The sequence below is a fragment of the Pleurodeles waltl genome, chromosome 6 (genome assembly GCF_031143425.1).
Source record: "Pleurodeles waltl isolate 20211129_DDA chromosome 6, aPleWal1.hap1.20221129, whole genome shotgun sequence".
Lineage (NCBI taxonomy): Eukaryota > Metazoa > Chordata > Amphibia > Caudata > Salamandridae > Pleurodeles > Pleurodeles waltl.
In genome coordinates this window covers 1,475,987,975-1,476,276,332 of record NC_090445.1, presented here as the reverse complement: position 1 = coordinate 1,476,276,332, position 288,358 = coordinate 1,475,987,975, and positions in this window count along the sequence as shown.

Genomic DNA, 288,358 nt, shown 5'->3' with positions numbered 1-288,358 from the left:
CACCCGTGGGTGCTATCTGGTGGTCTGAGGACTCTCTGAAGTTCTGAGAGCCCCCTCTAACTCCTCACTCAGAGTTGAGGCCCCCAGGTCCCTCCTGGGTCCATATAGCACCTAGTTGATGCAAAACACGACTTTGCCGGAACCAAGGCTTGTTGGTGGAATCTGGTGCCCAAACTCACCTGCATCCAGCTTCACGACATGGGACATCTTCTGCATCACACAGGAACCCGCTGGCATCTTCCTAGGGTGCATTTCTGCAGTCTTTGTCCAACCAGTGACTGTTCTTTTGCACCCTCTTCTGGGTTGACAGGGGCTCCTGTCCATTCTGGAACTTCTTTCGACTTCTGGACTTTGTATCCTTCTTTTGCTGGTCCTCAGGTCCAGGAATCCACTGTTTGTTGTTTGCAGACTTGGTTGGTTCTTGCAATAATTCCAATCACATGGTGTAGTGTATCCTAAGGAAACTTGCAGTACTTTACTCCTGCTTTTCTGGGCTCTGGGGTGGGGAAATTTACTTACTTTAACTGTGTTCTTACTCTCTAAGCGATTCTACATACACTACACTTGTCTAGGGGGGAATTCGTGATTCACATTCCACTTTCTTAGTATATGATTTGTGTTGCGCCTAGACCTAATTTCTCCCATTGCATTCTATAGCATTTCCTATTGTTTGCACTATCCTATGTCTAATTACTTACCTTATTTTGGTGTCTAATGTACATATTGTGTATAATACTTACCTCCAGAGGGAGTATTGCCTCTAAGATATTTTTGCTACTGTGTCACCAAAATAAACGACCTTTATTTTTGCATGAGCTTTGCATGTCTCCTAGTTCAGCCTAAGCTGCTCTGCTATGCCTACCTCTATCAGCCTAAGCTGCTAGAGCACTACTACATTTCACTGATAAGGGATAACTGGACCTGGTATAAGGTGAGAGTACCCAAGGTACTCACTACAAACCAGGCTAGCCTCCTACACCACCCATGGAAATGATACAATAGCTTAGGTGTGTGATGGGCATCCTGATGGTCAGTGTGGGAAACATTAGTAACTAAGAGCTCAATGCAGTGCTATGCTTTGACCATGCTTCAATTACCATGCAAATGTGTATACACCTCGTGCGTTTAGCACACATGCCTTTACCACACATATGCGTGGTAATGTCAGAGAGAGCAGTCTGGGCAGAACAGAAAGGAGCAGCGACCAGAGGCGAGGGTGGTGAATAGTGCCTTGTTGTGTGGTGGGCTTTTTTTGGGTTGTTTTTTGGACAGCGTCAGGGTTATTTTTAGGAGAGGGTGGGGTAGATTTTAGGCTTCAGGGTGGGGAGTTAGGTAGTTTTTAGGAGAGGCTAGGTTTTAGGGTTGGGAAGGGGGTTGGGGTAGTTTTAAGAACAGGGTGGGGTAGTTTTTCGGACAGGGTGAGTTTTAGGGCAGGGGTCGGGTGGTTTTTAGGACAGGGTAGGGTAAGTTTTAGGACAGGGCTGGATAGCTTTTAGAGTTTAGGGTGAAACAGGGGTCAGTGTAGCTTTTAGGACAGGGCAGGGTAGCTTTTAGTGTTTAGGGCGAGTAGGGGTAGTTTTAAGGACAGGGCAGAGTAGGTTTTAGGGTGGGGTGACCGGTAGTTTTTAGGACAGGGAGGGTAGGTTTTAGGTCAGATTAGATTTTATGGGTTAAGGGCAGGGGGTCGAGGTAGTTTATGGGACAGGGTAGGGTAGTTTTTAGGACAGGGTAGGTTTTAGGGTTTAGTGTGGGGCAGAGGTTGGGTGGTTTTTAGGACACGGCGTGATAGGTTTTTACGACAGAGCAGAGAGGTTTTAAGGTTTAGGGCAGGGGGGTCGGGCAGTTTTTATGACATGGTAGGTTTTACGGTTTGGGAAAGGGGGTCGGGGTTGGTTCTAGGACAGGACAGTGTAGGTTTTAGGACAGGATAGGTTTCTAAATTTAGGGTGAGGGGGATGGGGTAGTTCTTAGGACAGGGTAGGGTAGGTTTTAGGATAGGACAGGGTAGCTTTTAGGGTTTAGGGCGGAACTTCTGATAGTTTTTAAGACACAGCAGGGTAGGTTTTAGGTTTCAGGGTGGGGGTCGGGTATTTTTTAGGACAGGGAGGGATAGTTTTTAGGATGGGGAGGTTTTACAGTTTAGGTCGGTGGCTCAGGGTCATATTTAGGACAATAGGTGGTAGGTTTAAGACAGGGCAGGGTAGCTTTTAGAGTTTAGGGTGGGGCAGAAGTTCAGGATTATTTTAGGACAGGGCAGGGTAGGTTTTAGGGTTTAGGGTGGAGTAGTTTTTGGGACAGGGTGGGGTACTGTTTAGGACAGGATAGGTTTTAGGGTTTAGGGTAGGGTGGGAGGTTGGGTTCATTTTTAAGACAGGGCGGGGTAGGTTTTAGGACAGGGCATTGTGGGGTGGCAGTTAGGGCTCAGGGCAGGGGGTGAAAAGACCAGTTTTAAGGGCTTGTACAGGTGAAGTATGGTGTCAGGTGTAGGGGACAGGGTGGGGAGAATTTACCACGCATGTTCCTTTACCAAACATGCTTTTACAATTACATTTGTTATAAAGGCATGCATGGTAAAGGCATGTGTGGTGAAGACGCGGTCATTGTAGAGACCTCATTGTATAGGCATGCATGATATGCACATGGGTTGTTCCATCATACATCTGATGTGTGTGTTTGTGTGTTTGTGTGTGCAGTGATTTCCATCTATCCAATGACTACTATGTGCCACAAGTAGACAGGATTTTCTGGACAGGTTGTCATTGACTTGTTGCCATTAGCAGAACATGACACTGGCTGTTCTTGTGTGGAACTTGTGAACATGATTTTCTTACTTGTCTTCTGCATCCCTGCAGGTCAACGCTCTGGGACCCTGAGGGTCCACAGCCGGTGAAGTGATCACTGTTGAAAGAGGTGGGGAGACATGAGACTCTGGCCCCAGAAGATCGCAGAAGCTCAGCTGGGGCTGTCCTTGCAACGAGGATGGGGTGCATGTCAGAACATGACCCCCCTAATTGCCCGTATATTGGCAGTGCCCTACCCTGAGTTGGATGGGCATTTGAATGCAGCACAGCAGCCACAAAAGGGTAAGTGCAGTCCTAACTCAGGTTTGACCATTTGCCAGGTGAATGAGTGAGGGACTGAATGCTGCATCAAAGTATGTGGGAAGTGTCATGTGTCACAGTATTGCCAACATGTATGCACATCCATTTGGTATCTGGACCTGGTAAATACCAAGAATTCCCTTCAGTCCTATACTACAACATGGCTAACATTTGAATTTGTATTTCTTAGTATGATCAGCTGTAACTCCCTAGGTGGGTATAACTTCACACAAACAGGTGGATCATCCCTAATGTTACAGTAGGGAGGTGGGTAGGTTCCACCACACTGCCCACTAATATGTATCACAGGATATGTCTATATGAGTGTTTGATAAAGAAATGGGCAAGGCATCTCGATTGAATGTTGCTCACAGATGTCACACCTTTATGTGATGTATTTGTGATCATCATACATGATTTGCAGAGATGAACTCTTGTCAGCTGTTGCAGGGTTATTTCTCCTGTTAAGCGAGTTATGTACATAGCCTTGTGCTATGTTACACCACAATTGCCACAATGCATCTTGAATGCCTGTGTGCTTGAGCTACTTTTCCACTGTGACACAGTATTGTGTATGAGATTTAAGCATGTGACAGTCATGATGATGTCTTCATGCATGAGACTTCTGACAATGCTATCCTTCTGAGAAAATGAATGGGAATGGTACACGGACAATGGATGTCCAATCACAGCATTGGACCAGGCAGTCATGTATCAACATCATGTGTATACTGCCTTCAATGATCACACCTCACTGATTGTATCTTGTAATATGTCCCTGCTATAGATATGAATGATCTAACATATGAATCCAGGGTTTTTGTCCATGTTATGTTTGAATTGTGACATGATTAGGGCTGTTGTGCTGGTTCTAATACACCTGAGCATAGTTTGGTATGTGCCCACTGAGTGTGGCTTCCCGTCATGGATTGTGTTCCAACCATATTCCTCTTACTGATGTAGCCAGTCTTAGTTATCCCCACTGTAAGATGCCATGCTGCTCATGTCTGATTTGTGTGGACAGATGATGCTTTTCATCATTCTGCTGATATTAGGTGTATTCCATGTATTGATAGCAGGCTCTGTCTCTCTCCTCCTGCACAATGCTGTTGATAATGTGATACATAAACCAAGGATACTTTTCTCTTGTTACATTAGGCAGTTGTTATATCTTCAGGGCTGCCTGCCTTTACTTGAGAATCTATGTAAAGGTCTGATACATTATTTCAGGGCACGGGCTTAGTGAGGATGGCATTGGGTCTGTGTCAATCTTTAGCTACCTTGGCAATGGGAAGCCATTGCATGTTTACTGCTTCTTTTTTTACTGCAGTATATGACAGCAATTATTGGTAGATAGGCAACCTAGGTATAGTTTATTTAGTGCCATTGTTCTAGGTAATCTGTGCTATTGTGATTTTCAAATAGGTAGCTCTGATGATGTGTTTCCCTAATGAATGTGGTTTTGTGTTGTTACATGATGTTGGCATTGTTCGGGTACTTGTTATGGAGGTCAATTGTTCTTAGGATATGTTTTGTACATCTGCATTATGATGGGAGTGCTCTTATGTGTATGCCCTGACCCTACTTCACTATTTGTTTTCAGCATCAGCACTGGCAGGCAAAGGAGACAGGGCACAGCTGAGCATGAAAGCTTCTGGCCATGGGACCTCTGGTCAAGACACCACAGACAGCGAGGGACCCAGTGCTCCGGAGGATGAGGGTAGTGCCATGGGTGAGACCAGATCTTCTTCTTCATCTTTGCATCCTCCTCCAGTGGCCACTCCCTAATGCTGGTGGACCCATTGGGATCCCTAGTACCATGTCTGTCACCACTCCCTGTTCTATCACCACCCTCCCTGTAGCTCCCCAACAAGTTGGCCATGCCTGCTCATCCAAAAAGGTGGGATACTCCTTTGCCCCCGGTACATCTGACCTGGCCCCTTTTAGCCCTGCTGCCCTCAGTAAGGAGGCTATTTACCTCCTGAGGTCGATCTCTGCGGTTCAGGCTACCATTGTGAATGCCATCCAGGGACTGGCAAGCCAGATCCAACAGAGTAATGCATTCCTGTAGGGCATTCATGATGCAATAGCTACCCTACAGAGATATTTTCAGGTTCCGGCCTCCACACTGACAGCAGCAAGTCACTCCACATCTCCCTTGTCCCCTCCACCTTTCTCTTCCCAGTCCAAATTCCCACTTCCCTGACCCAGCCAAAGCACAAAGACAAATTTGCAAATGCTCCATCTCAGCAGACAAGGGAAGGGCACACAAACACCACAAGACACACCAAAGGCATGCATACAAACAACATCCACTTGCAGACACATCAGCAGTCACAACCTGCCCTGACACCCCTTCTACCCCCAGCATCACAGACACAACACTAGGCACACCTACAGATACCACACCAACATTCAATGATCCAGCCACCACATCTATCTTACCCACAGACACCACCCCGGCAGACCCTTAGACATCTACCCAAATCACCAAACCCACAGACACCACAACCAAAGACACACCTACATGCACCATATCCACCACATCTGCAGTCATCATCCCAACAGTCACCCACATACCATGGCATCCTCCAGCACCTTCACCACATAAGCCCAATACATATAAATGCTCTCATTCACCCACCCAACAGACATTCACCACACACAAGCCCACCTCCCACACACACCCAAAACATTGACACCTACATGTCACGCAACCACTCCCTCATCCTCCACACCCAAACCTTCTTCTGATGACCGTTCTCATGTGCCTAAGGAAGTCTTCCTATATAATATTGAACTTTTCTCTACTCCGCCCCACTGTGACACCCCTAAAAGATTGGCCACCTTCCCAAAGGCCATCCCTTCCACCTCTAAGTCCTCCCCTAGGCCCCTCTACCTGCACCCATGCCCCTTCCCCACCGAGAAGAATTCCACCCCTCCCAAGTTGGTTCCCCCTTTCCAAACCTAAACCCACTTCCCCCAAGCCCAACCCCCCCCCCCCAATGTCCCCTGAAGTGCCTAGCTACTCCCTTGATGCCCTTACCTGTGGAGCTTACATGGCAGTCAGCAGTCAAGTTGGGGCAACTTTTTGTGCCTTTGATGTTTTTATGGAACTATTGTGGTCTGGCCAATGTCCTTGGACTATGACATTTGTAATTTCCATTATATTAAAGGCAATCAGTTTTTATTTTGTTGGTAACATTTTTGTTCTGCATTTGATTCCCTAGATGTATGTTGTTCCTGGCTGAAATTGGTTGAGTTTAAATATTTGTGTGTGTGTGTGTGCTGCTTGCAGATCCATGTGTGGTGGTTTGATCTGTATGTTTTTTGTGTAGCCCTGTGGTCCCCCAAGGGAAGGGTGTGTGTAGTGTGTTAGGTTCATGTGTGTATCATGTATGTTATTGTCATGGTATTGTGTTTTGTTTGTAGTTGTATGTGTTTGGCGTGGTACTGTGCAATGTGGACATACATGGTGTATGACTTGTGCCCTGATGTGGCTATTGTGTACATGTGATGTCTGCTGTGGAGTTTTGTTTGTGCACACAAGGAGTGTGTTGAGTTGTGTTTTTTGTTTTGCCTTTGTGTGCATGTGACTGTTTATGTGTGTCCCTCAAGGCTGTCTCAATGGTGTTTTATATGGTGTCTCGAGTGAAGTATGCTTTGTATACTTCACCTTCACCCATATGTGTGCCTGTGTAGTACCATTGTTATAGGTAATGGTTGTCTCTGAGTTGTGAATGTGGCCAGTTTGTGTGCATCTGTTATTTTGGACCTTGTTGTAAATGACATGAGTCCCGGTATGGTGTTGCTGCTGTCATCACTGCTGTACCGGTCTAGTTGTAATGTGTCGCTTGGTGTGTTTTGTATGTTTGTGTGTGTGTGCGTGTATTTTGCATGGCCTAGTTGATCGTATGTGCACTGTGTGTGATGTGTGTGTCGATTGCTGTGTGGATTGATGGAGGTGTTTGGTGTCAGTGAAAGCACATGGATGTATATGTGTGTTTTATGTGTGGCCAGTCCATGGCCAGTCTGCGGCCAGTGTAGTGTGTGAGTGTGTGAATTGTATTTGTATGTGTGCAGTATTTGTAGTGGTGTTGTGAGTTTGTGTTTTGTGAAGGGTTGTGTGACCCTGGACCTGTGTTGTGTTGCCGTGCATATATGTGTGGTATTGATATGTAATGTGTGTGTATGTGTGTGTGAGCTGATTTGTGCATGTTATGTATGTGTGGGTTTCCTTGATGCTGTATATGAGTGTGTGTGTCACTGTGCTGTAATGTGTGCATGCTGCCCCTCTCACCCCCTCCCTATGTTATGGTTTGTTACGTTACTATTTTTAACATTACACAGGTGACATAGGTGAGTGTGTGTTTGCTTACGGTTGTTGTCATCCTTGTTAACATGGATTCCTTTGTCTTTTTGCGAGCAGGAGCAGCGGGATGATGTCTCAGTGTGGATACATGGCAGCTCCAGACATGTATAACTTCCTGGAGGTGAGTGTCTCCCTATGTACTGTTCGTTTCCACCTCCTGATACGGGTGGTTGGACCGAGGTGATCACTTTGGTGGTGTGCTACCCCGTAATGGGTCTAGTGAAAACATGGTCTCCCCAGGCCTGTTTCTAGCTTTGATAGAACGTGGCGGTCTGGGACGGCTGGCAGTGCCTGTGGACCACTGGTGGTCTTCTGGGTTACACCACTGCCAAACTCATTATGTGGCGGTCTGCTCCACCAGCCTGCTTTCCATTGGACTGTCAACATGATGCTCACAGGACCGACAAACTCGTAATCAGCCTCCCTAGGGTTATGGAACTCCTCAGTGACTTTAAATTTCCTTATAATGTACAAACGCAGATACTTTGGGTGTCATTACAACCCTGGCGGTCGGTGTTAAACCAGCGGTAAGACCGCCAACAGGCTGGCGGTCTTACTTTGTGGAATCATGACCATGGTGGTTACCGCCATGGTCATCCGCCGGTTCTCCGTTCTGCCCGCCAGGGCGGAGATGACCGCTAGGCTGGAGACCTGGGTCTCCAGCCCGGCGGCAGTCACAATACCGCCGCCGGTATTTTGACCCGGCTTACCGCTGTGGATTTCCAGCGGTAGGAACCGCCATGAAATCCATGGTGGTAAGCACTATCAGTGCCAGGGAATTCGTTCCCTGTCACTGATAGGGGTCTCCCCCACACCCCACCCCCACCCCGACTCCTCCCCCTACACCCCCCACCACCCCTGCCACCCCCCAAAGGTGGCAGGGCCCCCCTCCCCACTTGACCCCCGACATTACCTTACACATACACACCAGACATGCACGCAGGCACCACCAACACACATACACGCGCACACACCGACATACATGCCAACATCCACACACACAGTCAGACACGTACACCCACATTCAAACATACACGCACACATCCATACAGACATACCCACAGACATACACGCACTCATTCCCAAAACACGCAACACCCCTGCAAGCATACACGCACTCACACACCCCCCTACATACACAGACGCACACCCCCATGCACCCACACAACACCCCCCCAAACCCCTCCCCTAACGGACGATCGACTTACCTGTTCCGTCGATCCGCCGGGAGGGGACGGAAGCCATGGGGGCAGCTCCGCCGACACCACACCGCCAACAGAACACCGCTGCGCAGAATCACAGGACGTGATTAGCTGGGCGGTGTTCTGTTGGTGTGGAGGTGGAGCAACCTCCACTTCCCCGCCGCCCGCAAAATCAGGGAGGCTATCAGGCACAGCAGCATGACCTAGAGCATGAAATGTGCCTCCTGGGCAGCACCGCAGCAAAATAGGAACAGAAAACCAGGCCGCTGCGCTTCTGGCGCCCTGAATTGTGGACTTCTGGCCCGACTGCGGTCCAAAAGACAGACGGCATGGTAGTCCGTGCCATCACAGTACGCCCCTGTGATAGGCTTTGGGCGGTACAAAAGGGTCTGAGTCTTGTTTAGGGTGAAAATAGAACAAATGATTTTTATTGATATTGGAGCAGTACTCTAATTTATTTGTTTAAAGATAGATCGTGGTGTTTCCTATAGTCTCTGTTAATTGTCTTGTTCTTTGGTTCTTCTTCTAGGTTTGTTGGTCCTCTGGTCTTTGTTCCTCCCGGGATTGCCGGAAAAGAAAACAGAGGAAAAAAATTTGGGTAAGTATTTTTTTGTGGGGAGTTTTATGGTTTCTTTCCATAAGGGTACATGCAAGGAGGGATTCTTCGGTGTGACTGGGTGAAGGGAATTGTGAGGATATGGAGTAGTCCTGAAGACACGTTCTGTCTCTTCCTCTCTATAGACAGAAGTACTCACAAACATGCTCCCCGTGCTCACTGGTGCTTTCCCTTGTCCCGCCTCCCAGGTTTCCTACTCCCTTGTGCCCCTGTTTAGTCCCTTACGTCCCTCCTCCCTAGGAGGGACCGTACCTTGAAAAGCCACGACCCTCCTGGGTCGTGGCGGGTTCCTTTTGCCCTCGTCTCTCCTTCTCCGGGGACAACCGCTCCGTCTTCCTCTCGGTTCGGTAGGGTCTGGGACTCGCCTTCTGCTCCTGGATCCGTTTGGCTATCCCCTTCCAACGCGTCCTTCTCTGCTTCTTCCTCTCCTGCCGTGTAGTCCGTCGTCAGTTTTAGGTCTCACGACGTGAACTCTACCCCCGTGACGTCGGATAGCGTTCCCACGTTACCATGGGAACGCGGAAATGAATCATCCAAGGTGCCAGGGTGGGGCCAGCCCTGGGAGATGGAAGACGTGGTCGCAGAGACCCGTCTACACTCCCCATCCCACGATCGGGACTGGTAGAGGACCGAAGAAGTGGGGAACCAGGACAGGTAATCGGCGGGACCCTGCTGAGAACCCGGGACGTGGCGGACCTGGAAAGTAAAAGGTTGGAGCTCAAGGAACCACCGTAACACTCTAGAATTGGAATCTTTATGAGAGGCCAACCAGGTGAGATGGGCGTGGTCAGTATAAAGCACGAAAGGTCTGCTCAGAAGGTAGTATTGCAAGTTTTCTACAGCCCATTTAATGGCGAGGCACTCCTTTTCTATAGTGGGGTAATGGCATTCCCTGGGGAGGAGTTCTCTACTGATAAAGACAACGGGGTGATCAAGGCCTTCTTCGTCGGGTTGGGTGAGGACCGCACCTAGGCCGACGTTAGAAGCGTCAGTATAGAGGTGGAATGGCCGGGAGAAGTCAGGGCACTTCAGTACTGGGTCAGTTGTAAGGGACTTTTTTAATAGCTCGAAACTAGTACTTTGGGACTCTGAGAATGGGGCCAACGTGGAGGGGCGTTGTTTGGCTAGGAGGTCAGTAAGAGGGGCGGCAATTGTAGAATACTGGGGTATAACCCTGCAATAATAGCCGACTAACCCCAAAAAGGATCGCAGGTCTTTCTTGGTTTTTGGCTTTTGTACCTGTATATGGCTTCAATTTTATTTCTTTGTGGTTGGAGGGTTCCGTTACCTATCACATAACCTAGATAGGACATTTCCGTGTTCCCTAGTGTGCATTTTTTTGGGTTAGCTGTCAGTCCGGCTTCCGTTAGGGCAGTGAACACCTCATGGAGATGGTGTAAGTGATCGAGCCAAGTGTCACTAAAAATGACAATGTCATCCAAGTACGCTGCTGTAAATTCATGGAAGGGCTTTAAAAGCCGATCCATCAAACGTTGGAAGGTAGCTGGGGCACCATTGAGACCGAAGGGTAATACTGTGAAGGGATATAGGCCGGAGTGTGTCGAAAAAGCCGTTTTCTCTTTATCCTCAGGTGCGAGGGGAATTTGCCAGTACCCCTTTAATAAATCATGTGTGGATAGGTATTTTGCTTTCCCTAATTTCTCTAAGACATCATCGACTCGAGGGATAGGATACGTGTCAAAGAGTGATATGTCATTGAGTTTGAGGAAATCAATACAAAATCGAATGGACCCGTCGGGTTTTGGGACGAGTACTACTGGGGAACACCACGGGCTCATCGAGGGTTCAATTACCCCCAGGGCTAGCATTTTCTCTATTTCTTTCTCAATGATGTGTTTCCGGGCTTCGGGTATAGGATAGAGTCGAAGACGGATGGTCTGACCCTCGGGGGTTCTTATGTTGTGCTGGATTATTGAAGTTCGCCCCGGTGTTTCAGAAAAAAAACGTGAGTGTTGTTGTAAGAGGGTGGACAGTTGTAAACTCTCAGACGCAAAACTGCGCTAACGCAGTTTTGCGTCAAAAAAATTAGCGCCGGCTAACGCCATTCTGAAGCGCCATGCGGGCGCCGTATTTAATCAATGACGTTAGCCGGTGTTAGCCGCCGGCACTGCCTGGTGAGCGTGGAAAAAAACGACGTACACCAGGCAGCGCCGGCGTAGGGGGATATGGAGCTTGGGCGCCAAAAAATGGGGCAAGTCAGGCTGAGGCAAATTTTTCGCCTCAACCCGATTTGTGCCATTATTTTCGACTCCCAACCCCCATAGAAATGACTCCTGTCTTAGCAAAGACAGGAGTCATGCCCCCTTGCCCAATGGCCATGCCCAGGGGACTTCTGTCCCCTGGGCATGGTCATTGGGCATATTGGCATGTAGGGGGGCACAAATCAGGCCCCCCTATGCCACAAAAAAAAAAAAAAATACTTACCGGAACTTACCTTAATGTCCCTGGAATGGGTCCCTCCAGCCTTGGGTGTCCTCCTGGGGTGGGCAAGGGTGACAGGGGGTGTCCCTGGGGGCATGGGAGGGCACCTCTGGGCTCCTTCCAAACCCACAGGTCCCTTAACGCCTGCCTTGTCCAGGCGCTAAAAAACGGCGCAAAAGCGGCCGTATGTAATTTTTTTTGACCCGCCCACTCCCGGGCGTGAATTTTGCCCGGGAGTGTAAATACGGCGCACATGCCTCGGAGTCAGTTTTTTAGACGGGAACGCCTACCTTGCATATCATTAACGCAAAGTAGGTGTCCACGCTAAAAAATGACGCAAACTCCATGGACTTTGGCGCTAGACGCATCTAACGCCAAAGTATAAATATGGAGTTAGTTTTGCGTCGGAATTGCGTAAAAAAAAAACACGCAATTCCGGCGCAAACAGAGTATAAATATGCCCCTCAGTTTCAGTAAGAGAACCATTTATGCTCGGGCTTTCAGCCGGTTTCTGGTTCCCCAGAGGATAGAGTTCTAGCTCTACCTCGGTGGATGGTGAGATAAGAAATCCATTAGCTAATCTGTTATCGTTGTCTTCTGGTTGTTCCCATTTCTTCAATAGTTTTACATGGTATATTTGGGTTCTTTTTGGTTGTACACTTAATTCTATGAGATAGGTGACGGGTGACACTGCTCGGATAACTCTATAGGGTCCTTGCCATTTGGCCAATAATTTATGCTCCGATGTTGGTCGCATTATAAGAACTTGGTCATTCTGGAGGAAGGACCGTAATTTACTTCCCTGATCGTAATAAGTCTTTTGATTATTTTGTGCTTTCTCGAGATGTTCACGCACATTTTCCCATAAGGTTTGAAGATGAGTTTTTAAGTTGTGAACGTATTCTAATAAGGGTTTCCCTTCCTCTCCTTCCTCTTCCCAGGTTTCTGCTGCCATGTCGAGAAGACTACGTGGTTGCCTTCCGAAAACTAATTCAAAAGGACTATGGCGGTCATTCTGACCGCGGCGGGCGGTGGGCGCCGCCCACCATGCGGTTACCGCTGATGACCGCTCTGCGGTCAGGAGACCGCGGCGGCCATTCTGGCTTTCCCTCTGGGCCGGCAGGCGACCACCAAAAGGCCGCCTGCCGGCCCAGCGGGAAAGCCCCTGCAACGAGGATGCCGGCTCCGAATGGAGCCGGCGGAGTTGCAGGGGTGCGACGGGTGCAGTGGCACCCGGCGCGATTTTCACTGTCTGCCAAGCAGACAGTGAAAATCTGTATGGGGCCCTGTTAGGGGGCTCCTGCACTGCCCATGCAAATGGCATGGGCAGTGCAGGGGCCCCCAGGGGCCCCATGACACCCGTTCCTGCCATCCTGGTTCTGGCGGTGAAAACCGCCATAAACAGGCTGGCGGGAAGGGGGTCGGAATCCCCATGGCAGCGCTGCTAGCAGCGCCGCCATGGAGGATTCCCTGGGCCAGGGGAAAACTGGCGGGAAACCACTGGTTCCCCTTTTCTGACCGCGGCTTTACCGCCGAGGTCAGAATAGCCCTGGAAGCACCGCCAGCCTGTTGGCGGTGCTTCTGTGGTCCCCGGCCCTGGCGGTCATGGACCGCCAGGGTCGGAATGACCCCCTATGTCCTGTAGAGGACTGCTCGTGAGTCCGGATGGCGTATAGGACCAGGGGTAATTTCTGGTCCCAGTCCTTTCCGGAGTCGTCTACTATTTTCCTTAATAGAGTTTTTATGGTACGGTTATAGCATTCCACTAAACCGTCCATTTGGGGGTGGTATACCGACGTTTTTATGTGAGTGATCCCTAATAATTTACAGATTTGTTTCATAAGAGTTGACATGAAAGGGGTGCCTTTATCCATGAGGATTTCTTGGGGAAAGCCTATTCGAGAAAAGAACATTATCATGCCTTGTGCCACCATTTTCGTTGTCATACTAGATAAGGGGATTGCTTCTGGATATCTCGTAGCATAGTCTACTAGGACTAGAATGTACGTGTGTCCTCTTGATGAAGGCAATAAAGGGCCTACTAAATCCATACCCACCCGGCTAAAGGGAACCTCAATAATAGGTAGGGGATGTAAGGGGGCTTTCTTGGGTATTCTAGGTTCTGTCAGTTGGCACCTAGGACATTGTGAACAGTATTTCCTGATATGGGCATAGACGCCCGGCCAATAGAATCTCCGCAGGAGATATTCCTCAGTCTTTTCTCTACCGTAGTGGCCACCTCCTGGCTGATTGTGAGCTAAGAACAGAACTTGGGTTCGATAAGGTTCAGGCACCACTAGTTGTCGTTTTGTTTCTCCTGAGGTAGTCGTGGTAAGTCTATAGAGAAGGTTCTTCTGTATTAAAAAATAAGGACCCACCTCGTTGGTAGCTTCTGTTTTGGCCGTATTCCAGGCATGTGTGAGAGTAGGGTCCTGTCTCTGACTATCTCTAAAGGAACCAGTTGTGTCATGTATTTCCGCCACCACTTTATCAGGATTTGACTCTTCTCTGGCCTCCTGATATTTTAGTTTCTCATATCTTTTTTCCCTTCGGGTTAGTTTTCTGCGACTCGGAGGACACTCAATAAAGCAGTCCGAAAATGGTGCTTCAGTCCACCAGTCGGGGATCTTCTTTGGTAATCGGGTTTGATCTAGGAGATTATAGAACCGGATATAATCAGTCCCAATAATACAGTCCTCGAACAAACCGGTCCATCACTCCTACTGGGAGGAAGTCTCGATACCCACCCCATTCCATCTTGACTAATGCTACAGGGTATTGTTCCTTGTCGCCATGTATGCAACAAATAGTGACCCACTGGTTCGGGGCTAGGTCCCTCGGATCCACTAAGGGGGTCATTCTGACCCCGGCGGTAATTACCGCCATGGCGGAGGTTGGCGGTAGCACTGCCAACAGGCCGGCGGTGCTCCGCCGGGCATTCTGACCGCGGCGGTACAGCCGCGGCCAGAAGCGGAAAGCCGGCGGTGTACCGCCGACTTTCCGCTGCCCGTTAGAATCCTCCATGGCGGCGGAGCGCGCTCTGCCGCCATGGGGATTCTGACACCCCCTACCACCATCCTGTTCATGGCGGTTCTCCCGCCAGGAACAGGATGGCGGTAGGGGGTGCCGCGGGGCCCCTGGGGGCCCCACAAAGTATTTCAGTGTCTGCCTATCAGACACTGAAATACGCGACGGGTGCAACTGCACCCGTCGCACCTTCCCACTCCGCCGGCTCAATTCTGAGCCGGCATCCTAGTGGGAAGGTTGATTTGCCCTGGGCTGGCGGGCGGTCTTTTGGCGGCCGCCCGCCAGCCCAGGGCAAATCTCAGAATCACCGCCGCGGTCTTTTGACCACGGTGCGGTGTTCTGACGGCGGTACCTTGGCGGACGGCTTCCGCCGTCCGCCAAGGTCAGAATGACCGCCTAAGTCTCTTCGGATTACGGATTGACTACAACCCGAATCAACTAAGGCAGAGAGAGGATTTCCATTTATCTTGATATCCTGTTTGAATTTGGCGTTTCCCTTGCCTGTACATAATACCCTACGTCGGGTGACCTAAATTTCCATGGGTTTGACTCCCTTGTTTTTCCTGGGACACACTCGGGCTATGTGGCCCCACTCCCCACAACTAAAACATTGTGGTTGATGCATCGGACTCCCCTCCCCGTGTTTGTGGGGCCCGGGTTCTTCTAGTGGATATCTCGGTGTTAACTTAGGAGGGGTCGGTATCGTTTTTATGGTCTGCCGGGGTTGTAGGAGTTTAACATCCGTAGACCGGTGGTAGGCACAGGCCAAATCTATGGCGAGTTCCGTATCGACCTTCGGATGTTGCCTTATCCAATTCCAGGTACTATGTGGGAGAGAGTCTAAGTGCTGCTCCAAAATATTCGTTTTTATGACGTCTTCTCTGGTAGTTCCTAGGGGTCCCAACCATTTTAATCCCAGATCTTTCACCCTGAAGTAAAAAGTACGAGGATCTTCGTTCTGTCCCCATTTCACTTTCCGAAACTTCATTCTGTAGTATTCCATGTCATGTCCTACTCTTTCAAGAATACTCCTTTTAATATCCTTGTAAGGGGTGGTACCACCCGGATTAGCGGCCTGGTAGGCCGTCTGTAGAATTCCCGTGAGCAGTGGTGCGATATACTGGCCCCACCGTTCCTCCACCCATTGAGCGGATGAGGCCACGCGTTCAAAGTTCGTGAAGAAGGAGTCCGGATCTTCTCCTTCTTGAAATTTTTGAAAGACAGAACTCGGAACATTGGGGTGGACTTTGCTGGCTGCTATGGTGTCTGTTAATTTCTGTAACGCAGTCTCATGTACGAGCTGGTTATTAGCCATGATCGTAGCTTAGCTTTTTAGCGCTGTTTGTAGTGCCTCTCTGTCTTCCTTTGCTTCCCGTTGGTGGGCCTCCCAGACTTCTTCTAGGTTCGTTGGTCCTCTGGTCTTCGATCCTCCCGGGATTGCCGGAAAAGAAAACAGAGGAAAAAAACTTGGGTAAGTATTTTTTTGTGGGGCGTTTTATGGTTTCTTTCCATAAGGGTACATGCAGGGAGGGATTCCTCGGTATGACTGGGTGAAGGGAATTGTGAGGATATGGAGTAGTCCTGAAAACACGTTCTGTCTCTTCCTCTATATAGACAGAAGTACTCACAAACGTGCTACCCGTGCTCACTGGTGCTTTCCCTTGGCCCGCCTCCCTGGTTTCCTACTCCCTTGTGCCCCTGTTTAGTCCCTTACGTCCCTCCTCCCTAGGAGGGACCGTACCTTGAAAAGCCACGACCGTCCTGGGTCGTGGAGGGTTCCTTTTGCCCTCGTCTCTCCTTCTCCGGGGACAACCGCTCCGTCTTCCTCTCGGTTCGGTAGGGTCTGGGACTCGCCTTCTGCTCCTGGATCCGTTCGGCTATCCCCTACCAACGCGTCCTTCCCTGCTTCTTCCTCTCCTGCCGTGTAGTCCGTCATCAGTTTTAGGTCTCCCGACGTGAACTCTACCCCCGTGACGTCGGATAGCGTTCCCATGTTACCATGGGAACGCGGAAATGAATCGTCCGAGGTGCCAGGGCGGGACCAGCCCTGGGAGATGGAAGACGCGGTCATGGAGACCCGTCTACAGCCCCCTTCCCAAGGCCCCAGGTTTCTCAGGAAAAAGAGAGAAAAAATTATGAACCAAATGAGGTGCATGAACTGAGAAAGCATCTTCACACGAACAGTCACTGAGGGAATAACCTTTCCAGTGAATCAGGAATTGGAGCTTGTTCCGAAAGATATGTGAATCATAGATGTCCTGTACCTCATATTTAGGATGGCCATCCACAGAAAAAGGAGGAGGACATTAAAAATGCCTAAGGTAAGGATCAGAACCAAAAGGCTTGAGTTGGGAGACATAAAAAACTGGATGAACTTTCCAAGTCTGGAGTAAACGTAGCCAAACAGGGACAGGATTCAATAACTAAAGTATTTGAAAAGGACCATAAAAGTGGGGTTTGAACTTGTTTTGAGAAAAACAAAAAGGCAGAAATTGAGAAGAAAGCCACACTTTGGCCCTCTTTACTACATTGGCGGTAAGTGCCGCTTACCGCCGTGCAGAAGACCGGCAACACACCGCTGCGGCCACGGAAATCCGCTACAGCTATTACGACCCACAGGCCGGAATCCGCCAAAATCTAGACACCCACACAAGTCCGCCACACCAAAGGTCAGTGATAAACTGGCGATAACAAAACCTCCACCGTCATGCCAACAGGAAAACGCCCATACTATCACGACCCATGAATCCACGTGGTGGTCTTTCAACCGTGGTATTCCATTGGCGGTACACACCGCCGCGCTCAAAATACACACACATTTACAAAACACAACCACATTGGACAAATCAAAATACACACACCTGATACACATACACACACCACACCCACACACGCAATACAATATAAAACACACACCTACATCACCCACAAACCCCTACGACAAAAATTGAGAACGAAGCACAGAAAGAGACACCACCATCAACAAACTAGCATCCACAGGCACACAACACCATCACTCACACAACATCCACGCACCTCACACAACACACACAAACACATCCCCTCACACATCACAACACACACCACCTCACACATCACCCACATCACATCACATCATGGCACCTCAACGACACCCCAGGTTCTCTGAGGAGGAGCTCAGGGTCATGGTGGAGGAAATCGTTCGGGTAGAGCCACAGCTATTTAGATCACAGGTGCTGCACACCTCCATTGCTAGGAAGATGGAGCTGTGGCGCAGAATCGTAGACAGGGTCAACACAGTGGGACAGCATCCAAGAACACAGGATGACATCAGGAAGAGGTGGAACGACCTACGGGGGAAGGTGCGTTCCGTGGTCTCCAGATACCAGATTGCAGTTCAGAGGACTGGTGGCAGACCCCTACCTCCTCCCCCACAACTAACAACATGGGAGGAGCAGGTCTTGGCTATACTGCATCCTGAGGGACTCCCAGGAGTAGCAGGAGGAATGGACTCTGGTAAGTCAAATCTTAACTATTATATCCCCCACCCTACCTGCATGCTATCACATACCCCCACCCTCACCCTCACCCCATCACTACAACACATCACATATGTCCCACTATCACAAACCACACATCCCAACACCAAGCCCTGCATGCAACACCAAGGCATGGACACCCATCACCAAAGCATGTCCACTACAGATCCCCACACAGATCCCCAAACCAAATATCATACAAGGTCCTAGACAAGAATGTAAGCACTGGGATGCAGAATCACCCACCCATTGCACACGATGGCACACACAGATGTAATAATCATGCCTTTACAACCCTGCAGGACCCCTACCCAACTTCATCGGACAGGAGGTTCCAGACATGTCCACCCCCCAACAGAAGAGGCCCACAGTGATGACAGCAGCTCTGTCCAACTGGATATAGATGACCAGCCCGGCCCATCTGGGACCTCGGACAGTCGGTTCCCCACACACTGGCACATGCCACCAGAGAGCCTCCCCCTCAGGAAACACCAGCACAGCACCCACCCAGCGGGCCCATACCTCTGTCCCCAGGACACGTCAAGCAGCAGTGTGTCCACCACTACTGGGAACCCAGGCAAACCCACAAACCCAAGAACATCAGGGACCTGGGGCAGTGGCAGTGGGCACACGGTTCAGGGGACAGAGGAACAGGAAAACAGGGGAACTGGGAGGACTGCTGTGCAACAGGGGGAGGACAGGCCAAGGAAACACCTCTCCACGAGGCCCTCTCCAACATCATGGGAGCATACCATCATTCCCAGGAGACGATGGTAACGGTATTGGCCAAGTTTCAGGAGACCCAGCGGCTGCAGGAGGAACAGTATTTGGGGATCAGGGAGGAACTCAAGCCCATCAACACCACCCTGGTCACCGTTGTAGGGGTGCTGAAGGACCTTGTGAACACCAGGTGGGACACTGTGGCACAACAAGGGGCCCCTGACACTAGCCTCGATGATGAACTGCCCACCACCTCCGCCGGCGCTAGTGGACAGGCGGCACCGCCACAGGACCATGACACTAGCACCCCACCCCTGCAGATGGAGAACCACCCCCCAAAGGGTCCCTGAGATTCCGGACAAAGATAGAGAACAATGCCAAGACCCCCGCCAAGAAATGAGACCACCCTGAATGTCATCCTTCTGTCCCACTTCATCACCCTGTCCATCCTTAAACTGCCCTAGCTCCATATCCTCTGCCCCTTTGGACAATGCACCTGTGAGACAAATAACTGGACTCTGCCATGGACATTCCTCCACCATCACCCTTGACCATTTTCCAACCCCCTCCACTAATTTGCACTTAAATATACACCCTTGAATCACAAAACAATCTGGAGTCAGTCTGTGCTTTCACACATCTGCATTTGCTATAACTAACGAAAATAGCAATGTCAATTGTATTGTCAACATACCTATGTCACACAGCTCTAGTCCATGAGGTAACATAGCAGAGGTCACACAGTGGGACCCACATCTGTGAAATGGAAAGGCAAAGTGACAGGTTAGGGTCCATACACTGGGTGAAAGTGACAGACGTATGATAGGTCTAACAATTGTATGAGATGTAGGAGGCAGTGATGTCTTCTTACCTGTGTCTCACTGGAAGCATTGCTGGATCACATTGTTTCTGGTGTCAATATCCTCTTCTTCTGCCTCCTCTTCTTCACTGTCCACAGGATCCACAGCTGCCACAAGACCTCCTTCTGGACCATCCTCCTGCAGAAAAGGCACCTGTCGTCGCAAAGCCAAGTTGTGCAGCATACAGCAGGCCACGATGATCTGACACACCTTCTTTGGTGAGTAGTATAGAGAACCACCTGTCATATGGAGGCACCGGAACCTGGCCTTCAGGAGGCCGAAGGTCCTTTAGATCACTCTCCTAGTTTGCCCATGTGCCTCATTGTAGCGGTCCTCTGCCCTTGTCCTGGGATTTCTCACTGGGGTCAGTAGCCATGACAGGTTGGGGTACCCAGAGTCACCTGCAAATGTCAAGGGACAACTGTTAGACACACACTAACCCTTAGGGACAATCCCAGACCCAAACAATCATTCACATGGTACAGGGTCCTTGTCCTCACCTATTAGCCACACACAGTGCCTCTGGAGTTGCCCCATCACATAAGGGATGCTGCTATTCCTCAAAATGTAAGCATCATGCACTGAGCCTGGGAACTTGGTGTTCACATGGGAGATGTACTGGTCGGCCAAACACACAATCTGCACATTCATTGAATGGTAGCTCTTTCTGTTTCTGTCCACCTGTTCACTCCTGCTGGGAGGTACCAAGGCCACATGTGTCCCATCAATGGCACCTATGATGTTGGGAATATGCCCCAGGGCATAGAAGTCACCTTTCACTGTGGGCAAATCCTCTACCTGAGGGAAAACAATGTAGTTGCGCATGTGTTTCAGCTGGGCAGACAACACTCTGAACAGCACATTTGAGACCATAGGCTGGGACATCCCTGATGCAATGGCCACTGTTGTTTGAAAAGACCCACTTGCTAGGAAATGGAGTACTGACAGGACCTGCACTAGAGGGGGGATTCCTGTGCGATGGCGGATAGCTGAAATCAGGTCTGGCTCCGATTGGGCACGCAGTTCCTGGATTGTGGCACGATCAAGTCTGTAAGTGAGAATGATGTGTCTGTCTTCCATTGTCGACAGGTCCACCAGCAGTCTGTACACCGGAGGATGCCGCCATCTCCTCACCTGCCCCAGCGGACGTGCCCTATAGACGAGAACAGCGAGCAGAGTCAGCCAACACTGAGATAGTAAAAAAAGAATTTATTGCACACATTTTTCAATCCGTTATGTGCCTGTCACTGTGTGTATGCAAGGCCTTGATATGTGTGATGCATTTAAAAATAATGCCATGTGGCCTCCTGAATTGGTGGCTGCCTGACCTGTAATGTGGGACAAGGGGATATGAGGTAACTGCGCTGGCGTTGTACACCGTCACGGTAGGCGGTCGAAGACCGCGACGCAATCCTGCATGGGTTAATATTGGGCCCTATGGGTCCCAGGAGCCAATAACGATGTACGCAGGCGGTGACGGTACGCACCACCGCGGACGTGACCGCCATTTTCTCTCTGTTAACTCACTTGATACCTGACCTTCGACAGGAGAGGACCTACACTGCAAGTGCTGCTGTGACCTGTGTCTGGAAGCGACGATGGCTCATGTGTCTGGGGAAGGGGCCCCTGCCTTCACTTCGGAGGAGTTGGAGAAGTTAGTGAATGGGGTCCTCCCCCAGTACACGCTACTCTACGGTCCTCCAGACAAACAGGTGAGTACACTGTGAGCATGCTGTATGGGCAATGCCTGTTTTTGAGTGGTGTGGATGGAAGATACGGGGGGGTGACTGAGGCCTGCATGAGCGAACGGTGAGTGTATGTGCTTCAGGGCAAAGGTGGGAACGTGGGTCAATGACTGTGACAGTCCGGACGGTTAAAGATCAGTACTATTCCTCTTGGTCAGCACCCACCAAAAGAAGGATATCTGGCGTGCCATCACCAAGGACGTCCGGACCCTGGGGGTCCACCACAGGTGGAGCACCCACTCCTGGAAAAGATGGGAGGTCATTCGCCGCTGGAGCAAGAAGACAGCGGAGGCCCAGCTGGGGATAGCCTTCCAAAATGGTAGGGGTGCCTGTTGCACCATGACCCCCCTGATGTTCCGGAACCTGGCGGTGGCGTATCCGGAGTTGGATGGGCACTTGAGGGCATCACAGCAGCCACAAGGGGGTGAGTACCGTCACATCCATCTGACTCTGCGCGCATTAGGAGGTGTCTGGGTGGGCGAGGTGGGCAGTGGGTTACCCTAGGCCAGGGCAAGCTTTGTAGGCAAGGACCCTTTGTGACAGCAGGCTATGTGGCACCCCAATCCCACCAGTGACAAGAGCCATCCACACCTAGTCAGGCTCCTGTGACTTCCATGTGTGCAGCAATCGAGTATCGTCCGTGAACCCCATGTCCCTGTGATTAATTAGGGAACTCTAAGTGCATGGCGTAGTGCATAGGGCTGCTGTGTCTGTAGTGTCCACCAACGGTAGCGGTATTGCATGCACTGAACATGTCTTTCTTCTTTCTTCCCCCCCTTTTTGTGGTCTTCCTGTTCTTGTGTGTATTAGCATCATCAGGCGGAGGAACAGTGCCACCGGAGCAGGAGGGAGCTGCATCCCACATGGCACTGGAGGGCGAGACAACAGAGTCTGAAGTCACCAGTGCGACAGAGGGCGAGGGGAGCTCCATGGCGGGGATAGGAGCAGAGACCAGCGACACCGACTCCTCCTCTGATGGGAGCTCCCTTGCAGTGGGGGGCCCCTCTGTGCCTACTGCATCAACAGGTACAGCCGCCACCCCCCTACCAGCACCGCCCTCCCAGCAGCCCCTCAGCGCGTGTCCCGTGGCCGCTCAACCAGGAGGGTGGGCATCTCCTTCGCCCCAGGCACCTCAGCCCCTGCCCCTGTCAGCCCTGTTTCCCTCAGTGAGGAGGCCATTGACCTCCTCAGATCCCTCACTGTTGGGAAGTCTACCATTCTGAATCCCATCCAGGGTGTAGAGAGGCAGTTGCAACAAACAAATGCATACCTGGAGGGCATTCATTCTGGCCAGGCAGCCCAACAGAGAGCATTTCAGGCTCTGGCCTCAGCACTAATGGCAGCCATTGTCCATGTGTCCAGCCTCCCCCCTCCAACCTCCTCCACCCAGATCCAATCCCCTGTATGTCAGCCTATCCAAAGCACACCATCAGACCAGCATGCACACACCTCAACACACAAGGGTGGCTCAGGCAAACATAAGCACCGCACATCCCACAGGCACTCACACAAGCACCATACCCATGAAGACATACCAACATCCACTGCCTCCACTGTGTCCCCCTCCTCCACGTCTCCCTCCTCCCTCCTTGTCTCGTCTCCACTCACACCTGCATGCACTACATCTTCAGCCACTACTTCCATCACCAGCACGCCCATCACCCCCCCGGCTCACGTGCACTCACCACCCCCACTACCATTCACACATCCCCTGCGTCCTCTCCCAGTGTGTCTGTGAGCCCTCCTCCCAAAGTACACAAACGCAGTCACACACCCACCCAACAGCCATCCACCTCACAACAGCCTCCAGCCGATGCACCTTCATCCAAAGTCACCAAATGTACCCCTTCAACATCCACTACCTCTTCCTCCACTCCCAAACCCCCTACATCTAGCCGTCCCAGTGTGTCTAAAAAGCTTCTCCCTATCAAATTTTGACCTCTTCCCTACACCTCCCCCCCACGTCCACCCCTTAGGGATGCCTTTCCAGGTCCCAACCCAGCACCTCAGCCACCACATCACCAGGCACAGTGGTGACAGCAATAGCGGGATTTTGGAGTACGCCAAGCAACAGGGCTGCTAGTGTCCCAAGGAGCGAGGGCAAGGACATTCCACCACCTCCAAAACAGAAAATGTTGCCCACATCCCGGAGGGAGAAGGCGAAAACACCTGCCCCCAAGAGCTCAGGCAAAACAAGAGTGGAAAGTGAGAAGACAGCTGTGCCACCATCCAAGGTGGGGAAGGGCGAAAAAATCAAAGGCAGGTCCACGTCGATGCCAACCTGCACGGTGCACAATATTGCCACCGGCACCGCCACCTGCACCGCCGCCACAGACACTGCCACCAGCACCACAGACACTGATCCCTTCACCAGCACCGCAGACACTGAGCCCTTCACCATCACCGCAGTCAGTGAGCCCACCACCAGCACCGCCGCCACAGACACCGCTGCCAGCACTGCAGAAACTGAGCCCTTCATCAGCACCGCAGACACTGAGCCCTTCACTAGCACCGCAGACACTGAGCCCTTCACCAGCACTGCAGTCAGTGAGCCCGCCACCAGCACCGCCGCTAACGCCACCGCTCCCAGCACCGCAGTCAGTGAGCCCGCCACCAGCACCGCAGTCAGTGAGGCCGCCACCAGCATTGCAGTCAGTAAGACCGCCACCAGCACCGCCGCCACACAGACCGCCACCAGCACCATTTCCACAGAGCCCGCCGCCAGCACCGATGCCACAGAGCCTGCTGCAAGCACCGATGCCACAGAGTCCACCGCAAGCACTGACACTGCCAGCGGCCCGCAACATCCTGAGCCAGTGGCACCACCGCAGACATGGCTGCTATCCCCAGTGGTCAGTATTACAAGGCTGGTGGTCAGTTCCAGGAGCCTGGCCAGTTTGCATGTTGCACCACCGTCAGTGGAGTGTCACATCTACTACCTCAGTCCTTGGCAGGTTGAAGCACTCTGGGCACAAAGCCACCTCCAGAACCATTGGAGAAAGGCATCCACTAACTCAGTCCTTGGCAGGATGAAGCACTCTGGGCACCAAGCCCCCTCCAGAAGCAGTGGAGAAAGGCATCCACTACCTCAGTCCTTGGCAGGATGAAGCACTCTGGGCACAAAGCCCCCTCCAGAACCAGTGGAGAAAGCCATCCACCACCTGAGTCCTTGGCAGGATGAAGCACTCTGGGCACAAAGCCCCCTCCAGAACCAGTGGAGAAAGGCATCCACTCTTTACAGGCAGCCATGAGAGCAAGTAATTCTGTTCTAACACAGAATAATTGCATTCGGCTTCTGTCATTATGTGGGATAAGGAAAAGATAGAATGTTCCAAGCCATCGTCTTCTTGTTTCTGAAGTAAGACTGCACCAATAGCTCTCTCAAAGTCGTAAGTGACTACTATAAACTTTTTAGTAGTATCCGGGTGTTGTAAGATAGGAGCTTAGGTAAAGGCCCGTTTCAGTCCTAACAAAATCCTTCTTCAGATATTTCTCCTTTGATGGTCTGAGTGATAAAACTTTGTTGATGGGCAAAGTCTTGTATGAATTGCCGAAAGAAGTTGGAGAGATCTGGGAAGCATTGGGTTTCCTTAGCAGAAGAGGGAGAGGGCCAATCCAAAATGGCTTTTACTTTGTCTGGATCCATAGCTATTCTAGTCTGATTGACCCAGGACACTGTAATCTGTCTTGTTAAATTCAAATTTTTCTGCTTTACAGTATAGCTGATTCTGTCTGAGTCTTTCCAAAACCTGAAGGATATGCTCAGTGTGCTGTTCAGGTATATGAGAATATACCAGGATGTCATGCAGATAAATCACCACACTGTGATTCAATAAGTCAGAAAACACAGAGTCCATGAATCTTTGAAATATGGAGGGTGCGTTTGTTAAACCAAAAGGCATGACTCGGTATTCATAATGGCAAAATGGAGTACGAAAAGCTGTTTTCCATTCATCTCCTTCCTTGACACATAAGAGATGATAGGCACCCCTCAGATCCAATTTTGTAAACCTCTTGACATCTTGGTCTGTGTCAAGTATATCCCTAATAAGGGGTAAGGGATATCGATCCTTGATGGTTATTTTATTCAGTCCACGAAAGGCAACACAGGGGTACAGATCTTTAATTTTCTTTGGAATGAAAAAAAGAGAAGCCCCTGCAGGAGATGAAGATGGGGCAATTAAACCATTCTGTATAATATCATCTAGGTATTCGTTAACCCCTTCGCTGCCAGGCCTTTTCCCCCTCCTGTGCCAGGCCTTTTTTTGCCTATTTGGGGCAGTTTGCGCTTAAGCCCTCATAACTTTTTGTCCACATAAGCTAACCAAGCCAAATTTGCGTCCTTTTTTTCCAACGTCCTAGGGATTCTAGAGGTACCCAGACTTTGTGGGTTCCCCTGAAGGAGGCCAAGAAATTAGCCAAAATACAGTGAAAATGTTGTTTTTTTCAAAAAAAGTGGAAAAAGTGGCTGCAGAAGAAGGCTTGTGGTTTTTTCCCCTGAAAATGGCATCAACGAAGGGTTTGCAGTGCTAAACTCAGCAGCTTCCCAGCTTTCAGGAACAGGCAGACGTGAATCAGAAAATCCAATTTTTCAACACAATTTTGGCATTTTACTGGGACATACCCCATTTTTGCAATTTTTTGTGCTTTCAGCCTCCTTCCAGTTAGTGACAGAAATGGGCATGAAACCAATGCTGGATCCCAGAAACCTAAACATTTCTGAAAAGTAGACAGAATTCTAAATTCAGCAAGGTGTCATTTGTGTAGATCCTACAAGGGTTTCCTACAGAAAATAACAACTGAAAAAGAAAAATATTGAAATTGAGGTGAAAAAAACATCAACTTTTCTCTACGTTTTACTCTGTAACTTTTCCCTGCAATGTCAGATTATCGAAAGCAATATACCGTTACGTCTGCTGGACTCCTCTGGTTGCGGGGATATATAGGGTTTGTAGGTTCATCAAAAACCCGAGTTACCAGAGCCAATAAATGAGTTGCACCCTGCAGTGCGTTTTCATTCTATACCGGGTATACAGTAATTCATTTGCTGAAATATAAAGAGTAAAAAATAGCTATCAAGAAAACCTTTGTATTTCCAAAAAGGGCACAAGATAAGGTGTTGAGGAGCAGTGGTTATTTGCACATCTCTGAATTCCGGGGTGACCATACTAGCATGTGAATTACAGGGCATTTCTCAAATAGATGTATTTTTTACACACTCTCCTATATTTGGAAGGAAAAAATGTAGAGAAAGACAAGGGGCAATAACACTTGTTTTGCTAATCTATGTTCCCCCAAGTCTCCCGATAAAAATGATACCTCACTTGTATGGGTAGGCCAAGCGCCCGCGACAGGAAACTCCCCAAAACGCATCGTGGACACATCCCATTTTTTTTTAAAGAAAACAGAGGTGTTTTTTGCAAAGTGCCTACCTGTAGGTTTTGTCCTCTAGCTCAGCCGGCACCTAGGGAAACCTACCAAACCTGTGCATTTTTGAAAACTAGAGACCTAGGGGAATCCAAGATGGGGTGACTTGTGGGGCTCGGACCAGGTTCTGTTACCCAGAATCCTTTGCAAACCTCAAAATTTGGCTAAAAAAACACATGTTCCTCACATTTCTGTGGCAGAAAGTTCTGGAATCTGAGAGGAGCCACAAATTTCCTTCCACCCAGCGTTCCCCCAAGTCTCCCGATAAAAATGATGCCTCACTTGTGTGGGTAGGCCTAGCGCCCGCGACAGGAAATGACCCAAAGCGCAACGTGGACACATCCAATTTTTTGAAAGAAAACAGAGGTGTTTTTTGCAAAGTGCCTACCTGTAGATTTTGGCCGCTAGCTCAGCCGGCACCTAGGGAAACCTACCAAACCTGTGCATTTGTGAAAACTAGAGTGCTAGGGGAATCCAAGATGGGGTGACTTGTGGGGCTCTGACCAGGTTTTGTTACCCAGAAACCTTTGCAAACCTCAGAATTTGGCTAAAAAAACACATGTTCCTCACATTTCTGTGGCAGAAAGTTCTGGAATCTGAGAGGAGCCACAAATTTCCTTCCACCCAGCGTTCCCCCAACTCTCCCGATAAAAATGATACCTCACTTCTGTGGGTAGGCCTAGCACCCGCAACAGGAAATGCCCCAAAGCGCAACGTGGACACATCCAATTTTTTGAAAGAAAACAGAGGTGTTTTTTGCAAAGTGCTTACCTGTAGATTTTGGCCTCTAGCTCAGCCAGCACCTAGGGAAACCTACCAAACCTGTACATTTTTGAAAACTAGAGACCTAGGGGAATCCAAGATGGGGTGACTTCTGGGGCTCTGACCAGGTTCTGTTACCCAGAATCCTTTGCAAACCTCAGAATTTGGCTAAAAAAACACATGTTCCTCAACTTTCTGTGGCAGAAAGTTCAGGAATCTGAGAGGAGCCACGCATTTCCATCCACCCAGCATTCCCCCAAGTCTCCCGATAAAAATGATAACGCACTTGTGCGGGTAGGCCTAGCGCCCGCGACAGGAAGTGCCCCAAAGCGCAACGTGGACACATCCAAGTTTTTGAAAGAAAACAGAGGTGTTTTTTGCAACGTGCCTACCTGTAGATTTTGGCCTCTAGCTCAGCCGGTACCTAGGGAAACCTACCAAACCTGTGCATTTCTGAAAACTAGAGACCTAGGGGAATCCAAGATGGGGTGACTTGTGGGGCTCGGACCAGGTTCTGTTACCCAGAATCCTTTGCAAACCTCAAAATTTGGCTAAAAAAACACATGTTCCTCATATTTCTGTGGCAGAAAGTTCTGGAATCTGAGAGGAGCCACAAATTTCCTTCCACCCAGCGTTCCCCCAAGTCTCCCGATAAAAATGATACCACACTTCTGTGGGAAGGCCTAGCGACCGCGACAGGAAATGCCCCAAAGCGCAACGTGGACACAACCAATTTTTTTAAAGAAAACAGAGGTGTTATTTGCAAAGTGCCTACCTGTAGATTTTGGCCTCTAGCTCAGCCGGCACCAAGGGAAACCTACCAAACCTGTGCATTTCTGAAAACTAGAGACCTAGGGGAATCCAAGATGGGGTGGCTTGTGGGGCTCGGAACAGGTTCTGTTACCCAGAATCCTTTGCAAACCTCAAAATTTGGTTAAAAAAACACATGTTCCTCACATTTCTGTGGCAGAAAGTTCTGGAATCTGAGAGGAGCCACAAATGTCCTTCCACCCAGCGTTCCCCCAAGTCTCCCGATAAAAATGATGCCTCACTTCTGTGGGTAGGCCTAGCGCCCGCGAAAGGAAATGCCCCAAAGCGCAACGTGGACACATCCAATTTTTTGAAAGAAAACAGAGGTGTTTTTTGCAAAGTGCCTACCTGTAGATTTTGACCTCTAGCTCAGCCGGCACTTAGGGAAACCTACCAAACCTGTGCATTTCTGAAAACTAGAGACCTAGGGCAATCCAAGATGGGGTGACTTGTGGGGCTCGGACCAGGTTCTGTTACCCAGAATCTTTTACAAACCTCAAAATTTGGCTAAAAAACACATGTTCCTCACATTTCTGAGGCAGAAAGTTCTGGAATCTGAGAGGAGCCACAAATTTCCTTCCACCCAGCGTTCCCCCAAGTCTCCCGATAAAAATGATACCTCACTTCTGTGGGTAGGTGTAGGAAAGTACCATCTTGCCTGGCATGTTACCCCCATTTTTCACTGTATATATGTTGTTTTAGTTGTATGTGTCACTGGGACCCTGGTAACCCAGGGCCCCAGTGCTCATAAGTGTGCCTGTAAGTGTTACCTGTGTAGTGACTAACTGTCTCACTGAGGCTCTGCTAATCAGAACCTCAGTGGTTATGCTCTCTCATTTCTTTCCAAATTGTCACTGACAGGCTAGTGACCATTTTTACCAATTTACATTGGCTTTCTGGAACACCCTTATAATCCCCTAGTATATGGTACTGAGGTACCCAGGGTATTGGGGTTCCAGGAGATCCCTATGGGCTGCAGCATTTCTTTTGCCACCCATAGGGAGCTCTGACAATTCTTACACAGGCCTGCCACTGCAGCCTGAGTGAAATAACGTCCACGTTATTTCACAGCCATTTTACACTGCACTTAAGTAACTTATAAGTCACCTATATGTCTAACCTTTACCTGGTAAAGGTTAGGTGCAAAGTTACTTAGTGTGAGGGCACCCTGGCACTAGCCAAGGTGCCCCCACATTGTTCAGAGCCAATTCACTGAACTTTGTGAGTACGGGGACACCATTACACGCGTGCACTACATATAGGTCACTACCTATATGTAGCTTCACCATGGTAACTCCGAATATGGCCATGTAACATGTCTATGATCATGGAATTGCCCCCTCTATGCCATCCTGGCATTGTTGGTACAATTCCATAATCCCAGTGGTCTGTAGCACAGACCCTGGTACTGCCAGACTGCCCATCCTGGGGTTTCTCTGCAGCTGCTGCTGCTGCCAACCCCTCAGACAGGCATCTGCCCTCCTGGGGTCCAGCCAGGCCTGGCCCAGGATGGCAGAACAAAGAACTTCCTCTGAGAGAGGGTGTGACACCCTCTCCCTTTGGAAAATGGTGTGAAGGCAGGGGAGGAGTAGCCTCCCCCAGCCTCTGGAAATGCTTTGTTGGGCACAGAGGTGCCCAATTCTGCATAAGCCAGTCTACACCGGTTCAGGGACCCCTTAGCCCCTGCTCTGGCGCGAAACTGGACAAAGGAAAGGGGAGTGACCACTCCCCTGACCTGCACCTCCCCTGGGAGGTGTCCAGAGCTCCTCCAGTGTGCTCCAGACCTCTGCCATCTTGGAAACAGAGGTGCTGCTGGCACACTGGACTGCTCTGAGTGGCCAGTGCCACCAGGTGACGTCAGAGACTCCTTGTGATAGGCTCCTTCAGGTGTTAGTAGCCTTTCCTCTCTCCTAGGTAGCCAAACCCTCTTTTCTGGCTATTTAGGGTCTCTGTCTCTGGGGAAACTTCAGATAACGAATGCATGAGCTCAGCCGAGTTCCTCTGCATCTCCCTCTTCACCTTCTGATAAGGAATCGACCGCTGACCGCGCTGGAAGCCTGCAAACCTGCAACATAGTAGCAAAGACGACTACTGCAACTCTGTAACGCTGATCCTGCCGCCTTCTCGACTGTTTTCCTGCTTGTGCATGCTGTGGGGGTAGTCTGCCTCCTCTCTGCACCAGAAGCTCCGAAGAAATCTCCCGTGGGTCGACGGAATCTTCCCCCTGCAACCGCAGGCACCAAAAAGCTGCATCTCCGGTCCCTTGGGTCTCCTCTCAGCACGACGAGCGAGGTCCCTCGAATCCAGCGACACCGTCCAAGTGACCCCCACAGTCCAGTGACTCTTCAGCCCAAGTTTGGTGGAGGTAAGTCCTTGCCTCACCTCGCTGGGCTGCATTGCTGGGAACCGCGACTTTGCAAGCTTCTCCGGCCCCTGTGCACTTCCGGCGGAAATCCTTCGTGCACAGCCAAGCCTGGGTCCACGGCACTCTAACCTGCATTGCACGACTTTCTAAGTTGGTCTCCGGCGACGTGGGACTCCTTTGTGCAACTTTGGCGAGCACCGTTTCACGCATCCTCGTAGTGCCTGTTTCTGGCACTTCTCCGGGTGCTACCTGCTTCAGTGAGGGCTCCTTGTCTTGCTCGACGTCCCCTCTCTCTGCAGGTCCAATTTGCGACCTCCTGGTCCCTCCTGGGCCCCAGCAGCGTCCAAAAACGCCAAACGCACGATTTGCGTGTAGCAAGGCTTGTTGGCGTCCATCCGGCGGGAAAACACTTCTGCACGACTCTCCAAGGCGTGGGGGATCCATCCTCCAAAGGGGAAGTCTCTAGCCCTTGTCGTTCCTGCAGTATTCACAGTTCTTCAGCCTAGTAAGAGCTTCTTTGCACCAACCGCTGGCATTTCTTGGGCATCTGCCCATCTCCGAGCTGCTTGTGACTTTTGGACTTGGTCCCCTTGTTCCACAGGTACCTTCAGACAGGAATCCATCGTTGTTGCATTGCTGATTTGTGTTTTCCTTGCATTCTCCCTCTAACACGACTATTTTGTCCTTAGGGGAACTTTGGTGCACTTTGCACTCACTTTTCAGGGTCTTGGGGAGGGTTATTTTTCTAACTCTCACTATTTTCTAATAGTCCCAGCGACCCTCTACAAGGTCACATAGGTTTGGGGTCCATTCGTGGTTCACATTCCACTTTTGGAGTATATGGTTTGTGTTGCCCCTATCCCTATGTTTCCCCATTGCATCCTATTGTAATTATACATTGTTTGCACTGTTTTCTAAGACTATACTGCATATTTTTGCTATTGTGTATATATATCTTGTGTATATTTCCTATCCTCTTACTGAGGGTACACTCTAAGATACTTTGGCATATTGTCATAAAAATAAAGTACCTTTATTTTTAGTATAACTGTGTATTGTGTTTTCTTATGATATTGTGCATATGACACTAAGTGGTACTGTAGTAGCTTCACACGTCTCCTAGTTCAGCCTGAGCTGCTTTGCTAAGCTACCATTATCTATCAGCCTAAGCTGCTAGACACCCTATACACTAATAAGGGATAACTGGGCCTGGTGCAAGGTGCAAGTACCCCTTGGTACTCACTACAAGCCAGTCCAGCCTCCTACATTGGTTGTGCAGTGGTGGGATAAGTGCTTTGAGACTACTTACCACTCTTGTCATTGTACTTTTCATAAGAGAAAAATATACAAAACAAGGTCAGTGTATATACACATAGCCAAAAAGTTTTGCATTTCCTCTTTTCACTCTTTTCTAAGTGCTGAAAAGTACTTCTAAACTTTCAAAAAGTTCTTAAAAGTTTAAAAAGGTTTTTTCTGTCTTTCCAAAAAGTTCTGAAAACTTTTTTCTCTTTGTCTATCACTTTAACTCTCTCTAAAAAAATGTCTGGCACAGGCCAAAAAGTTGAACTGTCCAAACTTGCATATGATCACCTTAGCTGGAAAGGAGCAAGGAGTCTCTGCATAGAGAGAGGTTTGAGTGTAGGGAAGAATCCTTCTTTAGAACTGTTAATTAATATGCTTAGAGTACAGGATAAGGCCATAAGTGCCCAATCTGTAGAAAAAGTAGCTAATGGTTCTCAATCTGATCCAGGGACTCCCCCAGGAAAAGGTTCAGGAAAGAAACTTCTCAGCCTGCCCATTACTAGACAGTCTAGCATAGTTGGTACAGAGGTTGAATCACATCATACTGATGATGTGCTCTCACATTATACTGGTAGCCAAGCTGTTAGGGTGCCCTCTGTAAGGGACAGGTCTCCTTCTGTTCATTCCCATCATACCTCTGTATCTAGAAATGTCCCTCCCACCCACCCTGATGACAGATTGTTGGAAAGGGAGCTCAATAGATTGAGAGTGGAGCAAACCAGACTGAAGCTCAAGAAGCAACAGCTGGATTTGGATAGACAGTCTTTAGAAATAGAGAGGGAAAGACAGAAAATGGGTTTAGATACCCATGGTGGCAGCAGCAGTATTCCCCATAGTCATCCTGCAAAAGAGCATGATTCCAGGAATCTGCATAAGATAGTTCCCCCTTACAAGGAGGGGGATGACATTAACAAGTGGTTTGCTGCACTTGAGAGGGCCTGTGCTGTACAGGATGTCCCTCAAAGGCAGTGGGCTGCTATCCTATGGCTATCATTTACTGGAAAAGGTAGGGATAGGCTCCTTACTGTAAAAGAAAATGATGCTAACAATTTCCAAGTTCTTAAGAATGCACTCCTGGATGGTTATGGCTTAACCACTGAACAGTACAGGATCAAGTTCAGAGATACCAAAAAGGAGTCTTCACAAGACTGGGTTGATTTCATTGACCAGGCAGTGAAGGCCTTGGAGGGGTGGTTACATGGCAGTAAAGTTACTGATTATGACAGCCTGTATAACTTAATCCTGAGAGAGCATATTCTTAATAATTGTGTGTCTGATTTGTTGCACCAGTACTTGGTGGACTCTGATCTGACCTCTCCCCAAGAATTGGGAAAGAAGGCAGACAAATGGGTCAGAACAAGAGTGAACAGAAAAGTTCATACAGGGGGTGACAAAGATGGCAACAAAAAGAAGGATGGTAAGTCTTCTGACAAGGGTGGGGACAAATCTAAAAATGAGTCTTCATCAGGCCCACAAAAACACTCTGGTGGGGGTGGTGGGCCCAAACCCTCCTCTAATCAGAACAAGGAAAAGAAACCATGGTGCTATTTATGTAAGATAAAAGGCCATTGGACAACAGATCCCAGTTGTCCAAAGAAAGGCACCACAGCTCCTACCACTACAACCCCTACTGCTACACCTAGTGTCCCTACTAATAGCAGTGGTGGTGGGAGCAAACCTACTAATAGCCAATCCAAGGGAGTAGCTGGGCTCACTTTTGGTAATTTAGTTGGGGTTGGTCTGATTAGGGAGACCACAGAGGCTACTTTAGTCTCTGAAGGGGCTATTGACTTAGCCACTTTGGTTGCTTGCCCCCATAACTTGGAGAAGTACAAGCAACTAACCCTAATAAATGGTGTTGAGGTCCAGGCCTACAGGGACACAGGTGCCAGTGTCACAATGGTGATTGAGAAACTGGTGCACCCTGAACAACACATACTTGGACACCAGTACCAAGTAACCGATGCTCACAACATAACACAAAGCCACCCCATGGCTGTTGTAAATCTCAACTGGGGGGGGGTATCTGGTCCAAAGAAAGTTGTGGTAGCTTCAGATTTACCTGTAGACTGTCTATTAGGGAACGATTTGGAGACATCAGCTTGGTCAGATGTGGAGTTGGAGGCCCATGCAGCAATGCTGGGCATCCCAGGGCATATTTTTGCTTTGACAAGGGCTCAGGCCAAAAAGCAAAAAGGACAGGGAAGCTTGGATCCTGGAACAATGGACCAAGTGCTCCCTAAAGCTAGGGCTAGTAGAAGCAAACCACTTCCTACTATCCCTCCCTCTACAGTGGATTCTAATTCTGAGGAAGAAGAATTCCCTCCCTGTGCAGAACCTACACCAGAGGAGCTGGAAGCAGACACTGCTGAGCTTTTGGGTGAAGGGGGGCCTGCCAGAGAGGAGCTGAGTGTGGCACAGCAAACCTGTCCCACATTAGAGGGTCTCAGACAGCAAGCTGTCAAACAGGCTAATGGGGATGTCAGTGACTCACACAGAGTTTACTGGGAGGACAACCTCTTGTACACTGAGCATAGGGATCCTAAACCTGGAGCTGCCAGGAGATTAGTGATTCCTCAGGAGTACAGAAAGTTCCTCCTAACACTGGCACATGACATTCCCTTAGCTGGGCACCTGGGTCAAATGAAAACTTGGGACAGATTGGTACCACTGTTTCATTGGCCTAGGATGTCTGAGGACACAAAAGAATTTTGTAAGTCCTGTGAAACCTGTCAAGCCAGTGGCAAGACAGGTGGCACTCCAAAGGCACCCCTTATCCCACTGCCTGTGGTTGGGGTTCCCTTTGAAAGGGTAGGGGTTGACATAGTTGGCCCCCTTGACCCTCCTACTGCTTCAGGCAATAGGTTTATCTTAGTGGTAGTGGACCATGCCACAAGGTATCCTGAAGCAATTCCTTTAAGGACCACTACAGCTCCTGCAGTGGCAAAGGCCCTCCTGGGAATATTTTCCAGGGTGGGCTTCCCAAAGGAAGTAGTATCAGACAGAGGAAGCAATTTCATGTCTGCATACTTAAAGGCCATGTGGAAGGAGTGTGGTGTAACTTACAAGTTCACAACACCCTATCATCCACAAACAAATGGACTGGTGGAGAGATTTAATAAAACTCTCAAAGGCATGATTATGGGACTCCCTGAAAAACTCCGCAGGAGATGGGATATCCTTCTACCATGCCTCCTTTTTGCCTACAGGGAGGTACCCCAGAAAGGAGTGGGCTTCAGCCCCTTTGAACTTCTTTTTGGACACCCTGTTAGGGGTCCACTCACACTTGTAAAGGAGGGTTGGGAACAACCTTTAAAAGCTCCTAAGCAGGATATTGTGGACTATGTACTTGGCCTCAGATCAAGGATGGCTGAGTACATGAAAAAGGCCAGTAAAAACCTTCAGGCCAGCCAAGAGCTCCAGAAGCAATGGCATGATCAGAAGGCTGTTTTGGTTCAGTACCAACCAGGGCAGAAAGTGTGGGTCTTGGAGCCTGTGGCCCCAAGAGCACTCCAAGATAAATGGAGTGGTCCACACACAATTGTTGAAAAGAAGGGTGAAGTCACCTACTTGGTTGACTTAGGCACTGCCAGGAGTCCCCTTAGGGTGCTCCATGTCAACCGCCTGAAACCCTACTATGACAGGGCTGATCTCACCCTGCTCATGGCAACAGATGAGGGATAGGAAGAAGACAGTGATCCTCTACCTGATCTCTTCTCTTCCACAGAACAAGATGCTCTTGTGGAAGGGGTAGTTTTGGCTGATTGTCTTACTGCTGAGCAGAAAGATAATTGCATAAATCTCCTAGGACAATTTTCAGAACTCTTCTCCATTGTGCCAGGCACCACTTCTTGGTGTGAGCACACTATAGATACTGGAGACAGTTTACCTGTCAAAAGTAAGATCTATAGGCAGCCTGACCATGTCAGGGACTGCATAAAGCAAGAAGTTCAGAAGATGTTGGAACTAGGAGTGGTTGAGCACTCTGACAGTCCATGGGCTTCTCCTGTGGTACTGGTACCAAAACCCAATTCTAAAGATGGAAAGAAGGAAATGAGGTTTTGTGTAGACTATAGAGGTCTCAACTTGGTAACCAAAACAGATGCTCACCCTATACCCAGGGCAGATGAGCTAATAGATACACTGGCATCTGCCAAGTATCTAAGCACTTTTGATTTGACTGCAGGGTATTGGCAGATCAAAATGTCAGAAGATGCTAAACCTAAGACTGCATTTTCTACCATTGGAGGACATTACCAGTTTACTGTAATGCCTTTTGGTTTGAAAAATGCACCTGCCACTTTTCAGAGGTTGGTGAACACAGTCCTGCAAGGGCTGGAAGCTTTCAGTGCAGCATATTTGGATGATATAGCTGTCTTTAGCTCCAGCTGGGATGATCACCTGGTCCACCTTTGGAAAGTTTTGGAGGCCCTGCAAAAGGCAGGCCTCACTATCAAGGCTTCAAAGTGCCAGATAGGGCAGGGTAAGGTGGTTTATCTGGGACACCTTGTTGGTGGGGAACAGATTGCACCACTTCAGGGGAAAATCCAAACTATTATTGATTGGATTCCCCCTACCACTCAGACTCAGGTGAGAGCCTTCCTAGGCCTCACTGGGTATTACAGGAGGTTCATTAAGAACTATGGCTCCATTGCAGCCCCTCTTAATGACCTCACATCCAAGAAAATGCCTAAAAAGGTATTATGGACAGCAAACTGTCAGAAAGCTTTTGAGGAGCTGAAGCAGGCCATGTGCTCTGCACCTGTCCTGAAAAGCCCTTGTTACTCTAAAAAATTCTATGTCCAAACTGATGCATCTGAATTAGGAGTAGGGGCAGTCCTATCACAACTTAATTCTGAGGGCCAGGATCAACCTGTTGCTTTTATTAGTAGAAGGTTGACCCCTAGAGAAAAGCGTTGGTCTGCCATTGAGAGGGAGGCCTTTGCTGTGGTCTGGGCTCTGAAGAAGTTGAGGCCATACCTGTTTGGCACTCACTTCATTGTTCAGACAGACCACAAACCTCTACTTTGGCTAAAACAAATGAAAGGTGAAAATCCTAAATTGTTGAGGTGGTCCATATCCCTACAGGGAATGGACTATACAGTGGAACATAGACCTGGGAGTAGCCACTCCAATGCAGATGGACTCTCCAGATATTTCCACTTAGACAATGAAGACTCATCAGGTAATGGCTAGTCTTATTGTCCTTCGTTTGGGGGGGGGTTGTGTAGGAAAGTACCATCTTGCCTGGCATGTTACCCCCATTTTTCACTGTATATATGTTGTTTTAGTTGTATGTGTCACTGGGACCCTGGTAACCCAGGGCCCCAGTGCTCATAAGTGTGCCTGTAAGTGTTACCTGTGTAGTGACTAACTGTCTCACTGAGGCTCTGCTAATCAGAACCTCAGTGGTTATGCTCTCTCATTTCTTTCCAAATTGTCACTGACAGGCTAGTGACCATTTTTACCAATTTACATTGGCTTACTGGAACACCCTTATAATCCCCTAGTATATGGTACTGAGGTACCCAGGGTATTGGGGTTCCAGGAGATCCCTATGGGCTGCAGCATTTCTTTTGCCACCCATAGGGAGCTCTGACAATTCTTACACAGGCCTGCCACTGCAGCCTGAGTGAAATAACGTCCACGTTATTTCACAGCCATTTTACACTGCACTTAAGTAACTTATAAGTCACCTATATGTCTAACCTTTACCTGGTAAAGGTTAGGTGCAAAGTTACTTAGTGTGAGGGCACCCTGGCACTAGCCAAGGTGCCCCCACATTGTTCAGAGCCAATTCACTGAACTTTGTGAGTACGGGGACACCATTACACGCGTGCACTACATATAGGTCACTACCTATATGTAGCTTCACCATGGTAACTCCGAATATGGCCATGTAACATGTCTATGATCATGGAATTGCCCCCTCTATGCCATCCTGGCATTGTTGGTACAATTCCATAATCCCAGTGGTCTGTAGCACAGACCCTGGTACTGCCAGACTGCCCTTCCTGGGGTTTCTCTGCAGCTGCTGCTGCTGCCAACCCCTCAGACAGGCATCTGCCCTCCTGGGGTCCAGCCAGGCCTGGCCCAGGATGGCAGAACAAAGAACTTCCTCTGAGAGAGGGTGTGACACCCTCTCCCTTTGGAAAATGGTGTGAAGGCAGGGGAGGAGTAGCCTCCCCCAGCCTCTGGAAATGCTTTGTTGGGCACAGAGGTGCCCAATTCTGCATAAGCCAGTCTACACCGGTTCAGGGACCCCTTAGCCCCTGCTCTGGCGCGAAACTGGACAAAGGAAAGGGGAGTGACCACTCCCCTGACCTGCACCTCCCCTGGGAGGTGTCCAGAGCTCCTCCAGTGTGCTCCAGACCTCTGCCATCTTGGAAACAGAGGTGCTGCTGGCACACTGGACTGCTCTGAGTGGCCAGTGCCACCAGGTGACGTCAGAGACTCCTTGTGATAGGCTCCTTCAGGTGTTAGTAGCCTTTCCTCTCTCCTAGGTAGCCAAACCCTCTTTTCTGGCTATTTAGGGTCTCTGTCTCTGGGGAAACTTCAGATAACGAATGCATGAGCTCAGCCGAGTTCCTCTGCATCTCCCTCTTCACCTTCTGATAAGGAATCGACCGCTGACCGCGCTGGAAGCCTGCAAACCTGCAACATAGTAGCAAAGACGACTACTGCAACTCTGTAACGCTGATCCTGCCGCCTTCTCGACTGTTTTCCTGCTTGTGCATGCTGTGGGGGTAGTCTGCCTCCTCTCTGCACCAGAAGCTCCGAAGAAATCTCCCGTGGGTCGACGGAATCTTCCCCCTGCAACCGCAGGCACCAAAAAGCTGCATCTCCGGTCCCTTGGGTCTCCTCTCAGCACGACGAGCGAGGTCCCTCGAATCCAGCGACACCGTCCAAGTGACCCCCACAGTCCAGTGACTCTTCAGCCCAAGTTTGGTGGAGGTAAGTCCTTGCCTCACCTCGCTGGGCTGCATTGCTGGGAACCGCGACTTTGCAAGCTTCTCCGGCCCCTGTGCACTTCCGGCGGAAATCCTTCGTGCACAGCCAAGCCTGGGTCCACGGCACTCTAACCTGCATTGCACGACTTTCTAAGTTGGTCTCCGGCGACGTGGGACTCCTTTGTGCAACTTTGGCGAGCACCGTTTCACGCATCCTCGTAGTGCCTGTTTCTGGCACTTCTCCGGGTGCTACCTGCTTCAGTGAGGGCTCCTTGTCTTGCTCGACGTCCCCTCTCTCTGCAGGTCCAATTTGCGACCTCCTGGTCCCTCCTGGGCCCCAGCAGTGTCCAAAAACGCCAAACGCACGATTTGCGTGTAGCAAGGCTTGTTGGTGTCCATCCGGCGGGAAAACACTTCTGCACGACTCTCCAAGGCGTGGGGGATCCATCCTCCAAAGGGGAAGTCTCTAGCCCTTGTCGTTCCTGCAGTATTCACAGTTCTTCAGCCTAGTAAGAGCTTCTTTGCACCAACCGCTGGCATTTCTTGGGCATCTGCCCATCTCCGAGCTGCTTGTGACTTTTGGACTTGGTCCCCTTGTTCCACAGGTACCTTCAGACAGGAATCCATCGTTGTTGCATTGCTGATTTGTGTTTTCCTTGCATTCTCCCTCTAACACGACTATTTTGTCCTTAGGGGAACTTTGGTGCACTTTGCACTCACTTTTCAGGGTCTTGGGGAGGGTTATTTTTCTAACTCTCACTATTTTCTAATAGTCCCAGCGACCCTCTACAAGGTCACATAGGTTTGGGGTCCATTCGTGGTTCACATTCCACTTTTGGAGTATATGGTTTGTGTTGCCCCTATCCCTATGTTTCCCCATTGCATCCTATTGTAATTATACATTGTTTGCACTGTTTTCTAAGACTATACTGCATATTTTTGCTATTGTGTATATATATCTTGTGTATATTTCCTATCCTCTTACTGAGGGTACACTCTAAGATACTTTGGCATATTGTCATAAAAATAAAGTACCTTTATTTTTAGTATAACTGTGTATTGTGTTTTCTTATGATATTGTGCATATGACACTAAGTGGTACTGTAGTAGCTTCACACGTCTCCTAGTTCAGCCTGAGCTGCTTTGCTAAGCTACCATTATCTATCAGCCTAAGCTGCTAGACACCCTATACACTAATAAGGGATAACTGGGCCTGGTGCAAGGTGCAAGTACCCCTTGGTACTCACTACAAGCCAGTCCAGCCTCCTACAGTAGGCCTAGCGCCCGCGACAGGAAATGCCCCAAAGTGCAACGTGGACACATCCAATTTTTTGAAAGAAAACAGAGGTGTTTTTTGCAAAGTGCCTAGCTGTAGATTTTGGCCTCTAGCTCAGCCGGCACCTAGGGAAACCTACCAAACCTGTGCATTTCTGAAAACTAGAGACCTAGGGGAATCCAAGATGTGGTGACTTGTGGGGCTCGGACCAGGTTCTGTTACCCAGAATCCTTTGCAAACCTCAAAATTTGGCTAAAAAAACACATGTTCCTCACATTTCTGTGGCACAAAGTTCTGGAATCTGAGAGGAGCCACAAATTTCCTTCCACCCAGCGTTTCCCCAAATCTCCCGATAAAAATGATACCTCACTTCTGTGGGAAGGCCTAGCGCCCGCGACAGGAAATGCCCCAAAGCGCAACATGGACACATCCAATTTTTTGAAAGAAAACAGAGGTGTTTTTTGCAAAGTGCCTACCTGTAGATTTTGACCTCTAGCTCAGCCGGCACCTAGGGAAACCTACCAAACCTGTGCATTTCTGAAAACTAGAGACCTTGGGGAATTCAAGAGGGGGTGACTTGTGGGGCTCGGACTAGGTTCTGTTACCCAGAATCCTTTGCAAACCTCAAAATTTGGCAAAAAAAAACACAGGTTCCTCACATTTCTGTGGCAGAAAGTTCTGGAATCTGAGAGGAGCCACGAATTTCCTTCCACCCAGCGTTCCCCAAGTCTCCCGATAAAAATGATACCTCACTTGTGTGGGTAGGCCTAGCGCCCGCGACAGGAAGTGCCCCAAAGCGCAACGTGGACACATCCAATTTTTTGAAAGAAAACAGAGGTGTTTTTTGCAAAGTGCCTAGCTGTAGATTTTGGCCTCTAGCTCTGCCGGCACCTAGGGAAACCTACCAAACCTGTGCATTTCTGAAAACTAGAGACATAGGGTAATCCAAGATGGGGTGACTTGTGGGGTTCGGACCAGGTTCTGTTACCCAGAATCCTTTGCAAACCTCAAAATTTGGCTAAAAAAACACATGTTCCTCACATTTCTATGGCAGAAAGTTCTGGAATCTGAGAGGAGCCACAAATTTCCTTCCACCCAGCGTTTCCCCAAGTCTCCCGATAAAAATGATACCTCACTTCTGTGGGTAGGACTAGCGCCCGCGACAGGAAATGCCCCAAAGCGCAACGTGGACACATCCAATTTATTGAAAGAAAACAGAGGTGTTTTTTGCAAAGTGCCTACCTGTGGATTTTGGCATCTAGCTCAGCCGGCACCTAGGGAAACCTACCAAACCTGTGCATTTTTTTAAACTAGAGACCAAGGGGAATCCAAGATGGGGTGACTTCTGGGGCTCTGACCAGGTTCTGTTACCCAGAATCCTTTGCAAACCTCAAAATTTGGCTAAAAAAACACATGTTCTTCACATTTCTGTGGCAGAAAGTTCTGGAATCTGAGAGGAGCCACAAGTTTCCTTCGACCCAGCGTTCCCCCAAGTCTCCCGATAAAAATGATACCTCACTTCTGTGGGTAGGCATAGCGCCCGCGACAGGAAATGCCCCAAAGCGCAACGTGGACACATCCAACTTTTTGAAAGAAAACAGAGGTGTTTTTTGCAAAGTGCCTACCTGTAGATTTTGGCCTCTAGCTCAGCCGGCACCTAGGGAAACCTACCAAACCTGTGCTTTTTTGAAAACTAGAGACCTAGGGTAATCCAAGATGGGGTGACTTGTGGGGCTCTGACCAGGTTCTGTTACCCAGAATCCTTTGCAAACCTCAGAATCTGGCAAAAAAAACACATGTTTCTCACATTTCTGTGGTAGAAAGTTCTGGAATCTGAGAGGAGCCACAAATTTCCTTCCACCCAGCGTTCCCCCAAGTCTCCCGATAAAAATGATACCGCACTTGTGTGGGTAGGCCTAGCGCCCGCGACAGGAAATGCCCCAAAGCGCAACGTGGACACATCCAATTTTTTGAAAGAAAACAGAGGTGTTTTTTGCAAAGTGCCTATCTGTAGATTTTGGCCTCTAGCTCAGCCGGCACCTAGGGAAACCTACCAAACCTGTGCATTTCTGAAAACTAGAGACCTAGGGTAATCCAAGATGGGGTGACTTGTGGGGCTCGGACCAGGTTCTGTTACCCAGAATCCTTTGCAAACCTCAAAATTTGGCTAAAAAAACACATGTTCCTCACATTTCTGTGGCATAAAGGGGCATATTTATACTCCGTTGGCGCCCGAATTGTGTCTTTTTTTTTACATAATTCCGATGCAAAACTAACTCCATATTTATACTTTGGCGTTAGACACGTTTAGCGCCAAAGTCCATGGGGTTTGCGCCATTTTTTAGCGTGGACACCTACTTTGCGTTAATGAGATGCAAGGTAGGCGTTCCCGTCTAAAAAATTGACTCCGAGGCATGTGCGCCGTATTTACACTCCCGGGCAAAATTCACGCCCGGGAGTGGTCAGGTCAAAAAAAATGACGTACGGCCGCTTTTGCGCCGTTTTTTAGCGCCTGCAAAAGGCAGGCGTTAAGGGACCTGTGGGCTCGGAAGGAGCCCAGAGGTGCCCTCCCATGCCCCCAGGGACACCCCCTGTCACCCTTGCCCACCCCAGGAGGACACCCAAGGCTGGAGGGACCCATCCCAGGGACATTAGGGTAAGTTCAGGTAAGTCATTTTTTTTTTTTTTTTTGTGGCATAGGGGGGCCTGATTTGTGCCCCCCTACATGCCACTATGCCCAATGACCATGCCCAGGGGACAGAAGTCCCCTGGGCATGGCCATTGGGCAAGGGGGCATGACTCCTGTCTTTGCTAAGACAGGGGTCATTTCTATGGGGGTTGGGAGTCGAAAAAAATGGCGCAAATTGGGTTCAGGCGAAAAATTTGCCTCAACCGTACTTGCCCCATTTTTTGACGCCCAAGCCCCATATCCCCCTACGCCGGCGCTGCCTGGTGTACGTCGTTTTTTTCCACGCACACCAGGCAGCGCCGGCGGCTAACGCCGGCTAACGTCATTGATTAAATACGGCACCCACATGGCGCTTCAGAATGGCGTTAGCCAGTGCTATTTTTTTTTACGCAAAACTGCGTTAGCGCAGTTTTGCGTCAAAAAGTATAAATATGGCCCAAAGTTCTGGAATCTGAGAGGAGCCACATATTTCCTTCCACCCAGCGTTCCCCCAAGTCTCCCGATAAAAATGATACCTCACTTGAGCGGGTAGGCCTAGCGCCCGCAACAGGAAATGCCCCAAAGCGCAACGTGGACACATCCAATTTTTTGAAAGAAAATAGAGGTGTTTTTTGCAAAGTGCCTATCTGTAGATTTTGGCCTCTAGCTCAGCCGGCACCTAGGGAAACCTACCAAACCTGTGAATTTCTGAAAATTAGAGACCTAGGGCAATCCAAGATGGTGTGACTTGTGGGGCTCGGACCAGGTTCTGTTACCCAGAATCCTTTGCAAACCTCAAAATTTGGCCAAAAAAACACTTTTTCCTCTCATTTCGGTGACAAAATGTTCTGGAATCTGAGAGGAGCCACAAATTTCCTTCCACCCAGCGTTCCGCCAAGTCTCCCGATAAAAATGATACCTCACTTGTGTGGGTAGGCCTAGCGCCCGCAACAGGAAATGCCCCAAAGCGCAACGTGGACACATCCAATCTTTTGAAAGAAAACAGAGATGTTTTTTGCAAAGTGCCTACATGTAGATTTTGGCCTCTAGCTCAGCCGGCACCTAGGGAAACCTGTCAAACCTGTGCATTTTTGAAAATTAGAGACCTAGGGGAATCCAAGATGGGGTGACTTGTGGGGCTCGGACCAGGTTCTGTTACCCAGAATCCTTTGCAAACCTCAAAATTTGGCCAAAAAAAACACATGTTCCTCACATTTCTATGGCAGTAAGTTCTGAAATCTGAGAGGAGCCACAAATTTCCTTCCACCCAGCGTTCCCCCAAGTCTCCCGATAAAAATGATACCTCACTTGTGTGGGTAGGCCTAGCGCCCGCGACAGGAAATGCCCGAAAGCGCAACGTGGACACATCCAATTTTTTGAAAGAAAACAGAGGTGTTTTTTGCAAAGTGCCTACCTGTAGATTTTGGCCTCTAGCTCAGCCGGCACCTAGGGAAACCTACCAAACCTGTGCATTTCCGAAAACTAGAGACCTAGGGGAATCCAAGATGGGGTGACATGTGGGGCTCGGACCAGGTTCTGTTACCCAGGATCCTTTGCAAACCTCAAAATTTGGCTAAAAAACACATGTTCCTCACATTTCTGTGACAGAAAGTTCTGGAATCTGAGAGGAGCCACAAATTTCCTTCCACCCAGTGTTCCCCCAAGTCTCTCGATAAAAATTATACCTCACTTGTGTGGGTAGGCCTAGCGCCCGAGACAGGAAATGCCCCAAAGCGCAACGTGGACACATCCAATTTTTTGAAAGAAAACAGAGGTGTTTTTTGCAAAGTGCCTAGCTGTAGATTTTGGCCTCTAGCTCAGCCGGCACCTAGGGGAACCTACCAAACCTGTGCATTTCTGAAAAATAGAAACCTAGGGTAATCCAAGATGGGGTGACTTGTGGGGCTCGGACCAGGTTCTGTTACCCAGAATCCTTTGCAAACCTCAAAATTTGGCTAAAAAAACACATGTTCCTCACATTTCTGTGGCAGAAAGTTCTGGAATCTGAAAGGAGCCACAAATTTCCTTCCACCCAGCGTTCCCCCAAGTCTCCCGATAAAAATGATACCTCACTTCTGTGGGTAGGCCTAGCGCCCGTGACAGGAAATGACACCAAAGCGCAACGTGGACACATCCAATTTTTTGAAAGAAAACAGAGGTGTTTTTTGCAAAGTGCCTACGTGTAGATTTTGGCCTCTAGCTCAGCCGGCACCTAGGGAAACCTACCAAACCTGTGCATTTCTGAAAACTAGAAACCTAGGGGAATCCAAGATGGGGTGACATGTGGGGCTCCGACCAGGTTCTGTTACCCAGAATCCTTTGCAAACCTCAAAATTTGGCAAAAAAAACACATGTTCCTCACATTTCTGTGGCAGAAAGTTCTGGAATCTGAGAGGAGCCACAAATTTCCTTCCACCCAGCGTTCCCCTAAGTCTCCCGATAAAAATTATACCTCACTTCTGTGGGTAGGCCTAGCGCCCGCGACAGGAAATGCCCCAAAGAGCTAAGTGGACACATCAATTTTTTGAAAGAAAACAGAGGTGTTTTTTGCAAAGAGCCAACCTGTAGATTTTGGCCTCTAGCTCAGCTGGCACCTAGGGAAATCTACCAAACCTGTGCATGTCTGAAAACTAGAGACCTAGGGCAATCCAAGATGGGGTGACTTGTGGGGCTCGGACCAGGTTCTGTTACCCAGAATCCTTTGCAAACCTCAAAATTTGGCTAAAAAAACACATGTTCCTCACATTTCTGTGGCAGAAAGTTCTGGAATCTGAGAGGAGCCACAAATTTCCTTCCACCCAGCGTTCCCCCAAGTCTCCTGATAAAAATGATACCTCACTTCTGTGGGTAGGCCTAGCGCCCGTGACAGGAAATGCCCCAAAGCGCAACGTGGACACATCCAATTTTTTGAAAGAAAACAGAGGTGTTTTTTGCAAAGTGCCTACCTGTAGATTTTGGCCTCTAGCTCAGCTGGCACCTAGGGAAACCTACCAAACCTGTGCATTTCTGAAAACTAGAAACCTAGGGTAATCCAAGATGGGGTGACTTGTGGGGCTCGGACCAGGTTCTGTTACCCAGAATCCTTTGCAAACCTCAAAATTTGGCTAAAAAAACACATGTTCCTCACATTTCTGTGGCAGAAAGTTCTGGAATCTGAGAGGAGCCACAAATTTCCTTCCACCCAGCGTTCCCCCAAGTCTCCCGATAAAAATGATACCTCACTTCTGTGGGTGGGCCTAGCGCCCGTGACAGGAAATGCCCCAAACCGCAACGTGGACACATCCAATTTTTTTAAAGAAAACAGAGGAATTTTTTGCAAAGTGCCTACCTGTAGATTTTGGCCTCTAGCTCAGCCGGCACCTATTGAAACCTACCAAACCTCTGCATTTTTGAAAACTAGAGACCTAGGGGAATCCAAGATGGGGTGACTTGTGGTGCTCTGACCAGGTTCTGTTACCCAGAATCCTTTGCAAACCTCAAAATTTGGCCAAAAAAAACACATGTTCCTCACATTTCTGTGGCAGAAAGTTCTGGAATCTGAGAGGAGCCACAAATTTCCTTCCACCCAGCGTTCCTCCAAGTCTCCCGATAAAAATGATACCTCACTTGTGTGGGTAAGCCTAGCGCCCGAGACAGGAAATGCCCCAAAGCGCAACGTGGACATGTCCAATTTTTTGAAAGAAAACAGAGGTGTTTTTTGCAAAGTGCCTACCTGTAGATTTTGGCCTCTAGCTCAGCCGGCACCTAGGGAAATCTACCAAACCTGTGCATTTCTGAAAACTAGAGACCTAGGGGAATCCAAGATGGGGTGACTTGTGGGCCTCGGACCAGGTTCTGTTACCCAGAATCCTTTGCAAACCTCAAAATTTGGCTAAAAAAACACATGTTCCTCACATTTCTGTGGCAGAAAGTTCTGGAATCTGAGAGGAGCCACAAATGTCCTTCCACCCAGCGTTCCACCAAGTCTCCCAATAAAAATTATACCTCACTTCTGTGGGTAGGCCTAGCGCCCGCGACAGGAAATGCCCCAAAGCGCAAAGTGGACACATCCAATTTTTTGAAAGAAAACAGAGGTGTTTTTTGCAAAGTGCCTACCTGTAGATTTTGGCCTCTAGCTCAACCGGCACCTAGGGAAATCTACCCAACCTGTGCATTTCTGAAAACTAGAGACCTAGGGGAATCCAAGATGGGGTGACTTGTGGGGCTCGGACCAGGTTCTGTTACCCAGAATCCTTTGCAAACCTCAAAATTTGGCTAAAAAAACACATGTTCCTCACATTTCTGTGGCAGAAAGTTCTGGAATCTGAGAGGAGCCACAAATGTCCTTACCCCCAGCGTTCCCCCAAGTCTCCCGATAAAAATGATACCTCACTTCTGTGCTTAGGCCTAGCGCCCGCGACAGGAAATGCCCCAAAGCGCAAAGTGGACACATCCAATTTTTTGAAAGAAAACAGAGGTGTTTTTTGCAGAGTGCCTACCTGTAGATTTTGGCCTCTAGCTCAGCCGGCACCTAGGGAAACCTACCAAACCTGTGCATTTCTGAAAACTAGAGACCTAGGGCAATCCTAGATGGGGTGACTTGTGGGGCTCGGACCAGGTTCTGTTACCCAGAATCCTTTGCAAACCTCAATATTTGGCTAAAAAAACACATGTTCCTCACATTTCTGTGGCAGAAAGTTCTGGAATCTGAGAGGAGCCACAAATTTCCTTCCACCCAGCGTTCCCCCAAGTCTCCTGATAAAAATGATACCTCACTTCTGTGGGTAGGCCTAGCGCCCGTGACAGGAAATGCCCCAAAGCGCAACGTGGACACATCCAATTTTTTGAAAGAAAACAGAGGTGTTTTTTGCAAAGTGCCTACCTGTAGATTTTGGCCTCTAGCTCAGCTGGCACCTAGGGAAACCTACCAAACCTGTGCATTTCTGAAAACTAGAAACCTAGGGTAATCCAAGATGGGGTGACTTGTGGGGCTCGGACCAGGTTCTGTTACCCAGAATCCTTTGCAAACCTCAAAATTTGGCTAAAAAAACACATGTTCCTCACATTTCTGTGGCAGAAAGTTCTGGAATCTGAGAGGAGCCACAAATTTCCTTCCACCCAGTGTTCCCCCAAGTCTCCCGATAAAAATGATACCTCACTTGTGTGGGTAGGCCTAGCGCCCGCGACAGGAAATGCCGTAAAAAGCACAAAGTGGACACATCCAATTTTTTGAAAGAAAACAGAGGTGTTTTTTGCAAAGTGCCTACCTGTAGATTTTGGCCTCTCGCTAGGCCGGCACCTAGGGAAACCTTCCAAACCTGTGCATTTCCGAAAACTAGAGACCTAGGGGAATCCGAGATGGGGTGACATGTGGGGCTCGGACCAGGTTCTGTTACCCAGGATCCTTTGCAAACCTCAAAATTTGGCTAAAAAAACACATGTTCCTCACATTTCTGTGACAGAAAGTTCTGGAATCTGAGAGGAGCCACAAATTTCCTACAACCCAGCGTTCACCAAGTCTCCCGATAAAAATGATACCTCACTTGTGTGGGTAGGCCTAGCGCCCGCAACAGGAAATGCCCCAAAGCGCAACGTGGACACATCCAATTTTTTGAAAGAAAACAGAGGTGTTTTTTGCAAAGTGCCTACGTGTAGATTTTGGCCTCTAGCTCAGCCGGCACCTAGGGAAACCTACCAAACCTGTACATTTCTGAAAACTAGAGACCTAGGGGAATCCAAGATCGGGTGACTTGTGGGGCTCGGACCAGGTTCTGTTACCCAGAATCCTTTGCAAACCTCAAAATTTGGCTGAAAAAACACATGTTCCTCACATTTCTGTGGCAGAAAGTTCTGGAATCTGAGAGGAGCAACAAATTTCCTTCCACCCAGCGTTCCCCCAAGTCTCCCGATAAAAATGATACCTCACTTCTGTGGGTAGGCCAAGCGCCCGCGACAGGAAATGCCCCAAAGCGCAATGTGGACACATCCAATTTTTTGAAAGAAAACAGAGGTGTTTTTTGCTAAGTGCCTACCTGTAGATTTTGGCCTCTCGCTCAGCCGGCACCTAGGGAAACCTACCAAACCTATGCATTTCTGAAAACTAGAGACCTAGGGTAATCCAAGATGGGGTGACTTGTGGGGCTCGGACAAGGTTCTGTTACCCAGAATCCTTTGCAAACCTCAAAATTTGGCTAAAAAAACATATGTTCCTCACATTTCTGTGGCATAAAGGGGCATATTTATACTCCGTTGGTGCCAGAATTGTGTCTTTTTTTTTACGTAATTCCGACTCAAAACTAACTCCATATTTATACTTTGGCGTTAGACACGTTTAGCGCCAAAGTCCATGGAGTTTGCGTCATTTTTTAGCGTGGACACCTACTTTGCGTTAATGAGATGCAAGGTAGGCGTTCCCGTCTAAAAAATTGACTCCGAGGCATGTGCGCCGTATTTACACTCCCGGGCAAAATTCACGCCCGGGAGTGGGCAGGTCAAAAAAAATGACGTACGGCCGCTTTTGCGGCTTTTTTTAGCGCCTGCAAAAGGCAGGCGTTAAGGGACCTGTGGGCTCGGAAGGAGCCCAGAGGTGCCCTCCCATGCCCCCAGGGACACCCCCTGTCACCCTTGCCCACCCCAGGAGGACACCCAAGGCTGGAGGGACCCATCCCAGGGACATTAAGGTAAGTTCAGGTAAGTCATTTTTTTATTTTTTTTGTGGCATAGGGGGGCCTTATTTGTGCCCCCCTACATGCCACTATGCCCAATGACCATGCCCAGGGGTCAGAAGTCCCCTGGGCATGGCCATTGGGCAAGGGGGCATGACTCCTGTCTTTGCTAAGACAGGAGTCATTTCTATGGGGGTTGGGAGTCGGAAAAAATGGCGCAAATTCGGTTCAGGCGAAAAATTTGCCTCAACCTGACTTGCCCCATTTTTTGACGCCCAAGCCCCATATCCCCCTATGCCGGCGCTGCCTGGTGTACGTCGTTTTTTTCCACGCACACCAGGCAGCGCCGGCGGCTAACGCCGGCTAACGTCATTGATTAAATACGGCGCCCACATGGCGCTTCAGAATGGCTTTAGCCGGCGCTATTTTTTTTTACGCAATACTGCGTTAGCGCAGTTTTGCGTCAAAAAGTATAAATATGGCCCAAAGTTCTGGAATCTGAGAGGAGAAACAAATTTCCTTCCATCCAGCGTTCCCCCAAGTCTCCCGATAAAAATGATACCTCACTTGTGTGGGTAGGCCTAGCGCCCGCAACAGGAAATGCCCCAAAGCGCAACGTGGACACATCCAATTTTTTGAAAGAAAACAGAGGTGTTTTTTGCAAAGTGCCTATCTGTAGATTTTGGCCTCTAGCTAAGCCGGCACCTAGGGAAACCTACCAAACCTGTGCATTTCTGAAAATTAGAGACCTAGGGCAATCCAAGATGGTGTGACTTGTGGGGCTCGGACCAGGTTCTGTTACCCAGAATCCTTTGCAAACCTCAGAATTTGGCTTAAAAAAAAACTTTTTCCTCTCATTTCGCTGACAAAAAGTTCTGGAATCTGAGAGGAGCCACAAATTTACTTCCAAACAGCGTTCCCCCCAAGTCTCCCGATAAAAATGATACCTCACTTGTGTGGGTAGGCCTAGCGCCCGCAACAGGAAATGCCCCAAAGCGCAACGTGGACACATCCAATTTTTTTAAAGAAAACAGAGGTGTTTTTTGCAAAGTGCCTACCTGTAGATTTTGGCCTCTAGCTCAGCCGGCACCTAGGGAAACCTACCAAACCTGTGCATTTCCGAAAACTAGAGACCTAGGGGAATCCAAGATGGGGTGATATGTGGGGCTCAGACCAGGTTCTGTTACCCAGGATCCTTTGCAAACCTCAAAATTTGGCTAAAAAAACACATGTTCCTCACATTTCTGTGACAGAAAGTTCTGGAATCTGAGAGGAGCCACCAATTTCCTTCAACCCAGCATTCCCCAAGTCTCCCGATAAAAATGATATCTCACTTGTGTGGGTAGGCCTAGCGCCCGCAACAGGAAATGCCCCAAAGCGCAACATGGACACATCCAATTTTTTGAAAGAAAACAGAGGTGTTTTTTGCAAAGTGCCTAGCTGTAGATTTTGGCCTCTAGCTCAGCCAGCACCTAGGGGAACCTACCAAACCTGTGCTTTTCTGAAAACTAGAAACCTAGGGTAATCCAAGATGGGGTGACTTGTGGGGCTCGGACCAGGTTCTGTTACCCAGAATCCTTTGCAAACCTCAAAATTTGGCTAAAAAAACACATGTTCCTCACATTTCTGTGGCAGAAAGTTCTGGAATCTGAGAGGAGCCACAAATTTCCTTCCACCCAGCGTTCCCCCAAGTCTCCCGATAAAAATGATACCTCACTTCTGTGGGTAGGCCTTGCGCCCGTTACAGGAAATGCCCCAAAGCGCAACGTGGACACATCCAATTTTTTTAAAGAAAACAGAGGTGTTTTTTGCAAAGTGCCTACGTGTAGATTTTGGCCTCTAGCTCAGCCGGCACCTAGGGAAACCTACCAAACCTGTGCATTTCTGAAAACTAGAAACCTAGGGGAATCCAAGATGGGGTGACATGTGGGGCTCAGACCAGGTTCTGTTACCCAGAATCCTTTGCAAACCTCAAAATTTGGCTAAAAAAACACATGTTCCTCACATTTCTGTGGCAGAAAGTTCTGGAATATGAGAGGAGCCACAAATTTCCTTCCACCCAGCGTTCCCCCAAGTCTCCTGATAAAAATTATACCTCACTTCTGTGGGTAGGCCTAGCGCCCGTGACAGGAAATGCCCCAAAGCGCAACGTGGACACATCCAATTTTTTGAAAGAAAACAGAGGTGTTTTTTGCAAAGAGCCAACCTGTAGATTTTGGCCTCTAGCTCAGCTGGCACCTAGGGAAACCTACCAAACCTGTGCATGTCTGAAAACTAGAGACCTAGGGCAATCCAAGATGGGGTGACTTGTGGGGCTCGGACCAGGTTCTGTTACCCAGAATCCTTTTCAAACCTCAAAATTTGGCTAAAAATCCTCACATTTCTGTGGCAGAAAGTTCTGGAATCTGAGAGGAGCCACAAATTTCCTTCCACCCAGCGTTCCCCCAAGTCTCCCGATAAAAATGATACCTCACTTCTGTGGGTGGGCCTAGCGCCCGTGACAGGAAATGCCCCAAACCGCAGAGTGGACACATCACATTTTTTTAAAGAAAACAGAGGTGTTTTTTGCAAAGTGCCTACCTGTAGATTTTGGCCTCTAGCTCAGCCGGCACCTAGGGAAACCTACCAAACCTGTGCATTTTTGAAAACTAGAGACCTAGGGGAATTCAAGATGGGGTGACTTGTGGTGCTCTGACCAGGTTCTGTTACCCAGATTCCTTTGCAAACCTCAGAATTTGGCTAAGAAAACACATGTTCCTCACATTTCTGTGGCAGAAAGTTCTGGAATCTGAGAGGAGCCACAGATTTCCTTCCACCCAGTGTTCCCCCAAGACTCTCGATAAAAATGATACCTCACTTGTGTGGGTAGGCCTAGCGCCCGAGACAGGAAATGCCCCAAAGCGCAACGTGGACACATCCAATTTTTTGAAAGAAAACAAAGGTGTTTTTTGCAAAGTGCCTACCTGTAGATTCTGGCCTCTAGCTCAGCCGGCACCTAGGGAAACCTACCAAACCTGTGCATTTCTGAAAACTAGAAACGTAGGGGAATCCAAGATGGGGTGACTTGTGGGGTTCCGACCAGGTTCTGATACCCAGAATCCTTTGCAAACCTCAAAATTTGGCTAAAAAAAACACACGTTCCTGACATTTCTGTGGCAGAAAGTTCTGGAATCTGAGAGGAGCCACAAATTTCCTTCCACCCAGCGTTCCCCCAAGTCTCCCGATAAAAATTATACCTCACTTCTGTGGGTAGGACTAGCGCCCGCGACAGGAAATGGCCCAAAGCGCAAAGTGGACACATCCAATTTTTTGAAAGAAAACAGAGGTGTTTTTTCCAAAGTGCCTACCTGTAGATTTTGGCCTCTAGCTCAGCCGGCACCTAGGGAAACCTACCAAACCTGTGCATTTCTGAAAACTAGAGACCTAGGGTAATCCACGATGGGGTGACTTGTGGGGCTCGGACAAGGTTCTGTTTCCCAGAATCCTTTGCAAACCTCAAAATTTGGCTAAAAAAACACATGTTACTCACATTTCTGTGGCGAAAAGTTCTGGAATCTGAGAGGAGCCACAAATTTCCTTCCACCCAGCGTTCCCCCAAGTCTCCCGATAAAAATGATACCTCACTTCTGTGGGTAGGCCTAGCGCCCGCGACAGGAAATGCCCCAAAGCGCAAAGTGGACACATCCAATTTTTTGAAAGAAAACAGAGGAGTTTTTTGCAAAGTGCCTACCTGTAGATTTTGGCCTCTAGCTAAGCCGGCACCTAGGGAAACCTACCAAACCTGTGCATTTCTGAAAATTAGAGACCTAGGGCAATCCAAGATGGTGTGACTTGTGGGGCTCGGACCAGGTTCTGTTACCCAGAATCCTTTGCAAACCTCAGAATTTGGCTTAAAAAAACACTTTTTCCTCTCATTTCGCTGACAAAAAGTTCTGGAATCTGAGAGGAGCCACAAATTTACTTCCAAAAAGCGTTCCCCCCAAGTCTCCCGATAAAAATGATACCTCACTTGTGTGGGTAGGCCTAGCGCCCGCAACAGGAAATGCCCCAAAGCGCAACGTGGACACATCCAATTTTTTTAAAGAAAACAGAGGTGTTTTTTGCAAAGTGCCTATCTGTAGATTTTGGCCTCTAGCTCAGCCGGCACCTAGGGAAACCTACCAAACCTGTGCATTTCCGAAAACTAGAGACCTAGGGGAATCCAAGATGGGGTGATATGTGGGGCTCGGACCAGGTTCTGTTACCCAGGATCATTTGCAAACCTCAAAATTTGGCTAAAAAAACACATGTTCCTCACATTTCTGTGACAGAAAGTTCTGGAATCTGAGAGGAGCCACCAATTTCCTTCAACCCAGCATTGCCCAAGTCTCCCGATAAAAATGATACCTCACTTGTGTGGTAGGCCTAGCGCCCGCAACAGGAAATGCCCCAAAGCGCAACATGGACACATCCAATTTTTTTAAAGAAAACAGAGGTGTTTTTTGCAAAGTGCCTAGCTGTAGATTTTGGCCTCTAGCTCAGCCAGCACCTAGGGGAACCTACCAAACCTGTGCTTTTCTGAAAACTAGAAACCTAGGGTAATCCAAGATGGGGTGACTTGTGGGGCTCGGACCAGGTTCTGTTACCCAGAATCCTTTGCAAACCTCAAAATTTGGCTAAAAAAACACATGTTCCTCACATTTCTGTGGCAGAAAGTTCTGGAATCTGAGAGGAGCCACAAATTTCCTTCCACCCAGCGATCCCCCAAGTCTCCCGATAAAAATGATACCTCACTTCTGTGGGTAGGCCTTGCGCCCGTTACAGGAAATGCCCCAAAGCGCAACGTGGACACATCCAATTTTTTTAAAGAAAACAGAGGTGTTTTTTGCAAAGTGCCTACGTGTAGATTTTGGCCTCTAGCTCAGCCGGCACCTAGGGAAACCTACCAAACCTGTGCATTTCTGAAAACTAGAAACCTAGGGGAATCCAAGATGGGGTGACATGTGGGGCTCAGACCAGGTTCTGTTACCCAGAATCCTTTGCAAACCTCAAAATTTGGCTAAAAAAACACATGTTCCTCACATTTCTGTGGCAGAAAGTTCTGGAATATGAGAGGAGCCACAAAATTCCTTCCACACAGCGTTCCCCCAAGTCTCCTGATAAAAATTATACCTCACTTCTGTGGGTAGGCCTAGCGCCCGTGACAGGAAATGCCCCAAAGCGCAACGTGGACACATCCAATTTTTTGAAAGAAAACAGAGGTGTTTTTTGCAAAGAGCCAACCTGTAGATTTTGGCCTCTAGCTCAGCTGGCACCTAGGGAAACCTACCAAACCTGTGCATGTCTGAAAACTAGAGACCTAGGGCAATCCAAGATGGGGTGACTTGTGGGGCTCGGACCAGGTTCTGTTACCCAGAATCCTTTGCAAACCTCAAAATTTGGCTAAAAATCCTCACATTTCTGTGGCAGAAAGTTCTGGAATCTGAGAGGAGCCACAAATTTCCTTCCACCCAGTGTTCCCCCAAGTCTCCCGATAAAAATGATACCTCACTTCTGTGGGTGGGCCTAGCGCCCGTGACAGGAAATGCCCCAAACCGCAGAGTGGACACATCACATTTTTTTAAAGAAAACAGAGGTGTTTTTTGCAAAGTGCCTACCTGTAGATTTTGGCCTCTAGCTCAGCCGGCACCTAGGGAAACCTACCAAACCTGTGCATTTTTGAAAACTAGAGACCTAGGGGAATTCAAGATGGGGTGACTTGTGGGGCTCTGACCAGGTTCTGTTACCCAGATTCCTTTGCAAACCTCAGAATTTGGCTAAGAAAACACATGTTCCTCACATTTCTGTGGCAGAAAGTTCTGGAATCTGAGAGGAGCCACAAATTTCCTTCCACCCAGTGTTCCCCCAAGTCTCTCGATAAAAAGGATACCTCACTTGTGTGGGTAGGCCTAGCGCCCGAGACAGGAAATGCCCCAAAGCGCAACGTGGACACATCCAATTTTTTTAAAGAAAACAGAGGTGTTTTTTGCAAAGTGCCTACCTGTAGATTCTGGCCTCTAGCTCAGCCGGCACCTAGGGAAACGTACCAAACCTGTGCATTTCTGAAAACTAGAAACCTAGGGGAATCCAAGATGGGGTGACTTGTGGGGTTCCGACCAGGTTCTGATACCCAGAATCCTTTGCAAACCTCAAAATTTGGCTAAAAAAAACACACGTTCCTGACATTTCTGTGGCAGAAAGTTCTGGAATCTGAGAGGAGCCACAAATTTCCTTCCACCCAGCGTTCCCCCAAGTCTCCCGATAAAAATTATACCTCACTTCTGTGGGTAGGCCTAGCGCCCGTGACAGGAAATGGCCCAAAGCGCAAAGTGGACACATCCAATTTTTTGAAAGAAAACAGAGGTGTTTTTTCCAAAGTGCCTACCTGTAGATTTTGGCCTCTAGCTCAGCCGGCACCTAGGGAAACCTACCAAACCTGTGCATTTCTGAAAACTAGAGACCTAGGGTAATCCACGATGGGGTGACTTGTGGGGCTCGGACAAGGTTCTGTTTCCCAGAATCCTTTGCAAACCTCAAAATTTGGCTAAAAAAACACATGTTACTCACATTTCTGTGGCAGAAAGTTCTGGAATCTGAGAGGAGCCACAAATTTCCTTCCACCCAGCGTTCCCCCAAGTCTCCCGATAAAAATGATACCTCACTTCTGTGGGTAGGCCTAGCGCCCGTGGCAGGAAATGCCCCAAAGCGCAACGTGGACACATCCAATTTTTTGAAAGAAAACAGAGGTGTTTTTTGCAAAGTGCCTACCTGTAGATTTTGGCCTCTAGCTCAGCTGGCACCTAGGGAAACCTACCAAACCTGTGCATTTTTTAAAACTAGAGACCTAGGGGAATCCAAGATGGGGAGACTTGTGGGGCTCTGACCAGGTTCTGTTACCCAGAATCCTTTGCAAACCTCAGAATTTGGCTAAAAAAAACCATGTTCCTCACATTTCTGTGGCAGAAAGTTCTGGAATCTGGGAGGAGCCACACACTTTCCTCCCACCCAGCGTTCCCCCAAGTCTCCCGATAAAAATGATACCTCACTTCTGTGGGTAAGCCTAGCGCCCGAGACAGGAAATGCCCCAAAGCGCAACGTGGACACATCCAATTTTTTGAAAGAAAACAGAGGAGTTTTTTGCAAAGTGCCTACCTGTAGATTTTGGCCTCTAGCTCAGCCGGCACCTAGGGAACCCTACCAAACCTGTGCATTTCTGAAAACTAGAGACCTAGGGGAATCCAAGATGGGGTGACTTGTGGGGCTCGGACCAGGTTCTGTTACCCAGAATCCTTTGCAAACCTCAACATTTGGCTAAAAAAACACATGTTCCTCACATTTCTGTGGCAGAAAGTTCTGGAATCTGAGAGGAGCCACAAATTTCCTTCCACCCAGCGTTCCCCTAAGTCTCCCGATAAAAATGATACCTCACTTCTGTGGGTAGGCCTAGCGCCCGCGACAGGAAATGCCCCAAAGCGCAAAGTGGACACATCCAATTTTTTGAAAGAAAACAGAGGTGTTTTTTGCAAAGTGCCTACCTGTAGATTTTGGCCTCTAGCTCAGCCGGCACCTAGGGAAACCTACCAAACCTGTGCACTTCTGAAAACTAGAGACCTAGGGCAATCCAAGATGGGGTGACTTGTGGGGCTCGGACCAGGTTCTGTTACCCAGAATCCTTTGCAAACCTCAAAATTTGGCTAAAAAAACACATGTTCCTCACATTTCTGTTGCAGAAAGTTCTGGAATCTGAGAGGAGCCACAAATTTTCCTTCCACCCAGCGTTCCCCCAAGTCTCCCGATAAATATGATACCTCACTTCTGTGGGTAGGCCTTGCTCCCGCGACAGGAAATGCCCCAAAGCGCAATGGGGACATATCCAATTTTTTGAAAGAAAACAGAGGTGTTTTTTGCAAAGTGCCTACCTGTAGATTTTTCCCTCTAGCTCAGCCGGCACCTAGGGAAACCTATCAAACCTGTGCATTTCTGAAAACTAGAGACCTAGGGTAATCCACGATGGGGTGACTTGTGGGGCTCGGACAAGGTTCTGTTACCCAGAATCCTTTGCAAACCTCAAAATTTGTCTAAAAAACCATATGTTCCTCACATTTTTGTGGCATAAAGGGGCATATTTATACTCCGTTGGCGCCAGAATTGCGTCTTTTTTTTACGCAATTCCGACTCAAAACTAACTCCATATTTATACTTTGGCGTTAGACGCGTTTAGCGCCAAAGTCCATGGAGTTTGCGTCATTTTTTAGCGTGGACACCTACTTTGCGTTAATGAGATGCAAGGTAGGCGTTCCCGTCTAAAAAATTGACTCCGAGGCATGTGCGCCGTATTTACACTCCCGGGCAAAATTCACGCCCGGGAGTGGGCAGGTAAAAAAAAATGACGTACGGCCGCTTTTGCGCCGTTTTTTAGCGCCTGCAAAAGGCAGGCGTTAAGGGACCTGTGGGCTCGGAAGGAGCCCAGAGGTGCCCTCCCATGCCCCCAGGGACACCACCTGTCACCCTTGCCCACCCCAGGAGGACACCCAAGGCTGGAGGGACCCATCCCAGGGACATTAAGGTAAGTTCAGGTAAGTCATTTTTTTTTTTTTTTTTTTTTTTGTGTCATAGGGGGCCTGATTTGTGCCCCCCTACATGCCACTATGCCCAATGACCATGCCCAGGGGACAGAAGTCCCCTGGGCATGGCCATTGGGCAAGGGGGCATGACTCCTGTCTTTGCTAAGACAGGAGTCATTTCTATGGGGGTTGGGAGTCGAAAAAAAATGGCGCAAATAGGGTTCAGGCGAAAAATTTGCCTCAACCTGACTTGCCCCATTTTTTGACGCCCAAGCCCCATATCCCCCTACGCCGGCGCTGCCTGGTGTACGTCGTTTTTTTCCACGCACACCAGCAGCGCCGGCGGCTAACGCCGGCTAACGTCATTGATTAAATACGGCGCCCGCATGGCGCTTCAGAATGGCGTTAGCTGGCGCTTTTTTTTTTTACGCAAAACTGCGTTAGCGCAGATTTGCGTCAAAAAGTATAAATATGGCCCAAAGTTCTGGAATCTGAGAGGAGCCACAAATTTCCTTCCACCCAGCGTTCCCCACGTCTCCCGATAAAAATGATACCTCACTTGTGTGGGTAGGCCTAGCGCCCGCAACAGGAAATGCCCCAAAGCGCAACGTGGACACATCCAATTTTTTTAAAGAAAACAGAGTTGTTTTTTGCAAAGTGCCTACCTGTAGATTTTGGCCTCTAGCTCAGCCGGCACCTAGGGAAACCTACCAAACCTGTGCATTTCTGAAAACTAGAGACCTAGGGCAATCCAAGATGGGGTGACTTGTGGTGCTCTGACCAGGTTCTGTTACCCAGATTCCTTTGCAAACCTCAGAATTTGGCTAAGAAAACACATGTTCCTCACATTTCTGTGGCAGAAAGTTCTGGAATCTGAGAGGAGCCACAAATTTCCTTCCACCCAGTGTTCCCCCAAGTCTCTCGATAAAAATGATACCTCACTTGTGTGGGTAGGCCTAGCGCCCAAGACAGGAAATGCCCCAAAGCGCAACGTGGACACATCCAATTTTTTGAAAGAAAACAGAGGTGTTTTTTGCAAAGTGCCTACCTGTAGATTCTGGCCTCTAGCTCAGCCGGCACCTAGGGTAACCTACCAAACCTGTGCATTTCTGAAAACTAGAAACCTAGGGGAATCCAAGATGGGGTGACTTGTGGGGTTCCGACCAGGTTCTGATACCCAGAATCCTTTGCAAACCTCAAAATTTGGCTAAAAAAACACACGTTCCTCACATTTCTGTGGCAGAAAGTTCTGGAATCTGAGAGGAGCCACAAATTTCCTTCCACCCAGCGTTCCCCCAAGTCTCCCGATAAAAATTATACCTCACTTCTGTGGGTAGGCCTAGCGCCCGCGACAGGAAATGGCCCAAAGCGCAAAGTGGACACATCCAATTTTTTGAAAGAAAACAGAGGTGTTTTTTCCAAAGTGCCTACCTGTAGATTTTGGCCTCTAGCTCAGCCGGCACCTAGGGAAACCTACCAAACCTGTGCATTTTTGAAAACTAGAGACCTAGGGCAATCCAAGATGGGGTGACTTGTGGGGCTCTGACCAGGTTCTGTTACCCAGAATCCTTTGCAAACCTCAGAATTTGGCAAAAAAAACACATGTTCCTCACATTTCTGTGGCAGAAAGTTCTGGAATCTGAGAGGAGCCACAAATTTCCTTCCACCCAGCGTTCCCCCAAGTCTCCCGATAAAAATTATACCTCACTTGTGTGGGTAGGCCTAGCGCCCGAGACAGGAAATGCCCCAAAGCGCAACGTGGACACATCCAATTTTTTGAAAGAAAACAGAGGTGTTTTTTGCAAAGTGCCTACCTGTAGATTTTGGCCTCTAGCTCAGCTGGCACCTAGGGAAACCTACCAAACCTGTGCATTTTTAAAAACTAGAGACCTAGGGGAATCCAAGATGGGGAGACTTGTGGGGCTCTGACCAGGTTCTGTTACCCAGAATCCTTTGCAAACCTCAGAATTTGGCTAAAAAAACCCATGTTCCTCACATTTCTGTGGCAGAAAGTTCTGGAATCTGAGAGGAGCCACAAATTTCCTTCTACCCAGCGTTCCCCCAAGTCTCCCGATAAAAATGATACCTCACTTCTGTGGGTAAGCCTAGCGCCCGAGACAGGAAATGCCCCAAAGCGCAACGTGGACACATCCAATTTTTTGAAAGAAAACCGAGGTGTTTTTTGCAAAGTGCCTACCTGTAGATTTTGGCCTCTAGCTCAGCCGGCACCTAGGGAAACCTACCAAACCTGTGCACTTCTGAAAACTAGAGACCTAGGGCAATCCAAGATGGGGTGACTTGTGGGGCTCGGACCAGGTTCTGTTACCCAGAATCCTTTGCAAACCTCAAAATTTGGCTAAAAAAACACATGTTCCTCACATTTCTGTGGCAGAAAGTTCTGGAATCTGAGAGGAGCCACAAATTTTCCTTCCACCCAGCGTTCCCCCAAGTCTCCCGATAAATATGATACCTCACTTCTGTGGGTAGGCCTAGCACCCGTGACAGGAATTACCCCAAAGCGCAACGTGGACACATCCAATTTTTTTAAAGAAAACAGAGGTCTTTTTTGCAAAGTGCCTACCTGTAGATTTTGGCCTCTAGCTCAGCCGGCACCTAGGGAAACCTACCAAACCTGTGCATTTTTGAAAACTAGAGACCTAGGGCAATCCAAGATGGGGTGACTTGTGGGGCTCTGACCAGGTTCTGTTACCCAGAATCCTTTGCAAACCTCAGAATTTGGCAAAAAAAACACATGTTCCTCACATTTCTGTGGCAGAAAGTTCTGGAATCTGAGAGGAGCCACAAATTTCCTTCCACCCAGCGTTCCCCCAAGTCTCCCGATAAAAATGATACCTCACTTGTGTGGGTAGGCCTAGCGACCGAGACAGGAAATGCCCCAAAGCGCAACGTGGACACATACAATTTTTTTAAAGAAAACAGAGGTGTTTTTTGCAAAGTGCCTACGTGTAGATTTTGGCCTCTAGCTCAGCCGGCACCTAGGGAAACCTACCAAATTTGTGCATTTCTGAAAAGTAGAGACCTAGGGGAATCCAAGATCGGGTGACTTGTGGGGCTCGGACCAGGTCCTGTTACCCAGAATCCTTTGCAAACCTCAAAATGTGGCTAAAAAAAACACATGTTCCTCACATTTCTGTGGCAGAAAGTTCTGGAATCTGAGAGGAGCCACAAATTTTCCTTCCACCCAGCGTTCCCCCAAGTCTCCCGATAAATATGATACCTCTCTTCTGTGGGTAGGCCTAGCGCCCGTGACAGGAATTTCCCCAAAGCGCAACGTGGACACATCCAATTTTTTGAAAGAAAACAGAGGTCTTTTTTGCAAAGTGCCTACCTGTAGATTTTGGCCTCTAGCTCAGCCGGCACCTAGGGAAACCTACCAAACCTGTGCATTTTTGAAAACTAGAGACCTAGGGGAATCCAAGATGGGGTGACTTGTGGGGCTCTGACCAGGTTCTGTTACCCAGAATCCTTTGCAAACCTCAGAATTTGGCAAAAAAAACACATGTTCCTCACATTTCTGTGGCAGAAAGTTCTGGAATCTGAGAGGAGCCACAAATTTCCTTCCAGCCAGCGTTCACCCAAGTCTCCCAATAAAAATGATACCTCACTTGTGTGGGTAGGCCTAGCGCCCGAGACAGGAAATGCCCCAAAGCGCAACGTGGACACATACAATTTTTTTAAAGAAAACAGAGGTGTTTTTTGCAAAGTGCCTACGTGTAGATTTTGGCCTCTAGCTCAGCCGGCACCTAGGGAAACCTACCAAATTTGTGCTTTTCTGAAAACTAGAGACCTAGGGGAATCCAAGATCGGGTGACTTGTGGGGCTCGGACCAGGTTCTGTTACCCAGAATCCTTTGCAAACCTCAAAATTTGTCTAAAAAAAACACATGTTCCTCACATTTCTGTGGCAGAAAGTTCTGGAATCTTAGAGGAGCCACAAATTTCCTTCCAGCCAGCGTTTACCCAAGTCTCCCAATAAAAATGATACCTCACTTCTGTGGGTAGGCCTTGCGCCCGCGACAGGAAATGCCCCAAAGCGCAATGTGGACATATCCAATTTTTTGAAAGAAAACAGAGGTGTTTTTTGCAAAGTGCCTACCTGTAGATTTTGCCCTCTAGCTCAGCCGGCACCCAGGGAAACCTACCAAACCTGTGCATTTCTGAAAACTAGAGACCTAGGGTAATCCACGATGGGGTGACTTGTGGGGCTCCGACAAGGTTCTGTTACCCAGAATCCTTTGCAAACCTCAAAATTTGTCTAAAAAACCATATGTTCCTCACATTTCTGTGGCATAAAGGGGCATATTTATACTCCGTTGGCGCCAGAATTGCGTCTTTTTTTTTACGCAATTCCGACTCAAAACTAACTCCATATTTATACTTTGGCGTTAGACGTGTTTAGCGCCAAAGTCCATGGAGTTTGCGTCATTTTTTAGAGTGGACACCTACTTTGCGTTAATGAGATGCAAGGTAGGCGTTCCCGTCTAAAAAATTGACTCCGAGGCATGTGCGCCGTATTTACACTCCCGGGCAAAATTCACGCCCGGGAGTGGGCAGGTAAAAAAAAATGACGTACGGCCGCTTTTGCGCCGTTTTTTAGCGCCTGCAAAAGGCAGGCGTTAAGGGACCTGTGGGCTCGGAAGGAGCCCAGAGGTGCCCTCCCATGCCCCCAGGGACACCCCCTGTCACCCTTGCCCACCCCAGGAGGACACCCAAGGCTGGAGGGACCCATCCCAGGGACATTAAGGTAAGTTCAGGTAAGTCATTTTTTTTTTTTTTTTTTTTTTTTGTGGCATAGGGGGCCTGATTTGTGCCCCCCTACATGCCACTATGCCCAATGACCATGCCCAGGGGACAGAAGTCCCCTGGGCATGGCAATTGGGCAAGGGGGCATGACTCCTGTCTTTGCTAAGACAGGAGTCATTTCTATGGGGGTTGGGAGTCGGAAAAAAATGGCGCAAATAGGGTTCAGGCGAAAAATTGGCCTCAACCTGACTTGCCCCATTTTTTGACGCCCAAGCCCCATATCCCCCTACGCCGGCGCTGCCTGGTGTACGTCGTTTTTTTCCACGCACACCAGCAGCGCCGGCGGCTAACGCCGGCTAACGCCGGCTAACGTCATTGATTAAATACGGCGCCCGCATGGCGCTTCAGAATGGCGTTAGCTGGCGCTTTTTTTTTTACGCAAAACTGCGTTAGCGCAGATTTGCGTCAAAAAGTATAAATATGGCCCAAAGTTCTGGAATCTGAGAGGAGCCACAAATTTCCTTCCACCCAGCGTTCCCCAAGTCTCCCGATAAAAATGATACCTCACTTGTGTGGGTAGGCCTAGCGCCCGCAACAGGAAATGCCCCAAAGCGCAACGTGGACACATCCAATTTTTTTAAAGAAAACAGAGTTGTTTTTTGCAAAGTGCCTACCTGTAGATTTTGGCCTCTAGCTCAGCCGGCACCTAGGGAAACCTACCAAACCTGTGCATTTCTGAAAACTAGAGACCTAGGGCAATCCAAGATGGGGTGACTTGTGGGGCTCGGACCAGGTTCTGTTACCCAGAATCCTTTGCAAACCTCAAAATTTGGCTAAAAAAACACATGTTCCTCACAGTTCTGTGGCAGAAAGTTCTGGAATCTGAGAGGAGCCACAAATTTTCCTTCCACCCAGCGTTCCCCCAAGTCTCCCGATAAATATGATACCTCACTTCTGTGGGTAGGCCTAGCGCCTGTGACAGGAATTGCCCCAAAGCGCAACGTGGACACATCGAATTTTTTGAAAGAAAACAGAGGTCTTTTTTGCAAAGTGCCTACCTGTAGATTTTGGCCTCTAGCTCAGCCGGCACCTAGGGAAACCTACCAAACCTGTGCATTTTTGAAAACTAGAGACCTAGGGGAATCCAAGATGGGGTGACTTGTGGGGCTCTGACCAGGTTCTGTTACCCAGAATCCTTTGCAAACCTCAGAATTTGGCAAAAAAAACACATGTTCCTCACATTTCTGTGGCAGAAAGTTCTGGAATCTGAGAGGAGCCACAAATTTCCTTCCAGCCAGCGTTCACCCAAGTCTCCCAATAAAAATGATACCTCACTTGTGTGGGTAGGCCTAGCGCCCGAGACAGGAAATGCCCCAAAGCGCAACGTGGACACATACAATTTTTTTTAAAGAAAACAGAGGTGTTTTTTGCAAAGTGCCTACGTGTAGATTTTGGCCTCTAGCTCAGCCGGCACCTAGGGAAACCTACCAAATTTGTGCTTTTCTGAAAACTAGAGACCTAGGGGAATCCAAGATCGGGTGACTTGTGGGGCTCGGACCAGGTTCTGTTACCCAGAATCCTTAGCAAACCTCAAAATTTGTCTAAAAAAAACACATGTTCCTCACATTTCTGTGGCAGAAAGTTCTGGAATCTTAGAGGAGCCACAAATTTCCTTCCAGCCAGCGTTCACCCAAGTCTCCCAATAAAAATGATACCTCACTTCTGTGGGTAGGCCTTGCGCCCGCGACAGGAAATGCCCCAAAGCGCAATGTGGACATATCCAATTTTTTGAAAGAAAACAGAGGTGTTTTTTGCAAAGTGCCTACCTGTAGATTTTGCCCTCTAGCTCAGCCGGCACCTAGGGAAACCTACCAAACCTGTGCATTTCTGAAAACTAGAGACCTAGGGTAATCCACGATGGGGTGACTTGTGGGGCTCGGACAAGGTTCTGTTACCCAGAATCCTTTGCAAACCTCAAAATTTGTCTAAAAAACCATATGTTCCTCACATTTCTGTGGCATAAAGGGGCATATTTATACTCCGTTGGCGCCAGAATTGCGTCTTTTTTTTTACGCAATTCCGACTCAAAACTAACTCCATATTTATACTTTGGCGTTAGACGCGTTTAGCGCCAAAGTCCATGGAGTTTGCGTCATTTTTTAGCGTGGACACCTACTTTGCGTTAATGAGATGCAAGGTAGGCGTTCCCGTCTAAAAAATTGACTCCGAGGCATGTGCGCCGTATTTACACTCCCTGGCAAAATTCACGCCCGGGAGTGGGCAGGTAAAAAAAAATGACGTACGGCCGCTTTTGCGCCGTTTTTTAGCGCCTGCAAAAGGCAGGCGTTAAGGGACCTGTGGGCTCGGAAGGTGCCCAGAGGTGCCCTCCCATGCCCCCAGGGACACCACCTGTCACCCTTGCCCACCCCAGGAGGACACCCAAGGCTGGAGGGACCCATCCCAGGGACATTAAGGTAAGTTCAGGTAAGTCATTTTTTTTTTTTTTTTTTTTTTTTGTGGCATAGGGGGCCTGATTTGTGCCCCCCTACATGCCACTATGCCCAATGACCATGCCCAGGGGACAGAAGTCCCCTGGGCATGGCAATTGGGCAAGGGGGCATGACTCCTGTCTTTGCTAAGACAGGAGTCATTTCTATGGGGGTTGGGAGTCGAAAAAAAATGGCGCAAATAGGGTTCAGGCGAAAAATTTGCCTCAACCTGACTTGCCCCATTTTTTGACGCCCAAGCCCCATATCCCCCTACGCCGGCGCTGCCTGGTGTACGTCGTTTTTTTCCACGCACACCAGCAGCGCCGGCGGCTAACGCCGGCTAACGCCGGCTAACGTCATTGATTAAATACGGCGCCCGCATGGCGCTTCAGAATGGCGTTAGCTGGCGCTTTTTTTTTTATGCAAAACTGCGTTAGCGCAGATTTGCGTCAAAAAGTATAAATATGGCCCAAAGTTCTGGAATCTGAGAGGAGCCACAAATTTCCTTCCACCCAGCGTTCCCCAAGTCTCCCGATAAAAATGATACCTCACTTTTGTGGGTAGGCCTAGCGCCCGCAACAGGAAATGCCCCAAAGCGCAACGTGGACACATCCAATTTTTTTAAAGAAAACAGAGTTGTTTTTTGCAAAGTGCCTACCTGTAGATTTTGGCCTCTAGCTCAGCCGGCACCTAGGGAAACCTACCAAACCTGTGCATTTCTGAAAACTAGAGACCTAGGGCAATCCAAGATGGGGTGACTTGTGGGGCTCGGACCAGGTTCTGTTACCCAGAATCCTTTGCAAACCTCAAAATTTGGCTAAAAAAACACATGTTCCTCACAGTTCTGTGGCAGAAAGTTCTGGAATCTGAGAGGAGCCACAAATTTCCTTCCACCCAGCGTTCCCCCAAGTCTCCCGATAAAAATGATACCTCACTTCTGTGGGTAGGCCTAGCGCCCGCGACAGGAAATGCCCCAAAGCGCAAAGTGGACACATCCAATTTTTTGAAAGAAAACAGAGGTGTTTTTTGCAAAGTGCCTACCTGTAGATTTTGGCCTCTAGCTCAGCCGGCACCTAGGAAAACCTACCAAACCTGTGCATTTCTGAAAACTAGAGACCTAGGGCAATCCAAGATGGGGTGACTTGTGGGGCTCGGACCAGGTTCTGTTACCCAGAATCCTTTGCAAACCTCAAAATTTGGCTAAAAAAACACATGTTCCTCACATTTCTGTGGCAGAAAGTTCTGGAATCTGAGAGGAGCCACAAATTTTCCTTCCACCCAGCGTTCCCCCAAGTCTCCCGATAAATATGATACCTCACTTCTGTGGGTAGGCCTAGCGCCCGTGACAGGAATTGCCCCAAAGCGCAACGTGGACACATCCAATTTTTTGAAAGAAAACAGAGGTCTTTTTTGCAAAGTGCCTACCTGTAGATTTTGGCCTCTAGCTCAGCCGGCACCTAGGGAAACCTACCAAATTTGTGCTTTTCTGAAAACTAGAGACCTAGGGGAATCCAAGATCGGGTGACTTGTGGGGCTCGGACCAGGTTCTGTTACCCAGAATCCTTTGCAAACCTCAAAATTTGTCTAAAAAAAACACATGTTCCTCACATTTCTGTGGCAGAAAGTTCTGGAATCTTAGAGGAGCCACAAATTTCCTTCCAGCCAGCGTTCACCCAAGTCTCCCAATAAAAATGATACCTCACTTCTGTGGGTAGGCCTTGCGCCCGCGACAGGAAATGCCCCAAAGCGCAATGTGGACATATCCAATTTTTTGAAAGAAAACAGAGGTGTTTTTTGCAAAGTGCCTACCTGTAGATTTTGCCCTCTAGCTCAGCCGGCACCTAGGGAAACCTACCAAACCTGTGCATTTCTGAAAACTAGAGACCTAGGGTAATCCACGATGGGGTGACTTGTGGGGCTCGGACAAGGTTCTGTTACCCAGAATCCTTTGCAAACCTCAAAATTTGGCTAAAAAAACATATGTTCCTCACATTTCTGTGGCATAAAGGGGCATATTTATACTCCGTTGGTGCCAGAATTGCGTCTTTTTTTTTACGCAATTCTGACTCAAAACTAACTCCATATTTATACTTTGACGTTAGACAAGTTTAGCGCCAAAGTCCATGGAGTTTGCGTCATTTTTTAGCGTGGACACCTACTTTGCGTTAATAAGATGCAAGGTAGGCGTTCCCGTCTAAAAAATTGACTCCGAGGCATGTGCGCCGTATTTACACTCGCGGGCAAAATTCACGCCCGGGAGTGGGCAGGTCAAAAAAAAATGACGTACGGCCGCTTTTGCGCCGTTTTTTAGCGCCTGCAAAAGACAGGCGTTAAGGGACCTGTGGGCTCGGAAGGAGCCCAGAGGTGCCCTCCCATGCCCCCAGGGACACCCCCTGTCACCCTTGCCCACCCCAGGAGGACACCCAAGGCTGGAGGGACCCATCCCAGGGACATTAAGGTAAGTTCAGGTAACTCATTTTTTTTTTTTTTTTGTGGCATAGGGGGGCCTGATTTGTGCCCCCCTACATGCCACTATGCCCAATGACCATGCCCAGGGGACAGAAGTCCCCTGGGCATGGCCATTGGGCAAGGGGGCATGACTCCTGTCTTTGCTAAGACAGAGTCATTTCTATGGGGGTTGGGAGTAAAAAAAAATGGCGCAAATAGGGTTCAGGCGAAAAATTTGCCTCCACCTGACTTGCCCCATTTTTTGACGCCCAAGCCCCATATCCCCCTACGCCGGCGCTGCCTGGTGTACGTCGTTTTTTTCCACGCACACCAGGCAGCGCCGGCGGCTAACGCCGGCTAACGTCATTGATTAAATACGGCGCCCGCATGGCGGTTCAGAATGGCGTTAGCCGGCGCTATTTTTTTTAACGCAAAACTGCGTTAGCGCAGTTTTGCGTCAAAAAGTATAAATATGGCCCAAAGTTCTGGAATCTGAGAGGAGCCACAAATTTCCTTCCACCCAGCGTTCCCCCAAGTCTCCCGATAAAAATGATACCTCACTTGTGTGGGTAGGCCTATCGCCCGCAACAGGAAATGCCCCAAAGCGCAACGTGGACACATCCAATTTTTTGAAAGAAAACAGAGGTGTTTTTTGCAAAGTGCCTACCTGTAGATTTATGCCTCTAGCTCAGCCGGCACCTAGGGAAACCTACCAAACCTGTGCATTTCTGAAAACTAGAGACCTAGGGCAATCCAAGATGGGGTGACTTGTGGGGCTCGGACCAGGTTCTGTTACCCAGAATCCTTTGCAAACCTCAGAATTTGGCTAAAAAAACACATGTTCCTCACATTTCTGTGGCAGAAAGTTCTGGAATCTGAGAGGAGCCACAAATTTCCTTCCACCCAGCGTTCCCCCAAGTCTCCCGATAAAAATGATACCTCACTTCTGTGGGTAGGCCTAGCGCCCGCGACAGGAAATGCCCCAAAGCGTAATGTGGACACATCCAATTTTTTGAAAGAAAACAGAGGTGTTTTTTGCAAAGTGCCTACCTGTAGATTTTGGCCTCTAGCTCAGCCGGCACCTAGGGAAACCTACCAAACCTGGGCATTTCTGAAAACTAGAGACCTAGGGTAATCCAAGATGGGGTGACTTGTTGGGCTCGGACAAGGTTCTGTTACCCAGAATCCTTTGCAAACCTCAAAATTTGGCTAAAAAAACATATGTTCCTCACATTTCTGTGGCATGAAGGGGCATATTTATACTCCGTTGGCGCCAGGATTGCGTCTTTTTTTGACGCAATTCCGACGCAAAACGAACTCCATATTTATAATTTGGCGTTAGACGCGTTTAGCGCCAAAGTCCATGGAGTTTGCGTCATTTTTTAGCGTGGACACCTACTTTGCGTTAATGAGATGCAAGGTAGGCGTTCCCGTCTAAAAAATTCACTCCGAGGCATGTGCGCCGTATTTACACTCCCGGGCAAAATTCACGCCCGGGAGTGGGCAGGTCAAAAAAAAATGACGTACGGCCGCTTTTGCGCCGTTTTTTAGCGCCTGCAAAAGGCAGGCGTTAAGGGACCTGTGGGCTCGGAAGGAGCCCAGAGGTGCCCTCCCATGCCCCCAGGGACACCCCCTGTCACCCTTGCCCACCCCAGGAGGACACCCAAGGCTGGAGGGACCCATCCCAGGGACATTAAGGTAAGTTCAGGTAACTCATTTTTTTTTTTTTTTTTGTGGCATAGGGGGGCCTGATTTGTGCCCCCCTACATGCCACTATGCCCAATGACCATGCCCAGGGGACAGAAGTCCCCTGGGCATGGCCATTGGGCAAGGGGGCATGACTCCTGTCTTTGCTAAGACAGAGTCATTTCTATGGGGGTTGGGAGTTAAAAAAAATGGCGCAAATAGGGTTCAGGCGAAAAATTTGCCTCAACCTGACTTGCCCCATTTTTTGACGCCCAAGCCCCATATCCCCCTACGCCGGCGCTGCCTGGTGTACGGCGTTTTTTTCCACGCACACCAGGCAGCGCCGGCGGCTAACGCCGGCTAACGTCATTGATTAAATACGGCGCCCGCATGGCGCTTCAGAATGGCGTTAGCCGGCGCTATTTTTTTTTACGCAAAACTGCGTTTGCGCAGTTTTGCGTCAAAAAGTATAAATATGGCCCAAAGTTCTGGACTCTGAGAGGAGCCACAAATTTCCTTCCACCCAGCGTTCCCCCAAGTCTCCCGATAAAAATGATACCTCACTTCTGTGGGTAGGCCTAGCGCCCGCGACAGGAAATGCCCCAAAGCGCAACGTGGACACATCCAATTTTTTGAAAGAAAACAGAGGTGTTTTTTGCAAAGTGCCTACCTGTAGATTTATGCCTCTAGCTCAGCCGGCACCTAGGGAAACCTACCAAACCTGTGCATTTCTGAAAACTAGAGACCTAGGGCAATCCAAGATGGGTGACTTGTGGGGCTCGGACCAGGTTCTGTTACCCAGAATCCTTTGCAAACCTCAGAATTTGGCTAAAAAAACACATGTTCCTCACATTTCTGTGGCAGAAAGTTCTGGAATCTGAGAGGAGCCACAAATTTCCTTCCACCCAGCGTTCCCCCAAGTCTCCCGATAAAAATGATACCTCACTTCTGTGGGTAGGCCTAGCGCCCGCGACAGGAAATGCCCCAAAGCGCAATGTGGACACATCCAATTTTTTTAAAGAAAACAGAGGTGTTTTTTGCAAAGTGCCTACCTGTAGATTTTGGCCTCTAGCTCAGCCGGCACCTAGGGAAACCTACCAAACCTGTGCATTTCTGAAAACTAGAGACCTAGGGTAGTCCAAGATGGGGTGACTTGTGGGGCTCGGACAAGGTTCTGTTACCCAGAATCCTTTGCAAACCTCAAAATTTGGCTAAAAAAACATATGTTCCTCACATTTCTGTGGCATGAAGGGGCATATTTATACTCCGTTGGCGCCAGGATTGCGTCTTTTTTTGACGCAATTCCGACGCAAAACGAACTCCATATTTATACTTTGGCGTTAGACGCGTTTAGCGCCAAAGTCCATGGAGTTTGCGTCATTTTTTAGCGTGGACACCTACTTTGCGTTAATGAGATGCAAGGTAGGCGTTCCCGTCTAAAAAATTCACTCCGAGGCATGTGCGCCGTATTTACACTCCCGGGCAAAATTCACGCCCGGGAGTGGGCAGGTCAAAAAAAATGACGTACGCCCGCTTTTGCGCCGTTTTTAAGCGCCTACAAAAGGCAGGCGTTAAGGGACCTGTGGGCTCGGAAGGAGCCCAGAGGTGCCCTCCCATGCCCCCAGGGACACCCCCTGTCACCCTTGCCCACCCCAGGAGGACACCCAAGGCTGGAGGGACCATCCCAGGGACATTAAGGTAAGTTCAGGTAAGTCATTTTTTTTTTTTTTTTTTGTGGCATAGGGGGGCCTGATTTGTGCCCCCCTACATGCCACTATGCCCAATGACCATGCCCAGAGGACAGAATTCCCCTGGGCATGGCCATTGGGCAAGGGGGCATGACTCCTGTCTTTGTTAAGATAGGAGTCATTTCTATGGGGGTTGGGAGTCGAAAAAAATGGCGCAAATTGGGTTCAGGCGAAAAATTTGCCTCAACCTGACTTGCCCCATTTTTTGCCGCCCAAGCCCCATATCCCCCTACGCCGGCGCTGCCTGGTGTACGTCGTTTTTTCCACGCACACCAGGCAGCGCCGGCGGCTAACGTCATTGATTAAATACGGCGCCCGCATGGCTCTTCAGAATGGCGTTAGCCGGCGCTAATTTTTTTTGACGCAAAACTGCGTTAGCGCAGTTTTGCGTCAAAAAGTATAAATATGGCCCAAAGTTCTGGAATCTGAGAGGAGCCACAAATTTCCTTCCACCCAGCGTTCCCCCAAGTTCCCCGATAAAAATGATACCTCACTTGTGGGGGTAGGCCTAGCGCCCACAACAGGAAATGCCCCAAAGCGCAACGTGGACACATCCAATTTTTTGAAAGAAAACAGAGGTGTTTTTTGCAAAGTGCCTACCTGTAGATTTTGGCCTCTAGCTCAGCCGGCACCTAGGGAAACCTACCAAACCTGTGCATTTCTGAAAACTAGAGACCTAGGGGAATCCAAGAACGGGTGACTTGTGGGGCTCGGACCAGGTTCTGTTACCCAGAATCCTTTGCAAAACTCAAAATTTGGCTAAAAAAACACATGTTCCTCACATTTCTGTGGCAGAAAGTTCTGGAATCTGAGAGGAGCCACAAATTTTCCTTCCACCCAGCGTTCCCCCAAGTCTCCCGATAAAAATGATACCTCACTTGTGTGGGTAGGCCTAGCGCCCGAGACAGGAAATGCCCCAAAGCGCAACGTGGACACATCCAATTTTTTTAAAGAAAACAGAGGTGTTTTTTGCAAAGTGCCTACGTGTAGATTTTGGCCTCTAGCTCAGCCGGCACCTAGGGAAACCTACCAAACCTATGCATTTCTGAAAACTAGAGATCGAGGGCAATCCAAGATCGGGTGACTTGTGGGGCTCGGACCAGGTTCTGTTACCCAGAATCCTTTGCAAACCTCAAAATTTGGCTAAAAAAACACATGTTCCTCACATTTCTGTGGCAGAAAGTTCTGGAATCTGAGAGGAGCCACAAAATTTTCTTCCACCCAGCGTTCCCCCTAGTCTCCCGATAAAAATGATACCTCACTTGTGTGGGTAGGCCTAGCGCCCGCGACAGGAAATGCCCCAAAGCGCAACGTGGACACATACAATTTTTTTAAAGAAAACAGAGGTGTTTTTTGCAAAGTGCCTACGTGTAGATTTTGGCCTCTAGCTCAGCCGGCACCTAGGGAAACCTACCAAACCTGTGCATTTCTGAAAACTAGAGACCTAGGGCAATCCAAGATGGGGTGACTTGTGGGGCTTGGACCAGGTTCTGTTACCCAGAATCCTTTGCAAACCTCAAAATTTGGCTAAAAAAACACATGTTCCTCACATTTCTGTGGCAGAAAGTTCTGGAATCTGAGAGGAGCCACAAATTTCCTTCCACCCAGCGTTCCCCCAAGTCTCCCGATAAAAATGATACCTCACTTCTGTGGGTAGGCCCAGCGCCCGTGACAGGAATTGCCCCAAAGCGCAACGTGGACACATCCAATTTTTTGAAAGAAAACAGAGGTCTTTTTTGCAAAGTGCCTACCTGTAGATTTTGGCCTCTAGCTCAGCCGGCACCTATGGAAACCTTCCAAACCTGTGCATTTTTTAAAACTAGAGACCTCGGGGAATCCAAGATGGGGTGACTTGTGGGGCTCTGACCAGGTTCTGTTACCCAGAATCCTTTGCAAACCTCAGAATTTGGCTAAAAAAACACATGTTCCTCACATTTCTGTGGCAGAAAGTTCTGGAATCTGAGAGGAGCCACAAATTTCCTTCCACCCAGCGTTCCCCCAAGTCTCCCGATAAAAATGATACCTCACTTGTGTGGGTAGGCCTAGCGCCCGAGACAGGAAATGCCCCAAAGCGCAACGTGGACACATCCAATTTTTTTAAAGAAAACAGAGGTGTTTTTTGCAAAGTGCCTATGTGTAGATTTTGGCCTCTAGCTCAGCCGGCACCTAGGGAAACCTACCAAACCTGTGCATTTCTGAAAACTAGAGACCTAGGGGAATCCAAGATTGGGTGACTTGTGGGGCTCGGACCAGGTTTTGTTACCCAGAATCCTTTGCAAACCTCAAAATTTGGCTAGAAATCACATGTTCCTCACATTTCTGTGGCAAAAATTTCTGGAATCTGAGAGGAGCCACAAATTTCCTTCCACCCAGCGTTCCCCCAAGTCTCCCGATAAAAATGATACCTCACTTCTGTGGGTAGGCCTAGCGCCCGCGACAGGAAATGCCCCAAAGCGCAATGTGGACACATCCAATTTTTTTAAAGAAAACAGAGGTGTTTTTTGCAAAGTGCCTACCTGTAGATTTTGGCCTCTAGCTCAGCCGGCACCTAGGGAAACCTACCAAACCTGTGCATTTCTGAAAACTAGAGACCTAGGGTAATCCAAGATGGGGTGACTTGTGGGGCTCGGACAAGGTTCTGTTACCCAGAATCCTTTGCAAACCTCAAAATTTGGCTAAAAAAACATATGTTCCTCACATTTCTGTGGCATAAAGGGGCATATTTATACTCCGTTGGCACCAGAATTGTGTCTTTTTTTGACGCAATTCCGACGCAAAACTAACTCCATATTTATACTTTGGCGTTAGACGCGTTTAGCGCCAAAGTCCATGGAGTTTGCTTCATTTTTTTGCGTGGACACCTACTTTGCGTTAATGAGATGCAAGGTAGGCGTTCCCGTCTAAAAAATTGACTCCGAGGCATGTGCGCCGTATTTACACTCCCGGGCAAAATTCACGCCCGGGAGTGGGCAGGTCAAAAAAAATGACGTACGGCCGCTTTTCCACCGTTTTTTAGCGCCTGCAAAAGGCATGCGTTAAGGCACCTGTGGGCTTGGAAGGAGCCCAGAGGTGCCCTCCCATGCCCCCAGGGACACCCCCTGTCACCCTTGCCCACCCCAGGAGGACACCCAAGGCTGGAGGGGCCCATCCCAGGGTCATTAAGGTAAGTTCAGGTAAGTCATTTTTTTTTTTTTTTTGTGGCATAGGGGGGCCTGATTTGTGCCCCCCTACATGCCACTATGCCCAATGACCATGCCCAGGGGACAGAAGTCCCCTGGGCATGGCCATTGGGCACGGGAGCATGACTCCTGTCTTTGCTAAGACAGGAGTCATTTCTATGGGAGTTGGGAGTCGAAAAAATTGCGCAAATCGGGTTCAGGCGAAAAATTTGCCTCAACCTGACTTGCCCCATTTTTTGACGCCCAAGCCCCATATCCCCCTACGCTGGCTAACGTCATTGATTAAATACGGCGCCCGCATGGCGCTTCAGAATGGCGTTAGCCGGCGCTATTTTTTTTGACGCAAAACTGCATTAGCGCAGTTTTGCGTCAAAAAGTATAAATATGGCCCAAAGTTCTGGAATCTGAAAGGAGCCACAAATTTCCTTCCACCCAGCGTTCCCCCAAGTCTCCCGATAAAAATGATACCTCACTTGTGTGGGTAGGCCTATCGCCCGCAACAGGAAATGCCCCAAAGCGCAACGTGGACACATCCAATTTTTTGAAAGAAAACAGAGGTGTTTTTTGCAAAGTGCCTATCTGTAGATTTTGGCCTCTAGCTCAGCCGGCACGTAGGGAAACCTACCAAACCTGTGCATTTCTGAAAATTAGAGACCTAGGGCAATCCAAGATGGTGTGACTTGTGGGGCTCGGACCAGGTTCTGTTACCCAGAATCCTTTGCAAACCTCAACATTTGGCCAAAAAAACACTTTTTCCTCTCATTTCGGTGACAAAAAGTTCTGGAATCTGAGAGGAGCCACAAATTTCCTTCCACCCAGCGTTCCCCTAAGTCTCTCGATAAAAATGGTACCTCACTTCTGTGGGTAGGCCTAGCGCCGACGAAAGGAAATGGCTCAAATACAATGTGGACACAACATATTTTTTCACAGAAAACAGAGGTGTTTTTTGCAAAGTGCCTACCTGTGGATTTTGGCCTCTAGCTCAGCCGGCCCCAGGAGGGGGGGGGCAGAAATGCCGTAAAAAAAAATTGCCCCCCCCCAACCCCCTCCACCTCCCCCGGGAGCGACCCTTGCCTACGGGGTCGCTCCCCGTGCGTGACATTGGCGCCAAAAAACAAATCCCCGGTGCCTAGTGGTTTCTGCCCCCTTGGGGGCAGATTGACTTAAAATCAACCAATCTTCCTCCAAGGGGGGCAGAAATGGTCTAAATACAATTTGCCCCCCAGGGGAGCGACCCTTGCCTGATGGGTCGCTCCCCATCTCTAAAAAAACAAACAAAAAAAAAAGAAACTCATAAAATAAATTTGCCCTGGCGCCTACAGGTTTCTGCCCCCAGGCCTAATAATTGTCCGATCTGCCCCCAGGGGGGGCAGAAATGGCCTAAAATACATTTGCCCCTCCAACCCCCACCCCCCCAGGAGCGACCCTTGCCGACGGGGTCGCTCCCCCTGCGTGACATTGGCACCAAAAAACAAATCCCCGGTGCCTAGTGGTTTCTGCCCCCTTGGGGGCAGATTGACCTAAAATCGACCAATCTGCCTCCAAGGGGGGCAGAAATTGTCTAAGTACAATTTGCCCCCCAGGGGAGTGACGCTTGCCTGATGGGTCGCTCCCCATCTCTAAAAAAACAAACAAACAAAAAAAAAACACACAAAAAAAATTGCCCTGGCGCCTAGAGGTTTCTGCCCCCGGTTTGGGCAGAAATGCCATAAAAGAAATTTGCCCCCCCAACCCCCCCCCGGGGAGCGACCCTTGCCTACGGAGTCGCTCCCCCTCCGTGACCTTGGCGCCAAAAAACAAATCCCCTGTACCTAGTGGTTTCTGCCCCCTTGGGGGCAGATTGACCTAAAATCGACCAATCCGCCTCCAAGGAGGACAGAAATGGTATAAATACAAGTTGCCCCCCAGGGGAGCGACCCTTGCCTGATGGGTCACTCACTATCTCTAAAAAAACAAACAAACAAAAAAAAAACACAAACAAAAATTTGCCCTGGCGCCTAGAGGTTTCTGCCCCCCCTGGGGGCAGATCGGCCTAATACCAATAGGCCGATCTGCCCCCCGGGGGTCAGAAATGGCCTAAAATAAATTTGCCCCCCCTACCCCCCCGGGGAGCGACCCTTGCCTACAAGGTCGCTCCCCTTGCGTGACGGCGCAAAAAAAAGATCCCTGGTGCCTAGTGGTTTCTGCCCCCCTTGGGGGCAGATTGACCTAAAATTGTCCGATCTGCCCCCAAAGAGGGCAGAAATGGCCTAAATACAATTTGCCCCTCCAGGGGAGCGACCCTTGTCCAAAGGGTCGCTCCCCATCTGTAAAACAAAAAAAACAAAAAAAATCTCTGGTGCCTAGTGGTTTCTGCCCCCCTTGGGGGCAGATCAGCCTAATCAAAATAGGCTGATCTACCCCCAACGGGGGCAGAAATGGCCTAAAATAATCCCCCCCCCCCAGGGAGCTCCCCTTGCGTGAAATTCACGCAACAAAAAAAAACCTCCCTGGTGTCTAATGGGAATCCCAAGGGGGGCAGAAATGGCCTAAATATAAGTTGCCCCCTAGTGGAGCGACCCTTGCCTAAGGGGTCGCTCCCCACCTAAAAAAAAAGAAAACATAACAAAAATACAAAATAAAATGATCCCTGGTGCCAAGAGGTTTCTGCCCCCCCTGGGGGCATATCGGCCTAATAATACGCCGATCTGCCCCCAGGGCGGGCAGAAAAGGCCTTCCCAAAAAAATGCCCCCCCCCCCCGGAGGGACCCTTGCCCAAGGAGTCGCTCGCCTTGCGTGAAATTCAGATTTGGGGGCAGATTGGCCTCATCAACATAGGCCAATCTGCCACCAAGGGGGGCAGAAATGGCCTAAAAATTATTTGCCCCTTAGGGGAGCAACCCTTGCTTAGGGGGGCCCTCCCCACCTAAAAAAAAAAGAAAACATAACAAAAAGGAAAAAAATAAAAAATGATCCCGCGTGCCTAGAGGTTTCTGCCGCCCCGGGGGGGGGGGGGCAGAAAAGGCCTTCCCAAAAAAATGCGCCCCCTGGGAGCAACCCTTGCCCAAGGGGTCGCTCCCTTTTGTCACTTTAAAAAAAATAAAAAAATCCCTGGTGTCTAGTGGGGTTTCAAAAGCCGGATTGCAAGCAATCTGGCTTTTGAAACTCTGTGAGAGACTTCAAAGGGAAGGAAATACATTTCCTTCCCTTTGAAGCCCCTCTTGGCCTCCCCCATGGGATTGAAAGAGAAATGCTTTACATTTGGGGGAGATCCTGTGACTAATCAGCACGCACTCGCGCACTGACTTCTCAGGGGGGGTTGGGGAGGGTCGGGTGTGGAAGGAGAAGGGCTTCCCCTTCCATCCCTGACTTGGGGGGGTGTGGGGGGAACCCCACAGAGGGAGCGCTAGCGCTCTCTCTGGGCTCTGTGACCAGGATGTAATGGTTACGTCCTGGGCACAGCAGCACTGTGCCTCAGGATGTAACCATTACGTCCTGGGCACCGAACAGGTTAAGTATCTTCTTTTCTTGTTCAGTCAACGAATACAGACATCCAAAAGGAACCACTTCTTCCAGAATCAAAGGAATGGCTCAGTCATAGACCAGATGAGGAGGTAAAACAGGTTTGCAAGACTTCTGGAATACGTCAGAGTATTCTTACTAACAACTTGGTACTCCCTGTATCATGTTGATAGATCAGCTTTTATCTTTGGAAGAAAGAATTAAAACTTTTGGGGACCAATAAGAGTTAGTGGAGTAATAGTTCTGTTGGTAAAACTGTGATGATAAATATATTGTTCTTGTTTCCCAATTGATATATAGGTTATGCTGAGTTAGTCAGGGAATTCCTAATATCATGGTATGATTTGGAGAGGATATTAGATCGAAGGTAATATGTTCCTGAGAGTGGGTGTAGTATCCACCATGGGTCCTGAGGTTAAAGGAGACCCATCTACTGTGTGGACTTGTTCTGGCATTTCTTTAGGATCTTGTGGTATACCTCTTTCTTTGACCCAAGTCTCATCCAAATAAATACCACTGGCTACACAATCCAATAAGGCAAAAACCTGCTCTCCTTGACTTTGGGATCACTGTACCATAAAGGACAGTATAAACAGAACTGAGGGATTCTCTCTGGAGGAACATATTGAAGGTAAGTCTACTCTTCCAGTCCCCTTCCTCCTCACAGCGGGTGGGAGCTGGCATTTCCCAAAGGTCTAGAAGGACGGACAGGACACATCCCGATCAAGTGACCAGCCTTGCCACAATAAAGACAAAGGCCCTTTCGTCACCTATCCTCTCTTTCTGATTCAGATAAAGGACCACGGACTAGGTCTGTCTGCATGGGTTCTTGTTCTGTAGACTTATTCGCCTCAGGATGGAATTCGTCAGAATGACAGGCTGTGGAATGGGGTAATCCGGACTGATACTGTAAGCGAGTCTTTCACCTTTCCAGCTTACGTCCCGGCAACCTATACTCTATATTCAATGCTTGATCTATCAGTTCTTTCAGAGATCTAAATTGAGTAGAATGCACCAATCTTTTATTTCTTATCGAAGTCCTCAGCGAAACAGGCTTACAAAAGTGCATTGCACACAAGTGGTCTCAGCTGCTAACCACAGCAAAATGAGCACAGAAAAATGGGCCGCACCTGTTCGGGCATCCTGAAATGCAGACTGCCAGCCCCACCAAGGTCCGAAAGAGGGACGCCGTGGTAGTCCACAGTGTCCCATATTATGGTGTAGTTCTAACATCACAATGCCTGCTTCCAGCAACCCAGCAGCCCAGAGAAAAGGTAGGTTGGTCATGGAGCACAATTAAAGCAGCTGTTGCATTTCTTTCTTCTGATCTATTGTTTCAGCTTATGGTGACAAGAAGAAAGATGATATTTATGTTAAAATGTTTATTTTTTGTACTCCGTAGGTATATATTAAAATGTTAGAACAACTCTACATGTTTCTACTCATTCAGAACTACTTCAGATGTTTATTAAAATTCTAATATCTAACATCTTTTTTTATATGTATAATTTTACATTAGAGATTCTATTTGTATTCATCATATTTGCAATCATGCACTCTTTTTTATACGGAACATCTACACACCAAGGTTTTAAATGGTGTGTAGGAAAAGTGATGGCGTGACCATATATTGTATGATATACACTACCCCTTGCATGCAAGAGAAAGATACTGCAAATCGCCTTGTAGTTGCACAGCCTTGGGAAGGAACCCACCCTATTTCCTCACTATGATCATGAAACTCTGGTGGTGCCTTGTACAGCACTATGTACTTTATCCCATATATAATGTACAGTGCAGCAATATTGTGTCAAATATTGTGAAAGAGAATACCACTAAAAAAAGCTAAACATATTCAGTTTTCAATAAATGTTGGTTTAAAACAATTAAATTAACTCATAACATAATTTAAAATAGTCTTCACATACATAAAACATATAAATACATATCCTTTAAAAATATTTTTTTTAGATAAAGTATTGTAAATGTAATATATTTAAAATGTTAAGAATAACATACAATTAACGAACATATTTATAAAATATAAAAAAAATACCTTATCTCATTTAAATAATAAACTAAGCATATAAAATAGTCTTAATTTGCTAAAATTAATATACATATATATTTTAAAATAGAAAAAACACAATTAATACAAAATAATATTAACATTAACAAAACAATACATTTAAAAACATAGAATACAACACATGTAACACATTATTAAATGACAAAAATTAATATAGATGTGAAATTCAAATAGAAATACATTTTTATAAGATAATATAAGCATTAAAAAACATATTGTGAAAATAAAAAACAATTACATTTCAAAAGCAAAGCAAAAATAATGAATATTACTCCAATTCAGAGAAGAATAAGGTTCTGATTACAAGGCTGATGGTCCAAGGGCCACAAACCTCGTGGTGACAGTCAGACTGTTCGAGCTGTTGCGATCTGACTGCCACACTACAACCCCAGTGGGAGGACCTGCCAGAGTACCGCCGTCCCCACCAGGAACATGGTTCCAGCCTGGCCGATGGCAGTCTGAGTTGTACTCAGCCATGGTGGCGCTGAACTCAGGGCTGCCTGGCTGATCACAACTTTAGCTTTCAGCTAGCCTTTCCACTGCAAGGGCCCCATATTGCCCATGCATTGCCCCCCCACGCCCATCACCATCAGAATGCGCACTGTCTGCTTTGCAGAAGGCATGCATTCTGATGGTGCTGGTGTGCTGCGATATTGCCCTCGGCTCACTTAAGGGGCCAAGACCAATATCGTAGCACTGTTCCTGTCTGTCAGCCGGCAGGAACTGGAACATTGTAATATGCTAGTGGGGAAGACACTGGTATGATAGTGATATCCTTTTAGTGAGTTTAGTGGTCGGCTCGTCTGACCGCCAAACTCGTAATCAGGCCCTAAATGTGTGACACTTGAACACATTATATTTACTGATATCACTCCAATGTGCAAAAAAAAGGGAAATCAGAGAACTATTCTAAATTCAGTATAATGAACAATAGGGAATGTGTTGGACTTCTGAATGGTTAGATTTACTATTCAAACAATTTAAGTAAGAGTATGAAAGGTGGTGGACTTTGGCTGGGTTATAAGTACTATTACCAGTCCAATCTAAGCAACATTAGGGAAACAATTGGACTTTGGAGGGGGTATATATCAAATTCACTCATAATCATTTTGTTGAAACTATGCAACACATAACAACATAACATTATTAAAACAAAGTTAAATATACATATATATATTTCAGCTATGGAGCCACAGAGCAAACCGAAGCAGAAACGTTGTAGTAGAAATATACTTTTATTCTTTGGAGAGACCATCTGTTTAATCACTTCTTTCTTGAATATATATAGTTAATCATCGTACTCCAGGAAGTTCTCATCTCAGCCTTTTATTATTGTTTCATAAGTCAGTGCTTCCACCACTCATCGCGTTTCAACCTTAAACAGGTCTTGATCACAGGTAAACATTGTCTCCCTCCACCACACCTATCCTATATAGTTCCATATTAATTAACTAGGATATTACATTCTGGGACATGTAGTTTTTAAACATCAACCTATTCTCCGTGGCTTTCTTTTATACCCATTTGTATGTTATACTTCATAATACATCCCTTATGTATTGTTATATTGAAATCTTTTGAGTCTTAATCTATTAACCCTTGATATGCTTCATTATAGTTTAATACTAAATTCATATAATTTGTTATTTGTTGACAAAATTGCTTTTCTGAGATTAGAAAATATCATTTCTACATAATGTGTTATTGAGACACAGCAGCATGAGAAACAAAATCAAGTCAAAACTTAATTAAAGATATATGGACCAATGTCCATTATCATTGACATCTTATCCTACTACAAGCATTCTTGATTTTTGTTTCCTGCCATCAAAACTATATCAAAGCACTTTTCCTACATTTTTATATATCCACCATTATTAATTACATGGGCCCTCATTATAACATTGGCGGAAAGTGCTGCTTACCACCATGTTGACTGCCGCCAACATACCGTGACTGTGGTGGTCTACCGCTATGGGTATTATGACCCACACATAGAAATCCGCCACTATACAGACACCCACACAAGTCCGCCAGCCCAGAGGTCAGTGATAAAATGGCAGAACCAAAACCCACATCTTTACGCCACCAGAAATATGCCCACATCATCATGACCCACGAATCACTGCGGCGGTCATTCAACCGCGGTAAACCATTGGCGGTACGCTCTGCTGTGCTCAAAATACACACACACTAACAAAACAACACCACATTGGACAATTCAAACTATACCCACCTGACACACTTACACACACCACACCTACACTCCAACAACACGATAAAACACCCACCCACAATACCCACAACCCTTTACGACCCAAAGATTTTGGCAAATGAGAGAAAGCCAAGCCAGGAGCACCCACTAAAACTGAGCCACAAAACACAATCACCCATACACCATCCACGCACCTCACAGCACACATCCCAACACATCACCCCACACACCCTCACACATACCACTCACACTACACCCATTGCAGCACAAAGACACCCCAGGTTCTCAGGAGGAGCTAAGGGTCATGGTGGAGGAAATCATCCGGGTAGAGCAACAGCTATTTAGATCACAGGTGCAGCAGACATCTATTGCAAGGAAGATGGAGCTATGGTGGAGAGTCGTGGAAAGGGTCAACGCTGTGGGACAGCACCCAAGAACAAGGGATGACATCAGGAAGAGATGGAACGACCTACGGGGGAAGGTACGTTCTGTGGTAACAAGACACCAGATAGCAGTACAGAGGACTTGCGGTGGACCCCCATGTACTCCCCCACAACTAACAACATGGGAGGAGCAAGTCTTGACGATCATGCATCCTGAGGGCCTCGCAGGAGAAGCAGGAGGACTGCACTCTGGTAAGTCAAATCATTAATACCTTATCCCCCACCCTACCTGCATGCCATCACAAACAACAACCCCTACCCTCACCCCCATCACCCCACCACCTCACCTATACCCCACCAACATAACCCCCCATCCCAATACCAAGCCCTGTATGCAACACCAATGCATGGACCCCCATCATAGACATGACAATCACTTAGCCAAACCAAGCACAACTCACACAAGCCAAAGCTGCCTTGCCAATATACAACTGTAGAGGGAAACATATCAATGCACCATATGTCACACGCAGGATACAATAACACTGCATTTACATCCCCACAGGACCCCCAATCAACATCACCGGAGAGGAGGTGGCAGCCACATCCAGTCCCCCCTGAAGAGGCCCACAGTGATGACAGCAGCTCTACACGCCTGGATCACGATGACCAACCTTGCCCATCAGGGACCTCTGGACAGTCGGTGACCCAGCCACAGTCCCAACCCACCACAGAGCAGCCCCCCTCAGGTAACACCAGCACAGCACCCACCCAGAGAGCCTATCCCTCTGTCCCCAGAACACGTCAACCAGCAGTGTGTCCACCACTACAGGGACCCCAGGCAACCCCACAAACACAGGACGATCAGGGACCTGGGGTCAGTGGCAGTGGGCACCCGGTTCAGGGGACAGAGGCATAGGACAACAGGGAAGCTGGGAGGACTGCTGTGTAACAGGGTGAGGACAGGCCCAGGGAACTGACTCTCCACGAGGCACTCACCAACATCCTGGCAGCTTAACACCAATCCCAGGAGACCATGGGCCAGATACTGGCCAAGCTGCAGGAGACCCAGCGGCTGCAGGAGGGACAGTACCTGGGGATCATGAAGGACCTGAGGGACATCCATACCACCCTGGTCAACATTGCAGGGGTTCTGGCAGACATGGCCAACACCATGAGGGAGGCAGTGGCACACCAATGGGCCCCTGACACTAGCCAAACCGTTGAACAGCCCTCCGCTTCTGCCGGTGCTAGTGGATAGGAGACCCCGCCACAGGACCAACAGGCCACAGCACCCCACCCCCTGCAAAAGGAGAACCACCCCGCAAACAGTCCCTGCGATCCAGGCAGAAGCCAGAGAACATTGCCAAGAGCCCCGCCAGGAAATAATACTCTCCTGATTGTCACCCTTCTGTCCTACTCTGTCACCCTGTCCACCTTGAACTGCTATTGATCCCCTTCCTATGCCGCCTTGGACAATGTACCTGTGATACAAATAGACTGGACTGTACCCTGGACTTTCCTCCATCAGCAACCCAGCCCATTGCAATACCCCCTCCACCTATTATCACAGAAATAAACACCCTTGGAACAAAATCAAATATGGAGTCTGGCAATTCTTTGACAAATGTATTAGTTTCACAAACTGTAAACATTGCAATTCAAATTTACTGTAATATTTACATAGGTATGACCTGTAGTGGGCAACAGTAAACACACCAGGAGCCAGAGTGGGGCACAGAGATCTGAAAATAGAGATGCCAAAGGGTACAGTAAGTGGCCATAGAAATCGGGAAATCAGGATGCCATGTTCAATGTCAAACACAAAACTGCAATGGAAGGTGAAGTTAGTGTCCTACCTGTGTGTCACTGGAAGTACTGTTGAATTAGTGTACTTCTGTTGTCCACATCTTCTTCCTCTGCTTCCTCTTCGTCCCTGTCCACAGGCTCCACCGCTGCCACAAGACCATCCCCAGGCTCATCCTCCTGCAGAAAAGGCACCTGGCATCTCAAGGCCAGGTTGTGCAACATGCAACATGCAATAATGATCTGGCATACCTTCTTGGGTGAGCAGTACAAGGATCCACCTCTCAGATGGAGGCACCGGAATCTGGCCTTCAGGAGGCTAAAGGTTCTCTCAATGATCCTCCATGTTCACCCATGTGCCTCATTGTAATGTTCCTCTGCCCTTGTCCTGGCATTCCTCACTGGGGTCAGTAGACATGAGAGGTTGGGGTAACCAGAGTCACCTGCAAATATTCAAGGGATACCTGTTAGCCACACACTCACCCTTATGGCCAAAACCATACCAATATACCTACAGCAACTGGGTCGGGACCATGGGCTCACCTATTAGCCACACCCGGTGTCTCTGGAGTTGAGATATCACAAATGGGAATCTGCTATTCCTCAAGATAAAGGCATTATGCACAGAGCCAGGATACTTGGCATTGACATGGGAGATGTACTGGTCCGCCAAACACCATCTGCACATTCAGAGAGTGAAAGCTTTTCCTGTTTCTGAACACTTGTTCATTTCTCCGGGGGGGGGGGCAAATGCAATATGTGAACCATCAATGACACCAATGATGTTGGGGATATGTCCCAGTGCATAGAAATCAGCCTTCACTGTGGCCAAATCCTCCACTTGGGGGAGTACGAAGTAGCTGAGCATGTGTTTCAGCAGGGCAGACAACACTCTGGTCAGCACGTTTGAGAACATAGGCTGTGACATTCCTGATGCCATGGCCACTGTCGCTTGGTAAGAACCACTTGCCAGGAAATGGAGCACTGACAGGACGTGCACTAGAGGGGGAATACCTGTGGGCTGGCGGATAGCTGAAATCAGGTCTGGCTCCAATTGGGCACACAGTTCTTGGACTGTGGCCCTATCAAGTCTGTAGGTCAGGATAATGTGCCTTTCCTCCATTGTCGCAAGGTCCACCAGGGGTCTGTACACGGGGGGATGTCTCCATCTCCTATTCATCTGCAGCAGTTGAACTCTAAGGTGAAAAACGGTGAGCAGAAGGTCATATTCACACATATGTCATAATTAATATTCAATTCTTCCTTTACAGAAACAGTATGTGAACTCATAAGTCAGTTGATGTGCCAATGTCTGCTGTGACGCAGTTAGGTGCCATGGCCTGTGCCCCCCTGAAATAGTGGCTGCCTGACCTGTGAGGAGAGACAAGTGGAAATGAGGTAATTCCGCTGGCGTTGTGCGCTGTTGCGGTCGGCAGACGACGACCGCTGCGCAACATTGCATTGGTTATCATTGGGCCCTAAGGGTTCCAGGAGCCAATGGCGATGTACGCCGGTGGTGACGGTATGCACCACCGCGGACGTGACCGCCATTTTCTATTTGTGCACTCACTTGCTACCTGACCATCAACAGGAGAGGACCTACACTGCAAGTGCTGCTGTGACCTGTGTCTCGAAGCGACAATGGCTCGAGTGTCTGGGGAAAGGGCCCCTGCCTTCACTTCTGAGGAGTTGGAGAGACTAGTGGATGGGGTCCTACCCCAGTACAATTCACTCTATGGTCCTCCAGGCAAACAGGTGAGTACACAGTGAGCATGATGCGTGGGCCATGAATGTATGGATTGCTGTGTGTGTAAGCCCCATGTAGGCGGGGGTCTGAGGGGTGCTGGGCAGAGTGCTGCATATATGGTGGGCAATGTATGTGTGAAAGTGGATGGGGGGATATGGTGGGCCATGAGTATAACAGTCCGGATGGTATGACTAATACCTTTTCTGTTGTATTTTTTCCGCAGGTCAGCTCCCATCAGAAAAATGGTATTTGGCGTGCAATCACCAAGGAGGTGCGGACCCTGGTGGTCTTTGACAGGCGGAGCACCCACTGCTACAAACGGTGGGAGGACCTGCGCCACTGGGCAAGGACGACAGCAGAGGCCCAGCTTGGGCTGGCCTCCCAACGAGGAAGGGGTGTCCGTCATACCCTGACCCCCCTGATGTTCTGCATCCTTGCGGTGGCCTATCCGGAGTTGGATGGGTGCTTGAAGGCATCACAGCAGCCACAAGTGGGTGAGTACAGATTCCGAATCATGACTTTGTGCATGTTTAGGTATTACCTGGGTGGAGGATGTGGGCTGCGGGTGCCCCTAGGCCAGGGCGAACCTGGCAGGGCATGTTTAATGATGAGCAAAATCAGATGCACTCCAACCACAATAGTGTTAGTGGGCATGTACTACTGGGCAGGGTCCTGTGGGTTTCAGGTGTGCAGCTAATGGCGTTAGGCATTTTACTCCATGGGCTGGTGACTAGCAGTGTAACTGGTAGGGCATGGCCTAGTGCAAAGGGCTGTTCCCTATGTGTTGTGTACGCCAACTGTAGTTTTGTTGCTGGCATTGACCAAGTATATCCTCTGTCTCTCCCACACCTTTTTGTTTTGTCATCCTGTCCTTGAGTGCATTAGCATAATCTGGTGGAGGAGAGCAGAGGCGACGGAGGGAGCTGAATCCCACATGGGCCTGGAGGCCAAATCCACCGACGGTGAGGGCACCAGTGGGACGGAGGGTGAGGGGAGCACCATGACAGAGACAGGAGGGGACACTACTGACAGCGACTCCTCCTCTGATGGAAGCTCTCTAGCGGTGGCAGACACCCCTGTGCCCACCCCAACTACAGGTACCGCCGCCACCCCCAGTACCAGCACTGCCTTCCCAGCAGCCCCTCAGCGTGTTTCCCATGCCCGCTCACCCAGGAGGGTGGGCATCTCCTTCGCTCCAGGCACCTCAGGCCCTGCCCCAGTCAGCCCTGCTACCTGCAGTGAGGAGGCTATTGACTTCCTGAGATCCGTCACTGTTGGGCAGTCAACCATACTGAATGCCATCCAGGGTGTAGCAGGGCATTTTCAACAAACAAATGCGTACCTGGAGGGCATTCATTCTGGCCAGGCAGCCCAACAGCGAGCATTTCAGGCTCTGGCCTCAGCACTGATGGCAGCCATTGTCCCTGTCTCCAGCCTCCCCCTCCAACTTCCTCTACCCAGTCCCAATCCCCTCAACCCCAACCTATCCCAAGCACACCTTCAGACCAGCAATAACCAAAATCAACACACAGAAGTGGTTCAGGCAAATACAAGCAACCACACTTCATTTCACAGGCACTCACACAAGCACCATCCACATGCAGACACACAAACATCCACTGCCTCCACTGTGTTCCCCTCCTCCTCCTCGTCCACCTCCCTCCCAGTAGCGTCTCCACTCACACCTGCATGCACTACATCCTCATCCACTATCTCCATCACCATCACGCCTATCACTACATGCCCCTCACTGGCAGTCACCTCCTCACATCCATGCACACGTCCCCTGTGTCCTCTGCAACTGTGTCTGTGACCCCCTCCTCCCAAAGTACACAAACGCAAGCACACACACACCCAACAACCATCCACATCACAACAGCATCCAGCTCATGCACCTGCACCCAAACACAGCAGACTGACACCTCCTACAACTACTCCCTCTTTCTCTACTCCCAAATCTTCACCCTCTTCCCACTCCAGTGTCTCTAAGAAACCTTTCTTCACCAACATTGACCTATTCCCTACACCTCCCCCAGTCCTTCACCTCAGGTCAGGGTGGCCAGAACCCAGCCCAGCACCTCAGCCACCCAGTCCACGGCCACTGTGGTTTCTTCGGCTACTGCAGGTGTGAGAGGCTCCAAGGGGCACCCGTCATCCCAGCTAGTGTGCCAGCAACACCTGCAAAGGTCAAGAAGGGTCCGCCACCTAGCAAGGGCAAGAAGGGGACATCAGCCAGGAAGGGGAAGGAGGCACAACCAGCCACCAAGAGCAAAACAAAGACACCAGCTGGAAGAAGCATGGAGGCACCACCATCTTCCAAGGGCAGGAAGGGGCACAGAACACCAGCCATGGCACTTCAGCCATCCGAGGCTGCAGGTGAAGGCCTGGAGGCTACCACCACTACTGGCAGCACCGCCACCTGCACAGCATCCAGCACCGTGACCTGCACTGCGCCCAGCACCGCCACCAGAGCCAACACCACCACATGCACCGCCGTCAACAGCACCACTGCCAGCAGCAGCAGCCCCAGTGGGCAGCCGTCCGAGGCTGCAGTTGAAGGCCTGGAGGCTCCCAACAACAGTGCCAGCCCCACCCCTCGCTCCGTGCCCAGCACCGCCACCTGCACCGCAGCCAGCACTGCCACATGCACCCCCGCTAGCAGCACCAGCAGCAGCAGCCCCACTGGGCAGCCGTCTGAGGCTGCAGGCAAAGGCCTGGATGCTACCACCACCACTGCCAGCACCGCCACCTGCAGTGCAACTAGAATCCACTGAGCAGATGTCACTGCCGTCGAGCAGTGTGTAGTGGTGACTACATCGGCTGCAACACCTGGCCCATGCAACACCTGTCGGTGTGACACCCAGGTGAGAGACTGTGACATTGCCCCATCCAGGATGAAGCACACTGGGCACAAGGACCCCTCCAGAACCAGTGGAAGAAGGCATCCACTCACCCCATCCTTGGCAGGATGAAGCACACTGGGCACAAGGCCCCCTCCAGAATCAGTGGAAGAAGGCATCCACTTGAGAGACTGTGGCTTTGCACTCCCCAGGAGCAAGCAGTGGGAAAACCACCCACTTGAGAGACTGTGGCTTTGCACTCCCTAGGACCAAGCAGTGGGCATGGAGTTCCCTCCAGGCCAGTGGTGTAGTACCATCTTCCGGCTGAGGTGCCCCCTATTCCCTGTCCCCCTGAGGTGCCTGTGTGTTTTCGACCTGATGCCCCTGCAGTGTTCTCTTCGTATTAAGGCAGGAGTCAAGTGTGACATTGGCCTATGTGTTTTGGCCCAGTGGGCCATGGACATTTTTGAGTGGGCACTGTCTCTCCTTTTGTATATATTGAATATATTGTATATATTGTACATACTATTTATTGCTTTATTAATTTATTTCTCAAAATTACTAATATTACACTCATTTTACTCCATTCCTTTTGTCCTTGCTGTATTCCTGAGGGTTACGGGGTGTATATGTAATGTTGCTTCTTGAGTTTGTGTGTATGGTGTTGTGGGTGAGGGTGGGGATGTTGCCTGTTGCATGTGTGTGTCACTCTCTTTTTCCTCCCCCCTCCCTTGTTGCTAGGTGCAGTACTCACTGTGGTTGTCTTCGCCGGTGTTGGTGTTCCTGGTGTGTGAGAAGGTAGACCAGCATGGGGAACACCTGCCGTTCGGGCTCCATGGCGTTGTGGTTCTTCCTTGAGTGTCAAAGGGTGAGTTGTTTCCCTTATGTGTACTGTTTCTGCTGTGATTTTCATGTCGTTGGTACCAACCTGGAAAAGGTGGTGGATAGGCGTCTTGAAATGTAGTGGGCAGTACATTGTCTTCCACTTGCCTGTTGGTAGATACCTCTGCGGTGTTTGTTGTTACCGCCATGGCGGTGTAGGAAAGTACCATCTTGCCTGGCATGTTACCCCCATTTTTCACTGTATATATGTTGTTTTAGTTGTATGTGTCACTGGGACCCTGTTCACCAGGGCCCCAGTGCTCATAAGTGTGCCTGAATGTGTTACCTGTGTAGTGACTAACTGTCTCACTGAGGCTCTGCTAATCAGAACCTCAGTGGTTATGCTCTCTCATTTCTTTCCAAATTGTCACTAACAGGCTAGTGACCAATTTTACCAATTTACATTGGCTTACTGGAACACCCTTATAATTCCCTAGTATATGGTACTGAGGTACCCAGCGTATTGGGGTTCCAGGAGATCCCTATGGGCTGCAGCATTTCTTTTGCCACCCATAGGGAGCTCTGACAATTCTTACACAGGCCTGCCACTGCAGCCTGAGTGAAATAACGTCCACGTTATTTCACAGCCATTTAACACTGCACTTAAGTAACTTATAAGTCACCTATATGTCTAACCTTTACCTGGTAAAGGTTAGGTGCAAAGTTACTTAGTGTGAGGGCAAGCTGGCACTAGCCAAGGTGCCCCCACATTGTTCAGGGCCAATTCCCCGGACTTTGTGAGTGCCGGGACACCATTACACGCGTGCACTACATATAGGTCACTACCTATATGTAGCTTCACAATGGTAACTCCGAATATGGCCATGTAACATGTCTATGATCATGGAATTGCCCCCTCTATGCCATCCTGGCATAGTTGGCACAATCCCATGATCCCAGTGGTCTGTAGCACAGACCCTGGTACTGCCAAACTGCCCTTCCTGGGGTTTCACTGCAGCTGCTGCTGCTGCCAACCCCTCAGACAGGCTTCTGCCCTCCTGGGGTCCAGCCAGGCCTGGCCCAGGATGGCAGAACAAAGGACTTCCTCTGAGAGAGGGTGTTACACCCTCTCCCTTTGGAAAATGGTGTGAAGGCAGGGGAGGAGTAGCCTCCCCCAGCCTCTGGAAATGCTTTCTTGGGCACAGATGTGCCCAATTCTGCATAAGCCAGTCTACACCGGTTCAGGGGACCCCTTAGCCCTGCTCTGGTGCGAAACTGGACAAAGGAAAGGGGAGTGACCACTCCCCTGACCTGCACCTCCCCTGGGAGGTGTCCAGAGCTCCTCCAGTGTGCTCCAGACCTCTGCCATCTTGGAAACAGAGGTGCTGCTGGCACACTGGACTGCTCTGAGTGGCCAGTGCCACCAGGTGACGTCAGAGACTCCTTGTGATAGGCTCCTTCAGGTGTTGCTAGCCTATCCTCTCTCCTAGGTAGCCAAACCCTCTTTTCTGGCTATTTAGGGTCTCTGTCTCTGGGGAAACTTTAGATAACGAATGCAAGAGCTCACCCGAGTTCCTCTGCATCTTCTCTTCACCTTCTGCCAAGGAATCGACTGCTGACCGCGCTGGAAGCCTGCAAACCTGCAACATAGTAGCAAAGACGACTACTGCAACTCTGTAACGCTGATCCTGCCGCCTTCTCGACTGTTTTCCTGGTGGTGCATGCTGTGGGGGTAGTCTGCCTCCTCTCTGCACTAGAAGCTCCGAAGAAATCTCCCGTGGGTCGACGGAATCTTCCCCCTGCAACCGCAGGCACCAAAAAGCTGCATTACCGGTCCCTTGGGTCTCCTCTCGGCACAACGAGCGACGTCCCTCGAATCCAGCAACTCTGTCCAAGTGGCCCCCACAGTCCAGTGACTCTTCAGTCCAAGTTTGGTGGAGGTAAGTCCTTGCCTCACCTCGCTAGACTGCATTGCTGGGAACCGCGACTTTTGCACCTACTCCGGCCTCCGTGCACTTCCGGCAGAAATCCTTTGTGCACAGTCCAGCCTGGGTCCACGGCACTCTAACCTGCATTGCACGACCTCCTAAGTTGTTCTCTGGCGACGTGGGACTTCTTTGTGCGACTTCGGGTGAGCACCATTTCACGCATCCTTGTAGTGCCTGTTTCTGGCACTTCTCTGGATGCTACCTGCTGCTAAGAGGGCTCCTTGTCTTGCTCGACGTCCCCTCTACCTCCTGGTCCAATTTGTGACCTCCTGGTCCCTCCTGGGCCACAGGAGCATCCAAAAACGCTAACTGCACGATTTGCAGCTAGCAAGGCTTGTTGGCGTTCTTTCGGCGGGAAAACACTTCTGCACGACTCTACAAGGCGAGAGAAATCAGTCCTCCAAAGGGGAAGTCTCTAGCCCTTTGCGTTCCTGCAGAAACTGCAGCTTCTTCTGTCCAGTAGAAGCTTCTTTGCACCCGCAGCTGGCATTTCCTGGGCATCTGCCCATCTCCGACTTGCTTGTGACTTTTGGACTTGGTCCCCTTGTTCCACAGGTACCCCAGATTGGGAATACAGCATTGTTGCATTGTTGGTTTGTGTCTTTCCTGCATTATTCCTCTAACACGACTTCTTTGTCCTTAGGGGAACTTTAGTGCACTTTGCACTCACTTTTCAGGGTCTTGGGGAGGGTTATTTTTCTAACTCTCACTATTTTCTAATAGTCCCAGCGACCCTCTACAAGGTCACATAGGTTTGGGGTCCATTCGTGGTTCGCATTCCACTTTTGGAGTATATGGTTTGTGTTGCCCCCATCCCTATGTTTCCCCATTGCATCCTATTGTAACTATACATTGTTTGCACTGTTTTCTAAGACTATACTGCATATTTTTGCTATTGTGTATATATCTTGTGTATATTTCCTATCCTCTCACTGAGAGTACACTCTAAGATACTTTGGCATATTGTAATAAAAATAAAGTACCTTTATTTTTAGTATAACTGTGTATTGTGTTTTCTTATGATATTGTGCATATGACACTAGGTGGTACTGTAGTAGCTTCACACGTCTCCTAGTTCAGCCTAAGCTGCTCTGCTAAGCTACCATTATCTATCAGCCTAAGCTGCTAGACACCCTATACACTAATAAGGGATAACTGGGCCTGGTGCAAGGTGCAAGTACCCCTTGGTACTCACTACAAGCCAGTCCAGCCTCCTACATTGGTTGTGCAGCGGTGGGATAAGTGCTTTGAGACTACTTACCACTCTTGTCATTGTACTTTTCATAAGAGAAAAATATACAAAACAAGGTCAGTGTATATACACATAGCCAAAAAGTTTTGCATTTCCTCTTTTCACTCTTTTCTAAGTGCTGAAAAGTACTTCTAACTTTCTAAAAAGTTCTAAAAAGTTTTAAAAGTTTTTTTCTCTGTCTTTCTAAAAGCTCTGACAAACTTTTTTCTCTTTTTCTATCACTTTAACTCTCTCTAAAAATGTCTGGCACAGGCCAAAATGTTGATCTGTCCAAAATTGCATATGACCACCTTAGCTGGAAAGGAGCAAGGAGTCTCTGTGTAGAGAGAGGTTTGAGTGTAGGGAAGAATCCTTCCTTGGAACTGTTACTTAACATGCTTAGAGAACAGGATAAGGCTAGAAGTGCCCCATCTGTTGAAAAAGTAGCTAATGGTTCCCAATCTGATCCAGGGACTCCCCAAGGAAAAGATTCAGGAAAGAAACTTCCTAGCCTGCCCATTACTAGACAGTCTAGCATAGTTGGTAATGATGAAGAGCCACACCATACAAATAGTGTTGTCTCACATCATAGCAAAAGCATTTATTCACACCACAGTGGTACTGATGTTTATGTTAGCCAAGCTGTTTGGGTGCCCTCTGTAAGGGACAGGTCTCCTTTTGTCCATTCTCACCATACTTCTGTTTCAAGGCATGTCCCTCCCACCCACCCTGATGACAGATTGTTAGAAAGGGAGCTCAATAGATTGAGAGTGGAACAAACCAGACTGAAGCTCAAGAAGCAACAGCTGGATTTGGATAGACAGACTTTAGAAGTAGAGAAGGAGAGACAGAAACTGGGTTTAGAAACCCATGGTGGCAGCAGCAGTATTCCCCATAGTCATCCTGCAAAAGAGCATGATTCCAGGAATCTGCACAAGATAGTTCCCCCTTATAAGGAGGGGGATGACATTAACAAGTGGTTTGCTGCACTTGAGAGGGCCTGTATTGTACAGGATGTCCCTCAAAGGCAGTGGGCTGCTATCCTATGGCTATTATTTAGTGGTAAAGGTAGGGATAGGCTCCTTACTGTCAAAGAAAATGAAGCTAATGATTACAAAGTTCTTAAGAATGCACTCCTGGATGGTTATGGCTTAACCACTGAACAATACAGGATAAAGTTCAGAGAGACCAAAAAGGAGTCTTCACAAGACTGGGTTGATTTCATTGACCATTCAGTGAAGGCCTTGGAGGGGTGGTTACATGGCAGTAAAGTTACTGATTATGACAGCCTGTATAACTTGATCCTGAGAGAGCATATTCTTAATAATTGTGTGTCTGATTTGTTGCACCAGTACTTGGTGGACTCTGATCTGACCTCTCCCCAAGAATTGGGAAAGAAGGCAGACAAATGGGTCAGAACAAGGGTGAACAGAAAAGTTAATACAGGGGGTGACAAAGATGGCAAGAAGAAGGATGGTAAGTCTTCTGACAAGGGTGGGGACAAATCTAAAAATGAGTCTTCATCAGGCCCACAAAAACACTCTGGTGGGGGTGGTGGGCCCAAATCCTCTTCTAATCAAAACAAGGAAAAGAAACCATGGTGCTATTTATGTAAAATTAAAGGCCATTGGACAACAGATCCCAGTTGTCCAAAGAAAAGCACCAAGACTCCTACCACTACAACCCCTACTGCTACACCTAGTGTCCCTACTAATAGCAGTGGTGGTGGGAGCAAACCTACTAATAGCCAATCCAAGGGAGTAGCTGGGCTCACTATTGGTAACTTAGTTGGGGTTGGCCTTGTTAGGGAGGCCACAGAGGCTGTGTTAGTCTCTGAGGGGGCTATTGATTTAGCCACCTTAGTTGCTTGTCCCCTTAATATGGATAAGTACAAGCAACTACCCCTAATAAATGGTGTTGAGGTTCAGGCCTACAGAGACACCGTAGCCAGTGTGACTATGGTCATAGAGAAACTGGTCCACCCTGAACAACACCTACTTGGTCACCAGTACCAAGTAACCGATGCTCACAACAACACACTTAGCCACCCCATGGCTGTTGTTAATCTCAACTGGGTGGGGGGGTTACTGGTCCAAAGAAAGTTGTGGTAGCCACAGATTTACCTGTAGACTGTCTACTAGGAAATGATTTGGAGACATCAGCTTGGTCAGATGTGGAGTTGGAGGCCCATGCAGCAATGCTGGGCATCCCAGGGCATATTTTTACTTTGACAAGGGCTCAGGCCAAAAAGCAAAAAGGACAGGGAAGCTTGGATCCTGGAACAATGGACCAAGTGCTCCCTAAAGCGAGGGCTAGTAGAAGCAAACCACTTCCTACTATCCCTCCCTCTACAGTGGATTCTACTTCTGAGGAAGAAGAATTCCCTCCTTGTGCAGAACCTACACCAGAGGAGCTGGAAGCAGATACTGCTGAGCTTTTGGGTGAAGGGGGGCCTGCCAGGGAGGAGCTGAGTGTGGCACAGCAAACCTGTCCCACATTAGAGGGTCTCAGACAGCAAGCTGTCAAACAGGCTAATGGGGATGTCAGTGACTCTCACAGAGTTTACTGGGAGGACAACCTCTTGTACACTGAGCATAGGGATCCTAAACCTGGAGCTGCCAGGAGATTAGTGATTCCTCAGGAGTACAGAAAGTTCCTCCTAACTCTTGCCCACGACATTCCCCTAGCTGGGCATCTGGGACAAATGAAAACTTGGGACAGACTTGTTCCCTTGTTTCATTGGCCTAGAATGTCTGAGGACACAAAAGATTTTTGTAAGTCCTGTGAAACCTGTCAAGCCAGTGGCAAGACAGGTGGCACTCCAAAGGCACCCCTTATTCCACTGCCTGTGGTTGGGGTTCCCTTTGAAAGGGTAGGGGTTGACAAAGTTGGCCCCCTTGACACTCCTACTGCTTCAGGCAATAGGTTTATCTTGGTGGTAGTGGACCATGCCACAAGATACCCTGAAACAATTCCTTTAAGGACCACTACAGCACCTGCAGTGGCAAAGGCCCTCCTTGGAATATTTTCAAGGGTGGGCTTCCCAAAGGAAGTAGTATCAGACAGGGGAAGCGATTTCATGTCTGCATACTTAAAGGCCATGTGGAAGGAGTGTGGTGTAACTTACAAGTTCACAACACCCTATCATCCACAAACAAATGGACTGGTGGAGAGATTTAATAAAACTCTCAAAGGCATGATTATGGGTCTCCCTGAAAAACTCCGCAGGAGATGGGATATCCTTCTACCATGCCTCCTTTTTGCCTACAGGGAGGTACCCCAGAAAGGAGTGGGCTTCAGGCCCTTTGAACTTCTTTTTGGACACCCTGTTAGGGGTCCACTCACACTTGTAAAGGAGGGTTGGGAACAACCTTTAAAAGCTCCTAAGCAGGATATTGTGGATTATGTACTTGGCCTCAGATCAAGGATGGCTGAGTACATGAAAAAGGCCAGCAAAAACCTTCAGGCCAGCCAAGAGCTCCAAAAGCAATGGCATGATCAGAAGTCTGTTTTGGTTCAGTACAAACCAGGGCAGAAAGTGTGGGTCTTGGAGCCTGTGGCCCCAAGAGCACTCCAAGATAAATGGAGTGGACCCCACACAATTGTTGAAAAGAAGGGAGAAGTCACCTATTTAATTGACTTAGGCACTGCAAGGAGTCCCCTTAGGGTACTCCATGTAAACCACCTGAAACCCTACTATGACAGGGCTGATCTCACCCTGCTCATGGCAACTGATGAGGGACAGGAAGAAGACAGTGATCCTCTACCTGATCTCTTCTCTTCCACAGAACAAGATGCTCTTGTGGAAGGTGTAGTTTTGGCTGATTGTCTTACTGCTGAGCAGAAAGACCATTGCATAAATCTCCTAGATCAATTCTCTGAACTCTTCTCTACTGTGCCAGGTACCACTTCTTGGTGTGAGCACACTATAGATACTGGAGACAATTTACCTGTCAAAAGTAAGATCTATAGGCAGCCTGACCATGTCAGGGACTGCATAAAGCAAGAGGTCCAGAAAATGTTAGAACTAGGAGTGGTTGAGCACTCTGAAAGTCCATGGGCTTCTCCTGTGGTACTTGTACCAAAACCCCATTCCAAAGATGGAAAGAAGGAAATGTGGTTTTGTGTAGACTATAGAGGTCTCAACTTGGTAACCAAAACTGATGCTCACCCTATACCCAGGGCAGATGAGCTCATAGATACACTGGCATCTGCCAAGTATCTAAGCACTTTTGATTTGACTGCAGGGTATTGGCAGATCAAATTGTCAGAAGTTGCTAAACCTAAAACTGCATTTTCAACCATTGGAGGCCATTACCAGTTTACTGTAATGCCTTTTGGATTGAAAAATGCACCTGCCACTTTTCAGAGGTTGGTGAACACAGTCCTGCAAGGGCTGGAAGCTTTCAGTGCAGCATATTTGGACGATATAGCTGTCTTTAGCTCCAGCTGGGATGATCACCTGGTCCACCTATGGAAAGTTTTGGAGGCCCTGCAAAAGGCAGGCCTCACTATCAAGGCTTCAAAGTGCCAGATAGGGCAGGGTAAAGTAGTTTATCTGGGACACCTTGTTGGTGGGGAACAGATTGCACCACTTCAGGGGAAAATCCAAACAATTATTGATTGGGTTCCCCCTACCACTCAGACTCAGGTGAGAGCCTTCCTAGGCCTCACTGGGTATTACAGGAGGTTCATTAAGAACTATGGCTCCATTGCAGCCCCTCTTAATGACCTCACATCCAAGAAAATGCCTAAAAAGGTATTATGGACAGCAAACTGTCAGAAAGCTTTTGAGGAGCTGAAGCAGGCCATGTGCTCTGCACCTGTCCTGAAAAGCCCTTGTTACTCTAAAAAATTCTATGTCCAAACTGATGCATCTGAATTAGGAGTAGGGGCAGTCCTATCATAACTCAATTCTGAGGGCCAGGATCAACCTGTTGCTTTTATTAGTAGGAGGTTGACCCCTAGAGAAAAGCGTTGGTCTGCCATAGAGAGGGAGGCCTTTGCTGTGGTCTGGGCTCTGAAGAAGTTGAGGCCATACCTGTTTGGCACTCACTCCATTGTTCAGACAGACCACAAACCTCTACTTTGGCTAAAACAAATGAAAGGTGAAAATCCTAAATTATTGAGGTGGTCCATATCCCTACAGGGAATGGACTATACAGTGGAACATAGACCTGGGAGTAGCCACTCCAATGCAGATGGACTCTCCAGATATTTCCACTTAGACAATGAAGACTCATCAGGTCATGGCTAGTCTTATTGTCCTTCGTTTGGGGGGGGTTGTGTAGGAAAGTACCATCTTGCCTGGCATGTTACCCCCATTTTTCACTGTATATATGTTGTTTTAGTTGTATGTGTCACTGGGACCCTGTTCACCAGGGCCCCAGTGCTCATAAGTGTGCCTGAATGTGTTACCTGTGTAGTGACTAACTGTCTCACTGAGGCTCTGCTAATCAGAACCTCAGTGGTTATGCTCTCTCATTTCTTTCCAAATTGTCACTAACAGGCTAGTGACCAATTTTACCAATTTACATTGGCTTACTGGAACACCCTTATAATTCCCTAGTATATGGTACTGAGGTACCCAGGGTATTGGGGTTCCAGGAGATCCCTATGGGCTGCAGCATTTCTTTTGCCACCCATAGGGAGCTCTGACAATTCTTACACAGGCCTGCCACTGCAGCCTGAGTGAAATAACGTCCACGTTATTTCACAGCCATTTTACACTGCACTTAAGTAACTTATAAGTCACCTATATGGCTAACCTTTACCTGGTAAAGGTTAGGTGCAAAGTTACTTAGTGTGAGGGCACCCTGGCACTAGCCAAGGTACCCCCACATTGTTCAGGGCCAATTCCCCGGACTTTGTGAGTGCGGGGACACCATTACACGCGTGCACTACATATAGGTCACTACCTATATGTAGCTTCACAATGGTAACTCCGAATATCGCCATGTAACATGTTTATGATCATGGGATTGCCCCCTCTATGCCATCCTGGCATAGTTGGCACAATCCCATGATCCCAGTGGTCTGTAGCACAGACCCTGGTACTGCCAAACTGCCCTTCCTGGGGTTTCACTGCAGCTGCTGCTGCTGCCAACCCCTCAGACAGGCAGCTGCCCTCCTGGGGTCCAGCCAGGCCTGGCCCAGGATGGCAGAACAAAGGACATCCTCTGAGAGAGGGTGTTACACCCTCTCCCTTTGGAAAATGGTGTGAAGGCAGGGGAGGAGTAGCCTCCCCCAGCCTCTGGAAATGCTTTCTTGGGCACAGATGTGCCCAATTCTGCATAAGCCAGTCTACACCGGTTCAGGGGACCCCTTAGCCCTGCTCTGGCGCGAAACTGGACAAAGGAAAGGGGAGTGACCACTCCCCTGACCTGCACCTCCCCTGGGAGGTGTCCAGAGCTCCTCCAGTGTGCTCCAGAGCTCTGCCATCTTGGAAACAGAGGTGCTGCTGGCACACTGGACTGCTCTGAGTGGCCAGTGCCACCAGGTGACGTCAGAGACTCCTTGTGATAGGCTCCTTCAGGTGTTGCTAGCCTATCCTCTCTCCTAGGTAGCCAAACCCTCTTTTCTGGCTATTTAGGGTCTCTGTCTCTGGGGAAACTTTAGATAACGAATGCAAGAGCTCATCCGAGTTCCTCTGCATCTCTCTCTTCACCTTCTGCCAAGGAATCGACTGCTGACCGCGCTGGAAGCCTGCAAACCTGCAACATAGTAGCAAAGACGACTACTGCAACTCTGTAACGCTGATCCTGCCGCCTTCTCGACTGTTTTCCTGGTGGTGCATGCTGTGGGGGTAGTCTGCCTCCTCTCTGCACTAGAAGCTCCGAAGAAATCTCCCGTGGGTCGACGGAATCTTCCCCCTGCAACCGCAGGCACCAAAAAGCTGCATTACCGGTCCCTTGGGTCTCCTCTCAGCACGACAAGCGAGGTCCCTCGAATCCAGCAACTCTGTCCAAGTGGCCCCCACAGTCCAGTGACTCTTCAGTCCAAGTTTGGTGGAGGTAAGTCCTTGCCTCACCTCGCTAGACTGCATTGCTGGAAACCGCGACTTTTGCAGCTACTCCGGCCTCCGTGCACTTCCGGCGGAAATCCTTTGTGCACAGTCCAGCCTGGGTCCACAGCACTCTAACCTGCATTGCACGACCTCCTAAGTTGTTCTCCGGCGACGTGGGACTTCTTTGTGCGACTTCGGGTGAGCACTGTTTCACGCATCTTCGTAGTGCCTGTTTCTGGCACTTCTGCGGGTGCTACCTGCTGCTAAGAGGGCTCCTTGTCTTGCTCGACGTCCCCTCTACCTCCTGGTCCAATTTGCGACCTCCTGGTCCCTCCTGGGCCACAGCAGCATCCAAAAATGCTAAACGCACGATTTGCAGCTAGCAAGGCTTGTTGGCGTTCTTTCGGCAGCAAAACACTTCTGCACGACTCTACAATGCGAGTGGGATCCGTCCTCCAAAGAAGAAGTCTCTAGCCCTTTGGGTTCCTGCAGAAACCGCAGCTTCTTCTGTCCAGTAGAAGCTTCTTTGCACCCGCAGCTGGCATTTCCTGGGCATCTGCCCATCTCCGACTTGTTTGTGACTTTTGGACTTGGTCCCCTTGTTCCACAGGTACCCCAGATTGGAAATACAGCGTTGTTGCATTGTTGGTTTGTGTCTTTCCTGCATTATTCCTCTAACACGACTACTTTGTCCTTAGGGGAACTTTAGTGCACTTTGCACTCACTTTTCAGGGTCTTGGGGAGGGTTATTTTTCTAACTCTCACTATTTTCTAATAGTCCCAGCGACCCTCTACAAGGTCACATAGGTTTGGGGTCCATTCGTGGTTCGCATTCCACTTTTGGAGTATATGGTTTGTGTTGCCCCTATCCCTATGTTTCCCCATTGCATCCTATTGTAACTATACATTGTTTGCACTGTTTTCTAAGACTATACTGCATATTTTTGCTATTGTGTATATATATCTTGTGTATATTTCCTATCCTCTCACTGAGGGTACACTCTAAGATACTTTGGCATATTGTCATAAAAATAAAGTACCTTTATTTTTAGTATAACTGTGTATTGTGTTTTCTTATGATATTGTGCATATGACACTAGGTGGTACTGTAGTAGCTTCACAGGTCTCCTAGTTCAGCCTAAGCTGCTCTGCTAAGATACCATTATCTATCAGCCTAAGCTGCTAGACACCCTATACACTAATAAGGGATAACTGGGCCTGGTGCAAGGTGCAAGTACCCCTTGGTACTCACTACAAGCCAGTCCAGCCTCCTACAGGCGGTCGATGTGTTAAAGTGGCTGGTTGTGTTGGTGGTTTCTACCCTTTGTCATGATTCCAATTGTTTTACCGCCAGCTTATTGGCGGTATTACCACCGCTGTATCACCGACCGCCAGGGTTGTAATGAGGGCCATAATCTCCAATACTCTTAATATGGCTTATTACTACGCAAGTTGGGGGGTGGAGGACATTGTTATTTTCATATATACCCACTGTGAATCAAAAGCATTGATTTTCATTCTTATAGGCATTGGTATTTACAATTTGTATGTGTTATGTTCTATTTTATCATGTATGATATTAGTCAAAAACATTCATAAGACATTGTTGAAAGAGTCTTCCCAACTACTTATATTGGTTATTGACTTATTTTATCATAATTGTACAAAAAGTTCTTCATTAGTATTCAACCCAAATGGAATCTTGGTCTTTAATTTAATACTATGGCCCTCATTCTAACCCTGGCGGTGTAACACCGCCAGGGCAGAGGGCAGAGGAAGCATCGCCAACAGGCTGGCGGTGCTTCCTGGGCCATTCTGACCGCAGCGGTAACGCCGCGGTCAGAAAAGGGGAACCGGCGGTTTCCCGCCGGTTTTCCACTGGCCCAGGGAATCCTCCATGGCGGCGCTGCATGGTGATTCCGACCCCCTTACCGCCAGCCTGTTTCTGGCGGTTTTCACCGCCAGGAATAGGCTGGCGGTAACGGGTGTCGTGGGGCCCCTGAGGGCCCCTGCACTGCCCATGCCACAGGCATGGGCAGTGCAGGGGCCCCCTAACATGGCCCCACCATGATTTTCACTGTCTGCTGAGCAGACAGTGAAAATCGCGACGGGTGCCACTGCACCCGTCGCACCCCTGCAACTCCGCCTGCTCCATTCGGAGCCGGCATCCTCGTTGCAGGGGAATTTCCGCTGGGCCGGCGGGCGCTCTTTTGGAGAGCACCCGCCGGCCCAGCGTAAATGTGAGAATGGCCGCCGCGGTCTTTTGACCGCGGTGCGGTCATTTGTCGGCGAGGCCGCCCGGCCAAAGTCTGAATTAGGCCCTCTATCTGGATTCCAGATGATGTAATTTCAATGTTCTATTACCCCCTCTTTCACTTTTGGGGACATGCGCTACTCCTAAGTACCCCATAGTTTTCCAATGTTTTTCATGGCACTGCCTGTGATGTTTTGCCATTGCATAGCTCAAGTCACTGTTATTGACAGCTCTGATATGTTCCAATATACGTTTTTTAAATTTACAGATTGTGCTACCTACATACTTCAAGCCACACCCACATTTCAATACACATACCACATAGGTTGTCTCACAGGTTATTTTTTGATTGATCTTAAAAGTATGTCCCATTGTGTCTTTTACTATTTTTCTATTTTCGCCAATTTGAGCATTTGAAAAATCCTATGTCCTCTTTTTGTAGCCAGGTTTGCGGTATTTGTTCAACAAATTGACTTTTCACAAGTTGATCTTTGATAGAAGGTGCTTTCTTCCAAGTAATCTTTGGTCCTGTTCCCACCAGGGGTCCAATATCTGAATCATAATGTAGTAGATTCCAATGTCTCTTCAGAATGTTTTAGATTTTATTGTGTTCTTTATTATATGACTGGGAAATCAGAGAACAAGTCCCACTTCATTCTACACCACAGTATGGAAAGTGTTGGACTTCAGAGAGATTAATCTTACTATTCACAGTCCAATTTAGGAAAGTGTATGAAAGGTGTTGGGCTTTGGCGGGGCTATATTTACAATTTGCACACCAATCTAAGCAACAGTGTGGACAGTATTAGACTTTCATAGTGTGGCATATATGAATACCACTCATAATAATTTTGTTAAAACATTACAACGTATAGCTGCATATAATTATTAAATTTGAAAAGTAATGTAAATAATTTTACATTTTAATTTTGATTAAAAATAAGAAAGCATATACTAAATTAAATATTAACAAAAATAAATAAATACATTTGACATTCACTTTCCTCCCTAGTACTAAAAAAACCCAAAAGATTAAAAAAGTAAATAATACAATAATGACATTACAATTGAATTTATGTAAAAAAAAAAATATATATATGCAATACATTTGACTAATATTGCTACTGAATACACTTATTAAAAAGTATTACATATTGCATATAGGCAAAACCTATAAAATAAAACATCAATTAAAAATGAAATAAATAATAAACAATTGAATATTTAGAGATTACATGAACAATTAATTAACAATTAATTTCAATTTAAATTAAGTTCCTACGCTATTTTACTACAAAACAAAAAAAAATCTGCCACTTAAAATAATTACAGATTAAATTAAAAAATATTAAAAGTAACAAATTATACTTAAATAAATAAAATTTAAATAAAACAATCACTTTACATAATTAAGAGCCAAATAAATATTTCATTTACAACTAAAAATGTATTAACATTGAAAGTCAATAAATTATAATTAAATTAACTTTCCACCATATTTGCCCACAAACCAAGCAACTACGTTATGAACAACTACTTACATTAAAAAAACATTAATTAAAGCATTTAAAATTACAAACTCTTTTCAAAATATTCTAATGATTATACTAATAAAATTTACAACTAAAATTAATATTCAAACAAATATATTTTACATTTATGTTGAAACAATATTCATTAAAACTGCATTTAGGGAAACAATATTATATTCAACAATATTCAGAGAAATTACATTATTTACAAAAACATTATATGCTTACCTTCAATATTCTGGTTCACAATATTTTTGTAGTGACAGTACTTTTTGACCTGATATTCATGTCATACATTATTCTGGAATAATAATTTGCATTATTCACTGATACTTCATATCCTGAGTGATAAACTAAGTCTATTCTAGGTCCAAATGTGACAAAAAAATTGCACTCATTTGTTGTACAGCGGGGGTAATGTGTACCGTGGGTTTATGTACTGCTCTGTTTTTGTGCTGCATTATTGCATTGTGATGCTGTCGCTGTGTACTTTGTTGTTGTGGTTCATTCTGTTTTTACTGTTTTGTTAGGTAAGGACCTGCTATGCTTTAATTGTGCTTTTGTGCTCCTTGTGTACATTATTATGTTATATTCTGTTGTTTACATTCAGTCTGCCAAAAAATATGCTTACATTTTCTGCCACAAGCAGCACATACTTTTAATGTGGTTGTGACTCATAACCTTTTATATACTGTAAGTAAAATAACACTGCTGCAGCTCAGAAACTATTTAATATTTTGGGAAACCAATGGTTCTCTCGGACAGCAGTACCAGTAGAAAAACAACTTGTCTTCAATAATTGATGACAGATCAATAAAGAATGTTGTCTCAGTAACGAAAAAACAGGCAGGTAATCAATACTGTATGGCAGTTTATAAATTCATTGCAAACCTATTACTCTAGTACTTTTTTTGGTGTTTTACAAAGATCCAGAGCTCACATTTTAGAGAAGATGGCTACAGTGGAAGGTGACGGGGGAGCAAGCAAGAATGCGCTTCACACATAAAAAGACTTATGGCTCCTCAAGGCTACATTGTATAGGGTACAGGAGTCTAAATATGTCTATTGTCAACTGTGTTTCAGCCTCTGGTAATGTGAGCTCATCATCAGGAAGGGGCATCAGCACCTGATATATAGAAATTTAAAAACATATGTATGAGAATCATGGGAAGGTGACTCTGGGTATGAAAAGTTTATTTTGCAAATGAATTGTTCACACTTGACAGAGGGGAAGCAAAACAGGCATCAATCCAGGAAAGTGCTCCTTCAGGGAGTATCGAAGGGAAGTCAAGGGCATCCAAGTTAGCCCTAAGTTGCAGAGAGAATGAAAATCATGCTGGGTGCGCAAAGGTCTCGATAGAGTTATTTAATAATAATGGAGCACCCCCTAATTATGGATAACGGCTAGATAAACGAGGAAGCCTAGTGCGAATGTGGACTTTTGCCAGTAGGTACTAGCTAGAAGTACTGGGGTACTGGATAGGAAAAGCGCTGCATGAATATTACTGTAGCTGGGGCATCAATTACTGAAAATATGAGTGGTGGTTGATTAAAACAAGGCTGTAGCTTGAATCAACTGACTTGACAAAGAGCCTAATTAGTAGAGGCAATGTGTGAAAAGGGCCATATTTCGGGGCTCCAGATAATGTGAATGCATATTGCACTGAGTTAATTGGATTAACCCATGGAGGGCAATTGAATAAATGAATTGTTCTGAATTACAGGTACAAGTGGGAAGGCTGATTAGTAAAGGCCCCAAGGCCCATTGGTGACTGGGTCCAGGAGGTGGGGACAGAAATGCACTGATCTTAATATTGTGGGTTCTCGACCAGCCGTGCTTGTGAGCAAGACCGAAAGAGAATTGGGTCAGAACAATAAACCCCTGCAGTGTCCAAATTGTGAAGCACTTAGGGTGTGGTGTCTGTGATTAAACATTACAAAAACGGAGAGAAATAAAATTAAAAGGACCGTTACCCAAAAGTTGCAGAAGGAGGACCAGGGAATGGACAACTAACCTTGATTGCAAAGTGTCTTGTGGCCAGTCTGCCTAGTGAGACACAGGACCAAAGAATGGACATAAACCAAGTTCAGCCAGGGTCCATTCTGGCATTGTGTTAGATACTGGGAGGAAGGCCATTTGTTGTAATCCCGGGGTCCTTGCGCATGTGCAAGACTGCATGTTGTCATGGGGAGGAGCTATTTAGTTGCTTGTAAAACTAGAACACTTAAGGCCTCATTACATGTTTGGTGGTCAGACCTCCAGACCGCCATGTCGGTGGTCCCAAAAAGGCTGCCATGTTGACAGTCTTTCGGTCTTACGAATTACAAGTTTTACAGGCAGGACCGCCGACGGCCAAGAAAAAATGTCAGACCACCAGCAAAGCACCAGTCTGGATATAGGCAGTCCACCCTCTAGGTCCCACAGCACCACGATCAACCACCGAGCATATTACAAGCACACAGTTGCCGTTGATGTCCCACATTGTTGTCAGCCAATGGTGGTTGGAACCACAGCAAAGCAATAGACAACTGCACTTTGGATGAATGTGAAAATAACATAGCTGACAGACTTTGCTACAGTGGACACACCTGAAAAGTATACTATAAAATACATGCCTTCACAGACCACAATCCTTTGCATGTTCAACACAAAACATAGAAGTTAGAGCACCTTATTACTAAAACACTGCATAGATTAGGCACACCTTTTTTTGCACCATCTCATAGAATATCATTACACACATCTTTTGTCCATTCACACCCTATTAAATTTCCCCTGTTTAGTGAGGCACTGTCATCCGTGCATTTTTTCTCCACCATGTCATTCTAAAAAGCCCCATTTTTCAGAAGATGAGTTAAGAGTCATGGTGGATGTAATCTTAAGAGTAGAGCCACAATTGTTTGGAGCAAAAGTTCAGCATACTCCTCTCAGTAAGAAAAGGGAAATGCAGGATAAGATCATTGACAGAGTGAATGCTCTAAGCACCACCCTGCATAAAATGGAGGCTATAAGGAAGAGGTGGAATGACCTGTGGGGCAAGGTTCGTTCCCTTGTCTCCTGGCATCAGCTGCAGGCCAAGAAGACTGGTGGTGCCCTCCAAGTGCCCCATTACATCTCTTTTCCTAGGAGGGTAAGGTCTTGGTCATCCTGCATCCTGAGGGCTGACAGGAATACCTAGAGGAGTGAAGTTTGGTAAGTCACACAAATGCAATGTCATGAATGCTCACAGCTCCTTTTTGCCACGTGTACTGTGACTTCACTCACCAGCCTAGTGTTAAAGACCAGTATTTGGAAACTCTCCATTGATGTGTACTGACATAGGGAATATAACATTTGTATAGTGTGTGTAGAACAGGGACTGGCTTGTCTTCAAAACCCAGGAGGCCCTGTTCCTGGAACTCCAAACACCAGCACAGTGGTCACTTCCCCAAATACACCCGTTTGAAAACTCTCAAATCAAGTGGACTCACCTGGGGAGATAACATTTGCATAGTACGTGTAATACAAAGACTGGCATGACTGATATGGCCAGGAGGTCTTGTGTCTGTAACTCCAAACACCAGACCACAGTTCATTTGTCCAAATGTATCTCTTAGTGAACTCTCAAATGAAGTTTACTCACCTGGGAGGATATCATTTATCAAGTGTCGGGAAGTAGAGAGAGTGACCTGACTGCAACTCCCAGGAGGGCTTGTTTCTCTCACTCCAACTACCAGCTCAGTAGTCACTTGCACATATACCCCTGTTTGTTAACTCTCAATTGAAGTGCACTCTCTAGGAGGATACCATTTGCCGAGTATTTGGAAGTTGAGGGAGTGACATGACTACAACTCCCAGGAAGCACTATTTCCCTACATCCAAGCACAAGCCAATTGTTTGCTTGTCCATATACACGTTTGTTAACTCGCAATTAAGGTGCACTCACATGGGAGGATACCATTTGCCAAGTGTTGGGAGGTAAAAGGAGTGACCTGACTGCAACTCCCAGTAGGGCCTGTGTCTGTATTTCCAACCACCATCCCAGTGGTCACTTGCCCATATGCCCCTCTTTGTTATCTCTCAAATGAAGTTTATTCTGGTGGGAGGATAGCATTTGTCAAGTATGTGTAGTATAGAGAGTGACATGACTGCAACCCCCAGTAAGCACTGTTTCTATAACTCCAACCCCCAGCACAGTGGTCACATGGTACAATACACCTGTTTGTCAACTCTCAAATAAAGTATACTAACCTGAGAGTGATCAAGCACAGTTCATGCCCAAATCACCGATAAATCTGTCAACATAGATCCATCTTGACTTGCTAACCCAAGATGAAATATTTGAGGAAGAAATGACAACCTACCCATCATGCAGAACAATGATCCCTGAGGCCTCAAGAAGCATAACCAGAATGGTATTGGCAGCAGACACATTCACTCTGCACTGACCACATGATAACTTCAGTCACATATACTACAAAGTCCTGGGTCTGCCTGCATCACAATCAACAAGGCCTCAAAATTTCCAAAGCCATATCCTGCTTAGCCGCTGTTTCGCCTGCACTGGTGCCAAGATGGCATTCTCAGGGCATCCACCCAAGTGATAATGATCTGCACATGTCAGCAGATGCTTGACTTAAATGAATTGGCATGCTTTACAATTGTCATGTGTTAGAAATGGGGTCTTTGGTTGGCAGTCAGGTTACCCCCGTCCAAGCAAGGACCCTCACTCTAGTGAGGGTAAGTTGCACACATTCCAAATTTTCCTGTGCCCACCCTCTGGTAGCTTGGCATCTATCTCTTCTCGAGGAGCTGGGCATCGTTCTGGTTCAGCGTACAGTGATTTTTTCACTGTGATGCAGGCTGTGCATCGCTTCTGGCAGGCTGTGTGTCAAATTTTCACTGCACAAGGAGTTCTTTGCAGAATGAAGTCTTTTTGGTCCTGAGACTTCAAGGAACAGAAGGCAAGCTCTATCCAAACCCTTGGAGAGTACTTCTTAGCAGAGCCAGAGGGCAGCCAGGCAGCAGGGCAACTGCAGGGCAGCAGTCCTTTTCAGAAAAGCAGTCAGGTGAGTCGTTTGGGCAGCCCGGCAGTTCCTTTTGGCAGGTTGCAGGATCTGGTTCAGAGTTTCTTCACCAGTGGTATCTTGTCCAGAAGTGTCTGAGTTGGTAGGGTCAAAGGCCCTGTTTAAATACCCAAATGTGCCTTTGAAGTGGTGGAGACTTCAAAGAGTGGCTTAGAAGTGCACAAGGTCCCCTTTCAGTTCCATCCATTCAGTTCTTTCTGCCAGGGTCCCAGTACGGGGTTTGGCACTCACTCCGTTGTGTGAGGGCGGGCCACTGTCCTTTGACATGTAAGTGTCAGGCGCTCCACCCTCCCAGTCCAGGAAGACCCATTCAGTATGCAGATGTGTGCAGGTGTGACTGAGAATCCTGTGTTGGGGTTGTCTGAGTGAAATGCACAAGGGAGCTGTCAAGTAACCTAGCCAGACGTGGATTATATGGCACAGAAGGATTTCAGGGCAGTGAAAAGCTCACTTTTTAAAAGTGGCATTTCTAAAATAGTAATACTAATTCCAACTTCACCAGTCAGCAGCATTTTGTTTTACCATTCTTGCCATAATAAATATGACCTTGTTACTCCTTTCAGATCAGAATCTACCACTCAAGCAGTATATGAGGGTAGCCCTAATGTTAGCCTGTGAATGGAGAGGCCTCACAGCAGTGTAAAAATTTTTTTAAGACTTTTACACTACTAGGACATATAAACTGCACAGGTTCATGTCCTATCTTTTATCTAGACAGCACCCTGCCCTAGGGGTTACCTAGGGCATATCTTAAGGGTGACTTACGTGTAGAAAAAGGGAAATGTTGCGGCTTGGCAAGTACTTTTAAATGCCAAGTCGAAGTGGCAGTGAAACTGCACACACAGGCCGTGCAATGGCAGACCTGAGGCATGGTTAAGAGGCTACTTATGTGGGTGGCACAATCAGTGCTGCAGGCCCACTAGTAGCATTTAATCAACAGGCCCTGGGCACATGGAGTGCACTTTACTGGGGTCTTACAAGTGGATTAAATAAGCCACTTGGGTATGAACCAGTGTCACCATATTTTAAGGGAGAGAGCACATGCACTTTAGCACTGGTTAGCAGTGGTATGTGCACAGCAAAAACAGTGTCCAAAAAGTGGAGGGAGGCAGGCAAAATGTTAGAGGTGACCACCCTAAGGCTGTCAGGTCTAACATCACGTCTATACAACCAGAAACCATGGGTAATTGCCACACTAGGATTAACTGCAAATTAACTTTGTACAAGATTTTTGATTACTGTAACACTAAACTGTTTGAGTTAGATGTCACAATGCAACCAGTAACTTTGTACATATTACATCAACAGGTCAAGTTACTTCTGGGTACATAGAAGCCACAGAAGAGACGGCCACTACATCTCTGGATGAAACCCTCAGTGAAGAAGATACTCCTGAATGTCTGGATGTGGAGAACAGTTCTGGCCCATCTCGTCAACCTGGTGAGACACCAATGGTGAGTCTCACTGTGGCCACATCAACAACTCCCAGCCTGGTTGCCCGAACATCACAGGCAACCATATGTACCTAGCGCAGTGTCTATCATCTTGTGTCCCTCATTCCTGTATCATGTGTTTCAGTGCAACACTTCTGACAATGAGGTTCCAGGACCCAGTTGGAGAGGGCACCCAGTGGCAAGGGCCCAGTCCCGTGGGCAGAGGGTTCATGGGAGGGATGCTTTGGGCCAGTGGGGTGAGGCTACTGGGGCTGCTCCTGGCCAGGACACCATCAGCCATGTCTTTGAGGTCTATCAGGAGACCCAAGGCATGATGGTCCAGATCTTGACAGACTCTGTGAAATCAAGCAGCTACAGAGGGTCATGAACAAAGGCATGGGAGACCAGACGGAGGCCCACAATACCAACATGGCCTCCCAATCAGGTGTGCTGAGGGACATTCACACCAACCTGAGCAGGGCTTTTCAACAACAGTCTACCCCTTCCTTTGGCTCATCAGCACCATGTATATCTACATCACCATCAGCCAATGGGTGGGAGGCTCTGCCAGAGAAGGAATCAGCCCCAGACACCCCTGCCTCCATAGCAGCTGGTCCCACACACGCAAGCATGGACATCCAACAAAGAATCCAGGAAGTGCAGATGACTAGACACCCACCACTGCCAGCAAGTGACCACTTTCTAAAGGACCTCCTTTGTGTGCCATACATACACTCTGTTGACTGATCCTGAACCACCGACCAGTTCCAATTGGAGAAGTACTCTGGACTTTGGACTCCCAGTGGTGTGGCATCTACTCCATTGATTTCATTCCTCATGACTGTAGGAGGCTGGCCTGGCTTGTAGTGGGTACCAGAGGTACTTACACCTTGTGCTAGGTCCAGTTATCCCTTATTAGTGTAGAAGAGGTGTTTCTAGCAGCTTAGGCTGATAGAAGGTAGCTATGGCAAAGCAGCTAAGGCTGAACTAGGAGACATGTAAAGCTCCTACTATACCACTGGTGTCATATGCACAATATCATAAGAAAACACAATACACAGAATAGTACCTGTAAGACAAGGGAACCAAGTCCAATAGTCGCAACAGTGTTGAGAGTGGGCAGGAGCCCAGGATGCAAGGAAGCTGCCACCTGTTGGAAGAAGCTTGGAGTTCTGCTACTCCTCCCCAGCCCTGACACCTATTTCCAAAGGGAGAGGGTGTTACAGTGTCTCTCAGAGGAAATCCTTTGTTCTGCCTTCCTGGGCCAGGGCTGCCTGGACCCCAGGAGGGCAGAAACCTGTCTGAGGGGTTGGCAGCAGCAGCAGCTGCAGTGGAGACCCCGGTAAGGCAGTTTGGCAGTACCCGGGTACTATGCAAGAGACCCGGGGGATCATGGAATTGTCCCCTCAATGCCAGAATGGCATTGGGGTGACAATTCCATGATCTTAGACATGTTGCATGGCCATGTTCAGAGTTGCCATTGTGACGCTGTACATAGGTAGTGACCTATGTACAGTGCACTCGTGTAATGGTGTTCCCGCACTCACAAAGTCCAGGGAATTTGCCCTGAACATTGTGGGGGAACCTCAGCTAGTGCCATGGTGCCCACACACTAAGTAACTTTGCACCCAACCTTCACCAGGTGAAGGTTAGACACACAGGTGACTTATAATTTACTTAAGTGCAGTGGTAAATGGCTGTGAAATAATGTGGACGTTATTTCACGCAGACTGCAGTGGCAGGCCTGTGTAAGAATTGTCAGAGCTCCCTATGGGTGGCAAAATAAATGCTGCAGCCAATAGGGATCTCCTGGAACCCCAATACTCTGGGTACCTCAGTACCATATACTAGGGAATTATATGGGTGTACCAGTATGCCAATGTGAATTGGTAAATTTAGTCACTAGCCTGTTAGTAACAAATTTGGAAAGCAGAGAGAGCATAACCACTGAGGTTCTGGTTAGCCTCAGTAAGACAGTTAGGCATCACACAGGGAACACATACATATAGGTCACAAACTTATGAACACTGGGGTCCTGGCTAGCAGGGTCCCAGTGACACATAACAAACATACTGAAAACATAGGGTTTTCACTATGAGCACTGGGCCCTGGCTAGCAGGATCCCAGTGAGACAGTGAAAACACCCTGACATACACTCACAAACAGGCCAAAAGTGGGGGTACCAAGGCTAGAAGGAGGCTACTTTCTCACAATGCTTGAAGGACAATGTAGCTAGGGAGTGCAATACTGACATGATTCATGCAATGGGTGGTGCACTGTGTGGCTAAGTGATAGCTGGCATCAGATCTGGCTCCAACTTGCCTATCAAGGCGGTAGTAGATGAGCATATGGTGTTCTTCCATTGTCTGAATGTCTGACAGTGGACAGTAGACAGGAGGCTGTGGCATCCTCCCTCTCCCTCTCCCAGGCTACCTATGTGTGACAAGACATGAGTTGTGACATCTGTCAGTGTGTCTGCAGCAACATGCATGATGCATGCCAGTGATGTCATGTGACAAATCATTTCTGACTGGATAGATATGACACTCAGTACACATTACAGCTGCCAACTCCACACGATTCATACGTGACCCCCATGGCTTTGAACACCTGTCCTTTGCTCACTGTGCCACTGGATTCAAGCTAGCCTGGCTGATGAAGGGTGATACCCTGAAACTGGTCCCAGGATACTTGTTTCCAGTCCAGGGAGGACCTAGCCTGGCAGTTTCGGCTGGACTGTTCCCATGGGGAACAGGGTCAAGACTGATTTGCATATGGTTGGGACCAAACTGGGGTGACATGGTGAGCAAAAGAACGATGGATTAAACCCAGATCTGTGACCGGGAAAGAGTGTATGAAACGTTTCAACACTCCATCCATCATTCTTTTGTGTTGCTTACATTTCAGCCATACAGGTTACTAATTAAGTGGATTGTATTTTTATTGAAATTCCTGGCAACCTCCCCCATCTGATGGTTTGGAACTCTCACAAATTTACATTCACTAATGTGTGGTCAGAGTTCCGTTTAGTCTTCTCCTTCCTCTGTATCTCGTCTGTTTTAGTTTTTCTGTTTCTTTCACTCTCTTATATTTTTCATTCACTCTTCACTCAATTTTAACTCTCTTCATTCTCTCATTCATATCCATTGCCATTATCTTTATTGGTATCCCTTTTATTGCCCTGTATATTGCTAATGTGGAAAGGAAACAATTTATTTCTATTAATACAGGAACTAAGATAGTTTTAACAACTCCCCCTCCTGTTGTCTTTAGCCACCTATCTACTGAGAAAAACCCTTTTCCAAAGCTTTCAACTATACTTGTAGTTTAGAAAGGTTCAAGATCAAGCGTTAGATCAGAAACATTCTTAACATAATCTACTTTCTACTCTTGTCAGGAGCGTAGGAACAACAGTATTCAATTTTCAGCATCTTGCAAACTCCACCTTTCTCTGTGAGTAGTATGCCTAAGGCATAGCAATTCTGCAAAACCATAGATCTAACTGCTACAAACTCAGGGGCATATTTATAATTTATCAACATTTTTGACGCACAATCGGCGCAAACTCTGCCCCATATTTATACTGTAACGCCCGACCCCACGGGCGTCAAAATTCCACCATGTGCGTCATTTTTTGGAAGGGGGAACCAGCCTTGCGTTAATTATATGCAAGGTAGGCGTTCCCTTAAAAAAAATGACTTTAAGGCCTGTGCCCCTTATTTATACTCTGGTGTAATTTTGACGCACAGGAGGGGGGTGGGCCTTAAAAAACGGCGCATAGCCTGATGTGCGCTGTTATTTAACGCCTGGGTCAGGGCAGGCGTTAAGGGTCCTGTGGGCTCGGAAGGAGCCCAGAGGTGCCCTCTCCTGCCCCCAGGGACACCCCCTGCCACCCTTGCCCACCCCAGGAGGACACCCAAGGATGGAGGGACCCATCCCAGGGAAGTAAAGGTAAGTTCGGGTAAGTATTTTTTTCCGATTTGTTTTGTGGCATAGGGGGGCCTGATTTGGGCCCTCCTACATGCCACTATGCCCAATGACCATGCCCAGGGGACATAAGTCCCCTGGGCATGGCCATTGGGCAAGGGGGCATGACTCCTGTCTTTGCTAAGATGGGAGTCATGTCAATGGAGGTTGGGCGTAAAAAAAAATGGCGCAAATCCGGTTTCAGGCCTGAATTTTGCCTCAGACCTGACTTGCACCATTTTTTGACGCACAACCCCCATTTTCCCATACGCCGGCGCTGCCTGGTGTGAGTCATTTTTTTAACGCACACCAGTCCGCAGCTCCGGCTAACGTCATTCCATTAATAAGGCAACCGCATGGTGCGTTGGAATGGCGTTAGCCGGCGGTAAAAATTTTGACGCACAACTGCGTTGGCGCAGTTGTGCGTCAAAAGGTATAAATATGGGCCTCAGTGTTTTCTACTAATAATGCTCCAGAGATACTGGTAGCAAATATATCAGATACTGTTCAAAGCTTTCTCATTTTCTCATCATTCAATATCACTTCTACAGCAGGTATAATTGCCACACTGCATGTGTATCTTTTATGTGAAGGTGTAAGTGTTAATGCATCTACGCTCTCTACATGATATAGCTTGGGAAGAAACAAACCTAAGTAGCAAATTCCCTCCCAGTAAGCAGGTAATCTAAAATAAGCATTCACTCCTCCTTTAAAATACACTCTAGGTATTCTAGGATCATCCTCTTGCAATATTTGGCACGATCCTCCGGACAATTCAAACATGTGATCACAATTACTGTTTCCCACTGTCATGTTTCTCCTACTGATTCTCCTCTTGAACACATACAATCCCCTTTTGTGCTTTTTATCCAATTTAAGCTTTGGGACAGAAATGTTTCTCCTAAATGTCTTCCTTTCTCCATGTAATCTTCTGCACATCTTTCTTATATGTACTTTTTGAAAATTGTTCATTTCTCTCTTCTAACATTAAAAAAAAGCCTTTTGGTGGTGTGTGATGGAGATGTGCTGAATATGCTGGGAGTGCGAGATGTGTCTGTTGGTGTGGGTGTGGTGTCTGGGGATATGGTGGGAGTGGTAGATGTGTCTGTTGGTGTGGGATGTGGTCCTCGGGGTATGGTGGGAGTGGTACTTGGGTTTGTTGATATAGGAGTGGTGTCTGGGGGTATGGTGGGAGTGTTAGATATATCTGTTGGTGTGGGTGTTTTCTCTGGGGGAATGGTGGGGTAGTGGGTAGGTCTGTGGGTGTGGCTGTGGTATATGGGTGTATGGTGGTGTGGTGCTTGTGAGTGGTTGAGTGCCTATAGAATGGTTGCATGCTTGTGTGGTTTGTGTTGTTTTTGTTTATGTGTGCTGTTTGGGGCCGTTGAGGTGTGTGCGTGCTTATGTTTGAGTGTGCTTGAGACAGGTATGGGAATAGGGAAATTGGATAGGGAAGAGGTAGGTGGTGGGGTGAACTTATGAGATGGGTGGAAGGCTGCTATGAGAAAGAAGCCCACAGCCTGAAAAAATATCTGTAGGGAAGATATAGAACTGTGGATGCCTTCCAGGTAGGCCACCATCTGTTGCTGATGCCTGCCCAGCACCTGGATGGCATTTAGTAGTGCCCTCTGACCCACAGAGATGTCTATCAGGAGGTCAATAACCTCACCTTTCAGGGCGGCAGGGGGAGCATGGGCAGGAGGTGAGGTGCCTGGAGTGAAAGACACAGATCCCCTCTTGGGGGAGCGGGCCCAGCCAACTTGGTAGGGAGCAACAGGGAGGATGGAGATGGTGGTGCGAATGGTGGACAACGATGGTGCAGGAACAGATCTTGCATGTCCCTCCGCCACGAGGGAGTGTCCTCTAGAGCTGGAGTCAGATGATGATGGTATTGAGTTGATCTCCTCTATGGAACCTCCCTTGCTCTTTGGGTCACTGGGTCCCTCTTTGTCTGTGGTGTCCCAACCAGCGGTACAGTGACCAGCTGCTTACCCACAGATGTTGGCCCTGTCTCCTCTGCTTGCCTGGGATGATGCATAAATGACAAATATAAATAGGTTTATTCATTTGCCAGAACACACTTAACCAACAGTAAGGATCACAGAACTTTACCATAATGTACATTAGACTCCAGTTACAAAATCCACCGAAGTGGCTTCAACATTTGCAAAGCCACATGCATGCATGCTACATGAACAGTTGCCCACTCTTGCAGCATACCTCAGTAACCTATTGTCATTGAATAGTATGGCAATGCAAAATGTATTCCTACTTATTCCACACAAGGCCCTGCAGTCTTCAAATGTTCCTATACCACATCATTATGAAATTATGGTTAACTAATATAGCGGTGTTGCACAAGATGTACAGTAGCTGGAAAAAGGTGTATGGAAAAACGTGTGTCGTACTGTAGAAACTTCCCAATTGTAACTTCTAAATATGATCATTGTCAAAATAGTGTCAGGGATAAAGAATTAATGCAGCTTCGGAACATAATCTGGTACTGAAAAATACACTAGAGACAATCTGTTCAAAATGTCTGAGAGATTTGCTTACAACTATCCATAGCACAGTGAATCAACTAGGCAAATCACCAATTGAGATTGGTACTGGTGAGAACTCTATTCTAACATTGCATAACTGAAAGCCAATCATCCATTAAATGTTGTAGAGACTCAGAGAAACTCCATTACCTGAAGAGGTGATTTAATCTGTTTCACAATAGGACATCACTGTACCTAACTGTCATGCAAACACAAATTGCAATACATTACTGAGTGTACACACTCACATATGATTCACACATATCTGCATGAAACTCCCTAATGTATGTCAATAGTCAGTTAATAATCCTTCATCAATAAACATGTACAAATCACTAAGCTTAATAATTCCACACCAATGACCTGGAAATACACATTGTGAATAAGTACTGTAGGCCTACCTGTCATGTCCATCATTGCTTCAGCAATTGGACATGACAAATGACATTGAGTAATGGATTAGGGTCTGTGTGACCCATCAACCACTGTTGACACACTCCTGTCTGTGGTAATGTATGAACTGTATACTCTACACCTACGAGTATTTTCCACTTAATTCTTGCATGCACACATATGTGCAGGAATCAGACATTATCCCCTAAAAAGAGGTTGATCACGTGGATAACAGTAGTGTAAATGATCCTACTAAAGTGAAAGATACACATGCAAACATGTAGACACAAATACTGTTGTCAACAGTGATTTTAGCCACCTCATGTAACTGTGTATTCCCCACTTACCAATGGAAATTCCACCCAAAGTACACTATGGTGGTCATTATGACATTGGTAGTGACTGTTAAAGTGGTTGTATTGCCGCCAACAGGATGGCAGTAATTACACCAAATTATGACCATGGCGGTGATAACGACGACGGTGAGTACAGCAGCCTAGCTCACAAGGGAGAGAGGGAGGAAAAGGAGAGTGACACACACACACATGCACAACACACACCAGACACACACATACCATACACACAATCAGCTGCAGAGTAAAAACAATGTAATAGGGCACACGTCATAATAATACAAGGACAACAGTTAGGCAGTACTGATAATGTAATTGTATGCCAACAGCCACCATAATGTCCATATGACAAAAACAATTGCATTTACTGTTCTGAAAGGGTGAATGGCCAGTCCAAAGTACGAAAGGCCCACATGGCCACAGGGCACAGTCCAAGGCCCAGCTCGTTCCCTGATGTAATCCGCACTACACTGTGCAGGGGCATTATGTTGTGACTGGTCAGGCACCTCAGGGGAAATTTGGGTGGGGGGACCTCAGCTGAGTTGGGGGACTTGCCCACTGGTTCTGGAGGGGGCTCTGTATACAACAGTCCCTGCAGGGTGGCCTACATGCCGTCTGCTGGAGGTGAGGGCTGCTGTGTCCCAGCTGGAGGTGAGGGCTGCTGTGTCCCAGCCGGAGGTGATGGCTGCTGTGACCCAACTGGAGGTGAGGGCTTCTGTTTTCCAGCTGGAGGTGAGGGTTGCTGTGTCCCAGCTCGAGGTGAGAGCTGCTGTGTCCCAACTGGAGGTGAGGGCTCCTTGCCCACTGCTGTTAACCTCTTGCCTCTCTTAGATGGTGGAGTGGGAACCTTCCCTTTCCTGGGTGGTGTAGTGGGATCATTTCCTCTCTTGGGTGCTGGAGTAGGATGCTTCTCTCTCTTGGGTGGGGGAGTGGACTCCTTCCCCCTCTTGGGTGGTAGAGTGGGATCCTTCCCTCTCTTGGGTGGTGGAGTGGAATCCTTCTCTGTGTAGGGTGGTGTAGGGGGATCCTTTCCTTTCCTGCCTCCACGACTGCGAGGTGCCTCCACTGTCCCTGTGGACTGTTTGGCTGAGGTGCTGGGCTGGGTCATTGGGACCCTGCCCTGAAGGGCAGGATGGGGGAGGGGGAGGGAAGAGGTCAAGTTGGGCAAGGAAAAGCTTCTTAGGGACGGTGTGGTGGGGTGAGAGAGGAGGGATGGAGTGGAGGTTGAGGGAGTGGTTGTGGAAGGTTTATGTCTGCTGACTTTGGGTGCAGGTGCATGGGCAGTGTGCTGATGTGAGGTGGATGGCTGTTGGGTGTCTGAGTGCGTGCGTTTGTGTCTCTTAGGGGGGCTGACACGGTGGGAGAGTACACAGTGGACGCGTGGATAGATGTTGTGGAGGTGTCTGCAAGTGAGGTGTGTGTGCTGCTTAGTGGTGATGGTGGTGGTGGCTTTTGATACAGTGCATGCAGGTGTGAGTGCGGATGTGACAGTGAGAGAGGAGGAGATGGAGGGGGATACATTGGAGGCAGTCGATGTTGTTGTGCATGCAACTGTCTGTTGTTTGTGTGAATGCTAGTGGCCTGAAGTGTGCTGCCTGTGTTTGTCTGTGCCACTCTTGTGTGATGTTTTGTGTGCATCTTTGTCTGTATCTGTGCACAGGATGGGTTGGGGTTGAGGAGATTGGGACTGGGAAGTGGTAGTTGGAGGGGGGATGGTAGGAACAGGGACAATGATTGCCATCAGAGAGGAGGCCAGATCAAGGAAACGATCTCTGTTGGGCCGCCAATACACCGTGAATGCCCTCCATGAATACATTGCATTGCGCATCTGGGATGCCAGCCCCTGGATGGCATTCACAATGGTTGACTGCCCTACAGAGATGGATCTCAGGAGGTCAATAGCCTCCTCAGACAGGGCAACAGGGCTGACTGGGGCAGGTCCTGAGGTGCCCGGGGCGAAGGAGATGCCTACCCTACTGCGTGAACAGGCACCGGCAACTCAGTAAGGGGCTACTGGGAGGGCGGTGCTGGTACGGGATGAGTCAGCTGTACCTGTAGCTGGGGTGGTTCCAGAAGTGTCCGCCACCACCAGGGAGCTTCCATCGGAGGAGGTATCTGAGTCAGTGTTGTCACCTCCTGTCTCCGCCGTGGTGATTCCCTCGCCCTCTGTCCCACTGTCCCCTCTGGGTCGATGGACTCCTACACCAGATGACGCTAATGCACACATGGACAGGATGACAGAAGAAAAAAGAGGGGGAGAGAAATGGAGCACTGGATCAATTCCAGCACCAACACCACAGATGGAATACACATTACTGTCACACACAGGGATCAGTATTGAGCACCATGTATCGCACTGGCTTTACATTTGCTAGGTACCACAGCAAGATGAGAGCAAAACACAGCCAACTGCCCCCCTCCTGAGAGTTAGTAAGCCCTGTCTGACATTAAATGCAACCTAGCTAGGTTACCAGATTTAGCAATACAACCATTAACCTTGAGCTGGATCACGCTGCGTTCTCTGAGCTAGCATTGAGGGGCACTCACTAACTAACACCCACCACCAGGTTCCCATGCCACCTACCAATCATAGTGGTAACGCACACTGTACTCATCCCCTTGTAGCTGCTGTGATGCCCTCAAGCGCCCATGCAGCTCTGGGGAGGCCACCACCAGTATGCGGGCCATGAGGGGGGTCAGGTTGTGGCGGGCACCACATTCTTGTTGGGATCCCCCACATGGTCTTCCGGCCCAGCGTCTCAGGTCCTCCCACCCTTCCTACAGTGGGTGCTCCGCCTGCTGCAGACCCCCGGGGTCCGCACGTCCTTGGCGATGGCACACCACAATGCCTTCTTCTGAAGGGCGCTGACCTGCAGAGGAAACACAGACAGGAGGACACCATTAACCAGACAATCCAGCCTTTTACACACATGGCACACAAATCCCATTCTATCCCCATTGGCATACACATCACCCAGCGCCCACCATGTACACCACCACCATACAAGCCCCCCAAATGACACACTTCCAGCACACACACATATCTCCATGTAACTTTGTCACATGCCTCATGCCCAAGGTGTACTTACCTGTTGGTCTGGAGGCTCAAACAGCAGCCCATACTGGGGTAGGACCCCATCCACCAAGAGCTCAAACTCCTCCGAAGTGAAGGCAGGGGCCCTTTTCCCAGTCACACGGGCCATGGCAAGATCCAGACACAAGTCACAGCAGCATACGCAGTGTAGGTGTTGTCCTGTGGAAAGTTAGGAAACAAGTGAGGTTGTAGGCATTAAATGGCGGTCATGTATGTGGCGGTGTATACCGTCACCACCGCCAGTAATCCCCATTGGTCACTGTACTCCATAGAGCCCCATGTTATCCAATGAGGAATAACACAGCGGTGCAAGACAGCCTTCCGCCATGACACGCAACGCCGGTGGAGTTAGCTCACTCCCACCTGTCCCTACGTACAGGACAGGGGGTCGCCATTTTATGGTGGTGGATAATATTCAGATAATCGAGAACTGCGTCATATCCGTAATTTGCACATAGATTGCCATTACCAATGTCCCATCACGTTACTGCTCTATGTACACTGAGGTGGTGGTTCCATTATTCAAATTGTGACTGCCTACTCACTCTTGTGTCCCTTAGATACCTACCACTGCAGAGAAATCAGAGGAGGAGGCAAGACGCCGTGTACAGACCCCTTGAGGACTTGGCTATACTGGAAGACAGGCATAATACTCACCTGTAGACTAGATAGGGCCACAATCACAGAGCTGTGTGCTCATTTGGAGCCTGAACTGATATCTGCAATCAGTCATCCCACTGGGATCCCCACCTCTTGTACAGGTTCTATCTGTGCTCCATTTCCTGGCAAATGGCTCTTTCCAAATGACAATGGGCTTGGAAACAGGAATGTCACAACCAATGTTCTCTATCGTGTTGGCAAGGGTTTTGTCTACCCTGCTGTAACACATGTGCAGCTACATTGCCTTCCCCCAGGTGGAAGATTTGGCCACTGTGAAGGTTGGATTCTATGCCATGGGACATATACCCAACATTATTGGGGTGATTGACGGTACACATGTTGTGTTTGTGACCCCCCTGCCAGAATGAACAAGTGTTCAGGAATCGGAAGATGCCTCTGTCCCCTGAACTGTGTGCCCACTGTCACTGACCCCAGGTCCCTGATTGTCTTGGGTGTGGACTGGGGTCCCTGTACAGGTGGGCACACTGCTGATTGACGTGTCCTGGGGACAGAGGTATGCAGACGTTGAATGGGTGCTGTGGTGTTGGATACTGATGGGGGAGGCTCTGTGGTGGACTGTGAGTATGCTGGGGTGGCCGACTGACCAGTTGTCCCTGATGGGCCAGGTAGTTCATCTAGATCCTGAAGTACAGACGTACTGTCATCACTGGGGGCATCTTCTGTTGGGGGACCGGTTAGTCGTGGCACCTCCTTGTCGCTGAGATTGGCTGGGGCACCTGTAGGGATGTAAGTGATGTATAATACTTCATGTCTATAACATATTGTACATTCCTTGCTTCCCCTCTATTGTTGCAGTTGCTCTGCCACCTTTGTTTGTGTATGGTTATGGATTTTGGGATTGTTAGTTCTCCGTGCTGTGCATACTTTGGTGATGGGTGTCCATGCAGGGCTGGGAGGGCTGTCCATGCATTGGTATAGCATGCAGGGCTTGGTATTGAGGTTAGTCAGATGTGTAAGTGCAGTGTGTGGGGTGGAGTGGAGTGATGGGAGTGAGGGGGAGGTGGTGTGATGGGATGTAGGTATGGGGGGGTGATGAGTAGTAAATGTTGACTCACCAGTGTCCAGTCCTCCGACAACTCCAGTGAGTCCCTCAGGATACAGTATTGCTAAGGCTTGCTTCTCCCATGCTGTGAGCTGTGGGGAGGAGGCGGGGGTCCACCACCAGCCCTCTGGATGGTGAACTGGTGCCTTGCTGCCATGGAACGTACCTTCCCCCATAGGTCAGTTGAGTTCTTCCTGATGTTATTCCCTGTTCGTGGATGCTGTCCCACAGCGTTCACCCTGTCCGTGATTCTCCACCATAGCTCCATCTTCCTGGCAATGGATATTTGCTGTACCAGTGCTCCAAACAGCTGTGGCTCTACTGTGACTATTTCCTCGACCATGACCCACAGCTCCTCACCTGTAAAACAGGGGTACCTTAGTGGGGACATGGGAGATGTGTTGTGTGTCTTGTGCAAAGGGTGTTAAGTGATGTGGGGTGTGGGATGTGGGGTGCGTGAGGGATGGATGGGTGTTTGTAGTGTGTGTGTGTGTGTAGTTGTCTCAGTGGTTTTCATGTTTGTCTTGTGGCACTTTTTGGTATTCGTAAAGCTGACCACTTGAGCAGTGGTCAGCAGTGGCAAAATGCCCAGAGTACTAAAAAACAGAAAAAACAGAGACCAGCACACAGTCAAAACAAAGGAAGCAGAGGCAAAAAGACAGGGGAGACTACACCAAGGATGCCAGGTCTAACACAGAGCTAGTGATTCACACATAAAGATCTATTCAGGACTAACCAACTATCTGCACTATATGTTTGTCACTTCTGCAAGAGGTCAGTACGGTGCAAACATGACTTAGGTACAAGAGACAACAGACCTGTGGGTGTAAGGGGCCTGTCAGTAGTAAATGTCCTACATTGACAATGTGGGTCAATGAAAAGATGTAGATGTTCAGGGGCTTACCTCAGTCACCATTCCAAATGTAGGTAATTGTAGAAAAGTCTTCCTTTTTGCCCTGGGTACCCCCAAACGTTTTGGACAGATACTGGTGGTTCCTGACTCTTGGCTGTGCCCTGGGTACTGCTTACCAGTCTCAGGGCCAGTGCTCTCTGTAAAATGGATATGCAAATTAGGCTAATTATAATTGGCATTACCAACCCAGCTATAAGTCCCTAGTATATGGTAGGGAATGTAGGTTTAGGGACTCCAGCATAGGTAGTGCACCCATAGGTGCACTGCTGAGTTACCCAGTGTCATTTTAATGGCAGGCCTCCCTTGCTGGCTGCTTTTAAACTAAAGCTATATGCAAATTCGACATTGTAATTAAAAGTACTTCCAAAGTTTTAAACTACCTTACTTTTAAATATCAGTCACCCCTAAGGTGTGCCCTAAGTCCCCCTAGGGCTGGGTGCTATGTAACTATAAGCAGGGACCTTGTAAAAATTGTTTTGTAAACCCTGGTGCGGTAAACTAGTCAAATTCATTTTTCCCTCACTGTGATGAATGGGCTCCAGAGGCTTAAACGGGGAGACTTTATTTTAATTAATAGAGCCAGATAATTCATGTTTGGTATCAAACTGATTGTTATAATAAATCCCACAACTTGCCATTGGTGGATTTAATATAACTAGTTCAGGGAAAGAGTTTTAGAATTCTGCCTGAAAGTTGCCAATTTCAGCTCTGTAGTGACCTTCTTTGATTGGCCAGGCTGCCTTGATGAGGTGTGAAGTGGCCTAGGCTAAAAACAAAGAATATGCCTGGGGGAGGAGATCTGCCTCAGCAGATGGACTAAACAGGATGAGAGGGAGAGCAGCCAAACTGGACTGCAAAGGAGGGAAGAATATTGTGAGTCGCTCAGGACCTCCCCATTTCCTGCAAACCCTGACAACCAGGTATCCTCTTGATTAGATTAGGAGAGAGCAGGAGAGGGGTGTGTTAAGGATTTGTAGCCAAACCAGTGGGTGGGTTCAGTCAGACCTAACCTACAAAATTCAGTTTCTGCCATTTTGGATTTATAAGGAATGTTGCTCCCAGGGATTGATTTTTGCCACACTTTCCAGGAAGTGGTCATCCAAGAGGGCATTGGCTTGCCTGTGATTGGACAGTTGCCCCCTCACTTTTCATCCCAGGATCAAGGATACATTTGGCAGAGCTGAACCCACATATCCGATCCTTCAAGGAACAACAACAGAAGAAGAAGGACTGCCCTGCTGGACCCCTGACCTGCCCCTGCACTATGAAGGACTGCCAGCTGCACACTTGGGCTTCACCTCTAAAAGGACTTTCCATGGCTTCAACCGGCTCGATAAGGGTCTCCCTGCTTGCTACAGGTGAAAAATAGATAACCACAGTCCCCTGCATCAAATCCTGAAGACACTGACCAGCTGACCACTGTCCAGTGTTCATTTTGGAGGTTTAGACAGTTACTTTCTGTGAGTTGGATTGCTAGCCCTCAAGGAGCAACTCAGAGCTCCTGGAACCTTGGGGTGACCTGTGGACTCCGAGATGGCCTTCTGGAAGAAGATCTAGAAGTTTGGAGAAGATTGGAGAACTTTTGGTAAAATGCTCCATAAAGGGACCGACCCGCTGTGGTGAGTCAAGCTGGCTTACCTTAACTGCAACCCGGCCTGACTTGCAGGCTCATCCCAATAAAAATACACCGGAGCCCCAGACTTCCAGGATTTCACTGGGGGCTGCTGGAAAGGTAATCCGACACCCTCGCTTCGTAATTGGCTTGCTCTGGAGGGTTGACCCTGTCGAAAGGAATAAGTTTCAAACAGTGACAAAGTCCAAACAAAAAAAGTTGACCGGGACTTCCCGCGCAACGTATCTGAGGCGAGCCCCAGGGACATTGGATCAAGATTCAGCTTCAGGCTGATGAATATCTCCATCCTGGAAAATCGTCTCAGTCTGAAAATAGGATTCTTCACCGAGGTCTCCTGCAACGCGTATCCGATGAGAGCTCCAGGGAAGTCGGATCGGATTGGGGACTTCATCCCTCCGAAGGAAATATAAAAAAAAAAAAGACTAAGGCCCTCATTACAACCCTGGTGGTTGGTGATGAAGTGGCGGTAACCGCCAACAGCCAGGCGGAAGACAATGTACCGCCCACACTATTACAACAGGCCTATCCACCACCTTTTCCAGGGCGGTACCAACGACATCAAAAGCACGGCAGAAACAGTACACAGAAGGCAAAGGACTCACCTCTGGAGACTCAGGGAAGAACCACAACGCCATGGAGCCTGAACTGCAGGTGTTCTTGTTGCTGGTCTACCTCCTCCTACACCAGGAATACCAATGCTGGCGATGATGACCACGGTGAGTACTGCTGCCTAGCACACAGAGGAGGGGGGAGGAAAAAGAGAGTGACACCCACATGCAACACCCCCACCCCCAACAGTATACACACAAACAGATGCAACAACAATACACATCCAACCCCTAGCCCTCAGGAATAATGCAAGGACAAAAGGAATTGATTGAAGTGAGTGTAATAAGATAAAATAGTATAAATACGTCCTCAAAACCAAAACAGTATTTACATAAGTACAAATGGAGGGACACTGCCCAGTCCATAATGTCCGTGGGCCACAGGGCCACATCACATAGGCCAAGGCCCCATCTTTCTCCTGCATCAACATGGAGAGAACACTGCAGGGGCATCAGGTCTAAAATACACAGGCATCTCTGGGGGCAGGGAATGGGGGGCACCTCAGCCGGAGGATGGAACAACACCACTGGTCCTGGAGGGGGCAATATGCCCTGTGCGATATCCTGGGGAGTGCAAAGCCACAGTCTCTCTAGTGGGTGGTTTGCCCACTGCTTGGTCCTAGGGAGTGGTTCTGCCCAGTGTGCTTCATCCTGGCAAGGATGTGGTGAGTGGATGCCTTCTTCCACTGGTTCTGGAGGGCGCTTTTTGCCCAGTGTGCTTCATCCTGGCAAGGATGGGGTGAGTGGATGCCTTTTTCCAGTGGTTCTAGAGGGGGCTCTGTGCCCAGTGTGCTTCATCCTAGCAAGGATGGGGTGAGTGGATGCCTTTTTCCACTGGTTCTGGAGGGGTCTTTGTGCCCTGTCATGCAGCTCTTGGGGAGTGCAGGTCACAGTCACTCACCTGGGAGTCAGACCCACACGATTTGCAGCGCTCAGGATGTACTACAGTCCATGGAGGCAGGACTACACACTGCTCGCCGGCGGTGAAGGCTTCTCAGTGGTGGCAGTGCCGGTGCTGGTGTCGGTGCTACCAGTGGTGGGGGGATGCGCCAGCCCTTCCACTGCAGTCTCAGACGGCTGCCCACTGGGGCTGCCGCTGCTGGCAGTGGTGCTGGTGGTGGTGCAGGTGGTGGTGCAGGTGGCGGTGCTGATGGCGGTGCATGCAGTGGTTTGGGGAGGCTCCATCCCTTCCCCTGCAGCCTCAGACGGCTGCCCACTGGGGCTGTTGCTTCTGGCAGTGGTGCTGGTGGTGGTGCAGGCAGTGGTGGGGGGAGGCTCCAGCCCTTCCCCGGCAGCCTCGGACGGCTGAAGCACCATAGTTGGTGTTGGGGGCTCAGATTCAGTCCCAGCACCAGGCCTCCTGTCTTTCCTGCCTGCAGGGGCATGCCCTTTGCCCTTGCCCTTGCCGTCTGGTGGTGCCTCCTTGCCCTTGCCAGCTGGTGGTGACTTCTTGCCCTTGCCAGCTGGTGGTGCCTCCTTGCCATCTGGTGGTGCCTCATTGTCCGTGCCAGCTGGTGGCACATCCTTGCCCTTCCCCTTGGCAGCTGGTGGTACATCCTTGCCCTTCCCCTTAGCAGCTGGTGGTACATCCTTGCCCTTCCCCTTGGCAGCTGGTGAAGGCACACTGCCAGTGCTGATGGGTGTTTCCTTGGAGCCTCTCATACCTGCAGTAGCTGCCAAAACTACTGTGGCCGTGGACTGGGTGGCTGAGGTGCTAGCCTGGGTTCTGCCCACCCTGGACCGACGTGAAGGACTGAGGTGGAGGGGTAGGGAAGAGGTCAACGGCGGAGAGGATAAGCTTCTTAGGGACACTGGAGCGGGAAGAGGGTGAAAGTTTGGGAGTGGAGGAAGAGGGAGTGGTTGTTAGATGTGTCTGTCTGCTGTGTTTGGGTGCATGTGCTGGATGCTATTGTGAGGTGGATGACTGTTGGATGTCTGAGTGCTTGTGTTTGTGTACTTTGGGAGGAGGGGATACGGACACAGTGGGAGAGGATGCAGGGGACGTGTGCATGGATGTTGGGGTGCTGACTACAAGCGGGGGCGTGTAGTGATAGGCGTTATGGTGGTGGTGGCAGTGGGTGTGGATGTAGTGTGTGCAGGTGTGAGTGGAGACAATACTGGGAGGGAAGTGGACAATGAGAAGGAGGGGACAAAGTGGAGAAAATAGATGTTGGAGTGCCTGCATCTGGATGGTGTTTGAGTGAGTGCCTGTGGGATGAAGTGTGGTGCTTGTGTCTGCCTGAGCCACTCCTGAATGTTGTCTTGGGTGCATGATGGTCTGAATGTGTGCTTGGGATAGGTTGGGGTTCTGGGGAATAGGACTGGGCAGAGGAAGTTGGAGGGGGGAGGCTAGAGACAGGAACAATGGCTGTCATCAGGGAGGAGGCCAGCGCCTGGAATGATCTCTGCTGGGCTGCCATGCCAGAGTTAATGCCCTCCAGGAATGCATTTGTTTGTTGCAACGGCCCTGCCAGCCCCTGGATGGCATTCACAATGGTTGACTGCCCAACAGAGATGGATCTCAGGAGGTCAATAGCCTCCTCACTCAGGGCAGCAGGGCTAACTTGGGCAGGGCCTGAGGTGCATGGGGCGAAGGAGATGCCCACCCTCCTGGGTGAGCGGGCACGGGAAACTCACTGAGGGGCTGTTGGGAGGGCGGTGCTGGTACAGGGAGTGCCGGCTGTACCTGTAGTTGGGATGGCCACAGAGCTGTCCGCCACTAGAAGGGAGCTTCCATCGGAGGCGGTATCTGTAGGAAAGTACCATCTTGCCTGGCATGTTACCCCCATATTTCACTGTATATATGTTGTTTTAGTCTAAGTGTCACTGGGACCCTGCCAGGCAGGGCCCCAGTGCTCATAAGTATGTGCCCTGTATGTGTTCCCTGTGTGATGCCTAACTGTCTCACTGAGGCTCTTCTAACCAGAACCTCAGTGGTTATGCTCTCTCTGCTTTCCAAATTTGTCACTAACAGGCTAGTGACTAAATTTACCAATTCACATTGGCATACTGGTACACCCATATAATTCCCTAGTATGTGGTACTGAGGTACCCAGGGTATTGGGGTTCCAGGAGATCCCCATTGGCTGCAGCATTTCTTTTGCCACCCATAGGGAGCTCTGACAATTCTCACACAGGCCTGCCACTGCAGCTTGATTGAAATAATGTCCACGTTATTTCACAGCCATTTACCATGCACTTAAGTAACTTATAAGTCACCTATATGTCTACCCTTCACCTGGTTAAGGTTGGGTACAAAGTTACTTAGTGTGTGGGCACCCTGGCACTAGCCAAGGTGCCCCCACATCGTTCAGGCAAAATTCCCCGGACTTTGTGAGTGAGGGGACACCATTACACGTGTGCACTACACATAGGTCACCACCTATGTGTAGAGTCACAATGGTAACTCCGAACATGGCCATGTAACATGTCTAAGATCATGGAATTTTCACCCCAATACCATTCTGGTACTGGGGGAACAATTCCATAATCCCCTGGGTCTCTAGCACAGTACCCGGATACTGCCAAACTGCCTTTCCGGGGTCTCCACTGCAGCTACTGCTGCTGCCAACCCCTCAGACAGGTTTCTGCCTTCCTGGGGGCCAGCACCCCTGGCCCAGGAAGGCAGAACAAAGGATTTCGTCTGAGAGAGGGTGTTACACCCTCTCCCTTTGGAAATAGATGTGAAGGGCTGGGGAGGAGTAGCCTCCCCCGGCCTCTGGAAATGCTTTGATGGGCACAGATGGTGCCCATCTCTGCATAAGCCAGTCTACACCAGTTCAGGGATCCCCCAGCCCTGCTCTGGCGTGAAACCGGACAAAGGAAAGGGGAGTGACCACTCCCCTGACCAGTACCTCCCAGGGGAGGTGCCCAAAGCTCCTCCAGTGTGTCCCAGACCTCTGCCATCTTGAAAACAGAGGTGTTGGGGGCACACTGAACTGCTCTGAGTGGCCAGTGCCAGCAGGTGATGTCAGAGGCTCCTTCTGATAGTCTCTTACCTCTCTTGGTAGCCAATCCTCCTAACTTGGTAGCCAAACATCCTTTTCTGGCTATTTAGGGTCTCTGCTTTGGGGAATTCTTCAAATAACGAATGCAAGAGCTCACCAGAGTTCCTCTGCATCTCCCTTTTCACCTTCTTCCAAAGGATCAGCCGCTGACTGCTCAGGACGCCTGCAAAACCGCAACAAAGTAGCAAGACGACTACCAGCAACATTGTAGCGCCTAATCCTGCCGGCTTTCTCAACTGTTTCCTGGTGGTGCATTCTCTGGGGGTAGCCTGCCTTCACCCTGCACCAGAAGCTCCGAAGAAATCTCCCGTGGGTCGACGGAATCTTCCCCCTGCTAATGCAGGCAACAAAAGACTGTAACACTGGTCCTCTGGGTCCCCTCTCATCCTGACGAGCGTGGTCCCTGGAACACAGCAACTCTGTCCAAGTGACTCCCACAGTCCAGTGACTCTTCAGTCCAAGTTTGGTGGAGGTAAGTCCTTGCCTCCCCAAGCTAGACTGCAAAGCTGTGTACCACGTGATTTGCAGCTGCTCCGGCTCCTTTGCACTCTTCCAGGATTTCCATCGTGCACAGCCAAGCCTGAGTCCCCGGCACTCCTTCCTGCAGTGCACAACCTTGAGTTGTCCTCCGGCGTCGTGAGACTCCCTTTTGTGACTTCACGTGGACTCCAGTTCACTTTTCTTCTAAGTGCCTGTTAGGGTACTTTTTCGGGTGCTGCCTGCTTCTGTGAGGGCTCCCTGAGTTGCTGGGCACCCCGTCTGTCTCCTCCTCCAAGTTGCGACATCCTGGTCCCTCCTGGGCCGCAGCAGCACCCACAAACCTCTACTGCAACCCTTGCAGCCAGCAAGGCATGCTTGCGATCTTTTTGCATGGGACTGTGGGGGTCATTCCGACCCCGGCGGGCTGCGGAAGCCGCCCGCCTGGCGGGAACCGCCAGAAGACTGTACCGCGGTCAAATGACCGCGGCGGTCATTCTGACTTTCCCGCTGGGCCGGCGGGCGACCGCCAGTAGGCCGCCCGCCGGCCCAGCGGGAAAGCCCATTCAACAATGAAGCCGGCTCCGAATGGAGCCGGCGGAGTTGAAGGGGTGCGACGGGTGCAGTGGCACCCGTCGCGATTTTCAGTGTCTGCTAGGCAGACACTGAAAATCATTATGGGGCCCTGTTAGGGGGCCCCACGACACCCGTTCCCGCCATCCTGTTCCTGGCGGTTTTTACCGCCAGGACCAGGATGGCGGGAAGGGGGTCGGAATCCCCATGGCGGCGCAGCTTGCAGCGCCGCTGTGGAGGATTCTCTGGGGCAGGGGAAAACCGGCGGGAAACCGCCGGTTCCCCATTTCTGACCGCGGCTTTACCGCCGCGGTCAGAATTGCCCCTGAAGCACCGCCAGCCTGTTGGCGGTGCTTCCTCCATCTCCGGCCCTGGCGGTCCATGACCGCCAGGGTCGGAATGAGGCCCTATGTCTGCAAGCTTCATTGCGACGTAGGACATCAGTCTTCCAAAGGAGAAGTCCCTAGTCGTCTTCTTTCATGCAGAACTCCAAGCTTCTTCCAACTGGTGGCAGCTTCCTTGCATCTTCAGCTGGCATTTCCTGGGCTCCTGCCCACTCTCGACACTGTCGCGACTATTGGACTTGGTCCCCTTATCTTGCAGGTACTCAGGTCTGGAAGTCCACTGTTGTTGCATTGCTGGTGTTTGTTCTTCCTGCAGAATCCCCCTATCACGACGTTTGTGCTCTCTGGAGGTAGTAGGTGTACTTTACTCCTACTTTTCAGGGTCTTGGGGTGGACTATTTTTCTAACCCTCACTGTTTTCTTGCAGTCCCAGAGACCGTCTACAAGCTCACATAGGTCTGGGGTCCATTTGTGGTTCGCATTCCACTTTTGGAGTATATGGTTTGTGTTGCCCCTATACCTATGTGCTCCTATTGCAATCTATTGTAATTCTACACTGCTTGCATTACTTTTCTTGCTATTACTTACCTAATTTTGGTTTGTGTACATATAACTTGTGTATATATCTTATCCTCTTACTGACGGTACTCACTGAGATACTGTTGGCATATTGTCTTAAAAATAAAGTATCTTTATTTTTAGTAACTCTGGGCATGATTCTAAGCTTGGCGGGTGGCGGGAGCCGTCCGCCAAGCGGGAACCGCCAGAAGACCGTACCGCGGTCAAAAGACCGTACCGCGGTCAAAAGACCGCGGCGGTCATTCTGGGTTTCCCACTGGGCTGGCGGGCGACCGCCAAAAGGCCGCCCGCCAGCCCAGTGGGAAACACCCTTCCCACGAGGAAGCCGGCTCCGAATGGAGCCGGCGGAGTGGGAAGGTGCGACGGGTGCAGTTGCACCCGTCGCGAATTTCAGTGTCTGCAAAGCAGACACTGAAATTCTTTGTGGGGCCCTCTTACGGGGCCCCTGCAGTGCCCATGCCATTGGCATGGGCACTGTGGGGGCCCCCAGGGGCCCCACGACACCCCATACCACCATCCTGTTCCTGGCGGGCGAACCGCCAGGAACAGGATGGCGGTATGGGGTGTCAGAATCCCCATGGCGGCGCAGCAAGCTGCGCCGCCATGGCGGATTCCCATGGGCAGCGGAAAGTCGGCGGTACACCGCCGGCTTTCCGCTTCTGGCCGCGGCTGTACCGCCGCAGTCAGAATGCCCGGCGGAGCACCGCCAGCCTGTTGGCGGTGCTACCGCCGACCCCGGCCCTGGCGGTAATTACCGCCAGGGTCGGAATGACCCCCTCTGTGTATTGTGTTTTCTTATGATATTGTGCATATGATACCAGTGGTATAGTAGGAGCTTTACATGTCTCCTAGTTCAGACTAAGCTGCTTTGCCATATCTACCTTCCATCAGCCTAAGCTGCTAGAAACACAGCTTCTACACTAATAAGGGATAACTGGACCTGGCACAAGGTGTAAGTACCTCTGGTACCCACTACAAGCCAGGCCAGCCTCCTACAGGATCCCTTTCAGAACTGTCCCCTCCTGTCTCCTCCCTGGTGCTTCCCTCACCTCCGTTCCACTGGTGCCCTCACTGTCGGTGGATTTGGCCTCATCAGCCCTGTGGGATGCAGCTCCCTCCGTCGCCGGTGCCTCTGCTCCTCTGCAGATGGTGCTATTGCACAGAAGGACAGGATGACACAGCAAAAAGAGGGGGGAAGAGACAGAGGATACCCTTGGTCATTGGCAACAACACACCACCATTGGCGTACACAACACACAGGGAACCTCCATACGCACTAAGCAATGCACTACCAGTCACAATGCTAGTCACCATGCCATGGACAGTAATACCTAACACCAATTGTAGCACACCTGAGACCCACAGAGCCCTGCCCAGTAGTGGATGCCCACTAGCTTGGTTGGAGATGGAGTTCATCAGCCCCTGCCCAACAAGGAACCTACCCTGCAGTGTCCGGCCGGGCCTAGGGGCACCAACAGGCCCACATCCCCCACCCGGAGACCACCCCACCACAAGCAAGTAGTATATTAGGGAAACTGTACTAGCCCCCTTGTGGCTGCTGTGATGGCCTCAAGCGCCCATCCAGCTCCGGATAGGCCACCGCCAGTATGTGGAACATCAGGGGGGTCAGGGTTCGACGGGCACCCCTTCCTCGTTGGAAGGACATTCCCAGCTAAGCCTCCGCCGTCTTCCTTGCCCAGCGTCTTAGGTCCTCCCACCGTTTGCAACAGTGGATGCTCCACCTGCCGTAGACCCCCAAGGTCCGCACATCCTTGGCGATGGCACGCCATATACCATTTTTCGGATGGGTGCTGACCTGCAGAGGAAATACACATAGAAAAAGGGCATCAGTCATACCGTCTGGCCTGTTACACTAATGGCCCACCATATTCCTCCCATCTCCTTACGCACATACATTGCCCACCATACATGGGGCATGCTGCCCAGGACCCTTCAACCGCCCCCTTCTTACACAAGGCCCTCACATACAGCACTCCATGCATTCATGCCCCATGCATCGTGCTCACAGTGTACTCACCTGTTGGTTTGGTCTGGAGGCCCATACAGCATTTGGTACTTGGGTAGGACCCCATCCACCAGTCTCTCCAACTCCACAGCGGTGAAGGCAGGGGCCCTTTCCCCAGTGACACGAGCCATGGTCGGCTCCAGGCACAGGTCACAGAAGCACATGCATTGTAGGTCCTCTCCTGTTGAAGGTCAGGTAGCAAGTGAGAGAACAGATAGAAAATGTTAGTCACATCCGCAGCGTTGCAAACCGTCACCGCCGGCTTACATCACCATTGACTACTTTAACCCACATGGCCCAATGACAACCAATGAGGAGTTCCATGGTGGTACTCGACCGCCTCCTTCAACGACGCACAACGTGAGCAGCATTACCTCATTTCCACACCTCCATCCACACAGGACAGGCGGATGCCATTTCAGGGGGATGCAGGCCATGGCACCTAACTGCATCACAGCACACATAGGCACCGTTTGGGCCTATACAACAACAAACTGTTTCTATCACATGATGCAATGCACTGTACATTTTGGAAATGTTGAATACTGACCAGCTGCTCACCATTTTGCCCCATAGATTGGAACCGTTGCGGATGAATAGGAGATGGAGACATCCCCCCGTGAACAGGCCCCTGGTGTACTTGGCAACAATGGAGGACAGGCACATTATCCTCATCTACAGACTTGACAGGGCCACAATCCAAGAACTGTGTGCCCAATTGGAGCCAGACCTGATCTCTGCTATCTGTCGCCCCACTGGGATCCCCCCTGTTGTGCAAGTCCTACCTGTGCTACATTTCTTGGCAAGTGGCTCCTTCCAAGTGACAGTGGGCTTGGCAGCAGGAATGTCTCAGCCATGTTCTCAATAGTGCTGACCAGTGTTGTCTGCCCTGATGAAACACATGCACAGCTACATTGTTTTCCTCCAGGTGGAGGATTTAGCCACAGTGAAAGCTGACTTCTATGCAATGGGGTATATCCACAACATCTTTGGGGCAATTGATGGTACACATATTGCATTCGTTCCCCAACGGAGAAATGAACAGGTGTTCAGAAATCGAAAGAGCTTTCACTCTATGAATGTGCAGATAGTGTGCCTGGCGGACCAGTTCATCTCCCATGTCAATGCAAAGTATCCTGGCTCTGTGCATGATGCCTTTATCCTGCAGAATAGCAGCATCCCATATGTGATGGCTCAACTCCAGAGCTACAGGGTGTGGCTAATAGGTGAGCCCATGGTCCCCACCCAGTATATGTTGGTGTATGGTTATGGGGTTGTCTCTAGGGTTAGTGCCTGGCTGACAGCTATCCCTCTGTATTTTCAGGTGACTCTGGTTACCCAAACCTCTCATAGCTACTGACCCAAGTGAGGAATCCCAGGACAAGGGCAGATTAACGTTACAATGAGGCACATGGACAAACAAGAAGAATTATAGAGCGAACCTTCGGCCTCTTGATGGCCAGGTTTCAGTGCCTCCATCTAACATGTGGTTCCTCGTACTACTCACCCAAGAAGGTGTGTCAGATCATAGTGGCATGTTGCATGTTGCACAACCTTGCCTTATGTCGCTAGGTGTCTTTTTATCAGGAAGATGAGGCTGGGGATGGGCATGTGGCAGCGGTGGAGCCTGTGGACAGTGACGAAGATGAGGCAGAGGATGAGGATAAGGACAATAGAACATCAACCATACAACAGTACTTCCAGTGACACACAGGTAAGACACTGTAACTTCACCTTCCATTGCATTTTTGTATTGTACATTTTTACTGGCAGGCTGATATTCCCACTGCTATGGCCACTTACTGTACCCTTTGACATGTCTATTTACAGATACCTGTACCCCAATATGGCTCCTGGTGTATTGACTGCTGACAAGTACAGGTCATACCTATGTATACATTCCTGTGGAATTGAATTGCAATGTCTACAGAATGTTAAACAAATACATAGTTCCATCACTTGACAGACTCAATACTTTTTTACAAGGATGTTTATTTATGTGCTAATAAGTGGATGGGGTATTGCTATAGGCTGGGGGAGGTGGTGGAGGAGAGTCCAGGTAAGAGTTTCAGTCTATTTGTATCACAGGTGCATTGTCCAAGAGGGCATAGGAAGGGGAGCAATGGCAGTTGAAGGTGGACAGGGTAACAGAGTGGGACACAAGGGTGACAATCAGGAGAGTCTTATTTCCTGGCAGGGGTCTTGGCAATGTTCTCTGGCTTCTGCCTGGATTGTAGGGACTGTTTGCAGGGTGCTTCTCCTTCTGCAGGGGGAGGGGTGCTGATGGCCTGTTGTTCCTGTGGCGGGGCCTCTTTCCACTAGCGTCAGCGGAGGTGGAGGGCTATTCATCTTTTTGGCTAGTGTCAGGGGCCCGTTGGTGTGCCACTGCCTCCCTCATGGTGTTGGCCATGTCTGCCAGCACCCTGTGTTCTCGTATAGTTGAAGAGATACGACTTTACAACTTATCAAGGTCATAGCTTGTTACATGATTCTGAGCGTATTTTACGCTATTTGTATACATGACATACATTGGACTTTTGGTATGTTCAGGACATAGGATACGCAATACATTCTGCACAATTTTGGTTCATGCCTTTTCATTGATGCCTTGAAGAAGTCTTTTAGATTAAACACGTGTCGGCTATTTGGCTGTTTTATCCATTGAACTTACTGTTGCCTTGGTTTGAATCTCTTGCCAACGGACTAATAAAATCCTCATGATGCACAATGTACTTGTATTTCGCCCTAACTTGCAAGCATAGTAAAGTTTGGACTTCTTGGACTTTTTGGGTGTTCCACGGTACATATTTTCTTCACCCCTGCAATGGTGACCAGGGTGGTGAGGATGTCGCTCAGGTCCTCCCTGATCCTCAGATACTGGTGCTCCTGCAGCCGCTGGGTCTCCTGCAACTTGGCCAGTATCTGGCCCATCGTCTCCTGGGAATGGTTGTATGCTCCCAGGATGTTGGAGAGTGCCTCGTGGAGAGTCGGTTTCCTGGGCCTGTCCTCTCCCTGTTGCACAGCAGTCCTCCCAGCTTTCCTGTTGTCCTGTGCCTCTGTCCCCTGAAATGTCTGCCCACTGACACTGACCCCAGGTCCCTGCTCATCCTGTGTTTGTGGTGTGGCCTGGGGTCCCTGTAGTGGTGGACACACTGCTGATTGACATGTCCTGGGGACAGAGGTAAGGGTCCACTTTGTGGGTACTGTGGTGGTGTTTCCTGAGGGGGGAGTCTCTGTGGTTGCCTGTGACTGTGCCTGGGTAACCGACTGTCCGGATGTCCCTGATGGGCCAGGTGGGTCATCCTGATCCAGGCGTGCAGAGCTGCTGTCATCACTGTGGGCCTCTTCTGTGGGGGTTATAACTCCTCACAAGGGGTGGTATTAAGGAGAAATAGCGCTCGCCACAATAATCTCTCTTAAATATTTGAACAGTGCTTAAAAAAGGTACCTCCCCTACAAAACCTTGCACATGGACAATCCTCAGTACGAATATATATTGGTAGTACTATTCGTCCACTTAAAGTGAGAATTGCGGAACATTGGAGCGCTATTAAACAAGGTGATGTGAGATATCCTATTGCAATGCACATGAAGGGATGTAATGCACAAAACATGCATAAAGAATTTTAGATTTTTCAGTTTTGAACATATCAGAATGAGTCCTAGAGGAGGAAATAGGGAACTTGCACTAAGGAGGAAGGAATCCTTGTGGATTATGAGATTACAAGCAGTTGAATGTGGATTAAATTCATATTATGAATTGGAGTATTTTTTAGGAGATCAATAAATGGATACATATACAACAGTGGGACATGTGTAACAAACTATGCACACACAAGGGAGGTGTTAGGCTATTATATTATTGTAATATGGGATATAGTATTGTTGTTCATTTTAGGATAGGGACAGTTTATTTTATTGCTATTTTGTTTTGCAGAATATAGGTTAATCCTGCTTTTGATATTCTGTAATCACTTTAAGATATGCTAGTAACAATGCCTTTTCATTATACTTTTTGTAGCAGTAGGAGTGTGACTAGTGTGTATATATACATAGGTCAATATGCTATACTGTACTACTAATAAGGGTTATTTGTGTATTAATAGCTTAATAAAGGCTATATATACTAGGTTGGGTGCTCTGTTGTATTGTAAGTAGGAGAGGGAATCCCCTTTCTATATTTATAAATAGGGAAGAGTATTTAGAACATGTACTTTCTATAGCAGTGGTTCCCAACCTTTTGATTTCTGTGGACCCCCACTTTAACATTAATGGAACTCAGGAACCCCCACTGACTCATCATTGGAATCCAGGGACCCCCACCTGAGTCATTACTGGAAGCTGGGGACCTAATTTGTCAATATTTGTTCATATATTTTAATTTTCTAGGCTCTCGCGGACCCCCTGAGAAGGCTTCGCGGACCCCCAGGGGTCCCCGGACCACAGGTTGGGAACCACTGTTCTAGAGTCTTTTGTTAGTGTATGGCTATGGTTAGAAGTCCTTTTCTGGTGTTTATTTAAGAATATTAGGTTGGGTGTTTTGTTCTTTCTTTATCCTTGTACAGGGATTGAGGTTTAGAAAACGGACTGAAAAGAATCTAAGGGATCGTAGGTGACTGCAGCAAGTCCTCTTTCGATTTCTAGTAAGAACAAGGCGGGGATTTATTAGCATGTGAATATACGCTTACACGCGTAGTCGCATTGAAATGGATGCAGCGTCGACTTGAATCGGAGGTGAGTGTGCCGTTATTAATAAGCGATTACGAGTGTTTTATATAACGAGGCACTGACTTTGCAAATACTGAGGTCTTTTTTCTACCTCTTTTACAGATATATTCATTGATGACTCTTGAGTTTTTTAAGACTTAATACAGTTAAGCTGTTAATAAAGAGGTAAGCAAACTTGTTAGAGATAAGAAAAGGCATGGCAGTATGGATATTTTATTAGATATACTAATATTTCATTACTCATAAACATATAGGTACTCATGTAAATTGGTCCAATTGGGACTGACTGGAAGTGAGGATTCTGGATATTTCTGATAGCAGGTACTTTTCCTAAGAGCACTAATAAGGAGTACACTATTAATGAAGGAACAAGGGACTTCACTTGTGTGTGCATGTTTGAAACACATTTAATGGTAATATGTCACTGAGGTGATGGAGATGGTGTGATAATCATAGACACTGGTATGGATTGCTTATAGTTGATGGGGATTTCCACCGAGTTATAATTAAGTATATATGAGTGCATAGTGTAGTAGGTTTACTATATGTTTTGTGGAATGGGAAATTAATTGGACTTGAAACATGAATGTTTACATGAAGAATAGTTATTACTGTATATATTATTGACAGCTGTAACAAGCCCGGAGGAAGTCAATGGGGGAGATACAACCCAGATGAAACATGTGTTGGCTTGGCTGTAGCTGTTTGTGAAGATGCAATAAAGAAGGATTCATTGGACACTCACTTTGGAACTTTTATTTGATATGATTTTTTGTCATTACACGTTTCAGTGAACAAGAGTGCTTTATGTTGTTTCATACTCTTCTGTGGGTGGACTGGATGTTGCTGGCACCTCCTCCCCGGTGACGTTGTGTGGGGGACCTGTGGGGATGTAAATGCAGTGTTATTGTTTCTGCATGTGCCATCTTGTGCATGGGTGTGCTGCCCTGTATGGTTGTGATTGCCCTGGCAGCTTAGGCTTGTATGAGTGATGATTTGGTTGGATAGGTGATTGTCTCAAGTGTGCATGCTTTGGTGATGGGTGTCCATGCAGGTCTGTGATGGGTGTCCATGCATTGGTGTTACATGCAGGGCTTGGTATTGGGATGGGTGGGTTGTGATGGTGGGGTTAATGTGAGGTGGTGGAGTGATGGGGGTGAGGGTGAGGGTGGGGGTATGTGATGTCATGCAGGTAGGGGGGTGATAGTAATAGAGATTTGACTTACCAGAGTCCAGTCCTCCTGCTAGTCCTGCCAGGCCCTCAGGATGCAGTATTGCCAAGACCTGCTCCTCCCATGTTGTTAGTTGTGGGGGAGGAGGTGTGGATCCACCGCCAGACCTCTGTACTGCTATCTGGTGTCTTGCAACCACGGAATGCACCTTCCCCTGTAGGTCGTTCCACCTCTTCCTTATGTCATCCCTTGTTCTTGAGTGTTGTCCAATGGCGTTGACCCTGTCCCCGATTCTCCGCCATAGCTCCATCTTCCGAGCAATGGATGTCTGCTGCACCTGTGATCCAAATAGCTGTGGCTCTACCCGGATGATTTCCTTCATCATGACCCTTAGCTCCTCCTCTGAGAACCTGGGGTGTCTTTGTGGTGCCATGGGTGTAGTGTGAATGGTGTGTGTGAGGGTGTGTGGGTTGGTGTGTTGGGGTGTGTGCTGTGAGGTGTGTGGATGATGTATGGGTGATGGGGTTCTGTCACTCTGGTTGTGTGGGGGTACTCTTGCTGTATCTCTCTTTAGTGGCAATTTTTTTGAGTCGTAAAGGATCGTGGGTAATGAGTGTGTGTGTTTTACAGTGGTGTGGGTGTGTGGGTTTGGTGTGTGTATGGGTGTCAGGTGTGTGTTATTCAAATTGTCCAATGTGGTGTTGTTTTGTATGTGTGTGTGTATTTTAAGCGCGGCGGGATGTACCGCCAATGGTTTACCGCAGTTGAATGTCCGCTGCAGTGATTTGTGGGTCATAATGCTGTGGGCGTAGTTCTGTTGGCGTAACGGTGTGGGTTTTGCTACTGCCATTTTATCACTGACCTTTGGGCTGGCAGACTTATGTGTGTGTCTGTATAGTGACGGATTGCTATGTGTGTGTCACAATATGGGCAGCGGTATGTTGGCAGCAGTCAGCATGGCGGCAAGCAAGATTTACCACCAATGTAACAATGATGGCCTAAGCCCGAAGGTAAACTTTTGACCGAGGCCTTCCACTTGCTGTAGCTATGCAGAGCTTCATCGCGGTTGGCCTTAAACTTAGACTTTGCCCCAGCTGAAGTGCGACCAGATATCGTGAGTGGTGCTTTTAATTTCTAAGTGCTAAAAAACATGAATTCTTTAAAAATTCTGATCTCCGGTTCCCTTTATCCGATTTTATTTCTTTTGGTGTTAAATTAAAGATAAAAATGTTTCCCATTTTTATAAATTGTGTTTGGATTTGAACCATTTCCTGTGTTTTATTTTATTACTTTTCTGTGATACTTTTATGCTTTACACACTCATTAAAACATTGGCTGTAAATGCCGTGGTGGCGGCTGTCAAAAGACCTTTGCTGCGGCTAACAGCCAACCTGCCAATGTAATAATGTGGCGGCATGTACCGCCAGCCTGTTGGCAGTACCATCGCCATATTACCACCGACCGCCGGGGTCAAAATGACCCCTTTGTCTCCTAAGTTAAGGCTGGTGCCAGCTACGAAGGGTAGAGCTGTGGTTAATTTATAGAGACCTAACTGAACCTAGTGGGGCTCAGTGGGCAATTGCTAAGTGTAGGTATTTGTCTGCCCTTACCAATAATCCAATTTCCAAAAGCAATGTAAAAACATTTTGGCCTACTGTTAGTTCTGAAGACTCATATTGGGAACATCCAGGGGTCTGCAGGTGTACAGGGAGTTTGCCCTCTGCATCAGTTGCATTGCCACAGTAACTCTGCAGCAGCCTGGGCTGTGGCCCTTAATGGTAAAAGCTTTGGCTGGCCTTACTCTCTGCAGGCTGACCATAAGGAATTGACACACACATCACATTTCTATCAATTCAATGCATAACAGTACATCTTGTTGCCATTTCATGTGTGAACTCAAGATTCAGGGCAGGCTGATGGGGTTATCGATGTTTAGCTAACTCTCAGACAACGATTTACCAAGACCTGATCTGGGTTGAGTGATATGTGTGACAGTACACATTACTAGCATCCTCCTCAACTACTTCTGACAGCATACACACACAGCTCATGCTGTGATGCAAATACATTTGTTTTCTCATTTACCATCATCTGATCATCATATACATCATTGTTACCTGAAATGTTTAGTTGCATAGACATGTGAATGCAACAGAAGGAGGATCCAGGGCTTATTACACATCACACAACAGAATGTGCATTTGAAATACACAAGGTACACAGCTCTACAACCCATCACATGTACATCCTATGTATGGACCACAAAATGTAACTACAGTCATCCCAAAAATATCTGACACTCAGAGGCACATTGTAACCTGTGGGAAAAGAAAGGATGGTTTGAACATAGTCAAATATGTATGTTAGATAGTTACCTGCTCCTCTGGTAAGTCATAGAGATGACCATATAGGGGAAAGACCTCATCATCATGTTTCTACAGCTCCTCTACAGAAAAGGCAGGGGCCCTTTCACCTACTTAGCTTGGCATTATTGCTCCCAGAGGTGGCACACAGCAGCTAAAGTGGCAGAGGTGTTGATGTGCAGGAAGCAAGTGAGTTCTTTTTCAAACCACGGTGTACATATGCAGTCATCACCCTAGACAGGCACAGCCATTGGTCTGCCATCCTCATAGTCAACAATGTTAGTCTACGGCTGTTACCACCACGGGTCGTCCTCCACCAGTGGGGACAACTTCCAAAAGTCCAATAAATGAGGTCAGGTATCTACCATCTTAGAGGTTGAAACTACAGTATTGCTGATGGGTAAATGTGCCACTATCACTACAAATGTGTCATAACATGCACACATATGTGTAATTGATGTGTAATTTCTAGTACAGGATCATCAGTGCAGTGCGTTAGTGTTCATAAATGCCATATAACTGCAGTGCAAGTTACACAGCTGGTGACTGTATTTTGGGAGGTAAAAACATATTTTTCTATGACAAGGTGCACAGAAGGACCGTATTGGTATATGATATGCCCACATATGTTGTACACACGTGTACACAACAATGGGGATTGTAGCTGAATCTTGGGGAATAGACAATTGAAATGTAAAATGTGCATAATTGTTTGATAGCCACTAATGTTTTTTCAGATCACTTTTGTCTTACTCATCATATATGTAGCTCTGGAAACTGTGACTGATGCACCTATTTATTTGATTCCACACATATGTACCCTGGGAGAGGATGTATGCATACCACACAAATTTGAGACTCATGGTAGTATTTAACTTTGTGGCCACAGGGTCCTTCCAGTATACAGTGGCCATAGCTGGTAGTATTTCACAACATATGTTCAGTGGTGTTTTAAAAGACATGCTGTTGGTAATGATGAAACACATTGACAGTTTTATCAGGTTCCCCAGATGTGAGGATTTATCCAATGTGAAGCTTGACTTGTGTGTATTTGGTTGCTTCTCACATGTGGTAGGAACCACTGATGGCACCCATATTGCACTAGTGCCATGCAAGTGAACAAGTATGCCAAAACAGGAAGCACTTCCGTTCTATCACGGCGCAAGTTGTCCGCTTTCCAGATCTGTACATTTCAAGCATCTATGCCAAGGTCCAGCCCATGATTCCTTTGTACTGGGGACCACTGCTCTACTTACCCTAGAAGGAGTCGTGGCTCATGGTGTTAGAGGGGGCAGGGTGGCACGCAGGGGGGTGGTAAACAGGGTGGGGGAATATTAATAAAGTTAAAAATAAAGAAAATAAACGTACCCGAAAGCTGCACGCGTCACACAGCGTCCCACTCCTCTACTGGAAAGGCACAGGCTCTCAGCCTTCCCTGTGTCCAATCCTGACACTGCTTAAAGCAGCGTCAGGATTTACTGGGGGTGCCCAGCCAGAGTGCTCCCAGGCTGACTGGGAGCCTGTGCGGGCTCTCTCAAGCCCAGCAACTGTGTTGCTGGAAAGGAGAGAGCCCTGTACCCATGTGTGTTTGGGTGGTCCGAGGCAGCCAGCCAAACACACATGCACTCTGAGGGGAGTGCTCAGCACTCCTCCACCACTCATCACCCCCATGGCCCCTTTTCCTTATAAAGGTTTTGCTGCTGCCGCTGCTGGCAGGGGTGACGCTCCTCCTCCCTCATGGAGGAGCTACCCCTGCATGAAAGGTGTGTCAGATCACTGTGGTCTGCTGCATGCTCCATAACATTGCTCTTTGAAGGAACATACCTTACATCGCAGAGGAGGGAAAGCCTGAGGTGTCACTGGGTGAGGATCCTGAAATGCCAAATTATGATGATAGTGGTGAAAAGGAAGGAGCTGCCTTGGGACAAAACCTCATCAACAGCTACTTCTCATAAGTGTAAGTATGTCATGAGATGTCATGACTTTGTACAATGAACTCTTAGTTGATGATGTGAGAAGCATGTGTTTAGAAAAGTGTTAGGAGGCTTCAGCTCTGGAAGAATCTGGCAAAGAGTGTTTGGTGATGAAGCTTTTGACACATTCACAGTTAGTAAATGTTACTTTATGTCAAATTTTTGTCATGGACTGTATTATCAAAACATTTGCTATGTGAAGTGTGTTATATGTATGGTTTCATAAGTATAGTCTTTATTCTTGTGTTTTTTTCGGTACCGATGATAGGTTGCATGGATCAGGGCCGACCTGGAAGTATATCGGGGGTACTTCCCAGTATTAAGGCAGTGTAGTCACACCCCTCCGACCGGCTGGGTCTAAAAGACCAGTGGTGGGGCCACAATGGAGAGGAAAACGCCGCCAGGAAGGAGGAGAGGGTGTGGAGCCGGAGCAAAGGGAGGCAGCAAAGGAAGGCCTCAGAGGAACTGAACAGCCAGAGGAGGACAGCGACACCGAGAAGGAGGAACGTGGCCAAACCAGGTATGGGATATAATGGGATCTGGAAGGGGAGGAAGAGTTTGAAACTGGGCACAGAACTGGGAAGCACTATTGTAAAAGGTAGGGAAAGGCACTTGGCGAGGATGCACAATACTAATTAATGTAAAAAAACTAAAAGAGAAAATAAACACATTACACAAAAGACAGTAATATAGGAAACAGAAACAGAGGAAAAGCGCCAGAACAAAATTAGCTGAGGACACTATAGAGACTAACAAACCCATTGGGAAAAGGCCCAGGAGAGACAAATGAAGACAGACAGAGGGAAAGAAAGCCAGACAGGAAAAATATAAAAATAAATATTGTAGAACAACGTACCTTCTAAAAATGGGCTTCTTGTTTTTCTCTTTTCCCCCTCCTGAGTCACCAACCTAAAACTGAAAGGAAGGAAAATTAAAGACACCGGATACATTGAAGAGAAGAGTTCCAAAAAACCTTATAAAGTGGTAGAGAAAGATAACCAAGAGAAAGCAAACAGAGAATTGTTGGAGAAACTACAAAAATAAAAACTACAATACTTAAACCTTAAACTGTGTCTTAACGCTCCATTGTTACTTACCTGTCACAGTACCTTCACCATAGCATCTTCATTTGGACATTTCAGAGTTGTGACATTGACAGATATTTGATGCTGATGGGACATACGAAGTGGACATGGATTTTCCCTAGGAATGTATGTCACAGACTTTGGTTGTACAAGACCTGTGCCAAGACAGCTTGCACAGTGATAGTATGGAAGTTAAGGAGACTCCATTGTCTTGTTCCTTATTGTGTGGTGGCCATGATGCATTATGTGTTTTATCATGTGGTCAGTACTTTTATAGTTGTAGGCCAAATCCATGTTAGTTTTACTTCTCATTGGCTAAACTCTTTTTGTTCAAACTGTATGCAGCTGTTGATGTATGTCATCATTGTATGCCAAAGTACCTGTGACACTTCACTGACATTTATTTGTGTCATATCACCAGATGCATGAGAACTGGATTGGAATTGCCCTGTCATCAAGAACGGTTGTACTGCCATCTGTCTGAATATTACACTGCGTGATGTTAGATTCCTTTTGTGAGGTAGGCAATATTGTTCCAGCTGTTGACATCAACCAAAGTCATTTTTGCCTATTCTCAAGGTAAATGTCTGAGATAAACCTTCCTTCCATGCTCTGGAGATCAGTGCCTGTAATTTGATCTCTTACACAGTACTATTCAATCATGTTAGTTTTTCTATGTCACTGACATCTTGTCAGCCTATGATATGAGTAATGTAATAAAAATCATCTTAGACAAGACACTTGTATGTATGTGTTGGTGTGGTATGGTTGTGATCCTGAGCTAAGCTTTGTGTAAATGCAACATATCCATGGTTACACAAGTAACTTGTTTTGTCATCGTATAGTTCATATGGAAATTTACTACAGCTGACAATGAGTTTGTGACTTTTTAATTTATTTAAGTGTTAAAGGTGAAGACATAATTAATGCAAAAACAAACATAAATAAAAAGTGAAGAAGTCTGTCATGGTGAATGAAACCATAGATGTAGATGCCAAATCATCTGAATTTCAAAGTCCAAATTATTACTCCCATCAGGAATGGAAAATGTCTAGAATTAGTTCACAGATGTGACACCAAAAAGGAGGACATTAAGGTAGGTGTTTCTTGCTGGCATTGGTGGGTGTCTTGCCATCCTAGATATTTGCACGGATGCCTCTGCTTGCGAGGGCAGGGGGGTTCAGCTGCTGCAGAGAAGGGTTGTCAGACAGTGTTTCTTCTCTGGCAGGCCTCCCTTCCTGTGTCTGGCACAGATGTAGATGGCCTTGATATACAAGCACCACAGAAAAGGGTAGATGGTGGCATGAAAGCCCTGCTCAGGGTTGTATGGATGTCCATCAGCACACCTATTAGGTTGCTGCCCATGTTGGAACTATGGGCCTCCATCTGTTGGTACATGTTCTTCTGCAGATGCTTGATTTCCCAGAGTTGGGTTACTACCTGGCCCATCAAGCCTCATGGCTCCTAATAGACAGCCAAGACTTGGCTGATGTATAGGAGGCTGGCCTGGTTTGTAGCGGTACCTAAGGTACCTACGCCTTATACCAGGACCAGTTATCCCTTATTAGTGAAATGTAGGCAGTGTTCTAGCAGCTTTGGTTGTCTAGAGGTAGCTGTAGCAGATCAACTTAGTCTGAACTAGGAGACATGGAAAGCTCCTGCAATACCACTATAGTTACAAAGTACTTCTACACCTTAAACGGCAATACTCAGTGTTACCAAAAATAAAGATACTTTATTTTAGTGACACAAGGCCAAAAATATCTTAGAGGCAGTACTCCTTCTAGAGGTAAGTATTATACACAATATGTACACTAGTAACCAAAATCAGGTAAGTAAACAGGAATAGAATAGTGCAAACAGTAGAAAAATACAATAGATTGCAGTAGGCCTAGGAGCAGTAGAAACCATATTACTAAAATAGTGGAATGCGAATGTCGAATTCCCTCCTAGGCAAGTGTAATGTGTAGAGGGGTGCTGGGAGCGTAAGAGAACACCAAAGGTAAGTAAAATATCCCACCACTGAGCCCAGGAAAGCAGAGTTAAAGTACAGCAAGTTTCCTCAGAACACACTACAAGTTGTGATGAAGAATTGTGCAAGAATCAAGCAAGACTGCAAGCAACCAATGTTGAATTCCTGGACCTGAACACCTGTGGAGAGAGGAGATAAAGCCGAGAAGTCGAAGAAGTGTCCAGGAAGAACATGAGCCCCTGCCCCCCTGGAAGAAGGTGCAAAAGTGAATTCTTCATTTGGAAGAAAAGTACAGAAATGCACCAAAGAAGATAGTTGTGGGTTCCTGTTTGGTGCAAGAGAAGTCCCAAATCGAGTTGTTGGATGCAGGCGGTTTGCGTCACTGGATTCAGCCAACAAACCTTGGTTCACGCAAGTATGCGGTTTGCGTCAAAGAGGAGCTGCCCAGACCCAGGAGGAACCAAGGGGTCTCAACTCAGACTGAGGAGACAGAGAGGGCTCTCAGAGCTTCAGAGAGCCCTCAGGAGACCAGGCAGCACCCACAGGAGTCTCAGAACACGGGGACAAAGGAATTGCAAAGTGCGGTCACTACAAAGGAAGATCTCAGGCCACCAGAGAACAACTCAGAGAGCTGTGCATCGCAGGATGGAGTGCTGCCGACCTGGGCAAAGCTGTGCATGAAGAACTTTTGGAAGAAGTGCACAGAAGCCCAAGGAGCTGCAGAAGACAGGGTCCATAGAGGTACTGTCGCAGCACGGGGAGGCAATCTCTTACCTCCACCAAATTTGGACAGCTTTGGACAGTCTGGGTCACTTCGGTCCACCACCTGTGTTCCATGGATCACGCTCATCGACAGGAGAGGAGTCCCAGTGAGCTGGTTGTCATCGCAGAGAGGTCCCTGCTGAAACAGGGAATTGACTCTGTCACTCCACGGGAGATTCCTTTGGTTCTTCTGGTGCAGGGTGAAGACAGGCAGTCCTCAGAGAATGCACACTTTGGAAACTGTTGCAATTGCTGGCTGGATCTGAAGTTGCAGGTCACAGGAGTCTTCCGAGATACTTTGTTGCAGTTACAGTAGTTCCTGGAGCAGTCTGCGGTTGATCCGATGGTCAGAAGCTGAAGCAGAGAATGCAGAGGATTCCTGGAAGAATCTTGCAAACCGAATCTGAGGACGCACCCAGAGGAGAGACCCTAAGTAGCCCTGAGAGGGGGATTGGCTACCTACCCAGGTATGAAACTACCATGAGGGGTCTCTGACATCACCTGCTTGCATGGGTCACTCGGAGGGCTCCAGAGCATACCCACACCTTGGAATCCAAGATGGCTAGCGCCAGGGATACTCTGGAGGAGCTCTGGGCACCACCCCTGGTGTGGTGATGGACAGGGCAGTGGTCACTCACCTTTCCTTTGTCCAGTTTCATGCCAGAGCGGGCACTGGGGGGTCCCTGAACTGGTGTAGACTGGATTATGCAAGGAGGGCACTGTTTGTTCCCTTCAAAGCATTTCCAGAGGCTGTAGGAGGATACCCCTCCCATGCCTTTAACACCTATTTCCAATGGGAGAAGGTGTAAGACCCTTCTCCTAAAGGAAATGCATTTTTCTGCCTTCCTGGGATTGAGCTGCTCAATCCCAGGGAGGGCAGAAACCTGTCTGTGAGGTGGCAGCAGCTGGAGCTGCAGTGGAATGCTCAGAGAGCTGGTTTGACAGTACTAGCGGTCCATAATGGAGCCCCCAGGGTGCATGGGATTGCCCCCCCCATACCAGATTTGGATCGGGGATCAGTTCCATGATCTTAGGCACCTCACATGACCTTATTCAGAGTTACCATTGTAAAGGTATATATATATGTATTAACATATATGTAGTGCACGCTTATAATGGCGTCCTCGCATTCACGAAGTCTGGAGAATAGGCCCTGGGCAACATAGGGGCACCTTTGCTTGTGCAACGGTGCCCTCACACATAGTAACTTTGCACTTAGCCGTCAGTAAATAAATGAAGGTTAGACATATAGGCGGCTTATAAGTTACCTAGTGCAGTGAAACATGGCTGCGAAATAGTGTGTGCACTATCTCAATCAGGCTGCAATGACAATCCTGATAAAAAGGTTTGTATGAGCTTTTTATGGGTGGCAACATAGATGCTGCAGCCCATAAGGATCCCCTGAACCCCAATGCCCTGGGTACCTAGGTACCTTATACTAAGTACTTAAAAAGGGGGTCCAGTGTGCCAATCAGAATTGCAATATGGAGTCACTAAACTATAGTGACAAATTTGGTACAGAGAGAGAGCATAAGCACTGGAGTTCTGATTGGCAGAGCTCCAGTGACAAAGTCAAGCATACTGAGAACACATATAGGCCACATACTATTTGCACTGGGGTCCTAGCCAGCTGCATCGCAGTGAGACAGGCAAAACACACTGATAAACAGGCAGAAATTGGGGGTAACATGCCAAGAATGATGGTACTTTCCTACAGATGGTGTCCTTGTCATGAGTGTCCCCAGTGGCCTCACTCTCCTGACCCACAGCATCCCTCCCACAGACTCTACCACCATGAGCCTGTGGCCTTGACCCAGGGTACCCTCTCAAACTGGGTCCTGGTCCCTCTGTTCCAGGGGTGGTGATTTGCACTTTAGGATCTTGGACAGTGGGGCACAAGATTGTACTGACTGTGCTTGGTACACAGGTTGAGGGATATGTTGCTGCCTGAGTTGTTATACCAGCTGAGGTGGGAGGTGTTGCTGTGGGCACAGTGAGACTCACTGTTGCTGTCTGATGAGGCTGACCAGATGTGTTAGGGGGCATATTTATACTCAGTTTGCACCGAATTAGCATAATTTTTGTTACTCTAATTTGGTGGAAAACTTCCTCAATATTTATACTTTGGGGCAAGACCAGTCTAGAGGTAAATTTATGGGGTTAAAGTAATTTTTGGGATGTGGAAATCTACCTTGCCTTAATGAGATGCAAGGCAGGCGTTCCCATGCAAAAAATTACTCTATTGGCCAGATGTAGGTAGGTTCCGATTTGCGACTTGCAAATTGCGAGTCAGAGCAACTCGCAATTTGCGAGTCGCAAATCGGAATACAGGATGGTGTCCCTGACACCATCTGCAACTCACAAGGGGGTTGTAAAGGCCCACCTCATGTATATTCATGAGGTGGGTCGCAATTTGCGACCCCCTTGAGACTCGCAGCACTCACAGGGATGGTGAGCTGCTGGAGACAGCAGACCACCATGTCCGTGACTGCTTTTAAATAAAGCAATTTTTTGTTGTTGTAATGCAGCCCGTTTTCCTTAAAGGAAAACGAGATGCATTACAAAACTAAAAAATGAAACTTTTTTATTTCATTTTTTCAGAGCAGCCAGTGGTCCATAGGACCACTGTCTGCTCTGTAAAAAATGTTTTAATGCCATTCACAAAGGGGAAGGGGTCCCCTGGGGTTCCCTTCCCTTTTGCAAATGGGTTAGCACCCATTTTAAATGGGTGCTAACTGCGATTGTTTTGCGACTGCGTTCATGGTCATAAAACAATACAACATCACGCTGCGACTCGCAATTAGGAAGGGAACACCCCTTCCTAATTGTGACTCGCAATCCCGTTTTGCGATTCGGTAACCAGGTTACTGAATCGCAAAACGTGGTTTGGGCATTGCGATGTGCTTTTTTGCATGTCGCAAACAGCAAAATTCGCTGTTTGTGATGTGCAAAAAGTTTAGTACATCTGGCCCCTAGTCCTTAACAGCATATTTCTATTTCCGTGCAAAAATGGTGCACGGGAGGGAGGAGGGGTCAAAAAATGGTGCAAAGCTTGCTTTGTCCCATTTGTTAATGCCTGGGTCAGGGCAGGCGTTAGGGGAACTGTGGGCCTATTTTGATGATGTAACACCATGGAATAAACCCACAGGTGCCCTCCCCAAGCTCCAGGGACTCCCCCACCCACACCAGAGGGTCAGTGGAGGATGGGGGACCCCATCACAGGTAAGTACAGGTAAGTATTTTATTTTATTTTTTAAAGTGCCATAGGGGGCCCTGAAATGGGCCCCCATACATGGCACAGGGTGCAATGGCCATGCCCAGGGGACCCTGGTCCCCTGTGCTGGCCACTGGGGTGGTGGGCTGATTCCTGCCTTTTCTCAGACAGGAGTCATGTGGTATGGATGGTCTTGCGTCAGAAAATTACTCTAGGCAGGTTAGAGTCATTCTTTTTTACTCTAACCTTCCTAACATCATTTTTTGGTGCAAAACCCCCTTCTTCCATACTGCCAGCCCCACCTGACTAACGTAATTTCTTTTACACTAGCCTACCCTTTGCACCAGCTTTCACCATTCCATAAATAAGGTGCCCTGCTGGTGCACAGAAATAGTTAAGCCGGTGCAAAACTTTTTGGTGCAAAACTTTTTGGTGCAAAACTGCGTTAGTGCAGTTTTGTCCCAAAAAGTATAAATCAGGGCCTATGTTGGTCATCCATGACCATATGTCTGGGAGTGACGTCGTCCCTAAGGGCTTTATTCGAGGGTTGGTTGGGAGTCTGTTCAGGGGGCAATGTCTGGCAGTTCGACCTGTTAAGAAATACAGTACATTGTTATTTGTGGTAGTGTGGAATCTACATCCAAATGTTTATTCTCACAATAAGTAGAGGCCAAGGAAAATGCGAATAGGTAGGATTTCCTATTGCGACATATTTCCATGGTATTGATTTTGTTGACAAGACATCTGTGGAGGTTGCAAGAGCAATAGAATTGAGCAGCTCATTAGATGTGATGATATCTTGCATTTTGGAATATGGAATGAATATGGCATACAACAAATAGTTAGGGCAATACAATGGAGACATTTAATGTGTGTTTGACCATTCTACTGCCTCATTCTAAAAGATACAGAAAAGCATACAACTTGGTTGTATATGTAGCAGTTGACATCATGTGAGCAGTGCAGAGTGAATGGGTTACCTGCCACTTCCAATCAGCTGAAGCAGCTTACTGCCTTACAACTAGCTGATGTACGCAGTTGGTGAGGTGTTCTTCATGGCATCAATAGTGTCATTTGAGGTTACCAAGACAACATGACGCTAGGTAGGCAGACAACCTCTCAGAGTTAAGCATGATATGTAGATTGCTCAGTCCATGATGAATGAACATCAGTTGTGACATGACTAATAAGTGTCTTTGGGCAAGTGCTCAATTGCCTCTTGTTTTGAGTTACAGAAAGAGGGCTTCATGGTAGTTGTAGACATGTCACTCTCTCCACTTCATGCACTTAACAAATGGTGAACTCCATGATGAATGGACATCAGTTGTGACATGGTTAACAAATATCTTTGGGCAAGTGCACAAGGATGTATTTTTTAAAGTTACATAAAGAAGGCCTCATGGTAGCTGTAGTCATTTCACTCCCAGACTCACAACACTTCACAAATTGTGAACACCATAATGAGTGAACATCAGTTGTCACATGGCTAACAGTAGTCTTTTAGAAAGTGCACAAGGTCCTCCTGCTTTGAGTTACAGAAAGAGGGTCTCATGGTACTTGTAGTCATGTCACTGTCAGGCTCCCAACACTAGACAAATGGTGAACACTTTGATGAGTGAACATTAGTTGCCACATGGCTAATAAGTGTCTTTGGGTAAAGGCACAAGGGCCTCTTGCTTTGAGTTACAGAAACCGGGCCTCATGGTAGTTGTAGGCATGCCCCTCTCTCAACTTCCCAACTCTTGACAAATGGTGAACTCCATGGTGAGTGATTATCAGTGTGACATGGCTAACAAGTGTCTTTGGGCAAGTGCACAAGGGCCTCTTGTTTTAAGTTCAATAAATAGGTTATCGTGGTAGTTGTAGTCATGTTACTACCAGACTTCCAATACTAAACACATGGTGCTCTCCATGATGAGTGAACATCAGTTGTGACATAGCTAACAAGTGTCGTTGAGCAAGTGCACAAGGGCCTCTTGCTCTGAGTTACAGGAATAGGGCTTCATGGTAGTTGTAGTCATGGCACTCTCAGACTTTCAACACAAGACAAATGATGAGTGAACATCAGTTGTGACATGGCTAATGATTGTCTTTTGGCAAGTGCACAAGGGTCTCTTGTTTTGAGATACAGAAAGAGGGCCTCATGGTAGTTGTAGTCATGTCACTCTCTCTTCTTCCCAACACTTCACAAATGTTTAGTCTGACATATCTGTTGCCACACTGCAGTTAGGTTGGATCATACATTTACATGTTGACACACACCAAGGGTCTTTGGATGATCTTTTGATACTAAAACACTTACAGACACAATTTCAATATATGTCATGTGATGGAGATGTGACCATAGAGGACATTGAAGCTTTGTGACAGTTTTTGTGGTGTGACTTACCAGACTCTGCTCTCCCAGCTATTCCAGTCAAGCCCTTAGGATACAGGGGGGCAAAGACATTCTCCTCCCACGGAAAGAATTGTTATGGGGTTCTGGGACGAGCACCACCAGTCTTCAGGGACTCCAGGTGCTGCCTGGAGGGCAGGAAATGCACATTCTCCTCAGGTTGTTCCACCTCCTCTTAAAATCCTCCTTTGTGCAAAAGGTGGTAGCTTCAGCATTTACTCTGTTTTCTATCCTTTGCCACATTTCCATGTTCCTACTGGGAGGAGTATGATGGATTTGGGCTCCAAATAATTGTGGCTCTACTCTTATGAGTTCATCCACCATGACTCTGACCTCATCCTCTGAAAAACGTGGATTTTTGAGGCATGACATGACTGAAAATAAAGTGGGTAACAATGACAAACAAGACAAGTGATATTTAGAACAAAAAATTAAAAATTAGAAGAAGTGCGTGAAAGGTGAAAAATGGGATGGGAATAAAGGGCTGCCTTATGTAACAAAAATTGCAAAAAGTAGTGTGGGCTTTGTCTTGCTGTGCTGCAGAGGAAAAGGATCATGGTCTGGGATTGGGTGCTTTTTATAGTGTGATTTGTTGCTGTGTCCACTTGGCCAATGGATGTCAGCTGTTTTGTTTTTAAATCCAGAGAATGGCCACTCTTCTGGTGCTTTGCTGTGAGCATACTGTGACGGTCAACCGCTGTCAGCTAACCACTGCAAGAGGGCTGTCATCTGAACTGTGTTTTGTAATAGGCTCGGTAGTGGGTTATGATGGCGATGGAGTATGCACCACCAACATTGCAGCCTGCATCACCTCTGATGGGCAGCAAAATGTCTATGCGGTTGGTAGTTCAACGTGCATATATCATATTATGGTAGACGGAAGACTGCCAGCGCAGTGGTCTACTTGGGACCGCCACCTGGGTGGTCTGGTGGTCTGACCACCAAACTTGTAATCAGACCCTTAGCCTTTTTCTTCACTTTTCTCTTTTCTTTTAGTCTTTATTAATGATAGAATCTTAACAGAGAACAATCCTTAACCCTACTTAGGGCTTCATTACAAGTTTGCCGTAAGGGATTACTCCATCACAAATGTGATGGATATCCCCTCCGCCGTATTACAAGTTCCATAGGATATAATGAAACTTGTAATTTGGCAGGCGGGATATCTGTCACGTTTGTTACGGAGTAATCCCTTCCACCAAACTCGTAATGAGGCCTTAGTGTTCTTCTAAAATGTTATCCCTACCCTTCAGCTGCTCCCGTGGGTCTTGGTACTCTTCTTAGAATATTTTTATTTGTCTTTTTATTTCAAAAACAGTTTATTTTTTTCCTTAGTATTTATTTCTTCAGTTCTCCCAAAAGCAGGTCAATAGTTCTTTATAGTCAAGTGTCTTTTCCTCTTGACCTTCTCAAGGTGGCTCAGGCAGTTCTTCGCTCCAATCAACTAAGTCAAAAATTGGAACATTCAGAATTTGACATGGCACGCTAGATCTCCTATATCTCCTGACTCTGCTTTGTCCTTAACCTGTGTCACTTATACTACTTAATACTGCTTCTTCCTTGATTGTCGGTGGTGTGGATTCAACTGACTCACTCAATCAATATCTTTAGACTCTAAGGCTTTAGTTATTTAGTATTATATGGATAACTTCTTGTCTCTATTCCAGAACTCTTTCCTTCTCCTGGATCTTTGGGATTTTCTGCTTGTTCTGGGACTGATCCAGAAGTTACTTCTTCAACTTGGTCTCACTGGTCTCCTCCTGTGCCAAGAGCTCTAGCACTACTCTGTGAGATGTTTGGAATTTAACCTCTTCACCTGTCAGTGTTTCTTCACCCCTTATTCTTTTTTTCTGTTTCTGATCACACTATTTCGCCCTTTGAGTCTTGTTTTATACAGCTTGTGGTTGTACGTTCACAAGTGTTCTTGGTTCTGGCTCAGAGAACACTATTTCTTCATATGGATCTCTTGTTCTCCAGGTGTGGCAAGCCTATACCCAGTTTGGAAATCCAGCATACTTTACTGCTGTTTTTGGGATCAAGATTACTTGATAGGGATTGTTAGAAATGGGGTCTCTAGTTGGCAGATATACACACCCTTGTCCAAGTAGGGGCCACAATCCTAGTCAGGGTAAGTCACACACAACCCAAATTATCCTGTGCTGACCCTCTGGTAGCTTGGCACTGAGCAGTCAGGCTTAACTTAGAAGGCAATGTGTAAAGTATTTGTGCAATTAACCATGCAAGAACACAGTGAAAATACCACAAAAATACACTGCAGGGGGTTAGAAAAATATAATCTATTTATCTGTTTAAATTAAGGTCAAAATGATAAAGATTCAGAATGCACAACTTGAGATATCACTTTTGCAAGTTTAAAAAGAGTCTTAAGTCTTAAAAAAATCAACAGTTGCCACTTGTTTGCACAAAGTACCTAGTTTATATCAAAATGACATGCACGGTGACTGCAGAGGAGGAGATGCGTGGAAGAATAAGGTGTGCTACAGATTTCCTGATGTGGCACAGACGATTTGTTATTTCTATCCATGCTGCAAGGGGCTTTTGTGTCAATTTCCAGCGTGAAGCCTTGGGTCCTCAGTGCAATGCTCGGTTCTTTTGATGCCCAGGGATGATGCGGGGAAAAATCCTGGGCGTGCAGGAAGAAGTCACAGGCTTGTGTCAATCCGGTTGGGCAGTGCGGCAAATATCCCGTAGCAACGCAGGCGCTAAGTCGATCTTCGCTCGGGAAGTCGGGCTGCGTCATTCCAATTCAGCTGTGTGGCGATTTTCTCATCGCAGGGCAGGCTGGGCATCATTTCCAGCAGGTTGTGTGTCGATTTTCAGTGCACAAGGGGTTTCCTTGAAGAGATGAAGGCCCGTATTTATACTTTTTGACGCTAAACTGCGCTAACGCAGTTTAGCGTCAAAAGTTTTTGCGCCGGCTAACGCCATTCTGAAGCACCATGCGGGCGCCGTATTTATTGAATGGCGTTAGCCGGCGCAAGCAGACCGGCGCTGCCTGGTGTGCGTGGAAAAAAACCACGTACACCAGGCAGCGCCGGCGTAGGGAAAAATGGCATTAGGGCGTCTTAAAATGGTGCAAGTCAGGTTGATGCAAAAAAATCGCCTCCACCCGATTTGCGCCATTTTTAACGACGCCCAGACGCCATTTACATGACTCCTGTCTTAGTAAAGACAGGAGTCATGCCCCCTTGCCCAATGGCCATGCCCAGGGGACTTATGTCCCCTGGGCATGGTCATTGGGCATTGTGGCATGTAGGGGGGCACAAATCAGGCCCCCCTATGCCAAAAAAAATATATAAAAAAAAAACAAATTTATACTTACCTGAACTTACCTGAATGTCCCTGGGGTGGGTCCCTCCATCCTTGGGTGTCCTCCTGGGGTGGGCAAGGGTGGCAGGGGGGGTCCCTGGGGGCATGGGAGGGCAGCTGTGGGTTCATTTTGAGCCCACAGGTCCCTTAACGCCTGCCCTGACCCAGGCGTTAAAAAGAGGCGCAAATGCAGGGTTTTTTGACCCGACCACTCCCGGGCGTGATTTTTGCCCGGGAGTATAAATACGACGCATTTGCATCGCAGTCATTTTTTTGGACGGGAACACCTACCTTGCATATCATTAACGCAAGGAAGGCGTTCACGCAAAAAAATGACGCTCTTTACTCATACTTTGGCGCTAGACGCGTCTAACGCCAAAGTATAAATATGGCGTTAGTTTTGCGCCGAATTTGCGTCGAAAAAAACGACGCAAATTTGGCGCAAATGGAGTATAAATATGCCCCGAAGTCTTTTTGGCCCTTAAGCATCAGAAAACAGGAGGCAAGCTTAATCCAAGCGCTTGGAGAGCACTTCTCAGCAAAGAGAGGCCAGCATGGTAGCAGGGCAACCGCAAGGCAGCAGTCCTTCACAACAAAACAGTCCAGGTGAGTCCTTTGGGCAGCCAGGCAGCTCCTCTGGTCAGGTTTCAGGATCGGGTTCAGAGTGTCTGTCCCCGCGAGTGTCTGAGTTGGTGGTGTCAGGGACCCAGTTTATATACCCAAAAATGCCTCTGAAGTGGGGGAGACTTCAAGAGTGGTCTGAAGTGCAAAACTTCCGCTTTCAGTACAGGTCTGTCTGCCAGGGTCCTAGTAGGGGGTTTGGCAGTCCAATGTGTAAGGACAGGGCACTAGCCTTTGAAATGTAAGTGTCAGGCCCCTACACCCTACCAGCCCAGGAAAACCCATTCAGTATGCAGATCAGAGCAGGTGTGACTGAGCATCCTGTGTTTGTGATTGTCTGGGTGAGATGCACAAGGGAGCTGTCAACCAGCCCAGACCAGGCGCGGATTGGAGACAGGCTATAAGGCACAGATAAACTTGAGTACAGAGAAATGCTCACTTTCTAAAAGTGGCATTTTTAAAATAGTAATATAAAATACAACCTCGCCAATAAGCAGGATTTTCTATTACCATTCTGGCCATCCCAAACATGACCTGTTTGCCTCTTTCTGGTCAGAATCTACCACTCAAACTTTATATGAGGGTAGGCCTAATGCTAGCCTATGAAAGGAGCAGGCCTCACAGTAGTGGAAAATGAATTTAGGAGTTTTCCACTACCAGGACATATAAAACACACAGGTATATGTCCTGCCTTTTATCTACATAGAAAAAGGAGAGTTTAAGGCTTGGCAAGTACTTTTAAATACTTTGAAGTGTCAGTGTAACTGCACACACAGGCCTTGCAATGGCAGGCCACAGACATGGTGAAGGAGCTGCTTATGTGGGTGGCACAATCAGTGCTGCAGGACCACTATTAGCATTTAATTTACAGGCCCTGGGCACATGTAGTGAATTTTACTAGGGACTTACAAGTAGATTAAATATGCCAATTGGGTATGAGCCAATGTTACCATGGTTTTAGGGAGAGAGCCCATGCAGTTTAGCACTGGTTAGCAGTGGTACATTGCCCAGAGTCCTAAAGCCAGCAAAAATGAGGTCAGAAAAAGTGAAGGAGGAAGGGAAATGGTTTGGGGATGACCCTGCAGAGGGGCTATTTCCAACATATCCCCCTTCTAGCCTAAAGCCAGGGTAGGCTAATCAATACTTTGACGGACTTCCCTGCTTAAGGCAATAGAACATGGACAATGGCCCACTACTGCAAGGGCACTTGTCAGTTCTATGCCTTTCTGAACCCAGTGGGGCTCCTCTGTCTAAACTCTCTGGGGCCACTGAACTGAGCCCTGGGGAACCCTTTTCCTCATCTATGAACCCCACCTGTTAGGCTCCTAACTTTAATTTGCTCACAGGTGTATCCCAGTAGGTAGATAGTGCCACCATGGCCAACAAAGTGATGTGGCCGGTTCCACTCCTTGGGTCTGACTTCTTTCCCCAACCCAGGGAAAACTCTATCGACAAGGACAGAAACCAACAGAGGACACTGATAGCTGTCAATATTAAGAACCAGGCCCCAGACCACCCACTGCTAGGTAGAGGCCCTGAGCGGGCCATTGGGTAAGCTTCTCCTCCAGCCATGAAGCTGGCAAAGAGTTCCCTATGGGCTCCTGAGGTTTCCCTGACCTCAGAGGCGTCTCAGAGTGGGGGGCAGTAGCCCCAGGGGTCTTTTACCCCTCCTCCACTTTACCTCCCACCTGTCCAGGGGTTGTATCCTGACACTGGTCAATGAAACCAGGTTTTATATGCTGAGGCTGAACAGGAGACAGGGGTGAGTCCTCCATCGCCTGGGCACCTACCTCTGGGTGCCCATCCCTCCTCTGGGAGTGGTACTGCCAGACAACTGAACTGTCAGGGCACCTGTAGGGGTCACCCCTCTCAGTTCTCCTGACACTAAGGATAACTCATTCCTCAGAATGCAGTCAATGGGCATCTGGAGACTAACTATGACCCTCCTCTGGATCACCTCCCAAACCCACTCCATGGATACCAGGGCCATAGGGAGGAAGAAACCCTCCCCATGGGTTGGAGTCACCCTACACACCTGGCCGTTGTACTGCTCTGGATAAACTACTCTCTCCTCCATCGTGGTGTGACTAGCCCCTGTGTCCCTCAGAACAGTGACTGGGACCCCATTCACTCCCACCTGCAGGGATCAGCAGCTTACCCTCTGAGTCTATCTCCCAACTGAAGGAGATTAGGGCATGGTCTCTTACCTGGCCCTGTGAACTACTGTTGCCTACAGCTACATTGGCCATTCTGGAAGAGACACCACCATTGGGTGGTTTCTTTGGAAAGACAGAGTCCTCCTTCTTGTGTCCTAGCTGGGAGCACTCAAAGCAGTGGGGTTGCGAAGGGGGTACCCTGGGCCACCACCCACCAGAACCACCGCCGTGCTTCTCAAATGGGGCATGGGAACCCTTCCCTCCCCCCCTTACTCATGGACTTGTCTGGATAATCTTTAACCTCCCCCTCACCCTCCTGGGGGGAACCAGAAACACCCTTCTTGGGGTCACTCCCAGGTACCTTTTTGGACACTCTGGTGCTAACCCAGAGGTCCACCTCCTCAGCTAGCTTCCTAGGATCAGTCAGCTTAATGTCAATCAGGTGCTGGACCAACTCTGTAAAGAAAATACTGAGCATATGCTCGCTCAGGATCAAATCATATAACCCCTTATAATCATTTACTTTACTGTCCCGCACCCATCCATTCATTGCCTTGCTGGAAAAATCAGAAAGGTCTATCCATGTTTGTGTGGAAAGTTTGATGTTGTCCCTGAATTTCTGGCGATACTTTTCAGGGGTCAGTTCAAACTTGGCAATTAAAATGGCTTTCATGAGCAGGTATGTGTTACAGTCCTCTGGTCCTAATGTGAGAAGTTAATTCTTTGAACATGCTTCCACAAACTCGCCCCCTATTAATCTTCAGAAGCCTCATGGGCCCTTAGTGCAACTTCATAGGCATCAAACCATTTGTCAATGTCTCTCCCACCACATAACTTGGTACCACATCTTTCGGCATACAAACCTTTTTGTCACCAGCAGGTTCTATATGTATGCTGTCACCATCACTGCTAGACTCAGGCTGCTTAGACTTGAGATCCAGCTCTTTTAGACTCAGTTCATGAGCCAGAAGTAGTTTTTTTTCTGCCAAGGCTTTCTCAACCTTCCTCTCATCTGCTGCTCTCTCTGCCCTCCTCTCTTCCAGTTTTAATCTGGCCAATTGCTGTTGGTATTCTCTTTCCTCCATCCTTTCCTCTGTGGTCAGACAGTGGCATGAGAAACTGCTCCCTGATTTAGCAGGGGGCACAAATCTAGGGGTGTCATTCCCCTTCTGCTACTGGCAAATCCTCTGAGGAGCCATCCTCTGGCCTCTCCACCTCAACATCCTCTTGTAAACGTGCTTCTGTCCAGGCCATCAGAGCCTTTTGGTACTCCTCCTTCCTGGAGGCACCCCGGGTAGGCACTCCCATCCCCTTGCAGAACTCTTTCAGCTGGCTGACATTGTGGCCCTCATTACAACATTGGCGGTAAAAGACACCGCCGTGCAGAAGACCGCCAACACACCGACTCGGAATTCCGCCACAGCTATTATGACCTACAGTTCGGAATCCGCCAAAATTCAGACACCCACACAAGTCGGCCGCACCAAAGGTCAGTGATAAACTGGCGAAAACAAAACCTCCACCGTCACGCCAACAGAAATATGCCCACACTATCACGACACATGAATCCACGCGCCGGTCTTTCAACCGTGGTATTCCATTGGTGGTACACACCGCTGCGCTCAAAATACACACACTCCTACAAAACACAGCCACATTGGACAATTCTAAATACACACACTTGATACACATACACACACCACTCCCACACACTCAATACACTATAAAACACACACCCACAACACCCACAAACCCTTACAACCACAAATCACGAACGAAAGCCAGTGAGAGACACCACCATCAACAACGCTAGCATCCACAGGCACACAACACCATCACCCACATAACTTCCACGCACCTCACACAACACCCCACTACATATCAGCACACTTATCAGCCCACACACCACCCCACACATCACCTACACCACCCCATGGCACGGCAATGACACCCCAGGTTCTCGGAGGAGGAGCTCAGGGTCATGGTGGAGGAAATCGTCCGGGTAGAACCACAGCTATTCGGATCACAGGTGCAGCACACCTCCATTGCAAGGAAGATGGAGCTATGGCGAAGAATAGTGGACAGGGTAAACGCAGTAAACACCCAAGAAGAGGTGGAACGACCTACGGGGGAAGGTGCGTTCCGTGGTCTCCAGACACCACCTGGAGGTTCAGCGGACTGGCGGCGGACCCCCACCTCCTCCTCCCCCACAACTAACAACGTAGGAGGAGCAGGTCTTGGCGATTCTACATCCAGAGGGCCCTGCAGGAGTAGGTGGAGGAATGGACTCTGGTGAGTCAAAGCTTTACTATTACATCCCCCACCCTACCTGCATGCCAGCACATACCCCCACCCTCACCCCCATCACTCCTACTCCTCACAAATGTCCCACTATCACAAACCACACATCCAAACACCAAGCCCTGCATGCAACACCAAAGCATGGACACCCATCACTAAAGCATGCCCACTGCACATACCCATATACCCCCCTAAACCATCATCACACAAGGTCCCACACAGGAATGCTAGCACTGGGGTACACGGTCACCCACCCATTGCTCACCTTTACACACACAGATGCAATAATCATGCCTTTATACCCCTGCAGGACCCCTACCCAACGTCACCGGACAGGAGGTTCCACATATGTCCACACCACCAACAGAAGAGGCCCACAGTGATGACAGCACCTCTGTCCAACTGGATCTAGATGACCAGCCCGGCCCATCGGGGACCTCGGGACAGTCGGTTCCCCACACCCAGTCACAGGCCACTACAGAGCTTCCCCCCTCTGGAAACACCAGAACAGCACCCATCCAGTGGGCCCATACCTCTGTCCCCAGGACACGTCAATCAGCAGTGTGTCCACCACCACAGGGAACCCAGGCTAACCCACCACCCCAACAACACCAGGGACCTGGGGGCAGTGGTAGTGGGCACACGTTCCAGGGGACGGAGGCCCAGGAACGCAGGGGAACTGGGAGGGCTGCTGTGCGACAGGGGGCGGACAGGCCCAGGGAACCCACTCTCCACGAGGCCCTCTCCTCAATCATGGGAGCCTACCACCACTCCCAGGAGACAATGGCAACGGTACCGGCCAAGTTTCAGGAGACCCAGCGCCTGCAGGAGGAACAGTATATGGGCTTCAGGGAGGAACTCAGAACCATCAATTCCACCCTGGGCACCATTGTAGGGGTGCTGAAGGAAGTACTCAACACCAGGAGGGACACTGTGGCACTACAAGGGGCCCCTGACACTAGCCTGGACGATGAACTGCCCACCACCTCCGCCGATGCTAGTGGACAGGAGGCACCGCCACAGGACCACCACACCAGCACCCCACCCCCTGCAGAGGGAGAACCACCTCGCAAACGGTCCCTTAGATCCACGAACAAAACAGAGAACGATGCCAAGACCCCCGCCAAGAAATGAGACCTCCCTGATTGTCATCCTACTGTCCCACTTTGTCACCCTGTCCATCCTTAAACTGCCCCAGCTCCACTTCCTATGCCCATTTGGGCAATGCACCTGTGAGGCTAATAGACTGGACTCTGCCATGGACATTCCTCCGCCATCACCCCTCACCATTTTGCTACCCCCTCCAATTTTGAGCACTCAAATAAACACCCTTAAAGCACAAAACAATCTGGAGTCTGTCTGTGATTTCGGAATACTGTATTAGCAATAACTGTGGCAAAAAACTCTTTCATTTGTAATGTCAACATACCTATGTCACACAGCTCTAGTCCATGAGGAATCAAAGCAGATGTCACACTTTGGGACCCAGATCTGTGAAATCGTAAGGGAAAGTGACAACTCAGTGACCACACACTGGGTGAAAAAGACAGACAGTAGAGAGGTAGTAGTGTATAAGTACATGTAGTAGGCAGGTTTGTATTCTTACCTGTGTCTCACTGGAAATATTGCTGGATCACTGAGTCCCTCTGGCCATGTCTTCTTCCTCTGCTTCCTCGTCTTCACTGTCCACAGGCTCCACACCTGCAACAATACCGCCATCTGGACCATCCTCCTGCAGAAAGGGCACCTGTCGTCGCAAAGCCAAGTTGTGAAGCATACAGCAGGCCACGATGATCTGGTACACCTTCTTTGGTGAGTAGAATAGGGATCCACCTGTCATATGGAAGCACCTGAACCTCGCCTTCAGGAGGCCGAAGGTGCGTTCAATCACCCTCCTAGTTTGCCCATGTGCCTCATTGTAGCGTTCCTCTGCCCTTGTCCTGGGATTCCTCACTGGGGTCAGTTGCCATGACAGGTTGGGGTAACCAGAGTCACCTGAAAATGGCGAGGGACAACTGTTAGACACACACTAACCTGGAGGGATATCCCCAGACAGCCGTTCCCACTGACTAGCTTTCAGGTGCTCACCCAATAGCCCCACACGGTGCCTCTGGAGTTGACCCATCACATAAGGGATGCTGCTATTCCGCAGGATGTAAGCGTCATGCACTGAGCCAGGGAACATGGCATTCACATGGGAGATGTACTGGTCTGCCAAAAGTACCATCTGTACATTCATCGAATGATAACTCTTCCAGTTTCTGTACACCTGTTCACTTCTGTGGGGGGGGGACCAAAGCCACATGTGTCCCATCAATGGCACCTATGATGTTGGGGATATGTCCCAGGGCATAGAAATCACCTTTCACTGTAGGTAAATCCTCCACCTGAGGGAAAGCGATGTAGCTCTGCATGTGTTTCAGCAGGGCAGACAACACTCTGGACAACATGTTGGAAAACGTAGGCTGGGACATCCCTGATGCTATGGCCACTGTTGTTTGAAATGACCCACTTGCAAGGAAATGGAGCACTGACAGCACCTGCACTTGAGGGGGGATTCCTGTGGGATGGCGGATAGCTGACATCAGGTCTGGTTCCAGCTGGGTACACTGTTCCTGGATTGTGGCACTGTCAAGCTTGTATGTGATTATCATGTCTTTCCTCCATTGTCGACAGGTCCACCAACGGTCGGTACACCGGAGGATGCCGCCATATCCTCACATGTCCCAGCGGACGGTGCCTATGAAGGACAACAGTGAGCACAGAGTCAAACAACTCAGAGGTACGTACCCACAGCTTACACAGAACACCATTCATACTCAAAAAGTGGCCTGTATATGTGTTGAGTCTAGGCCTAGGTATGTGTGACGCAGTTGAAAATGAAGCCATGTGGGCCCCTGAAATTGAGGCTGCCTGACCTCTAAAGTGGGACAATGGGATGTGAGGTAACTTCGCTGGCGTTGTACACCGTTGCGGTAGGCGGTCGAAGACCGTGGCACAATGCTGCATTGGTTAACATTGGACCCTATGGGTCCCAGGAGCCAATGACGATGGAAGCCGGCGGTGACGGTACACATCTGTTCAATCACTCGATACCTGATATTCGACAGGAGAGGACCTACACTGTAAGTGCTGCTGTGACCTCGGTCTGGAAGAGACAATGGCTCGAGTGTCCGGGGAAAGGGCCCCTGCCTTCACATCAGAGGAGTTGTAGAAACTCATGGATGGGGTCCTCCCCCAGTACTCGCTAGTCTACGGTCCTCCAGACAAACAGGTAAGTACACTGGGAGCATGATGTATGGGCTATGCCTGTGTGAAGAGGGGTGGATGTAAGAAGGAAGGGGGAGAGTGTGGCGTGCATAAAACGACAGTGAGTGCATGTGCCACATGGCAAGGGTAGGGATGGGGGCCAACCACTTTGATAGTTGGTAATAACTTTCTCTTCCCCCTGTACAAATCATGTAGGTCAGCACCCACCAGAAAAAAACATATTTGGCGTGCCATCGCCAAGGACGTCCGGACCCTGGGGGTCTACCACAGACGGAGCACCCACTGCCGGAATAAATGGGAGGACATTCGCCGCTGGAGCAAGAAGACGACGCAGGATCAGCTGGGGATGGCCTCCCCTGATGTTCAGGATCCTGGCGGTGGCGTACCCGGAGTTTGATGGGCGCTTGAGGGCATCACAGCAGCCACAAGGGGGTGAGTACACTCGCATTCTGCTGACTTTGCGTGCAGTGGAGGGGTCTGGGTGGGGGAGGTGGGCTGTGGGTTTCCCTAGGCCAGGGCGAGTTCCGTAGGCAAGGTCCCTCCGTAAGGCAGGCCCTGTGGCACCCCACCTCTGTGGAGTTCCAGCTACACCTAGTCATGCCCCTGTGTCATCTATGTGTGCAGATGTCGTCCATAGCCTAGTAGGCTATTTCCCAGGAATTGAACAGTGGAGCCCAAGAGCGCGGTGTAGTGCAGGGGGCTTCTGTGTCTGTTGTGTACGTCAACAGTAGCAGTAATGCATGCACTCAGCATGTCTTTCTTCTATCGGCCCCCCCTTTTTGTGGTCTCCCTGTTCTTGTGTGCATTAGCATCACCAGGCGGTGGAGCAGTGGCACCGGAGCACGAGGGAGCTGCATCCCACATGGCCATGGAGGGCCACACTACGGACTCGGAGTTCACCAGTGGGACGGAGGGCGAGGGGATCTCCACGGTGGGGACAGGAGCTGAGACCAGTGACACAGACTGATAGGAACTCCCTTGTGGTGGCGGCAACATCTGTGCCCCCCCATCTACAGGTACAGCCGCCTCCCCCCCCTTCCAGCACCGCCCTCCTAGCAGCCCCTCAGCCTTTGCCCCGTGCCCGCTCACCCGGGAGGGTGGGCATCACCATCGCCCCAGGCACCTCAGGCCCTGCCCCAGTCACCCCTCCTGCCATCAGTGAGGAGGTCATTGACCTCCTCAGGTCCCTCACTGTTGGGCAGTCTATCATTTTGAATGCCATCCAGGGTGTCAAAAGGCAGTTGCAACAAACAAATACATTCTTGGAGGGCATTCATTCTGGTCAGGCGGCCCTTCAGCAAGCTTTTCAGACTCTGGCCTCAGCACTGATGGCAGCCATTGTCCATGTCTCTAGCCTCCCCACTCCAACTTCCTCCACCCAGACCCAATCCCATGTACCTCAGCCTATCCCAAGCACACCTACAGACCAGCATGCATACACCTCAACACACAAGGGACGCTCAGGCAAACATAAGCACCACACATCCCACAGGCACTCATGCAAGCATCAAACACATGCAGACACACCAACATCCACTGCCTCCACTGTGTCCCCCTCCTCCTCGTCACCCTCCTCCCTCCCTATCTCGTGTACACTCACACATGCATGCACTACCTCTACAGCCACTACGTCCCTCTACAGCACACCCACCACCACACCCCGCTCACGTGCAGTCACCACCCCAATACCATTCACACGTCCCCTGTGTCCTCTCCCAGTGTGTCTGTGATGCGCCGTCCCAAGATACACAAACACAGGCACACACCCACCCAACAGCCATCCACCTCACGACAGCCTCCAGTACATGCACCTTCACCCAAAGTCAGCATACGAACACCTCCTACAACCAGAACCTCTTCCTCCACTCCCAAACCCCCTCCAGCTACCCGTCCTAGTGTGTCAAAAAAACTTTTCCTGTCCAACCTTGACCTCTTTCCCACATCTCCTCCACCCCGTCCATCTCATAGGTCCCAAACTAGCACCTCAGCCACAACATCTCCGGGACCAGTGGTGCCTGTAGTCACTGGATTCTGGAGTGCACCGGCCACCAGGGGTGCCAGTGTGGCACGGAGCCACAGCACAGACAGTCTCCCACCTGTGATGCATCAGAAGTTGGCCAGTGCCCGGCGGGAGAGGGGGAAGACTCCAGCCACCAAAGCCGCTTCCAGGGTCCCGGTGGGAGTGTGGAGTCAGCTGTGACACCTTCCAAGGTGGGGAAGGGCCACAAGAAACCCGGCAAGAGGGGAAGACCGCCATCATCCCCACTGCCCAGGAGGCCACCGCCAGCACAAGCCCAGCTGCCCAGGAGGCCACTGCCAGCACAAGCCCAGCTGCCCAGGAGGCCACGCCAGCACCAGCCTCGCTGGGCCATGTAGGTCCCTGCAATGGAGACCACCGTCTCAAGCACCGCTGAACAGGGCACCGCCGCCTCAAGCACCGCTGAACAGGGCACCGCTGCCTCAAGCACCTCTGGCCCATGAGCGCCAAGGGCACTGACGCTACTGAGTCCGTCACGGGCAGAATGAAACACTCTGGGCACTATGCCCCCTCCAGAACCAGTGGAGAGATTCATCCACTACCTCTGTCCTTAGCAGGATGAAGCGCTCTGGGCACCAGGCCCCCTCCAGAACCAGTGGAGAGATCCATCCACTACCTCTGCCCTTAGCAGGATGAAGTGCTCTGGGCACAAGGCCCCTTCCAGAACCACTGGAGAGATCCATCCACTACCTCTGCCCTTAGCAGGATGAAGCGCTCTGGGCACAAGGCCCCTTCCAGAACCAGTGGAGAGATCCATCCACTACCTCTGCCCTTAGCAGGATAAAGCGCTCTGGGCACAAGGCCCCCTCCAGAACCAGTGGAGAGATCCATCCACCTACCTCTGTCCTTAGCAGGATGAATCGCTTTGGGCACAAGGCCCCCTCCAAAACCAGTGGAGCGATCCATCCACTACCTCTATCCTTAGCAGGATGAAGGGCTCTGGGCACAAAGCCCACTCCAGAACCAGTGGAGAGATCCATCCACTACCTCTGTCCTTAGCAGGATGATGCACTCTGGGCACAAGGCCCCCTCCAGAACCAGTGGAGAGATACAACCACTACCTCTGTCCTTAGCAGGATGAAGCACCCTGGGCACAAGGCCCCCTCCAGAACCAGTGGAGACTGTTATCCACTTGAGAGACTGTGGCTTTGCACTCCCCAGGATAAAGCAGTGGGCAAACCACCCACTTGAGAGACTTGAGAGACTGTGGCTTTGCACTCCCCAGGATGTAACAGTGGGCAACCCACCCACTGTATAGACTTGAGAGACTGTGGCTTTGCAGTCCCCAGGATGGAACAGTAAGCAACCCACCCACTGTATATACTTGTGAGACTGTGGCTTTGAACTCCCCAAGATGGAACAGTGGGCAACCCACCCAACTGTAGAGACTTGAGAGACTGTGGCTTTGCACTCCCCAGGATGGAACAGTGGGCAACTCACCCACTGAAAAGACTTGTGAGACTGTCGCTTTGCACTCCCCAGGATAAAGCAGTGGGCAACCCACCCACTGTATAGACTTGAGAGACTGTGGCTTTGCACTCCCCAGGATGTAACAGTGGGCATGTGGCCCCCTCGTGGATTTGGCATTGTGCACTCAACCAGCTGAGGTGCCCCCTTCCCTCCCCCTTAGGTGCCTGTTTAGTTGCTGTCTGATGCCCCTGCAGTGTTCTCTCTGTCATGGTCGGGGATCTTGTGTGGGCCTCGCCCATACAGTGTGGGCCCAGTGTTCCACAGACTTAATTGAAGCACTACCTGGACTACTATGCTTGGTATATATTTTGTAAATGGTGTATATATATTTTTGCCTACTTGATTTTAATATATTACAATGGTTCCAATCATTTTCTTTTGTCTTTGCATTCTTCCGGGGGGGTTGGGGGGTGTAACTGTGATGTATTAATATGCATTAGTGTGTGTGTTGTAGTGGGTGGGGGTGTTGCGTGTTGCGTGTTGCATGTGTGTCATTCTCTTTTCCCTCCCCCCTACCCTGTGTCGTAGGTGCAGTACTCACCGTGGTCTTCACCGCCGGCGTTCGTGCTCCTGGTAGAGGAGCAGGAAGACTATTGCAGGTAGAATTTGGAGTTCCGGGTCCATGGTGTCCTCGTTCCTCGTGGGGTGTGTAGAGGTGAGCGTTTTCCCTTCGGAATTCCTGTTTCTGCCGTGTTTTTATCCGCAGTGAATCCGCCCTAGAAAAGGTGGCGGATTGGCCTGTCATAATACTGTAGGCGGTACATTGTCTCCCGCCTGTCTGTTGGAGGTGACCGTTGCGCTGTTTGTTTGTACCGCCGTGGCGGTCGGAGTGTTAAAGTGGCTGTCTTTGTTGGCGGTTTCCGCCACGGTCGTAATTGCTAATTTTTTACCGCCGGCCTGTTGGCGGTCTTACCGCCGCTTTAACACTGTCCGCCAGGGTTGTAATGACCACCTGTTTTTCTCCAACTTGTCTAGGTCAAATTTTCCATTTTCTCCTTGAGACCAAGATAGAGAAATGCTGTTTAGGATTTAGATTAAAATGCCAAGCAGAAAAAATTATTGCAGCAAAAAAAAGAAAAAAAAAATCAAGTTGAACTTTAACTGTGGGTAGGTAGTGTACACATAGCTATTATATGTCACTGCACAAACACAAGTCCTATCCTCAGAGCTGATCACCAATGTTAGAAATAGGGTCTCTAGTTGGCAGAGATATACACCCTTGTCCAAGTAGGGACCACAATCCTAGTCAGGTTAAATCACACACAATCCAAATTACCCTGTGCCTACCCCCTGGTAGCTTGGCACTGAGCAGTCAGGCTTAACCTAGAAGGCAATGTGTAAAGTATTTTTGCAAAAAACCATGCAATAACACAGTGAAAACACCACACAGGATTAGAAAAATATAAGATATCTTTTTGATTAAATTAAGGTCAAAACGCTAAAGATTCGATAAGCACAAGTTGAGAAATCACTTTTGCAAGTTTAAAAAGAGTCTTAAGTCTTAAAAAAATCAACAGTTTGCACAAAGTATCTGGGTTGCGTCAAAATTACATGCACGGAGACCGCAGAGGAGGAGATGCATGGAAAAATAAGGTGTGCATCGTATTTTCCAACGGGGCACAGACGAAGCGTCGTACTTTTCCACGCTGCAAGGGGCTTTGCATCAATTATTGGTGCGCAATCTTGGATCCTCACTGTGATGTAGTGTTCTTTTGATGCCCAGGGACGATGAGGAGAAAAATCTTGGGCGTGAGGGAAGAAGTCACAGGTGTTCTGTCGATCCAATAGGCGATGCATCAAATTTTCAGTCGCACAGAGGGATCTGCGTCGGTTCTTCACTCAGGAAGTCGGGCTGTATTGTTCTGGCTCGGCGGTGCACTGCTCAGCAAAGTCAGAGGCCAGCAGGGCAACAGCAAGGCAGCAGTCCTTCACAGTAAAGCAGTCCAGGTGAAACCTTTGGGCAGCCAGGCAGTTCCTCTTGACAGGTTGCAGGATCTGGTCCAGTAGTGTCTAATTTGGTGGAGTCAGGGACCTAGTTTATATCCCCAAAAATGCCTTTTAAGAAGAAGAGCCTTAAAAGCGTGGTTTTGAAGTGCACAAGTTCCCCTTTCAGTACAGGTCTGTCTGCCATGGTCCCAGTAGGGGGTTTGACAGTCCATTGTGTGAGGGCAGGCCACTAGTCTTTGAAATGCAAGTGTCAGGCCCCACCACTGATCCAGCCCAGGAAGACACATTCAGTATGCAGATGAGTACAGATGTGACTGAGTATCCTGTGTTTGTGGTTGTCTGGGTGAAATGCACAAGGGAGCTGTCAACCAGCCCAGCCCAGACGTGGATTGGAGAGGAGGCTGTAAGGGCCAGATGGATTTGAGTGCAAAGAAATGCTCACTTTCTAAAAGTGGCATTTCTAAAATAGTAATATAAAATCCAACCTCACCAATAAGCAGGATTTTCTATTGCCATTCTGGCCATACCAAACATGACTTGATTCCACCTATCTGATCGGAATCTACCACTCAAACAGTATATGAGGGTAGCCCTAATGCTAGCCTGTAAAAGGAGCAGGACACCCAGTAGTGGAAAAGGAATTTAAGAGTTTTCCACTACCACTACATACAAAACACAAAGGTATATGTCCTGCCTTTTATCTACATAGCACCCTGTCCTATGGGTTACCTAGGGCCTACCTTAGGGGTGCCTTATATGTAGAAAAAGGGGAATTTAAGGCTTGGCAAGTACTTTTAAATGCCAAGTCGAATTGTCAGTGTAACTGCACACACAGGCCTTGCAATGGCAGGCCTGAGACATGGTTAAGGGGCTACTTATGTGGGTGGCACAATTAGTGCTGCAGGCCCACTAGTTGCATTTAATTTATAGGCCCTGGGCACATGCAGTGCATTTTACTAGGGACTTACAAGTAAATTAAATATGCCAATTGGGTATGAGCCAATGTTATCATGTTTTTAGGGAGAAAGCACTGGCAGTTTAGCACTAGTTAGCAGTGGTAAAGTGCACAGATTTATAAGACCCGCAAAAATGAGGTCAGAAAAGGAGAAGAAGGAAGGCAAAAAGTTTGGTGATGACCCTGCAGAGGGGCCATTTCCATCAGGGACCTTTCCAATATGGCTCTAGGCACGATTTCTAACATGTGTCTTTGTTAACTAGGATCCAGTCACCAGGACTAAGGGCCAGATGTATCAAGCACCCGGTTTGCATTTCTTAAATAGCAAATTTTAAGAAATCGCTATTCAAGAAATGCAAAATGAGATGTATGAGAATTGCGAGGCGGTAATAGCGATTTCTTAAAATTCACAATCGCAATTTGCGAGTTGCAAATACTGAATTGGAAAAAATAGTGAATCGATATTTGCAAATCACAAATTGCTAAAACGGCAACCTGGAACAGCCTAATGACATCACAAACAGGAAGTGAGTCAGTCCATGTTGTTTCCAGAAGCCCCACCCACAGGAGCAGGCAGAGAGACCCAGCCAAGCACCGGGGAGGCAGTCTTAAGAGCCAGCCAGGACCAAACAGGATAATGGCTACTGATGGGAATGTGAAGGAGAAGGGAGATAAGAAGCGGAAACTCAAATTCAATGAGCAGGAATTGGAGGTGCTCACCGAGGACGTGGTCAGGAACCACAACAAACTATTTGGAAAACACTCACTACAGGTACCTGAAAGTGAGAAGAGAAAACTGTGGTCAAACATCCAGACCAAAATATGCACAGTGGGTGTTGCGCAGCACTCCGTCGAAGAGATAGGCAAGCAATGGTACGACTTGCATTCAGAGGGTAGCAAGCCGGCTGAAGGAGGCAAGAAGCACCAGAGGATGAACACCCACCCAGACACCGTCTACACCAATGGAAGACATGGTGGAGTCCACACTGCTTCCTGAAGCTGTCAGTGGTGTCACTGACATTGACAGCTCAGGCACACCCAGCACCAGCAAAGTTAAGGACAGCAATGATGTTTTTCCCTTTATGTGCATGTACAAATGTCCCTTCGAAAATAGCTACGGCACTAAGCAGTGTGATAAGTAGCCCATGCCACTTCTTACATACAACACAACAATGCCTTATGGTAGTGGTAGTCCACACCCCTAAAGTGCAACTACCACATAAATAGCAAGATAGTGTAAAACCAAACACATACAGGACACAGAAGACTCTCAGTGATACTATGCCAGTGTAAATTTAATACTATCACACAACTGTGTGAGAACATATCCAAAAATGACATGCAGCACATTATTGTTGCAGATGATCCAGGCCCTGACGCATTCGAAGGATGTCAATGTGAGGGATAGCTGTAGGAGGCTGGCCTGGTTTGTAGTGGGTACCTTAAGTACTTACACCTTATACCAGTGTCACAATGTCCTTTCCTCAGGATCTGCACATCGCTGAACAAAAGGCCCAACTTCTGGCGTCACCAACTCAGAAAACTATTATAGCACAGAGTTATGGTGAAGCCAGTCGGGGGGAAGGGAATCAGGGTAGGGAACAGCAGGGAGAGAGATCTGAAAAGAAAAGGTTAGAACAAATATGCATTTACTCATTCATAGAAATGCAACTTATCAAATAGACTCTTGACTAAATGCGTCTCCGAGATATCAGATGAAGACCCCTTTTGAAATGAGGGCAAAGCCTCTTCTTTGAAACATGGAGCAAGAATAAACTATGACCTCAGAAACAAGAGATGGCAAGAGCTTTGGACTATGATTACACTCAGAATATCAATCCTGTAACATCTCTGCATTCACAACATAAACCTTTGATCATGATCTAGAAAATCTCAAAGAATTAAATATGCTTTTCACATCTTAAGCTTTTCAAAGAACAATGAAAACTATGATTTGCTTATCTCCAAAAATACTTTCACATTCACAACTATAAAGACCGAAAAGTTTTTACTAATTAAATTTGAAGCGCTTTACTTATAATACCAGGAAGCGCTTTTACTTGTCTTGCCTTAAAGCGCTACGCTCATTATACTAAGGGGGCGCTTTTACTCAAGTGGCCTATATCACTGTGATTATTGTGCCAAGAAAGTTTTGCTCCTGTGAATTGAAGCGCTTTGATTGTCAGGCCAAGAGCGCTTTACACCTATGAACTGAAGCACTTGAATTGTCGTGCCAAGAGCGCTTTACACCTGTGAACTGAAGCACTTGAATTGCCGTGCAAAGAGCACTTTATGCCTGTGCTCTGAAATGCCTTTGATCGTTGCGCCAGGGCCGCTGTACTCTAGAAACTGAAAACTCGTTATGCTAAGGGGCGCTTTACCTTTTGGAATTAACAACTTCCACCAAACTTGGATTCACCAAGGCCTTACCGCTAGGAGTACGACCTACTCGTTTTAGAATGCACCATGGAAACAAATATTCTTTGGTTGGATGACACTCTGCCAATCAGGAACTCTGCTATTCTCCAGAGAAACCCCCATGAGGTCTGGCTGAATCGAAGTCTTCAAAATAGTGAGCAATGTGCTTGGGTGTGGCTGGGCATTATAGGCCTGCCACACCCTAAGATGGCTGCTGCCTCTAAAAACATGGCAATTGTAGTCCCTTCATGGAATAGCACTGATAAGTGCATCTTGACCACCAATGTCCTGAACCTGCAGCTCTATGAGCTTTACCACAGGGCAGACGACGCTGAAGGCCACCTTTGGAACAAGAGGGGATGACAAGTGGTGCGCATAAAGCGCCACAGAGCCGCGCAGCAGAGTTTCGGGCGAGACCTGGACTGCGCATGGCCTTATTCCTGACAACCAGGTCCAGTTAGCCCTTATTATTAAAATGTAATAGTGTTCTACCAGCTTAGGCTGATAGAGATAGCTGTGGCAGAGCAGCTTAGGCTGAACTAGGAGACATGCAAAGCTCCTGCAATACCACTATAGTTACACAGTACTTATACACAAGTAAAGACAATACTCAGTGTTACCAAAAATAAAGGTAGTTTATTTTAGTGAAACTCCTTCTGGAGGTAAGTATTATACACTAAAAACCATAATAAGGTAAGTAATTAGACATATGATAGTGCAAACAATAGGAAACGCTAAAAATGCAATGGGAGAAAATAGTTCAGGGGCAACACATACTGTAGGAAAGTACCATCTTGCCTGGCATGTTACCCACATTTTCACTGTATGTATGTTTGTTTTTGCCTATGTGTCACTGGGATCCTGCCAGACAGGACCCCAGTTCTCATAATGTATGCCCTGTATTTGTTCCCTGTGTAGTGCCTAACTGTATGACTGAGGCTCTGCTAACCAGAACCTCAGTGTTTATGCTCTCTCTGCTTTCACAATTGTCACTGCAGGCTAGTGACTATCTTCACCAATTCTCATTGGCACACTGGAACACACTTATAATTCCCTTGTATATAGTACCTAGGTACCCAGGGTATTGGGGTTCCAGGAGATCCCTATAGGCTGCAGCATTTCTTTTGCCACCCATAGGGAGCTCAGACAATTCTTACACAGGACTGCCACTGCAGCCTGAGTGAAATAACGTCCATGTTATTTCACAGCAATTTTCGCTGCACATAAGTAACTTATAAGTCACCTATATGTCTATCCTTCACCTGGTGAAGGTTGGGCGCAAAGTTACTTAGTGTGTGGGCACTCTGGCACTAGCCAAGGTGCCCCCACAGTGTTCAGGGCAAATTCCCCAGACTTTGTGAGTGCGGGGACACCATTATACGTGTGCACTACAAATAGGTCACTACCTATATGTAGCGTCACAATGGTAACTCCGAACATGGCCATGTAACATGTCTAGGATCATGGAATTGTCCCCCCAATACCATTCTGGTATTGGGGGGACAATTCCATGCATTCCCGGGTCTCTAGCACAGAACCCCTGTACTGCCAAACTGCCTTTCCGGGGTCTCCACTGAAGCTGCTGCTGCCGCCCACCCCTCAGACAGGATTCTGCCCCCCTGGGGCCTGGGCAGCTTGGTCCCAGTAAGGCAGAACAAAGGATTTTCTCTGAGAGAGGGTGTTACACCCTCTCCCTTTGGAAATAGGTGTGAAGGGCTGGGGAGGAGTAGCCTCCCCAGCCTCTGGAAATGCTTTGATGGGCACAGATGGTACCCATCTCTGCATAAGCCAGTCTACACCAGTTCAGGGATCCCCCAGCCCTTCTCTGGCGTGAAACTGGACAAAGGAAAGGGGAGCGCCCACTCCCCTGACCTGCACCTCCCAGGGGAGGTGCCCAGAGGTCCTCCAGTGTGTCCCAGACCTCTGCCATCTTGGATTCAAAGGTGTTGGGGCACAATGGACTGCTCTGAGTGGCAAGTGCCAGCAGGTGACGTCAGAGACCTCTTCTGATAGGATCATACCTGATAAGGTAGCCAAACCCCCTCTGAGGGCTATTTAGGGTCTCTCCTGTGGGTTTCTCTTCAGATTCTGCTTGCAAGTTTCTATCAGGAATCCTCTGCAACTACTACTTCATCCTCTGACCTCAGATCAACAGCAGACTGCTCCAGGAACCGCTGTAACAGCAACAAAGTCTCCTCAAGGGCTACTCCTCTGCAACTTAATCTCCAGCCAGCAACTGCAACAGTTTCCACAGTGTGCATGCTCTGGGGACTCCCTGTCTTCACCCTGCACCAGAAGGATCGAAGAAATCTCCAGCGGAGTGACGGAGTCACTTCCCTGCTCAAGCAGGCACCTTCTGTGGGCATGCAAGTGGAGATGTCACATTGCAGTTGGGACGTTGCACAAGGATTGGTGCAAATCACCAATGTTTTGGAGACAATACAGACAGCACAGAGTGCTACAAACAGCAAAGTAGGTAGTTGGGATTGTGAGGAGCTCTCTAGCCTCAGGAGTCTCTCAGCCCCTGTGATTGATCCTAGGCATCACAGTACCAGACACAGTACTGTCTTTGAACCCGCAACAAGAGGAGCCACTGAGACCACTGAGCACTCAAGTGGAGTACATGGGCGTGGGAAGTAATGTTGAGAGGTACAGGGGACTTGCATATCATGTAGAAATGCAGTGATACTATGATGCTAATAGTGTGACATTGTAACTAGCACCTGTATGTGTATAGTGATTACCTATGTCCTAATCACACATATATTACCTGAAGTCAAGGCAATAAAGATGCTACCTACAGCAATACATAAATATTGACGTTGTGTTGTCATTACTTACAACAAAAATAGTTGGGCGTGATCACAGCGTGTCTTTGTCTACCCTCTGCTGCACTGCTTCTGTCTGCTGGCTGAAGGGGTGGCAAGGGATCATCCTCCTCATCTGAGTCAGGCTCTGTGGGTTCTACTGGTATTCCCCTTGTTGTTGCGATGTAGTGCAACATAGCACATGTAGCCACGATTTTGCATGTGTTTTCAGGGCTGTATTGCTGTGCACCACCACTCTTGTGCAGGCATCTGAAACAGCTCTTCAGAAGGCCGAAGGTTCTCTCTACAATGCTGCGTGTCGTCCTGTGTGCTGCATTATACCACCTTTTGCTTGGAGTGGCAGGGTTCAGATAGGGTGTACGTATGAACGACCGCACCTTATATGCACTGTCTCCTAGAATGACAGGAGAGTAAAATGAATATTTGTTACCCGTGACATCACATATACATCAAGGCGACATTGTCAACTATTAAATTACCAACTAGGTATCCATCACCAAACTCCCCAGCAAGCAGTCCTGTGTGTATACCACTGTGCCTGAAGATGTAGGATTCATGTGTGCAACCTGGGTAGCTAGCCACAAGATCCGTAATAACGTTGGAGGCATTGCTTATGACTTGTATGTTCATGGAATGTGTGCTCTTTCTGTTCTGATAAACATACTCTGTAGCCGATGGTGGACAGATAGCTACATGTGTCCCATCAATGCAGCCAATGACGTGGGAATTGTGCAATCTGGTAGAAGTTGTACTTGGTTTGTAGCAACTCCTGTGGGGTGTTGGAGAAACTTATGTGCTGGTGGATTTTGTTAAGCATGGCATTGAGGAATGCATTCAAGAAGTGTGAGATACCTCCAGCTCCCATGACCCCTTGATAGCTCTCTGAGGCTAATAGGTGCAGGGATCATAATACCTGCGCATGGGTGGATATGCTATTGGTCCTGTGTGGGTTTCGCTGCACTAGGGGTTGTGGATCAGTTATCAGGTCAAGGCCCATATTTATACTTTTTGACGCAAAACTGCGCCAACGCAGTTTTGCGTCAAAAAAATTAGCGCCGGCTAACGGCATTCTGAAGCGCCATGCGGGTGCCGTATTTATTGAATGACGTTAGCCGGCGTTAGCCGCCGGCGCTGTCTGGGGTGCGTTAAAAAAAACGACGTACACCAGGCAGCGCCGGCGTAGGGGGAAAATGGCTTATGGGCGTCCAGAAATGGTGCAAGTCAGGCTGAGGCAAAAAATTTGCCACAACCCGATTTGCGCCATTTTTTTACGACGCCCATCCCCCATTGAAATGACTCCTGTCTTAGCAAAGACAGGAGTAATGCCCCCTTGCCCAATGGCCATGCCCAGGGGACCTCTGTCCCCTGGGCATGGTCATTGGGCATAGTGGCATGTAGGGGGGCACAAATCAGGCCCCCCTATGCCACAAAAAAAAATAAAAAAAATTCTTACCTGGACTTACCTTAATGTCCCTGGGGTGGGTCCCTCCATCCTTGGGTGTCCTCCTGGGGTGGGCAAGGGTGGCAGGAGGTGTCCCTGGGGGCTTGGGAGGGCACCTCTGGGCTCATTCTGAGCCCACAGGTCCCTTAACGCCTGCCCTGACCCAGGCGCTAAAATCCGGCGCAAATGCGGGTTTTTTAGACCCGCCCACTCCCGGGCGTAATTTTTGCCCGGGAGAATAAATATGACGCATATGCATCGCAGTCATTTTTTAAGACGGGAACGCCTACCTTGCATATCATTAACGCAAGGAAGGTGTTCACGCAAAAAAATGACGCTAACTCCATGAACTTTGGCGCTAGACGCGTCTAACGCCAAAGTATAAATATGGAGTTAGTTTTGCGTCTAAATTGCGTTAAAAAAAACGACGCAATTTCGGCGCAAACGGAGTATAAATATGCCCCCAAGTATCATGGCTGATTTTAACCTGTATCATATCTCCTCCTCTGTCTGGTCATGCAAAAAGCCATTCTGCGAATATTCGCAATTTGCGATTTGTTGATGTATTGCATTGCAACATGAATTTGTGGGTTGCATTCAAAGTCATGTTGCTATTTGCGAATCGCAGAATGTGACTCACAAATTCATGTCACAGTTGCAAGGAACCGTTATTTTTGCGATTCCTTAAATTTTACATGTGAATGCCTTTCTTACATCGTGAAAGGCGATTTTGCATTCGCAAACAGTGGAATTTACTGATTTGCACCGTTTGCGAATGCAAAATACTTTGATACATATGGCCCTGTGGTCTTTACACTGCTCCTGTTGTGCTTCAACCTGTTGAGAGACAGCATGTACCATATCAGCCAAGCCAATCCCTAACAGTAATTGAGTAGCATGCAGGACATTTGTATATTTCAAGAAACTTGGGCTGTTGACCTGATATTTCTGGATGGGTTTGTGACATATTTTGTAGCGGCCCAACCAGCATCAGGGGTTTTGGTCATGCTAAGGGGGGACTTATAATTTTGGTAAATAAAAATTTGCAGTGCAATAATTTAGTTTTACACATTAACTCCCCATATTGTTGACTCCTAAAGAACACAATACCCAATTCCCGAAGCACAATGGGACACTAGACGATCCTAATTATAGTAACCACGTGCCCACAAATACAGAGGAAAGGCACACCAATGGATGCATTCAAAACATCTCGGACCTAATTTATACTTCGGATGACCTGTCCCTAGCACCTAAACGCCCATGAAAGCCGGTGGCAGGAAACGGCAGATAAGGGTTCCAAAGAATTACCAAAGAAGGACCCAGCAATTACCCAAGGCCGACAGCCATTAAAGAAACCACCCCAAAATAAAATCCCAAGTAATTCAGTAGATACAACCCGAACTCTTCTTATAAATCTTCATGATTTAGTAAATATTTTGAAATCATCAATTGGGGCCTCATTGGATTCTTTGTCAGAGCGCCTAAAAGTGGTGGAATCTAATCTTGAGGTAGGCTTAGGAATTATAAAATCCCTATAATCTGAGGCTCCACACAATGGGCAGAAAGTTTTTAGTACACCACTCCTGACCTCTAACCATGAGAGTAAAACACAACCTGCAATAAAAGATAGGGCAGATGACTCGTACTTGAATGCAGAGCCCCTGAGAAAACTTCAACAATTACCACCACCAATAGCATTAAACACTAGGCTAGCACATCTAACCTCTAAACCTCCGACCAAGTTACAACCATTCCCATTAGCATCAAACATTAGTCACATCCCGTTAAAGGCAGCAATTAATTCACCACCCATTAAGAGGACAGATTACCCCCAGTTAGACCTAGGACGTAGTCATTGTAGTGGAACAAGACCCACAAAGCCTATCTGTATCCCAAACGATTTTTTACATCTTCCTCCGGAGGCCACTCCATATGTAGTGGTCCTGGCTAATGTTCCACCTGCAGAAGACCAACACCAGGAATCATGGACGGCACTAAGAAATAAGGCACTTAACTGGATAGGCACCCGTATGGGCCCCGGAATGGTGGAGGTCCTTTTTGATGATATAAAAATGATCAGAAGAGTAAAGTGGGTAGGAACTGGCCGGAAGGTACTGGAGGGAGACTGCTTGGTTCTTTCACTCAAATCTCCGGATTTGGTGGAAAGAATCATTCGCAAACTAGGATCCAGGCAAGTTACTCCCGAAGGAATTGCCCTACTACCTCTGGGATTTTTTTATCAAAGATTTGCGCGGCATCATACTGAGATTCTACAACCAATAAACAAAAGATTTTTAATTAGCCCAGATCCCATTCCTCTTTCCAATAGATTCCAACCCTTTACAACCCTAGAAGGCGTAGCTTGACTACATACGAATAAGAAAGATTCATTTCATGAACTGGCCCCAGAACCAAACACAGAAGGGCTTCCCACGAATAATGAAGATATATCAGCTGAAGTGGAACCCAAAGGGATCATAGCTGGGACTCAGACAAACCAGAGAGACCTCCTACCAACAGTAACTTACTCAATAGATGGTGGTACACCCCTTTCAACCACAAATAATGTCCACTGCCAAATCCAACAGAAATCCGAAATAACTTTACTTTATTGGAATGGGGCAGGCCTAACCAATAAGATGAATAACCCACTCTCGGCGAACTTTATAGAAGACTTCCTATGTTTATGCATCCAGGAGACCTGGTTATTGGACCCTGTTTACATAAACGGTTATAGGAGTTTCCACACCCCAGCTGTGCAGACAAAATATGGTAGGCCAAAAGGAGGCCTATGCACATATATCTCCAATAAATTACGGCTACAGAACTTAAAGATGCAAACTATGAGACCGTATTATCAAATGATAGAAAGTAACTTGGATCAGAAGACTCAGTTAGTGATCATTCATTTTTATAATAATGCTCCACCAGGCGAAGTCCCCAATATCTTAATGGAGATGGAAAAAGACCTAGAGAAAATATGTGCAAATAATAGGCGCGAGACTCTCATTATATGGGGCGGTGATTTAATGTCCATCTTTGTAAAGAACTTTCGGAGAAGGTATGCGGCTGGGACACCGAAGACACTGGCCCAAGACCTCACTTTTCTCATAGTATACAAGGAGAGGCAATGAACTTAATGATCCCAAAATATAACCTGTCCTTTTAAATGAATTATTGTCCGAAGTACCACAGTTTAAACCAACCTTTAATGGTAGGGGCGCAGATACGGTGATTGATTATGTTTTAATGCCAACCCATCTTGCACACTATCTTACTAACTACACGTTACATGATATTGCGATAAGCGATCACTTTCCTCAGAGTTTGAACCTCTCTCTAACCCACTCTACAACGGCCAAAGTTGATGAGGACATATTGGTAAATGATATTGAATTAGCTCTACGCAATGGATGCACCCTGCGATGGGCCCAGTTGGAGCCAAATGCTTTACTTAAGCAGTTATTACGAGATCATAACCAAGCCTTCATAGACTGAGAACATTGATCAAGGGAAATGTTTAAGCGCCTTTTCGCAGATCACGCAAGGTGTGAAAGAAGCTCTTACCATTAGAACGGGAAAGGTAGGACAGAGAAGGAAAATGGGTTGGTTTGATCATGATTGTACGAAAGCACATAAGAGACTAAAAAAGGCTTTAAGTGCCTCAATAAGGAGTCAGACTGAGATACGCATGTACAGACAGGAATATAAGATGGCCATAAAAAAATGGAAATTCATTCTGAAACAAAATTTGTGGGAAACTTTACATGAAGCCAGTCGAATGAAGGACAACATCCTCTTCTGGAAAACAATAAATACTCCAGTGCTAGGGGATAGTGATATCCCAAGGATGGAAATTGCAATTTCCGAAGAGGATTGGATTGCACATTTTTCTAAAATTTATTTTCACGTTAGTGATCGAGAGCCAACAGATCACACAAAAGACTCAGTTGCCCAGGAAGGCCCACGTCCGACTGTAACACCTCAGTTCAGTTTAGAGGAGGTAGTGAAAGCCATAAATTTAAGCAAAGCGGGGAAGGCGCCGGGTCCTGACGGTGTCCCGATAGATCTATATAAGTCCAATACGCAGTTATTGGACCCTTTACTGACGCAGACTCTGAGGGCTCTTTGCATACAGGACCCTCTATCATCATGGCGAGACTCTACCATTGTCCCTACATACAAAAAAGGTGACCGTTCGAATCCGGCTTGCTATAGGCCAATCTCCCTACTTGATACATCGGCTAAAATAGCAGGGAGAATCATCCTGAACAGACTCCAAACGTGGGCAGAACAAAATGGCATTTTATCTCCGGTACAATATGGTTTCCGTGCAGGAATAGGTACGGTGGAGCAGGGCCTGAACTTAAGTATCATAATCGGAAAGTACACAAGGACTAGAGAGAGTAATTTGTATTTGGCCTTTATAGACCTATCCTCAGCATTTGATTGCGTACTACACAAAAAGCTATGGGATATCTTAAGCAGAATGGGGGTAGAACCATCAATAATTCAGTTCATTCAGGACCTGTACACAGGATGCAAAGCAAGAGTAAGGTACGGGATAAAAGGGGAATGCACTAGGCCTTTTAGTATACATAGAGGAGTTCGCCAAGGCTGCGTACTTGCCCCACTTTTGTTCGCACTATACATAAACAATCTAGAATCTGAACTGACAAGTAGATGCAAAGATCTCCCCCAAATAGGCAACCGTGCTGTCCTGTGTTACTCTACGCAGATGATGCAGTTCTTATGGCCAGGACACCACTAGCCCTCCAAAAACTTCTAACTACCTGAATAACTTGTATGACAGACTTGGGCCTTACCGTTAATCGTTCCAAAACTTTCATAATGAACTGTGGTAGGAAACAGGTTAAGATTAAAAACATCACTATTAACGGGGGGAAGGTTGACACAGCTCGAACATTTTCATACCTTGGCATAATGTTTGATAAAAAGGGTTCCGGGGCACATTGTATGAAAACGAAAAAAGATCAGATCACCAAGACAACAGCGGCTCTGAAAATCTTCTCAAAAAAGTTAGGGGGGATTACCCCACTGAACATGGTAAAAATCTACAGAGCCAAGTGCACCCCGGCCGCTTTATTTGGATCAGGTATTTGGGGATATATTAATTGTAAATCGATCCAGACGGTGGAAAATGATTTCCTCAGACGTCTGATAATGGTACCAAATGGCACATCATCGTACATAACCCACGCGGAGCTAGGGGTCTCTTTTTTATCTGATCTGATAAAGATTCAACCACTGTTATTATGGCACAAAGTGTGGTCCTCTGAGTACACTGGATTAAACAAAACTATTTTATCTGATTGCATTGCCTTAACATACTCGTTAAAAGTTCCTTGGCTGCAATATATTTTGACCTTTTTCGAAGACATGGGCAGTAAAGAATATTATACAAACCCGGAATCACTGGAAAAAATAACTAGGAAGGAACTGAAGGCATTAACACTAACGCATCTAGAAGAACGTCGCTGGGAAGTTGAATCAAAAAAGCCCAGTGTAATGTCTAACCAATTAATTTGGTCTGTGGAGGGCATGCGGCCCTATCTGGCAAATGTGGTAAACTCTCGCGACCGCTTTGTTCTTACAAGAGTAAGGTTAGACACCTTCCACCGTTTAGTAACTTTTCCGACCATGAATGACTGAAGCACAACCTTAAGGGCATGCCCCTGTGACGCAACGGCATCCCAAACTACGATTCACGTGGTTTTATTCTGCAAATTTTATACAAAACAGAGAAAGTGTCTTTTAGTTCCTCTTTTAAGATTGCTTAACTTGCGTCAGTGCCGTAGTGCGTATATTAGCATACAGGTCTTACCCTCTATTGAAATGTGTGGAATCTTGGCAAATTTTTTATGTTCTGTATTAATTGCAAGAAGGTCTATGGGGGTATTGGTGCAAACTTATAAGGTCATTTATCCATTCGTGAACGGACAATTGACTGTATGCATTTTATTCCCACTATTTATATTTTATTATATTTATATTATTTTATCTATGTATTGTGTTAATACATGTAGATGTGTTTTCTTATGACACTTTTATGACTTGCTGAAAGTCGAATAAGGTTTTGTACTACTACTACTATTGGGCGTCCAACTTTCATTTAAACCAGATTTTAAAATGACTATAATCAACGTATATGCCAGGTCTGTTCCCTGGGGATCTTAGCCCCAGACACTTGCTCAGTTATTCGAATATATGGATAACCTGCATTTGTCAACTAAATTAGTGGTTGCAGGGGACATGAAGTGTACTTTTGAATCCGATTGCCTTAACAGTAATCTGACGGTTGAGGAGGATGAACTTTGGGGTATCCCTCAATTGAAGGGAAATGTCCAGTGTACTAGTTCCCATGTTGCTTCTCAGATGACTTCCCTTTGTTTTAGATTTGGACTAGGAGCGTGCAATGGACAAACTAGTTCTGACTTAAACATTGCACCTACTTTCAGGAGAGGGCTGCTCTCTAGTGTTATTGATTACTTTTTAGTGGACGTCAGGCTTTGGTCCCTTTCTTTAGATATGAAGGTAGTCCACCATTATGAAAGTGATCAAAATCCTTTACTCCTCACTCTACACAGTAATGTGTTTAAGAGACTGTGGAATAGCCGGACCTCCGATGTTCCTGGACCTCTTTTGAACCATAGGCATACGGGTCAGTTGGCCAAAGGTAATGTCTAATGCTTATCTGATCAAGAAAATCTTTTCATCCTTTTCAGATATCATGTCCGGTTATGAGGAGTATGAGGTTAGTAATATTCAGATTCTGAATATTCATGAAGAAATGGTAAGGAATCTGCAGGACATTTTTTGTTTTGGAAGACTACTATCAGGCAATCTTTTGATAATATTAAAGCCAGGTATTGGTTCAACAAGGATTGCTCTAATGCTAAATTAGACTTAATATCAGCTATTATGACTCATCTAAAGGGTGCAAATAGAACTGCTAGGTCTATGTATAATAAAACCTTGCAACTGGCAAAGAGAAAGTGGGAAGACCGCACTTGGCAGAAACTGTTGGACGCCACCAAACTTCGAGATAATAGGACTTTTGGGGAATTACTGGCAAATAGACATAGAGGGGGTTATGGTGCCATTCGTACACATATTCAGCCTGAAAGATGGGTGGAAAATTTTTCTCAGCTTTATGCTTTACCTATGATACATGACACTTCCTCATTGTCGCAAGCTGAATTGTGTATTGAGACTGTTGATCAAGTAAGGTCTATGGATAGTCCCGCAGATTGCATTGTTTTCTCAATAACGGAAACTATAGCTGCCATCAACTCCCTAAAATTGGCCAAGGCTCCAGGCCCTGATAAGATACCGGGGGATCTTTATAAATCGGAGCCAGTTATTTGGACCTAGTATATTAATACGCTATCTAATGCTATAGCCGCAGGAGGCCCTATTCACAACACCTGGAAAGGGGCTGAATTAATTCCTATCCACAAGAAGGGTGATGTGGGTTCCCCTGTTAATTACAGACCAATTAGCCTTATTGATAATCTCCAAAACATTTTTGCTAAGCAGCTTTTAGATAGGCTTTTGGACTGGGTCCATGTTCATCAGGTATTGTCTCAACTTCAGGCGGGTTTAATCCCGAAAATCAGTACGGTGAATCAGGTTTTTAGGCTGTCTGTTCTACATTGGAAATATGTAATACTGGCAAAACAAAATTTGTATGTTGATTTTGTGGACCTTCGGTCTGCTTTTGATTTGGTCCCTAGAGAGAAGTTATGGGACTGTCTATATAGAATAGGCATTCCTGGTAATATTGTACACTTATTACAAAGGCTGTATGAGGACACATATGCCCAGGTGAGATGGGGTAGTCAGGGAGAGTTAACCGATCACATAGCCATTCGGCAGGGGGTTCACCAGGGCTGTGTCCTTGCACCAACCCTTTTTACCTTGTTTATTAACGAGGTGGTGCATGTTGGTGTCTTCTTGCCAAAATGATGCCCCCTCGCTGAATGTGCAAAAAATTCCTATTTTGCTATTTGCAGATGACTCTCGCCTGATTTCTAAAACCCCCATGGGTCAGCAAATTTTGGTTGACACGGTTAAACGCTTTTTGTGCTGACCATGGTTTGGAACTTAATGCCAGTAAAACCAAATTAATGGTATTAAGTACGGGCCCTGCTAGGAGATGTACTATTACCTTAGAAAGGGCTGCCATAAGTAAGGTATGCTCTATAGATTACCTGGGAGTAAGAATTACTAACAAAATGCAGTGGGAGGATCAGATTGGTAAGAGTGTTTGACTTCTTCAGCATAGGTCAGGTGCCATTCTGCGCTTTTATAATACCACTATTGCGAAAGCTGTTTGTCTGGCTATTAAAATGTATTTAGCAAAGGCGTAGGGTGCAGCAATTTAAGACGCTGAGGTATGGGGTCCTTCTAACACCAACAAAATGACCTTGGGTGAGAATAATTTAGCAAGAGCTCTTATTGCATATCCTCACAGTACACCATTGATCCCGGACTTTTTGGACCTTGGACTTCATCGCATTTCTGATGTGATAGCCTTAAGACCATTACTATTCTGGGTACGAATTTGGACCTGACCTGAGCTCACCGTTTACAGGGACACCCTTCAAGATATCTTAGATAGACCAAAGCTGTCTTTATTCCTTGGCTCAAGCATGTTTCCAAGTGGTTTTACATGTTGGGACTTGGGTATTTTTGGGTGAACCCGCACAATTTGGGGAGGGCCCAGAAACAACTTTTGAAATCTGTTTACTAGTCTCACTCCAAGAATGATTATCTTTTATGTACATCTTATGGTCAGATGACAACACAATTTCTGGCTTTTAAATTGCATCCCCAGTTTGAATCTTATTTGGACTTAGGGCCAGATGTAGCAAAGTATTTGCACGTCGCAAACGGCGAAAATCGCCGTTTGCGAGGTGCAAATGCCTCTTTGCTATGCAGAAATGCATATTGCGAGTCGGTACCGACTCGCAATATGCATTTCCGACTCGCAAATAGGAAGGGGTGTTCCCTTCCTATTTGCGAGTCTGAGTGGTATGCAATACCATTTGCGACCACGTACGCGGTCGCAAATGGCATCGCAGTTACCATCCACTTCAAGTGGATGGTAACCCACTTGCAAATTGGAAGGGGTCCCCATGGGACCCCTTCCAGTTTGTGACTGGACCCACAAATATTTTTTCAGGGCAGGGAGTGGTCCAAGGGACCACTCCCTGCCCTGAAAAAATACCGAAACTAAAGGTTTCGTTTTTTTTTTTTAAGTGCAGCTCGTTTTCCTGTAAGGGAAACGGGCTACACTTAAAAAAAAAAAAAAACTGCTTTATTTAAAGCAGTCACGAACATGGAGGTCTGCTGACGACAGCAGGCCTCCATGTTTGCGAGTGCCTATACTCGCTATGGGGCCGCAATTTGGGACCCACCTCATGAATATTCATGAGGTGGGTCATTGCGACCCCATAGCGAGTTGCAGTCGGTGTCTGAGACACCGTACTGCATACCAATTTGCGAGGTGCAAAGTGCGAGTCGCATGGACTCGCACTTTGCACCTCGCAAATTTTAAATTTGCTACATCTGGCCCTTAATTCCTGACTTACTAAGTAAGAGCTTGTATGCTCGTATTAGATTTGGGTGTATACAGTTAACGTTCTTTACATATAGCTGGCGATCATCATTAACATTTGATTTGTGTCCTAGCTGTAATTGTGTAACTGAATCTGTAGTACATTTTATGTTTTTTTGTCCAGCTTCAGCCTCTGTTCGAAAACGGGTACGACCTGTCTGTAGGAGTATGGGCATAAGACACTGTAAAGCTGCCCTAAGGATATTGCAGAGCGATACCTCCCTTATCTTAATTTGTGCGGTTAGCAAGTTCCTTCTGGCCGCATGGCATATACGATCTCATTTTTTTAAAATGCATTTTATTAGTGGTACTTGTTCTTAAATTTTTGTATTTATTATGTGCGTATATTTAGAATTGTTGTGATTTTATGCTTTGATGGTTGTCTTTTTAACAGAATGAAGCTTATGTGATTGATTGATTGAGTAGCATGTCATCTGTAATATTCACAAGTGCATTGGCTGGAACTCCATGTAATCTCATTGGTCTGCCTATCAGGATTGCATGTGGTGATGAATCAGTCTTTCTATCAGGTGTACTTCGTAGACTCATCAACAATAGAGGCAAAGCATCAGGACATTTCAACGAAGCGTAAGCACAAACTTTCGTCAGGCTTGATTTTAAGTTCCATTAAGTTGTTCCACATTTCCTGAAACCTCTGGTCAATAACTGCAATATAGATTCTGTTCAACTTATAATGCTGCACACAACATTTGCATAATTTTACTATTAAAGTGAGTACCTTGATCAGACTCTAGAGAAACAAGTAAGTGAGCCTACGGTTCCTGAGCCTGGGCTTGCCCATGTGCTGGTGGTACCTCAGTCCTTCAGGACCTTCTTACTAGGTCTGGATCATGGTGTGCCTTTAGCTGGACATTTGGGGCAGGACAAGACCTTTGAACGGCTTGTCACCCACTTTTACTGGCCCCTAATATGCAGGCACTCGGAATTCGGATGCTCATTGTAAGTCTTGCCCAACTTGTCAGGCAAGTGGTAAGAGTGGGGGGAAATGCAAAGCTCACCTCCAACCTTTACCTGTGGTTAATACCCCCTTTAATAGGGTCAGTATTGACAATGTGGGCCGCTGGATCCCAAGACAGCCGTGGGCAACAGGTTCAACCTAGTCTTGTTGGACCATGCCACCCGGTACCCAGAAGTAATTCCTTTGAGATCGATCACTGCCCCTGTGGTGGGTCGTGCATTGATGGGGGGTTTTACCCACATGGAGCTCCCCAAGGAGGTGGTGCCGATATGGGTACCAACTTAATGTCAACTTATATGAAGCCTCTGTGTAGGATGTGTGAGGTAACGTACAAGTACACCACACCCTACCACCCTCAAAACAATGGTCTGGTTGAGAGATTCAACTGCACCGTGAAGGGCATGATTATGGGCCTGTAAGAGACCTTGAAGTGTAAGTGAGACGTCCTCTTGCCATTTGTTGATAGGGAGGTGCCTCAAAAGGTCTTGGCTTTAGTCCTTTAGAGCTGTTGTATGGCCACGCTGTGAAGGGAACTTTGACTCTGGTAAAGGAGGCTTTGGAGAAAGCCCCTAGTAAATCCCCCCAGGATGTATTCAGTTACATGCTGGTTCTGAGAAACCAGACTGCCCCCTTCAGGAGTCTCACACAGGAGACCCTGGAAGCCAGCCAGAAAGACATGAAATCCTGGTATGACCAGAATGCCACTATAGTCGAATTTCAACCTGGTCAGAAAGTGTGGGTGATGGTGCCAGTGGAGCCTAGGGCACTCCAGGACATGTAGACTGGGCCTTTTGAGATGGTGGAGTGCAAGAGTGAATTCACCTACCTTGTGGACTTACGGACTCCCAGGAACCCTTTGAGGATCCTGCATGTGAACCGGCTCAAGCCACACTTTGAGCGGACTTGTCCATGCACCTAGCAACAGATGAAGGGGTGGAGGAAGAGAGTGAGCCTCTTCCTGACTTCTTGTCTGCTGGAGAGAAGGATGGGTCTGTGGAGGGAGTGAACCTCTCCCCCTCCCTGACCCCAGAGTAGCAGTAGGATTGTTGTCCGGTATTGGGTCAGTTCGCCTCACTGTTCTCTCTGATCCCAGGGGTCACACACTTGTGTACACATGATGTGGACACTGGGGACAGACCTCCTGTTAAACACAAAATTTACAGAGTGACTGACAGGGTTAGGGCTAACATTAAAGATGACTTTTTACAATGTTAGCGTTGGGGATTTTTGAGTTTTCCAGCAGCCCTTGGGCCCGCCCTGTGGTGTTGGTCCCAAAGCCCACTGCTCCTGGTGCTTATCCAGAACTCCGGGTCTCTGTGGATTACCGGGGACTCAATGAGGTCACTAAGACTGACGCGCACCGCATTCTCCAAGCTGATGAGCTCACTGACTGGTTGGGAGCTGCCAAGTACCTAAGTACGTTTGATCTTACTTCTGGGAATCGGCAGATTGCCCTGACTGAGGGGGCTAAGGACAGGTCTGCATTCTCCATACCAGATGGGCACTACCATTTTAGGGTGATGCCCTTTGGGATGAAGAATGCCCCTGCCACCTTTCAGAGGTTGGTCAACTAGATGTTGGCTGGGCTGGATGATTTCAGTGCCGCCTACCTGGATGACATTGCTGTCTTCAGTTCCACATGGGAGGAACACTTGTAATACCTCTGTAAAGGGTCAGAGGCCCTGCAGAAAGGCATGCCTCACTATTAAGGCAAGCAAGTGCCAAATAAGGCTGGTTTCTGTGGTGTACTTGGGACACCAGGTGGGGAGTGGCCAGGTGGCACCCCTACAGCCATAGATTGAAACCATTCTGGCTTGGGAGCCCCCAAGACCCAGACTGAGGTGAGAGCCTTTTAGGTCTCACTGGATACTATAAGAGGTTTGTCAAGGGGTACGGCACAATTGTTGCTCCCTTGACTGAGTTAACTTCCAAAAAGCAGCCCAGAAATATGATGTGCACTGTGTCTTGCCAGACGGCTTTTGATGCCCTGAAGACTGCCATTTGCACAGCACCTGTGCTGACGGCACATGACTATTCCAAGGAATTTGTTGTACAAACAGACACCTCAGAGCATGGTATTGGAAGAGTACTCTCATACCTTAATGATGAGGGCCTAGATCAAGCTGTAGCCCTCATTAGCAGGAGGTTACTTCCCAGGTAACGTAGGTGGAGTGCAATTAAGCATGGAGCTTTTGCTGTGGTCTGGGCACTGAAGAAGCTAAGACCCTAACTGATTGGGACTCACTTCAGGGTTCAGACAGACCACAGGCCCCTGAGATGATTAATGCCGATAAAGGGTGCAAATCTCAAACTGTTGGGGTGGTCCATCTCCCTACAGGGAATAGACTTTGTGGTGGAACACCGCTCTGACACTGACCATGCCAATGCTGACGGTCTGCCCATGTTCTTCTGCCTTGATGATGAGAACTCCCTTGAGGTTGGGTATGCTCCCCACTTTCTGTGGGGGGAGACACGTGTTAGATTTGGCATCATTGGCATGGTTCCTCTATCTTTTTGCCTCTACTTCCCAGGTTGCTTCTTTGTGCTATACTCTGTTTTTGCTGTTTTGTTTACTCTGGACACTTTACCACTGCTGACCAGTGCTAAAGTGTAAGTGTTCCCTCTATAAATTATATGTGTACATTGGCTTATCCATGATTGGCATATTTGATTTACTAGTAAGTCCCTAGTAAAAGGCACTAGAGGTGCCCAGGACGTGTAAATCAAATGCCACTAGTGGGCCTGCAGCACTAGTTGTGCTACCCACATTAGTAGCGCTGTAAACTGCCAATGCAGTACTTGTGCGTGCAGTTTTAAACTGCCAATTCGGCTTGGCAAGTGTACCCACTTGCCAGGCCTAAACCTTCCCTTTTTCTACATGTAAGGCACCCCTAAGGTAAGCCCTAGGTAGCTCCATGGGCAGGGTGCAGTGTATGTTAAAGGTGGGACATGTACTTATGTTTTTTAGATGTCCTAACAGTGAAAAACTGCCAAATTTGTTTTTCAGTTTTGCAAGGCCTATCTGTCTCATAGGTTCCCATGGGGACTGCTTTTAAATATTATTAAAGTGCAGATTCCCTTTGGGATCAGATAGAAATATGGTTTATTGTCTCTCAACTCACAGTTTAAAAATGCATCTTTTAGTGAAGTTTGGTTTTAGATTGTGTGTTTAAAAATGCCACTTTTAGAAAGTAGGCATTTTCTTGCTTAAACCATTCTGTAACTCTGTCTGTTTGTGGATTCCCTGTCTGGGTCAGTGTGACAGTGGACTGTTTGCACCTCTCCTCTAGAGAGTGACACAAAGGACTCTGGGGTGTAGCCTGCATATCCTGATTGGCCATCTGGGCTGAGGGGAGGGGAGCAGTGGTCACTCACACCTGAAAGGGCTGTGCCTGCCCTCACACAATGCAGTCTCCAACCCCCTGGTGTGTGTCTGGGACCTGGCCTGTGCAAGGCAGGATCTTGAAAACAACAGAGACTTCTCTTTGAAGTATCCCTTCTTCAAAGGCAGAAAGGGGTATAAGAAGAGCCCCCAAAATCCCTGAAAATCAGATTATTTCTGAAACCAAGAGGAACTACTCTGCCTGGGAGAAGAGCTAGAGAAGCTGAAGGAGGAGTACTGCCCCTTTGCCTGTGACTGTGCTTTGCTGGGTTGGCCCGCAGTAGCTGCTTCTACCTTAGACAAGACAAAGACTGACTTTTGTGTGACTTCCCACTGGTGAAGAATCTCCAAGGGCTTGAACTGAGCTTGTCTCCTGTTGTCGAAGTCTCAGGGACAACAAAGACTTCTCTCTGCCAGCACTTGGGCTTTCTGCTGGGGGTCCTGTCTGCCAGTTGGTGCCCTAACCTTTCTCTGGGCCCTTGAAAGGTGCAGCTGGTGGAAAAGGACAGAAATCCACATAAAGACCGCTGTGCAGGGAAACTTTCTATGCACCACCCGCCTTGCGGCTGAAAAACAATGTGCCACAGGCCTCGCAGGTAAAATCAATGCTTCACCTGCATCGCAGCTGGGAGATCGATGGAACACGGCTAGAGAAATGACACACAACACCCGCAGTGGCTGCTGTTAACGACACTAGCCCCCACACAGCATGGTTTCTTGACACTGTGTGACTGGATTTCAATGCAACATCGCTGAGTGCGGAAGATCAATGCAAAGCTGTTTCGGACCCGAGGTGCCCATCTGGGATTGACACTTCTCTCTCTTGTGGGAGAGAATGAACGACGGACACCAACCCGATCAGAAGAGGAATGACGCAAGGTCTCCCTTGCAAGTAAGAAATCAACACATTTCCTTGCCTTTTTCAACGCACACTCGCCCATGCGGCTTTATTTTGACGTTACCCAGGTACTTTTGTGCAATAACACCTTTCTCACTGTTTTCTAAGGATTAAGACTCTTATTCTTTTTAAAATTCATAACTTGACTTGTGTACATCAGATTTTTATCGTTTAGGTCTTGTTTTGTTTAGATAAATCTTACCTATTTTTCTAAACCTGTGGTGTGTCATTTTCTAGTGTTATCTCTGAGTTACTGTGTGCATGATTACAAATACTTTACACCTTGTTTCAGAAGTTAAGCCTGCCTGCTCATGTCAAGCTACAAAGGAGGTGAGCAAGGGGTTAATTGAGGGTTATTCTCCTTTACCCTGTCTAGAGTGAGGATCCTTGCTTGGGCAGGGGGTAACCTGACTGCCAACCAAAGACCCCATTTCTAACACTGGACATACTAATGGCTCATCATTTATACTTGGTCTGGGCTTGGAGCACAAGTCTGTGACATCAAGGCAAGCAAGTTCAAAACAATCATATTCATCTCCTTCAGGATAGGAAACAATGTTCTGGGATCCAGTATTTGACATCTTCTCAGCACAATGTTACTTTCCACCAGGATTGTTTGCTCTTACTTTGTTAGTATAGAGTTTGTAAGATGCTGAATCTTTGATTTTTTAAGCAGAATTTCAACAAAGTGAGGGCTTACCACAGCTATTTCTTTGAGGTAGACAGGCAAAGCAGGAGCTACGGGATCAAAGGTTTTTGAAAAATAAGGACTTTTTTTGGCATCCCCATGCAATTGTGTTAGCACTGAGAGAGTGCATACCTCCCTCTCACTGCAAAACAGTATGAAATCTTTTGATTAATCTGGCTTTCCTAGTGCCGGGGCATGACAGAGACTTTCTCTAAGCTCTAGGCATGGCACATCTTTGTATGTTAAGCTCAATAAAGATTTTGCTACCAAAGAAAATGTGGTTACTCATTGTCTACAGTAGCCACTCATTCCCCAAAACATTCTGACTTCTCTTTGCGTTGTAGGAAGACTCATTTTCAGAATAGTTTCAAATCTTTCTCCTGACATTTTCATTGTTCCCTTTTCAATTATGTGTCGTGAATATTCCATCTCTTTTTGACAATACCCAAGTTTATTTGCAGACACTTTGGCCCTCATTCTGACCCTGGCGGTTTGAAACCGCCAGGGCAGAGGGCAGAGGAAGCACCGCCAACAGGCTGGCGGTGCTTCCTGGCCAATAGACTCTCAGTGTACCCTTGTGGGATGTGACACCATACTAATACTTTCCCTCGAAACATGAAAGAGAACAAGTACTGACTATCTTTGTACAATAGAACTAAAAGGAAATCCTGGCAGAGATCAATCACAGTAAACCTTTCAGCTGTACATGGTATTTGAATATGGTAGCAGGATTTGGTACCACAGGACAACATGGAATTATAATATCATTCACTTTTCTGTAATCCTGTACTATCCTAAATTTACCACTGGGCATTCGCTGTCCCATAATGGACTCCCAATTATTTCCCTCAAGATGCCTTTCTCCAGCATATCATTGATAATATGAGCTATTCCTTCTATCACTTCAGGTGTCATGTGAGATGGTGGTGTTCTGGAAAAAATGCATTTGGTTTTACATTTATTCTAACAGGTTCTACTCCTTTGATTAATCCGATATCTGTGCCTGTGAAATCCACACTTCTGGATTAACTGTCTCTTTTGAATCTGCAGGTATGTCATACTAACTGTCAGCATTGAGCAATTTTTAAATCTAAATGCTCATCATGTGTTTGAAATTCAACTCTCTGCAATGTATGGTGCAATTTACCTTGCACAATAAATCTCTCCCTAAAAAGTTAACATGATATGAATTGCAAAAAGATGATTTTTTTTTTCAAATGATCCTATTTTTACAGGTTTCTCTTTTGATATTGGGTTCGTAATTTGTCTATTTGCAACTCTTACAACTTGGATCTCTTTTCCAGAGAGGTGTGCTCTTGTACTTCCTCTGTTATCAGACTTGATTGGGTAGCTCCGGGGTCAATAGGAAATGACACTTGGTGGCCATTCATCTCACCTTCTACAAATGGTCCAATATGGTCTACCTCAAAGACCGCAGTAACCACGTAACCTGCTTCCCATCTCAGGCACTGTCATTGTGATGTGCATGAGTCTAACACATCAGAGCTATTAAACATAATAGGAAACTGCTGAATTGCATTTTGATTTTGCACCTGCATCACATTTCGATTCAAGATGGTAAATGATTTTGATTTAATTTTGCATTGTTTACATTTGAATGAACCACTGGTGCTTGTGGCTTAGGTACAATTTTAGTCTGAGTTTGCATTGGTTCTTGTACCTTTTGCATTGGGACATTCTGCATCTGCATTTGATTTTCTCCCTGTAAATGATTATTGATACTTCCCTCTACACTTGTACTTCCACTGCCCCACCCTGTTACAAAGAGGACAAGGAGTGATTTTTTTGGGAGTCTCAACATCGACAACACCTGTACTTGGATCCATCGGCGCACCTCTTCTTCTACTTTGAGAGACCATTATTTGAACACCTGCATTCCTACTTGAAAATCCTCTGTTAAAATTCCACTCACATTTTGAACTACACCACCATTTCCTACAAATGACTGATTTTGAAATCATCTGTGGCCAAACAGTCTGAGCCAACATAAACTTCTCCTTAATTTTATGCTGTTTCATCTCCTACTCATCAGTGCAGTACTGCGCATACTTCAAAATATGACCTAAAGACTTTGGGGGTCATTCCTACCCTGGCGGTCTATGACCGCCAGGGTAGGTGACGGAGGAAGCACCGCCAACAGGCTGGCGGTGCTTCCGGGGGCATTCTGACCGCGGCGGTAAAGCCGCGGTCAGAAAAGGGAAGCCGGCGGTTTCCCGCTGGCTTCCCGCTGCCCCAGGGAATCCTCCACGGCGGCGCTGCATGGGGATTCCGACCCCCTTCCCGCCAGCCTGGTTCTGGCGGTTTTCACTGCCAGAACCTGGCTGGTGGGAACAGGTGTTGTGGGGCCCCTGGGGGCCCCTGCAGTGCCCATGCCACTGGCATGGGCACTGCAGGGGCCCCCTAACAGGGCCCCACATAGATTTTCAGTGTCTGCGTGGCAGACACTGAAAATCGCGACGGGTGCAACTGCACCCGGCGCACCCCTTCCACTCCGCTGGCTCCATTCGGAGCCGGCATCCTCGTGGAAGGGGGTTTCCCGCTGGGCGGACGGGCGGCCTTCTGGCGGTCGCCCGCCAGCCCAGCGGGAAACTCAGAATGACTGCTGCGGTCTTTTGACCGCGGTACGGTCTTCTGGCGGTTCCCGCTTGGCAGGCGGCGACCGCCGCCCGCCAATCTAGGAATGACCCCCTATGTCTGCCAAGAAATAACTTTCTGCTGTATGTGCTGGCAAGTTTCAGGTCTTAATACAAGCACAAATTGGCAAGTGAAAAATCCTGTGTCTGCTGGGTCAAGATGTGTCTGTCTTTTATTTTATTGAAATGCTTTTATCAATCTCTCGTAGAATTCTTGCGCAGTGTCTTGCTGAATTTGATTCAATTCCAAAAGATTCAAATCATTCGGAGGAATTCTGCCCTTCAAGAATGTATTGCTTCATTATACTTAGTCATTACGACAGGCAAAGTTGTACTTCTGACAGAGTCTCTTGTTGGTTCTGTATCTGGTGACTAAACAGCATTCTTACATTCTACCCTGAAATCACTCGGGACCACAATATCAAAAAATGTTTGTAAATCAATCCACAATACCTTTATAATCCTAACAAACCTATTAACTTATGTGTACCATTGCATTGCACTTTCTCCTCATGTTCGAAAATTTTAAATGATGTGAGGTCTCCCCTACTCCAAGGGACAAGTACATATCCTCCACCTGGTATCTCTCATAAAGGATAGGCAGCTGTTGCCCCTTTCTTTTCTGCCTGTGTAGCTTGCTTTCTTTTTTCCTCGATCTCTTCTGATTGTTTCTTTTTTGTGACCATTTGCTTTCAAATTTACCAGATTCACTCCATTTGCATACACATTTTATTAATTCAAAGAGGTGAATTTGCATTCCTGAAGAACACGTTTTCAATTGACTTGTCAGCTAATTGTACCCCCAAACGTCTCTGTAATGGTATTTTTTTTTTAGAAATATCAACTTCAATTTGTTTGCCAATTCAGTTAATTTATCATGAGCAGGTGCAGGATTTCTTTATGAAAGTAAAGTAATCATTTTTATTGATATTGGTTTATGTGATCAAGATCCAAACATCCTCTAATAATTTCTTCCAATTCGATTGTTAATTTAGGCACTTTTCTGTGACTGGACTAGCATTTGTGAATGAACTGGCACTCAGTTTTTCTGCATCGTCAACTTTCACACAATTTTTTGTCACCTCTTCAAACCAAGGGAGAAATAAACTGCCTTCTAACAAGTTATTTTCACCTGACAGAGTTTGTGTTATGAATAAAAAAATGTCTTCCTTCCCCTATTGCTTGAATGGTTTGTGGTGGTGTCCATTCTACAATCTGCGAATTTTGCAACAATGGGATAAACCTATTTACTGGTATACCTTCAGTAACCTTCTGAACTACTGTAGCAATTCAGTAGTTTGTGCTAGAGTTCAATCACAGAAGCTGTAGCATCTGTAAGTGTTACAGTCTTAGCAATATTCTATTGTGCTGGAGCACTTGCAACTGCTTGCTTATTTACCGGCTGTGTAGTAACAGGTTGTGCAATAATCGGTTGAGTTATTACTGGGTGTGACACTGTCGGCTGAGTCAGTATAGGTTGTTTATTTGCAGGTGGTACTGCTTGTATTGGGCTAGTGACTTGTGAAAATGTTCCCCAACACTTCCCCGACTTCTTTTTCAGTGATTTTCCACCATTGACGTAGTCAGACACAAGTATGTAACCCTTCCTCAACCATCATGTGATATGCTTGCGTACCCTCAGGAGGAGCTTCCTCACTCTCCTTTACAAGAACCATCACATTACCTCTCATTAGGCTCCTCAAAGCTATGAAAGTTGTCATAATTTCAAATTTATTTCAACAAATCAGCAATCAAAATGTACAGTCTATGCATTGTTTTGAAATAATTCTTTATACATCAGACCTCAGAACACCTTTTATCAAATCACAATATAGTTCCATAATTCAATTATCAAATGATTTTGCAACCTTTGCCGATATTCAATCTATCACAGCGTGGCATTACACTAACCGACCAATGTCAGCTCGGCACAGTATGAGGCAACAACTTGCTCTTGCAGCCGCTCAACCTCCTTTCCAATTTTTCGGTATGAAGTAAAAGACAAAACTAACAACTAAACAACATAAAATAACTTTGATTTTTGCCTGCTTCATCTAAAAGTAAACAAATAGTGCAATCAACAATTGGAATTAGGTTTTGCACTTCCGATTCTCAGTCAAAAATAATTCTCCACTCATAATGATCAGTTCTTGACCTATGGGACAATCATCTAATTAGTGCTGTGTCACCTTTTCTCATCAGGCTTCAGAACCACTAATCGAAATGTAGTACAACCACGCAAATTAGTCTATCTATCTATCTATTGTGTAGCCAAAAAAGTCTCATGGCTTACCATTCTCTTAGCAGACAAGAATACATTTACCTCCTATATCTCTATCCCGGGATCTTGAACTATTTCTTAGTGTGATAACTTCTGATTTTCTTCGACAAAAGCACATATAACATATAAAAAATAACAATGCACTTCAAAACAACATCAGAAAGTTTTCAATACAGTTCACATTCAAAATCATCAATATTTCAATGTATCACCCTATTGATACTCACACCCACCAATTTCACCAGTTCTTCAACAGCAATCAGAGCAGGATTGTTTTTTGTGCAGGAAGGGATATCGTCTTACACAAAAACAATTCTTAAAGGCCTTTCCCTCTTTCCATGTGTGCTGTGAAATCCATCACACACATAGAAAATGGAAGTAACTAGGAGATATATAGATATTTCTCCTTGTTACACCTGGGAGAAACACTAGTTTGGTCCAATTCCAGGTTTACTGACCTTAGTAAATCTGCAATTGTATCGAAACCCATGGGGGATGCATGGCAACAACCATGCTTCATCCATGAATGCCTCCTTGATGCAAAGTAACGCAAGGCATCACTATGCAGTGTTTTGTGTTACTTTGTATTTACTAAACCATGTAAAGCCAAGCAAAATGGCTTGGCATACCTTAGTAAATTCCAGACAAGGACTTGCGATGACTTGTATCACACATGGACAACACAAGTCCTTAGTAAAATTGGGCCTAAATGCTGAGGGTATAGACTAGGCAAGCCATTCATGCATATCACGATATTACCTAAGGCAAATACAATATTTCATTGTTTTGAAGGGTGGGGGAGATCGTCTTAAAACAAAGTGGGAGAAGCATAGCAAAATGTGTCTTAGAGAGGGATATTGTGGATAGCTGCCATGTGGTTCAATGCCTTGTGGATGCTTTCAGATTATCCTTGCTTTTTAGATTTCAACACTTAGCAGTTGATTTTTAAACATTTAACTATAATACGAAAAGCAAAGCAACAAGCATCGAATCGCAAAGTGCTTTTGGTCACAAATGCGAGGGACGATAAGTAGCGAGTGAGCAAGCTCGTCATGATGATTAATTTGGGGTCAACAACAGACATCCATGCAATCACACCTCTACCTACAAATAGGCACTTATAAATGCAGACCATCGGACATATAGGGTCCCTTGCACACTAAAGCACACATGCACAAAAAAAGACCAAAAGCACTAATGCATTGAAATATCAGCAAAAATACAAACAGGTATTCACGCACATAAGTAGCATTTATCCACGTTTTTGTGTGTGCAGGCATGGCAAAACGCATTTACAGACTAACCCAAATAAAAGCACTAAAACACATAGGGCCTCATTCCGACCCTGGCGGTACAAGACCGCCAGGGCCGGGGGCAACGGAAGCACCGCCAACAGGCTGGCGGTGCTTCATTGCCCATTAACGCCGCGGTCAGAAAAGGGAAGGATTTCCCCTGCTTGGGCAGAACCTCCATGGCGGCGCTGCCCGCCATCCTGTTCCTGGCGGTTTTTACCGCAAGGAACAGGATGGCGGGAACGGGTGTCGTGGGGCCCCTGGGGGCCCCTGCACTGCCCATGCCACTGGCATGGGCAGTGCAGGGGCCCTCTAACAAGGCCCCAGAGAGATTTTCACTGTCTGCATTGCAGACAGTGAAAATCGCGACGGGTGCAACTGCACCCGTCGCACCCCTGCAACACCGCCGGCTCCATTCGGAGCCGGCTTCAATGTTGCAGGGCCTTTCCCGCTGGGCTGGCGGGCGCTCCTTTGGCGGGCGCCTGCCAACCCAGCGGGAAAGCCAGAATGGCCTCCGCGGTCTTTTGACCGCGGAGCGGCCAAGTGGCGGTTCCTGTTTGGCTGGCGGCAACCGCCGCCAGCCAAACTCAGAATGACCCCCATAGACTAGCAGACCTCTCTCTTTCTGCACACACTCAGGCAGAGACAAACCAACACATACAGAGACTCATTCGAAAAAACTAGCACACAAAGATAAACCATAGCAAATACAGGCCACACATGAAGGCACACATATGATCACATACTACATACATATAATGAATTAGTAATGTATGTCTGGGTGGATGATCAGTGCAAGGCTAGATTGATGGAGGAATGAGGGTGACTACATACATTTTTAAAGAGATGCTGTGCGGCGTATTTTGGCTGACAAAAGGATGAATGAGTGCTTATGATGAGGTGCAAATATGTGTGAGTATTATATGGATGAGCATTTTAGTAGATTAATGTATAGGTGTTTGTGGGTAGACAGTCATTTCACTCATCCACCCCTCCACTCATGTATCAATGTTTTTATACATTAATTTATGCACTGGCTAAGATATTACACAATCATCCATTTTTCCAACAATGCATCCAGCAGTGACCTATGCACATATTCATTTAGTTAATCATCTAATAACTTATCTTCACATCTATCCACTGATAGATATACATAGCTTCAAACTTTCCAATAAATGAAGTATTTTCTCTTATGAAAAAACGAGGCTTATTAGCATTGCCTACGTTTGTTTACTGATTGTGACTCAAATTTTAAGACCAACTAAATATAATTCCACCAGCGTCTGCAAATCTATTGCGCAAATTGCACACATAAACATGACTGCTTGCACGTTTTGTGGCAGATTTACAAGTATTTTGCTATGGGTTTGTGTCACAAAATTGGCGCAGACCTGCACAAAATGTTTTCTTTAATTTAGTTTCCAGTACAAAAACGAGCTGCTTTAAAGTAAAGCAAAGCCCTTTGTGGCACTCTGCTTTATGGTGTGTTCCATAGGTGGTGCATGGGGGCTCCCATACAACCATCCATGGTTTTGACACAATACCCAATCTACTTTCAATAGTAGATAGGGCTTAGCACCAACAAATAGCACCACTTTGAAGCCGGAATTAAAAATAAGAAATGTCTTTATTTCTTCTAACGTTTCCCACTTCACACATCCAATGTGAGAAATGTTTTAAAGTTAGTATAAGCATAGTATTTTGTGCTGGAAGGGTGCCCCTCCAGTACAAAACCTATACTAGACTCACACAGACACCCTTGCACTATGATGCAAAGGTATGTGTGTGGCGCTTGGCTCCCTGATTGTGCACCAGCGCTAGGTGGAGAGGAGGGGAGTGCCATATCTCTGTCACCACACTTAGCGCAGCAGCTTTGGGTGCTGAACTGCATTGTGTCAGAGTTTGGACGTCTGAGCCTCACTGCGCCACTTATTAGATAGAAATGATTTGTCTCCAAAATTAGATTTTAGAGAGCAGCAAGATTATTAGAGCAAAGCAAAGGTTAACCCAAAAATAAAGAGATGCATAAGAATACAAGGTTGCTGAGCTTTCATGCTTAGAGGCATCAATTTATCTCACCCGTATTGCATTTACCCCTCATCGGTAGCCTTGAACTTGTGTCTGTTTTGATGCATGTTAATATCCCTTCTCTTTAGAGAGAAGGCTTTACAGCAAAACTACATATTCCTAATTCATCTTCTGACCTCTCTGTCTGCTGCACTACTTTCACCCTTGAGGAAATGATAAGTGATCAAAGACAGCATGTCAGCGCCTCTCTTGTGTAGAAAAATAAGGTAAGAGAACAGGCTATGGTTTTGAATATATTTTATGTCTAGACGATCATTATTTAGCGACCGGATCACTAAATACAATACTTGCATTTTCTGAATTAGAGCCTAGGTCATCTAACCTGCTCGAAAATCAGTGGCACTGGCACTGTGCGAATGGGAACAAACATTACACAATCCCAGGCACGGTCGTCCGCAGAATGCTTTTCAGGTGTGGGCATAAGTTTTTTAAGGGGGGGCATCGTTTTAACGTCATCCATAACACCACAGCGGCCATAGTGTTATGCTGCATTATGAACATGCACACCAGGCTGTACCTAAATCCAAGGGGGAAAAGCCCCCTCCTCCCTATGCCCCTCCTCCGTGGACGCCCATGATCCCATATTTAGTAGGACTCTTGCACTGTTAACATCCTTTACCATGCCCTTCCGGAAAAGGAAACTTAGCACAATGAAAGGCATTGCACTTTGTTTTAACGGTAGCTCAGGGATGAGATGTATACTCAAGGTATATTCACTTCTATGCGAGAATGACTACCCTAGGTTAAGCCACGTAAAATGTGTAAATGTTCTGGAATTACACACCCCATGCAGGGGAATGTAGTGCTATATTCTGCTTTGCCATTGTTTAAGTCTTGGTTCATTAGGTGTTAGGATCTGAAGTAACGCCAAGTCACAATCTGTTAAGCAGATCTGCCTGAAAACATATGTATGTTCCTCCCCATAATGCCTCCTTTCCTTATATGATAATGGGGGCTGACGCACTGTGACGCAGAGCAATTTTGACACTGTGCTCGAACCAATTTGTTTGGGATAAATGGTATTCCTTTGAAAACACACTGTAACCCCACATAATTAGATTGATTCTTGTGCACCCCTCAGTCATCTCGGCATGCGTCCACATTATATTCCACCTCCCTTCAGCTAATGTAACGGTCGTTAAGTATCGCTGAATAGCTCGACCACTGTTCAGATATTTTGTTGTGTTTCTAGGGGCACCCTCTGACCCTACGTTTGGGTTCCTCGAGCTTGCAACTCCAGTCGATCAGCACCAGATGGCGAGCTATTGCAGAACATGCGAATCTACAGCGACTGATGCCACGAACAGATGTACACTGGGTAAGTGACATTTTCATTATGTTGGGGGCAGTCAAGGTGGCTGTATGCCATCTTTAGTAGTGTTTTTGTACTGTTCCACGGTATGTCTGTCCGAGGCTTGGGCAATTGGGTATTTTCTTAGGCCAGCTTGCTCCTCTCTATGAAGCAGGGTTCTTTCATCTTGGCCCCATGAGAGTGCAGTTGTACCCAAGTTGTTATGGTAGGGATCATTTTTCTTCTTTTTAGAGCATTATAATATTCCGCTTTGCCAGGAGCAGAGTCATGTCAAAGAACCTGATCGCGAGTCTCTCAAGCTTAGGTTGCAGGAAAAGTCCCAACAGTACCCCTTTGGAGAATTTCTGATTTTGAGGCTTGTCGTGGTAGTCGGTATGCTTCGTAATAATGACCAATAGATCAGAAGCTGTGGTCAAAACCACAGCATATGAAGGTCTGCATTGAGGAGTGAGTAGTAGCGGTATCTCACTTTGGCCACTGGAAAAAGGTTGTTGATCCAGGCTGGTGTGAGATGAACTCCATTTAGAAAATTTAATTGAATGTAGGTAAATTGGGAGCCCCGAAACACTATTTGAGGATATTTCAGCTGTTTACTCCAGTCAGCTTTGTGGAGTAATTTAGCCAGGTCAGCTTCCCAGGCAGCCCTCAGTAGGGCTTTTGATCTACCTACCTGATTCAGGAATGCCCAGTAAAACCGTTTTATCAATTTAATATACATGACAATTGTGTAAAGTGGGTGGTGTAATTTGTGTCGCTGTGGTTGTATGAATAGTATGAGATACTGTGAAATGATTGTCTAATGTATTCGTATGTGAGGAACTGTCAGAGGGAGGGGATTAAGAAGGTTATAATCTATTATGGTCGGGCGTTCTATCGTCTTGCTGTTAAGAAATAAGTTGCCAGTTGTAGAGAGTTCATAAGTGTGCCAGTGCCGCATTTGTCTTGGTCGCAACTGTCCTGTTTTGGCAGGCCTAATATTGAAGTAGCAGGAGCAAAGGGTGTCACCATGCCAGTCAACTTGTCAGGTTTGTTAAGCAGGCCTAGGCTGTGCGAAGTAGTCCTATAGAATGCGGATACAGATGGGTGGTGGTGAATAGGAGGTAGTACAACAGGCCGCCTTTGAACTAAGCAGTAGTGAGCCCAGTTATGGATACAGCACATCTGGAGAGCCAGTGAACTGCCCCTTGCAGCTGCTCAGCTAGGTAAGTGTTGAAAATCTGGGAGGGCCAGCCCTCTTGCAGTCACTGGGAGCTTTAGCGTTGCATCGTCCTGTCCCCCAGAGCTGTATAATCATATAAGTCCAGTTGAGAAAAAAACAAAAAAGTGTGGGAAGAGCAAAGGCATATTAATAAGGTAATAAAGGTAGCGAGGTAAAATCACTATCTATACCAATGCTACCTTCTGATCTATCACTGATTGGGGTAGAGAAGATCAAACGGCTATATGAGCTCAGCCCAAGTTCTGTCATGTAAATCTTAGGGTGAATGACAAATGTTGATTCCCAGATAGCTAAATGTGCCCCTTTTGCACTGTAGTCTGGGGTCTAGATGTGTTTGTAGCGGAAGCTTGCAGCTCAGTTGTAAGGGGTAAAGGATTTGGCTCAGTTTACCTTCAGCCCCGAAAGAGTCAAAAATGTTGTTAATATCAGAGTTATACAGGACAAGTCAGCTTTTGTATCCCGAATGTACAAGAGGTCGTCATCAACATATCTGATAGAGACTACTGTATCAGACTGTGACGCGCGGGTTCTATCTTCCTCTCCTGGAGGCACAGAGTAGAAGGTTCTCCCTTTATGAAGCACCTGTAAGCTCCGCCCGCTGAGCCACGCCCCGTCCACCCTCGAAGTAGGTAGGGAATTCCCGCCTCTTGCCAGGATGACGGACAGCTTTCCAAAACGACCCCTCTGCGTTTTACCGCCGATTCCGGTGGTGTGTTGATGCGCAGAAGCACGAGGACATCTCCACAAAGACGCACTAGTAACAATAACATTGCCAAAGGCACACAAGGTTGCTGGAGACGTTTACCCCGTGGCCCATCACGTACCCCTATTGTACAATATAAACAGGGTATATAAAACATGCTAGGTAACGCTTACTGACATACTCGTAGAAAATAATCCGGTTGTGTAGGCCACGATGCTCATTTTACAGAAACTAAACCTCAAAGGAAGCACTTACCAATATAAACGTAGCAGGTGCCGCAGTCGAAGCTCAGCTTCTGGAAAGGACAAGCCACCCTAACTCTCGGGCTTGGCAAAGATAAAGCAAGGCTGTGCGCTCAGAGATCCCATAGCAGAGGAAGATCCAGAATCCTTCCTGGAGGTGAACTGATGATGTACTGGAGCGTAATCTGTATCTGACTGTGACGCGCGGTTTCTATCTTCCTCTCCTGGAGACACAGAGTAGAAGGTTCCCCCTTTATGAAGCACCTGTAAGCTCCGCCCGCTGAGCCACGCCCCGTCAGCCCTCGAAATAGGTAGGGGAATTCCCACCTCTTGCCAGAATGATGGACAGCTTTCCAAGGCGACCCCACTGCGTTTGCCGCCGACTCGCGTCGTTGATGCGCAGGGGCGCGAGGACATCTCCGCGGGGACGCACTAGTGACAATGACATTGCCGGGGGCACACAAGGTTGCTGAAGACGTTTTTGCCCCCGTGGCCCATTACGTACCCTAGTGTACAATGTGGACGCGGCAGATGCCGCGGTTTGAAGCTCACCTTCTGGAAAGGACGGCCCACCCTGGCTCTTGGGCTTAGCAGGGATGGGGCGGGGCGGGGCTGTGCGCTCAGAGATCCCATGGCGGAGGGGATCTGGAATCCTTCCTGGAGGTGAGCTGATGATGTGCTGGAGCGTGGTCTGTGTCTGACTGGGACGCGCGGTTTCTGTCTTCCTCTGCTGGAGACACAGAGTGGAGGGTTTCTCCCTTTGTGGAGCACCTGTGGGCTCCGCCCGCTGGGCCACGCCCCGTCCACCCTCGAGGTAGGTGGGGGAGTTCCCGCCTTTTTACCAGGATGATGGATGGACGACTAAGTATTTTTTACCCATGTTTCTAATTATGTATTGTATGTGCAGATGTGTGTGTATAGTCATGTGTGTGTGTGTGTATAAATATATATATACATATGTGTATATGTTGTTTCTGTGCCTGGCATGTTTCTATGAATTTCTGCTCTCTTTTTATCACACTTATCTACTCATCGCTCTTATGTCATGTCTCTATCAAACTATCCTCCATTCTCACTCGGACTCATCCCAAATCCCTTCGACCACTTCCATCTCCTAAATATCTCTGCCTAAGCTCATCCCTCCACCCCCACATCTAACTCACCAAACCTCACTCTACCCCTGTGACCTCCCACACAACCCTACTAAATTCTCCTGCATTCATCTCACCCTGCTACTATGCTCTCCCTAACCCTTCCACATCCTCTTTCCCCTCCGCCCCCCTTTTATTCATCTCAAGCCTTTGGATTGAGCAAATGAAGGATAAACTCCCAATTAACACTTCTGGATTTCTTTCCTCCTCCACCCCTCCATTACTCCAGTCAATCTAACTAACAAACTCTCATATCCGCAACTCAAATTAACTCATAATAATACTAAAACTGTACTCCTTATTAAATTATACTAATCCATCACTAATTCTTGTTGGGTACCGGAGTAGCGTGCTACTCATCGAAAAGCGCTTCGACGCCTCGTCAGGGGTAGTAAGCGCTATATAAATACGATTACAATACAATACAATTCCACATCGAGATGCTAGGGGCCATTATGGCATTGCTTTGGCGAGCTATGTCTTTTTTGGCCAGTAGGGGGTGATGGCCACCAGCATACTTTCACTATAGGAGCCACCAATATCCTAGCGCAGTAGTAGCACTCTGAGGGAGAGTTCCATGGGTCCCTCTGAAACCTAAGTCATTGTCACTTCCATGGATTCCAGTATTTCACTGTTACTTAGCATGTCCAGGCTACGTGGAAGAAATCAGCTTCTGGGGAGGAGCAGCAGGGATATTTAGTTGTGTCTTGTTTCCTAGCCTTCTATAGCTGTGTGGGTGTGGGATAGGGAGTGTGAAAATAGTTAAGTTGAATGAGTCACAGATGGGATGTTGTGGCCAGAGTGCAAGAATCATCCCTCTAGTCTGCTTCTTCCAGAGTTCCCACCTAGGTTTAGGTTTCCCATTGCTGTCTGAGTGAGTCAAATGCGTTGGGGGGAGATACGTATGAGTGTTCTGCATATCTATGCAAGTCCACGTGTCTAGGGGAGGATTTGTATTGGAAGCATGCCCTCCAGTTCAAATTCCTGTTTGGACAACAGATCAGATTTCAGACATGTATGATGTGTGCTTTAACCCCTTCGCTACCAGGCCTTTTCCCCCTCCTGTGCCGAGCCTTTTTTTGGCTATTTGGGGCAGCTCGCGCTTAGGCCCTCATAACTTTTTGTACACATAAGCTACCAACGCCAAATTTGCGTCCTTTTTGTCCAACATCCTAGGGATTCTAGAGGTACCCAGACTTTGTGGGTTCCCCAGAAGGAGGCCAAGACATTAGCCAAAATACAGTGAAATTTTCGTTTTTTTAAAAAAAATTGGAAAAAGGGGCTGCAGAAGAAGGCTTGTGGTTTTTTCCCTGAAAATGGCATCAGCAAAGGGTTTGCGGTGCTAAAATCACCAGCTTCCCAGCTTTCAGGAACAGGCAGACTTGAATCAGAAAACCCAATTTTTCAACACAATTTTGGCATTTTACTGGGACATACCCTATTTTTACGATTTTTTGTGCTTTCAGCCTCCTTCCAGTCAGTGACAGAAATGGGCATGAAACCAATGCTGGATCCCAGAAACTGCAACATTTCTGCAAAGTGGACAAAATTATGAATTCAGCAAGGGGTAATTTGTGGAGATCCTACAAGGGTTTCCTACAGAAAATAACAACTGAAAAAGAAAAATATTGAAATCGAGGTGAAAAAACCATAACTTTTTCTCTACGTTTTACTCTATAACTTTTTCCTGCAATGTCAGATTTTCGAAAGCAATAGTCTGCTGGACTCCTCTGGTTGCAGGGATATATAGGGCTTGTAGGTTCATCAAGAACCCTAAGTACCCAGAGACAATGAATGAGCTGCACCCTGAGGTGCGTTTTCATTCTATACCGGGTATACAGCAATTCATTTGCTAAAATATAAAGAGTGAAAACTAGCTATCAAGAAAACCTTTGTATTTCCAAAAAGGGCACAAGATTAGGTGTTCAGGAGCAGTGGTTATTTGCACATCTCTGAATTCCGGGGTGACCATACTAGCATGTGAATTACAGGGCGTTTCTCAAATAGATGTCTTTTTTACACACTCTCTTATATTTGGAAGGAAAAGATGTAGAGAAAGACAAAGGGCAATAACACTTGTTTTGCTAATCTATGTTCCCCCAAGTCTCCTGATAAAAATGATACCTCACTTGTGTGGGTAGGCCTAGCGCCCGCGACATGGAAACGCCCCAAAACGGAACGTGGACACATAACATTTTTTGAAAGAAAAAAGAGGTGTTTTTTGCAAAGTGCCTACCTGTAGATTTTGGCCTCTAGCTCAGTCGGCTCCTAGGGAAACGTACCAAACCTGTGCATTTTTTAAAACTAGAGACCTAGGGGAATCCAAGATGGGGTGACTTGTGGGGCTCTGACCAGGTTCTGTTACCCAGAATACTTTGCAAACCTCAAACTTTGGCTAAAAAAACAAATTTTACCCAAATTTTGGTGACAGAAAGTTCTGGAATCAGAGAGGAGCCACCAATTTCCTTCCACCCAGCGTTCCCACAAGTCTCCCGATAAAAATTATACCTCACTTGTGTGGGTAGGCCTAGTGCCCGCGACAGGAAATGCCCCAAAACGCAAAGTGGACACATCACATTTTTTGAAAGAAAACAGAGGTGTTTTTTGCAAAGTGCCTACCTGTAGATTTTGGCCTCTAGCTCAGCCGGCACCTAAGGAAACCTACCAAACCTGTGCATTTTTGAAAACTAGAGACCTAGGGGAATCCAAGATGGGGTGACTTGTAGGGCTCTGACCAGGTTCTGTTACCCAGAATCCTTTGCAAACCTCAAAATTTGGCTTAATAAACACATTTTCCTCACATTTTGGTGACAGAAAGTTCTGGAATCAGAGAGCAGCCACAAATTTCCTTCCACCCAGCGTTCCCCCAAGTCTCCTGATAAAAATGATACCTCACTTGTGTGGGTAGGCCTGGCGCCAGCAACAGGAAATACCCAAAAATACAACGTGGACAAATAAAATTTTTTGAAAGAAAACAGAGGTGTTTTTTGCAAAGTGCCTACCTGTAGATTTTGGCCTCTAGCTCAGTCGGCTCCTAGGGAAACGTACCAAACCTGTGCATTTTTTAAAACTAGAGACCTAGGGGAATCCAAGATGGGGTGACTTGTGGGGCTCTGACAAGGTTCTGTTACCCAGAATACTTTGCAAACCTCAAACTTTGGCTAAAAAAACAAATTTTACCCAAATTTTGGTGACAGAAAGTTCTGGAATCAGAGAGGAGCCACCAATTTCCTTCCACCCAGCGTTCCCACAAGTCTCCCGATAACAATTATACCTCATTTGTGTGGGTAGGCCTAGTGCCCGCAACAGGAAATGCCCCAAAACGCAAAGTGGACACATCACATTTTTTAAAAGAAAACAGATGTGTTGTTTGCAAAGTGCCTACCTGTAGATTTTGGCCTCTAGCTAAGCCGGCACCTAGGGAAACCTACCAAACCTGTGCATTTTTGAAAACTAGAGACCTAGGGGAATCCAAGATGGGGTGACTTGTGGGGCTCTGACCAGGTTCTGTTACCCAGAATCCTTTGCAAACCCAAAAATTTGGCTAAAAAAACACGTTTTCCTCACATTTTGGTGACAGATAGTTCTGGAATCAGAGAGGAGCCACAAATTTCCTTCCAGCCAGCGTTCCCCCAAGTCTCCCGATAAAAATGATTCCTCACTTGTGTGGGTAGGCCTAGCGACAGGAAATACCCAAAAATGCAACTTGGACACATCACATTTTTTGAAAGAAAACAGAGGTGTTTTTTGCAAAGTGCCTACCTGTAGATTTTGGCGTCTAGCTAAGCCGGCACCAAGGGAATCCTACCAAACCTGTTCATTTCTGAAAACTAGAGACCTAGGGGAATCGAAAATGGGGTGACTTGTGGGGCTCTGACCAGTTTCTGTTACCCAGAATCCTTTGCAAATCTCAAAATTTGGCTAAAAAAACACATTTTCCTCACATTTTGGTGACAGAAAGTTCTGGAATCAGAGAGCAGCCACAAAATTCCTTCCACCCAGCATTCCCCCAAGTCTCCCGATAAAAATGATACCTCACTTGTGTGGGTAGGCCTAGCGCCAGCAACAGGAAATACCCAAAAATACAACGTGGACAAATCACATTTTTTGAAAGAAAACAGAGGTGTTTGTGGCAAAGTGCCTACCTGTAGATTTTAGCCTCTAGCTCAGCCGGCACCTAAGGAAACCTACCAAACCTGTGCATTTTTTAAAACTAGAGACCTAGGGGAATCCAAGATGGGGTGACTTGTGGGGCTCTGACCAGGTTCTGTTACCCAGAATCCTTTGCAAACCTCAAAATTTGGCTTAATAAACAAATTTTCCTCACATTGTGGTGATAGAAAGTTCTGGAATCTGAGAGGAGCCACAAATTTCCTTCCACCCAGCGTTCCCCCAAGTCTCCCGATAAAACCGATACTTCACTTGTGTGGGTAGGCCTAGCGCCCGTGACAGGAAACGCCCCAAAACACAACGTGGACACATCACATTTTTTGAAAGAAAACAGAGGTGTTTGTGGCAAAGTGCCTACCTGTAGATTTTGGCCTCCGGCTCAGCCGGCACCTAGGGAAATCTACCAAACCTGTGCATTTTTGAAAACTAGAGACCTAGGGAAATCCAAGATGGGGTGACTTGTGGGGCTCTCACCAGGTTCTGTTACCAAGAATCCTTTGCAAACCTCAAAATTTGGCTAAAAAAACATGTTTCCCTCACATTTTGGTGACAGAAAGTTCTGGAATCAGAGAGGAGCCACAAATTTCCTTCCACCCTGCGTTCCCGCAAGTCTCCCGATAAAAATGATACCTCACTTGTGTGGGTAGGCCTAGCGCCAGCAACAGGAAATACCCAAAAATGCAACGTGGACACATCACATTTTTTTAAAGAAAACAGAGGTGTTTTTTGCTTAGTGCCTACCTGTAGATTTTGGTCTCTAGCTCAGCCGGCACCTAGGGAAACGAACCAAACCTGTGCATTTTTTAAAACTAGAGACCTAGGGGAATCCGAGATAGGATGACTTGTGGGGTTCTGACCAGGTTCTGTTACCCAGAATCCTTTGCAAACCTCAAAATTTGGCTAAAAAAACAAATTTTACCCAAATGTTGGTGACAGAAAGTTCTGGAATCAGAGAGGAGCCACAAATTTCCTTCCAGTCAGCGTTCCCCGAAGTCTCCTGATAAAAATGATACCTCACTTGTGTGGGTAGGCCTAGTGCCCGCGACAGGAAATGCCCAAAAACGCAACGTGGACAAATCACATTTTTTTAAAGAAAACAGAGGTGTTTTTTGCAAAGTGCCTACCTGTAGATTTTGGCCTCTAGCTAAGCCGGCACCTAGGGTAACCTACCAAACCTGTGCATTTTTGAAAACTAGAGACCTAGGGGAATCCAAGATGGGGTGACTTGTGGGGCTCTGACCAGGTTCTGTTACCCAGAATCCTTTGCAAACCTCAAAATTTGGCTAAAAAAACACGTTTTCCTCACATTTTGGTGACAGATAGTTCTGGAATCAGAGAGGAGCCACAAATTTCCTTCCACCCAGCGTTCACCCAAGTCTCCCGATAAAAATGATACCTCACTTGTGTGGGTAGGCCTTGCGCCCGCGACAGGAAATACCAAAAAATGCAACGTGGACACATCACATTTTTTTAAAGAAAACAGAGGTGTTTTTTGCAAAGTGCCTTCCTGTAGATTTTGGCCTCTAGCTCAGCCGGCACCTAAGGAAACCTACCAAACCTGTGCATTTTTGAAAACTAGAGACCTAGGGGAATCCGAGATGGGGTGAATTGTGGGGCTCTGACCAGGTTCTGTTACCCAGAATCCTTTGCAAACCTCAAAATTTGGCTAAAAAACAAATTTTTCTCACATTTAGGTGATAGAAAGTTCTGGAATCAGAGAGGAGCCACAAATTTCCTTCCAGCCAGTGTTCCCCGAAGTCTCCTGATAAAAATGATACCTCACTTGTGTGGGTAGGCCTAGCGCCCGTGACAGGAAACGCCCCAAAACACAACGTGTACACATCACATTTTTTAAAAGAAAACAGAGGTGTTTTTTGCAAAGTGCCTACCTGTAGATTTTGGCCTCTAGCTAAGCCGGCACATAGGGAAACCTACCACACCTGTGCATTTTTAAAAACTAGAGACCTAGGGGAATCCAAGATGGGGTGACTTGTGGGGCTCTGACCAGGTTCTGTTACCCAGAATCCTTTGCAAATCTCAAAATTTGGCTAAAAAAACACGTTTTCCCCACATTTTGGTGATAGATAGTTCTGGAATCAGAGAGGAGCCACAAATTTCCTTCCACCCAGGCGTTCCCCCAAGTCTCCCGATAAAAATGATACCTCACTTGTGTGGGTAGGCCTAGCGCCCGCGACAGGAAATACCCAAAAATGCAACGTGGACACATCACATTTTTTTAAAGAAAACAGAGGTGTTTTTTGCAAAGTGCCTACCTGTAGATTTTGGCCTCTAGCTCAGCCGGCACCTAAGAAAACCTACCAAACCTGTGCATTTTTTTAAACTAGAGACCTAGGGGAATCCGAGATGGGGTGACTTGTGGGGCTCTGACCAGGTTCTGTTACCCAGAATCCTTTGCAAACCTCAAAATTTGGCAAAAAAAAACTAATTTTACCCAAATGTTGGTGACAGAAAGTTCTGGAATCAGAGAGGAGCCACAAATTTCCTTCCAGCCAGCGTTCCCCCAAGTCTCCTGATAAAAATGATACCTCACTTGTGTGGGTAGGCCTAGTGCCCGCGACAGGAAACGCACAAAAACGCAACGTGGACACATCACATTTTTTTAAAGAAAACAGAGGTGTTTTTTGCAAAGTGCCTACCTGTAGATTTTGGCCTCTAGCTAAGCCGGCACCAAGGGAAACCTACCAAACCTCTGCATTTTTGAAAACTAGAGACGTAGGGGAATCCAAGATGGGGTGACTTGTGGGGCTCTGACCAGGTTCTGTTACCCAGAATCCTTTGCAAACCTCAAAATTTGGCTAAAAAAACACGTTTTCCTCACATTTTGGTGACAGATAGTTCTGGAATCAGAGAGGAGCCACGAATTTCCTTCCAGCCAGCGTTCCCCCAAGTCTCCTTATAAAAATGATACCTCACTTGTGTGGGTAGGCCTAGCGCCCGCGACAGGAAATGCCCCAAAACGCAACGTGGAAACATCACATTTTTTTAAAGAAAACAGAGGTGTTTTTTGCAAAGTGCCTACCTGTAGATTTTGGCCTCTAGCTCAGCCGGCACCTAAGGAAACCTACCAAACCTGTGCATTTTTGAAAACTAGAGACCTAGGGGAATCCGAGATGGGGTGACTTGTGGGGCTCTGACCAGGTTCTGTTACCCAGAATCCTTTGCAAACCTCAAAATTTGGCTAAAAAAACAAATTTTCCTCACATTTAGGTGATAGAAAGTTCTGGAAACTGAGAGGAGCCACAAATTTCCTTCCACCCAGCGTTCCCCCAAGTCTCCTGATAAAACTGATACCTCACTTGTGTGGGTAGGCCTAGCGCCCGTGACAGGAAACGCCCCAAAACACAACGTGGACACATCACATTTTTTAAAAGAAAACAGAGGTGTTTTTTGCAAAGTGCCTACCTGTAGATTTTGGCCTCCGGCTCAGCCGGCACCTAGGGAAACCTACCAAACCTATGTATTTTTGAAAAATAGAGAACTAGGGGAATCCAAGATGGGGTGACTTGTGGGGCTCTGACCAGGTTCTGTTACCCAGAATCCTTTGCAAACCTCAAAATTTGGCTAAAAAAATACGTTTTCCTCACATTTTGGTGACAGATAGTTCTGGAATCAGAGAGGAGCCACAAATTTCCTTCCAGCCAGCGTTCCCCCAAGTCTCCTGATAAAAATGATACCTCACTTGTGTGGGTAGGCCTAGCCCCCGCGACAGGAAATGCCCCAAAACGCAACGTGGACACATCACATTTTTTTAAAGAAAACAGAGGTGTTTTTTGCAAAGTTCCTACCTGTAGATTGTGGCCTCTAGCTAAGCCGGCACCTAGGGAAACCTGCCAAACCTGTGCATTTTTGAAAACTAGAGACCTATGGGAATCGAAGATGGGGTGACTTGTGGGGCTCTGACCAGGTTCTGTTACCCAGAATCCTTTGCAAACCTCAAAATTTGGCTAAAAAAACACATTTTCCTCACATTTTGGTGATAGAAAGTTCTGGAATCTGAGAGGAGCCACAAATTTCCTTCCACCCAGCGTTCCCCCAAGTCTCCCGATAAAAATGATGCCTCACTTGTGTGGGTAGGCCTAGCGCCCGCGATAGGAAATACCCAAAAATGCAACGTGGACACATCACATTTTTTGAAAGAAAACAGAGGTGTTTTTTGCAAAGTGCCTACCTGTAGATTTTGGCCTCTAGCACAGCTGCCACCTAAGGAAACCTACCAAACCTGTGCATTTTTGAAAACTAGAGTCCTAGGGGAATCCAAGATGGGGTGACTTGTGGGGCTCTGACCAGGTTCTGTTACCCAGAATCCTTTGCAAACCTCAAAATTTGGCTAAAAAAACAAATTTTCCTCACATTTCGGTGATAGAAAGTTCTGGAATCTGAGAGGAGCCACAAATGTCCTTCCACCCAGCGTTCCCCCAAGTCTCCTAATAAAACTCATACCTCACTTGTGTGGGTAGGCCTAGCGCCCGTGACAGGAAACGCCCCAAAACACAATGTGGACACTTCACATTTTTTTAACCCCTTCTGTGCCGCGGACGTAGTGGTTACGTCATGCGGCACAGTGCTGCTGTGCCGAGGACGTAACCACTACGTCCTCGGCACACAGCCCAGAGGGAGCGCTCTCGCTCCCTCTGTGTGCTTCCCCCCACTCCCCAAAGTCAGGGATGGAAGGGGAAGCCCTTCCCCTTCCACCCCCGACCCCCCCACCCCCCCATAATGACGTCAGCGCGCGATCGCGCGCTGACTTCATTATGGGGATTTCGCCGCACAGGAAGCCATTTGCTTCCTGTGCGGCGTGGAGAGAAGAGGTGAGTTCCTCTTCCCGGTGGGTGGGGGGTTTGGGCTAAAGAGGCACCGGGGGAAAGGAAAGGCTTTTCCTTTCCCCCGGTGTCTCTTTGAGCATTCCTGCTGCCCGATCGCATTGCGATCGGGCAGAAGGAATGCCCACTAGACACCAGGGATTTTTTTTTTTTGTTGTTCTTCACCCTTTCTTGTTTGCGGGGAGCGGCCCCTTGGGCAAGGGTCGCTCCCCTTGTGGGGGCAATTAGTTACGGCCATTTCTGCCCCCCTTGGGGGCAGATTGGCCTACTTTTTAGGCGGATCTGCCCCCAAGGGGGGCAGAAACCACTGGATCACCAGGGATTTATATTTTCTGTGCATTTATGTTGGGGGGGTGCCCCCTTGGGCAAGGGGTGCCCCCCCCAAGGGGGCAGAGAACTGTTGGCCTTTTCTGCCCCCCTTGGGGGCAGATCGGCCTATTTTTTTTAGGTCCATCTGCCCCCAAGGGGGGCAGAAGCCACTTAGGCACCAGGGATTGTGTGTGTAGTGAATGGGGGGGCGCCCCCTTGGGCAAGGGTCGCTCCCCTTTGGGGGGCATGTCTTTTAGGGCCATTTCTGCCCCCCTTGAGGGCAGATCAGCCTATTATTTTTAGACTGATCTGCCCCCAAGGGGGGCAGAAACCACTAGAACGCCAGGGATGTTTTTTTATGTGTTTATTTTTGTGGGGGGGCGTCCCCTTGGGCACGGGGCGCCCCCCCAAGGGGGGCATTGACCTGTTGGCCATTTCTGCCCCCCCTGGGGGCAGATGGGCCTATTTTTCTAGACCCACCTGCCCCCAAGGGGGGCAGAAGCCACGTAGACACCAGGGATAGTGTGTGTGTGTGTGTGTGTGTGTTAGTGGATGGGGGGGGCTTGGGCAAGGGTCGCCCCCACTTTGGGGGCACATGTACCCAGGCCATTTCTGCACCCCTTGGAGACAGATCAGCCTATTATTTTTAGGCTGATCTGCCCCCAAGGGGGGCAGAAACCACTAGAACGCCAGGGATTTTTTTTTATGTGTTTATTTTTGTGGGGGGGCGTCCCCTTGGGCACGGGGCGCCCTCCCAAGCGGGGCATTGACCTGTTGGCCATTTCTGCCCCCCCTGGGGGCAGATGGGCCTATTTTTCTAGACCCACCTGCCCCCAAGGGGGGCAGAAGCCACGTAGACACCAGGGATAGTGTGTGTGTGTGTGTGTGTTAGTGGATGGGGGGGGGCTTGGGCAAGGGTCGCCCCCCACTTTGGGGGCACATGTACCCAGGCCATTTCTGCACCCCTTGGAGACAGATCAGCCTATTATTTTTAGGCTGATCTGCCCCCAAGGGGGGCAGAAACCACTAGAACGCCAGGGTTTTTTTTTTATGTGTTTATTTTTGTGGGGGGGCGTCCCCTTGGGCACGGGGCGCCCCCCCAAAGGGGGCATTGACCTGTTGGCCATTTCTGCCCCCCCTGGGGGCAGATAGGCCTATTTTTCTAGACGCACCTGCCCCCAAGGGGGGCAGAAGCCACGTAGACACCAGGGATAATGTGTGTGTGTGTGTGTGTTAGTGGATGGGGGGGGGGCTTGGGCAAGGGTCGCCCCCCACTTTGGGGGCACATGTACCCAGGCCATTTCTGCACCCCTTGGAGACAGATCAGCCTATTATTTTTAGGCTGATCTGCCCCCAAGGGGGGCAGAAACCACTAGAACGCCAGGGATTTTTTTTTATTTGTTTATTTTTCTGGGGGGGCGTCCTCTTGGTCACGGGGCGCCCCCCCAAGGGGGGCATTGACCTGTTGGCCATTTCTACACCCCCTGGGGGCAGATGGGCCTATTTTCTTAGGCCCACCTGCCCCCAAGGGGGCAGAAGCCACTTAGGCACCAGGGATAGTGTTGTGTGTGTTTTTTTTGTTTTTTTTTGTTTGAGGGCTGTCCCCTTTGGCAAGGGTCGCTCTCCATGGGGACACAGTACTAAAGGTATTTTTTGGCTTCCTTGGGGCAGACAGGCCTATTTTTTTAGTAGGCCCATCTGCCCCTATGGCAGAATCCACTTAGGCACCAATTTCTAAAATGTTTGATGGTGGGGTGTTTGTCAACTGAAGAAGTCTTTGCATTTGTGATAATAAATGTTTTCCTCCTTTTTGTTCTAGTTCAAAGCTTTTGCTTTATTTGCTGTGGCTCCTTGCGGTTTTGGCGGTGGTTGACCTGCAGTTTGCACAGTTGCATGTTTTAGGTAAGTAAAAACAATTTACTCCAAAGGAGTATTGTTGCCATGCATGAATGACATGTTTGTAGGGGGTGTACTAAATGCAGGATTGTGTGTGAAATTGTCCTTAGGTTTGTGCACAATGATATTTGTTTTGTCTTATTTCTAATTTGCCTTTCTTTCTTTCTTTTTAGTGGGATATCATTGGTGATTGCTGTGTAGTTGCTGGTGAATCAAGCTTTTTCAGGCAAGTGAGCGGTATAGTTTTTGAGTTTGTAACTCTTACTAACAAAGCTACACTTTGTTACTTGTCTTACACAGTGCTGGTTGTTGGTGGTGAATTTGTCCAGTTAATTTTAGCAGGAGAGATCATGGCTAGCCGTAGGATGACCGCTCAGCAGGTGGTTGGTATGCTTTTTGAGTCACAGTCTGATCATGACTATGAGACGGACTCTGCATCTGAGGCAGAGGAGGAAGTCAGAGATTCTGGCAGTGATGTTTCTGTTGGAGGGGAATCTTCTGATGATGAAGCCACACTCAGTGCAGATGAAGGTTCTGTTTTAGAGGAGGACATTGATGTGCCAATAGTGCAGCAACCTGGGGCTGAAAGGTTTCCCGTTAGAAGACCTGATGTCTGGGTTGCCCCAAACATGGAGCAGCCAGAGTTGCCTGCCTTTACTGGTCTCCCGGGGTGTAACGCCAATACAGAGAACTTTATGCCTATCAATTTCTTTGAGTTATTCATGGATGATGTGTTTTTGGAAGAGATTGTTGAGCAGACTAATTTGTATGCGGAGCAGCATTTGAGGGACAACGCTGCTAGACTTAGGCCACACTCTAGAGCTGCCCAGTGGATTCCCACAAATTTGGAGGAGATAAAACAGTTTTTGGGTTTGACTTTTTTGATGGGGTTGATAAGGAAGCCGTCACTGGCTTCTTATTGGTCTACTAGTCCCTTGATGGCAACAGCTATATTTCCAGCTACCATGAGTCGTAATCGGTATTTGCTTCTTCTTAGGATGCTGCATTTTGTTGACAATGCATTAGCCTTGCCACGAGATCACCCAGATTCTGACCGTCTTTTTAAGATTAGGCCTGTCCTTGATCATTTTGTAGATCGGTTTTCGGAGGTCTATGTTCCAGGCAAAGAGATAAGTGTGGACGAGTCTTTGGTCCTCTTCAAGGGTCGTTTGGTTTTTAGGCAGCACATTCCTAGCAAAAGGGCACGATATGGAATTAAATTGTATATGCTGTCTGAAAGTAGGACAGGATATGTGTATAGTTTCCGTGTGTACACTGGCAGGGATTCCAATATTGACCCCCCTGGTTGTCCTCCCACTTTTGGAGTTACTGAGAAAATAGTGTGGGATCTTGGTAGACGACTGTTCAACAAAGGTCACCATTTGTATGTAGATAACTTCTACACTGGTGTGCAGTTGTTCAAGGAATTGTTTAGAGTGGACACAGTTGCTTGTGGCACAATCCGTTCTAACCGGAAAGGCTATCCAAGGGAGCTTGTCTGTAAAAAACTTGAGAGGGGACAGTGCTGTGCCTTGCGGAACGAGGAGCTGCTAGCTTTGAAATTTTCAGACAAGAGGGATGTCTACATGCTAAGTACCATCCATGATGAGAGTACTTCCCCCGTGACTGTTTGGGGCCAGGTTGCTGAAGTGCGCAAACCTGTGTGCATTTTAGATTATAATAAGCACATGGGAGGTGTAGATAGAGTTGACCAGAGGTTGGAACCTTATACTGCTATTCGTAAGTCTTATGTTTGGTATAAGAAGTTAGCACTTCACCTCTTCCACTTAGCAACCTTCAATGATTTTATTGTGTTTAGGGATAGGTCTCCAGACTCAAAGATGACATTTGTGAAATTTCAGGAGTCAGTGATAGAGAGCCTTATTGTGGTGGAACAGGCCAGAGTTCCTAGAGAAGCAGTGGTGGAGGATGTGGCTAGATTGAAAGATCGCCACTTTGCTGAGCACATTTCTCCCACACCCAAAAAATACTTTCCAGCTAAGAAATGTAGAGTGTGTTTTCGAAGAGGTATCCGGAGGGAGTCTCGAATGTACTGCCCAGATTGTCCTTCAAAGCCTGGGCTGTGTGTCGGTGCTTGTTTTAAGAATTACCACACCCAGAAGAATTTCTGGGAACAACCATGAGTGTAAACTCATGTCTGTTTTGTATTCTCATGTGTTTAGTTTCATGGTTAGCATTTCTGTCATGTTCTTAGTTAGAGCTTTTGTGTTTGTTGTTTTGTAATTCTTTCTACTTAGTTAGGGGTTCCTCTGTTTTAAAAAAAAAAAAAAAATATGATGCCATTGTGTGTGGAGTGGGGCTTGGCTGAGACTGTACATATTGACTTGATGTTGGCTACTGCAACACACTGCCAGCCAAACACCAGTCCACACACTCCCATCAGCTGGTGTGATTGTTGTATCAGGCATGTGGGCGTATGTAAGTGATGGGCCCTTGAGTGGCGCTGTCTGTCGATGTGAGTGTTGTAATGTGCTGGGCCCGTGGCTGGCGGTGTGAATGGCCTTGTGTGTGTCATGTATGAAAGTTGTGTGAATGGACTGTAAAGCGGTTGGTGCCTTGTCGCGGCTTTACAGCTCACGAGCTGTGAGTCATTGGTTCAGTTTTTTCCCTTTCAGTTACTAACAGTGCTTTTCATTTTTGTGAAAGCTCTTGTTAGTAAAATTTGATCCACTGAACCATCACTCACCCTCGTGCCAAATCCAACCAGTATGTGTGGTAAAAATGACCAAACCTGCTCCGCTGTAATCAGGCGTCGCAGCACACCTATGACACGCTAGGTGCCTCAGGTGGGACCCCGATGATGAAGCATGCCACCAACTTGGTTGGTGGGTGAGGGGTCTTTTTCACATAACCTAAGTGTGTTTCTTTTCAAAATTTTAGTGTTTGGCACATCACGGACGTATGTGGGCACATCAAAACGATATATTACAAAACTACCTGTGTTTGGGGGGGGAGAGGGCACCTATGTTTTTGGTCCTGTGTGCGGCCTTCATCTAGGGAAACCTACCAAACCCAGACATTTTTTAAAACTAGACACCCCAAGGAGTCCAGGGAGGAGTGGCTTGCGTGGATCCCCCAACATTTTCTTACCCAGACTCCTCTGTAAACCTCAAAATGTGCTTAAAAAAAGCATATTTTCCTGACTTTTCTTCGTACGATCACCACTCCAGCACAAAATTCCTACTCCCCAGTGTTCCCCTCAGTCTCCCAAATAAAATGACACCTCACGTATGTGGGTCCCCAAAGCAGAGTCAGTCTAAAGATGTATAAAAGAATATGTCCTTATAAACTCGCAGTACTATCCCCTGTATCTCTACAAGTTTTGGGCCTTATTCTGTTGGAGGCACCTGGCCCACCCACACAAGTGAGGTATCATTTTTATCGGGAGACTTGGGGGAACGCTGGGTGGAAGGAAATTTGTGGCTCCACTCAGATTCCAGAACTTTCTGTCACCGAAATGTGTGAAAAATGCGTTTTTTTAGCCAAAATTTGAGGTTTGGAAAGGATTCTGGGTAACAGAACCTGGTCAGAGCCCCTCAAGTCACCCCATCTTGGATTCCCCTAGGTCTCTAGTTTTCAGAAATGCACAGGTTTGGTAGGTTTCCCTAGGTGCTGGCTGAGCTACAGGCCAAAAACTTCAATGAAAAAATGTGATGTGTCCACGCTGCGCTTTGGGGCGTTTCCTGTCGCGGGCGCTAGGCCTACCCACACAAGTGAGGTATCATTTTTATCGGGAGACGTGGGGGAACGCTGGGTGGAAGGAAATTTGTGGCCCCTCTCAGATTCCAGAACTTTCTGCCACAGAAATGTGTGGAACATGTGTTTTTTTAGCCAAATTTTGAGCTTTGCAAAGGATTCTGGGTAACAGAACCTGGTCCGAGCCACACAAATCACCCAATCTTGGATTCCCCTAGGTCTCTAGCTTTCAGAAATGCACAGGTTTGGTAGGTTTCCCTAGGTGGCGGCTGAGCTAGAGGCCAAAATCTACAGGTAGGCACTTTGCTAAAAACAGGTCTATTTTCTGTGATGTGTCCACGTTGCGCTTTGGGGTGTTTCCTGTCGCGGGCGCTAGGCCTACCCACACAAGTGAGGTATCATTTTTATCGGGAGACGTGGGGGAACGCTGGGTGGAAGGAAATTTGTGGCTCCTCTCAGATTCCAGAACTTTCTGCCACAGAAATGTGAGGAACATGTGTTTTTTTAGCCAAATTTTGAGCTTTGCAAAGGATTCTGGGTAACAGAACCTGGTCCGAGCCCCGCCAGTCACCCCTCCTTGGATTTCCCTAGGTCTCTAGTTTTCAGAAATGTACAGGTTTGGTAGGTTTCCCTAGGTGCCGGCTGAGCTAGAGGCCAAAATCTACAGGTAGTCACTTCGCAAAAAACACCTCTGTTTTCTTCCAAAATTTTGGTGGTGTCCACGTTGCGCTTTGGGGCGTTTCCTGTCGCGGGCGCTAGGCCTACCCACGCAAGTGAGGTATCATTTTTATTGGGAGACTTGGGGGAACGCTGGGTGCAAGGAAATTTGTGGCTCCTCTCAGATTCCACCACTTTCTGCCACAGAAATGTGAGGAACATGTGTTTTTTTTAGCCAATTTTTGAGCTTTACAAAGGATTCTGGGTAACAGAACCTGGTCCGAGCCCCGCCAGTCACCCCTCCTTGGATTCCACTAGGTCTCTAGTATTCAGAAATGCACAGGTTTGGTAGGTTTCCCTAGGTGGCGGCTGAGCTAGAGGCCAAAATCTACAGGTAGGCACTTTGCTAAAAACAGGTCTGTTACTGTGATGTGTCCACGTTGCGCTTTGGGGCGTTTCCTGTCGCGGGCGCTAGGCCTACCCACACAAGTGAGGTATCATTTTTATCGGGAGACGTGGGGGAACGCTGGGTGGAAGGAAATTTGTGGCTCCTCTCAGATTCTAGAACTTTCTGCCACAGAAATGTGAGGAACATGTGTTTTTTTAGCCAAATTTTGAGCTTTGCAAAGGATTCTGGGTAACCGAACCTGGTCCGAGCCCCGCCAGTCACCCCTCCTTGGATTCCCCTAGGTCTCTAGTTTTCAGAAATGTACAGGTTTGGTAGGTTTCCCTAGGTGCCGGCTGAGCTAGAGGCCAAAATCTACAGGTAGTCACTTCGCAAAAAACACCTCTGTTTTCTTCCAAAATTTTGGTGGTGTCCACGTTGCGCTTTGGGGCGTTTCCTGTCGCGGGCGCTAGGCCTACCCACGCAAGTGAGGTATCATTTTTATCGGGAGACTTGGGGAAACGCTGGGTGCAAGGAAATTTGTGGCTCCTTCCAGATTCCACCACTTTCTGCCACAGAAATGTGAGGAACATGTGTTTTTTTTAGCCAATTTTTGAGCTTTACAAAGGATTCTGGGTAACAGAACCTGGTCCGAGCCCCGCCAGTCACCCCTCCTTGGATTCCCCTAGGTCTCTAGTTTCAGAAATGCACAGGTTTGGTAGGTTTCCCTAGGTGGCGGCTGAGCTAGAGGCCAAAATCTACAGGTAGGCACTTTGCTAAAAACAGGTCTGTTTTCTGTGATGTGTCCACGTTGCGCTTTGGGGCGTTTCCTGTCGCTGGCGCTAGGCCTACCCACACAAGTGAGGTATCATTTTTATCGGGAGACGTGGGGGAACGCTGGGTGGAAGGAAATTTGTGGCTCCTCTCAGATTCCAGAACTGTCTGCCACAGAAATGTGAGGAACATGTGTTTTTTTAGCCAATTTTTGAGATTTGCAAAGGATTCTGGGTAACAGAACCTGGTCCGTGCCCCGCCAGTCACCCCTCCTTGAATTCCCCTAGGTCTCTAGTGTTCAGAAATGTACAGGTTTGGTAGGTTTCCCTAGGTGCCGGCTGAGCTAGAGGCCAAAATCTACAGGTAGTCACTTCGCAAAAAACACCTCTGTTTTCTTCCAAAATTTTGGTGGTGTCCACGTTGCGCTTTGGGGCATTTCCTGTCGCGGGCGCTAGGCCTACCCACGCAAGTGAGGTATCATTTTTATCGGGAGACTTGGGGGAACGCTGGGTGGAAGGAAATTTGTGGCTCCTCCCAGATTCCAGAACTTTCTGCCACAGAAATGTGAGGATCATGTGTTTTTTTTAGCCAATTTTTGAGCTTTGCAAAGGATTCTGGGTAACAGAACCTGGTCCGAGCCCCGCCAGTAACCCCTCCTTGGATTCCCCTAGGTCTCTAGTTTTCAGAAATGCACAGGTTTGGTAGGTTTCCCTAGGTGGCGGCTGAGCTAGAGGCCAAAATCTACAGGTAGGCACTTTGCTAAAAACAGGTCTGTTTTCTGTGATGTGTCCACGTTGCGCTTTGGGGCATTTCCTGTCGCGGGTGCTAGGCCTACCCACACAAGTGAGGTATCATTTTTATCGGGAGACGTGGGGGAACGCTGGGTGGAAGGAAATTTGTGGCTCCTCTCAGATTCCAGAACTTTCTGCCACAGAAATGTGAGGAACCTGTGTTTTTTTAGCCAATTTTTGAGCTTTGCAAAGGATTCTGGGTAACAGAACCTGGTCCGAGCCCCGCCAGTCACCCCTCCTTGGATTCCCCTAGGTCTCTAGTTTTCAGAAATGTACAGGTTTGGTAGGTTTCCCTAGGTGCCGGCTGAGCTAGAGGCCAAAATCTACAGGTAGTCACTTCGCAAAAAACACCTCTGTTTTCTTCCAAACTTTTGGTGGTGTCCACGTTGCGCTTTGGGGCATTTCCTGTCGCGGGCGCTAGGCCTACCCACGCAAGTGAGGTATCATTTTTATCGGGAGACTTGGGGGAACGCTGGGTGGAAGGAAATTTGTGGCTCCTCCCAGATTCCAGCACTTTCTGCCACAGAAATGTGAGGAACATGTGTTTTTTTAACCAAATTTTGAGGTTTGCAAAGGATTCTGGGTAACAGAACCTGGTCCGATCCCCGCCAGTCACCCCTCCTTGGATTCCCCTAGGTCTCTAGTTTTCAGAAATGCACAGGTTTGGTAGGTTTCCCTAGGTGGCGGCTGAGCTAGAGGCCAAAATCTACAGGTAGGCACTTTGCTAAAAACAGGTCTGTTTTCTGTGATGTGTCCACGTTGCGCTTTGGGGCGTTTCCTGTCGCGGGCGCTAGGCCTACTCACACAAGTGAGGTATCATTTTTATCGGGAGACGTGGGGGAACGCTGGGTGGAAGGAAATTTGTGGCTCCTCTCAGATTCCAGAACTTTCTGCCACAGAAATGTGAGGAACCTGTGTTTTTTTAGCCAATTTTTGAGCTTTGCAAAGGATTCTGGGTAACAGAACCTGGTCCGAGCCCCGCCAGTCACCCCTCCTTGGATTCCCCTAGGTCTCTAATTTTCAGAAATGTACAGGTTTGGTAGGTTTCCCTAGGTGCCGGCTGAGCTAGAGGCCAAAATCTACAGGTAGTCACTTCGCAAAAAACACCTCTGTTTTCTTCCAAACTTTTGGTGGTGTCCACGTTGCGCTTTGGGGCGTTTCCTGTCGCGGGCGCTAGGCCTACCCACGCAAGTGAGGTATCATTTTTATCGGGAGACTTGGGGGAACGCTGGGTGGAAGGAAATTTGTGGCTCCTCCCAGATTCCAGCACTTTCTGCCACAGAAATGTGAGGAACATGTGTTTTTTTTAGACAATTTTTGAGCTTTGCAAAGGATTCTGGGTAACAGAACCTGGTCCGAGCCCCGCCAGTCACCCCTCCTTGGATTCCCCTAGGTCTCTAGTTTTCAGAAATGCACAGGTTTGGTAGGTTTCCCTAGGTGGCGGCTGAGCTAGAGGCCAAAATCTACAGGTAGGCACTTTGCTAAAAACCGGTCTGTTTTCTGTGATGTGTCCACGTTGCGCTTTGGGGCGTTTCCTGTCGCGGGCGCTAGGCCTACCCACACAAGTGAGGTATCATTTTTATCGGGAGACGTGGGGGAACGCTGGGTGGAAGGAAATTTGTGGCTCCTCTCAGATTCCAGAACTTTCTGCCACAGAAATGTGTGGAACATGTGGTTTTTTAGCCAAATTTTGAGGTTTGCAAAGGATTCTGGGTAACAGAACCTGGTCCGAGCCACACAAATCACCCCATCTTGGATTCCCCTAGGCCTCTAGTTTTCAGAAATGCACAGGTTTGGTAGGTTTCCCTAGGTGGCGGCTGAGCTAGAGGCCAAAATCTACAGGTAGGCACTTTGCTAAAAACAGGTCTATTTTCTGTGATGTGTCCACGTTGCGCTTTGGGGCGTTTCCTGTCGCGGGCGCTAGGCCTACCCACACAAGTGAGGTATCATTTTTATCGGGAGACGTGAGGGAACGCTGGGTGGAAGGAAATTTGTGGCTCCTCTCAGATTCCAGAACTTTCTGCCACAGAAATGTGAGGAACATGTGTTTTTTTAGCCAAATTTTGAGCTTTGCAAAGGATTCTGGGTAACAGAACCTGGTCCGAGCCCCGCCAGTCACCCCTCCTTGGATTTCCCTAGGTCTCTAGTTTTCAGAAATGTACAGGTTTGGTAGGTTTCCCTAGGTGCCGGCTGAGCTAGAGGCCAAAATCTACAGGTAGTCACTTCGCAAAAAACACCTCTGTTTTCTTCCAAAATTTTGGTGGTGTCCACGTTGCGCTTTGGGGCGTTTCCTGTCGCGGGCGCTAGGCCTACCCACGCAAGTGAGGTATCATTTTTATTGGGAGACTTGGGGGAACGCTGGGTGCAAAGAAATTTGTGGCTCCTCCCAGATTCCACCACTTTCTGCCACAGAAATGTGAGGAACATGTGTTTTTTTTAGCCAATTTTTGAGCTTTACAAAGGATTCTGGGTAACAGAACCTGGTCCGAGCCCCGCCAGTCACCCCTCCTTGGATTCCCCTAGGTCTCTAGTTTTCAGAAATGCACAGGTTTGGTAGGTTTCCCTAGGTGGCGGCTGAGCTAGAGGCCAAAATCTACAGGTAGGCACTTTGCTAAAAACAGGTCTGTTTTCTGTGATGTGTCCACGTTGCGCTTTGGGGCGTTTCCTGTCGCTGGCGCTAGGCCTACCCACACAAGTGAGGTATCATTTTTATCGGGAGACGTGGGGGAACGCTGGGTGGAAGGACATTTGTGGCTCCTCTCAGATTCCAGAACTTTCTGCCACAGAAATGTGAGGAACATGTGTTTTTTTAGCCAATTTTTGAGATTTGCAAAGGATTCTGGGTAACAGAACCTGGTCCGCGCCCCGCCAGTCACCCCTCCTTGGATTCCCCTAGGTCTCTAGTTTTCAGAAATGTACAGGTTTGGTAGGTTTCCCTAGGTGCCGGCTGAGCTAGAGGCCAAAATCTACAGGTAGTCACTTCGCAAAAAACACCTCTGTTTTCTTCCAAAATTTTGGTGGTGTCCACGTTGCGCTTTGGGGCATTTCCTGTCGCGGGCGCTAGGCCTACCCACGCAAGTGAGGTATCATTTTTATCGGGAGACTTGGGGGAACGCTGGGTGGAAGGAAATTTGTGGCTCCTCCCAGATTCCAGAACTTTCTGCCACAGAAATGTGAGGATCATGTGTTTTTTTTAGCCAATTTTTGAGCTTTGCAAAGGATTCTGGGTAACAGAACCTGGTCCGAGCCCCGCCAGTAACCCCTCCTTGGATTCCCCTAGGTCTCTAGTTTTCAGAAATGCACAGGTTTGGTAGGTTTCCCTAGGTGGCGGCTGAGCTAGAGGCCAAAATCTACAGGTAGGCACTTTGCTAAAAACAGGTCTGTTTTCTGTGATGTGTCCACGTTGCGCTTTGGGGCATTTCCTGTCGCGGGCGCTAGGCCTACCCACACAAGTGAGGTATCATTTTTATCGGGAGACGTGGGGGAACGCTGGGTGGAAGGAAATTTGTGGCTCCTCTCAGATTCCAGAACTTTCTGCCACAGAAATGTGAGGAACCTGTGTTTTTTTAGCCAATTTTTGAGCTTTGCAAAGGATTCTGGGTAACAGAACCTGGTCCGAGCCCCGCCAGTCACCCCTCCTTGGATTCCCCTAGGTCTCTAGTTTTCAGAAATGTACAGGTTTGGTAGGTTTCCCTAGGTGCCGGCTGAGCTAGAGGCCAAAATCTACAGGTAGTCACTTCGCAAAAAACACCTCTGTTTTCTTCCAAACTTTTGGTGGTGTCCACGTTGCGCTTTGGGGCGTTTCCTGTCGCGGGCGCTAGGCCTACCCACGCAAGTGAGGTATCATTTTTATCGGGAGACTTGGGGGAACGCTGGGTGGAAGGAAATTTGTGGCTCCTCCCAGATTCCAGCACTTTCTGCCACAGAAATGTGAGGAACATGTGTTTTTTTTAGACAATTTTTGAGCTTTGCAAAGGATTCTGGGTAACAGAACCTGGTCCGAGCCCCGCCAGTCACCCCTCCTTGGATTCCCCTAGGTCTCTAGTTTTCAGAAATGCACAGGTTTGGTAGGTTTCCCTAGGTGGCGGTTGAGCTAGAGGCCAAAATCTACAGGTAGGCACTTTGCTAAAAACAGGTCTGTTTTCTGTGATGTGTCCACGTTGCGCTTTGGGGCGTTTCCTGTCGCGGGCGCTAGGCCTACCCACACAAGTGAGGTATCATTTTTATCGGGAGACGTGGGGGAACGCTGGGTGGAAGGAAATTTGTGGCTCCTCTCAGATTCCAGAACTTTCTGCCACAGAAATGTGAGGAACATGTGTTTTTTTAGCCAAATTTTGAGCTTTGCAAAGGATTCTGGGTAACAGAACCTGGTCCGAGCCCCGCCAGTCACCCCTCCTTGGATTCCCCTAGGTCTCTAGTTTTCAGAAATGCACAGGTTTGGTAGGTTTCCCTAGGTGGCGGCTGAGCTAGAGGCCAAAATCTACAGGTAGGCACTTTGCTAAAAACAGGTCTGTTTTCTGTGATGTGTCCACGTTGCGCTTTGGGGCGTTTCCTGTTGCGGGCGCTAGGCCTACCCACACAAGTGAGGTATCATTTTTATCGGGAGACGTGGGGGAACGCTGGGTGGAAGGAAATTTGTGGCTCCTCTCAGATTCCAGAACTTTCTGCCACAGAAATGTTAGGAACATGTGTTTTTTTAGCCAAATTTTGAGGTTTGCAAAGGATTCTGGGTAACAGAACCTGGTCCGAGCCACACAAATCACCCCATCTTGGATTCCCCTAGGCCTCTAGTTTTCAGAAATGCACAGGTTTGGTAGGTTTCCCTAGGTGGCGGCTGAGCTAGAGGCCAAAATCTACAGGTAGGCACTTTGCTAAAAACAGGTCTATTTTCTGTGATGTGTCCACGTTGCGCTTTGGGGCGTTTCCTGTTGCGGGCGCTAGGCCTACCCACACAAGTGAGGTATCATTTTTATCGGGAGACGTGGGGGAACGCTGGGTGGAAGGAAATTTGTGGCTCCTCTCAGATTCCAGAACTTTCTGCCACAGAAATTTGAGGAACCTGTGTTTTTTTAGCCAATTTTTGAGCTTTGCAAAGGATTCTGGGTAACAGAACCTGGTCCGAGCCCCGCCAGTCACCCCTCCTTGGATTCCCCTAGGTCTCTAATTTTCAGAAATGTACAGGTTTGGTAGGTTTCCCTAGGTGCCGGCTGAGCTAGAGGCCAAAATCTACAGGTAATCACTTCGCAAAAAACACCTCTGTTTTCTTCCAAACTTTTGGTGGTGTCCACGTTGCGCTTTGGGGCGTTTCCTGTCGCGGGCGCTAGGCCTACCCACGCAAGTGAGGTATCATTTTTATCGTGAGACTTGGGGGAACGCTGGGTGGAAGGAAATTTGTGGCTCCTCCCAGATTCCAGCACTTTCTGCCACAGAAATGTGAGGAACATGTGTTTTTTTTAGACAATTTTTGAGCTTTGCAAAGGATTCTGGGTAACAGAACCTGGTCCGAGCCCCGCCAGTCACCCCTCCTTGGATTCCCCTAAGTCTCTAGTTTTCAGAAATGCACAGGTTTGGTAGGTTTCCCTAGGTGGCGGCTGAGCTAGAGGCCAAAATCTACAGGTAGGCACTTTGCTAAAAACAGGTCTGTTTTCTGTGATGTGTCCACGTTGCGCTTTGGGGCGTTTCCTGTCGCGGGCGCTAGGCCTACCCACACAAGTGAGGTATCATTTTTATCGGGAGACGTGGGGGAACGCTGGGTGGAAGGAAATTTGTGGCTCCTCTCAGATTCCAGAACTTTCTGCCACAGAAATGTGTGGAACATGTGTTTTTTTAGCCAAATTTTGAGGTTTGCAAAGGATTCTGGGTAACAGAACCTGGTCCGAGCCACACAAATCACCCCATCTTGGATTCCCCTAGGCCTCTAGTTTTCAGAAATGCACAGGTTTGGTAGGTTTCCCTAGGTGGCGGCTGAGCTAGAGGCCAAAATCTACAGGTAGGCACTTTGCTAAAAACAGGTCTATTTTCTGTGATGTGTCCACGTTGCGCTTTGGGGCGTTTCCTGTCGCGGGCGCTAGGCCTACCCACACAAGTGAGGTATCATTTGTATCGGGAGACGTGGGGGAACGCTGGGTGGAAGGAAATTTGTGGCTCCTCTCAGATTCCAGAACTTTCTGCCACAGAAATGTGAGGAACATGTGTTTTTTTAGCCAAATTTTGAGCTTTGCAAAGGATTCTGGGTAACAGAACCTGGTCCGAGCCCCGCCAGTCACCCCTCCTTGGATTTCCCTAGGTCTCTAGTTTTCAGAAATGTACAGGTTTGGTAGGTTTCCCTAGGTGCCGGCTGAGCTAGAGGCCAAAATCTACAGGTAGTCACTTCGCAAAAAACACCTCTGTTTTCTTCCAAAATTTTGGTGGTGTCCACGTTGCGCTTTGGGGCGTTTCCTGTCGCGGGCGCTAGGCCTACCCACGCAAGTGAGGTATCATTTTTATTGGGAGACTTGGGGGAACGCTGGGTGCAAGGAAATTTGTGGCTCCTCCCAGATTCCACCACTTTCTGCCACAGAAATGTGAGGAACATGTGTTTTTTTTAGCCAATTTTTGAGCTTTACAAAGGATTCTGGGTAACAGAACCTGGTCCGAGCCCCGCCAGTCACCCCTCCTTGGATTCCACTAGGTCTCTAGTTTTCAGAAATGCACAGGTTTGGTAGGTTTCCCTAGGTGGCGGCTGAGCTAGAGGCCAAAATCTACAGGTAGGCACTTTGCTAAAAACAGGTCTGTTTTCTGTGATGTGTCCACGTTGCGCTTTGGGGCGTTTCCTGTCGCGGGCGCTAGGCCTACCCACACAAGTGAGGTATCATTTTTATCGGGAGACGTGGGGGAACGCTGGGTGGAAGGAAATTTGTGGCTCCTCTCCGATTCTAGAACTTTCTGCCACAGAAATGTGAGGAACATGTGTTTTTTTAGCCAAATTTTGAGCTTTGCAAAGGATTCTGGGTAACCGAACCTGGTCCGAGCCCCGCCAGTCACCCCTCCTTGGATTCCCCTAGGTCTCTAGTTTTCAGAAATGTACAGGTTTGGTAGGTTTCCCTAGGTGCCGGCTGAGCTAAAGGCCAAAATCTACAGGTAGTCACTTCGCAAAAAACACCTCTGTTTTCTTCCAAAATTTTGGTGGTGTCCACGTTGCGCTTTGGGGCATTTCCTGTCGCGGGCGCTAGGCCTACCCACGCAAGTGAGGTATCATTTTTATCGGGAGACTTGGGGGAACGCTGGGTGGAAGGAAATTTGTGGCTCCTCCCAGATTCCAGAACTTTCTGCCACAGAAATGTGAGGATCATGTGTTTTTTTTAGCCAATTTTTGAGCTTTGCAAAGGATTCTGGGTAACAGAACCTGGTCCGAGCCCCGCCAGTAACCCCTCCTTGGATTCCCCTAGGTCTCTAGTTTTCAGAAATGCACAGGTTTGGTAGGTTTCCCTAGGTGGCGGCTGAGCTAGAGGCCAAAATCTACAGGTAGGCACTTTGCTAAAAACAGGTCTGTTTTCTGTGATGTGTCCACGTTGCGCTTTGGGGCATTTCCTGTCGCGGGCGCTAGGCCTACCCACACAAGTGAGGTATCATTTTTATCGGGAGACGTGGGGGAACGCTGGGTGGAAGGAAATTTGTGGCTCCTCTCAGATTCCAGAACTTTCTGCCACAGAAATGTGAGGAACCTGTGTTTTTTTAGCCAATTTTTGAGCTTTGCAAAGGATTCTGGGTAACAGAACCTGGTCCGAGCCCCGCCAGTCACCCCTCCTTGGATTCCCCTAGGTCTCTAGTTTTCAGAAATGTACAGGTTTGGTAGGTTTCCCTAGGTGCCGGCTGAGCTAGAGGCCAAAATCTACAGGTAGTCACTTCGCAAAAAACACCTCTGTTTTCTTCCAAACTTTTGGTGGTGTCCACGTTGCGCTTTGGGGCGTTTCCTGTCGCGGGCGCTAGGCCTACCCACGCAAGTGAGGTATCATTTTTATCGGGAGACTTGGGGGAACGCTGGGTGGAAGGAAATTTGTGGCTCCTCCCAGATTCCAGCACTTTCTGCCACAGAAATGTGAGGAACATGTGTTTTTTTTAGACAATTTTTGAGCTTTGCAAAGGATTCTGGGTAACAGAACCTGGTCCGAGCCCCGCCAGTCACCCCTCCTTGGATTCCCCTAGGTCTCTAGTTTTCAGAAATGCACAGGTTTGGTAGGTTTCCCTAGGTGGCGGCTGAGCTAGAGGCCAAAATCTACAGGTAGGCACTTTGCTAAAAACAGGTCTGTTTTCTGTGATGTGTCCACGTTGCGCTTTGGGGCGTTTCCTGTCGCGGGCGCTAGGCCTACCCACACAAGTGAGGTATCATTTTTATCGGGAGACGTGGGGGAACTCTGGGTGGAAGGAAATTTGTGGCTCCTCTCAGATTCCAGAACTTTCTGCCACAGAAATGTGAGGAACATGTGTTTTTTTAGCCAATTTTTGAGCTTTGCAAAGGATTCTGGGTAACAGAACCTGGTCCGAGCCCCGCCAGTCACCCCTCCTTGGATTCCCCTAGATCTCTAGTTTTCAGAAATGCACAGGTTTGGTAGGTTTCCCTAGGTGGTGGCTGAGCTAGAGGCCAAAATCTACAGGTAGGCACTTTGCTAAAAACAGGTCTGTTTTCTGTGATGTGTCCACGTTGCGCTTTGGGGCGTTTCCTGTCGCGGGCGCTAGGCCTACCCACACAAGTGAGGTATCATTTTTATCGGGAGACGTGGGGGAACGCTGGGTGGAAGGAAATTTGTGGCTCCTCTCAGATTCCAGAACTTTCTGCCACAGAAATGTTAGGAACATGTGTTTTTTTAGCCAAATTTTGAGGTTTGCAAAGGATTCTGGGTAACAGAACCTGGTCCGAGCCACACAAATCACCCCATCTTGGATTCCCCTAGGCCTCTAGTTTTCAGAAATGCACAGGTTTGGTAGGTTTCCCTAGGTGGCGGCTGAGCTAGAGGCCAAAATCTACAGGTAGGCACTTTGCTAAAAACAGGTCTATTTTCTGTGATGTGTCCACGTTGCGCTTTGGGGCGTTTCCTGTTGCGGGCGCTAGGCCTACCCACACAAGTGAGGTATCATTTTTATCGGGAGACGTGGGGGAACGCTGGGTGGAAGGAAATTTGTGGCTCCTCTCAGATTCCAGAACTTTCTGCCACAGAAATGTGAGGAACCTGTGTTTTTTTAGCCAATTTTTGAGCTTTGCAAAGGATTCTGGGTAACAGAACCTGGTCCGAGCCCCGCCAGTCACCCCTCCTTGGATTCCCCTAGGTCTCTAATTTTCAGAAATGTACAGGTTTGGTAGGTTTCCCTAGGTGCCGGCTGAGCTAGAGGCCAAAATCTACAGGTAGTCACTTCGCAAAAAACACCTCTGTTTTCTTCCAAACTTTTGGTGGTGTCCACGTTGCGCTTTGGGGCGTTTCCTGTCGCGGGCGCTAGGCCTACCCACGCAAGTGAGGTATCATTTTTATCGGGAGACTTGGGGGAACGCTGGGTGGAAGGAAATTTGTGGCTCCTCCCAGATTCCAGCACTTTCTGCCACAGAAATGTGAGGAACATGTGTTTTTTTTAGACAATTTTTGAGCTTTGCAAAGGATTCTGGGTAACAGAACCTGGTCCGAGCCCCGCCAGTCACCCCTCCTTGGATTCCCCTAGGTCTCTAGTTTTCAGAAATGCACAGGTTTGGTAGGTTTCCCTAGGTGGCGGCTGAGCTAGAGGCCAAAATCTACAGGTAGGCACTTTGCTAAAAACAGGTCTGTTTTCTGTGATGTGTCCACGTTGCGCTTTGGGGCGTTTCCTGTCGCGGGCGCTAGGCCTACCCACACAAGTGAGGTATCATTTTTATCGGGAGACGTGGGGGAACGCTGGGTGGAAGGAAATTTGTGGCTCCTCTCAGATTCCAGAACTTTCTGCCACAGAAATGTGTGGAACATGTGTTTTTTTAGCCAAATTTTGAGGTTTGCAAAGGATTCTGGGTAACAGAACCTGGTCCGAGCCACACAAATCACCCCATCTTGGATTCCCCTAGGCCTCTAGTTTTCAGAAATGCACAGGTTTGGTAGGTTTCCCTAGGTGGCGGCTGAGCTAGAGGCCAAAATCTACAGGTAGGCACTTTCCTAAAAACAGGTCTATTTTCTGTGATGTGTCCACGTTGCGCTTTGGGGCGTTTCCTGTCGCGGGCGCTAGGCCTACCCACACAAGTGAGGTATCATTTTTATCGGGAGACGTGGGGGAACGCTGGGTGGAAGGAAATTTGTGGCTCCTCTCAGATTCCAGAACTTTCTGCCACAGAAATGTTAGGAACATGTGTTTTTTTAGCCAAATTTTGAGGTTTGCAAAGGATTCTGGGTAACAGAACCTGGTCCGAGCCCCGCCAGTCACCCCTCCTTGGATTTCCCTAGGTCTCTAGTTTTCAGAAATGTACAGGTTTGGTAGGTTTCCCTAGGTGCCGGCTGAGCTAGAGGCCAAAATCTACAGGTAGTCACTTCGCAAAAAACACCTCTGTTTTCTTCCAAAATTTTGGTGGTGTCCACGTTGCGCTTTGGGGCGTTTCCTGTCGCGGGCGCTAGGCCTACCCACGCAAGTGAGGTATCATTTTTATTGGGAGACTTGGGGGAACGCTGGGTGCAAGGAAATTTGTGGCTCCTCCCAGATTCCACCACTTTCTGCCACAGAAATGTGAGGAACATGTGTTTTTTTTAGCCAATTTTTGAGCTTTACAAAGGATTCTGGGTAACAGAACCTGGTCCGAGCCCCGCCAGTCACCCCTCCTTGGATTCCACTAGGTCTCTAGTTTTCAGAAATGCACAGGTTTGGTAGGTTTCCCTAGGTGGCGGCTGAGCTAGAGGCCAAAATCTACAGGTAGGCACTTTGCTAAAAACAGGTCTGTTTTCTGTGATGTGTCCACGTTGCGCTTTGGGGCGTTTCCTGTCGCGGGCGCTAGGCCTACCCACACAAGTTAGGTATCATTTTTATCGGGAGACGTGGGGGAACGCTGGGTGGAAGGAAATTTGTGGCTCCTCTCCGATTCTAGAACTTTCTGCCACAGAAATGTGAGGAACATGTGTTTTTTTAGCCAAATTTTGAGCTTTGCAAAGGATTCTGGGTAACCGAACCTGGTCCGAGCCCCGCCAGTCACCCCTCCTTGGATTCCCCTAGGTCTCTAGTTTTCAGAAATGTACAGGTTTGGTAGGTTTCCCTAGGTGCCGGCTGAGCTAGAGGCCAAAATCTACAGGTAGTCACTTCGCAAAAAACACCTCTGTTTTCTTCCAAAATTTTGGTGGTGTCCACGTTGCGCTTTGGGGCGTTTCCTGTCGCGGGCGCTAGGCCTACCCACGCAAGTGAGGTATCATTTTTATCGGGAGACTTGGGGGAACGCTGGGTGCAAGGAAATTTGTGGCTCCTCCCAGATTCCACCACTTTCTGCCACAGAAATGTGAGGAACATGTGTTTTTTTTAGCCAATTTTTGAGCTTTACAAAGGATTCTGGGTAACAGAACCTGGTCCGAGCCCCGCCAGTCACCCCTCCTTGGATTCCCCTAGGTCTCTAGTTTTCAGAAATGCACAGGTTTGGTAGGTTTCCCTAGGTGGCGGCTGAGCTAGAGGCCAAAATCTACAGGTAGGCACTTTGCTAAAAACAGGTCTGTTTTCTGTGATGTGTCCACGTTGCGCTTTGGGGCGTTTCCTGTAGCGGGCGCTAGGCCTACCCACACAAGTGAGGTATCATTTTTATCGGGAGACGTGGGGGAACGCTGGGTGGAAGGAAATTTGTGGCTCCTCTCAGATTCCAGAACTTTCTGCCACAGAAATGTGTGGAACATGTGTTTTTTTAGCCAAATTTTGAGGTTTGCAAAGGATTCTGGGTAACAGAACCTGGTCCGAGCCACACAAATCACCCCATCTTGGATTCCCCTAGGCCTCTAGTTTTCAGAAATGCACAGGTTTGGTAGGTTTCCCTAGGTGGCGGCTGAGCTAGAGGCCAAAATCTACAGGTAGGCACTTTCCTAAAAACAGGTCTATTTTCTGTGATGTGTCCACGTTGCGCTTTGGGGCGTTTCCTGTCGCGGGCGCTAGGCCTACCCACACAAGTGAGGTATCATTTTTATCGGGAGACGTGGGGGAACGCTGGGTGGAAGGAAATTTGTGGCTCCTCTCAGATTCCAGAACTTTCTGCCACAGAAATGTTAGGAACATGTGTTTTTTTAGCCAAATTTTGAGGTTTGCAAAGGATTCTGGGTAACAGAACCTGGTCCGAGCCCCGCCAGTCACCCCTCCTTGGATTTCCCTAGGTCTCTAGTTTTCAGAAATGTACAGGTTTGGTAGGTTTCCCTAGGTGCCGGCTGAGCTAGAGGCCAAAATCTACAGGTAGTCACTTCGCAAAAAACACCTCTGTTTTCTTCCAAAATTTTGGTGGTGTCCACGTTGCGCTTTGGGGCGTTTCCTGTCGCGGGCGCTAGGCCTACCCACGCAAGTGAGGTATCATTTTTATTGGGAGACTTGGGGGAACGCTGGGTGCAAGGAAATTTGTGGCTCCTCCCAGATTCCACCACTTTCTGCCACAGAAATGTGAGGAACATGTGTTTTTTTTAGCCAATTTTTGAGCTTTACAAAGGATTCTGGGTAACAGAACCTGGTCCGAGCCCCGCCAGTCACCCCTCCTTGGATTCCACTAGGTCTCTAGTTTTCAGAAATGCACAGGTTTGGTAGGTTTCCCTAGGTGGCGGCTGAGCTAGAGGCCAAAATCTACAGGTAGGCACTTTGCTAAAAACAGGTCTGTTTTCTGTGATGTGTCCACGTTGCGCTTTGGGGCGTTTCCTGTCGCGGGCGCTAGGCCTACCCACACAAGTTAGGTATCATTTTTATCGGGAGACGTGGGGGAACGCTGGGTGGAAGGAAATTTGTGGCTCCTCTCCGATTCTAGAACTTTCTGCCACAGAAATGTGAGGAACATGTGTTTTTTTAGCCAAATTTTGAGCTTTGCAAAGGATTCTGGGTAACCGAACCTGGTCCGAGCCCCGCCAGTCACCCCTCCTTGGATTCCCCTAGGTCTCTAGTTTTCAGAAATGTACAGGTTTGGTAGGTTTCCCTAGGTGCCGGCTGAGCTAGAGGCCAAAATCTACAGGTAGTCACTTCGCAAAAAACACCTCTGTTTTCTTCCAAAATTTTGGTGGTGTCCACGTTGCGCTTTGGGGCGTTTCCTGTCGCGGGCGCTAGGCCTACCCACGCAAGTGAGGTATCATTTTTATCGGGAGACTTGGGGGAACGCTGGGTGCAAGGAAATTTGTGGCTCCTCCCAGATTCCACCACTTTCTGCCACAGAAATGTGAGGAACATGTGTTTTTTTTAGCCAATTTTTGAGCTTTACAAAGGATTCTGGGTAACAGAACCTGGTCCGAGCCCCGCCAGTCACCCCTCCTTGGATTCTCCTAGATCTCTAGTTTTCAGAAATGCACAGGTTTGGTAGGTTTCCCTAGGTGCCGGCTGAGCTAGAGGCCAAAATCTACAGGTAGTCACTTCGCAAAAAACACCTCTGTTTTCTTCCAAAATTTTGGTGGTGTCCACGTTGCGCTTTGGGGCGTTTCCTGTCGCGGGCGCTAGGCCTACCCACGCAAGTGAGATATCATTTTTATTGGGAGACTTGGGGGAACGCTGGGTGCAAGGAAATTTGTGGCTCCTCCCAGATTCCACCACTTTCTGCCACAGAAATGTGAGGAACATGTGTTTTTTTTAGCCAATTTTTGAGCTTTACAAAGGATTCTGGGTAACAGAACCTGGTCCGAGCCCCGCCAGTCACCCCTCCTTGGATTCCACTAGGTCTCTAGTTTTCAGAAATGCACAGGTTTGGTAGGTTTCCCTAGGTGGCGGCTGAGCTAGAGGCCAAAATCTACAGGTAGGCACTTTGCTAAAAACAGGTCTGTTTTCTGTGATGTGTCCACGTTGCGCTTTGGGGCGTTTCCTGTCGCGGGCGCTAGGCCTACCCACACAAGTGAGGTATCATTTTTATCGGGAGACGTGGGGGAACGCTGGGTGGAAGGAAATTTGTGGCTCCTCTCCGATTCTAGAACTTTCTGCCACAGAAATGTGAGGAACATGTGTTTTTTTAGCCAAATTTTGAGCTTTGCAAAGGATTCTGGGTAACCGAACCTGGTCCGAGCCCCGCCAGTCACCCCTCCTTGGATTCCCCTAGGTCTCTAGTTTTCAGAAATGTACAGGTTTGGTAGGTTTCCCTAGGTGCCGGCTGAGCTAGAGGCCAAAATCTACAGGTAGTCACTTCGCAAAAAACACCTCTGTTTTCTTCCAAAATTTTGGTGGTGTCCACGTTGCGCTTTGGGGCGTTTCCTGTCGCGGGCGCTAGGCCTACCCACGCAAGTGAGGTATCATTTTTATCGGGAGACTTGGGGGAACGCTGGGTGAAAGGAAATTTGTGGCTCCTCCCAGATTCCACCACTTTCTGCCACAGAAATGTGAGGAACATGTGTTTTTTTTAGCCACTTTTTGAGCTTTACAAAGGATTCTGGGTAACAGAACCTGGTCCGAGCCCCGCCAGTCACCCCTCCTTGGATTCCCCTAGATCTCTAGTTTTCAGAAATGCACAGGTTTGGTAGGTTTCCCTAGGTGGCGGCTGAGCTAGAGGCCAAAATCTACAGGTAGGCACTTTGCTAAAAACAGGTCTGTTTTCTGTGATGTGTCCACGTTGCGCTTTGGGGCGTTTCCTGTCGCTGGCGCTAGGCCTACCCACACAAGTGAGGTATCATTTTTATCGGGAGACGTGGGGGAACGCTGGGTGGAAGGAAATTTGTGGCTCCTCTCAGATTCCAGAACTTTCTGCCACAGAAATGTGAGGAACATGTGTTTTTTTAGCCAATTTTTGAGATTTGCAAAGGATTCTGGGTAACAGAACCTGGTCCGCGCCCCGCCAGTCACCCCTCCTTGGATTCCCCTAGGTCTCTAGTTTTCATAAATGTACAGGTTTGGTAGGTTTCCCTAGGTGCCGGCTGAGCTAGAGGCCAAAATCTACAGGTAGTCACTTCGCAAAAAACACCTCTGTTTTCTTCCAAAATTTTGGTGGTGTCCACGTTGCGCTTTGGGGCGTTTCCTGTCGCGGGCGCTAGGCCTACCCACGCAAGTGAGGTATCATTTTTATCGGGAGACTTGGGGGAACGCTGGGTGGAAGGAAATTTGTGGCTCCTCCCAGATTCCAGAACTTTCTGCCACAGAAATGTGAGGATCATGTGTTTTTTTTAGCCAATTTTTGAGCTTTGCAAAGGATTCTGGGTAACAGAACCTGGTCCGAGCCCCGCCAGTAACCCCTCCTTGGATTCCCCTAGGTCTCTAGTTTTCAGAAATGCACAGGTTTGGTAGGTTTCCCTAGGTGGCGGCTGAGCTAGAGGCCAAAATCTACAGGTAGGCACTTTGCTAAAAACAGGTCTGTTTTCTGTGATGTGTCCACGTTGCGCTTTGGGGCATTTCCTGTCGCGGGCGCTAGGCCTACCCACACAAGTGAGGTATCATTTTTATCGGGAGACGTGGGGGAACGCTGGGTGGAAGGAAATTTGTGGCTCCTCTCAGATTCCAGAACTTTCTGCCACAGAAATGTGAGGAACCTGTGTTTTTTTAGCCAATTTTTGAGCTTTGCAAAGGATTCTGGGTAACAGAACCTGGTCCGAGCCCCGCCAGTCACCCCTCCTTGGATTCCCCTAGGTCTCTAGTTTTCAGAAATGTACAGGTTTGGTAGGTTTCCCTAGGTGCCGGCTGAGCTAGAGGCCAAAATCTACAGGTAGTCACTTCGCAAAAAACACCTCTGTTTTCTTCCAAACTTTTGGTGGTGTCCACGTTGCGCTTTGGGGCGTTTCCTGTCGCGGGCGCTAGGCCTACCCACGCAAGTGAGATATCATTTTTATTGGGAGACTTGGGGGAACGCTGGGTGCAAGGAAATTTGTGGCTCCTCCCAGATTCCACCACTTTCTGCCACAGAAATGTGAGGAACATGTGTTTTTTTTAGCCAATTTTTGAGCTTTACAAAGGATTCTGGGTAACAGAACCTGGTCCGAGCCCCGCCAGTCACCCCTCCTTGGATTCCACTAGGTCTCTAGTTTTCAGAAATGCACAGGTTTGGTAGGTTTCCCTAGGTGGCGGCTGAGCTAGAGGCCAAAATCTACAGGTAGGCACTTTGCTAAAAACAGGTCTGTTTTCTGTGATGTGTCCACGTTGCGCTTTGGGGCGTTTCCTGTCGCGGGCGCTAGGCCTACCCACACAAGTGAGGTATCATTTTTATCGGGAGACGTGGGGGAACGCTGGGTGGAAGGAAATTTGTGGCTCCTCTCCGATTCTAGAACTTTCTGCCACAGAAATGTGAGGAACATGTGTTTTTTTAGCCAAATTTTGAGCTTTGCAAAGGATTCTGGGTAACCGAACCTGGTCCGAGCCCCGCCAGTCACCCCTCCTTGGATTCCCCTAGGTCTCTAGTTTTCAGAAATGTACAGGTTTGGTAGGTTTCCCTAGGTGCCGGCTGAGCTAGAGGCCAAAATCTACAGGTAGTCACTTCGCAAAAAACACCTCTGTTTTCTTCCAAAATTTTGGTGGTGTCCACGTTGCGCTTTGGGGCGTTTCCTGTCGCGGGCGCTAGGCCTACCCACGCAAGTGAGGTATCATTTTTATCGGGAGACTTGGGGGAACGCTGGGTGAAAGGAAATTTGTGGCTCCTCCCAGATTCCACCACTTTCTGCCACAGAAATGTGAGGAACATGTGTTTTTTTTAGCCACTTTTTGAGCTTTACAAAGGATTCTGGGTAACAGAACCTGGTCCGAGCCCCGCCAGTCACCCCTCCTTGGATTCCCCTAGATCTCTAGTTTTCAGAAATGCACAGGTTTGGTAGGTTTCCCTAGGTGGCGGCTGAGCTAGAGGCCAAAATCTACAGGTAGGCACTTTGCTAAAAACAGGTCTGTTTTCTGTGATGTGTCCACGTTGCGCTTTGGGGCGTTTCCTGTCGCTGGCGCTAGGCCTACCCACACAAGTGAGGTATCATTTTTATCGGGAGACGTGGGGGAACGCTGGGTGGAAGGAAATTTGTGGCTCCTCTCAGATTCCAGAACTTTCTGCCACAGAAATGTGAGGAACATGTGTTTTTTTAGCCAATTTTTGAGATTTGCAAAGGATTCTGGGTAACAGAACCTGGTCCGCGCCCCGCCAGTCACCCCTCCTTGGATTCCCCTAGGTCTCTAGTTTTCATAAATGTACAGGTTTGGTAGGTTTCCCTAGGTGCCGGCTGAGCTAGAGGCCAAAATCTACAGGTAGTCACTTCGCAAAAAACACCTCTGTTTTCTTCCAAAATTTTGGTGGTGTCCACGTTGCGCTTTGGGGCGTTTCCTGTCGCGGGCGCTAGGCCTACCCACGCAAGTGAGGTATCATTTTTATCGGGAGACTTGGGGGAACGCTGGGTGGAAGGAAATTTGTGGCTCCTCCCAGATTCCAGAACTTTCTGCCACAGAAATGTGAGGATCATGTGTTTTTTTTAGCCAATTTTTGAGCTTTGCAAAGGATTCTGGGTAACAGAACCTGGTCCGAGCCCCGCCAGTAACCCCTCCTTGGATTCCCCTAGGTCTCTAGTTTTCAGAAATGCACAGGTTTGGTAGGTTTCCCTAGGTGGCGGCTGAGCTAGAGGCCAAAATCTACAGGTAGGCACTTTGCTAAAAACAGGTCTGTTTTCTGTGATGTGTCCACGTTGCGCTTTGGGGCATTTCCTGTCGCGGGCGCTAGGCCTACCCACACAAGTGAGGTATCATTTTTATCGGGAGACGTGGGGGAACGCTGGGTGGAAGGAAATTTGTGGCTCCTCTCAGATTCCAGAACTTTCTGCCACAGAAATGTGAGGAACCTGTGTTTTTTTAGCCAATTTTTGAGCTTTGCAAAGGATTCTGGGTAACAGAACCTGGTCCGAGCCCCGCCAGTCACCCCTCCTTGGATTCCCCTAGGTCTCTAGTTTTCAGAAATGTACAGGTTTGGTAGGTTTCCCTAGGTGCCGGCTGAGCTAGAGGCCAAAATCTACAGGTAGTCACTTCGCAAAAAACACCTCTGTTTTCTTCCAAACTTTTGGTGGTGTCCACGTTGCGCTTTGGGGCGTTTCCTGTCGCGGGCGCTAGGCCTACCCACGCAAGTGAGGTATCATTTTTATCGGGAGACTTGGGGGAACGCTGGGTGGAAGGAAATTTGTGTCTCCTCCCAGATTCCAGCACTTTCTGCCACAGAAATGTGAGGAACATGTGTTTTTTTTAGACAATTTTTGAGCTTTGCAAAGGATTCTGGGTAACAGAACCTGGTCCGAGCCCCGCCAGTCACCCCTCCTTGGATTCCCCTAGGTCTCTAGTTTTCAGAAATGTACAGGTTTGGTAGGTTTCCCTAGGTGGCGGCTGAGCTAGAGGCCAAAATCTACAGGTAGGCACTTTGCTAAAAACAGGTCTGTTTTCTGTGATGTGTCCACGTTGCGCTTTGGGGCGTTCCCTGTCGCGGGCGCTAGGCCTACCCACACAAGTGAGGTATCATTTTTATCGGGAGACGTGGGGGAACGCTGGGTGGAAGGAAATTTGTGGCTCCTCTCAGATTCCAGAACTTTCTGCCACAGAAATGTGAGGAACATGTGTTTTTTTAGCCAATTTTTAAGCTTTGCAAAGGATTCTGGGTAACAGAACCTGGTCCGAGCCCCGCCAGTCACCCCTCCTTGGATTCCCCTAGGTCTCTAGTTTTCAGAAATGCACAGGTTTGGTAGGTTTCCCTAGGTGGCGGCTGAGCTAGAGGCCAAAATCTACAGGTAGGCACTTTGCTAAAAACAGGTCTGTTTTCTGTGATGTGTCCACGTTGCGCTTTGGGGCGTTTCCTGTCGCGGGCGCTAGGCCTACCCACACAAGTGAGGTATCATTTTTATCGGGAGACGTGGGGGAACGCTGGGTGGAAGGAAATTTGTGGCTCCTCTCAGATTCCAGAACTTTCTGCCACAGAAATGTGAGGAACATGTGTTTTTTTAGTCAAATTTTGAGGTTTGCAAAGGATTCTGGGTAACAGAACCTGGTCCGAGCCACACAAATCACCCCATCTTTGATTCCCCTAGGCCTCTAGTTTTCAGAAATGCACAGGTTTGGTAGGTTTCCCTAGGTGGCGGCTGAGCTAGAGGCCAAAATCTACAGGTAGGCACTTTGCTAAAAACAGGTCTATTTTCTGTGATGTGTCCACGTTGCGCTTTGGGGCGTTTCCTGTCGCGGGCGCTAGGCCTACCCACACAAGTGAGGTATCATTTTTATCGGGAGACGTGGGGGAACGCTGGGTGGAAGGAAATTTGTGGCTCCTCTCAGATTCCAGAACTTTCTGCCACAGAAATGTGAGGAAACTGTGTTTTTTTAGCCAATTTTTGAGATTTGCAAAGGATTCTGGGTAACAGAACCTGGTCCGAGCCACACAAATCACCCCATCTTGGATTCCCCTAGGTCTCTAGTTTTCAGAAATGCACAGGTTTGGTAGGTTTCCCTAGGTGGCGGCTGAGTTAGAGGCCAAAATCTACAGGTAGGCACTTTGCTAAAAACAGGTCTGTTTTCTTTGATGTGTCCACATTGCTCTTTGGGGCGTTTCCTGTCGCGGGCGCTAGGCCTACCCACACAAGTGAGGTATCATTTTTATCGGGAGACGTGGGGGAACGCTGGGTGGAAGGAAATTTGTGGCTCCTCTCAGATTCCAGAACTTTCTGCCACAGAAATGTGAGGAACATGTGTTTTTTTAGCCAAATTTTGAGGTTTGCAAAGGATTCTGGGTAACAGAACCTGGTCCGAGCCACACAAATCACCCCATCTTGGATTCCCCTAGGTCTCTAGTTTTCAGAAATGCACAGGTTTGGTAGTTTTCCCTAGGTGGCGGCTGAGCTAGAGGCCAAGATCTACAGGTAGGCACTTTGCTAAAAACAGGTCTGTTTTCTGTGATGTGTCCACGTTGCGCTTTGGGGCGTTTCCTGTCGCGGGCGCTAGGCCTACCCACACAAGTGAGGTATAATTTTTATCGGGAGACTTGGGGGAACATAGAATTGCAAAACAAGTGTTATTGCCCCTTGTCTTTCTCTACATTTTTCCCTTCCAAATGTAAGACAGTGTGTAAAAAAGACGTCTATTTGAGAAATGCCCTGTAATTCACATGCTAGTATGGGCACCCCGGAATTCAGAGATGTGCAAATAACCACTGCTTCTCAACACCTTATCTTGTGCCCATTTTGGAAATACAAAGGTTTTCTTGATAGCTATTTTTTACTCTTTATATTTCAGCAAATGAATTGCTGTATACCCGGCATAGAATGAAAACCCACTGCAGGGTGCAGGTCATTTATTGGCTCTGGGTACCTAGAGTTCTTGATGAACCTACAAGCCCTATATATCCCCGCAACCAGAAGAGTCCAGCAGACGTAACGGTATATTGCTTTCGAAAATCTGACATTGCAGGAAAAAGTTACAGAGTAAAACTTAGAGAAAAATTGATGTTTTTTTCACCTCAATTTCAATATTTTTCTTTTTCAGTTGTTATTTTCTGTAGGAAACCCTTGTAGGATCTACACAAATTACCCCTTGCTGAATTCAGAATTTTGTCTACTTTTCAGAAATGTTGCGGTTTATGGGATCCAGCGTTGGTTTCATGCCCATTTCTGTCACTGACTGGAAGGAGGCTGAAAGCACAAAAAATCGTAAAAATGGGGTATATTCCAGTAAAATGCCAAAATTGGGTTGAAAAATTGGGTTTTCTGATTCAAGTCTGCCTGTTCCTGAAAGCTGGGAAGCTGGTGATTTTATCACCGCAAACCCTTTGTTGATGCCCTTTTCAGGGAAAAAACCACAAGCCTTCTTCTGCAGCCCAGTTTTCCCATTTTTTTTAAAAAAACGAAATGTTCACTGTTTTTTGGCTAATTTCTTGGCCTCCTTCTGGGGAACCCACAAAGTCTGGGTACCTCTAGAATCCCTAGGATGTTGGAAAAAAAGGACGCAAATTTGGCATGGGTAGCTTATGTGAACAAAAAGTTATGAGGGCCTAAGCGCGAACTGCTCCAAATAGCCAAAAAAAGGCTCGGCACAGGAGGGGGAAAAGGCCTGGCAGCGAAGGGGTTAAAGAAAACAGAGGTGTTTTTTGCAAAGTGCCTACCTGTAGATTTTGGCCTCTAGCTCAGCCGGCACCTAAGGAAACCTACCAAACCTGTGCATTTTTTTAAACTAGAGTCCTAGGGGAATCCAAGATGGGGTGACTTGTGGGGCTCTGACCAGGTTCTGTTACCCAGAATCCTTTGCAAACCTCAAAATTTGGCTAAAAAAACAAATTTTCCTCACATTTCGGTGATAGAAAGTTCTGGAATCTGAGAGGAGCCACAAATGTCCTTCCACCCAGCGTTCCCCCAAGTCTCCTAATAAAACTCATACCTCACTTGTGTGGGTAGACCTAGCGCCCGTGACAGGAAACGCCCCAAAACACAACGTGTATACATCACATTTTTTAAAAGAAAACAGAGGTGTTTTTTGCAAAGTGCCTACCTGTAGATTTTGGCCTCTAGCTAAGCCGGCACGTAGGGAAACCTACCACACCTGTGCATTTTTAAAAACTAGAGACCTAGGGGAATCCAAGATGGGGTGACTTGTGGGGCTCTGACCAGGTTCTGTTACCCAGAATCCTTTGCAAATCTCAAAATTTGGCTAAAAAAACACGTTTTCCCCACATTTTGGTGATAGATAGTTCTGGAATCAGAGAGGAGCCACAAATTTCCTTCCACCCAGCGTTCCCCCAAGTCTCCCGATAAAAATGATACCTCACTTGTGTGGGTAGGCCTAGCGCCCGCGACAGGAAATACCCAAAAATGCAACGTGGACACATCACATTTTTTTAAAGAAAACAGAGGTTTTTTTTGCAAAGTGCCTACCTGTAGATTTTGGCCTCTAGCTCAGCCGGCACCTAAGAAAACCTACCAAACCTGTGCATTTTTTTAAACTAGAGACCTAGGGGAATCCGAGATGGGGTGACTTGTGGGGCTCTGACCAGGTTCTGTTACCCAGAATCCTTTGCAAACCTCAAAATTTGGCAAAAAAAAACTAATTTTACCCAAATGTTGGTGACAGAAAGTTCTGGAATCAGAGAGGAGCCACAAATTTCCTTCCAGCCAGCGTTCCCCCAAGTCTCCTGATAAAAGTGATACCTCACTTGTGTGGGTAGGCCTAGTGCCCGCGACAGGAAACGCACAAAAAACGCAACGTGGACACATCACATTTTTTTAAAGAAAACAGAGGTGTTTTTTGCAAAGTGCCTACCTGTAGATTTTGGCCTCTAGCTAAGCCGGCACCAAGGGAAACCTACTAAACCTCTGCATTTTTGAAAACTAGAGACCTAGGGGAATCCAAGATGGGGTGACTTGTGGGGCTCTGACCAGGTTCTGTTACCCAGAATCCTTTGCAAACCTCAAAATTTGGCTAAAAAAACACGTTTTCCTCACATTTTGGTGACAGATAGTTCTGGAATCAGAGAGGAGCCACGAATTTCCTTCCAGCCAGCGTTCCCCCAAGTCTCCTTATAAAAATGATACCTCACTTGTGTGGGTAGGCCTAGCGCCCGCGACAGGAAATGCCCCAAAACGCAACGTGGAAACATGACATTTTTTTAAAGAAAACAGAGGTGTTTTTTGCAAAGTGCCTACCTGTAGATTTTGGCCTCTAGCTCAGCCGGCACCTAAGGAAACCTACCAAACCTGTGCATTTTTTAAAACTAGAGACCTAGGGGAATCCGAGATGGGGTGACTTGTGGGGCTCTGACCAGGTTCTGTTACCCAGAATCCTTTGCAAACCTCGAAATTTGGCTAAAAAAACAAATTTTCCTCACATTTAGGTGATAGAAAGTTCTGGAAACTGAGAGGAGCCACAAATTTCCTTCCACCCAGCGTTCCCCCAAGTCTCCTGATAAAACTGATACCTCACTTGTGTGGGTAGGCCTAGCGCCCGTGACAGGAAACGCCCCAAAACACAACGTGGACACATCACATTTTTTAAAAGAAAACAGAGGTGTTTTTTGCAAAGTGCCTACCTGTAGATTTTGGCCTCCGGCTCAGCCGGCACCTAGGGAAACCTACCAAACCTATGTATTTTTGAAAAATAGAGAACTAGGGAAATCCAAGATGGGGTGACTTGTGGGGCTCTGACCAGGTTCTGTTACCCAGAATCCTTTGCAAACCTCAAAATTTGGCTAAAAAAATACGTTTTCCTCACATTTTGGTGACAGATAGTTCTGGAATCAGAGAGGAGCCACAAATTTCCTTCCAGCCAGCGTTCCCCCAAGTCTCCTGATAAAAATGGTACCTCACTTGTGTGGGTAGGCCTAGCCCCCGCGACAGGAAATGCCCCAAAACGCAACGTGGACACATCACATTTTTTTTAAAGAAAACAGAGGTGTTTTTTGCAAAGTTCCTACCTGTAGATTGTGGCCTCTAGCTCTGCCGGCACCTAGGGAAACCTGCCAAACCTGTGCATTTTTGAAAACTAGAGACCTATGGGAATCGAAGATGGAGTGACTTGTGGGGCTCTAACCAGGTTCTGTTACCCAGAATCCTTTGCAAACCTCAAAATTTGGCTAAAAAAACACATTTTCCTCACATTTTGGTAATAGAAAGTTCTGGAATCTGAGAGGAGCCACAAATTTCCTTCCACCCAGCGTTCCCCCAAGTCTTCCGATAAAAATGATGCCTCACTTGTGTGTGTAGGCCTAGCGCCCGCGATAGGAAATACCCAAAAATGCAACGTGGACACATCACATTTTTTGAAAGAAAACAGAGGTGTTTTTTGCAAAGTGCCTACCTGTAGATTTTGGCCCCTAGCACAGCTGCCACCTAAGGAAACCTACCAAACCTGTGCATTTTTTAAAACTAGAGTCCTAGGGGAATCCAAGATGGGGTGACTTGTGGGGCTCTGACCAGGTTCTGTTACCCAGAATCCTTTGCAAACCTCAAAATTTGGCTAAAAAAACAAATTTTCCTCACATTTCGGTGATAGAAAGTTCTGGAATCTGAGAGGAGCCACAAATGTCCTTCCACCCAGCGTTCCCCCAAGTCTCCTAATAAAACTCATACCTCACTTGTGTGGGTAGGCCTAGCGCCCGTGACAGGAAACAACCCAAAACACAATGTGGACACTTCACATTTTTTTAAAGAAAACAGAGGTGTTTTTTGCAAAGTGCCTACCTGTAGATTTTGGCCTCTAGCTCAGCCGGCACCAAAGGAAACCTACCAAACCTGTGCATTTTTTAAAACTAGAGACCTAGGGGAATCCGAGATGGGGTGACTTGTGGGGCTCTGACCAGGTTCTGTTACCCAGAATCATTTGCAAACCTCAAAATTTGGCTAAAAAAACTAATTTTACCCAAATGTTGGTGACAGAAAGTTCTGGAATCAGAGAGGAGCCACAAATTTCCTTCCAGCCAGCGTTCCCCCAAGTCTCCTGATAAAAATGATACCTCACTTGTGTGGGTAGGCCTAGTGCCCGCGACAGGAAACGCCCCAAAACGCAACGTGGACACATCACATTTTTTTAAAGAAAACAGAGCTGTTTTTTGCAAAGTGCCTACCTGTAGATTTTGGCCTCTAGCTAAGCCGACACCTAGGGAAACCTACCAAACCTGTGCATTTTTGAAAACTAGAGACCTAGGGGAATCCAAGATGGGGTGACTTGTTGGGCTCTGACCAGGTTCTGTTACCCAGAATCCTTTGCAAACCTCAGAATTTTGCCAAAAAAAACACATGTTCCTCACATTTCTGTGGCAGAAAGTTCTGGAATCTGAGAGGAGGCACAAATTTCCTTCCACCCAGCGTTCCCCCAAGTCTCCCGATAAAAATGATACCTCACTTGTGTGGGTAGGCCTAGCGCCCGAGACAGGAAATGCCCCAAAGCGCAACGTGGACACATACAATTTTTTGAAAGAAAACAGAGGTGTTTTTTGCAAAGTGCCTAGCTGTAGATTTTGGCCTCTAGCTCAGCCGGCACCTAGGGAAACCTACCTAACCTGTGCATTTTTAAAAACTAGAGACCTAGGGGAATCCAAGATGGGGTGACTTGTGGGGCTCTGACCAGGTTCTGTTACCCAGAATCCTTTGCAAACCTCAAAATTTGGCTAAAAAAACAAATTTTCCTCACATTTAGGTGATAGAAAGTTCTGGAAAATGAGAAGAGCCACAAATTTCCTTCCACCCAGCATTCCCCCAAATCTCCTGATAAAACTGATATCTCACTTGTGTGGGTAGGCCTAGCGCCTGTAACAGGAAACGCCCCAAAACACAACGTGGACACATCACATTTTTTAAAAGAAAACAGAGGTGTTTCTTGCAAAGTGCCTACCTGTAGATTTTGGCCTCCTGCTCAGCCGGCACCTAGGGAAACCTACCAAACCTGTGCATTTTTGAAAACTAGAGACCTAGGGGAATCCACAATGGGGTGACTTGTGGGGCTCTGACCAGGTTCTCTTACTCAGAATCCTTTGCAAACCTCAAAATTTGGCTAAAAAAACTAATTTTACCCAAATGTTGGTGACAGAAAGTTCTGGAATCAGAGAGGAGCCACAAATTTCCTTCCAGCCAGCGTTCCCCCAAGTCTCCTGATAAAAATGATACCTCACTTGTGTTGATAGGCCTAGTGCCCGCGACAGGAAACGCCCAAAAACGCAACGTGGACACATCACATATTTTTAAAGAAAACAAAGGTGTTTTTTGCAAAGTGCCTACCTGTAGATTTTGGCCTCTAGCTAAGCCGGCACCTAGGGAAACTTACCAAACCTGTGCATTTTTGAAAACTAGATACCTAGGGGAATCCAAGATGGGGTGACTTGTGGGGCTCTGACCAGGTTCTGTTACCCAGAATCCTTTGCAAACCTCAAAATTTGGCTAAAAAAACACGTTTTCCTCACATTTAGGTGATAGAAAGTTCTGGAAACTGAGAGGAGCCACAAATTTCCTTCCACCCAGCGTTCCCCCAAGTCTCCTGATAAAACTGATACCTCACTTGTGTGGGTAGGCCTAGCGCCCGTGACAGGAAACGCCCCAAAACACAACGTGGACACATCACATTTTTTATAAGAAAACAGAGGTGTTTTTTGCAAAGTGCCTACCTGTAGATTTTGGCTTCTAGCTCAGCCGGCACCTAAGGAAACCTACCAAACCTGTGCATTTTTGAAAACTAGAGTCCTAGGGGAATCCAAGATGGGGTGACTTGTGAGGCTCTGACCAGGTTCTGTTACCCAGACTCCTTTGCAAACCTAAAAATTTGGCAAAAAAAACAAATTTTCCTCACATTTTGGTGACAGAAAGTTCTGGAATCAGAGAGGAGCCACAAATTTCCTTTCAGCCAGCGTTCCCCCATATCTCCTGATAAAAATGAAACCTCACTTGTGTGGGTAGGCCTAGCGCCCGCGACAGGAAATGCCCCAAAACGCAACGTGGACACATCACATTTTTAAAAAGAAAACAGAGGTGTTTTTGGCAAAGTGCCTACCTGTATATTTTGGCCTCTAGCTAAGCCGGCACCTAGGGAAACCTACCAAACCTGTGCATTTTTGAAAACTAGAGACCTAGGGGAATCGAAGATGGGGTGCCTTGTGGGGCTCTGACCAGGTTCTGTTACCCAGAATCCTTTGCAAACCTCAAAATTTGGCTAAAAAAACACGTTTTCCTCACATTTTGGTGACAGATAGTTCTGGAATCAGAGAGGAGCCACGAATTTCCTTCCAGCCAGCGTTCCCCCAAGTCTCCTTATAAAAATGATACCTCACTTGTGTGGGTAGGCCTAGCGCCCGCGACAGGAAATGCCCCAAAACGCAACGTGGAAACATCACATTTTTTTAAAGAAAACAGAGGTGTTTTTTGCAAAGTGCCTACCTGTAGATTTTGGCCTCTAGCTCAGCCGGCACCTAAGGAAACCTACCAAACCTGTGCATTTTTTAAAACTAGAGACCTAGGGGAATCCGAGATGGGGTGACTTGTGGGGCTCTGACCAGGTTCTGTTACCCAGAATCCTTTGCAAACCTCGAAATTTGGCTAAAAAAACAAATTTTCCTCACATTTAGGTGATAGAAAGTTCTGGAAACTGAGAGGAGCCACAAATTTCCTTCCACCCAGCGTTCCCCCAAGTCTCCTGATAAAACTGATACCTCACTTGTGTGGGTAGGCCTAGCGCCCGTGACAGGAAACGCCCCAAAACACAACGTGGACACATCACATTTTTTAAAAGAAAACAGAGGTGTTTTTTGCAAAGTGCCTACCTGTAGATTTTGGCCTCCGGCTCAGCCGGCACCTAGGGAAACCTACCAAACCTATGTATTTTTGAAAAATAGAGAACTAGGGAAATCCAAGATGGGGTGACTTGTGGGGCTCTGACCAGGTTCTGTTACCCAGAATCCTTTGCAAACCTCAAAATTTGGCTAAAAAAATACGTTTTCCTCACATTTTGGTGACAGATAGTTCTGGAATCAGAGAGGAGCCACAAATTTCCTTCCAGCCAGCGTTCCCCCAAGTCTCCTGATAAAAATGGTACCTCACTTGTGTGGGTAGGCCTAGCCCCCGCGACAGGAAATGCCCCAAAACGCAACGTGGACACATCACATTTTTTTTAAAGAAAACAGAGGTGTTTTTTGCAAAGTTCCTACCTGTAGATTGTGGCCTCTAGCTCTGCCGGCACCTAGGGAAACCTGCCAAACCTGTGCATTTTTGAAAACTAGAGACCTATGGGAATCGAAGATGGAGTGACTTGTGGGGCTCTAACCAGGTTCTGTTACCCAGAATCCTTTGCAAACCTCAAAATTTGGCTAAAAAAACACATTTTCCTCACATTTTGGTAATAGAAAGTTCTGGAATCTGAGAGGAGCCACAAATTTCCTTCCACCCAGCGTTCCCCCAAGTCTTCCGATAAAAATGATGCCTCACTTGTGTGTGTAGGCCTAGCGCCCGCGATAGGAAATACCCAAAAATGCAACGTGGACACATCACATTTTTTGAAAGAAAACAGAGGTGTTTTTTGCAAAGTGCCTACCTGTAGATTTTGGCCCCTAGCACAGCTGCCACCTAAGGAAACCTACCAAACCTGTGCATTTTTTAAAACTAGAGTCCTAGGGGAATCCAAGATGGGGTGACTTGTGGGGCTCTGACCAGGTTCTGTTACCCAGAATCCTTTGCAAACCTCAAAATTTGGCTAAAAAAACAAATTTTCCTCACATTTCGGTGATAGAAAGTTCTGGAATCTGAGAGGAGCCACAAATGTCCTTCCACCCAGCGTTCCCCCAAGTCTCCTAATAAAACTCATACCTCACTTGTGTGGGTAGGCCTAGCGCCCGTGACAGGAAACAACCCAAAACACAATGTGGACACTTCACATTTTTTTAAAGAAAACAGAGGTGTTTTTTGCAAAGTGCCTACCTGTAGATTTTGGCCTCTAGCTCAGCCGGCACCAAAGGAAACCTACCAAACCTGTGCATTTTTTAAAACTAGAGACCTAGGGGAATCCGAGATGGGGTGACTTGTGGGGCTCTGACCAGGTTCTGTTACCCAGAATCATTTGCAAACCTCAAAATTTGGCTAAAAAAACTAATTTTACCCAAATGTTGGTGACAGAAAGTTCTGGAATCAGAGAGGAGCCACAAATTTCCTTCCAGCCAGCGTTCCCCCAAGTCTCCTGATAAAAATGATACCTCACTTGTGTGGGTAGGCCTAGTGCCCGCGACAGGAAACGCCCCAAAACGCAACGTGGACACATCACATTTTTTTAAAGAAAACAGAGCTGTTTTTTGCAAAGTGCCTACCTGTAGATTTTGGCCTCTAGCTAAGCCGACACCTAGGGAAACCTACCAAACCTGTGCATTTTTGAAAACTAGAGACCTAGGGGAATCCAAGATGGGGTGACTTGTTGGGCTCTGACCAGGTTCTGTTACCCAGAATCCTTTGCAAACCTCAGAATTTTGCCAAAAAAAACACATGTTCCTCACATTTCTGTGGCAGAAAGTTCTGGAATCTGAGAGGAGGCACAAATTTCCTTCCACCCAGCGTTCCCCCAAGTCTCCCGATAAAAATGATACCTCACTTGTGTGGGTAGGCCTAGCGCCCGAGACAGGAAATGCCCCAAAGCGCAACGTGGACACATACAATTTTTTGAAAGAAAACAGAGGTGTTTTTTGCAAAGTGCCTAGCTGTAGATTTTGGCCTCTAGCTCAGCCGGCACCTAGGGAAACCTACCTAACCTGTGCATTTTTAAAAACTAGAGACCTAGGGGAATCCAAGATGGGGTGACTTGTGGGGCTCTGACCAGGTTCTGTTACCCAGAATCCTTTGCAAACCTCAAAATTTGGCTAAAAAAACAAATTTTCCTCACATTTAGGTGATAGAAAGTTCTGGAAAATGAGAAGAGCCACAAATTTCCTTCCACCCAGCATTCCCCCAAATCTCCTGATAAAACTGATATCTCACTTGTGTGGGTAGGCCTAGCGCCTGTAACAGGAAACGCCCCAAAACACAACGTGGACACATCACATTTTTTAAAAGAAAACAGAGGTGTTTCTTGCAAAGTGCCTACCTGTAGATTTTGGCCTCCTGCTCAGCCGGCACCTAGGGAAACCTACCAAACCTGTGCATTTTTGAAAACTAGAGACCTAGGGGAATCCACAATGGGGTGACTTGTGGGGCTCTGACCAGGTTCTCTTACTCAGAATCCTTTGCAAACCTCAAAATTTGGCTAAAAAAACTAATTTTACCCAAATGTTGGTGACAGAAAGTTCTGGAATCAGAGAGGAGCCACAAATTTCCTTCCAGCCAGCGTTCCCCCAAGTCTCCTGATAAAAATGATACCTCACTTGTGTTGATAGGCCTAGTGCCCGCGACAGGAAACGCCCAAAAACGCAACGTGGACACATCACATATTTTTAAAGAAAACAAAGGTGTTTTTTGCAAAGTGCCTACCTGTTGATTTTGGCCTCTAGCTAAGCCGGCACCTAGGGAAACTTACCAAACCTGTGCATTTTTGAAAACTAGATACCTAGGGGAATCCAAGATGGGGTGACTTGTGGGGCTCTGACCAGGTTCTGTTACCCAGAATCCTTTGCAAACCTCAAAATTTGGCTAAAAAAACACGTTTTCCTCACATTTAGGTGATAGAAAGTTCTGGAAACTGAGAGGAGCCACAAATTTCCTTCCACCCAGCGTTCCCCCAAGTCTCCTGATAAAACTGATACCTCACTTGTGTGGGTAGGCCTAGCGCCCGTGACAGGAAACGCCCCAAAACACAACGTGGACACATCACATTTTTTATAAGAAAACAGAGGTGTTTTTTGCAAAGTGCCTACCTGTAGATTTTGGCTTCTAGCTCAGCCGGCACCTAAGGAAACCTACCAAACCTGTGCATTTTTGAAAACTAGAGTCCTAGGGGAATCCAAGATGGGGTGACTTGTGAGGCTCTGACCAGGTTCTGTTACCCAGACTCCTTTGCAAACCTAAAAATTTGGCAAAAAAAACAAATTTTCCTCACATTTTGGTGACAGAAAGTTCTGGAATCAGAGAGGAGCCACAAATTTCCTTTCAGCCAGCGTTCCCCCATATCTCCTGATAAAAATGAAACCTCACTTGTGTGGGTAGGCCTAGCGCCCGCGACAGGAAATGCCCCAAAACGCAACGTGGACACATCACATTTTTAAAAAGAAAACAGAGGTGTTTTTGGCAAAGTGCCTACCTGTATATTTTGGCCTCTAGCTAAGCCGGCACCTAGGGAAACCTACCAAACCTGTGCATTTTTGAAAACTAGAGACCTAGGGGAATCGAAGATGGGGTGCCTTGTGGGGCTCTGACCAGGTTCTGTTACCCAGAATCCTTTGCAAACCTCAAAATTTGGCTAAAAAAACACATTTTCCTCACATTTTGGTGACAGAAAGTTCTGGAATCAGAGAGGAGCCACACATTTCCTCCCACCCAGCGTTCCCCCAAGTCTCCCGATAAAAATGATACCTCACTTGTGTGAGTAGGCCTAGCGCCCGCGACAGGAAATACCCAAAAATGCAACGTGGACACATCACATTTTTTTAAAGAAAACAGAGGTGTTTTTTGCAAAGTGCCTACTTGTAGATTTTGGCCTCTAGCTAAGCTGGCACCTAGGGAAACCTACCAAACCTGTGCATTTTTGAAAACTAGAGACCTAGGGGAATCCAAGATGGGGTGACTAGTGGGGCTCTGACCAGGTTCTGTTACCCAGAATCCTTTGCAAACCTCAAAATTTGGCTAAAAAAAAAAGTTTTCCTAACATTTTGGTGACAGAAAGTTCTGGAATCAGAGAGGAGCCACACATTTCCTTCCACCCAGCGTTCCCCCAAGTCTCCCGATAAAAATTATACCTCACTTGTGTGAGTAGGCCTAGCGCCCGCGACAGGAAATACCCAAAAATGCAATGTGGACACATCACATTTTTTTAAAGAAAACAGAGGTGTTTTTTGCAAAGTGCCTACCTGTAGATTTTGGCCTCTAGCTCAGCCGGCACCTAAGGAAACCTAACAAACCTGTGCATTTTTGAAAACTAGAGACCTAGGGGAATCCGAGATGGGGTGACTTGTGGGGCTCTGACCAGGTTCTGTTACCCAGAATCCTTTGCAAACCTCAAAATTTGGCTAAAAAAACACATTTTCCTCACATTTTGGTGACAGATAGTTCTGGAATCAGAGAGGAGCCACAAATGTCCTTCCACCCAGCGTTCCCCCAAGTCTCCTAATAAAACTCATACCTCACTTGTGTGGGTAGGCCTAGCGCCCGTGACAGGAAACAACCCAAAACACAATGTGGACACTTCACATTTTTTTAAAGAAAACAGAGGTGTTTTTTGCAAAGTGCCTACCTGTAGATTTTGGCCTCTAGCTCAGCCGGCACCAAAGGAAACCTACCAAACCTGTGCATTTTTTAAAACTAGAGACCTAGGGGAATCCGAGATGGGGTGACTTGTGGGGCTCTGACCAGGTTCTGTTACCCAGAATCATTTGCAAACCTCAAAATTTGGCTAAAAAAACTAATTTTACCCAAATGTTGGTGACAGAAAGTTCTGGAATCAGAGAGGAGCCACAAATTTCCTTCCAGCCAGCGTTCCCCCAAGTCTCCTGATAAAAATGATACCTCACTTGTGTGGGTAGGCCTAGTGCCCGCGACAGGAAACGCCCCAAAACGCAACGTGGACACATCACATTTTTTTAAAGAAAACAGAGCTGTTTTTTGCAAAGTGCCTACCTGTAGATTTTGGCCTCTAGCTAAGCCGACACCTAGGGAAACCTACCAAACCTGTGCATTTTTGAAAACTAGAGACCTAGGGGAATCCAAGATGGGGTGACTTGTTGGGCTCTGACCAGGTTCTGTTACCCAGAATCCTTTGCAAACCTCAGAATTTTGCCAAAAAAAACACATGTTCCTCACATTTCTGTGGCAGAAAGTTCTGGAATCTGAGAGGAGGCACAAATTTCCTTCCACCCAGCGTTCCCCCAAGTCTCCCGATAAAAATGATACCTCACTTGTGTGGGTAGGCCTAGCGCCCGAGACAGGAAATGCCCCAAAGCGCAACGTGGACACATACAATTTTTTGAAAGAAAACAGAGGTGTTTTTTGCAAAGTGCCTAGCTGTAGATTTTGGCCTCTAGCTCAGCCGGCACCTAGGGAAACCTACCTAACCTGTGCATTTTTAAAAACTAGAGACCTAGGGGAATCCAAGATGGGGTGACTTGTGGGGCTCTGACCAGGTTCTGTTACCCAGAATCCTTTGCAAACCTCAAAATTTGGCTAAAAAAACAAATTTTCCTCACATTTAGGTGATAGAAAGTTCTGGAAAATGAGAAGAGCCACAAATTTCCTTCCACCCAGCATTCCCCCAAATCTCCTGATAAAACTGATATCTCACTTGTGTGGGTAGGCCTAGCGCCTGTAACAGGAAACGCCCCAAAACACAACGTGGACACATCACATTTTTTAAAAGAAAACAGAGGTGTTTCTTGCAAAGTGCCTACCTGTAGATTTTGGCCTCCTGCTCAGCCGGCACCTAGGGAAACCTACCAAACCTGTGCATTTTTGAAAACTAGAGACCTAGGGGAATCCACAATGGGGTGACTTGTGGGGCTCTGACCAGGTTCTCTTACTCAGAATCCTTTGCAAACCTCAAAATTTGGCTAAAAAAACAAATTTTACCCAAATGTTGGTGACAGAAAGTTCTGGAATCAGAGAGGAGCCACAAATTTCCTTCCAGCCAGCGTTCCCCCAAGTCTCCTGATAAAAATGATACCTCACTTGTGTTGATAGGCCTAGTGCCCGCGACAGGAAACGCCCAAAAACGCAACGTGGACACATCACACATTTTTAAAGAAAACAAAGGTGTTTTTTGCAAAGTGCCTACCTGTAGATTTTGGCCTCTAGCTAAGCCGGCACCTAGGGAAACCTACCAAACCTGTGCATTTTTGAAAACTAGATACCTAGGGGAATCCAAGATGGGGTGACTTGTGGGGCTCTGACCAGGTTCTGTTACCCAGAATCCTTTGCAAACCTCAAAATTTGGCTAAAAAAACACGTTTTCCTCACATTTAGGTGATAGAAAGTTCTGGAAACTGAGAGGAGCCACAAATTTCCTTCCACCCAGCGTTCCCCCAAGTCTCCTGATAAAACTGATACCTCACTTGTGTGGGTAGGCCTAGCGCCCGTGACAGGAAACGCCCCAAAACACAACGTGGACACATCACATTTTTTATAAGAAAACAGAGGTGTTTTTTGCAAAGTGCCTACCTGTAGATTTTGGCTTCTAGCTCAGCCGGCACCTAAGGAAACCTACCAAACCTGTGCATTTTTGAAAACTAGAGTCCTAGGGGAATCCAAGATGGGGTGACTTGTGAGGCTCTGACCAGGTTCTGTTACCCAGACTCCTTTGCAAACCTAAAAATTTGGCTAAAAAAACAAATTTTCCTCACATTTTGGTGACAGAAAGTTCTGGAATCAGAGAGGAGCCACAAATTTCCTTTCAGCCAGCGTTCCCCCATATCTCCTGATAAAAATGAAACCTCACTTGTGTGGGTAGGCCTAGCGCCCGCGACAGGAAATGCCCCAAAACGCAACGTGGACACATCACATTTTTAAAAAGAAAACAGAGGTGTTTTTGGCAAAGTGCCTACCTGTATATTTTGGCCTCTAGCTAAGCCGGCACCTAGGGCAACCTACCAAACCTGTGCATTTTTGAAAACTAGAGACCTAGGGGAATCGAAGATGGGGTGCCTTGTGGGGCTCTGACCAGGTTCTGTTACCCAGAATCCTTTGCAAACCTCAAAATTTGGCTAAAAAAACACATTTTCCTCACATTTTGGTGACAGAAAGTTCTGGAATCAGAGAGGAGCCACACATTTCCTCCCACCCAGCGTTCCCCCAAGTCTCCCGATAAAAATGATACCTCACTTGTGTGAGTAGGCCTAGCGCCCGCGACAGGAAATACCCAAAAATGCAACGTGGACACATCACATTTTTTTAAAGAAAACAGAGGTGTTTTTTGCAAAGTGCCTACTTGTAGATTTTGGCCTCTAGCTAAGCTGGCACCTAGGGAAACCTACCAAACCTGTGCATTTTTGAAAACTAGAGACCTAGGGGAATCCAAGATGGGGTGACTAGTGGGGCTCTGACCAGGTTCTGTTACCCAGAATCCTTTGCAAACCTCAAAATTTGGCTAAAAAAAAAAGTTTTCCTAACATTTTGGTGACAGAAAGTTCTGGAATCAGAGAGGAGCCACACATTTCCTTCCACCCAGCGTTCCCCCAAGTCTCCCGATAAAAATGATACCTCACTTGTGTGAGTAGGCCTAGCGCCCGCGACAGGAAATACCCAAAAATGCAATGTGGACACATCACATTTTTTTAAAGAAAACAGAGGTGTTTTTTGCAAAGTGCCTACCTGTAGATTTTGGCCTCTAGCTCAGCCGGCACCTAAGGAAACCTAACAAACCTGTGCATTTTTGAAAACTAGAGACCTAGGGGAATCCGAGATGGGGTGACTTGTGGGGCTCTGACCAGGTTCTGTTACCCAGAATCCTTTGCAAACCTCAAAATTTGGCTAAAAAAACACATTTTCCTCACATTTTGGTGACAGATAGTTCTGGAATCAGAGAGGAGCCACAAATTTCCTTCCATCCAGCGTTCCCCCTAGTCTCCTGAAAAAACTGATACCTCACTTGTGTGGGTAGTCCTAGCGCCCGTGACAGGAAACGCCCCAAAACACAACATGGACACATCAAATTTTTTAAAAGAAAATAGAGGTGTTTCTTGCAAAGTGCCTACCTGTAGATTTTGGCCTCCGGCTCAGCCGTCATCTAGGGAAACCTACCAAACCTGTGCATTTTTTAAAACTAGAGACCTAGGGGAATCCGAGATGGGGTGACTTGTGGGGCTCTGACCAGGTTCTGTTACCCAGAATCCTTTGCAAACCTCAAAATTTGGCTAAAAAAACTAATTTTACCCAAATGTTGGTGACAGAAAGTTCTGGAATCAGAGAGGAGCCACAAATTTCCTTCCAGCCAGCGTTCCCCCAAGTCTCCCGATAAAAATGATACCTCACTTGTGTGGGTAGGCCTAGCGCCCGCGACAGGAAATACCCAAAAATGCAACGTGGACACATCACATTTTTTTAAAGAAAACAGAGGTGTTTTTTGCAAAGTGCCTACCTGTAGATTTTGGCCTCTAGCTCAGCCGGCAACTAAGGAAACCTACCAAACCTGTGCATTTTTTAAAACTAGAGACCTAGGGGAATCCGAGATGGGGTGACTTGTGGGGCTCTGACCAGGTTCTGTTACCCAGAATCCTTTGCAAACCTCAAAATTTGGCTAAAAAAACTAATTTTACCCAAATGTTGGTGACAGAAAGTTCTGGAATCAGAGAGGAGCCACAAATTTCCTTCCAGCCAGCGTTCCCCCAAGTCTCCTGATAAAAATGATTCCTCACTTGTGTGGGTAGGCCTAGTGCCCGCGACAGGAAACGCCCAAAAACGCAACGTGGACACATCACATTTTTTTAAAGAAAACAGAGGTGTTTTTTGCAAAGTGCCTACCTGTAGATTTTGGCCTCTAGCTAAGCCGGCACCTAGGGAAACCTACCAAACCTGTGCATTTTTGAAAACTAGAGACCTAGGGGAATCCAAGATGGGGTGACTTGTGGGGCTCTGACCAGGTTCTCTTACCAAGAATCCTTTGCAAACCTCAAAATTTGGCTAAAAAAACACGTTTTCCTCAAATTTTGGTGACAGATAGTTCTGGAATCAGAGAGGAGCCACAAATGTCCTTCCACCCAGCGTTCCCCCAAGTCTCCCGATAAAAATGATACCTCACTTGTGTGGGTAGGCCTAGTGCCTGCGACAGGAAATACCCAAAAATGCAATGTGGACACATCACATTTTTTTAAAGAAAACAGAGGTGTTTTTTGCAAAGTGCCTACCTGTAGATTTTGGCCTCTAGCTCAGCCGGCACCTAAGGAAACCTACCAAACCTGTGCATTTTTTAAAACTAGAGACCTAGGGGAATCCGAGATGGGGTGACTTGTGGGGCTCTGACCAGGTTCTGTTACTCAGAATCCTTTCCAAACCTCAAAATTTGGCTAAAAAAACTAATTTTACCCAAATGTTGGTGACAGAAAGTTCTGGAATCAGAGAGGAGCCACAAATTTCCTTCCAGCCAGCGTTCCCCCAAGTCTCCTGATAAAAATGATACCTCACTTGTGTGGGTAGGCCTAGTGCCCGCGACAGGAAATGCCCCAAAACGCAACGTGGACACATCACATTTTTAAAAAGAAAACAGAGGTGTTTTTGGCAAAGTGCCTACCTGTATATTTTGGCCTCTAGCTAAGCCGGCACCTAGGGAAACCTACCAAACCTGTGCATTTTTGAAAACTAGAGACCTAGGGGAATCGAAGATGGGGTGCCTTGTGGGGCTCTGACCAGGTTCTGTTACCCAGAATCCTTTGCAAACCTCAAAATTTGGCTAAAAAAACACATTTTCCTCACATTTTGGTGACAGAAAGTTCTGGAATCAGAGAGGAGCCACACATTTCCTCCCACCCAGCGTTCCCCCAAGTCTCCCGATAAAAATGATACCTCACTTGTGTGAGTAGGCCTAGCGCCCGCGACAGGAAATACCCAAAAATGCAACGTGGACACATCACATTTTTTTAAAGAAAACAGAGGTGTTTTTTGCAAAGTGCCTACTTGTAGATTTTGGCCTCTAGCTAAGCTGGCACCTAGGGAAACCTACCAAACCTGTGCATTTTTGAAAACTAGAGACCTAGGGGAATCCAAGATGGGGTGACTAGTGGGGCTCTGACCAGGTTCTGTTACCCAGAATCCTTTGCAAACCTCAAAATTTGGCTAAAAAAAAAAGTTTTCCTAACATTTTGGTGACAGAAAGTTCTGGAATCAGAGAGGAGCCACACATTTCCTTCCACCCAGCGTTCCCCCAAGTCTCCCGATAAAAATTATACCTCACTTGTGTGAGTAGGCCTAGCGCCCGCGACAGGAAATACCCAAAAATGCAATGTGGACACATCACATTTTTTTAAAGAAAACAGAGGTGTTTTTTGCAAAGTGCCTACCTGTAGATTTTGGCCTCTAGCTCAGCCGGCACCTAAGGAAACCTAACAAACCTGTGCATTTTTGAAAACTAGAGACCTAGGGGAATCCGAGATGGGGTGACTTGTGGGGCTCTGACCAGGTTCTGTTACCCAGAATCCTTTGCAAACCTCAAAATTTGGCTAAAAAAACACATTTTCCTCACATTTTGGTGACAGATAGTTCTGGAATCAGAGAGGAGCCACAAATGTCCTTCCACCCAGCGTTCCCCCAAGTCTCCTAATAAAACTCATACCTCACTTGTGTGGGTAGGCCTAGCGCCCGTGACAGGAAACAACCCAAAACACAATGTGGACACTTCACATTTTTTTAAAGAAAACAGAGGTGTTTTTTGCAAAGTGCCTACCTGTAGATTTTGGCCTCTAGCTCAGCCGGCACCAAAGGAAACCTACCAAACCTGTGCATTTTTTAAAACTAGAGACCTAGGGGAATCCGAGATGGGGTGACTTGTGGGGCTCTGACCAGGTTCTGTTACCCAGAATCATTTGCAAACCTCAAAATTTGGCTAAAAAAACTAATTTTACCCAAATGTTGGTGACAGAAAGTTCTGGAATCAGAGAGGAGCCACAAATTTCCTTCCAGCCAGCGTTCCCCCAAGTCTCCTGATAAAAATGATACCTCACTTGTGTGGGTAGGCCTAGTGCCCGCGACAGGAAACGCCCCAAAACGCAACGTGGACACATCACATTTTTTTAAAGAAAACAGAGCTGTTTTTTGCAAAGTGCCTACCTGTAGATTTTGGCCTCTAGCTAAGCCGACACCTAGGGAAACCTACCAAACCTGTGCATTTTTGAAAACTAGAGACCTAGGGGAATCCAAGATGGGGTGACTTGTTGGGCTCTGACCAGGTTCTGTTACCCAGAATCCTTTGCAAACCTCAGAATTTTGCCAAAAAAAACACATGTTCCTCACATTTCTGTGGCAGAAAGTTCTGGAATCTGAGAGGAGGCACAAATTTCCTTCCACCCAGCGTTCCCCCAAGTCTCCCGATAAAAATGATACCTCACTTGTGTGGGTAGGCCTAGCGCCCGAGACAGGAAATGCCCCAAAGCGCAACGTGGACACATACAATTTTTTGAAAGAAAACAGAGGTGTTTTTTGCAAAGTGCCTAGCTGTAGATTTTGGCCTCTAGCTCAGCCGGCACCTAGGGAAACCTACCTAACCTGTGCATTTTTAAAAACTAGAGACCTAGGGGAATCCAAGATGGGGTGACTTGTGGGGCTCTGACCAGGTTCTGTTACCCAGAATCCTTTGCAAACCTCAAAATTTGGCTAAAAAAACAAATTTTCCTCACATTTAGGTGATAGAAAGTTCTGGAAAATGAGAAGAGCCACAAATTTCCTTCCACCCAGCATTCCCCCAAATCTCCTGATAAAACTGATATCTCACTTGTGTGGGTAGGCCTAGCGCCTGTAACAGGAAACGCCCCAAAACACAACGTGGACACATCACATTTTTTAAAAGAAAACAGAGGTGTTTCTTGCAAAGTGCCTACCTGTAGATTTTGGCCTCCTGCTCAGCCGGCACCTAGGGAAACCTACGAAACCTGTGCATTTTTGAAAACTAGAGACCTAGGGGAATCCACAATGGGGTGACTTGTGGGGCTCTGACCAGGTTCTCTTACTCAGAATCCTTTGCAAACCTCAAAATTTGGCTAAAAAAACTAATTTTACCCAAATGTTGGTGACAGAAAGTTCTGGAATCAGAGAGGAGCCACAAATTTCCTTCCAGCCAGCGTTCCCCCAAGTCTCCTGATAAAAATGATACCTCACTTGTGTTGATAGGCCTAGTGCCCGCGACAGGAAACGCCCAAAAACGCAACGTGGACACATCACATATTTTTAAAGAAAACAAAGGTGTTTTTTGCAAAGTGCCTACCTGTAGATTTTGGCCTCTAGCTAAGCCGGCACCTAGGGAAACCTACCAAACCTGTGCATTTTTGAAAACTAGATACCTAGGGGAATCCAAGATGGGGTGACTTGTGGGGCTCTGACCAGGTTCTGTTACCCAGAATCCTTTGCAAACCTCAAAATTTGGCTAAAAAAACACGTTTTCCTCACATTTAGGTGATAGAAAGTTCTGGAAACTGAGAGGAGCCACAAATTTCCTTCCACCCAGCGTTCCCCCAAGTCTCCTGATAAAACTGATACCTCACTTGTGTGGGTAGGCCTAGCGCCCGTGACAGGAAACGCCCCAAAACACAACGTGGACACATCACATTTTTTATAAGAAAACAGAGGTGTTTTTTGCAAAGTGCCTACCTGTAGATTTTGGCTTCTAGCTCAGCCGGCACCTAAGGAAACCTACCAAACCTGTGCATTTTTGAAAACTAGAGTCCTAGGGGAATCCAAGATGGGGTGACTTGTGAGGCTCTGACCAGGTTCTGTTACCCAGACTCCTTTGCAAACCTAAAAATTTGGCTAAAAAAACAAATTTTCCTCACATTTTGGTGACAGAAAGTTCTGGAATCAGAGAGGAGCCACAAATTTCCTTTCAGCCAGCGTTCCCCCATATCTCCTGATAAAAATGAAACCTCACTTGTGTGGGTAGGCCTAGCGCCCGCGACAGGAAATGCCCCAAAACGCAACGTGGACACATCACATTTTTAAAAAGAAAACAGAGGTGTTTTTGGCAAAGTGCCTACCTGTATATTTTGGCCTCTAGCTAAGCCGGCACCTAGGGAAACCTACCAAACCTGTGCATTTTTGAAAACTAGAGACCTAGGGGAATCGAAGATGGGGTGCCTTGTGGGGCTCTGACCAGGTTCTGTTACCCAGAATCCTTTGCAAACCTCAAAATTTGGCTAAAAAAACACATTTTCCTCACATTTTGGTGACAGAAAGTTCTGGAATCAGAGAGGAGCCACACATTTCCTCCCACCCAGCGTTCCCCCAAGTCTCCCGATAAAAATGATACCTCACTTGTGTGAGTAGGCCTAGCGCCCGCGACAGGAAATACCCAAAAATGCAACGTGGACACATCACATTTTTTTAAAGAAAACAGAGGTGTTTTTTGCAAAGTGCCTACTTGTAGATTTTGGCCTCTAGCTAAGCTGGCACCTAGGGAAACCTACCAAACCTGTGCATTTTTGAAAACTAGAGACCTAGGGGAATCCAAGATGGGGTGACTAGTGGGGCTCTGACCAGGTTCTGTTACCCAGAATCCTTTGCAAACCTCAAAATTTGGCTAAAAAAAAAAGTTTTCCTAACATTTTGGTGACAGAAAGTTCTGGAATCAGAGAGGAGCCACACATTTCCTTCCACCCAGCGTTCCCCCAAGTCTCCCGATAAAAATGATACCTCACTTGTGTGAGTAGGCCTAGCGCCCGCGACAGGAAATACCCAAAAATGCAATGTGGACACATCACATTTTTTTAAAGAAAACAGAGGTGTTTTTTGCAAAGTGCCTACCTGTAGATTTTGGCCTCTAGCTCAGCCGGCACCTAAGGAAACCTAACAAACCTGTGCATTTTTGAAAACTAGAGACCTAGGGGAATCCGAGATGGGGTGACTTGTGGGGCTCTGACCAGGTTCTGTTACCCAGAATCCTTTGCAAACCTCAAAATTTGGCTAAAAAAACACATTTTCCTCACATTTTGGTGACAGATAGTTCTGGAATCAGAGAGGAGCCACAAATTTCCTTCCACCCAGCGTTCCCCCTAGTCTCCTGAAAAAACTGATACCTCACTTGTGTGGGTAGTCCTAGCGCCCGTGACAGGAAACGCCCCAAAACACAACATGGACACATCAAATTTTTTAAAAGAAAATAGAGGTGTTTCTTGCAAAGTGCCTACCTGTAGATTTTGGCCTCCGGCTCAGCCGTCATCTAGGGAAACCTACCAAACCTGTGCATTTTTGAAAACTAGAGACCTAGGGGAATCCAAAATGGGGTGACTTGTGGGGCTCTGACCAGGTTCTGTTACCCAGAATCCTTTGCAAACCTCAAAATTTGGCTAAAAAAACACATTTTCCTCACATTTTGGTGACAGATAGTTCTGGAATCAGAGAGGAGCCACAAATTTCCTTCCACCCAGCGTTCCCCCAAGTCTCCCGATAAAAATGATACCTCACTTGTGTGGGTAGGCCTAGCGCCCGCGACAGGAAATACCCAAAAATGCAACGTGGACACATCACATTTTTTTAAAGAAAACAGAGGTGTTTTTTGCAAAGTGCCTACCTGTAGATTTTGGCCTCTAGCTCAGCCGGCAACTAAGGAAACCTACCAAACCTGTGCATTTTTTAAAATTAGAGACCTAGGGGAATCCGAGATGGGGTGACTTGTGGGGCTCTGACCAGGTTCTGTTACCCAGAATCCTTTGCAAACCTCAAAATTTGGCTAAAAAAACTAATTTTACCCAAATGTTGGTGACAGAAAGTTCTGGAATCAGAGAGGAGCCACAAATTTCCTTCCAGCCAGCGTTCCCCCAAGTCTCCTGATAAAAATGATACCTCACTTGTGTGGGTAGGCCTAGTGCCCGCGACAGGAAACGCCCAAAAACGCAACGTGGACACATCACATTTTTTTAAAGAAAACAGAGGTGTTTTTTGCAAAGTGCCTACCTGTAGATTTTGGCCTCTAGCTAAGCCGGCACCTAGGGAAACCTACCAAACCTGTGCATTTTTGAAAACTAGAGACCTAGGGGAATCCAAGATGGGGTGACTTGTGGGGCTCTGACCAGGTTCTCTTACCAAGAATCCTTTGCAAACCTCAAAATTTGGCTAAAAAAACACGTTTTCCTCAAATTTTGGTGACAGATAGTTCTGGAATCAGAGAGGAGCCACAAATGTCCTTCCACCCAGCGTTCCCCCAAGTCTCCCGATAAAAATGATACCTCACTTGTGTGGGTAGGCCTAGTGCCTGCGACAGGAAATACCCAAAAATGCAATGTGGACACATCACATTTTTTTAAAGAAAACAGAGGTGTTTTTTGCAAAGTGCCTACCTGTAGATTTTGGCCTCTAGCTCAGCCGGCACCTAAGGAAACCTACCAAACCTGTGCATTTTTTAAAACTAGAGACCTAGGGGAATCCGAGATGGGGTGACTTGTGGGGCTCTGACCAGGTTCTGTTACTCAGAATCCTTTCCAAACCTCAAAATTTGGCTAAAAAAACTAATTTTACCCAAATGTTGGTGACAGAAAGTTCTGGAATCAGAGAGGAGCCACAAATTTCCTTCCAGCCAGCGTTCCCCCAAGTCTCCTGATAAAAATGATACCTCACTTGTGTGGGTAGGCCTAGTGCCCGCGACAGGAAACGCCCAAAAACGCAACGTGGACACATCACATTTTTTTAAAGAAAACAAAGGTGTTTTTTGCAAAGTGCCTACCTGTAGATTTTGGCCTCTAGCTAAGCCGGCACCTAGGAAAACCTACCAAACCTGTGCATTTTTGAAAACTAGAGACCTAGGGGAATCCAAGATGGGGTGACTTGTGGGGCTCTGACCAGGTTCTCTTACCAAGAATCCTTTGCAAACCTCAAAATTTGGCTAAAAAAACAAGTTTTCCTCACATTTTGGTGACAGATAGTTCTGGAATCAGAGAGGAGCCACAAATGTCCTTCCACCCAGCGTTCCCCCAAGTCTCCCGATAAAAATGATACCTCACTTGTGTGGGTAGGCCTAGTGCCGGCGACAGGAAATACCCAAAAATGCAATGTGGACACATCACATTTTTTTCAAGAAAACAGAGGTGTTTTTTGCAAAGTGCCTACCTGTAGATTTTGGCCTCTAGCTCAGCCGGCACCTAAGGAAACCTACCAAACCTGTGCATTTGTGAAAACTAGAGACCTAGGGGAATCCGAGATGGGGTGACTTGTGGGTCTCTGACCAGGTTCTGTTACCCAGAATCCTTTGCAAACCTCAAAATTTGGTTAAAAAAACAAATTTTCCTCACATTTCGGTGATAGAAAGTTCTGGAAACTGAGAGGAGCCACAAATTTCCTTCCACCCAGCGTTCCCCCAAGTCTCCTGATAAAACTGATACCTCACTTGTGTGGGTAGGCCTAGCGCCCGTGACAGGAAACGCCCTAAAACACAACGTGGACACATCTCATTTTTTAAAAGAAAACAGAGGTGTTTTTTGCAAAGTGCCTACCTGTAGATTTTGGCTTCTTGCTCAGTCGGCACCTAAGGAAACCTACCAAACCTGTGCATTTTTGAAAACTAGAGTCCTAGGGGAATCCAAGATGGGGTGACTTGTGGGGCTCTAACCAGGTTCTGTTACCCAGACTCCTTTGCAAACCAAAACATTTGGCTAAAAAAACAAATTTTCCTCACATTTTGGTGACAGAAAGTTCTGGAATCAGAGAGGAGCCACAAATTTCCTTTCAGCCTGCGTTCCCCCATATCTCCTGATAAAAATGATACCTCACTTGTGTGGGTAGGCCTAGTGCCCGCGACAGGAAATGCCCCAAAACGCAACGTGGACACATCACATTTTTTAAAAGAAAACAGAGGTGTTTTTTGCAAAGTGCCTACCTGTAGATTTTGGCCTCTAGCTAAGCCGGCACCTAGGGAAACCTGTGCATTTTTGAAAACTAGAGACCTAGGGGAATCGAGATGGGGTGACTTGTGGGGCTCTGACCAGGTTCTGTTACCCAGAATCCTTTGCAAACCTCAAAATTTGGCTAAAACAACACATTTTTCTCACATTTTGGTGACAGAAAGTTCTGGAATCAGAGAGGAGCCACACATTTCCTTCCACCCAGCGTTCCCCCAAGTCTCCCGATAAAAATTATACCTCACTTGTGTGAGTAGGCCTAGCGCCCGCAAAAGGAAATGCCCAAAAATGCAACGTGGACACATCACATTTTTTTAAAGAAAACAGAGGTGTTTTTTGCAAAGTGCCTACCTGTAGATTTTGGCCTCTAGCTAAGCTGGCACCTAGGGAAACCTACCAAACCTGTGCATTTCTGAAAACTAGAGACCTAGGGGAATCCAAGATGGGGTGACTTGTGGGGCTCTGACCAGGTTCTGTTACCCAGAATCCTTTGCAAACCTCAAAATTTGGCTAAAAAAAAAAGTTTTCCTAACATTTTGGTGACAGAAAGTTCTGGAATCAGAGAGGAGCCACACATTTCCTTCCACCCAGCGTTCCCCCAAGTCTCCCGATAAAAATGATACCTCACTTGTGTGAGTAGGCATAGCGCCCGCGACAGGAAATACCCAAAAATGCAATGTGGACACATCACATTTTTTTAAAGAAAACAGCGGTGTTTTTTGCAAAGTGCCTACCTGTAGATTTTGGCCTCTAGCTCAGCCGGCACCTAAGGAAACCTAACAAACCTATGCATTTATGAAAACTAGAGACCTAGGGGAATCCGAGATGGGGTGACTTGTGGGGCTCTGACCAGGTTCTGTTACCCAGAATCCTTTGCAAACCTCAAAATTTGGCTAAAAAAACTAATTTTACCCAAATGTTGGTGACAGAAAGTTCTGGAATCAGAGAGGAGCCACAAATTTCCTTCCAGCCAGCGTTCCCCCAAGTCTCCTGATAAAAATGATACCTCACTTGTGTGGGTAGGCCTAGTGCCCGCGACAGGAAACGCCCAAAAACGCAACGTGGACACATCACATTTTTTTAAAGAAAACAGAGGTGTTTTTTGCAAAGTGCCTACCTGTAGGTTTTGGCCTCTAGCTAAGCCGGCACCTAGAGAAACCTACCAAACCTGTGCATTTTTGAAAACTAGAAACCTAGGGGAATCCACGATGGGGTGACTTGTGGGGCTCTGACCAGGTTCTCTTACCAAGAATCCTTTGCAAACCTCAAAATTTGGCTAAAAAAACAAATTTTCCTCACATTTAGGTGATAGAAAGTTCTGGAAACTGAGAGGAGCCACAAATTTCCTTCCACCCAGCCTTCCCCCTAGTCTCCTGATTAAACTGATACCTCACTTGTGTGGGTAGGCCTAGCGCCCGTGACAGGAAACGCCCCAAAACACAACATGGACACATAACATTTTTAAAAAGAAAACAGAAGTGCCTACCTGTAGATTTTGGCCTCCGGCTCAGCCGGCACCTAGGGAAACCTACCAAATCTGTGCATTTTTGAAAACTAGAGACCTAGGGGAATCCAAAATGGGGTGACTTGTGGGGCTCTGACAAGGTTCTGTTACCCAGAATCCTTTGCAAACCTCAAAATTTGGCTAAAAAAACACATTTTCCTCACATTTTGGTGACAGATAGTTCTGGAATCAGAGAGGAGCCACAAATTTCCTTCCACCCAGCGTTCCCCCAAGTCTCCCGATAAAAATGATACCTCACTTGTGTGGGTAGGCCTAGCGCCCGCGACAGGAAATACCCAAAAATGCAACGTGGACACATCACATTTTTTTAAAGAAAACAGAGGTGTTTTTTGCAAAGTGCCTACCTGTAGATTTTGGCCTCTAGCTCAGCTGGCAACTAAGGAAACCTACCAAACCTGAGCATTTTTTAAAACTAGAGACCTAGGGGAATCCGAGATGGGGTGACTTGTGGGGCTCTGACCAGGTTCTGTTACCCAGAATCCTTTGCAAACCTCAAAATTTGGCTAAAAAAAATAATTTTACCCAAATGTTGGTGACAGAAAGTTCTGGAATCAGAGAGGAGCCACAAATTTCCTTCCAGCCAGCGTTCCCCCAAGTCTCCTGATAAAAATGATACCTCACTTGTGTGGGTAGGCCTAGTGCCCGCGACAGGAAACGCCCAAAAACGCAACGTGGACACATCACATTTTTTTAAAGAAAACAGAGGTGTTTTTTGCAAAGTGCCTACCTGTAGATTTTGGCCTCTAGCTAAGCCGGCACCTAGGGAAACCTACCAAACCTGTGCATTTTTGAAAACTAGAGACCTAGGGGAATCCAAGATGGGGTGACTTGTGGAGCTCTGACCAGGTTCTCTTACCAAGAATCCTTTGCAAACCTCAAAATTTGGCTAAAAAAACACGTTTTCCTCACATTTTGGTGACAGATAGTTCTGGAATCAGAGAGGAGCCACAAATGTCCTTCCACCCAGCGTTCCCCCAAGTCTCCCGATAAAAATGATACCTCACTTGTGTGGGTAGGCCTACTGCCCGCGACAGGAAATACCCAAAAATGCAATGTGGACACATCACATTTTTTTCAAGAAAACAGAGGTGTTTTTTGCAAAGTGCCTACCTGTAGATTTTGGCCTCTAGCTCAGCCGGCACCTAAGGAAACCTACCAAACCTGTGCAATTTTGAAAACTAGAGACCTAGGGGAATCCGAGATGGGGTGACTTGTGGGGCTCTGACCAGGTTCTGTTACCCAGAATCCTTTGCAAACCTCAAAATTTGATTAAAAAAACAAATTTTCCTCACATTTCGGTGATAGAAAGTTCTGGAAACTGAGAGGAGCCACAAATTTCCTTCCACCCAGCGTTCCCCCAAGTCTCCTGATAAAACTGATACCTCACTTGTGTGGGTAGGCCTAGCGCCCGTGACAGGAAACGCCCCAAAACACAACGTGGACACATCTCATTTTTTAGAAGAAAACAGAGGTGTTTTTTGCAAAGTGCCTACCTGTAGATTTTGGCTTCTTGCTCAGCCGGCACCTAAGGAAACCTACCAAACCTGTGCATTTTTGAAAACTAGAGTCCTAGGGGAATCCAAGATGGGGTGACTTGTGGGGCTCTGACCAGGTTCTGTTACCCAGACTCCTTTGCAAACCAAAAAATTTGGCTAAAAAAACAAATTTTCCTCACATTTTGGTGACAGAAAGTCTGGAATCAGAGAGGAGCCACAAATTTCCTTTCAGCCAGCGTTCCCCCATATCTCCTGATAAAAATGATACCTCACTTGTGTGGGTAGGCCTAGTGCCCGCGACAGGAAATGCCCCAAAACGCAACGTGGACACATCACATTTTTTAAAAGAAAACAGAGGTGTTTTTTGCAAAGTGCCTACCTGTAGATTTTGGCCTCTAGCTAAGCCGGCACCTAGGGAAACCTGTGCATTTTTGAAAACTAGAGACCTAGGGGAATCGAAGATGGGGTGACTTGTGGGGCTCTGACCAGGTTCTGTTACCCAGAATCCTTTGCAAACCTCAAAATTTGGCTTAAAAAACAAATTTTCCTCATATTTTGGTGACAGAAAGTTCTGGAATCAGAGAGGAGCCACACATTTCCTTCCACCCAGCGTTCCCCCAAGTCTCCCGATAAAAATGATACCTCACTTGTGTGGGTAGGCCTAGCGCCCGTGACAGGAAACGCCCCAAAACACAACGTGGACACATCAAATTTTTTAAAAGAAAACAGAGGTGTTTTTTGCAAAGTGCCTACCTGTAGATTTTGGCCTCCGTCTCAGCCGGCACCTAGGGAAACCTACCAAACCTATGCATTTTTGAAAAATAGAGAACTAGGGGAATCCAAGATGGGGTGACTTGTGGGGCTCTGACCAGGTTCTGTTACCCAGAATCCTTTACAAACCTCAAAATTTGGCTAAAAAAACACGTTTTCCTCACATTTTGGTGACAGATAGTTCTGGAATCAGAGAGGAGCCACAAATTTCCTTCCAGCCAGCGTTCCCCCAAGTCTCCTGATAAAACTGATACCTCACTTGTGTGGGTAGGCCTAGCGCCCGTGACAGGAAACGCCCCAAAACACAATGTGGACACATCACATTTTTTAAAAGAAAACAGAGGTGTTTTTTGCAAATTGCCTACCTGTAGATTTTGGCCTCCGTCTCAGCCGGCACCTAGGGAAACCTACCAAACCTATGCATTTTTGAAAAATAGAGAACTAGGGGAATCGAAGATGGGGTGACTTGTGGGGCTCTGACCAGGTTCTGTTACCCAGAATCCTTTGCAAACCTCAAAATGTGGCTAAAAAAACACGTTTTCCTCACATTTTGGTGACAGATAGTTCTGGAATCAGAGAGGAGCCACAAATTTCCTTCCAGCCAGCGTTCCACCAAGTCTTCTGATAAAAATGATACCTCATTTGTGTGGGTAGGCCTAGCGCCCGCGACAGGAAATGCCCCAAAACGCAACGTGGACTCATCAAATTTTTTTAAAGAAAACAGTGGTGTTTTTTGCAAAGTTCCTACCTGTAGATTGTGGCCTCTAGCTAAGCCGGCACCTAGAGAAACCTGCCAAACCTGTGCATTTTTTAAAACTAGAGACCTATGGGAATCGAAGATGGGGTGACTTGTGGGGCTCTGACCAGGTTCTGTTACCCAGAATCCTTTGCAAACCTCAAAATTTGGTTAAAAAAACAAATTTTCCTCACATTTCGGTGATAGAAAGTTCTGGAAACTGAGAGGAGCCACAAATTTCCTTCCACCCAGCGTTCCCCCAAGTCTCCTGATAAAACTGACACCTCACTTGTGTGGGTAGGCCTAGCGCCCGTGACAGGAAACGCCCCAAAACACAACGTGGACACATCAAATTTTTTAAAAGAAAACAGAGGTGTTTTTTGCAAAGTGCCTACCTGTAGATTTTGGCCTCCGTCTCAGCCGGCACCTAGGGAAACCTACCAAACCTATGCATTTTTGAAAAATAGAGAACTAGGGGAATCCAAGATGGGGTGACTTGTGGGGCTCTGACCAGGTTCTGTTACCCAGAATCCTTTGCAAACCTCAAAATTTGGCTAAAAAAACACGTTTTCTTCACATTTTGGTGACAGATAGTTCTGGAATCAGAAAGGAGCCACAAATTTCCTTCCAGCCAGCGTTCCACCAAGTATTCTGATAAAAATGATACCTCATTTGTGTGGGTAGGCCTAGCGCCCGCGACAGGAAATGCCCCAAAATGCAACGTGGACTCATCAAATTTTTTTAAAGAAAATAGTGGTGTTTTTTGCAAAGTTCCTACCTGTAGATTGTGGCCTCTAGCTAAGCCGGCACCCAGAGAAACCTGCCAAACCTGTGCATTTTTGAAAACTAGAGACCTATGGGAATCGAAGATGGGGTGACTTGTGGGGCTCTGACCAGGTTCTGTTACCCAGAATCCTTTGCAAACCTCAAAATTTGGTTAAAAAAACAAATTTTCCTCACATTTCGGTGATAGAAAGTTCTGGAAACTGAGAGGAGCCACAAATTTCCTTCCACCCAGCGTTCCCCCAAGTCTCCCGATAAAAATGATACCTCACTTGTGTGAGTAGGCCTAGCGCCCGCGACAGGAAATACCCAAAAATGCAACGTGGACACATCACATTTTTTTAAAGAAAACAGAGGTGTTTTTTGCAAAGTGCCTACCTGTAGATTTTGGCCTCTAGCTAAGCTGGCACCTAGGGAAACCTACCAAACCTGTGCATTTCTGAAAACTAGAGACCTAGGGGAATCCAAGATGGGGTGACTTGTGGGGCTCTGACCAGGTTCTGTTACCCAGAATCCTTTGCAAACCTCAAAATTTGGCTAAAAAAACACGTTTTCCTCACATTTTGGTGACAGATAGTTCTGGAATCAGAGAGGAGCCACAAATTTCCTTCCAGCCAGCGTTCCCCCAAGTCTCCTGATAAAAATGATACCTCACTTGTGTGGGTAGGCCTAGCGCCCGCGACAGGAAATGCCCCAAAACGCAACGTGGAAACATCACATTTTTTTAAAGAAAACAGAGGTGTTTTTTGCAAAGTGCCTACCTGTAGATTTTGGCCTCTAGCTCAGCCGGCACCTAAGGAAACCTACCAAACCTGTGCATTTTTGAAAACTAGAGACCTAGGGGAATCCGAGATGGGGTGACTTGTGGGGCTCTGACCAGGTTCTGTTACCCAGAATCCTTTGCAAACCTCAAAATTTGGCTAAAAAAACACATTTTCCTCACATTTAGGTGATAGAAAGTTCTGGAAACTGAGAGGATCCACAAATTTCCTTCCACCCAGCGTTCCCCCAAGTCTCCTGATAAAACTGATACCTCACTTGTGTGGGTAGGCCTAGCGCCCGTGACAGGAAACGCCCCAAAACACAACGTGGACACATCACATTTTTTAAAAGAAAACAGAGGTGTTTTTTGCAAAGTGCCTACCTGTAGATTTTGGCCTCCTTCTCAGCCGGCACCTAGGGAAACCTACCAAACCTATGCATTTTTGAAAAATAGAGAACTAGGGGAATCCAAGATGGGGTGACTTGTGGGGCTCTGACCAGGTTCTGTTACCCAGAATCCTTTGCAAACCTCAATATTTGGCAAAAAAAACACGTTTTCCTCACATTTTGGTGACAGATAGTTCTGGAATCAGAGAGGAGCCACAAATTTCCTTCCAGCCAGCGTTCCACCAAGTATTCTTATAAAAATGATACCTCATTTGTGTGGGTAGGCCTAGCGCCCGCGACAGGAAATGCCCCAAAACGCAACGTGGACTCATCAAATTTTTTTAAAGAAAACAGTGGTGTTTTTTGCAAAGTTCCTACCTGTAGATTGTGGCCTCTAGCTAAGCCGGCACCCAGAGAAACCTGCCAAACCTGTGCATTTTTGAAAACTAGAGACCTATGGAAATCGAAGATGGGGTGACTTGTGGGGCTCTGACCAGGTTCTGTTACCCAGAATCCTTTGCAAACCTCAAAATTTGGTTAAAAAAACAAATTTTCCTCACATTTCGGTGATAGAAAGTTCTGGAAACTGAGAGGAGCCACAAATTTCCTTCCACCCAGCGTTCCCCCAAGTCTCCATATAAAACTGATACCTCACTTGTGTGGGTAGGCCTAGCGCCCGTGACAGGAAACACCCCAAAACACAACGTGGACACATCTCATTTTTTAAAAGAAAACAGAGGTGTTTTTTTGCAAAGTGCCTACCTGTAGATTTTGGCTTCTTGCTCAGCCAGCACCTAAGGAAACCTACCAAACCTGTGCATTTTTGAAAACTAGAGTCCTAGGGGAATCCAAGATGGGGTGACTTGTGGGGCTCTGACCAGGTTCTGTTACCCAGACTCCTTTGCAAACCAAAAAATTTGGCTAAAAAAACAAATTTTCCTCACATTTTGGTGACAGAAAGTTCTGGAATCAGAGAGGAGCCACAAATTTCCTTTCAGCCAGCGTTCCCCCATATCTCCTGATAAAAATGATACCTCACTTGTGTGGGTAGGCCTAGTGCCCGCGACAGGAAATGCCCCAAAACGCAACGTGGACACATCACATTTTTTAAAAGAAAACAGAGGTGTTTTTTGCATAGTGCCTACCTGTAGATTTTGGCCTCTAGCTAAGCCGGCACCTAAGGAAACCTGTGCATTTTTGAAAACTAGAGACCTAGGGGAATCGAAGATGGGGTGACTTGTGGGGCTCTGACCAGGTTCTGTTACCCAGAATCCTTTGCAAACCTCAAAATTTGGCTACAAAAACTCATTTTTCTCACATTTTGGTGACAGAAAGTTCTAAAATCAGAGAGGAGCCACACATTTCCTTCCACCCAGCGTTCCCCCAAGTCTCCCGATAAAAATGATACCTCACTTGTGTGAGTAGGCCTAGCGCCCGCGACAGGAAATACCCAAAAATGCAACGTGGACACATCACATTTTTTTAAAGAAAACAGAGGTGTTTTTTGCAAAGTGCCTACCTGTAGATTTTGGCCTCTAGCTAAGCTGGCACCTAGGGAAACCTACCAAACCTGTGCATTTCTGAAAACTAGAGACCTAGGGTAATCCAAGATGGGGTGACTTGTGGGGCTCTGACCAGGTTCTGTTACCCAGAATCCTTTGCAAACCTCAAAATTTGGCTAAAAAAACACGTTTTCCTCACATTTTGGTGACAGATAGTTCTGGAATCAGAGAGGAGCCACAAATTTCCTTCCAGCCAGCGTTCCCCCAAGTCTACTGATAAAAATGATACCTCACTTGTGTGGGTAGGCCTAGCGCCCGCGACAGGAAATGCCCCAAAACGCAACGTGGAAACATCACATTTTTTTAAAGAAAACAGAGGTGTTTTTTGCAAAGTGCCTACCTGTAGATTTTGGCCTCTAGCTAAGCCGGCACCTAGGGAAACCTGTGCATTTTTGAAAACTAGAGACCTAGGGGAATCGAAGATGGGGTGACTTGTGGGGCTCTGACCAGGTTCTGTTACCCAGAATCCTTTGCAAACCTCAAAATTTGGCTAAAAAAACAAATTTTCCTCACATTTAGGTGATAGAAAGTTCTGGAAACTGAGAGGAGCCACAAATTTCCTTCCACCCAGCGTTCCCCCAAGTCTCCTGATAAAACTGATACCTCACTTGTGTGGGTAGGCCTAGCGCCCGTGACAGGAAACGCCCCAAAACACAACGTGGACACATCAAATTTTTTAAAAGAAAACAGAGGTGTTTTTTGCAAAGTGCCTACCTGTAGATTTTGGCCTCCGTTTCAGCCGGCACCTAGGGAAACCTACCAAACCTATGCATTTTTGAAAACTAGAGACCTAGGGGAATCCGAGATGGGGTGACTTGTGGGGCTCTGACCAGGTTCTGTTACCCAGAATCCTTTGCAAACCTCAAAATTTGGTTAAAAAAACAAATTTTCCTCACATTTCGGTGATAGAAAGTTCTGGAAACTGAGAGGAGCCACAAATTTCCTTCCACCCAGCGTTCCCCCAAGTCTCCTGATAAAACTGATACCTCACTTGTGTGGGTAGGCCTAGCGCCCGTGACAGGAAACGCCCCAAAACACAACGTGGACACATCTCATTTTTTAAAAGAAAACAGAGGTGTTTTTTGCAAAGTGCCTACCTGTAGATTTTGGCTTCTTGCTCAGCCGGCACCTAGGGAAACCTACCAAACCTGTGCATTTTTGAAAACTAGAGTCCTAGGGGAATCCAAGATGGGGTGACTTGTGGGGCTCTGACCAGGTTCTGTTACCCAGACTCCTTTGCAAACCAAAAAATTTGGCTAAAAAAACAAATTTTCCTCACATTTTGGTGACAGAAAGTTCTGGAATCAGAGAGGAGCCACAAATTTCCTTTCAGCCAGCGTTCCCCCATATCTCCTGATAAAAATGATACCTCACTTGTGTGGGTAGGCCTAGTGCCCGCGACAGGAAATGCCCCAAAACGCAACGTGGACACATCACATTTTTTAAAAGAAAACAGAGGTGTTTTTTGCAAAGTGCCTACCTGTAGATTTTGGCCTCTAGCTAAGCCGGCACCTAGGGAAACCTGTGCATTTTTGAAAACTAGAGACCTAGGGGAATCGAAGATGGGGTGACTTGTGGGGCTCTGACCAGGTTCTGCTACCCAGAATCCTTTGCAAACCTCAAAATTTGGCTAAAAAAACACATTTTTCTCACATTTTGGTGACAGAAAGTTCTGGAATCAGAGAGGGGCCACACATTTCCTTCCACCCAGCGTTCCCCCAAGTCTCCCAATAAAAATGATACCTCACTTGTGTGAGTAGGCCTAGCGCCCGCGACAGGAAATACCCAAAAATGCAACGTGGACACATCACATTTTTTTAAAGAAAACAGAGGTGTTTTTTGCAAAGTGCCTACCTGTAGATTTTGGCCTCTAGCTAAGCTGGCACCTAGGGAAACCTACCAAACCTGTGCATTTCTGAAAACTAGAGACCTAGGGGAATCCAAGATGGGGTGACTTGTGGGGCTCTGACCAGGTTCTGTTACCCAGAATCCTTTGCAAACCTCAAAATTTGGCTAAAAAAACACGTTTTCCTCACATTTTGGTGACAGATAGTTCTGGAATCAGAGAGGAGCCACAAATTTCCTTCCAGCCAGCGTTCCCCCAAGTCTCCTGATAAAAATGATACCTCACTTGTGTGGGTAGGCATAGCGCCCGCGACAGGAAATGCCCCAAAACGCAACGTGGAAACATCAAATTTTTTTAAAGAAAACAGAGGTGTTTTTTGCAAAGTGCCTACCTGTAGATTTTGGCCTCTAGCTCAGCCGGCACCTAAGGAAACCTACCAAACCTGTGCATTTTTGAAAACTAGAGACCTAGGGGAATCCGAGATGGGGTGACTTGTGGGGCTCTGACCAGGTTCTGTTACCCAGAATCCTTTGCAAACCTCAAAATTTGGCTAAAAAAACACAATTTCATCACATTTTGGTGACAGATAGTTCTGGAATCAGAGAGGAGCCACAAATTTCCTTCCAGCCAGCGTTCCCCCAAGTCTCCTGATAAAAATGATACCTCACTTGTGTGGGTAGGCCTAGCGCCCGCGACAGGAAATGCCCCAAAACGCAACGTGGAAACATCACATTTTTTTAAAGAAAACAGAGGTGTTTTTTGCAAAGTGCCTACCTGTAGATTTTGGCCTCTAGCTCAGCCGGCACCTAAGGAAACCTACCAAACCTGTGCATTTTTGAAAACTAGAGACCTAGGGGAATCCGAGATGGGGTGACTTGTGGGGCTCTGACCAGGTTCTGTTACCCAGAATCCTTTGCAAACCTCAAAATTTGGCTAAAAAAACACAATTTCATCACATTTTGGTGACAGATAGTTCTGGAATCAGAGAGGAGCCACAAATTTCCTTCCAGCCAGCGTTCCCCCAAGTCTCCTGATAAAAATGATACCTCACTTGTGTGGGTAGGCCTAGCGCCCGCGACAGGAAATGCCCCAAAACGCAACGTGGAAACATCACATTTTTTTAAAGAAAACAGAGGTGTTTTTTGCAAAGTGCCTACCTGTAGATTTTGGCCTCCGTCTCAGCCGGCACCTAGGGAAACCTACCAAACCTATGCATTTTTGAAAACTAGAGACGTAGGGGAATCCGAGATGGGGTGACTTGTGGGGCTCTGACCAGGTTCTGTTACCCAGAATCCTTTGCAAACCTCAAAATTTGGTTAAAAAAACAAATTTTCCTCACATTTCGGTGATAGAAAGTTCTGGAAACTGAGAGGAGCCACAAATTTCCTTCCACCCAGCGTTCCCCCAAGTCTCCTGATAAAACTGATACCTCACTTGTGTGGGTAGGCCTAGCGCCCGTGACAGGAAACGCCCCAAAACACAACGTGGACGCATCTCATTTTTTAAAAGAAAACAGAGGTGTTTTTTGCAAAGTGCCTATCTGTAGATTTTGGCTTCTTGCTCAGCCGGCACCTAAGGAAACCTACCAAACCTGTGCATTTTTGAAAACTAGAGTCCTAGGGGAATCCAAGATGGGGTGACTGGTGGGGCTCTGACCAGGTTCTGTTACCCAGACTCCTTTGCAAACCAAAAAATGTGGCTAAAAAAACAAATTTTCCTCACATTTTGGTGACAGAAAGTTCTGGAATCAGAGAGGAGCCACAAATTTCCTTTCAGCCAGCGTTCCCCCATATCTCCTGATAAAAATGATACCTCACTTGTGTGGGTAGGCCTAGTGCCCGCGACAGGAAATGCCCCAAAACGCAACGTGGACACATCACATTTTTTAAAAGAAAACAGAGGTGTTTTTTGCAAAGTGCCTACCTGTAGATTTTGGCCTCTAGCTAAGCCGGCACCTAGGGAAACCTGTGCATTTTTGAAAACTAGAGACCTAGGGGAATCGAAGATGGGGTGACTTGTGGGGCTCTGACCAGGTTCTGTTACCCAGAATCCTTTGCAAACCTCAAAATTTGGCTAAAAAAACACATTTTTCTCACATTTTGGTGACAGAAAGTTCTGGAATCAGAGAGGAGCCACACATTTCCTTCCTCCCAGCGTTCCCCCAAGTCTCCCGATAAAAATTATACCTCACTTGTGTGAGTAGGCCTAGCGCCCGCAAAAGGAAATGCCCAAAAATGCAACGTGGACACATCAAATTTTTTTAAAGAAAACAGAGGTGTTTTTTGCAAAGTGCCTACCTGTAGATTTTGGCCTCCGTTTCAGCCGGCACCTAGGGAAACCTACCAAACCTATGCATTTTTGAAAACTAGAGACCTAGGGGAATCCGAGATGGGGTGACTTGTGGGGCTCTGACCAGGTTCTGTTACCCAGAATCCTTTGCAAACCTCAAAATTTGGTTAAAAAAACAAATTTTCCTCACATTTCGGTGATAGAAAGTTCTGGAAACTGAGAGGAGCCACAAATTTCCTTCCACCCAGCGTTCCCCCAAGTCTCCTGATAAAACTGATACCTCACTTGTGTGGGTAGGCCTAGCGCCCGTGACAGGAAACGCCCCAAAACACAACGTGGACACATCTCATTTTTTAAAAGAAAACAGAGGTGTTTTTTGCAAAGTGCCTACCTGTAGATTTTGGCTTCTTGCTCAGCCGGCACCTAAGGAAACCTACCAAACCTGTGCATTTTTGAAAACTAGAGTCCTAGGGGAATCCAAGATGGGGTGACTTGTGGGGCTCTGACCAGGTTCTGTTACCCAGACTCCTTTGCAAACCAAAAAATTTGGCTAAAAAAACAAATTTTCCTCACATTTTGGTGACAGAAAGTTCTGGAATCAGAGAGGAGCCACAAATTTCCTTTCAGCCAGCGTTCCCCCATATCTCCTGATAAAAATGATACCTCACTTGTGTGGGTAGGCCTAGTGCCCACGACAGGAAATGCCCCAAAATGCAACGTGGACACATCACATTTTTTAAAAGAAAACAGAGGTGTTTTTTGCAAAGTGCCTACCTGTAGATTTTGGCCTCTAGCTAAGCCGGCACCTAGGGAAACCTGTGCATTTTTGAAAACTAGAGACCTAGGGGAATCGAAGATGGGGTGACTTGTGGGGCTCTGACCAGGTTCTGTTACCCAGAATCCTTTGCAAACCTCAAAATTTGGCTAAAAAAACACATTTTTCTCACATTTTGGTGACAGAAAGTTCTGGAATCAGAGAGGGGCCACACATTTCCTTCGACCCAGCGTTCCCCCAAGTCTCCCAATAAAAATGATACCTCACTTGTGTGAGTAGGCCTAGCGCCCGCGACAGGAAATACCCAAAAATGCAACGTGGACACATCACATTTTTTTAAAGAAAACAGAGGTGTTTTTTGCAAAGTGCCTACCTGTAGATTTTGGCCTCTAGCTAAGCTGGCACCTAGGGAAACCTACCAAACCTGTGCATTTCTGAAAACTAGAGACCTAGGGGAATCCAAGATGGGGTGACTTGTGGGGCTCTGACCAGGTTCTGTTACCCAGAATCCTTTGCAAACCTCAAAATTTGGCTAAAAAAACACGTTTTCCTCACATTTTGGTGACAGATAGTTCTGGAATCAGAGAGGAGCCACAAATTTCCTTCCAGCCAGCGTTCCCCCAAGTCTCCTGATAAAAATGATACCTCACTTGTGTGGGTAGGCCTAGCGCCCGCGACAGGAAATGCCCCAAAACGCAACGTGGAAACATCACATTTTTTTAAAGAAAACAGAGGTGTTTTTTGCAAAGTGCCTACCTGTAGATTTTGGCCTCCGTCTCAGCCGGCACCTAGGGAAACCTACCAAACCTATGCATTTTTGAAAACTAGAGACCTAGGGGAATCCGAGATGGGGTGACTTGTGGGGCTCTGACCAGGTTCTGTTACCCAGAATCCTTTGCAAACCTCAAAATTTGGTTAAAAAAACAAATTTTCCTCACATTTCGGTGATAGAAAGTTCTGGAAACTGAGAGGAGCCACAAATTTCCTTCCACCCAGCGTTCCCCCAAGTCTCCTGATAAAACTGATACCTCACTTGTGTGGGTAGGCCTAGCGCCCGTGACAGGAAACGCCCCAAAACACAACGTGGACGCATCTCATTTTTTAAAAGAAAACAGAGGTGTTTTTTGCAAAGTGCCTATCTGTAGATTTTGGCTTCTTGCTCAGCCGGCACCTAAGGAAACCTACCAAACCTGTGCATTTTTGAAAACTAGAGTCCTAGGGGAATCCAAGATGGGGTGACTTGTGGGGCTCTGACCAGGTTCTGTTACCCAGACTCCTTTGCAAACCAAAAAATGTGGCTAAAAAAACAAATTTTCCTCACATTTTGGTGACAGAAAGTTCTGGAATCAGAGAGGAGCCACAAATTTCCTTTCAGCCAGCGTTCCCCCATATCTCCTGATAAAAATGATACCTCACTTGTGTGGGTAGGCCTAGTGCCCGCGACAGGAAATGCCCCAAAACGCAACGTGGACACATCACATTTTTTAAAAGAAAACAGAGGTGTTTTTTGCAAAGTGCCTACCTGTAGATTTTGGCCTCTAGCTAAGCCGGCACCTAGGGAAACCTGTGCATTTTTGAAAACTAGAGACCTAGGGGAATCGAAGATGGGGTGACTTGTGGGGCTCTGGTCAGGTTCTGTTACCCAGAATCCTTTGCAAACCTCAAAATTTGGCTAAAAAATCACATTTTTCTCACATTTTGGTGACAGAAAGTTCTGGAATCAGAGAGGGGCCACACATTTCCTTCCACCCAGCGTTCCCCCAAGTCTCCCAATAAAAATGATACCTCACTTGTGTGAGTAGGCCTAGCGCCCGCGACAGGAAATACCCAAAAATGCAACGTGGACACATCACATTTTTTTAAAGAAAACAGAGGTGTTTTTTGCAAAGTGCCTACCTGTAGATTTTGGCCTCTAGCTAAGCTGGCACCTAGGGAAACCTACCAAACCTGTGCATTTCTGAAAACTAGAGACCTAGGGGAATCCAAGATGGGGTGACTTGTGGGGCTCTGACCAGGTTCTGTTACCCAGAATCCTTTGCAAACCTCAAAATTTGGCTAAAAAAACACGTTTTCCTCACATTTTGGTGACAGATAGTTCTGGAATCAGAGAGGAGCCACAAATTTCCTTCCAGCCAGCGTTCCCCCAAGTCTCCTGATAAAAATGATACCTCACTTGTGTGGGTAGGCCTAGCGCCCGCGACAGGAAATGCCCCAAAACGCAACGTGGAAACATCACATTTTTTTAAAGAAAACAGAGGTGTTTTTTGCAAAGTGCCTACCTGTAGATTTTGGCCTCTAGCTCAGCCGGCACCTAAGGAAACCTACCAAACCTGTGCATTTTTGAAAACTAGAGACCTAGGGGAATCCGAGATGGGGTGACTTGTGGGGCTCTGACCAGGTTCTGTTACCCAGAATCCTTTGCAAACCTCAAAATTTGGCTAAAAAAAAAAAATTTCCTCACATTTAGGTGATAGAAAGTTCTGGCAACTGAGAGGAGCCACAAATTTCCTTCCACCCAGCGTTCCCCCAAGTCTCCTGATAAAACTGATACCTCACTTGTGTGGGTAGGCCTAGCGCCCGTGACAGGAAACGCCCCAAAACACAACGTGGACACATCAAATTTTTTCAAAGAAAACAGAGGTGTTTTTTGCAAAGTGCCTACCTGTAGATTTTGGCCTCCGTCTCAGCCGGCACCTAGGGAAACCTACCAAACCTATGCATTTTTGAAAAATAGAGAACTAGGGGAATCCAAGATGGGGTGACTTGTGGGGCTCTGACTAGGTTCTGTTACCCAGAATCCTTTGCAAACCTCAAAATTTGGCTAAAAAAACACGTTTTCCTCACATTTTGGTGACAGATAGTTCTGGAATCAGAGAGGAGCCACAAATTTCCTTCCAGCCAGCGTTCCACCAAGTCTTCTGATAAAAATGATACCTCATTTGTGTGGGTAGGCCTAGCGCCCGCGACAGGAAATGCCCCAAAACGCAACGTGGACTCATCAATTTTTTTTAAAGAAAACAGTGGTGTTTTTTGCAAAGTTCCTACCTGTAGATTGTGGCCTCTAGCTGAGCCGGCACCTAGAGAAACCTGCCAAACCTCTGCATTTTTGAAAACTAGAGACCTATGGGAATCGAAGATGGGGTGACTTGTGGGGCTCTGACCAGGTTCTGTTACCCAGAATCCTTTGCAAACCTCAAAATTTAGCTAAAAAAACCACGTTTTCCTCACATTTAGGTGATAGAAAGTTCTGGAAACTGAGAGGAGCCACAAATTTCCTTCCACCCAGCGTTCCCCCAAGTCTCCTGATAAAACTGATACCTCACTTGTGTGGGTATTCCTAGCGCCCGTGACAGGAAACGCCCCAAAACACAACGTGGACACATCTAATTTTTTAAAAGAAAACAGAGGTGTTTTTTGCAAAGTGCCTACCTGTAGATTTTGTCTTCTAGCTCAGCCGGCACCTAAGGAAACCTACCAAACCTGTGCATTTTTGAAAACTAGAGTCCTAGGGGAATCCAAGATGGGGTGACTTGTGGGGCTCTGACCAGGTTCTTTTACCCACACTCCTTTGCAAACCTAAAAATTTGGCTAAAAAAACAACTTTTCCTCACAATTTGGTGACAGAAAGTTCTGGAATCAGAGAGGAGCCACAAATTTCCTTTCAGCCAGTGTTCCCCCATATCTCCTGATAAAAATGATACCTCACTTGTGTGGGTAGGCCTAGCGCCCGCGACAGGAAATGCCCCAAAACGCAACGTGGACACATCACATTTTTTAAAAGAAAACAGAGGTGTTTTTTGCAAAGTGCCTACCTGTAGATTTTGGCCTCTAGCTAAGCCGACACCTAGGGAAACCTACCAAACCTTTGCATTTTTTAAAACTAGAGACCTAGGGGAATCTGAGATGGGGTGACTTGTGGGGCTCTGACCAGGTTCTGTTACCCAGAATCCTTTGCAAACCTCAAAATTTGGCTAAAAAAACTAATTTTACCCAAATGTTGGTGACAGAAAGTTCTGGAATCAGAGAGGAGCCACAAATTTCCTTCCAGCCAGCGTTCCCCCAAGTCTCTTGATAAAAATGATACCTCACTTGTGTGGGTAGGCCTAGTGCCCGCGACAGGAAACGCCCAAAAACGCAACGTGGACACATCACATTTTTTTAAAGAAAACAGAGGTGTTTTTTGCAAAGTGCCTACCTGTAGATTTTGGCCTCTAGCTAAGCCGGCACCTAGGGAAACCTACCAAACCTGTGCATTTTTGAAAACTAGAGACCTAGGGGAATCCAAGATGGGGTGACTTGTGGGGCTCTGACCAGGTTCTGTTACCCAGAATCCTTTGCAAACCTCAAAATTTGGCTAAAAATACACGTTTTCCTCACATTTTGGTGACAGATAGTTCTGGAATCAGAGAGGAGCCACAAATTTCCTTGCAGCCAGCGTTCCCCCAAGTCTCCTGATAAAAATGATACCTAACTTGTGTGGGTAGGCCTAGCGCCCGCGACAGGAAATGCCCCAAAACGCAACGTGGAAACATCACATTTTTTGAAAGAAAACAGAGGTGTTTTTTGCAAAGTGCCTACCTGTAGATTTTGGCCTCTAGCTCAGCCAGCACCTAAGGAAACCTACCAAACCTGTGCATTTTTGAAAACTAGAGACCTAGGGGAATCAGAGATGGGGTGACTTGTGGGGCTCTGACCAGGTTCTGTTACCCAGAATCCTTTGCAAACCTCAAAATTTGGCTAAAAAAACAAATTTTCCTCACATTTAGGTGATAGAAAGTTCTGGAAACTGAGAGGAGCCACAAATTTCCTTCCACCCAGCGTTCCCCCAAGTCTCCTGATAAAACTGATACCTCACTTGTGTGGGTAGGCCTAGCGCCCGTGACAGGAAACGCCCCAAAACACAACGTGGACACATCACATTTTTTAAAAGAAAACAGAGGTGTTTTTTGCAAAGTGCCTACCTGTAGATTGTGGCCTCTAGCTAAGCCGGCACCTAGAGAAACCTGCCAAACCTCTGCATTTTTGAAAACTAGAGACCTATGGGAATCGAAGATGGGGTGACTTGTGGGGCTCTGACCAGGTTCTGTTACCCAGAATCCTTTGCAAACCTCAAAATTTGGCTAAAAAAACACATTTTCCTCACATTTAGGTGATAGAAAGTTCTGGAAACTGAGAGGAGCCACAAATTTCCTTCCACCCAGCGTTCCCCCAAGTCTCCTGATAAAACTGATACCTCACTTGTGGGGGTAGGCCTAGCGCCAGTGACAGGAAACGCCCCAAAACACAACGTGGACACATCACATTTTTTAAAAGAAAACAGAGGTGTTTTTTGCAAAGTGCCTACCTGTAGATTTTAGCTTCTAGCTCAGCCGGCACCTAAGGAAACCTACCAAACCTGTGCCTTTTTGAAAACTAGAGTCCTAGGGGAATCCAAGATGGGGTGACTTGTGGGGCTCTGACCAGGTTCTGTTACCCAGACTCCTTTGCAAACCTAAAAATTTGGCTAAAAAAACAAATTTTCCTCACATTTTGGTGACAGAAAGTTCTGGAATCAGAGAGGAGCCACAAATTTCCTTTCAGCCAGCGTTCCCCCATATCTCCTGATAAAAATGATACCTCACTTGTGTGGGTAGGCCTAGCGCCCGTGACAGGAAATGCCCCAAAACGCAACGTGGACACATCACATTTTTAAAAAGAAAACAGAGGTGTTTTTGGCAAAGTGCCTACCTGTAGATTTTGGCCTCTAGCTAAGCCGGCATCTAGGGAAACCTACCAAACCTGTGCATTTTTGAAAACTAGAGACCTAGGGGAATCGAAGATGGGGTGACTTGTGGGGCTCTGACCAGGTTCTGTTACCCAGAATCCTTTGCAAACCTCAAAATTTGGCTAAAAAAACACATTTTCCTCACATTTTGGTGACAGAAAGTTCTGGAATCAGAAAGAGCCACACATTTCCTTCCACCCAGCGTTCCCCCAAGTCTCCCGATAAAAATGATACCTCACTTGTGTGAGTAGGCCTAGCGCCCGCGACAGGAAATACCCAAAAATGCAACGTGGACACATCACATTTTTTTAAAGAAAACAGAGGTGTTTTTTGCAAAGTTCCTACCTGTAGATTTTGGCCTCTAGCTAAGCTGGCACCTAGGGAAACCTACCAAACCTGTGCATTTTTGTAAACTAGAGACCTAGGGGAATCCGAGATGGGGTGACTTGTGGGGCTCTGACCAGGTTCTGTTACCCAGAATCCTTTGCAAACCTCAAAATTTGGCTAAAAAAACAAATTTTCCTCACATTTAGGTGATAGAAAGTTCTGGAAACTGAGAGGAGCCACAAATTTCCTTCCACCCAGCGTTCCCCCAAGTCTCCTGACAAAAATGATACCTCACTTGTGTGGGTAGGCCTAGCGCCCGTGACAGGAAACGCCCCAAAACACAACATGGACACATCACATTTTTTAAAAGAAAACAGAGGTGTTTCTTGCAAAGTGCCTATCTGTAGATTTTGGCCTCCGGCTCAGCCGGCACCTAGGGAAACCTACCAAACCTGTGCATTTTTGAAAACTAGAGACCTAGGGGAATCCAAAATGGGGTGACTTGTGGGGCTCTGACCAGGTTCTGTTACCCAGAATCCTTTGCAAACCTCAAAATTTGGCTAAAAAAAACACATTTTCCTCACATTTTGGTGACAGATAGTTCTGGAATCAGAGAGGAGCCACAAATTTCCTTCCACCCAGCGTTCCCCCAAGTCTCCCGATAAAAATGATACCCCACTTGTGTGGGTAGGCCTAGCGCCCGCGACAGGAAATACCCAAAAATGCAACTGGGACACATCACATTTTTTTAAAGAAAACAGAGGTGT